Source organism: Anabas testudineus, chromosome 22 (assembly GCF_900324465.2).
Source record: "Anabas testudineus chromosome 22, fAnaTes1.2, whole genome shotgun sequence".
Classification (NCBI taxonomy): domain Eukaryota; kingdom Metazoa; phylum Chordata; class Actinopteri; order Anabantiformes; family Anabantidae; genus Anabas; species Anabas testudineus.
In genome coordinates, this window is record NC_046630.1 from 9530546 (window position 1) to 9818903 (window position 288358).

The 288358-nt window shown below is 39.6% G+C and overlaps 18 protein-coding genes across 28 annotated transcripts in view; 7 read left to right on the forward strand and 11 right to left on the reverse strand.

The window, feature by feature from the left end:
• si:dkey-221l4.11 (claudin-23) overlaps positions 1–1034 on the reverse strand; it is a 5388-nt gene extending 4354 nt beyond the window's left edge. The window contains exon 1 of the mRNA XM_026339993.1: positions 778–1034. The gene's annotated coding sequence lies outside the window, so the exon portion shown is untranslated. The remainder of the gene's footprint in view (positions 1–777) is intronic.
• Positions 1035–1392: 358 nt separating this feature from the next.
• grhl3 (grainyhead-like transcription factor 3) lies at positions 1393–10932 on the reverse strand. Its single transcript, XM_026340266.1, has 15 exons — positions 10763–10932; positions 9230–9404; positions 9060–9121; positions 7939–8215; positions 7606–7845; positions 6862–6973; positions 6631–6725; positions 5789–5947; positions 5599–5671; positions 5371–5495; positions 4431–4456; positions 4223–4308; positions 4031–4116; positions 3765–3829; positions 1393–2410 (listed from the first exon to the last, which is right to left on the reverse strand). Exons 1-15 carry the CDS (start codon positions 10777–10779, stop codon positions 2293–2295), a joined length of 1716 nt encoding a protein of 571 aa, XP_026196051.1. The 5' UTR covers positions 10780–10932; the 3' UTR covers positions 1393–2292.
• Positions 10933–25224: 14292 nt separating this feature from the next.
• Positions 25225–30747, forward strand: nipal3 (NIPA like domain containing 3). The gene is made up of 11 exons (XM_026339827.1): positions 25225–25448; positions 25793–25861; positions 26307–26478; positions 26568–26627; positions 26912–27057; positions 27671–27767; positions 27940–28075; positions 28176–28264; positions 28415–28478; positions 28764–28858; positions 29069–30747. Exons 1-11 carry the CDS (start codon positions 25410–25412, stop codon positions 29254–29256), a joined length of 1155 nt encoding a protein of 384 aa, XP_026195612.1. The 5' UTR covers positions 25225–25409; the 3' UTR covers positions 29257–30747.
• A 275-nt stretch (positions 30748–31022) lies between these two features.
• On the forward strand, positions 31023–62906 carry rcan3 (regulator of calcineurin 3). Of its 3 annotated transcripts, none has more exons than XM_026339830.1 (5): positions 31023–31246; positions 32115–32384; positions 55958–56131; positions 57279–57450; positions 59836–62906. In XM_026339830.1, exons 2-5 carry the CDS (start codon positions 32172–32174, stop codon positions 59988–59990), a joined length of 714 nt encoding a protein of 237 aa, XP_026195615.1. In that variant the 5' UTR covers positions 31023–31246; positions 32115–32171; the 3' UTR covers positions 59991–62906. The 3 variants fall into 3 exon arrangements, with proteins under 3 accessions (XP_026195615.1, XP_026195614.1, XP_026195616.1); XM_026339829.1 differs by having other exon boundaries at positions 31024–31251; XM_026339831.1 differs by lacking the exons at positions 31023–31246; positions 32115–32384 and adding an exon at positions 43133–43403.
• A 2930-nt stretch (positions 62907–65836) lies between these two features.
• Positions 65837–75098, forward strand: ncmap (non-compact myelin associated protein). Its single transcript, XM_026340561.1, has 4 exons — positions 65837–66189; positions 72147–72253; positions 73616–73700; positions 74073–75098. Exons 2-4 carry the CDS (start codon positions 72160–72162, stop codon positions 74350–74352), a joined length of 459 nt encoding a protein of 152 aa, XP_026196346.1. The 5' UTR covers positions 65837–66189; positions 72147–72159; the 3' UTR covers positions 74353–75098.
• Positions 75099–75503: 405 nt separating this feature from the next.
• Positions 75504–77509, forward strand: tmem234 (transmembrane protein 234). 2 transcript variants are annotated; one of them, XM_026338900.1, is made up of 5 exons: positions 75504–75536; positions 75905–76056; positions 76155–76221; positions 76332–76424; positions 76703–77507. In XM_026338900.1, the coding sequence occupies exons 1-5, from the start codon at positions 75524–75526 to the stop codon at positions 76822–76824; spliced, it is 447 nt and encodes a 148-aa protein (XP_026194685.1). In that variant the 5' UTR covers positions 75504–75523; the 3' UTR covers positions 76825–77507. The 2 variants fall into 2 exon arrangements, with proteins under 2 accessions (XP_026194685.1, XP_026194684.1); XM_026338899.1 differs by lacking the exon at positions 75504–75536 and having other exon boundaries at positions 75543–76056; positions 76703–77509.
• Positions 77510–77627: 118 nt separating this feature from the next.
• On the reverse strand, positions 77628–82716 carry dcdc2b (doublecortin domain containing 2B). Its single transcript, XM_026338898.1, has 13 exons — positions 82641–82716; positions 82097–82397; positions 81839–81890; positions 80443–80513; positions 79941–80072; positions 79706–79840; positions 79545–79584; positions 79343–79408; positions 79061–79229; positions 78846–78952; positions 78635–78703; positions 78165–78218; positions 77628–77957 (listed from the first exon to the last, which is right to left on the reverse strand). Exons 2-13 carry the CDS (start codon positions 82378–82380, stop codon positions 77892–77894), a joined length of 1245 nt encoding a protein of 414 aa, XP_026194683.1. The 5' UTR covers positions 82381–82397; positions 82641–82716; the 3' UTR covers positions 77628–77891.
• Positions 82717–83555: 839 nt separating this feature from the next.
• iqcc (IQ motif containing C) lies at positions 83556–85755 on the reverse strand. The gene is made up of 5 exons (XM_026340097.1): positions 85669–85755; positions 85297–85440; positions 84884–85214; positions 84413–84534; positions 83556–83666 (listed from the first exon to the last, which is right to left on the reverse strand). Exons 1-5 carry the CDS (start codon positions 85708–85710, stop codon positions 83631–83633), a joined length of 675 nt encoding a protein of 224 aa, XP_026195882.1. The 5' UTR covers positions 85711–85755; the 3' UTR covers positions 83556–83630.
• A 239-nt stretch (positions 85756–85994) lies between these two features.
• Positions 85995–117755, forward strand: fancm (FA complementation group M). Of its 2 annotated transcripts, none has more exons than XM_026339087.1 (24): positions 85995–86761; positions 86842–87014; positions 87105–87182; positions 87293–87451; positions 103062–103193; positions 103702–103834; positions 104019–104111; positions 104297–104401; positions 104861–105033; positions 105340–105546; positions 106245–106485; positions 106604–106752; positions 107045–107209; positions 111787–113794; positions 113884–113972; positions 114166–114234; positions 114396–114515; positions 114791–114956; positions 115084–115190; positions 115284–115771; positions 115853–115946; positions 116099–116453; positions 116748–117042; positions 117149–117755. In XM_026339087.1, the coding sequence occupies exons 1-24, from the start codon at positions 86056–86058 to the stop codon at positions 117276–117278; spliced, it is 6435 nt and encodes a 2144-aa protein (XP_026194872.1). In that variant the 5' UTR covers positions 85995–86055; the 3' UTR covers positions 117279–117755. The 2 variants fall into 2 exon arrangements, with proteins under 2 accessions (XP_026194872.1, XP_026194873.1); XM_026339088.1 differs by having other exon boundaries at positions 86679–86761; positions 86910–87014.
• On the reverse strand, positions 89754–98297 carry soul3 (heme-binding protein soul3). Its single transcript, XM_026339090.1, has 5 exons — positions 97746–98297; positions 92742–92836; positions 91794–91935; positions 91505–91688; positions 89754–91368 (listed from the first exon to the last, which is right to left on the reverse strand). The coding sequence occupies exons 1-5, from the start codon at positions 97987–97989 to the stop codon at positions 91197–91199; spliced, it is 837 nt and encodes a 278-aa protein (XP_026194875.1). The 5' UTR covers positions 97990–98297; the 3' UTR covers positions 89754–91196.
• A 226-nt stretch (positions 117756–117981) lies between the features above and the next one.
• Positions 117982–124550, reverse strand: LOC113147830 (mitochondrial basic amino acids transporter). The gene is made up of 4 exons (XM_026339089.1): positions 124164–124550; positions 122360–122403; positions 121132–121215; positions 117982–120529 (listed from the first exon to the last, which is right to left on the reverse strand). The coding sequence occupies exons 1-4, from the start codon at positions 124195–124197 to the stop codon at positions 119765–119767; spliced, it is 927 nt and encodes a 308-aa protein (XP_026194874.1). The 5' UTR covers positions 124198–124550; the 3' UTR covers positions 117982–119764.
• Positions 124551–124808: 258 nt separating this feature from the next.
• Positions 124809–129716, reverse strand: wars1 (tryptophanyl-tRNA synthetase 1). 2 transcript variants are annotated; one of them, XM_026340546.1, is made up of 11 exons: positions 129665–129716; positions 129235–129358; positions 128836–129061; positions 128586–128694; positions 128005–128124; positions 127719–127901; positions 127486–127586; positions 127007–127119; positions 126394–126567; positions 126150–126290; positions 124809–125969 (listed from the first exon to the last, which is right to left on the reverse strand). In XM_026340546.1, the coding sequence occupies exons 2-11, from the start codon at positions 129346–129348 to the stop codon at positions 125811–125813; spliced, it is 1440 nt and encodes a 479-aa protein (XP_026196331.1). In that variant the 5' UTR covers positions 129349–129358; positions 129665–129716; the 3' UTR covers positions 124809–125810. The 2 variants fall into 2 exon arrangements, with proteins under 2 accessions (XP_026196331.1, XP_026196332.1); XM_026340547.1 differs by having other exon boundaries at positions 129660–129677.
• A 319-nt stretch (positions 129717–130035) lies between these two features.
• Positions 130036–146875, forward strand: wdr25 (WD repeat domain 25). Of its 2 annotated transcripts, none has more exons than XM_026339913.1 (7): positions 130036–130135; positions 130822–131565; positions 135475–135622; positions 141733–141863; positions 143083–143253; positions 143650–143790; positions 144767–146875. In XM_026339913.1, exons 2-7 carry the CDS (start codon positions 130834–130836, stop codon positions 144986–144988), a joined length of 1545 nt encoding a protein of 514 aa, XP_026195698.1. In that variant the 5' UTR covers positions 130036–130135; positions 130822–130833; the 3' UTR covers positions 144989–146875. The 2 variants fall into 2 exon arrangements, with proteins under 2 accessions (XP_026195698.1, XP_026195699.1); XM_026339914.1 differs by having other exon boundaries at positions 130046–130131.
• A 99-nt stretch (positions 146876–146974) lies between these two features.
• Positions 146975–179222, reverse strand: LOC113148276 (brain-enriched guanylate kinase-associated protein). The gene is made up of 7 exons (XM_026339912.1): positions 179155–179222; positions 167760–167979; positions 165613–165774; positions 163364–163430; positions 154566–154673; positions 152539–152622; positions 146975–149725 (listed from the first exon to the last, which is right to left on the reverse strand). Exons 2-7 carry the CDS (start codon positions 167828–167830, stop codon positions 148184–148186), a joined length of 2034 nt encoding a protein of 677 aa, XP_026195697.1. The 5' UTR covers positions 167831–167979; positions 179155–179222; the 3' UTR covers positions 146975–148183.
• Positions 179223–204805: 25583 nt separating this feature from the next.
• LOC113147857 (protein delta homolog 1) lies at positions 204806–212653 on the forward strand. 3 transcript variants are annotated; one of them, XM_026339128.1, is made up of 7 exons: positions 204806–204972; positions 205098–205106; positions 205382–205461; positions 205669–205732; positions 206165–206295; positions 207006–207147; positions 210672–212653. In XM_026339128.1, the coding sequence occupies exons 3-7, from the start codon at positions 205410–205412 to the stop codon at positions 211459–211461; spliced, it is 1179 nt and encodes a 392-aa protein (XP_026194913.1). In that variant the 5' UTR covers positions 204806–204972; positions 205098–205106; positions 205382–205409; the 3' UTR covers positions 211462–212653. The 3 variants fall into 3 exon arrangements, with proteins under 3 accessions (XP_026194913.1, XP_026194911.1, XP_026194912.1); XM_026339126.1 differs by lacking the exon at positions 205098–205106; XM_026339127.1 differs by lacking the exons at positions 204806–204972; positions 205098–205106 and adding an exon at positions 205128–205281.
• Positions 212654–217725: 5072 nt separating this feature from the next.
• Positions 217726–243788, reverse strand: dio3a (iodothyronine deiodinase 3a). Its single transcript, XM_026338977.1, has 2 exons — positions 243594–243788; positions 217726–219600 (listed from the first exon to the last, which is right to left on the reverse strand). The coding sequence occupies exon 2, from the start codon at positions 219044–219046 to the stop codon at positions 218264–218266; it is 783 nt and encodes a 260-aa protein (XP_026194762.1). The 5' UTR covers positions 219047–219600; positions 243594–243788; the 3' UTR covers positions 217726–218263.
• A 4827-nt stretch (positions 243789–248615) lies between these two features.
• Positions 248616–262702, reverse strand: ppp2r5ca (protein phosphatase 2, regulatory subunit B', gamma a). 3 transcript variants are annotated; one of them, XM_026339724.1, is made up of 14 exons: positions 262518–262702; positions 257671–257870; positions 255581–255691; positions 255106–255198; positions 254865–254995; positions 254679–254738; positions 254339–254447; positions 254025–254078; positions 253739–253909; positions 253520–253647; positions 253148–253249; positions 252926–252998; positions 251943–252059; positions 248616–251118 (listed from the first exon to the last, which is right to left on the reverse strand). In XM_026339724.1, the coding sequence occupies exons 1-14, from the start codon at positions 262609–262611 to the stop codon at positions 250984–250986; spliced, it is 1578 nt and encodes a 525-aa protein (XP_026195509.1). In that variant the 5' UTR covers positions 262612–262702; the 3' UTR covers positions 248616–250983. The 3 variants fall into 3 exon arrangements, with proteins under 3 accessions (XP_026195509.1, XP_026195510.1, XP_026195511.1); XM_026339726.1 differs by having other exon boundaries at positions 250989–251118; positions 251943–252024; positions 262518–262701; XM_026339725.1 differs by lacking the exon at positions 251943–252059 and having other exon boundaries at positions 262518–262701.
• A 21397-nt stretch (positions 262703–284099) lies between these two features.
• Positions 284100–285421, reverse strand: htr1d (5-hydroxytryptamine (serotonin) receptor 1D, G protein-coupled). Its single transcript, XM_026340100.1, has one exon. The coding sequence runs from the start codon at positions 285266–285268 to the stop codon at positions 284111–284113; it is 1158 nt and encodes a 385-aa protein (XP_026195885.1). The 5' UTR covers positions 285269–285421; the 3' UTR covers positions 284100–284110.
• Positions 285422–288358: the final 2937 nt, after the last annotated feature.

Below are 288358 nucleotides of genomic sequence, written 5' to 3' on the forward strand. Positions count from 1 at the left end.
TCTGAAAGGGGCCACTGGAGAGCTGATGACATTTCACTTGAGAAGACGGACCTGATTTAATGGGAACGCCTGAGTACTGAGAATTTGCATATAGCAATATGTAGAATAGACCAGTCACGTTCCGATGCCCTGACAATTCAAGTCAGTTGGGATGGATAACTTGTGGCATGTGGTCTCATAAACACATACTTGTCTTCAAGTGTCACCTGTGCATACTATTACTGTATCTGCCAACATTGTGGACTGGGTTGTAAATATGATGGTATTTCTTGTTCTGCTGCCAGACTTCTTTGACGGGAAAGAGAGATGACAGACAGGAGAACAGGAGACCTGCCACACCTGTCAGATCATCACCATCGCCCTCAGAAGTCAATGCTGCATCATTAAGTCTCACCTCAGCGAAAGGTGAAGGCGTTTTGGTGCAAGTGCACCACTTGTTATTGTTGTTATGGTAATCTGGTCATTATGCTTTTTGGTTTTCAATCAAGTTTCTAAAATATAGTTTTTTAGTATAAAGCTTTTGCAAAGACAGGTTATATAATAGCAGGTACCAGCAAAGCCCTTTTATTGCTGTCTGTCCGTGACGATTTGAACGCGGGGACTTTCCGCGTCTGATTTATTTCGATGCATCTGCAGATTGGCGCAACACAGAAAGCGGCTTTCATGAATTAGAAATGAAGAACACACTGTAGGTTATTAATAGCCCGTCTCCAGCGAACGCAAACACTCGCACGCACACGCACACGCACAGCCACATATGAAATCCCAGTCACCTACCACTCAGGAGGGGTTGTGCGTATCTCACTGCGGATCGCCGGCTGCCTCCTTGCTGCTCCTGTGTTAGTGTCTCTGGCAGCAGATGGTGCAGCCACCTCTTCATTATTCCAGCTCTGTCCTCCTTCTCATCTATCTTTGCTTCATTGGTCTGCCCACCTGTGTGTGCGCCCTCATTTTCTCTGTCTTCATATCTGTGTTTGTCCTTGTGTCTGTTTCTTTTTCTGCTGCCTCTAAGTCCGTCTGCTTTCTTGCCTGTCTGTGTGTGCGCCTCTCTCTTTCTGACTAAGGGTGTCTGGGTTATACCTAGGACACAGTGTCTCCTGATTTTCCTTGTCAGCGTCTCCAAATAGGGAAAAGCAGAGCGCGTTTCTGTGTACACCAACTCTTCAAAACGTGTGTGGTTTGGGAGCACACAGAGCTCTGGACAGCTCTAAAATCTAACACATAATATACAGAGAATAAGACCTCTCCTCTGTGTTTCCATTATCCAATCTACCTCCAATTGCGCACACGCACACACACGCACACAGCATCTCACACCTTTCTGTGACAACTGATCAGAAGCTGTGAACAGCTGACTTCTGCATGCATAATAACTGAGAGACATACACAAGCTATTATGCTTTTTTTTTATTTTCTTTTAAAAAAGAGGGGGACAAGATTTGACTAATACAACCAGAATGGCCATGGGATAATAATGAAATATCTTAGGGATAAATGTTTGCATTGAAATGATGCATAATGCATAAGAACAAAAATACTAAGTTGATTTTTTTTATTTGTTTTTTTTCTTAACACACACACTACTATGAAAGTCCTCTGGCGTTAGGATTTGTGGATTCTGAACCGTCTAAACTCTGTGATTACAGCAAAAACAGGGAGGAAATGTCCACAGCTTTGGGCTAAATGATATTCATTCGTATGTGGTTTTATGAGCGGAAATGTGTGACTTCAAACTCTGAATGCAACCCCATGTCAGGCCATTTTAGTTTAGCGAAACCAACAGGAAGATTGCTGAAGTGAAAAACCTTACAAGCGGGCTGCAGATGAGAAAATGCACCATTTGCTCTTGTAGAAGAAATGACGAGCACATAAAAAGCAGCAAGAATAGTAACCTCTGAAAAATCTTGGTAAAAAAATTGAAATACATAGTAAAATGTGGAAAATGTGTTGCAACATGCACATGGCTAGTTCATAAAACACTGTCTTATTAAATTCTATTTACATTATATATGTACAGGCTGTTCATCATAATTGCTCTTACGTTACAATATTAAATTCAAATAAAAAAAAAATGATAAGAAGTGGAATGAGAGGTATTTACAAAAATCGAGAAACAGTTTTTTTTATCTGAAATCAGAAAAACTGGAGGTCTGTTCAGTCCTGTTCTCTAATTGGTTTCAGCAGTCCACAGCTTGGATTGTCTCTGATAGGGCAGTGCTTTTAGAGATGGTTCAAACTGGCAACTGTGTTTTTTTTTTTAATCCTTCAATCCACCCGGCACCGTGCTTGTCCTCATACTTCAATAAGCGTGACCTGGAATTGACCGGTGGCCACCTCTGACATCTCGATGAGGAAGGCCGAATGGTTGGTGTAGTGTTCAATGATGTTGTTGTCCATGTTGACGAAAATCCTGCAGAAAAGACAAGGAAACGTGAATTATTACTTCAGTGCTCTGTCAGTGGCGCCCAGAAATTGGGACGATGTGCCTTAAATAAAAACATACGGTGTTCGGTTTCAAAACTCTGACATGAAAACTGGCTCTAAAACATGTTGTGCTCTATTTTTCACTCAAGCTTGACGTAAAGAACAGGACTTGTTTGGGTTAAGTGTAACCTGTCATTCCTTCAAAAGGAAGCTCCACAGGTGTAAAACATAGTGGTGGGATATCTCCTGTATCAGGTTATTAAATCAGGTTACTCTCTTCCTCCTCCTAAACACTAAGTCTTTACTGCTTTAATGACTGAACTAACCACGGCTCATGCATTCTGCCTGCAGGGACAAGGCTGACTGAAGACCAAAGCAAAAGAGGTGGGAGGGAACTGCAGGGGGGAATGTAACCCAACCTGTTAGTTTAGCTGCTCCCCAGCAGTGATAGCTGCCAGCAAGCACTAGAAAAATAACCCAAAGGTTTTTTAAAAGTTCTTATTAAAATGAAGAAATTCCCTCTTATCTTTTTTTGTGTAGGAGAAGTGACCCAGATATCAATCATGACAGCTCAGGACTGAGTGACATAGAACAGGTGACAGGGAACAGGTTACTCCTTTTTGGAAACTCTGCTCATGTGTTCCTTTAAAGCCAGTGAACACTCCCTTCCTCCAATGATAATTACTTCACAAGTACATCTCTATGAGTCATCCGTCACCAACAGAGGAGGTGATTCATTAACCGTGCCACCTTTTCCTATTATATTTTGAGGATATTAAACACAACAAGCTTCTTTTTGAAGGTATCACCGAATCCCATAGGAAAGGTGAACCCCCTAAACTTGTCTAGTGCTTTTTTTGTGTGTGTGTTTAGCTGTGACGGTTTCCAACCTGATGGACAACCTCCAGCTATTAAATGGAATTTGTGAGGTTCTGTCAGAAAGCCTTTATCAAACCAGTTATCTCTTTCAACACTGCAAAACTTCCTGATGTTCCAATGAGATGAGGTTATGAAAACATAAATAAGGACAACAATTGCCTATGACTCATCTGCAGGACTTCTGAAATCTTTTCATCCTCCCTTCTCCTTCAGTCATCTGTCCCTTTTCAGAGGAGCTGCAATTAGCACATTCCATCGGGCCGAGCCAACTAACCTACCTACCCGGTCTGTCAACGTGAGCTTCCTCAAAGGAAGGATGATGAGATTACAAGCACAAACTAAGCTCTGAATCTATGCACGATCGTCTGTGTCAGATGCACACCTTTAATCTACCTTGTGTGTTCAGACAGTTGTATAATAGCAGTGACTTAGACAAAGTCAAGAAACAATAAGATACTCACCCTCTCTTGCATTTTTTGTAGATTTTCCCAATGGTGTCTTTTTGCATGCCGTACTTTTCTGAAATCTGAGGAAGGAAGAGAACATGAGATGACCGTTAGCATGATCTCTCACTGAAAGGAAGATGATATTCTTGTGGCATAACGTGCACTAAAGATAACGTTACAGTATGTGGGCATGATGTGCGAGTGTGTGACTGTTGGGAGGTAGCTACAGAACCTCAGAACATCATGTCTGACTGCGCTTGAACTAACTGTGTGATACTTACAGCTTCTCGGAGGCCTGACAGCGTTGGCGAACTGAGCATGAGTGCATCAAACACCTCTTCAGCACCAGTCCTCACGTACAGCAAAACTATTGGTGAATGAGAAAAGCAAAATCACATTAGGAATCAAATGCTCATTGGTTTATTACCTTTTTTTTTTTTTTTTTACTATGAGACTTTTAGTTCTCTCCTTACTTCTCTGTGGGTCTTCTCTGCGGGTTTGCTTGCTCGGCGGAGAGCTGTTGTGGTCTCTGTCTGGATACAACCTCTTCAGAGAACTCCTGGCAACACAAATCAAACATTCACATTAGACAAAAGCAGCCAGTGCGTCTCTATGAAAATAACTGATTTTGATGGACAGCTGTTACCACTGCCTTGCTTTTGCTATCTTTTGTATGCTTACCTTTCGTTGTCATCCATGGGAGTGGCCTACAGAGACAGAAGGAAACAGAGAGGAGACCAGATATCTGATTAGACATAACTCCACTGATGCAGACATTGCTTAACATGCCCCTTCCCACTACTGACTATGTACGACACTCTTCAAAGAAGGCGTGTTTCTTTAAAACCGCATTTTCCCATAACCTCTAACAGAGCTACGCAAGCGTGGACACTGATGATGAGACATAGATAGGACCATTCATCACACCTTTATCACACTGTCTAATCGAACTAACTTACTACCCCAGCCATTCCTAGCAGGCTGTAGGGCATTGTGTTATTATTTAGCATATTCTTGTTTTGTTTCACTCGTTGTGATGCAGGGATGCTTTATCTGAATTAACAGTATCAGCCGTTTCTTTTTTCATCCTCCAGTGTCTCTGCCTCCACACACACACACACACACACACACACACACAGTCATTCCTCTAGATTTCATGGTGTGGGAAAACTGGCCTGTCTGAACAACACACTCGCCTCACTTTCTTTTGCAAGTGTGTGTAAACGAAAGACACAGACAATATGAGGGTGGCGCATTCTGTGTGTCGGGTGTCTGTGCGCTGTTGCACCAGGTGTGTGTGTGTGTTTCCATGTAAGCCCCCATAGCTTAATCTCAGTGTCAGCACTTGTTCTTGTGCCTGGTTTCGACTCCAATTAACTCACAGGATTTCAAGTCAGTGCTTCACCTCACTCTCGCTGACACCATCCCCTCCCAGCCCACTTTTCCCACTACATACTTTCCCACAGTTTTTTCCCTGACTCTCTCGTGCCTGTCCTGTTGCCTGGAGGCATATGAGGGTCGGGAACATGGTTCACTCAGCACAGAGTGAGAGCAGAGGGGGGGAAAAAAATGGATTTAAAGGTGCCAGCACATGGCACAGCTTATTGGAAGGAATACTTACAATGCGCTGTAAGCTGGAGAGGTGTGTTTCTGGAATAAAGAGAACTGGCTGGGTCACGTGGTCATCCAGGGTCTGGAAGAAGGTACATTCACTGCCCATGGAGCTGGTCACTAAAGACTTGTTGGCTGGAAATGAATCAGAATGGTGCACAGGGTTATAAAGTATTCTTTTGGGCTGTTTAGTTATCTTCACAAAAGGTGTATATATATATATATTATCAACACTCACTGTTGGCATCAGTGTTCTTTCCCCTCCTCTTGCTTCTCTTCCTCTCCTCATCACGCATCTTCCTCTCTGCACCCTGGGGACACACACATTCGCACGATTATGATAATGACTTTGACTTTGAGGATGTCGAATGCAATAATGTGACAAGGAGAGAGGGGTTCAATCAAGCGAAGTGACTCCAGTGACGCACCTTATCGCAGAAAATCTTGACCTGGCAAGCAGCTCTGTGTATGAGCTGGTTGGTCCCTGAGCTGAAGTCGTAAGTGTCAATCTGCAGGTTTAGAGGGAGGCCTTTCACTCCCTTCTGAGAGGAGAAGTCTGTGCTCAGGGAGTTAATGCCAATGTACACCTGGAGAATCAGAAAGAAGGAATTTCAGTTCATCACGTTGGAATCAGTTTGACCACTTAGGTGTATTATTTACACCATTTCTTTTTTATATATTCCAGTGGTGACATAATGATTGTTTTATTAACGATGTATGACAACGAAAGCAAACAAAGAAGATGGTCACGTTCACAGCATGAGCTTCAGGTGAAAATATATACGGAGTGTTTGTTACTTTAAAAACTGACACCTGTTGCGCACGCTGTTTATTCAATCTTATAAAAAGAGATCTTTACATTTGTCTTACTACGTCTAGCTCCTTTCGTTTTCTTTTTAAACCGTTAAATCCCAGTGATAGACCTCTCTGCGTGCTTTTTATTGTCTCCGTCCTTTCGTTTTCTGCGTGCATCTCCCTCTCTTCCTGCTTGCATCAGGTTTGGTGGCCCCACCTCAGAGCTTTTGGACCACAGAGAAGCTCAAATAAGCAGTCTTGTCTGCTGTGGTGACAGGAGCCTCAGGGCCAAACACATATCTGGGATTCCTCCCCTCCCTCCTCAGCCACTCCTCTCTCTACTTCTAACCTTCCTGTCTTTTCCCCTAAATACTCCACCTGTTTTGTTTCTTCTCTCATCAGAGAGCTGACCTTACTGAGCCATGTTACATAAATACACCTCTGCAATCCTGTTCGATAGCGATAGTGCGCTTACCTTGGCTTCTTCACTGGGGTTCCACACAAAGGAGAGAGCGTTGAAGGCCACCTCTTCTATGTTGCTAATGCCACTGAACACTTCTTTGTAGTCCGCTGCAAAAGAAAACATTTTAAATCATCTTTGCTGCATGCACTTCTCAGTTCACTAAATGATTATGTAGCATACATGTGTTAATCTACAGGTGTACAATGACTTCGCATACGTATTTTTAATATATGCAGAACTTACCGATGTCAATGACTCTCTGCTTCACAGTCGGCTGGCGTGCATGCCAGTGATTCCAAAAGCGGAGCTGCATTTCTGGGCTCTTGTCATTCTCAAACACAGCCATTACAACTGTCTGAAGAGGAGAAATAAAAAGGCGACAGAAAAGAAGGCAATTAGGTACGATTGTCTAGCTGAGCATTATTCTTTACACCTGCACATGTTGCCAAGAAAAAACGACTCTCATTTAAGAGCCACCGCTTTTCATTCATCACTCAAATCCCCCTTTTCTCCTCACATTGTCATCAGTTGTTTGCAGTGAGCTTGTGTGTGTTTGAGAATAATCTTAACCTCTGATTCGCTTGACAAAGAAAAGGTTTGTCACCTGTGTTTTTAGGACAACGCCACACCTTCCTACCCTCCTTGTCCACTCCTCCTTTTTTTCCCCACTCTCAGTATTGCAGATTAGACAAATAGAGCTTAGTTTAACCCTGTTACACTTTGACCTTATTACACCACTATAAGGATAAATTGTACAGGGCAGGACACTGTCAATCTAATGGTACCAGCCCAGTGTGCAGGGTGTCAGCAGGGAATTAGTCACAGAGGAGCTGTCTCCAAGGGAGGGACAGATATTTGGGAAGGGTTGGTTAGGTGGCACGCAAAGAATTTATGTATTAATGAGACCATTAAAAAGCCTGATGGGAAGGATGACACTTGGAACAATAGCCACATCCAAAAAAACAACTCTGTTTTTAAATGACTTACCTTGACTTTGGTGGCAGTGATGCAGGCACTGTTGTCCACTCCCTGAAGGGTGATGGGGTAGAACTGGCCCTTGTTCAGGTAGACCATGGGCAGCTCAGTGGATTTGTACGGAGCAGCCAGGGGAGCTCCCAGTGAAAACTGAAACTCACTCCTGAATCTCTCTGGTGGGGAATCGGTGTAGGAGCCTGAGTATACGGGGCTGGACTGGTCCTCAGGGAAGGGGTCACTGTAAGGAAGAGTCTGACATGCACACAGAGTTGAGAAAGAATTCAGAGATGAACCAGGTGCAAAGAAAACATAACTCAGCTTTTGAAATAATGACACTCTGCTTACCTCTGTGCTGGGGTCAGGAAAAGCACTGGTCTCTGGCCACTTCTGCAGCAAAGAGTCAAAGATATTATTGAGCTCTTGCTTGTCGTAAGAGTCGGCCACCACGCTGGTCAGCGTAGCATAGGTGTCTGAGGTAGTGGGAACAGAGATGTGGAGGGGGGCGTTTTGCTTGGATCCCAAAACCTCCTGATGATGGCTATGAGGAATGCTGTCAGTAAGGATCTTCATGACATTGCTGGATGCATCCAATGAAATAAGCTCATTGGTGTTCGGTTGAGGCCTGGCACGGTGAGGGGGGAAAGGAGGGAAAAGAGAAAGCTAATTGATAAATACAACAAGAAAAGCCACTTTTGGGGGGTCAGCATGAGTCTGTGACATCAACAAAGCAAGCAAACGTGACTAAGTGTATATAACGTCACAGGAGATGGTGTCAGCCTGTGCAAACGTGCTACGGTTGTTAAAAGCACTTTGTTGTGTCTTAACTCTTTCAGCACACTTAGCTACTGCAGAAAGTGAGCTTGCAGAAAGACAGACAGGCTTGAGTCGGGGCGGGAACCATTTGTCATTTAAGACAGCTTATTTTCTTCTTTGTTTGAGCTTCTCTGTAAAAAAAAAAGTTTGAGGATATAACGCTTTGCCCCAACAATGGTCATTTCTCTCCCACCTAACAAGTAGTAGAAACGGAGCGCTCAGTGAAGACAGACTGAGTAAAAACAACTGTCTGTTCACCTGTTCACCTGTTGTGAAACTCTGTAAGCAAGGCAGGGATGATGACAGAGAGAGGATAGATGGATGGAAGGGCTGGAGAAGTAGACAATAATCCCTGTGACTGTGTATGACTTGAGGATTATCCTCTCACATGTTTATGACTGCAGCCCAGCCTTTCTCTCTAACTAACACTCTCACTTATAAATCTAATGAAGTGATAATATGGGATGGGATACCACTAGAAGGAAAATGCATATGATTTCTAGGCCATTCAACTGCGTCCAGACACCACAAATGGGTATCTAGTGCCTATATTTTAGATTTTCAGCTTGTAAAAATGCCTGAAACAGGTGGAGTTGTTTGAACAGTTGCAATTTGCAGGTAAATGTTTTGATCATGTGCCTGTGAGCTCATACCTTTCTGTTTTGCAGACATTGCCGCCGCGGTTGCACAAAGCAATCTTCTGCTCTTTCTGGCTCTGAGATAGAGGTAAAAGAAAAAAACTTGTTAAAAAGTTAGAAAGAAAACCGCACTCTTCACATTATATAGAATACAATTCACTTGGTACTGATTTTACATGAACTACCTTGCACTGTTCATAAAGCATGGTTAAGGCTGCCAGGTCATCTGCTGGGTGGAGTCTGGATTTGGAGTGGTTCTGCTCAAGGACAGGGTTCTCCAGGTAGGACCAGGAGTCCATAATGTGGTTTGTGTAACGGTTATAGTTGAAATTTTCACTCTGAAAGACCAGTCCCAGAGTCCTACAGAGAGAGGAAACAAGGTGAGAGTGACTGATTATTTACACACACACACACACACACAAAAAAAGATTAAAACGTAGACTCATCCATTGGTACAACTCGATCATGTGCTTGTCTGACAGAGCAAAAGTAAGATAGAGTGTCTGAGCCTTGGAGCACTGCACATACTTGTCCCGGGGCACTAAAGGTTTCGATTGCAAAACCACAAGGCTGAGTAACATCCCTCAGCAACAGTAGTGTCAAAGAAGTTTAAAAAGCCAAGGACCACCCACCAACACACATGCACATACACACATTAAGTCTTCTGTGGTTTTCAGTCTTGTGAAAAGAAAACAAACGGCATTCCTAATTCTTATTTGCATAGAGCTCCAGAAAGATGACACAATTTTTTTACCAAGTAAATTGAAACCCACAACCGTCACTGCGGTGAGTTCTGATTTTTCATATCACACATGAGAAAAGAAATACTTTGGGATTCTGAGGATTCGACTTGTTTGAGGAGCCTTACAGTGACATTGGATTGTAAATATCCTGCCTACTAGGATAAGCCCCCTTTGGAGTAGCTAATGAACAAATAGCTGCAGTTTACTCTGCTAATCAAATGTGCTGACAGGAGGGAAACACCATAGGTGCTCACAAACAGAGCAGAACTAAAGCTTGGAGACAATTAACTTTGCCCGATTTAACAATAGCATTTCCAGATGTTTCCCTAATACTTTAGCTACGTTACTAAAACTAAAAACTCATACACCTGCTGCTGCAATGCACCTGTCTCCGTCGCTCACATTCATCACTCTCCACAATGCAAACTTTCATTAATTACTCTCCAGTTCCTCAAAAAACAAACAAACAAAAAAAAAAAAACAAGCAGTGCAGCTATTTTACTCCGATACAGAGGGGGTCTAAGGTTTCACCATTATGTAATTCAGTGCATTACATGCTGGCTTTGCCCTCTGTCTCTGTCCAACACCTCACGAGGAGATTCTTATTTCCCCGTGTCCCTTTGTGCTCTGTGGCCCCTAGGTGAGTGTCAACACAACCTGAAAAAGAACCGCTAGAACCGCAGACTCAAGTTTGTGTGTACCTGTGTGTCTGTTCAAACAATCCATATCAGTTTCCCCACTAAACACCCCTTTCTTAAAACTTGATTCTTTCACATGGGGGTCTCATTGCAAATAGCAAGAAGGGGGGCTTCTTTTGCCCAGACTGGAATCTAACGTGAACTATATACTCCAAGTCCAAACTAAACTGTTTTTTACCTCGTATGTAAAAAAAGCACACTTTAACAAATCTCTATTTAAAACAAAACATCTTAACATCTTAAGTAACAACAGTAAAAATATCATCACAAAACTTACTCTGTCTCTTTGGTCATGTCTCCAATCCAAGTCAGTTGGAATAGGTTCCTCTGATTTTAAGTCTTGTCGTTGAATGTGCTTCTATCTCTCTCTGTGTTTGAGTTAGTCTGTCTGTCTAGTAGAGAAGAGCACTGACACACAGATGAGTCAAGTGTTGTGATTCCCTCTGGACGGGCCCAGATTTATTTCATGTCTGCACAGAGTTTCCCTCTCCCGTCTGATTGGCTAAGAGCTCTGAACAGGTGTCTGATAGGACAGGTGTAGGATCATTAACTCTTCCAAAGCTGGAGAGAAACTGGCTTGCATGTGTATGAGTGTGTGCTATGAGGAGAGCACTTTGCAAGACAATCATAGGCAGGGGGTGTTTTGAATCTCTATCAGACCAGATAAAAGAGTGAGATTGGGGATCACAGAGGTGTGAAAGGTTTGATAATGATTCTGAGAAAAGCAGGAGAGGTCTGGAACTTGGCTTTAACATGTTAATAGTTTTTCAGTATCATTTTTCTCTCTCCCCCTTTATTTCCATCTCATACCCAGGTTTTGGTTTCTTCATTTTTTTAGGGATCATAGATGCAAAAACTGATCCTTCACTTTTGTGAACAAAACTAACGAGATGGACTTAATGGGAACACATAAACAAACATGTTACATCTAAATTATTGTCCAGCAATTGTCAATTATTTAAACCCATTATAAGGTTTTGCCTTTAAAATAATATCCTTTTACAATAAGGCAGCAACATGTGTAAGAAATAGGGCTCTATATCGAATACTTTACTTTAATTCTATTACAGAAACATAAATGATTAAAGGTTGAACAAAGCAAAATGAAACCAAAAACAAGAAGTTACAATAACACTGTGTATTATTCCTTTATAAGTACATTTCCTGCATTCAAAATTGAGGAAAAGTGCCCAAGTGCTATTAGTACTAAAAGTAAAATACTGATGCAGAATGAATTCTTTCAGATTATATTGCATGATTACTATTGATACTGACAAACTGTTGTACAGGAAACAACAGTTATTGTAAGTTGGAGACAAACAACTTTTTGTAAAGTTGGGAATTTTCATCTACATCAATATATCAGAGTTTATACATTGGTATTTAGTATGATTATCTTTTGTTTAAGTTTGTAAATATTTCCATGTGAAATGTAGTGTTGTAGAAGAAGTAACGCTGAAGTAACATTGGTAAGTAAATATGCGTTGGCCACTGCACTATGAGCATTCAGGGAAAAAAGACCATGACTCAGTCCTGGACCAACTCATTAACTGATGTATATTTGGTTTTATCAGTATGTAAGGCAATAACTGCAAAGCAAGGTTTCTACTGCCATGAAGGACGGGGACTGAAAGCAGATGACTGGAGGGAAAAGGACTTAAGATACAGATTTTAAGCTGCGTTCAACATGACAAGATGAAATGCTCACTTTCACAATATCTTAACAGTAAAACACACATGCTCTTCCTAACAAGAAAAACCAAGAGGCACAGCTCATACCAGGAATCCAAGAGCATGTCTGTCGGGGATATTATCTTCCACTCACGTACTAACACACTCACACTCAGGTACGCACACACACACGCACACGCACACAGAGTAATGTGCGTGTGTGTCGCTGGCTGTAGGTTGCCTTGTTGTAGTGTAGGTGAGCAACTCTCACTCTAGCTGACACCTGAGGGAATCTGGTGTGGTAACACACAAGAGTGCGTGCAGCGCAGCTTGCCCACACACTCACACACACCCTCAAGAAGAGCACATAAACACACATCTGCACCGTTGCCCAAGGGCCAATTGGCACTGTATCAAAAAAGAACGAGAAAGAATGAAAACTTTCAGTATATGGCACACCTTTGTTACACAACAGTATGTGATTTAAACACAAAATAAGTTAATTAAAGTTAATTAAAGCGAGCCGTCCACATGCAACTGAATAAAATCTGCTTGTTTACAGCCCATTACTTCAGTTTGTACATTCATACATTTATAGAATCAGAAATAATACAATTTATACTGTAGGACCAGATGTCGTTTCCACTTAGCGATACGACTCTCACTTTTCATCAGCTCATCGAAGTGTGAACAGCTTCTTTCGCCCGGTTTGTTTCTCTCCCACCCTGTCTTTCTTACATTTTCTCGACCTGTCCCTCATTAGTGCTGTGAAATTAACACATCAATGTGCTTAGCACTTTCATCCTCTCTTTAGTCTCTTTGTGTTTCCCTTTATTTTTCTCCCTGTCTTCAACTAGAGGAAACATCCTATGAGGCTCAGATGCACACATCTAAACACCAGCCATATGTACACCACACTGGATGCCTGTAATGTGTCACATTTAACATTTAACTTCTGGAATACTTATTTTCAATATTTACTCATCAATAGGCTGCTCCAAAATGTGCATTCAAGTCGGTCTTATGCTTTGTATATATATAATCTACAGAATCTGCAAAAGGTATCTTTGAAAGAACGAGATAATTTGGTATTAATCATTGGAAAAATACAGATTGTGTTCTGTTGGACAATTTCCAATAAATATATGTTTAATTGCTGTTAGTTTCACATTGTCAAAATGAAACTGAAGTCAAAGCCTGGATAGCGAAGGTGAACTGTCAGAAGTTTCTCTTGTTTTTCTGTTATCCCAAATGATTACCACCAACATGATAGTTTCAGTTAAACCTATGCTCAAAGGCTTCTGTTTGGAGTTCATGCCTAATTGTGTAAAAATGTCAGTGGCCCACAGGAGACCTCTGGCCCAAACCGACAAGCAGGGAACGATGGGGAAGATGGATGGATGTCACAAGATGTTCAAACAATTGCTTTTTCAGCTTCACCCATGGAACAAGAAACCAAGACCCAAGTGTCCCGGTGCTTTAGCCTGTTGTGTGACTGTGTGCACGTTCATGTGAGTCTGCAGCCATGCATGATGGCACACAAACAGTCGTCAGCGCTGGCTCCATGCATGACTACTGCTGAGAGGGGACTCGCTCATCACCTTTCTCCTCCCACTTTATATTTCCTGTCTCCCACTTACTCTTCCTTTCACCTACTTTGCTTCCACCTCCTTTCCCTTACGCCAAAAAGCCTTGTCCTGCTCCTGCCGCTTGAGAGCTTTTTCAACACAAGACTTAAAGCCTAAACATAGGGGTCATGCAAATTCAAACTCTTAGGTGAATGGGGTGAAGTAACAGGAGTAAAACACAAGATAATTCCTTTGACCTTTGGCCAATCCTTCTCATTAACTCCTACACACTATACATATCTCTATATCTGTTTCTCTTTCTGTATCTTCCCATCTGCTCTAATGCCTAGTTTGTCATGGAGGAATGTGTGATGAAGGTTGTTAGAGATTTAAGGAGCCCGGGGCGTGTTGATCTGCCCCTTAAGCTAGGAAACTAGTACACGTTGTGCACCTGTTACTGTAAAACCCTTCACTTCAAATTAAATTTATTTTTCCACCATCAAGAAGTAGATCATTTTGATTGAGTCAAAAGTGTTCATGCAGGTAAATCTTTAAACATTCATGGAGGCCTTTGCGAATTACCTTCTGCACAAAAAATGACAGTACAGTGTGTGTGTTTTTGATACTTAAATGAGCAGCGACGGCCCTCTATGGACTGTGTGCAGCAAATTTACCACTGTGTGCTTGCATAAATCATTAACCTCTGCCAAGTGTTATGACCTCTTAAGGTCTGTAATACTGAGCGAATGGAGAGCCCACTTTACCAGAATACTTCTGTCACTTTGTTTGGCCTGGACTAGAGCGGCACCAAGAGTCTGGTAAGACTCTCCAGCCCCCACCTCATCAGCCCTACTCATCTCTACTAACCCAGCCACTAGCCAGCAGCAGCCACTCCCAGAAACTCCACATAGCCCCGAGTGAAGGATCTGGTCTAAGGGGAGGCAATGATGGGGGGTTGGGTGTGAGAAGTGGGTAAGGGTAAAATTGAGGGGTGAGGAGGTGTCAGCAGAAACATGGAGAAGCAGATTGATGGTAATTTGGAAAGCATAAAACAGGGGCGGAGGAGCTGTCAAGAGGAAACTGCAGAATTCTGGAGCTCCACTGCAACTTCAAAGTTTCAGCACTTTGACATGTGCATGTTGGCTATTAAAGGTGAGGACACAACACGCCCGGGGCAGTGGGAAGCCTCGGAGGAGCATATGGTGGTTGCATTGCCCAATACCAATGTATTTCTCCGAGCTCTGCTTGAGGGCAAGATTGTTTAAGCTAAAATTAGCTAAAACAAAATTAACATCAGTAATGTCTAGTAATTTCATCAAATTTGCATCATCAAAAATACAAAAAAAAAAAAAATCAAAAATGCAATGAAGGAACAGAAAATGAACCATTTACTTTGTGCCTTATGTATCTGTGTAGGGTGTCAGAGATAGCTGATAGCTGATGGTGCTGGTAAATGCAAAAGCATTTGTACTGCTTCAAATCAAGATAAACCAAAGTTGTTTACTTCACAAAGATTGGCCTAATGTCTCATGTCAGATATTTACAAATGGTTCAGCAGTTTGCATAACTGTTCTGCCTCAAATGCCTCTGAAATGGCGGCTGTTTTAGCTTCTGAGAAATGATCTGAATTCTCCACAGGAATGCTGTAAAAGTCAACAGAAGGACGCAGGTGGAATCTGCATTTAGAAGTAAAGCTTGCATGCAAGGTCTTTTGAGTCTTTCCTCCTTTGAAAATGAAAGCAACCATGGCTCTGAGGACACCTCCCAGACTCTGTACTTTCATTAACTTTATGTTAGTGCTGCATCAAAAGTATCATACGGTGTGTTTTCACTGTTGTTAGCATACATATGTAGTTTGTCTCATACTTTACTATTTATTTATAGTAATCACACTTTCACTTTTGTGCTGTTGTCTTTAGAGCATTGGTGCAAACACAACTAGAAGTGCCAGTAAGAAAATAACAAGCATGGATTGACACATACACACACCCTTCCACACACCTCTACAATTAAACATGTATGCCAACCTTTGTTACCTCTCATGAGTCTCCAAGAGACGCACATATAAACAAAGTCGACTGATACAGACAAGTGATAATCTTGTCTGTCACACCAGCCTCATCTCTTGCAGTCCTCTCCACTCTGTTGCGCTGCCAGATCAACTAAAAGACAAATTAATAGTGTAATGCCAATCAGAGGGACATGCCAAGAAACTTGAGAAGTGTCAAGACTTAAAGAAATACTACCTCTGTTAGAATATTGATTTAGTCATTTAAACTGTCAACGCCTAATATTTGGAAATGGATAATAGCTGAACAGCAATCTTAGAGCCGTGTGAGAGTACTGAGAGTTTTAGACTGCAGAATGTTGATATGAGAGGATGTGAGATGCACGAACACACACACACGCACACAGATATAGATATAAATATGCAACGTATGATGTGGTCCCTTCCAAGCTGAAAAACCGAAAGCAGGTGTGGGGATCATCTCCATATCAGGTTTCATTCTGGACACCTCAGGCCAAAGGTGCAACCTCACTTTCTAGTTTGCTTCTGGAGGACCCTCTTATCTGCAGCACCTAACTGCTACTTTCAAATTTGCATAATTACACTTTGACCTGGGAACTTATTCCTACTTTTCAGAAGTAAATCTACTGTGAGGAAACACTGACCTACCAGCACCTCTAAAGTTCACATATCCACCTTATGTTAAGATAAACTAAGCTAAGATGGTCTTAGTGGCTGCAGGGTGTAGCTTCATCTTTACCACACAGACACAAGAGAGGTAAACAGGTAAACAATTTAACACATTTACCAAAGACTGAAACATTTCCTTTTAATTTGAAAATGTTGGTTCACAACTCCACATTACACCTAATTCAGTTTATTTATATAGTGTCAAATCACAACAAAGGTGATCTCAAGGCACTTCACAGTGTAAGTATATAACTCCCACTTGAGCACGTACTAGGCGACAGTGGAGAGGAAAAACTTTTCCTAGTCATTTCAATGCAAAATGAATATCTGCCAGGTGAGCTCCCGCTGTCCTAGTAGCCTGAAGGGTTCTACAAGGTGGAGAACGGTTGATCTTGGAAGTTTGGTTGAAATGCCCTGCTCAGTACTGCATGTATGCATCTGTGAGTTCACAACAGATACATTAGAGCTCATGTTCTTCACAAAAACACATGACACCGCCGATCGTCTTCGGAACAGAAAGAGCCACTGCTGCAATTAAAAGACAAAGTGTGGCTTGGTGTTTCATTTGTTTGTGCTGTATGACTCAACTGGGACTGCATCATTGTTTGGTATGTGCCTGTAGTTGTGTATTTATATCCATTTGTTATATGTCATGCATTGACGTTCCCTTGTGGTTCAAACTAAAGTGGAACCTTGAAGGAGATGAGGGCAGCAGTGCAAGTATGTTTCTGGGAACTGACACTCAAGCAGGCATATGTGCGTGTTCAATAATCTTTTATCACTCATAAATGAAGCAGGAACCACTTGCCTACTCACCCTTTCCCTAGCGATAAACATCTCTCTCCTTTACTTCCCTCCCACCACCACTTTGCTTCCCTCCTCATTCTCCTTCTTTTCCTCATCCACCCATCATCCCTCTCTGTTCTTCCCTCTGTATGGATGAGTGGTGATATTCCCGTGGGATAGTGGAGGAGGAGAGCTTTCCAGGGCCTGTTACTTCATCTTCCCAAATAAAGCAGGGAACATGTTCAGACCACCTCACCCTGGGTTCACTGAAGAAACTTTCTGACAGAAACTGAGGCATGACCTCTTGTTCACACATTCCCTCTGTTTACAGTATAATGCTGTCTTGCACACACGATGACTCTCCCTGCATCGTTTGCTTATTTTACTTTTCATGACACTTTAATTTGTGTATTTTTTTACCGTAGTGCCTCTTCTCAAATCACTTAATACTGTGATTTATAACCAAATTAAACTTTTGCATTAAATCAACAACATTCTTTTTATCAGTGTTTGCATATTTGAACATGATTTGCTTTTTACTGTCTTACAAAACAAAAACATTAAAAACTAAAAATGCCACTTCTGAATAAAGTTTATATTGACTTTCATCAAACAAAGTTGGTCTGTGATTAGAGGGAAGAAAAAAATTTCCATGCTCACCTGTGATATTTCCACATAATCTATTTCTCTTTCTATCCCTCCCTTTTCCTTTCTTTGTCTCGCGCCCAGTTTCAGTCTACAAGTCTTGGCTCGTCGGAGAATTAGAGGAAACACGCACTCCTTTTCTCCTCAGTCCTCTGGAACAATCACAACGCTGCCCTGCTCACGGGCTGCAGGGTGCGCCCCATCTCAGACCAGGGAACAAGGAAGATTGATGTTTTGGTGCACATTTCTTGTGACCTGTAAGCTTGGTCCACAGCCAGAGGCTGTTACCATAGTGACAAATTAAATCTGTTTTTCTTACACTGTTGTTTTATCCCACAGGAATTTAGAAGAGAAACTTTTAAAAACTTTAACTTGAGCTTTTTACAACTGTTTTTTTTTTCCACGTAAAGACTGAACTGAAACAGTTACTGTTAGTAAATATAGTTTAAATTTAATAGATAAAAAATGTCACCAATGTTATATTTCCAGTATGAATCCAGTATTATTAGTTGCACAAGACTATTTACATAGGCAGTATAAAGGAAACACATACAAAATAAAAAATAAAAAAAAACAACACTAACACTGAGTCGAAACAACCCATTAACTAGTGGCGGTTTTCGACCCATGGGGGTAAATATTGCTTTGCTTTAGCGCCATATTGACATAAGATGGGTCAATTCTGAGCTATTGATTGCAGTGTGTAATTGAGACGCACTGTTTAAGCCGTCCTAAAGCAGAAATTTCCATCAGCTGTGATGAAATACTGTCTGAGATTAGATGGCTCCTAAACTGTCTCCTCAACTGCTCTACATCTCTTTATTTAACTGTGTTTGGGCCTCAGGAGTAGAAATGGTGTAATGACATTTCATCTGATACAAAGGAGAACCTCTTGTTGATGAAACATTTGCATTTTATCCAAGCACTCAAACTGCAGAGCAATTATTGCTACAGTACAGAGAAAATTATTTCTTGGAAAGTTCACAGAGGAGGAAATTACCATTATTATGCAATTGATGGGTAGCAAAATAAAATGAGTGACTGACGATTAAATATTCTCTGCCAGATCAATGTTAGGGCACAAGCACAATGACGGTTATTGCAGCAAAACCAGGCACCATTATCTTCTATATCTTCATTATATGTTCTCATAGACTGAAATGTTTTGATTTGAGCACAACTGAGGCAATAATTGACTATGAAATTGCCTAAAGACTTTCTCAATACATTAAGTCAAGTAAAAATAGAAAAGGGCACAGCAATATATTGCAGAAAATATAAGACTGAAGTGCAGCAATATGCTACCAGATACAGGATATACAAAATAAAAGTATCCAAATGCCAAATTAAAATTTTGTCAGACTAAAAAGCAACTGTTGCATGCTGCCTTTTTCACTTGACTATTGAAAGTTTGGGTTTGAACTAGTTTTACTAGATTAATAGTTGGCTTATTTCATGCCACATAAAGACTGTCTTTCTGACTCAGATCCGGAAAGCATGCACCTGCTATTATATGACTTAAGGCTCTCCTGAAAGAGAATTCACCTGCCATTGCAAAGGAGGAAGGAGAGGAGGAGGGAAGGACAGAATAAATAGAGGAGACAGGGAGAGAGACACTCGTGCCTTCAAGACAAATGCCGCTTGTCATCCATTTAAAAGGAAATGCTAAACAAGACAGAAGTGTAAATGGAAGACTGGAGAAGATGTGAGGAGGAGGAGATGGGGAGGGCGGAGGAGACTGGGAGGGTGGGATAGGGGGGTTGATGGGGGAGTTGTCGTCTCCTGCAACAAGTTTAACCTGAATCCAAAGCTAACAAGATGTTGTGATTGCAGGGTGCTGAAAATATGAAGGAACAACCAAAGACAACAGAAAAAAAGAAAATTAAACACAGCTTTTGTTCACACTGTTCTAGTCGCTCTCCTCGGGTTTCTCTCTGACTCGCTCCCTGTCTGTGTCTCTGTCACCGACACAAACAGACAAATCCTCTCTCCCAAATTAAAGCAGTTTTTGTCTTGGCCTGGATAGAGATGTGGATGACAGGACAAAGTTCTACGCACTCACCCATGACTCACATGATGCTCCCCTGGGAGGCAATCAGGAAGCATGCGGGCAGCATTTGTAAGGTCAGTCTTTATGAACACAGATGCACACAAGTCAGGATGTTAGTGCATAGCCAGATTTCTATGCATACATGTAGTAAATGCACACATGGCAACCAAATACTGGGCAACAAAACATGTGTACCACCACAGTATCCTGCAGGATGTAAGCTTTTTAACTTTTAGGTAACAATGCTGTATTGTAAAAATAGTTCTGCATTTAAAATCCTAAGGAAAAAACAAGTATTCATTTCTTATAATAAGGAAAAGTGATGCTTTTTGGGGTATTTAAAAAAAATTTTTGTACTCAGCAGCACTGATTATTACTGATAATTCGGCTCACAAGGAAGTAGCTCCTCAACATTTTAAATGCAAATACTTAAGTACAAGTCATTATAACTTATAATTTTATAACTAAAATTTAATATTAGATGGGAAACTGATCACAGTTCTTTTACAGTTATTTAATTATCTAATTTTTCCATCATGCTTATAATTTCTTTATACCTAACAGTGCCGAAGAAAATGCCAGAGAAGAGTCTAAAATGTTAAAGCTGAGAATCAAACAGGGAAAAGACACAAATAAAGACAAATAAAAAAAAGAATAAAGATTAACACATCTCAGACACATCCCTATGCCCACACACACATACACACACGTATACAGTGTGTCTGGGTCAAGAGTTGACATGACGTGTCATCTTACACTAGTCATAACTGCGGGGGAGAGAAGGAAAAGGCAACAAACCATTAGCTGTGTTCTAGGAGGTTTTGCACAATTGTGTTTTTATGTAATACTCTTCTGGTGTGTTTGGGACAGGGATATGCCATTTCTTATTCCAAGGATATAGTATAGTAACTAATAAAACCTAATGTATGTACTGTGATTTCATATTTTTGACTATTAGATGTTATGTAATGTTTTATGCTGGATACAAAACGAGGTGTTGGCCTGAAGTTTAGCGAAGTGAGTTTGTGACTGGAAATTTTCTAGTTCTAACCCTGACTTGCGCCTTGGAGCTGTTTAGTGACCTGCAGACTGTGATTATAGTTGAGCTTCAGGGCATTACTGTAAAAGATGTCATTTATTGTAACCAGCAAAGAAAAATAGTCAGGTAAAAAGTCAGTTGTTACTCAATCGTTTGTAACTGCATGTCCATCAGAAGAACTGCATTGTGCAATGCATCAGGAAGCAGTGGGACCCTATCAAGTCATGCATCTACAACTACAGTTAGAACTGTTACTTTCTTACCGGTCTTTCATTTACAAACAGTAATTTCTTTATGGTTTATCTAACTCATAATGGGATTATTAGGTATAAATAAGACTCATTATTCAAATATCTAGCCTAGAGTGAAGGGGAAAACAAGCTGAAAGAGTAAAATTACACGTGGAAACAGAATGACAAGAGAAATGGTGAGAAAATATATAGAAAATATCACATGTAATAAAATCCACAGACATGTCAAGCAACTTCAAGGTGTGCCAACACTGGTAACATCTTACAGTAAGTGAGATTTATTTCTAAAATGCTAATAATTATAATTTTAATATATCTAAAATATCAATGATATGATTTTAAATGTTACTTCAAGAATGAAACAAGGTATTAATCAATAATGACATTTACTATCTATGACATGCCAGATTTTCATGCCTCATTTTTGAAATAGGGCTCTATAATATCTGGCCTGCAACAACCTTCAAGCAGTCAGAGTAGAAATATCATCTTCGCAGCTTCTCAAGCAGAAGAATCTCCTCATTATAGAGCTTTACGCCCTTTTGTCTCTCTCACACACACTGACCTGGTTTAAAACACAGAACGTCCTCTGACTGCAGGACGTGCTCAGGGCCACTAGGAGGTATAGTGGTCACTGCGATGTGTTTTGATTAATACCTCAATATTCAGAAGTCCTCTCACATGTCTACTTCATTAATGACATTGGCTGGAGAGGAGAATCACGATGAGATTAACAACAACATTGGAAACTGGCAGTTCTCATGTAAAAGGCTGAAAACTGGTGTGAAAGAGGATTTATCTTTTAAAAATGAAAGTGTACTATGGGTCAAAATTTAACATGAAAATTTGTTAATAACTAGGAATTAATGAAATCTCTAAGAACCATTTTTACCAGTAGTATACCACTGGTGAAATCTTTGAATACGTGAATTTGCTTCCCTATGTTCAGCTGAATACAGATGATCCAGATTCCAGATGATCATGTCAGAAAACAGGACAGGACAGGAAGTCTCGGATGTATTTTCACTTCATCCTTGAGTGATATCTGGACTATAGAGTATAATTTTTTTGTCTCACACATTTCGTCATTGTGTTTGACTAATGTGACTGAAACCAGTATTCTGGAGGGACGCCGAAAAATAGCAAACTGTTAACACAACCAGCAGTACAGCCGAAATCACAAGCTGAGCACAAAAATATTCAATCCAGCATTCTTTATAATATTGTCACTGTCATTCAGGACTCATTGCAAGAAATGTTCCTGACAGGCCTGGGCTTGCAGAGGATTTAGGAAAAGCCTGCTCGTCCACCGCCACTTCACAACGAGTTAGCATTCCACTCGCAAGATGAAGTCTCACCTCATCTAATAATGACTTCCTGTTGCATGTTACCATATAGCAATGAATACTTCATTCTCTTGTCCTATCTAACGTACGCGCATTCCTCTGTGATTACAAATGGATGCTGGTCTGTTTGGTTTTTAAACAGGCCTGGCGGTTATTAAATACACACTGCCATGCTTGTCACTAACGTTCGTGCATTCCTGTAGAGATAGTGGAAGGCACCCACGCATCACAAGAAACTGGCACAAGTGTAAGGAAACAAATAATAAAACCTAAAAAAATGTTATACCATAAGATGTAGACTTTTGTTGAAACTTATTGATCAATGGCTAAATTGATTTTAAAAAAAGAAAAAGCGTTAGTTGCATTCATGTGCATGCGTTTAAACATTTCTTAGATTTGCTTCCTCTACAGATTAATGCACAAATAAGCCTGTTAATCCATTCATTCTTCCACAGGCCACCAAAGCTGTGTCACAGGGACACTGAAACACAGGTAGCAGGGAACAGGTCTGTCCACTGTGCAGGGTGACCTAATGTTCAGGGGAACAGACACGCCTGTGCCTGCCAGGACGTCTGACCCTGCAAAAGATGAAGATGACTCCTGCAATCTCAGTACACATTTGTTCTTTGAGCCTCATGAAGCACGCTAAATAATTAAAACTGTTTAACAGGAAGGTTATGATGACATGATGATTACTAAAATAGACATTTTGTGGAGTTTTTGCATGTTTAATTAGGTAAAAAAATAATTGACTTTTAATGTTTCTGCACTGATGTCACCATGTTTATCCTTGATCATATTCTTCTTCTTGTATTTTATTGTATAGTTTATTATATATTGCAAAGCCTGTGTTTCTAAGAAGCAGACATTAAGGCTATTATTATATTCTTGCCACTTTGAGTAGCACTTTGAAGTTAATTAAAAGGTGTATTCAGCTTGGATCATTTACCTCGTATAAGGCAGTAAAAAAGGTCATTCTCATGCATACCTCCGCACACCTGTTAACACCCTGTGGTAGAAGCACCTGTTCATCTTCTACTTCCCCCTTCAAGTCGTCTATGAACTATAGTGTCTGAGTGATAAATATCAACAACACGGCTCATTCCAGCATGTCAGAGATGTTTGAATCTGCAGAAGTAATTGCACTGCTATAGGATTAACTCAGCCCATATAATACATTTAAAGAATCACATCATACAGTATGTATATCACATACTGCACTATGCATGCAAGACCTAACTGTGATGCATTTAGAGAATACACAAAGTGTTTGGATTACACTTGTTCTGACAGTAGCAATAACAACTTGGCAACTGAAACCTAATGTCATGATGATAAAGGGCTTTTCGAAATCAGAGGAAGAAGGACAATTCATCCATCTCTCTATATATATATATATATATATATATATATATAGCAGAAATCATCTGGGTGCAGTGTTAAATAACTGCAGGAAAGAGTAAAATTAAAAGCCAGTCAAATGTCAAATGCCAACAAAGAATGTGACATTGCTTTGATTTGAGCGCAATGGGGCACGCTGATGGGATTCCCCTGGCTGTGGTGTTTTCACTCCCTCTGCTGCTTAGCAAATGAAATGTGGCGCATGTTTGCTTTTATTTCAGCGTTTGTGTCAAAACGATGATCAACTTGTCACGTCAAGTTCACAGTTGAGACAGGACGAGAGTGATTAACAACATGTTCTTTTATCTGAACACACTCATTAAATAGAAATCGACTCTAAATCATGTATGAAAACATGTGGAAAACTCTTCACTTGAAAATCACCTGCCAGCAGGAGCTGTTATTATTGTACTTCTTCTTGACTACATTACACATGAATGTTGTGACTCAGCAGTTGCTCACATGATTTTCACATTTTTGGAACTGAAAAAAAAAAAACAAAAAAAAACCGCTGTACTGTTTCGTGATACAGTAGCTCACACCCTTCAGTGACCTACCTGTGTGATTTTCCACCGCTCCTGTTATAGAAACACTGCTGCTGACGTATTATAGGCTGCTGTGTTCCTCTGTCACTGCTGCAATGACACACAACAACACAGTAAAGACAATACCATCAGTGTTAGTCACGATCAGATCTGAACATCATGGTAAGATAGTCATCGTCTCTCTGTGATCAGCATGAGCTGACACTATTTTCAGTTAAAGATTCAGATAAAGATATGTGTCTGTAAAAAAAAAAAAAATTGGCTTATGTGCAGTGTTGCTGTAACAAATAGGCAACAAGACATAAAAAAACATAATAATAATTGGATTAATGTCTGGTTAATAGCACAGCTCCAAATCAGACCAAAGACGTATATAATAATAATAATAATAATAATAATAATAATAATAATAATAATAATAATAATAATAATAATTAATATGTTCAACAACAGTGCGCTCTTTGATCAATCCCAGCTCAATAGCACAGCCTACTGGCAGACTCGACCACTGCAAGAAGTAGAAACCAACGAGTGTAGATATAGTAAACAGAAACATAAATAAAGTGACTTCTTCGGAGGTAATTTATGTGTTTTCGTGCTATAAAACAAGAAAAACAAAATGAATGTTTAATTCCAGTTATCCTAATGATCACACGTATCAAACGTCACCTGTCGCTGTCACGCACTGTCACGTGATACAAGCGTAACTTGCGTCCTGCGTAAAGACGCAGCCCTGAAATAGGTGAATTCAATACGGAAGTGAAGTGCTTCTCTCACTAAAGACGGCGTCTCCTACAGCGCAGAGCCAGATAAAACCAAAACAAACAGCGTTAAATACGTAATGTCAAGGAGACAACATGAAACACATGTTATTTGAATGTTTGGTTACTTCTGATAGCTAATAAGCCTCCTCTAAAGGTGAACATGATGAATATCAGCAGAGCCGACGGAAGCTCCTACACGGTGAGACACTGTTGATAGTTCAGTACTTTTTAATCGTCTGTTAATAGTTTAGTTCAACTTTAAATTCTCGTTGCAGGCTTCACACTTGTAATGACTTGTTGTGTTGTCGGCACTTTGTCTCTTTTCGCCTTTGAGCATTCGTATTATAATAAAACATGCCATATCTGGGACGTATGACTGGGGAGGTTGTGAAATATAAACATAATTCCTCACATTATCATTGAGTTACCACATATTATGGGTTGGAATCATCTTTAATAGATGTATAAAGTGCAAAGTGAATGGCTCATTTACTTTGGTTAATGTCGTTCAACCTAAATGAATGCAATATGTTTCTTCTTTAGGACAATCTCATTGGGACTTTACTAGCAATTGGTGGAAATCTCCTTGTCAGCATCTCCTTAACTATTCAGGTACAGAGCTCCTTCCCTTTTAAACGTTGCCTCGAACTCCTCTGGTTTCTGCTATGATAACCTGACATTGTATGAAAGTCATTTGTTAAGTTGTTAATCTGTTTTGTTTTGTACCGTATGTCATCTTATATAAGTGCTCCATGTAAACACACACAGAGAATCACTGGTTGGACTCAACCTTTAGGGAGAGGCGGTTATAAAGAAGTGTTAACATCCTTTATTATACGATGTTACTGTTACGATAGATCGGTATGACTCAACACTGTCATAGTTTTTTTTTTTTTTCCACCCCGTCTGTACTTCTAACTTACAAAACCATTTTAACTTTTTTGTTTGATTTAAACTCTTGTATGTTTTTGCTTTAAGCTACGCGTACTGCAGGCTATTTCCTGTTTACCTTTTGTCAGTCACTAGTGTGTTTAACCTATTTTCTATTGACACACAGAAATACAGCCATGTGAAGTTAGTGGGCACGAAGGACCCACGCTCTTTCTACCGCACTAAAACCTGGTGGTGTGGTTTTGTTCTCGCCTGTATCGGAGAGGGAGCAAACTTTGTCTCTTATGCCTTTGCACCTCTTGCTCTTGTAGCACCTCTTAATGCTGTGTCTATCCTAAGTAAGTATTTTTAAGGTGCACCAAAAGTTTATACTAAACAATTTATTCAGTTTTCACATCTTGCATTATGCTTTTCTTTTTCTTTTCAGCAAGTGCAATTTTGGGTCTTGTTTTTCTACGTGAGAAATCTAAGCCAAAGGATTTTGCAAGTAAGTTCAGCATATGGGTGCGACAGGAAGATGTGGTCTCAGTTGTACTGACACTCGCATGCAAATAATGCAGAGCTTGTATCATTTTATGCAATGATAACGTTAATGAGCCTTGTGTTACTGTAAAGGTTCACTCATGTACAGGACATATTTTGTAGCAAAAATAAGTAAAGTGGCTTAAAAAGTACTGTACATAACGTTATATGTGATATCTGAATGTTCAATCAAACAATTTACATGTACTGATAAGCCTTTAATTAGCTGTGGACTGTGTGTCATTTCAGAGCGCTATTGGCTGTCCTTCCTGGGCTGTATTATAACCATCGCGGGAACTTACCTGTTTGTGACATTTGGACCAAACTCTCATGAAAAACTCACAGCGGAAAACATTGTGAAGCATATTGTGGGATGGCCTGTTCTCTTGTATCTGGTAAGATATTATTAGGCATTGTCAAAAGCAAAACATGTGTTTTACTGTAAACATTCCTCAGTTGTTCTTACATTTTCACTCATACCCGGTAAATGGTTATAAAATGATTAATTCAGGTGTACCAGCCAAATGTGAATGTATCACTGAAGACATTGTATTTCCTAAACACAAATGATAGACTGTTAGAAATTCTCTCTTCCTTTTTCTTCATCCTTTTTGAAAGCTCTCTAGTTTGGGTCTGTTTACCTAACATAACTCTATGTTATAACATAATTACCAAGGCACAACTGAGTCACATTAGGTGGATAATTAATTCCACTCCCTGAGGATTGACTTCTACGAATGTAGCAACCAAACCCAAACACTACATTTGGCAGCAAATATTTTTTACTGCAGTACTACTGTGTTTATTATTTGGTTTTCCCCCTTTAGGTTGTTAACTTAAACTGGCCAAAGCAAATTTCCCAGCCTGTTTGACCTGTGTTCTAGTTCAGCATAAATGTTTCCCTCTAGCCGCTCCTTTAATTATTATTCATTATTATTGAATGTGTTCCTGGTTATTTAATTCAGAATTAATTTAGGTGTTTATTGTTGCTGTCATATTTATAAACAGCTCCTGGAGATCATCACGTTCTGCCTACTTTTATACTTCTACAAACAGCGCAGTGCTAACTACCTTGTTATTATTCTGCTGCTGGTCGCTCTGCTGGGTGAGTCTGTAGCATTAAAGCCAGGCAATTTCATGCCATCTGTAAAAACAAGCTATCATCATACTTAAGTAAAATGAAATGCATTGGTACATTTTAAATGTAGAAATGGCATCTAAGTTGTGGTGAAACAGTTTTTAGTTCAATATTTAACTTACTTTTGTCTTTGGTGCAGGCTCCGTCACAGTGATTACAGTGAAAGCAGTGTCAGGCATGCTGGTTCTCACTGCTGAGGGAAACATGCAGCTTAACTACCCAATTTTCAGTGTCATGTTTGTGTGCATGGTGGCTTCAGTGGTCTTCCAGGCTAGGTGAGATGCTGAAAATTCAAAGACAGAGCCTTTACTTGAAGTGAAAAAAATTAATAATGCTCTGGAAATAGTAATAACCTGTGTGTTACTGCCTTCTTAGATTTCTCTCCCAGGCTTCTAAACTGTATGACTCCTGTCTGATTGCCTGTGTCAACTACACCCTCTCCACCATCTTTGCTATGGTAGCTGGTGAGTTGTGACTTGCTTTTGCACAGATTGCTGCTGAGTTTTGATTTTGACAGGCAGTGTCAGTTGAACCTTTAAAAACAGGAGAAAGCAGTTTTCTGCCCAGATCTCTGCTCAGTTGCTCTCTCTTATATTTCCAATCTCTGTTTTTAGGAGCTGTGTTTTACTTGGAGTTTAATAATGAAGACATCCTTCACATCTGTATCTTCTTATTGGGGTAAGTGCGCATCTATCATTGGTCACAGTAAGAAAAGCACAGTTTAATAATAAAATAATGAATTCCATTTAGATCATATAGGTTTCCAGTGTTTTGTGTAAATTACACTTACTAAGACTGAATAGAAGAGACACATAGATTGTTTTCACTAACATTCTCCACTGTCACAATTCAAAATGGCTGCTGTGAGAAGTATTTTCACTGCCATAGTCAAACATAGAAAACAGTAGTTTGTTGGTAATTTGTGATGACTTGCTGTACACTGATCATTTGTGTTTTGTAAAGGTCTGCAGTGTGCATCTTGGGGGTCTTTCTCATCACCAAAAACAGGAAAAGGACCAAAGCCTTTGAGCCATATGTTACTATGAATATGACTAATGGTTTGTATAAATTTTACATTAATGATTAAAATTATATGTTAAAATTTAAAGCTGCACAGGATACACTTTGTATGTGAAAGTACTTTTGTGTTACAAACTTCAACAGGCTACAAAAGGGAAGATTTATGCGAATGAATGAAACTAATGAAATGGAACTCTTCAGGTTTCTTATGAACTTTACTCTACTCTACCTGTCATCTTCACCCTCAGGTATCCCGACAATTCATGATAAGGGCTTAGTGGTTCAGCCAGACTTCAATGGTTCATTCTCCTATGGGACTCTGGTCAACAATGATGGAGTGGCTCCTGCGACTCTACCAGTCAACCTGGAACAACCACCCGTTCATTCCAGATCCAGTGATGCATCTCACGACCCACCTGACCTGAAGAAAGATTAGAGACCAACATTAGAACCATTATTTTTGTTGCCCCTTTACTTGATCCAACTGTAAACAATGCTCAAGGACCTTGAAAGGCCAAGATGGGTATGTTCAGTTCATTTCACATGGATACAAGAGTAACCTCCAGCCCAGTACAGGTGTTCACTGGGTGTTTTAGAAGTTCTTTTACTCTGCCTTGCACTCCTCTCCACATGTTTTCCTTTTGAAAATCTCACACCCCTGGAAGCTTTTCTGTTTTTTCAAAGATGTCAACCTGAAGCTCCTGGATGTTGTAATGGATTCACAACACATGGCTTCAGAAAAATGAAATATAAGCTAAGAGTGTTGTGCCTTGAAGCTCACTGCCTTCTACTCTGTGCTAGATTTGAGATGTACATTAAGGACTGACTTCCATGACTAGTAAGCACCATTGTGCTCATTCTCTCATTACTGGGAACGTACTGTAATCTGTTCTTCCTCTGAGGATTTTGAAGCTACTCCTCAATTCCAGGTTGTTACCAACAATGTAGCTGCAAACGTTATCAGAATATTTGCCAATGAACATTTTGACTTTAAATATCTGCCTCTAACTTACATGTGAGTTTTTCAATGCACAACTTTCTGCCTCTTATTTTTAGGATTTCATTGTATTAATGTATTTTTTCTGGTGGGACCAAACAATGGGTGTAGTTGTTTTATTTTTCTGTTGTAATTTATTTATTCAATTTCAGGTTTTGCTTTTAATGTGCCTTGAAAAGTAGCTCTGCACTGGATACATTATTCGGTACTAGGCTGTACCAAACCAAGGGAGGTGAGTGTTTCATAACTGTAGCATAGTAATTATTTAAAGACAACTGTAATCTGTCAGATCTTCCTGCTTAAGAATAAAAAAAATAATCATTTAAAAAAATTAATAATTATAAGAAGGGACGTTCAAAGTATGTAAATTGTTTGTTTGGCTATTAAATATAGTTCTTTTCTTTCCCTTTACACTGATCTCTTGGAAATTTGATACATCTTAAAATAAAAGTCTAAGTATAAACTGTATTTAATGCTGCCTAATAACCATGTTTCTTTCAGGTACAGTGTATTTCAAATGTGCCCTCGTCAGTCTAAAATAATAATGCTGTAATGAATTCAATGATCTTTAACTAAGGAATAGTTAGGTACTTTTAAACATGGTGAATCTCCACATGCAGCTCTGCATTGCTACAGTGTTAAAGCACAGATGGACACAGGTTAGATGGATTAGCATTCAGTATGAGGTTATTTTTATATGACTTGGGATTTACTGAGATATATTAATTCAACATTAGCATCACTGTGTGAACCAGCTGCCTTCTGATAAAACAGCTTTTAAATTCCACTGTAAATTAAAAAAAAAACATACTTCTCCATTGTAAAATATATGCATTGTCGTGTCAGTTTTGGTGTATTTTGAGTGATACCTCTTGTTTCTATTTAAACCTTCAAACAATAAATGTGGCAAAATAAAACCCTTTAATTTCGCAGTGTTTGTGCAGTCATAATCAAATAAGTAGCAAAAAATAAAAACAGTGCAACAGGTGAACTGTGCAGAAACACTAAGTGTATGTAGCTGTCACCACCATCTTATTGACGGAGTTGTTGATGCAGCTGATTGATCCTCACTCTGGCTGATTCATCTCCCCTCGGTCATTAAATGAAACCCCAGTTTGCAGCAGAGCCGTCTGTGTGATTATGTTTTTTTTTATTTTTTTTTTGGCGACTTGATCGCCACCAATCTTGAAGCGGAGCATCCTCCCCTCCGCTGCAGCCTCATTGGTCGCTGCGAGCCTCCGCCGTCATCTCATTGGTGTCACCTGCAGGTCCTGAAGCTGGGGTAGGCTGCGTCCACATAGTGGCCCGATAATCCAGAAACAACAAACACCAGGGCGGCATCGGTGTGTCTCCTCAAGCACAGTCACTTGATATATCCTCTTCTCGGTCCGCTTGCAATGGCTGGTTCCTGCAGCTGTCACTGACAGAGGTGAGGTGAGTCATGACATTTGCTTTTCTCAAAATGGAAACAAAACTGGAACTTGAACCGTGGCAACTTTCGTGCGGATGTTCCTCGTGTTAAAGCTTTAATTAAACCCTCCTCCCCCCCTTTAAACAAATGTGGTTTTGGAAACAAGTGTCTTCACAAGAGGATCCGCTACTGTTAATGCAAACGATGGTGTCGTAATTTCACACGAGCACTTTACGTAATAGATCCAGGGGTTTCCTCTGGGTGCGCGCACTGCAAATGTTGATGTCACGATCCTCCGCGGCCCCGCGCGGCGCCCCGGGGACATGTGATGTTCGGGTGTCACGGCCTTGTACTGCTCCACCGGTGTTTTACACGTACACCCACAGTGTATAACTCTCACATAGTTTGAGATCCAGTTGATTTGAAGATGTTAAGTAATGCTGGTAAACGTCATCCGATAGCTATGCGGCGCTAGATGGCGCTCTAACCCCAGGACAGGGTCGATGTGGAGACAGAATGTACTTTGCTTTCATTTGTCATCAGTTGTCACATTATCTCACATTGTTCTTCTTTGCCTATAAACTTATCACCATTACCGACTGAATAAATATATAGTAATTAATCCAGATTAAGCTAGAAAGAATCATTGCACAATGATTTAATCTTGCACCAGTAGATTTGAAAGCAAAGGTGAAGCTTGTATTCTCTGCTCCTGTGCATGTTTCTCTCTCCTTTTCCTCCATGTTTCTCATTTATCTGTTCTTCAGCTCGTCACTAGTACCTAATGCAACCCTGTAGTCTTCACACACTACTGTTGTGTTTCACTATCGCATCTTTCTCCAGCAGGTATATTCACCTTATCACCCCAAACTTCCCCTCTCCCCAGTTTTCCAGCCTCTGTGGTCCCTGTGCGCCTGTCTGCAGCCTCCCAAAAGGCTTCAACATGCTACGAGAGAGCTCCAAGGCGTGGAGTAATGGCTCCGAGGCCTACAGCAGCGATCCCGAGGAGGATGAGGAAGAGGAAGAGGAGGACATGGTGTTTGGGGAGAGCGAACAGGAAAGCGTGGCGGAGGAGATGATGGATCTGAGTGACCTCCCCGCGGCACTCTTTGCGTGCAGCGTTCATGAAGCTGTGTTTGAAGACGACGCGCACAAGGTGAGATGGAGCAAAGTCACTTTCCGGCATGATATTTCGGCTGGGTGTGTGTGTGTGTGTGTGTGTGTGTGTGTGTGTGTGTGTATGTTTGAGTCATCCTGCTGAATGTGTCAGCACATCCAAGATTCAAAGCCCAGCAACACGTGCATGATGTCATCCACAGCTTTTGCTCCTGTCTGTCGAAGTCCAGTCACGGTCTCAAGCTGCGCTGCTGATTGCTCAACCGCAAAGCCACAGCTACACACACACACACACACACACACACACCTGATGCTGTTATTTTTTTTGCCAGGGAACATAAATGCAGGGCAGCAGATAATAATACGACTTGCATAGAACTGTGAGCCACACTGTATTATTCTGTGTGCATGTGTATATCATTTAACCATCCCCTCGTGCAGTGTGTCATACACTTAAAGTACAGATGGGGCCACAGTCCTCATAAAAACGTGCACATTCAGACATGTTGCAGATACACTATACAATCTCTTTGTATTTGGCTTTATCAGACTCCTCAGAGCGGGAATACTGGAATCACTAGCTCCTGTGTGCTGGAGAAGGAGCACTTTTCTTTTACAATAGGCTGTCCTATCGTGTTTCACTTCTTTCTCTCTTTCTCCTGTCTCCTGATCTCCTGGGCCTATCCATCCATTTTCCGGCCACTAGCATGTTAACTTTAGGGTTTCTTCTCATCATTAATTCCTTTAATGATCTCCTTATGTCTCTCCCTCTGAAGCATTCTTTATTTATCCTTTCCATGTATGTAAAAGGAAGGCGGAGAGGCTAAAAATGGCACACAGACTAAATCCCTTTAAATGAATCACTCCTTGCTTTGTGAGTTTGCTGTCGGTACACCCATTCCTCCCAGAAGCGGCGTTCGCCCCCCCCCGCTTTCCTCTCTTTCATTTTGCCTCCTCACTTCATTACGATTCACACTCCAGCTTTTAAGTGGAAATGCCACCCACACATCCTTCAGTCAGAGCATGTCAATAGATTGTTCTCCATATGATTCAGTTAAATGAGCCGGGCTAAAAATATCATTTTTGACATTTATTTAAACTTTGGAAATGAGGACAGGAAGGGATGAGTTATGAAATAAAAAATAACACACACACACACACACGGGTTGCTTGTGATGTTGTTTTTGGCTTGTAGCAGTGTGGTTTGATTCTGCTCACACACAGATACACACTCATGCAGAGTCTATAAGTTATTCTAAAATTATGAAATTTCAGCTTTTTTCCCGAACTGCTCAAAACCTGACACATCTAAACTTAGTGACTACATCATCAGTCAAGAACAGGGACACAGCAACCTACATTTCAGTGTCTTTGGGCTCTTGGCTCGCTCCCAACATTGACATTACCTTCTGTTTCTGTTCTCATAGGCCTGCGTACAGGAGGATGGACTCTTTCTGTAATCACACTGTGCACTTTGAGATGGGGAGGAGGGCAGAGAAACAGACATGTGCCCACATATTGTATTTATTAGATGCTCTTAACAGGCTGTAAAAGCTTTTCCTTTTCTTCTGCATTAGTGTAAAGAAAGCAAAACCCAGTGGCACGCTTTCTCTTTTTTATTTGCCGCGTTTTGTCCCCCTGACCAGATTTTAAGCAAAATGGAGAGATGTTTGCTGTTTCTTTAGCGAGTTCAGCTGAGGTCTGTTCAACAAAATCAGGCCACCTGTCTACTGAAATGACTGGCTTTGTTTTTCAATTACTAATTAAAATTAATTCTTATGATTAAAACAGGGCTTTAGCACATGAGTCTCTTCATTTAAATATCAAATAGGCCTTGGTTTGATTCACCATGTTTTCATTATTACATACAAATGCAGCATTTCAGAGAAGGCTAAGGGCAAACTTATGTTTTAGGCAAACAATCCCAAAAAGATCAAAGGTTTGTGGTCATAAAGACATTAAGCATATTGAGACCATTTATGTGATATTTTAAAATGATCCTACTTCTTGTTCACCATTTAACATAATAAAAATCAAAATTTGCTTGAGAGTCATGCACATCAGAAAGCCTTTTCTGTATTTTAATACATTATCTGACACGCATATGCTTCATATGCTAATTGAAAAAGGAAGATTACAGCGGATGTATCCTTCGTTTTATTTTCCCACATGACCTAATTTTTTGCTTTTCTTTGAATGTGAGGAGTTGAGTATCTTAATAGTTTCTGTGCTGCACTTACTATGGCCACCTAGGTTTGATCTTTGTAGAGTAAAACCTGGAAGCTTGAAAACAGTTTTTGTCAAACTGACCAGTCGAGTTGGAACCATCTTTGAGTCTGAGTTCGTCTACTGTCTTCAGGTCTACTGACTCATACTGAGTAGTACATTGTGTCTGTCCAAAATCCAGAGAGGTACTGCACATACAATATAAGAACATACTGTGTAACCAAACTTTTCCAATGAGTATTTACAGCAAAGATTTTTCAGTTGTTCCTTTCTAGCGATGCATCAGCAGTGTAATGGTAATAGAGAAGTGTAAGAATGTGAAAAGTTGAATTGCTCCGGTGGACAGATTCTGTCCCACTTTCCACTAATGCATTTGATAGTGTCAAGCGGAGTGATGAATCACATCAGGGACTAAAGATAGCATCACTGAGGACGTGAAAGCTGAGATGTAAAGAGAGTGTGTGAGCATGTAGATGTGCGTGTTTCATGTGCACACACGATGTGCATGTACATACAGTGTGCATGCATGCTCGTGATAGTGTTAATGTTTGCATGTGTCAGACTACAGTCTATTTTTGGGTGTTGGTCTTGGGGGGGTGAACGTGAGGGAGCTGGTGGTTGGCAGGCTGAAGGTCAGACATGATGCAGTGCAGAGTGAGTGAGTGCCGCTGGCCTCCTGCTCCCGCTGCGGCCTGAATATTATTCTGGTACACTGACTGGGGTTGTCTCACCGACCTGGTTTTCTTGTTTTACCTTCATGTATCAAACAGAAAGAAGCAGAGAGCAATTTAAGACAAGCAGACGATGGAAAACTTTGGCTAAATTGAGTTATTGTAGCACTCACAGGGTTTTCTGCACATTTATGTTGTTTCTGTGACAGTTTTCCACTTTTCTCTATTAAACTACTCCATGCATTTTGATGAGAAAGTCAATTCCTAGGTTTTCCTTGATAGAAAAAAAGATCTGAGTTTTCTCTTTGCTATTCTGTGTATTCTGTCGTCCCTGAATATGGGTGTCCAGTTTGGCGGATAGCTACTGGTTTTTTTTTTTGCCTCTCCAATGAAAACACCGTAAAATTGAAACATACAAATCAAAAAAATATATAAATCAACCATATAAGAAATTGTATGACACGTTTCCCATTCTAGTCAAATGACAATGAAAGTGTGCCATGATGTGCTAAAAACTAACTTATTAGCTCGATGCTAATACATAATGGAATTCCCCATTAACAAGCTAACAGAGATCAACATCAGTAGTGATGGTATACTGTAGTGAGGGCTAAGCCCCCCTAAGGATGAAATCCGAGAACTGCCCCTGAACTATATTAAAATCAATCGATCTCTGATTGTTTTATGCACAGCTTAAACTGATCTACTACAACAATTTCTCTTTATGCCAGGGCAGTAGTAAATTTAACTGGAAGAAAATAATTGACATAAAACTAATTTAAGGCCCTTCTCCACCATGTTAAATACAGCTTGGAGCTTGCACAGGACTTTGTGACTGTTTACAGACTGTGCTGGATCGACATCCCTCTAATCTTCAGCATGTAAACAAAATATTATACGTGCAAACAGCAGCCTAAGCAATGTCTTAATCTTTTCCAGATGTAAAGAGTAAAAAGAACTCCCGCTTCAGTGTCAACGTCCTGATATTGTCCATACAGGTTCACTGTCACACTGCCATGGCTCATCAGGACACGTCAATAGTCCGGAGACATTGTCAATGTTATTTACATCACCTGTGTTGTTAAAATGTGTGAAATGCTGCTTCTTGTAGTGGTACCTACCTAGAGTCCAGTGACCCAGTAATTGTAGTTCTGCAGCTTGAGCAGAATGAAACACCTGTGTTGGCTTCTCTAACTAACCTATTTGAGATTTTGCAGCATGTAGGAGACCACTACTATTCTTTTGTCCCGTCACATGTGGAATTAAATAATCGATTACTGTGATTTGGACCGCTGGTGGGAGAAAACAGGTTATTTAAAGCAAACTCACATGGAGCTCTTCTTTCTCCTCTTTGTGAAAAGACAGCTATGCCACAAAAAATGTCAATGCTTTTTGTTGGTATTTATTTATTTTGCACTTTCTTTGCAGCTCTTTCCAATATTCTACCCTGGCTTTTTTTATATTTGCATACATAAGTGAGATCTGTACCATGATAAGAAAATATCTCTTGAACACATTAGCGTGATTTAATTAGCGTACAATTTTTAAATATCACTAAACACAGCTAATCAGTTACATAAGACTGATGATGTCATGCTGTATTTAAAGACAAACATCATTATAATCTCATCATGATTTTCTTACATTGACACTTTTACAGTTTCAACTCCTCCCCTTCGGCGTAGAAACCTCAGGGAAATAAATAATAGCTCTTTGATGTGTGTATTGCTGCTTTGATAAAAAAAAAGATGGCTCATCTTCCACAACCCCGCCCTCGCCCATCACACAGGGGCTGATTATGAAACTATAAGATTTCGGATGCTATGTAAGCTGCTGCTTTTATTTGATTTCTTTTTTTCTGAGGCGTGATCCTGTGATTGTATTTAAATCAAGATTATTTTCCCGTTCAATCAGTCTAAAAAAAGAAATGTTCTGTGGTGCTTTTAAGAATAGGAGTTCAAAATACAACACAGGATGATCTGTTATTTCACTGGGGTATAAATGGACTCTCATGAATTGAGGCGTTACTGCAATCATGAAATAGAAAAAATGTTCTGCAGATGATTGCTTTAAGGCATGACTGTGCTATTAAGGAGCTGAAATGAATTCATGGGCAAAAGGAAAAGATATATTCAAAAGATATTTGCATTGTGTTGTACATTTAAAAGCAGCTACTAGTGAAAAGCTCCCATCCTGCTTATTTCTTTGCTTTTGCTTCTTACTGAACTTTGCCGACATGTTAATGTTGAGTGGCACCTGAGTCTGCAAAGCCCGCTTCCCTGTGAGGCTGTTTCTTGGTGTTATTTGTCAGGAGAGAAGTCTGGAGACCAACATTCAAATCAATTCCTACCGGTTGTCACTTACAGAAAAGGACTATTGACAGCCCGTCGTTGATTGTTGTCTCTGGTCTTGTTTTTTCCACTGTTATCACTTTGTAGGGGCAAAAGAAAAACAGTCATGTACGTGACTTTCCCTGATTCTATTTGGTTTACTCGGCTTCTTGTTTACTCCAGTTTTTCTCTATGTTTCATTTGATCATTCTTTTCTTTCTCGTCACTGAAGTCTGCCTCTGTCAGCGTCTCACTTTCTCTGCCTCTAACTATCTCCATCATGTTGCTTATTGATGGACTGCATGTAAACCACTTTAATGGCATCTAGGGGCCTCTGTGGCTGTCTGAGCCTGCAATCTCTACAGAATGTGTGTTACTCCGATGACTGCATTAGTTTAACTGTAGCATAGCCTGGTTTCAAGTTTTTATTTCACCAGTTCACCACTTGCACTAATCACAGATGTGTGTCCCAAGGCTTTAAATGAGATCTCATTGAAGTGAAAGAATAAAGAGCCCTTCCTAACCTCTAGTGAAGAGTGTAATATTTCTTTCTGCCTCTTGTTTGCCTGCCACAGAAAATGGCACCCACTTCTCAGAGCACTGTGTTGTCTTCGAATCTCCGAGTCTGCCTCAGGTCTTTCCTCCCTGTGTTTTTATTTTTTTTATTTGTCTGTGTCTGTGTGGGTGGGGGTATTCTAGCAGCAGCAATGCCTGCGTGCAGGTCAGAGAGCCTGCCTAACCCAACCCACCCAAGATTTGACCTGGTTTCAGAGCAAAGCAATCAGTGGAGCTGTCGGCACGTGTCACTCTCTGTGTTTCCTCCTTTGTCCCCCGTCCTCACCCTCTGTCCCACTCGCACAGCTACTGTATAAGGCAGCTCATCTCTTGAGCTCCTAAGCTTTTGGACTGGGTCAAAATGCTGAACAGCTGCTGGTGGCCCACCAGATGTGGGCTGCGAACCAAAAACCAACTACACTGTTAGTTTAAATTGCTGTAAACCCTTAATTCTGTACTGTACATACAGTTGATCAGCTTCATGTTTACTAATGTGCGTATTTACATCATTGATGGACCTTGCTCGCTTACTTTCAAGACTTGTGATACTATTTTCATTATTGTAGAAACTGTTTATATAATCTTGCAATAGTGTAAAAAGACAGAATATCACATCTATTTTTCCTAAAGTTGAGTTTATCTCTTTAAATAATGTTCTTCTGTTCAAGTACTATTCACTAATCACTGATTTTACTGTACATAAGTAACTAATCAATTTAAGTTATTTATTATTTTAGCTCCCGTCCCATCACTTGGTTTGACATTGATCTTACTAAACAGATTTGATCCACATGCAGATTCCTAATGACTGAGCAATACAAGTTTAGACTGTGCTCAACAGTTAGAGTTGTATAAACTTTCCCTGATAACGGGCTCGTTTGCTGTTAATTAGTAGAAATGAGTTACCGTTAGAGTTGGCCACTGGGAGTTGTCTGTCACACTTTAATAAAGTTGTTGCCAGAAGTCATGTAAAACTCGATCGACATTTTTCAAACGCTTCTGCTGCTGCGTATCCTCCCTCACACTTCATCCTGTCAGCTCATCTGCCGAGCTCAAATCACTGGATCAAACAGATTTCAGGCTTTGAATGAGTGTGGATGGGGGCTGCTGGGATTGAAATCCAAAGGGGTCGCAATTCGTCTCATTTTCCCTGCAGTTTGGTGTTTTAATATTAATTGTAATGTAGTGTCATTTAGTTAGGCAGCATTCATAAGCTTCATTGTAAACGTCACTCAGCATTTAGGAGCATAGTGTGCCATGTAAAAGAATGCCGTCCTGCAGTCTGTCAGTGAATTAGTTTACAATGCATTTAGAAATGTCTGGAAAAAAAAAAATCACACTAGATTAAAGCTAATTTAAAACCAACAGACCAAACACTGAACAGCTGCCTCTCTGGACTTCTCTGTTCTCACTGCTCTTTCTCACCTCTACCCTGTAGTTTTGTCTCTCTGCCCTGTAGATACTCTTTTATCCTCCCATCCCTCTGTCTCCCCCTGGCTCCCTAAGCTTGTACTTGGCTGCTTTCTTTATAAATAGCTTGGCCTAGATTACAGCAGCTGCATTGGCGCTGGCACCTGAGCTTGGTTTGGCTGGGCCAAGTGAGGTAGCCTGGTAAAACAAGAGGTTGGCAGCGAAAAAAAATATAGTGTGTTTGCGATTGCATGTGTGTATGTACAAGCGAGCTGTGTGAGGATCATGTGAATAGAGCAGTTGCAGCCTGTCTGCAAGCCTGCAGCTGCCATGTTCTGGAGTTTGTTATTGCACCATCATCTTTCATTCTTCTGCAGTCAAAGACAGATGCACAAACCCACATACTGTACAGACAAATCTTGTATCTGTGGCAGCTGTTGTCATGTTTTGTTTTGCTTTTCAATTTTGGGTAAATTCTTGTGTGCGTGTATAAAATTATGGAAAGTTCTGAAACATTTACATATATATAACGTGTAGCGTGTTGCAACAGACCAAGCATATGCATATCAGCCCACAATGATGATCCACTGCCCTGATTTCCTCCCTGCTGCTCCTCTGCAGAGCTCCACTACAGAATACAAATTCTGCTCAACAGTGAGTGTGAGACACAGTGTCTCACCCTTTGAACAGCTCTGCCTCCTCCTCCTCTCATCTCTTATAAAGTACATCATGCATGTTTGAGACCCTGCTACAGTATCTCTAGACTTTTGCTGTTCAATTGATCATGTGCCTAATCTGTGATGCTGCATGTGGCTTATTATTATTATTATTTTGGCAAAGGACAAAGGTTTCTATTTACTAAATCTTGCCACTTCCATCTTTTATGTACACTATGATACACTCACATACTTGATTGTCAACAACCGTTATTGTCAACGTCAATGTGGCCTTTACTGCATCATTCTAAAATTAGCTGTGGTGACTGGACTATCCCTCAAGGAATATTAAAATTAATGTGAAAAACAAAAGTAAAAGTTAGAGCAGGGGTGGGCTCCTTGAGAGCTGCTTGTTTTCCAGCTATCCTTTACCCTACTTAATGGTGATTGCCTGGATCAAGTCTGTTCAGTCAGTCAGAAGCTTGAGGAAACCATCGTAACTGAGGGTCGTGGCCCCCTTGGTGCCTTGGTTCCCCACCTTTGCTTCAGAGGCTACCTGTTTGACCCTGTTTCCAGGTTTTGTGCTAAGCTAACTAGGTAATGGCAGCAATTTAACATCCAAATTTGAGCAACAAATAAAAGTTTAGTAAAAGTGAAACTGATACTAAGACTATAAACGTATGCATTTTGTAAGAACTGAGCACTTGCTTTTTCCAGTAACAGATAAAAAATGGATTGTAACTTAATATTTAGCTACATGGAGTCTTGCTCAGGCATGCTGACTGTGAGATCTAACAGAGGGAATTGTGAATGAGAAGTAGAGAACTGAGAATGAGGAGGAGGAGGAGGAGGAGGAGGAGGAGGGGGAGAGCTGCAGAATAAGGGAAGAGGAAAAATGCTTCATCATGCACAGCGATCCATCCTACTTGCCAGTAATGATAAAAATGATCAGCGGAGTGAATAGACATAGTACTTCGATAACCAAAAACATTTGAATATGTATCTCTGGCAATGCAGCAGTGGCCCCCAGGTAACACCGTTCCTCGACTGCTGGATGAGTTAGAGCATCCTTTCATTCAACACTATCATGTCCATTTGAACTGATTTTAAATCCAATATTATTTAAACTACTATGAAAGCAGACATAGTAATACAATATTTTCTTGAATTATTTGGAGACAAATGTTATCAGTTACTTTTTAGTGGAGTAGGTTAGACTGGATCCTGGATCCTCCCCAGACTAAATACAGTAACTACAGACAGGATGGCTTTGAGGACCCATATGCATCAGCAAGGCAGCTGGACTTTCCAGTCAGACAGACAATGAATCTCTCCCATCGTCTGTTGACCACAGTCTCTATACACGGGGTTGGTGAACAAAACAAAATTCCAACAAGGCATAGATAAAACATCACAAGCTCTGATAAGTTAAAGCTACATTAGATTTCAGAAACAGGTTTAATAGAAAAAGTGACACGTGTGCTGCTTTATTACCTTTTGTCTGGTTATTTAGCTCTTGTGGAGATTATGAAATTATAGCCTTGGAAGAACAAAACAGATTCACTCTCAGCAGATGAAGCAAGTTGTTGTTGAGGCTTAGTGCAACATGCTACAGCGCCTGATGTGTGGCATATTTGGCATTTAGAGACTAACTGTTCCAGACTGGATGACTGACTGATGCTGTCTGCTGGAGGAATGTCACAGTCATCCTCACATATCTTTCTCATGTTCTCCGTCTGCACAGCGTGGACAATGCCTGACACACACAGACATAAATAGCCCTCGTCGCCTAGAGCCTTAATATTAATGGCTTATAGTCGATTTAGCTGTCTCTGACGGCCTGGCAATTATTATTATGAAACAGGGAGGGTGGGAGAAAGAGAGAGATGATCTGAGTGATGGAAAGAAGACATGGTTTGTTAGGATATTATGCAATGTTTTAATGTCTGTGGGAATTTTTTAAATGATTGGTCTACCACAACCTGCAATGTGTCAGAATTAATATAAAAGGAGCCGTCATCATTGGCTTTATTGTGAGTGAAAACGGGCGACGGTACAGTTAATCTCCAGTCAACAAATCAGCACTAAAAGTACAGCACAGCTCACTAAGAAGTTATTTTAATGTTTTCATATCAGAATCTTTCCAGGATCAACAGGGCATCTGCCCTGGAGGCTCCGCTGGTCCACATTATGTATTATATGATCTTCATGCAGTGTCTCAACAGGAAAGTGCCTTTACAATGCACAGTCAGTAAGCCTGTAATCTTAGTGATGAACTTGTTGTCTCCTCATCACAAATCGTTATTTTCCCTAGACACCAGTAAAGAGATGACAATGACCATTATAGTAATAAATAACTATTATTTTAGGCTCAATAAGTGTCAGGTTGCAGATTACGTTCATATTACTTTGTCCACCTATCACTTCAAACCATGACCTCAAAATAGAAACATCACCTTTCTGACGGCCTCAACAATATAAGTGCAGTAATTGTAGGGCTTTTGAATAAGATTTGAATCTTATCATCACACTGCGGATGTTCCTGTTATTATGTCCAACCCCAGTAAAGTAAGAGCATTATTCAAAGGTTAAAAGACAAAGAACAGCATCCCTCAGCTGGAACAGAGTCAGGGTGACACTGATGCTGTTCCAGCTTGGTAGATTAACTGATCTTTTTAAGGTGACAATGCCACGTTTTGCTCCTGCAGTTTGGTGAACGTGAAGAAAAAAAATACAAGAATAAAAAACAGAATAAACCAAAGAGTGAATTCTGCAGTGCACCGTGCACGGTTCGTCAAGCACTGTAGTGGCGTAAAACACGACGAACGTGAGGATGGTAATGACGTCAATGTGGAGCCAGGGGGAGGGCAGGAGAGGGAGAGAGAGAGAGAGAGAGAGAGAGTTTGTGCGGTTGCTGCAGCATCACTGTGAGCAGCGGGTCAGTGCAGTGAGGAATCCAGCAGCCACTGTCACAGCTGATAAAGCCAGAGCAGCTGGACTTAACCTCAAGTTTGTGGAGGAAGAACTTAAGTAGAATCTTTCTCTGCGCCCTTTTTTTTTTTGAGAGGAGGAGAAAGACTTTTACTTCAGCTCGTTTTTTTCCCCCCCCTAACCACTAAAGGGAATGCCATCGATAAATATGAAACTGGAGATGGTGACCATCATCGCCTGCGAAGTAGACACCGAGGTGTTTACGTCAGACAAAATGCAGGTACGGATCCACCACAATGCGCGTTGCTGCTAATCGCGATTTTGCCCTTGTTGCGTGATTGTGCAGCCAGTGGCTCGGCACCGTGCCGGCCTGTGTGAGTGTATGCATGTGTTGGTGACGTTGAATGCAGCCCTCTTTCTCGCAGATGAGGATTTTTTTTTTTTTTTTTATCAATGGGAGCCGCAGCTCGCCAAGACGCACGTCTCGCGCCGCGCGCATGGCACATTGACTGGCGCTGGGATGAATTGCAGAAATGGGTAGACATGGCAAGGACGAGGCTCGCAGAGAAATGCGCTCAATGCACCAATGTGTTACATCATAGTGTAAGTTATATGGCGCGGGGGGTCTTGGAGAGGATGCGCAAATTGAATGGGAGGGTTGGATGGATTCGGTCGCCAGTGCGAGGCACATGCAGGGAAATGCAATGTTTTAGACGCAGTGGTGGACAGAACCCGTTCCCCCTGTCTGTGTTTACTCCATCTTCATAAAAGCAGCATTGCAGGTGCAGTAGGTCAGATGCTACTGAAAAAGATTAATGACATATCTCAAGAATTTCTGCTAACGTCATATAAACGCTAATTCTAGTGTGTAAGGGTGTTATTAATGCCACTGGGAATAAAAATGCAGCTAGAGTACAAGTAGAGTCTTTCCCACACTACTGGTAAATATAAATCAACTTGACTTGGAGCAAGTTCGGGACCCTATTAAATCAATACTGACCAACCTAAACACAGGCTGTGGAAAATCTGCTGCCAATCAGTCACAGAGAAGGGATGTAGTGGCAATTAAATGTGTTCGAAGTGAGCCTTGGGGCCCCACCTTTGGCACCACAACGTGCCAGATTTGGGGCTTTAAAGGCCACACAGATGGTCTGCCAATGCTTGGCTCACCCAATAAACCCTCTGGAAATTCCATGTCAGAATATATTCCCTCACCTGCTGGCGGCATGTCTGCTTGTCTGATTTGACTCATCATCAAAGAGGCAGAAAGAGATGCAGGAGGGGAGAAAACAACAAAAAACAACAACAAATACAGTGCTGCTTGGAAGTCTGTGACCACTAGCATCACCTATGACACATTCCCATAGAATCCATATTAAGTAGGCAGTGAGGGTGGGTGAACATATTCTCATGTGGACACAGAATCATATTGTTTTTCCTCTGTGCCACTTAGCCTCAGTGCTGATGTGCTCTGGTGCGATGACTGAATGAAGCTGTTTCTTGCAACCAAAAGCAGCAGTCACCCCACCCTCATCCCCACGGCACCTTTGTCGGCCTTAGTTTCCCTTCTTTCATCTCTGTGTTTATCACTTCCTTACACTTGCTTCCCTGGGGAATATGTGCGCATACTTCTGATGGCCTGCTTCTTGTGTCTATGATGCCACGACTTGAATGCCAGAGCACGATGCATGCAATTTTAACAAGAAATGCTGCACATATGAACAGACAAACAATGCACGTCAGCCACTGACCCACCCTGTGGTCTGCATTCCCCCAGTGAGCCAGAAGGCTGCTGTGTTTGCTCCACAATCTCATTACACTTTCTAACCACTGCAGAGCAGCCAAGGTGAAAGACACCGGTGTGTCACCCTGTAGTTCTATAATTACAAGATAACACAGTGTCGTCATCATCCTCAAGATCTCCTAGGGACTGTGGGTGACAGAAGAATAACTGTCAGAGTACACTGTGAACCCTAAGGTGTTGTTTGTGGGGGCTTCATGCTGTACATACCTGATGACACTCCTGATCTGTCTTATTGTCAGTGTCTTTTCCTTTATAACTCAGAGCGTCTAATGTGTTGCATTGGGATGCATTCACTTCATAGTGATTTGCTTCTGTTAGCAAAACCAGGTTAGTGGGCTCAGATTAGCCATTCTCCTCAGACAGACATGGGCAGGACAGTCTGATCAGAGCACAGTCTTCACTAAAGATTCTTGTCAAGCAGCCCTTATCGGGTCGCCTCTCCTGGACTCATGCAAGGAAAAGAGTGTCTGTGCACAATCAAAAGAGCAGACAGTGGGCTGACTTTCGAATAACACAAAGAACACCAGTAATCCTGGTTTCTGGCACACGGAAAAGCGATGGGCGAGAGCACTGGGGGGTGAGGGCAGATTAAAGCAGGGCACGTGGGGGAACGGCCTCTGATTGAGCTCACCTCTCTGTCAGTCTGCTCCTGTTTTTTTATTATGGTACAACAAGATCTGAACGTGTTTAAGGCCCTTGTTTTTATTAATATCGCCGCATCTGAAGATGAGAAACAATAATCAGAATCCTGTTTTGTTGCAAAGCAGTTTGGGTAAACTAATATGCGGATTGCTACTATTTTTAGACACCTCACAGAAAGATTATAGGCAACGGTCAATTGTTTTGGCACTGTTGAAATGGCTTGCCCACGCCTTGGCTCATTCCCTACTGGTTACATCATTAACGAGCCAAACAGAGAAGCTGTGGACGCGGCAGGTTGTTCTTATAATAATGGCAAAGCTGGTGGTGCTTTTAGCTATTTTATTCCAAAGTGCTCTGTGTGAATTTCGGAGAGAACAAAGGGCTATTGTTGTGAGGAGAGCTGTGGGTTGACGGCAGTTGTAGTATGAGTTTGTTCGTCACAACACTATTATTACCTGGAAGATCTATGAGCAGCAGCAGATGATAGCACAGGACACGCAGTGAAGGTCATGGCGTATCGGCAGGTGAACGTATGACTGAACACAGGCTGTGACGCAAACCTTTACAGTTACCTTGCATGCTGCGTTTGATCCTGACGTTTGCTTCTAATTTATTTATTTCTTCACATGCCAGTTTGACACTTTTCCAGTTATTTGCTTCTTTATATGCATAAATAATTAATCAGCCTGTCAACAAGCTCTTTCCCTTGATAAGTGCCTCTCTGGCTTCAGTGTATCACTGAATTAAATGTTTTTATTTTAACGAGGAAGCAATTAACTATTGATATTTCAGGAAATGAAGCAGAATTTGGACTTTATGACCTTTATGATACTTTACTATTGAGAAACTGTTATAAAAATGCTGCAGAGGCTGCATTTTGAGCTACAGTAGGTAGCTATTTTCTACTTAGCTTGCTCTCCCACACACAGAAGACTGTAGTAACACTGACACAGTCACACACTCCAACCACAACAGTGAGTCAGCGGACTCACAGACCTACAGACAAACACCTCTGTCAGCTAACACACACTCCTCGCCGAGGACGCCTGCAGAAATTTCCAGTCGCCCGGATCAGTTTGTCCTCATGTCTGCCTGTCTGTCACTTGTGTCATATGTCTGTTCTCAGGCTTTATCGTCACAGAAGTTGTGCTTGTTTTGAGGAAGGAGGAGAGATTTTGATGACTAATCTGCCACAGTGTTTGTAGTTCAGCAAAACTGGAGTGATTGTGCTTACGTCTGTAATGTTTTCATTTTTTCCCACTATAGAACCTTAAATTACGTCTTCTCTTTCCCTGTAATTTGTGATGATTATTTTGAGCATCTAAGCAGCAAAACTAAAGTGACGTTTGGTTACCTTTAAGAGCATTTTTTTTTCTGGAATGAACAGGCCAGCAAATATTGACTATATTATCACCTGATCTTCAGATTATTTTCTTAATTAGTCAATTAACGTCATACATTTGTGAAAAATTCCCATGAAAATATCCTAAAGCCCAATGTGATTAGTTTAAATATTTAACTGTTTAACAGTCTAAACCTTGAAAATATTTATGGATTTCTTTGTATTTCAGGTTGTTTGCTCTCCTCGCGTGCTTATCACACATACATTTGATCTGAATATTAACATGATCCAGACTTTAAAAACACAGTTGTGATTCACTTTGACTGGTTGATGGGTGGGTGAAGGCGCGGGATCAGCAGCAGGACACACAGGATGGATGTAGGCTGTGACAGTATCGTGTTCTGTGCTGGTAGGAAACCAGAGCCGCATCTTGGCAAGGTTGAGTGGTCCTGGGCTGCTGCAGTGGGCTCAGGTGTGCCTGCTCCCCCAGTCTGGACTCAAGGCAGGTGGAGATGGGCAGCTCACATTGGCCCGAAACCCAAGAGAAGTGCTGTGGCTCAGGTGTCAGCTAAAGGTTAGCGCTGCGTCCGTTAGAATGACGTAGAACAAAAGAGTAGCCTCCTGAGTGGGGTGTCCGGTTACCAAGTGGCCAAGACAACATGACTAAGTGACAAGATTAGAAGCAAAGAAAAAGGCCTTGGGGTGGAATGTAGAGACCCACAATTGATTTGCCGAGAAAGCCTTTGTTACTGAAAGTACTTGTTGAACATAATTTTGTAGTCAGAATTTCCAATAGGATTTCCAGTCCAACACAAATAACTCTAGGAAGACAGCACAGTGTCAGTGTTGTAGTGCCTCAAATAGCAACGCCAAACCATTTGCCTAATTTTTGCCTACCCAATAGGGCTTCGAACAGACATGTTTACAGCACACTGCAAGTGTGAACTTTATTCATGCTTTGCAGAGTAGTGTTTACATTTTTAAATGCATTCTATCAAGTAGAAATGAAATGAAAAACATGAGGATTCTCAGCTTTTTTCTGTATTTATATCACTGAATATCATAGATTTTTGCAGATTTGCCTTTTTTCTGAAGTAGAAAGAGACTTATGTAAGTGAATGTAAGTGGATAAGTACTCACTTTGCAGGATCACCCACTTCAGCATAATGCATGTTATATTATTGGATTGTAATTATTTTGCAACAAAATCACCAGGTGGTTTTAATGTTTTGGCTAATCAGTGTATTTTGATACTAATATCATTTACAAGCTTTGCTGCTATCATCTGTGCTGCATCATCACCAAAGTACCACCAGAGAGAGAGTAAAATTCAAAAGAAAGCATAAGGAAGAGACAGAATGATGAGGGAAGAAAGAAAAACAGATCTGTCCATGTCCCCTGTTGGCACAAGGTAAGAGCTGTAGATGTTATGTCGCATGTCTTAGACACTTCTAAGTGAGTAACTTGTGTACCACTTTGGATTACTATTACCTTAAAGCGTGTGGATCTGCATGAGGGGACAACGTGGGCATACTGGTCAACATGTTAGGAGTGTGTGATGGAAAAGTGTTGGAGAGTACTGCTGACAGGGAAAAGCTCCTGCCTCAATAAAAACCATAACGACCACATCGGTGATAATAGGATTAATGTGTCCCTGCATGCTGTAAACTGATTTCTATCTTCTTGCACTATCCCAGAGCAGCAGTGAACCGCGGCAGCGTCGGCGCCTGTCGATACCGCTCCCCGCTCGATTTATCGATCTGACCGTAATAACACTTGCCCTATTCATATGCCTCCCCAGTGCTTGTGCAGGCATCGTAAAACAGACAAAGCTATTAATCACGAGTTGTTTTTGTTGCTCTGTTACTCTGAGAATTTGCTGCTATCTTTATAGTAATGGCTGTTTTGACAAGAGCTGTGTTTGCAGGTGTGTCTTGGATTTCAGGTCAACAAACACACACACACACAACCTCAGAGTTTAACCACTGATATCAAGTCTCTGTTTTTATTGTGATCACACAAGAAAAAACTGGACTCATCCTGATCCTTATCATAGTCAACATGATAAATGTAAACTAGAGGATGTGCATGCATGTCAAATGTACAGTACAGCTGTATTTACTTCATGGACTCAGTTTTCGAGAAGCACCAACAGCAAGTTACAAGTTAGACAGTTACAGTAATTACACATTAGCCTAAAGGTGTGTTCAGACAGATAACAAAACTCATTTTTGCTTGGGGTTGCATGTGTACATTTGATGTTTTGAACTTTTGAGTTTACACAGACACACTGACTGTGTCTATGAAGTCAGACCTGAATCCTGCAATCAAAATGAAACGAAGATCCATTTAAAAGAATCAGAAACAGATTGAGGTGTGTGTGTGTGTGTGTGTGTGTGTGTGTGTGTGTGTGTGTGTGTGTGTGTGTGGTTCCCCACTCACTGTAAAAATCTAATGGAAATATCATCCTACTGTGAGTATTTGTTTTATATTAGACAGTGTTTGTAGTCATTTTTGGCAGATTAAATGGAAGCCATGTTTTAAACATAATACATTTTAATGTCACAAGTGAAGGTGGTAACCGCACAAAGGAATATCTGCAGTGGAAAGTTGGCTCTGGTTTATGGAACAGTAATGGAAAAATATGAAATGTGATAAGCAAAAATGTGCTGGAACAGACATGCAGGTATGAGATTTTTCATCTCGCTCTGTCCGGTATCTCTTCGGTCTGCCTACCTTGCTTGACCTCATTAGACTGGTTCCAGTTTGGCCCTTTAGGGATGACTGTAATTAAAAATGATGGTCCACACACTTAAGAAATGAATTTTCTTAATTATTCCAACACAATCTATTTATAGCATACGCTGTCCCTCACTCACTCCGTGGCCTGGTTCGTTGGTTTTCACCCAAATCCCATTCAAGCGCAAGCATCTGGATTAGACTGTGCTAAAGCCACGCACGTGTCACAGTGAAAGATGAGTGATGAAAAAAAAAAAACATGCAGAACAACCCATCTCTACATATCAATTAGGCTTAGTTAATCTTTTCATTTTGATCCAAAATGCCAAATGGTGTAATTCAACACAGAATTAAACTACTGGCCAATGATTTTAATATTGCACTAGTTTAAATGAGAAACCTGATTTAATTAGAGCTTAGTCAGGCAAAGCATTGTGACTAAGTTTAAATGCTTTGCCTGAAGATTTCTGCAGACAAAACATGTTTAAAAAGAATTAGGGCTGCAACCACCTTAATACATTTTCACAAAGATGATGTTTAAGCTGTAAAATGGTTAGTTTTGTCCAAACAACAGTTTGAAACTAAGACGTATTCGGTTTACTGCCATACAAAAATAAATAAATACTGCAGACTTTGGGCATATTTGTTCAAACTGTTCTTCACCTCAACACTTTTCCTCTTCCCATTTAGCTACTAGAGTAAAAATAGGACAGTTTGTTTTGTTTAATATGTGTGTTTGGTGCTCTTTTCATGCTGATGCTTACAAGGCTGATCAAAGTAAGATGGGACGTGTCAGTATGATTCAGGTGATGTGTCTTATTAACATTAGCAGATGAATGTGTGAACCTTTTTTTAACTCCCAAATCTGCACAATAAACTGACAGAGAACAATGAAAGTTGATGGCACGTAGGAGCTTTTGACGAACATCACAGTTTGGACGCCTTTTGGAAGAATACACTCAGATTTGTGTGGATGTTTTGGAGCTACTGGAGTTGAATTCAGCGCGTGCTGATGTGTGGTCGTGTGTGCTGGGCTAACAGAACAGGATGGAGCTGTTGCTAATTGACATTGATCCCTAAACACTGACGAAACTTAATGCTGCCTTTACATAAGGACAACGCTCGGGTCACAGTCACCTGCCACAGGGTTACACCTAATTCCACCCCTTGGCTCGCTCATTACAAGTGGCGTGAAGATCGTTATGTGCACATGCATGTTCATTCCTCAGCTTTATCACCTTTATCACATCCTCTGTTTGCCTTTGCATTGCTCTGTCAATCACTGTTGTTTATTGTTCTGCCACCTGACTTTACCCGAATGAAACCCTGTCAGCATTGCGCAATAAACCCGCACGTCATCCCTAAGTCGACTGATCTTTTGTTCAGGTGATTGTGTGTCAGGACCACTGCCTGGCTCTGTGCTTGCTGTCCCCCGGTGCTACTGGATGTGAGTCATGCCCGCAGTCATGTCCTGTTGCAGCTCTGTTGACAGGCTTTCCATTACCGTCAGGAACAAAACTGCCTCATTACCCAAGAGGTAATGTGCTGAAGGATTTCCCTGTGGCTGCAGTTCACGAGCAAACTTTTATAGCGCTGGTTTGCTGTTTGTCTTGCTGGTGTTCTCAATATGTTGTATTGTTCTTTCTCAGTCTCTCTGAGGTCATATACTATTTTAGTTTCAGAATATAATTGGCGCCTCAGCTCCATTTTGTTTGTTCTTTTTACTTCGAAGGACTTTGGTACATTAGCAAAAACAGTTGCATTACTCCTTTAATTACTCCTTTAAAGAAATATTGGTACTTTTTTGGTGAACTGAGAGCTCAGGGTCTGAAGTGTTGAAGTGCATTTACCCGCTGATGCAACAAGAAACCCTCCTACACCCTTCGTGTTATGTAAAGATGACATGGAGAAACCTGCAGTCAGCAATAATGACTGCACTTGCGACTTCAATCTAGCCAAATTACTGACTCTGTGAGAACTGCACACCTTGTCTTCTGGACTGTCTCCACTCTTCAGAGATCAAATTCCTCCTGGTACATAAACAAAAAGTCTGTGAGTAATAGAAGATCAGGACTCGTGGATGACGTTAGATTTTTAAATGAGAGTTTTGGTCTTGTGTTTTGTTCCCCAGCTACTGTACAAATCATCATTTTCACCCAGCTTCTTCAATAGATGTTGTTACCTGCACTGTTGAGATGAAAAACAAGATCATGCTGTTCACCTCACCTGGTGATAGTGAAGAAATATAATAGTAGCGTGTGCTGTGTCAAGCTATGTGTGTGTGTGTGTGTGTGTGTGTGTGTGTGTGTTGTGTCCAGTTAAAACCAGTCTATTTCTGCTGAGTGTCAAACAGTAGTGCTTAGATACAAGTGGTGATGTCACATTATTTTACCATGCAGCCATGCTGTTTGTGTATGTGTGACCAGTGTCTGTGGATACACAGAGAAATATTACTGTAACTGCTAGTAACTGTGAAAACACAGTAAAGAATCACACACACTTAGGTTTACTCACTTGCTAAGTCTCTCTCTTACGCACATATACCAGTGGCAAGAAAAAGTATGTGAACCTTTTGAAATTTTATGGTTTACTGCATTGATTTGTAATAAAATATGATCTGATATTCATCTAAGTCAAGTATTAACAAATATAATGTGACTAAAATAATAACATAAAAACAATATGTTAGCATGAGTTAAGAAAATTTGTTTTTTAGATGTTATTATTTTAGGCACATCATATTTATTACACTTTTCCCAATGTTTTATTACATATGAATGCAGAAAACCATGAAATTCCAAAAGCTTCACATACTTTTTCTTGCCATTTGTATACAAAAAGCATAAAGGGAGTCTGTCATTGCGGGAAAACTGCGATGGCAGATGAGCAGGCCACTTTTCAACCACGTGTAACTCAACACCCCTCTCCTCTTCCTCGTTGCCCCTCCTCTTCCTCCTCTCATTCTCTCAGGATATCCGCCCATAGAGATCACATAAATTAGTGATCAGCACGCTCACTTGTTACACACCGTTCAGCTGTGGTGTATCATTGTCAGTTTGTGGAGTTAAAAACAAATAGTACTTGCTATTATGGAACATGATCTTGGAGCTTCCCCACATCCATGCTCATGCCAAAGCACCAATTTATGTTAAGGAAGTGCCCACTGTGTGCTTGTTTATGTGTGTGAGTTCGTGAAAGACTATCTTATCAGTTATCACTCATGGAGTTTGATGACATGTGAGTCATAGAAGCTGGCTAAGCCTCATGGAAAATTCATGGTTTGAATAAGTACTTAAGTGGACTCTGCCGATAGCCCAAACAAGTGCTTTGTTATTACTCTCCAGCTGTTATTAAACCCAAATTGAAGTGCGTAATTCTTTTCCCAAGCTTGATTGCTTATTTAAAATCAGTAAAGTCACACTAAACAACATTTTTATATTAGCAACAATAAGTGAAAGGATGTGAAAACTTTCCAAATACAGATGATCTCCAGCATCATTTCCAAATACAGTAGGAAGGTGGTTGTGATGAAAAAGAGAAACTGGCTATAGACTGACTTGACAGTGGTCACAGAATAGAATCAGCCAGTGAACATAGTGAACCTTCAGTACCCAAGGAGTCCATTAATCAAATAATCAACGGATCAATTAATGTAGGCGTAAACATCAACACTATCCATTTACGAGTGAACTCCATTATGTCTTAATGGGTCACTGAAACGTTTGCCCTACATAAGTGAAAGCCAAACACGTTTAGCTACAGAGTGTGTTGTGGTTTTCTGGCATCAATAGGACCATTAAACATAAGTAAACTGACAAAGAAGAAAATGTTCTTTGAACATTTTGTGTTTTGCAGTTCAATGTTCCTTTAACCTCACTAGTACAATACTTTGACATGCAACTTCTGCTACACTATAAGAAGGTTGCTTAACTACTACTTTGCTGTTGACTGTGTTGCCTGTGCAAGCACTGTAATCACTTTTTAAAAAGCACACTTAAGGCTTGAATGTCCCCTTATCGCAGTGAGTCACACCCGTCCTTGTTCTCTGGGTATTTGGTTTTGTTGCACTATAATTCAAAGTTTGTCAGTAACTCCCCAAATTCTCCCCAAAATGTATAAAAGGAGTCAACAAATTCACACATTCCTGACTCGACCTCTTCTCCTTGTTCCTTAAGAATGCTCCTTATATGGTGAACTGGAAACCTGACTAAAAATGGTATCGCAGAGCCCGAAGGTGAAGTCAGCTCTGAGGTTTAGCCAGCTGCCCCGAGGCGTTTAGCAGGGGAAGACCAGATGCACTTACATGGGGAGAAGAACTGCAAATAAACCAGGAAGGAAAGAAGGGAGGATTAGGAGTAAAAGCGCTAATCTGCTTATTCCTAAAATGCAAATTGTTTTACCACAGTGTACGCCACACTGCAGCATAACTGTGGTTCGCAGCCTGCTGAATCATTAACAACTCTGCATGTGTCAGACAGGAGGATGATGTGATTCCTCTGCAGAGACGCAGAGTGCACCCTGCATTTTCCAACATATTCCCTGTCTCACACTGACAATTGTAATTACTACTTAGCTGCAGAGAAATAGCAAAGAATAAAAATAGTAGTGCCTTAATCATTGTAAAAGTTTATCATAAAACATCGTATTGGATTTTATTAGGAGTTAATAGGAGTAACAAATGTGTTTTATGTATTTAGATTACGTGATTAAGTGACAGTATGATTATATACATTTACATTTTTACTTTTTTTCACGTTTTCAAACTTTTGTTTCATGTCATATAATGTTAAAAACATTATCCACAGTAGCTAAAAAATAAATACATACAAATGAATCAAGAAACATAAGTAAGCCAACAACACGCTGATTGTCTCCCCTGTGTTGGTTGATAATATAAGATGAGTTAGTGTTTTTAATTTTGCAAGTTTCAATGACATAAGATGTAAATATGCAGGATTTTTACAGAGTCATTAAAGGGAAACAGGCACACAGTCAGAACCAAGCACTCAGTGTGCTGAGCTTACAGATACCTGGTGTCTCCCGTCACTAAGCTGTCTCTAACGTACAGAAGCAGATCTCACAGTCGACATGCTGCTGGGGTTCCTTCAGGTAACAAACACCCTTCCCATCCTGGTGAGACATGCTGTGTCAGCCGAACAACGAAAGTGTCGTGGGAGTATTTCAGTTTCCTGTCTTCGACTGCCTGTAGCAGAAAAGAAAATATATTTAGTTAAAAGGTATGGAAAAGCATAATCAGGGATTTTGAGTCAAGAGTGGTTCTTACAATTGACACTGCTGCCTCTGACTGCGAGTGTGGCTCTTGGGACACTACGCTCATGAATAAATTTAAGAGGACAGGAGTAGAAATTAGTATTATTATTTGCAAGACATGCTGTCATGATTCTTTTTAATATGAGATAAACACACTCTATTTATGTAATTGTTGCAGGATAAAGTGAATAAAGCAAAAACTAAAAGAAATAGTGTTAAAGCACTGCACCTGCAACCTGCAGCAGTCTGAATCCGACCTGTACTCTTCGTGACAGCCTACCCTTCTCATTAGTCAGGCACATTCATCATCCATCTTGATTTGTGGAAAGAACACTCTGTTTCATTGTCACGTTTCCGTCAGTGCTTGGTGATGGTCGGCTAGGAGACAGAGAATAGCGCTACTGATTACTCAGAAACCAGCTCTCTTGGCAGCCTTTTTCCCTTTTCGTTTTGCCCTCCTACTGAGTTGCTTGATTGAGTTCGCAGCTGAGGAATTCTGGGTCCACGGAGAGTTATAAAAAACACAGAGGACATGTGGGAATGTCATATATCAAAACACTATGGTTAAGGACAAAGTGTGATGCAAAGGAGGAGAGGGGAATGATGACAGACGAGGCGAGAGAAGAATGAGAAAAGAGGAATGTGAGACGAACAGCGACAGAGATGAATGCGGTAACTCAATTCCAAATGAAATGGGTGTAGAGCATTTAGTCATCTTGCACAATGAAAAGACATAAAACATGCAGTTGGCCCATCCTTGCACCAAAAAACCGAGCAGGGATGTTGCATTGGATACTGGACATTAATGCACATACACATTAAGCTGAAATGAGCCTTTTAACCAGTTATCAGACTCATCAGTAGCTGTGCAACCATAGAGTGTTAACAAGCAGAAATGCCAAATAAGCTATATGCTGGTACAGCTGCTTCAAAGAGGGCATGTTACTTGTTACTTTGCTGATATACAGTATCACACTAAACAACCACATGAATTTAATCCAACAACATCTCCTGTCTATGTTTTTATCTTCTACAGGAGCGATTTGAGGCGTTGTTTAGAATCTACGACGAACAGACAACTTTCCAGATGTTCAAAAGTTTCCGGAGAGTCCGGATCAACTTCAGCACCCCAGAGGCCGCTGCCCGTGCACGAATTGAGCTGCACGAGTCAGAGTTCAACGGCAAGAAGCTTAAACTCTACTTTGCTCAAGTGAGTGTCAGTTAAGGGGTCTGGGAAAGGGCAGGTAGGGGGCCTGGGATTTGAACCATCATAGAGCCTTGATTATTTGCATGGAAAGTATAGCCACAGTGTATCTGCAGCACACAAATAAACACACAGAACAAGGACACAGACTCAAAAAATGAGTTTGCTTTGACACTTTCATTTGCTCTCCTTTTTATATATATATATATATGTTATCCTCTTCTCTCTGAACCACATCCGACTGCTGCTGCAACCCACTAAAACTCCTGTCAGAACCCATCAGTCACAAGATTGAACACATGAACATATAAATTATTGAATATGCGACCCTGTAGCTCTATGTACGTGTGTATCTGTGTGTTGCATGTGGGGAATAAATGGGAGGGGAAGAAAGTGAAGTGTGTTTGTACAAACACAAAAAAGCAATTGTATTTCTTCAGTCATATTTACAAAAAACTAAATTATAGTAGGCATGGGTTTAATAGGTGAAAACAGGAGCTTAGTCATTTTAGCTTCTGTACCAATTTCACAAACGTAGTCACTGAAAATCTTGATGTAAACCTAGGTGTTTCAGGTCAGATGTGTGATCCTCTCATTCATGCTTCCCGAGAAAGTCCACTTAAAATTCATGTTTGCGTTATCACAAATGCATCACCCGTCATGACCCCCCGGTGCACCTCTCAGTACTTTGACGTAAGAGGATTAAGGATTTTACAGCACAGACAGATGCCACATGTAGAAATTGTAATTATGGCAATTGGCAGCTATCAGCACACCACAATCCACTCATGGGAAGACGTCTGTAATTAGAAACTAAAATGCTGAAACTGTGACTGCAAACCTAACATGCTTTTCTTGCCTGTATTGTAAGTATCAGGATTACATAAACATACTGCAACTTCACTGCAGGCTGCAGAGCTTTAGAGTTTCTCTACTCTACTTTTGTCACTTTGTGCAGGCAGCATGTCATGAAGTCAGGCTGGATCTATTATGTGGTGAATATTGAACCAGTTAATCATAAATCATGTACAGATTAGAGCGTGTAAATGTGGGAAATATTCCTCTTGATGAATTCAACCACTTCATCCGCTTCACATCACTTTAATCTCCCTCCTATTTTGTGCACTGTGGCACATCCTCTTCTCTCTAATAGATCCAGAACGGTGACGAGGACATTGACAAGTCGTACCTGGCCCCTCCTCAACCCGTCAAACAGTTTCTGATCTCGCCTCCTGCCTCGCCACCTGTGGGCTGGAGTCAGAGCGAAGATGCTACGCCCGTCATCAACTACGACCTGCTGTGTGCAGTAGCCAAGCTAGGACCTGGTTAGTGATGAGATCAATAAGCTTGTGCAGTATGAGCACATTTACACAGACACATTAAATACACAGCCATGAACACAAAGAGGTGGGAAACAGTGTGAAGGGAATGTATAAAAAGTCTAATTTGACTCATTTATCTCTGAACTCGAGCAGAAAACAGGAAATCATTTCATGCTTCTCAGTAGGGTGTCATAGAAAGGTTCTGTGTGTAGGAAGCAATTTGGACAAAAGAATTGGACGTTGTTATCATTGTTATTCTTGAATTTTCCTGCCGAGTTGCAGTAATGCCTGTGAAGCAGAATTGGGTCTAATTTACCTGATCACAGATTTTTATGTAAGACTGCCATTAGATGACTTTATAATGTTATTATGAACAATCTTAAAAACATTATAATAATAATTTGTTACCTGAATGTGAAATGCTCCAGTGCTCCACTGTTACTGTGCATGCGAGGCAGCAAGAAACCGCTATACGTCAGTGCCAAGGCTGCTAAACGTCAACTAGCTGTAATCTGACATCTTAAAGAAAATACACATCAATGCAGATTTGTGAGTGTGTGCCCTTTTGTGAGCCCTTTTTTTCACTAAACCCCTCCCTCAAGCTGGGGCTGACTCATAGTTGAGCAACCACAATAAGGCAACGGCAGATGTTTGGATTTGTGTTTTCTGTAAGATCATATGTATGTATGCTCAGCACCTATCTTAGGAGCCCATTGTTACCTCATATCTCAGCCAATCCTGCTTCAGGCCAACATTAACAGCCCCTGTTTATTCAGTCTGGGGCAATTGCACATTTGTCCTAAAAGCCTTTTCTAGCATGTTCAAATTGTACATGCAAGCACCTATGCAACAAGTTAACAAGTATGCGTGTACGCTCCCTAATCTTACATGTTGTCTGGACTCACTAACTGAACCCTGCTGTACAGGAACAAAGCTGTTTCTTTATTTCTTGGTTTTCTTCTTTCCTCGCCAGCTGCCTTCTGAGCCTTCGTTGGCTTTAGCCCGATTCTTTTAGGGTGATGTTATACAGTATGTAGCCAAGTGCATGTTTAAGACTTCTATAATATGTTATATAATTTTACAAACCTCTAGAGACAGCATTTTTAAACAGTGGAGTGTAATTAAAAGCTGAAAGATGATTAAATCTTCCAGCAGCAGTTGTTATTTCAGCCAGTAGCAGGGATGGTTGCAGGCTACAAATGAGAAGCTTGCTTTTGTCCCTTTCTCAAATCAAGAACCCCTTGGTTAGAACATTTCCAAGATTTCTTTATCACTGGAAACTGGATTACAAGGAGAATGAACAGTCAATTCCTATGAAGAAAGCGATGACAGTAATTTAAACTGAGACTACACCCTCAACTAAGGTAATGATCATAATGCAGATCAGTGTCACTGCACCACAATTAGATCTTTTACAGTTCTCATCCTATTACAATTTGAGCATGCTGTAATAAACGTGTAGGCAGCGCAGTTCAGCACAGAGAGATTTGGAAGCTTCTCTGCAGCCGGCTTTTTCTCCTCAGTAATGTCTTCCCTGTCTGCCGTGTCGACAAGATTTTAGATTACAGCAACCTTTATAAAATGTCACCCAACACACAGGAAAAGGTGCGCCACGTCCACAGTGCCTGTCCGTGCTTGTGTATTTGGGTATGCTCGTGCTGATGAGGTGGAAACAGTGTTCAATTACACACTGTGTTTTTTTTTATTATTGACAAAAACGTGATTAAACTTTCTACATACACACACAGTCCAGCCCTGAGGACCATTTTTTGACACTTTCTGCTGTTACCATAGCAACACAAGGCATCAGGAAATGGCTTTGTTCTTTGCCTCACATCCTGGCGTCCAAAATCAGATTAGCACGGGGCTGCAGCACAGCGCGCTGACTCCCTCTGTCAACTCCCTGCGGTAACAGCAGGACCCTATTCACTGTCCATCTCTCTGTTTGGCACCACAGTGAAAAGCTACTAGACCAATTTCCTCCTGTCTGCCAGCTGTCTGATCTCATCACCATGGCAACTGTGATACAATCTTCCAATCTGTGTTTTCAATCCGAGTCCGCTCAGTCTGGCACCTGGACCCGTGGCAGGACTATTTCAAGAAAAGTCTTGGTTTTGTTTTGAATCCATGTTGTTCCTCAGTAATCAGGATCCTATAAACTGGAATAATCAAATGATGAACTACATAGGTTTATTATTTCTTCCAGAGCTCCTCAAGCTTGTTCCACTCACTTTTCAATGTTATGTTTTGGTCACCTATATAGAGACTGTCCAAGAAGTCCTACATACTCAATTAAACAAAGTAACTAATAATAGTCAGTAAGTAATATAAGAAAGACGATCGAATTTCTCATCTAACTCCTGCTTTCCATCTCTCCATCTCTTCTAGGTGAAAAGTATGAGCTCCATGCAGGGACAGAGTCCACCCCCAGCGTGGTCGTCCATGTGTGTGAGAGCGAGACAGAGGAAGATGAGGCGGCGCGGCCAAAGCAGCAGATTGTCCAGACCAGACGTCCCGACGGACCCCCTAAAGTCTTCAACTAGACAGGCCTCTCCCCCCCCATACCCCTGACACCGGCGCGGCCCTCTGACCGCCCTTTAAACCCGCAACACACCTGCCCTCTCTCTCTCGTCTCCGCACTCACCGAGAGCGTTGATGCCCCTCATTTCTGTTCAACTAAAAGCAACAAACCAACAAACATTGCTCAAAGACGGTGTTTGTGGGGAGCGTGGCAATGGAATGAGGCGGCTCGAATGGGGATGGATGAGAATCACACACACACTCATCACATTCTGCGGACAGCGTGGGGAGCGGCGGGCACGCTTGCCTCCACCCCACCAACCCCCAATCGTTTTCAGCAAGAGGGGTCAAAATACCTGTCCCAACGCAGGCACCTGTCACTAATCACACACACTCAGCTCTCATTGCTAGTCGTGCTCAGTACCTTGCTAGTTAGTTAGCCATACCTCTCCCTTCGTCTCAGTCGTGTGTACAGAAACTTTTGGTTGAAGACACATGATCGAAAACAGACATTTTTCTTTTTTTGTCTTTTTTTTTTTTTTTTTTACAATAAATTGTGTTTTCACTTTATATTCATATATATTTTTTTTCTTCTTTTCATCCACTTTCATATCTGCTAGTTTGTCACTTCAGCTTGCGTCAAGGTTGAGTGTGTGATGTTTCCGCTCTTGTCTGCATGTATATAATATATTACAGAAAATACTTACAGAAACACAAATACTAACAAAATATATCAAGAAAAAGGAATCTATTTAACATCACACACAGCACGAAGCGTCATATGTGACTAACACAGTTGTGGTGGTTGATTTTTGGCTCGTTTTCGCTTTTTGTCTTTTTCATTTGGAGAGGTGTTGTTTTTTTGCTGAACTACTAGATGTGTATTCTTACTATGTATTTGATACCCCGATACTTTTTGCATGCTTAGTTACTACTGTAGATGAGGAGCTGAGATGTTTTTTCTTTTTTTTTTTATAGGTGTTTGTGGTGACAGGGAAATGGTGTGATGCTTTTGATGAAGTGCATATCCCCACGCACAGTTTAAAGTGACATTTTAGGGGCAAAACAAAGCTGAATGGTGTTTTGTAAGTTTGACAGTTCTGACTTCAGCTTGATGGCAAATTTGCATTTGTCGCTTTTGTTAGGATTTGATGGATCAGAGACAGTTCATCCCCCCATTTTCTTCAAGGGACTTGGGATGTTTGTTTTTTTTTTCTGATTCCTTTTGTTGTATTTCACAACTTTAATGTCTTGGTTATGCTCTTTGGTCAAACCCACTTTCTAAGTGTCAGGTTTTCTTTGGAAACTGACTATTTCTTGATTTGCACGGAGTATCTTCTGATATCTCTTAGCAATTGCGGGGCTCTCGACCGTCTCCTGCTGCACTCCAGACTACTGCGCTGCTTCTTGCTGTAAATAGCTAAACAGTAGATTTGTGGAAATAGTCCTTATAGATTTTGTAGTTTACCTGAAAGCATTTTGCTGAGAAAAGGGAAAAATTAAGTAGCCTCATGAGATATCAACCAAAGCATTTATTCACCTCAAAATGATTTTTCTTACTGATGTATATTGTTAAACCGAGCAGAAAGAAATCATATATATGTTACCAACACAACTGCAGGACTTTATTTTCCATTTTATACACTTACATACATTTTGCTGTATCTTTTTTTTGTGGAAAACTGAACACATTTCCACTTAAGTAAGCTCTTGTTGAGTCCCAGATCACATCTGTGTACATCACTTATTTAATAAAAATATTTCAGCAAAATTTAAAATCAACAAACATCTCTGAAATTTGTCATTAGGCAAATTGGAAAAGCACGAAAGAGTTTTTGCTATTTGGCAACATTAGTAAGCAAAACACAGGTCCATCTGCATGTGAGCACTTTATTGTCTTTTTTTTTTTTTTTGACATAAAGTAGTCTTTCTTCAGACAAAGTAGGAAGCACATTACATTCATTTGATGTTTCTTTAATGTATTAATTTTTCTTTTATCTGAAGCTGAACACCTGGTTAGCCTTTTAACCAGCATTTTGCAATGAGTGAAACACTCCACTTCCTTTTTACTAATGTAAACCTTGGAGAAATTCAGGCCTTTGGGGTCTGTGAGAGTGCACTATCAAAGAAGTTTAGACATGCAGTACAGTTAGAGGCTTAAAATGAGGCATGATGACGCTGCAGAACAAAATCAATGTCTTTTGTTTTCGTGTTTGTCCATAAGAAGCATTCATCTTATCTTCTGAGAAAGTTAAACAGTTCTTTGAAACGCACCATGTTGTCAGAGTGCCGTTTTATTGGCTCTACAGTAAAGCAGTCAGTAATCTAAGCCGGCAGCAGATTGGTGGAACTGCTGAGGTGAATTGTGATAAAGAGGAAACAGCGAAGCAGGAGAAAGGAGAGTCGCGAAGGCTTTTTTACTCTCGACGGTCATGGTGTTGAGCTGGGTGCATTTTGGTCACAGATGAAATGAAAATGTATATTTATGTATATATATGCCAAGTGTTTTTTTGTTTGTTTTTTTTTTTTGCTGAGGCCAGTCCCAGTGTGCAGTTTGTTACAGCTTCTCTTGGCAAAGTTGTAATGGAAAAAAAACATAGAAAAATATGTAACAATAACTCCTGAAGATGCTCAATCAAAACCAAGTGTCACTGTGTTGTGTTCAACATGGACTCTGTTTGAATGTTTCTTTTATTTCTGGGGAACATCTTCTTAAAAAGGTCAATAATACCGTTTGTCACTGTTGTACCGTTTCTGTTGAAATATGAATATTGTGTCTTGTATTGTAGGAATCCAGAAAACAAAAGTAGCAAAACAAGCAATAATTTACAGTTCTATAATACCGGTATGTGTATTTTCATGTTCTGTACTGATTTCTCAGAGGTGGTCTCTGTCTCTTACAGTATCTGCTTCTATTTGTGTAGTATAATAGTCCTTTGTTTCACATAGAAAAATACATAAAGACTTATTCTTAAAAGTCATGTTCAGTGTTGTTTATTTTTAAGTTTGAGTTCTGTCTTTGCATGCAAAGAGAGGAACAGAATCTCAAGCAAAATTTTCCCATGAAGGCTATAAACGTAGCACTTGCTAGATTTATTACACATTATGTCCAATTGCATGATATAGTGTATTTCCATCCAAACATAACTAATTTTTAACTAGTCTTTGTACGAACAAAAAAATAAGAGCATTTAAACTTATTTAGCAAGTGGCTATACAGTATATTTCCCGATCCATCCACTGCATATATTTGCTTTTTTATTTTTACCATATGAATAAAAATGATAACAAAAATAGTATTTTATTCAGATCTTTAGTATTTTATATTTTCATACAAAAGTTATTTCTTGTGTTTTAGCAAATGTCACTTTCAGCTGCTTTTTTCAAGTAGGAAATAAAGTTTGACGTTACATTTTTTATGTTCCAACAAAAAATGTATCATTTATTATATGTTTTGCCATTTATTACTCATACTCATCATACTCATAAGACACACAATCCTTTGTCGCTGCTTTGACATGTATTCAAATATTGATTTCTAATGTTTAAAGTGGGCAGATAACGTCACTTTCACTTTTCACCTCCAAAAGTACCTAACAATAGTTAATACTCTTCCAGTCTTTGATAATTATTTTTGTGAGAACCACAACCAACCAACATGAATTTTATAACATAGAAAGCGAGGTCACTATATGGCAATAGAGCCGTGACCTACTCATGGTCTATTGACTTTCATGGCTGCAGTTAGTTATGAAGGAAACACACATGAATGTTTTCATTCCCTCTGTCAAACTGCATTTCATTGTGTGAGAGGAGACAAACAACAAAGCCAAAACAGTAGCATGTTGTCTTTTCTGCATTCACAAATGATTTTTTGCACATCAGAGAAGCATCTATCTACAAAACAGTGGATGGCTATTTTACAGGTAGAAAAGACTCTGTGAAATGAGGCATGCTCTGCGCCCTGTGCCTTCCTCTCCATGACACAAAAAGCCCTCTCTTTATGTGCAGGCAACGGGGAATTCCTCTTCACAGTGAGCCTTTCTGTTCAATGTAATGATGTGCACCTAAGGACAGATCAGGTTAACATGGCCCTCATGGGTTTTAATGGAGTCACTACTTCCAGATACCTTTAAAAGTAAAAAAAATAACACAACAGGATCATCTCAGTTACTCACGCAGGAATATGAAGTGATGCATTAGTCCCTAGCAAGATTATATAGATAAAAGTGAGTTTTTAGTGAAGTGTGTGGATTTTTAAAGGGCTTTAAAAGTACACATAGTAGAATAGATGTTGTTCAGACTAATGGGTTTATTCTGACCAAATTCAAATATTTACCTCAGTTTTTACTTCAGAGTTCCCCGGTGCATTACAGTGATAAGTGCAGTGAATGTAAACACTATTATCTCCCTCAGGAAGAGTAGGTTGGCTGCTGTTTTGTTTGAGGAAAAGAAATTAAAAAACTTAGTTTTTTTCCATTTTTGCATTTTTTTATAAATAACATATTTTTTGCAATTGAACATTTTAATGCTAATTTGATGTTTGTGATTTTAGGGAGATAATAACATCCTTAAATAAGCTGAGGCTCAAAGTCTGTCTGATCGTGAATTTTGAAAGAGCTGTTTTCATTAAGATAGGTTTAACTTAGCTCCAACCAACTTCAGAGAAACATCTAAATGTCTGTGTTGCACAAAATTATTTCGTATTTGACTGTGTTATGTAAATTACTATTATTAGTTTTTCATTGAGATTTATTAAAATCCTTCACAATATGTATGCTATATTTATACTGTAGGAGGTAGTTTCAGACAATGAAGACAGAAAAGGTACAGTAAAATACATTCTTGAAAATAAAACATAATAACAAACAATAAAACATAGCACTCAATTATAGGTTTTAGGATAAATTATTTTTTTTAATGCTTATTAGGTAATTACCGGTGATGGTTCACCTTCAGTGGGATACAACAGCACACAGTCTGTTTACTCCACTACTGGACTGAATGCTGGTGTGCCATATTGAAAGATGTATTCTACTCTGTGAAATTTGACCTGCAGCTTTCAGACTTATGTAATGGACATGCGGATACTAGCGCTGTGCACGTATGTAGCCTGTAAACAGTGTATTCGGGCCATTGGTTAAAGCAGAACAATGTGTGTCAAATCAAGTTTTGTTACACTTTCTCACAAAGTCCCAACACTGATCTGCTTTATAGCCGTGACCACGAGGTTGCCCCTGGATGTAACATGAGGCTAGATCCTGATGGCCTGCTGGCACTGTCTGGGTAAATACTCCCATAGCAGGTGTGTTACACGAGCTTATGTGCTAGAAAAAAAGAGTGGGAAAGATAGTAGGACATTTGGAAAGATGAGAAAATTATGGCCAGTTTCCTATTCAGTGGACAGCTTTCACACAGATGTTGCCAAGTGTCTGAATAAACATTATTGTCCTTGGAAAAAAAAGGCTGTTACACATGGTAGCCTTTGAACAAGTGCTGTAATTCACATGGTTAATTTTTAACTATATACATGTATGTAGTTCAATGGATTCATGATAACAGTGAATCCACATACTGTCTGCACACAAAACATGAGCACACACACGGTCGTTGAGTTATTATTCTGAGATTGTACGAGAGCTATTTTTGTTTTCTATCTCTGCCCCTTCATGTGAGACATCCTGAGTGTCACAGGTGGACTGATTTTGAGAGGCAGTAGTCATGGCGAGAGCTGAGCGGCACAGACAACCCTTTTTTGTATTTTTTTTTTTCTTTTTTGATCACTGGCTGTGGCACGCCTAAAGGCCAGGCAGAGGGACCTGAAAAACCAGCTGCCTGAGATTATTACTCTCAGTGAGGAGCAGCGAGTGAACAAGCAGGGAGCCTCCTCCTCTTCAATCTCCTCCTTCTTTTCACTTAAACACACTGATTCCCACAGAAGCCACACACTCAGAGGCACCTCTGCTTGTTTTTAAAGTGTTTTGTCTTTTCTTTTTGTCTGTTTTTACCCGGGGGACTGTCACTTTAGCAGCACTAGGGACTTCCTCTCTTGGAGTATAGCTTGCACACTTTTCTACTGCTTGTATCTCGCTGATCATCTTTGAGTCTCATCTGTCTTCAAGTGGACTATGCCCCCCTCAGTAAGCTGAGGGAGGGAGCTCTGCACTGCTCAGGCTCCCATCTGGAGAAGGCTTGAGCTGAAATCACAGAGGACACAGTCAGGTAAGTCACAAGAATAGTCCCTGACTATTTCCTCTTTATAGGTTTGTTGGCCATTAAAACTTTCTCTCTTGTGGCTGAGTGTCATTTTTCAAAGAGAGAGTTGTTTATGTCAGTCCTCACTGTAAGTGTGTGTGTGTGTGTGTGTGTGTGTGTGTGTGTGTGTGTGTGTGTGTGTGTGTGTGTGTGTGTGTGTGTGTGTGTGTGTGTGTGTGTGTGAAACGTGGGCTCTCCCAAACAACGTGGCGAGACAGTGGGTGAATCTCAGGTGAACGAGAGAATAGCTCACATTCCAGAGAGCCTTCAGATTTAGCAATCTCCTGTAACTGCTGAACCAGTGGAACAACACCGCGTGAGTGTGTGTTAGTGTGAGGATAATTCCCATTCAGCACCCATCACTCTCTTATTGTGTCTTATTGAGGAGTGACTGTGTGATGGAACACCTGCATGTCTCATCTTATCAGTTGCCATTGCATTGTAGGAAAATATGACAGCTGTTTGTATTGTACAGTGGCACTGATTCTAGGTTCAATCACTGCCTTACGTATCACCACGTGAATTTAATGTAACACTAATTGAAATTTTTTAACCAGGGGAGTTGTCTGTGATCCAATAATAGAAAGGTTACCTGTTCTTCTGGTGTATTGTACTCCTCTTTGCTCATTAGGCTACTGTCATTGTTTTAGTAGATAATGACTGTTTGTGCATAAAGGTTGCACCTACCAGCTTGAATTGAAATGACAAACTACTCTTTGGGTGACTTTAAAATGTAAAAGGGACATGTATGCCATCTATTAGTGTTTCCATCCATTTATTTTCTAAACCTATTCTGTTATCCTGGCTTATCCTTTTGAGGACAAACGTAAAGTGGAAAAACGACCTCCTTTTGACAATAAAATGATTGCGAGGAAAGCAAACATGTTCATAAATAAATGATTCTCATTAAGGGTAGATACTGCTCAGGGAGAGGTGTTAATGTTTGATAATGTAATGCAAATAGAAGGGCGACTCCAAAGGAAGCCTAGGTCTTTATTCTGACTAACATTAGTTGTTAGTCATTTATTTGGTATTAAAGTATTAGTCTCGTTGTTGAATTGCAACATTCATGATAAAAAAGAATATCCTCACTGGAAAATCTACATTTCATCGGATGTTTTAACATTCCTGCTCATAATAGCTGTCATACTCCTATTTTAGAGCTTTCAAAGTGTCAAACCACCTGAATACTGTTTGCTTTTCATCTGTCAGTCAGTGTAACTTATCCATGCCTGACTGCTTCCTCTAGACTCGCAGTGTTGTAAAAGCGACAACTAGGTTCATATATGAGGAATGATATACTAAGCTGTAACTGTCACAAAAAGTAGTAAACATCAGCACTTTACTAGTCTTTTGTGTCAGAATACACATCATCAGTCAGGTTAGACAATGAATGGATTAACCAAGACTTTTTTAAAAGCAGCAACACAAATAATGGCATCTTGGCGTTATCAGAGCACAGTTGATTTTTATTTTTGTTTATTATTTATTTATTTTTTATTAATAACCATTTGTGCTTTTCCGAACTCGAGGAACTATCCAGCGTAATCTAAGCAGCTGTTGCGCAAACTTGTCATATGAGTGATCAAGTGCTTTTCTTCTTCCATATCAAACCTGTTTTGTGTGATTTTCAATAAAGATATGTGGTTGTACTTTAATTTAGGAAAATCATACTTGTTCCAGGTAGTTTTTAAACCTCTCATGTCATTTCATCATTTACACCACCCTCCGGCCTTTACATGTGCACCAATCAAATACCAGAGCTGGTGCAAACCTCTTGGTGACTGTTTGAGGTCAATGAAACTCATATTTAAACCTGTCTTTGGTGTAACATCTTGAAACTGAATGCCACACACACATTTACATCAAATTTTGTGCCTTTACACTCCATGCCAGGGAAAGCTGAGCTAATAGCTTTAGTCTTACTAACCTGCTTCCGATTGACTGCTCAAATATTGACTCAAACTGTCATTTGATGAAGGTCGTATTCTGAATGCGTTTATTAATGTGTGCAGACGAACGTGTAAAGGGGAAAAAGTCAAGCCATTACATGGCTCCGTTTTTTTTCCTCATATAAAAAAGAGGAAACTAGATCTCTCTGCACAGACCAGTAGACGATTTGTTTATTGAGGATGGAAGAAAGGATATTGAATCTGCAGCGCAGTCAAATAGCTGCAATTTGTGGAACAACAAACAAACTATTACAGCGAACAGAGGACGATGATACTGACGTCAGAGCAAAGTAATCCGAGTATTTACAAAATATTTGAACTTTGAAACGTATATAGCTATGGTTAAAAATAGATTATTAAAATTACAAATAATCCTTATTATTTAATTCCTTTAATAATTATTTGGACTGTTTCCTGTCACGCTCAAAGTCTGGTTTGTTTCATTGCTGTGTATTATAAGTGTGGCATTAATGCGTGAAAGGAAGAGTTAAGGCAGCAACTGCAACTGAATCAATATAAATATCCTTTGTGTAGGCACATTGACAATGGTGCAAACAGACTGATGTTTACCTATTTATCTATATCCAATATTTACCCTTAACATGTCACAGCTTATGTGATCCTGCTCTTTGTTGTTAAAATAGCAGCTTGACTGCTGTGGGAAGAAGCCTGGTTCTGCACAAAGTTTAAAAAAAAGGGAGCAGTTCAAGGGTTAATTGTATTGTAATTGTAGTGAGAGATGTGTTAACTGTGCTTTTTTCCTCAGCTAAGGACTCTTCTGATCTTTATGTGACCACACCAAACCCACACTTCACCTAGCCTTAACGTAACCTGCAATCAGTCGGGTGTTTTACCTTATTGAGTTAACACACCCTGTTCAGTGAGCGTCAATACACCCACCCACAACTGATGACTGCTGACAGATACATCTCTGTACATGTGTCATACTTTCTAACCAGCGTGGTTTAGACCATGACTCAGATTTGCCTTAGTTACAACAACTGAGTGGTGCTATAGCAGTTTGATACCCACACACAGTAATAACCTAATTTTGCCAAAAACAGGTTGAGGCAGTGAAAGCGGAGCTCGATCCTCGGACAATAAAGATCAAGATTTTGCCACCTTCACCTCCTCTTGATAAAAGTTGGTACACATAATCCCTGGCAGAATTGTGTTGTTGTGGCCAAGATTTGAAGATGCCATCTGCAGAGACTCTAACAATGGTCCCATTGTCACCAAATACAATGGTTATAGTGTGGAATTGAAAACCTGCAGCTGAGCCGTTGTGCTCAAACTAAAGATCATTATGTTTTGATGGATCCGGTCTCCTATTAGTTTAGGTGATGTGCTGAGGTACAAAGTTGTTTTCTTGTTCTGACATTCTTGCATACAATACATCATCAAATGTTTATCCGACTTTCCTGTAGTAACCATGACCTTTTTAAATTAAATTATTATTTTTACCCCCTAGTTAAGAAGAAAACACAACTTCATTATGTACATGTGTTGTTCTTTCTTCATTTTCTTCATCCATTGATGATTTTGTTTGGATGCTATAATTTAATAACATATTTAGCCGTAGCAGACAGATTTTAGTTTTCTAGATTTGAATAAAATTGATCTAACTATATGTCAATATGATGGAGTTGACTGTTGGTAACATAACCATGCCAACATTAACAGCATATTCTCCACCATGTTACCAAAACAGCGGTGTTACCAACTTTAAACAGCATACGATCATTAAGAAATTTATCAGAAGCTGTCACCTCTGCAAACAGCAAACATGATATATGCCATTACTAATCTCAAAGATTTAATTGTATGTCAACACTGAGAGAGTTGGTTGTGTAATATTTGCTGTTAAGCAGGAAACTGGATAAGATGTACTGTACAATACACACAGAAGACATCGAGTCCTAGCTTCGATGTGGTGGTTGGCCGGTAATAAACATTCTGATTCAGTGTTTTCACATCTCAGTGAGAAATAATCAAAAGTTTAAATTCTACAATTCTATAAATACTGTTGCAAGAAAAGCCTGTGTTTGTCACTGTATATTGACGACGACTAGGTTGTAAATGGACCTCTGGATTTTTTTATTTAATTGCAGAGAAAGATTTAAGTGCAAAGTGTACCCAGTCTTTATACAAAGCTAAGCTAAGGTAACCAGCATCTGGCCCAAGCATCATTTACTGCACATGATTGAAAGTGGCGTCTTTTCATCTGTAATTGTGGCAGAAAACAATCAAGCTACTGTATGTGAAAGAGAAAAGAGAAAGAGTGTCAGTGTATCTGCCAGCAGTCAGGTGTTTCTCCATTTTCAGTTATTATAAGAGATTCTTTGTAACAACACCAGCTACATAAGTGTTTCTGTACAGAGAAATGTAAGAGTGACTTGGAATATTTCTGAATATGAGTTAATAGAGTAAGGAAAAGGTAGAGTTTCTATATCCTACTGTACTCTGACATTTATCTTTGATGAAAACTGTGAATTTCTTACCGTCAGTGTAGAATGACAGCAAGCTAATCTCTGTCAGCACCCTCTCATTAAGTTAACAGGTGGGTTAAAAAGTGAATAATGTTAAGCTGTGACTTCACAGGCTGTGCGGCTGTGGAATAGAAGCTCGTGAATTTGATTAATATTCATGATTACAAGAGCTGCCAATCTAACTTAGAGAAGACAGGCAGCAAAATATGTGTCACATGTCTGTGTGGGGCCACAGCTTTTTATAGCTGATGCAAATTTTGTTCACACCTTTGACCTCTGACGTTCACACATTTACCTCTAACTATATTTTAATGCAATTCTATAATTAAAAAGGTTTCTTCCCAAATGAGGCGTCCACCACAGCTGCAAAGCCTGTCATTTGTCTGACAGTTTCACAAAATAATATGTTTACGCATGCTCAGGATAGGACGCGTTCATTTAAAATGAGCAACAGAAGTGAAGAAGTAAAGAAAATGATGTGTTTAGTGCCTACTAAACCTAAGAAAGTCGTATCCTTTAATTAGTTTCTAGAGTGACAGCTAATTAAAGACCATGAATCTTTTCAACTTGATGACTATACGTCATGAGTCACACTTCAAGGGCTCAGTGGCCTCATTACCTAATCTTTGTTTTACATCACGCTATGTGAAAAGAGTAAGAGGAACTCCCATCATGACGCTCATCAGGTCCTAATGAGACAGAAGTGGAAACAGTGACAGGCAATGACAGCAGAAATAACTGTAGTAAACCTACGTGTAAATATACTTTGCTTCCTATGGAACTGCAAGTGTAATTACTGTGTAAGGTTCGCATGAGTTTCTATCTCTGAAAGTGTAGTTTCAGATACAGGGATAAATCTGACCTACAGCTTGGTGCAGGTTATTTCCTGAACAGTATCCGGGATCTCCACATGAGTCAGAACAATTGCAACACAGTGAGTTAGACATAGACAGGTGATCTGCTCAGGGTGCATCCTGTCTCCTGAATTTTCGCCGGTGGATAAACAGCAAACTCACAGCTCTCCATTCCATGTCAGCTGGTTTTAGGTCAGCTATGTGGGTGAGAAAGGAGAGTATTTTTTTTTACTGGCAGTGATAAGTGATGCCATTATAAGCAAATGCTTTTATTTTTAAGAAGTGTACAGTATGTACAACATACTTTGCTGGGACATCAGCTCTATCATAGTAAACATCTCTGTCACTGTTTAATGTTTCCTACATAATGTTTTGTTAAGGTTCATAATTCCTGTGGTATCATCAAACATTCATTCATACACTGCTGCCGCTTCCTCTACTCTGTAACCTATCTACTATTTATAGACTTTTTAATCTTAACATCTCACATTGTGTCCTTATTCTGACATTCTCCACTTATTTCATTTGAAGTATCACTGTGGAGTAAACTTTAAAAAAAATGATTGTGACATAAATATAGTACTGCTTAGTCAAGCTGGCTAAAGTGATTTCTCTTTGTGTCTCTGCAGATTATTGCTGAAGATGCAAGCTTCAACTGCCTCACCTGTGACCAACACTACAGTTCCTTCCAACACAACCACCACTACAAAGTCCAAAGAACAAATACTCATCCAGAGTAAGGATATCTGAAGCGTGTTTGGGTTCCCGTCTACATTGCTTTTATGTTTAGTATTTGACCTCTTTGTTCTCTTAAGTTGCATATCTCTAATACACACTCTTGTGAATAGAGTGAATAAGGCAAAGAAGGTGTTTCTTGTGAACAATATCAGATCTTAAGAGTGGCTTTGATTGTAGACTCATATCAGAAAACAATCTGTGATTGACCAAGCCTCATAAACAACGACCCATTGCGTCATGCAGCCTAATCTAGATGACTTATCTAGGAGTGGTACGTAAGTATTTATTAGGATATATTTGCTATGCTCTGTGTCTGTGAGTGACACTGTTGCTAAGATACTACAAACCACACTGTAAATTCTAATTAGTTCATCTTACTTTGAAAAAAGAGCATGCAAACCGATCACCTAAAAAACTAAGTAAAGTGACTTATCTACTGTAGCACACTTAATAACTTGATCATTTACTTTAGATCTACTTGTGATTTTGTATAATTTACTCAGAATTGCTGTTTCAAACAACTCATTCATTCCAAGTGAAACGTACTGTGCATGCTTTAAACATATAATTTAAATTGGACAAACTATTATGATATCTTATCAAATTTGAATTTCTAAGTTATGTTTACTTAATCAGTAATGAGGTTTTAACCTGCTTCACATGACTTTCCCTACTCTAGAATATTATACAGTAGTTTACTACTGTAGCCCACGCTACCCCTCACATCTTGGTGTCTTGCTCTTGCTGGTGCGTACCTGGGAGTGGAGTTACAGTATGCGGTGCTCAGACCAGTCCCACAACAGTGTAAAATGTGTGTCACTGCTAAAGCGCTGAACTGAACATGAAGTTACAACCTTTAATGCACTGGCCAAAATATTTTTCTTCCATCTCTCATTGGCAAATGCCAGCAGAGGGTGTTCCACGAGCAGGTGGAGATAATAAGGTCAATATTCTTGGCTTTTCGACTTTGCAAGGGCTTCGACCCTGCTAAAAATAGCTTACACGTTTTCTGGTTTTCTATATTTGGCATAGTTTCTTGCATTCCTGCCTCCCACTGGTCATGAGTAATATTTGCTTCCATTGTTTTTTTTTTAAGTTAACGTCGCTCAAACAAAAAAATTAGATGTCGTTTTCCACCCTGCAATTAACTCCAACTTGATAAAAACTAGTCAGTAACTAAATTATCTAATATAGGAAAGCTTTTAGAATTTAATGGAGAATTGGACATAAAATATGTTGCAGCATGAGGAGCAGAGGCAATATGTAAAATGTAAAGTGCTAATTTTAGAAAGAACAAATAACACTGAATACAACTTTCAACATTTTAATCTCGCATTCCTCTCCTCTCTCTGTCTTTCAGGTTCTGGGGCTATGATTGCTGTCATCGTCATAGGTATCATCATCATTCTCGCTGTTATACTGCTCATCCTAAAGACATACAACAAGTACGACCACATTCCTGTGAGATTGGATGATTCCTGCACTCTGAATGTCATGATCAGTAAAGCAACAATTGTGCTATTTTTATCTACTTCAAGGAAGACTAGGCACCTGCTGTTTCTTTTCATCTGTGAAATGAAATAGAGCAATGAAAACATTCATCTACATGATTATATTTAATACTCAGCCTAAAGGAATGATTCCCAAATGTTTTGCATAGTGAGCTTTTAAAGTGACACAGTCTACGCACAGGGCCTTATGTGAGTGACGTGTATGATTTAATGAAGATAAGTTGCAAGAAGTAGACTTAGCAGGCTTAGATTTGATAAACTGATGAACGCCTGATGTTTTAACATCATCGTCTCTTTGTTCGACAGGCGGACACATGCTTCTAGAGTCCTGGGAGTCAGCAGTGGCTCCAAACCTCGTCCAAGGGCGTCACAATCCACAGATCAGAGCAACATGCGGCTGAGCACCATGGGAGTCAACTCTGTGTCGGGCAGCATCACCACTTCTACCCCAGCCTCGGAGAACAGCTTACCGCTGCCCAGAGTGGAGTTGAACAGCGCAGAGGGAAACCACATAGAGCAGTTCAGCACCACAAGTGGATCCACTGTGGTCACCATACACAACACGCCACTGGTAGACAACACATAGCACCAGGCTGGGGTTTAGTCTCACAACAGGCATTGACTGATGTGTTGGCTTCGTCTGTGACCGCATACTATGTGCTGACTGAATCCTGTGGAAACCCAATCTGTGACATTAGCGTTGTCTCTGAAGGAGGGTCCACCAACTGAACCACGGCTGATGAATATATAGATAACAAGATGTCTTTTCTATGTACAGAAATATATATTATGAACAAAATGGAATAAAAGACAGACACAAGAAGGATGTTGCATGATGGAAAACAGACTTTTTTGGCTCCAGTCAGTGTTCAGAGTACAGATGCCATATGTTTCTCACAGTTGGGTACTTTTACTTGAAGTTTTGTCTACTAATACAATGAAGTAAATGTGTAGTATAGACATTGCTTGACGATGTTGCTCTTAAGTGTCTACATTTCTGTACTAAAGAAAAACCATGCATGTTCACAGGTAAATGTAGATTTAATGCACACTGTAGAAGAGTCAAAGACCACATGAAGGAAGCTAATGCAGTATGACTGAGAAAATATACTGGTATTTCATATTTCTTTTGATCAGTTACACTGTTTTCTCTAATGTGGTTTGTCTGGCATCTTGCTGTCTGTGTCTCCCTCCCACAGATTCTCAGATTAGCCTTTGTTCTTTTTATTTTTTATTTTTTATGATGTGAGTCCTTTTTAATTTGTCACCAAAGGATCTGGCACTTTATTTCGATTGCTCTCTCTATTTGTATTATTTGTGTTTGTTTATGAAATGAGATTAAAATCAAATTTTATTTGTAATTTCTAATTGTGGTTGACGGTTTCTTATTTATATAGAGGAATGCAGTAAAACTGAGAATAAACATGCTTAAAAAGTTATTATCACACATTCATATCACATTTTCGTGGAACGTGTATTTGCGCCCTCAGCTGGAACCTTTACGCACTACAACACTGATTAAAATTACAAGGTGCATTCAAGACCACACGAATGGTTGCCAAATGCTTCAAAATGAGATTATAAAATCTGTCGGTACTTACATTTCGCATTTTATACGGCTTTAATCATACGTCCTGGGATAATTGTGATAAATGCTATAGTTTTTCATTTCAGACTTTTTATCATGCGAAGGTTAAAAATGTGTGCTAAGAAACTGAAGAACAGTCTTGAATGACACTCTATAGAGGCTGTTCACGATGGTGACCGTAGGTGAGTCGCTAGTCGGGCAAATTATCTTAATATTCGGTTTTTAAAGATTGCTTTTGTATTTTGGAAATATATATATATGTATAGTCTATGTATATTCCTGTGCCCCCTCTCTTGTCAGTATTAATACACAAAAGTAGCTCTCATTTACCCAGACATTTAAGGAAGTACGCTTCCTTAGCATGAGCTCTATACATCTTCTGGCATCTGTAGCTTAATGCTAGGCACTAACTTTTTGTCCTGTTGCTATCGGACCATGCCTCGACCATAGTCAAACCCACAAGCTGTAATTTTAGTAGCTGACTACATGCTGTGCTGTGCTGTGCTGTGCCGTGCTGTGCTGTGCTGTGCTGTGCCGTGCTGCGCTGCAGTGGAGCTGCTGAGTCTCCTGCTGGTGTCGGTGCTGTGGGGCTGCACCAACCCTTTCCTGAAGAGAGGCGCACAGGGGATAGAAAACGTGACCAGGTCCGACAGACTGTCGCAGCTACTGGCTGAGATCAAGTTCATTTTCCTCAACCTGAAGGTGCATTTTGTGTTTGCTATTTTGCTTATGTGAAATAATTACATTCCCCTATATAGATGCTTTAATTGTACTCGCTGCTTTATCTTGTTGTTGTCCAGTACCTGGTCCCATTCCTACTGAACCAGAGTGGCTCTTTGGTTTACTACTACACCCTCTCCACCACAGGTGAGCCATGACATCATTACTGTATAATTCAAATTAAATTGCTGACAAATGATATTGGAAACAAATAGGTTATAGCATATTATATGTATTATATGTTTATTTTTATCCAGAACTATCCCTTGCTGTTCCTGTGGCCAACTCGCTTACCTTCCTTTGCACTTTGCTCACTGGCAAGTTACTGGGTGAGGAGTTTGGAGGCAAACGTAAGTAAAAAATAATTTTTTTCTTTATTTTTTTTTTTATTATTTTTTATTAGGTCAGTCACATAGTCAATAATATTATTCATTAATATTATTTATAATGATATGCAACCACAAAGTTTAGGGTCAGGCGAGTAGAACATTAGCAGCTCAGCAGGCAAGTTAATTACTGGACAGTTCCTTGTGTTTTTCCTCCTATTGAGAAATACTGTACTTATTTATGTTCTTTTATTGTTTTCTTTTTTTTTTAAACCCTCCCCCACAAACCTGGCTTGTTGCAGAGGCTGTTGCGGGGATGTTTCTCACCATGGCTGGCATCACTCTGTGTGTGATCAGCTCCACTGATGACAAAGTCCTTGGGAAGCATGAGGATGAGTTTAAAACAAATAATCCTGTAACTTGATCCCTTAGCAGGAAAGAATAGAGACTCCAAGGAAGAGCTGGCGCAGGACTGGAGGGGGCAATTTAGATTCATGACAGCGAATGCTCCTTAGAGCAATGGTTCCTGTGGGAGAATTGTGGCTAAATGAACTGAGCGTGTTTTTCAAAAGACCTGTCCAGATGCTCTTAGACAAAGTTGAAGGAAAGTGGGATCATTGAGGGTTCAGCAGAGAACTAAACTAGATTTATGGGGCTTGAATGGAAATTAGGGGTTGTTAACTCTTAAGCCTTCTGGCACTGGCAGAATGCAGACTGGCATCTGCATAAATGCTAAAGAGACCACCTACAAATAAAGCGGGCTGACTTGAAATGAACCAATTAGATGTCAGATCCTGGTTTAACAGGGACATTTTATTGCAGCTGTTTTCTGTCCACTGTGGGCTGTGTATGGACGCCAGAGAGAACAAATTGCTGTTTAGGTTGAGGACAAAGCTGTTTAATTACTTACTTTTCTGCCTCGTACACATGATGTACAACTGAGGGTAGATACTGTGAGCTACTCTGGAACATGGCTCTCTAAGGAAGAGTATGAAGTTAGGTGATATACAGTAACAGTGAGTCCCCCTGTTGTTCTGTACTAGTTGTGCTCAGTGAATGTGTCTAAAGAAGTTTTCAGTCAGTCTTCAGAAACAACAAATATATGTTATCAATAAACTGTTTGCAAAACATGATTCTGTCTGTTGTTTACTCCATCACAAAGTTTTGCTAAATCAAAGAAACATTTAGACTTAAAATCTCTCAAAATATTTAGTTATACTGAATATGGAAGAAATTGGACAAGTACACAATATGTGCATCAGAATTATTCCTGTAAAAATGTGTGAACACAAGATCATAAACACTTATATAATATAATGCAATGAAATGCATAAGATGCACAGCTCATTACCACTGTTAAAGTACTACCAAATTTACATTCATAAACCACAAAGGTCACACAGAAGCAGTAAGCAGTAATCACTTGGTTATGTGCTGCGCCCGTGGCTGTTGTTCAGCTGGTCTGGGTGATGGTGTGACCTCCTTGGTGCATCATTCACCGGGTGTCTGATGATGGTTCTGTTCTGCTGTATTTGACGGGGTGTCCTGTTGGTTGTCCTGCATGAGCAGCAAATGAGACAACAGTGAAGCAAACATGCACTGTTTTATAATATGATTTTTTCCCTGAGAGGTGGATAAAATGGCCTTGGCTCCTCGAAGCGGAGGAGTGTGAATGGTTGCTGAATAAATGGTTCAAACGTATTTCATATTGTTCTAGCTAAGCAGTTTGTAGTGTGTGTGTGTGTGTGTGTGTGTGTACTGTACCGGTATTTCAGAAGCAGATTCCTCAGCCTGTTTGGCAGCATCTCGTTCATAGGACTGCAGATTTGATTTTTATTATCAATAATTTATATTAGGACATGTTTCATGTTTTGTCTAACACAGTCACCCACCCACTCACTCATAATGTACCTGCTTTCTGTTGTTTTTGTGTAGGTGTTCTCTCTTATTGTGCTGCTCACTCTTTATCATTTTTACATGGAGTTACAATACAATTGTTTATACATTCATGAGAAAAACAGATCAGGTGTTTACTCATATGCACAATCAAATACAGGACGTGTTTCTGAAAATAAATAATAACTTATCTTAAAAACAGATTTACAGTTTAGTGTTTTTATGGATTGATTTGCTTGTGGTATTTGCTTTTGCATTTTCAGATAAATGTATAGACTACAATCCAGAAAGGATATCATAATGCAAAACAGATCAAAAAGTATTTAAGTCATGCTCACCTGCTGTGTGTCGCTTAGGGGGTCTCCTGAGTTGTTTAGTTCCTCATCCTCCACTATTTCTGCAACTCTCTTTACATGGAAAAAGAGAGTGAGATTGAAATGTACCTCTTTAACTTCTGCATATATTTACATTATCTAAGAATATTGCAATAATTATTTTTGTCTAAACAGAGACACACAGAGTCACAGAGATGACTCCTATGAAATTAACCTGGTCAACAGGAAGCTCTGTAGCTGTATTTTCGTCCTCCTGCACCTCTTCAGCTCCTCGTACCTCCTCTCTCCTCTTCTGTGCTCTTTTAAACACACTGGGCTGGACTGTTAGAAACGCAAATCAAATTGCTGCTGCTATACTTATTAACACCAAATTAATTATATTCAACTTGAAATCAGAACAGTTTAATTTTAAATGATGAGATCTTTTACCAGATCCGTTGCTTAGTGGCATTCTTGCCTGTCCTCTGTTTTTACGGATCTTGACTGGCCTGGCAAAGAACACAGACGCCTCATCTGCTTCCTCTCTTCTGCTCCTCTGCTGTGTGCCTTGTGGAGGTGCAGCTTCATCGCCTGTTGACTTCACCCTACGACCATCTGACTGTAATTGATAAAACACAACTAAGTATTACATGGAGAAGAAAAAATGCTTTCTACACTTTCTCTATTTGTGGTAAATGTGGCAGTTAATAGAGTTTTTTTTTTTTTTTTTACCTCTGGGGAATTAAGGAGAGCTGAGTCACTGTACTGGTCTTCTAGACCCCTTTCTGTGTTCCTGTTCTGAGATAAAATCACAAAATATGTTCTTTTGTTTATCTGGTAATGAACTTCTAGCATTTGCCATTCAGATCTGACATGTTCCAAATGAACCGTAATACAAGACATGACAATAAGGCACAGTATTAAATGAAGATACCTCAGTTCTTCTCAACAGCCTCCTCTTTCCTGGGTAGTATCTTTACAGTAAAGAAAAAAACACAGCAAGTCAACAGGTATAGAAGTGAATAGAACTTCATATTCTGTCTTATCTGGCAATCGTTATTTAACAGACACATGTACATAAACACATATCTCTACCTCTCTGCAGCTTTTGAAACCAGCAGCTCCACATATGGAAGTTTCTTGAACTTCTCTGTTCCCACGGCAACAAAGCTGTGGCCAGTCTTTAACTCCGCAGCTGAGGAGACAGTCACTCCGTCCAAAGAGCACAACCTGATGAAGCACATAGGGTTAGAGAGATGTTTACTGGATGTCTGTCTCCCTCTCTATTTGTATTCCACGGAGAGTGCATGTGTGTGTCAGTGTCAGTGACCTGCGCACGGCTCCCGTTCTTAAGCCGACCTTCTCTGTGACCAGACTGAGGATCTGCTCCAGGTCCTGCTGCAAGCTCCGAGGAATAATGAATCGAAATGGCGGACACAGGAGATCTCCATTACGGAAAACACTGAACAAACATTAAAGGGGAGCTTCACATAAAAAAAAAAGTCACCAACAGTATCTAAACACCACATACATTGAAAAATGTATTGGCTGCTGCAATTATTTATCTTGTCTATACTGGTCAAAAAAATATCCTTTCAAAGTCTGTCATGTTGTTGTTGAACAAGATTTTGTTAAAAACAACAACAACAACAACAAAAAGTAAGACGCAGATGATCTGACATTCAGCCTGATTGCTGAATTAGCTTTTGGACTGAACTTTGCAGAGATATATGTCATCACAGCCACTATTGGCATTTTAAGACAGACTAGAATAAAAACATGTCATCTTAGTTAGAATCTGAATGTGCTAAGGATATGTTTGTCCTACTCACTGTATAATGCAGGGTACAGGTATTAACTTCCTCCATTTGGCTGAGAAGTTTGGCCTCTGGGTTACTTTTGCCTGGAAGGGACATCAGAAAATAATATGCATGGCACAGCATATCATCTTAATGCTTTCATTTCCTAGCAATACCGAAATTTCCCTCACCAGACTCATGCCATCTTTGTCCTGCACATCAATCCCACCACACAGCAAAATCAGTTATCTCTAATTTGTAATGAGTGACTAACTATTCTGCTCATGCCGGCTTAAGTGCTGCAGCCTTGGAAGCTCACGTCACTTCAAGACTTCTCATTCACACGGCGTGTCTGATCTGAGGGCTCGTCTCAAAGCTGCCGACGTCATCCCATGAAATCTGGAGTCATTATCTAGATCTGCTCCTGATAACATAATTGGACTAGATCTAATTATTCAGACAAATCCAGACATTGATAATCTTCCCTTATTGTTTTTGCTTTGAAGTGGCAGACATTTAATGAATTTAGAGTGTCTCTGGGCACACTGTAGAAGGAGTTGTTGGGTGGTGACTACTCAGGCCTGCCCAGACATGCACATCACCTGATAACACTGTGAGAAAACTCTTTGTTTCACCAGCAAACACTCTCTCTGCATTGCTCCACAGCAACCACAACACGGGCATGTAAGACATAAAACCCAAGACCTTGGGCTTAAAAAGTCTTCTTTCCAAGTGGCAGACACCCAAAGCACACACAGCCATTCTGCCATTGCACTCTGTTTTTGCAAAAAAAGTAACACTGGCAGGTTAAGACTAAGAGCACGCTTTGCATCTCAAAAAATAAGTGGTCATCCTCGCCAGCTGGTGTAAAGGGTCAAGAGAGCTTCATAACACTCCCATCCTTGTCACTGCTTTGCTCTGCTTTCCTTTTAATTTAGAGTAAATTTGTAGTAATACTAGCAACTAAAGTGAAAATAGTTGAGTTCATTCACTTAGAGACTGATCTTCATGTGGAAACATAATCATACGCTGACATTTGTGATTTCTTGTGGTAATTAGTGAATCTAATGTCATGGAAGGGCACCCTGAGATCCTTGAATGACTGCTTGATGGACAACGCAATCATTAGCCCATTATATCCGCTAATTTACATGACAACTGGTGACATCAATGGGACGTAAAGCACAAAGTGTGATCCATGCACACAAGAAAAGTGCATCTAATCTAACTAATGTTAGCATGACAACTTGTCATCCCGTTTATAGATATTAATAATGGAAAATCCTATACTCCATGTCATACTCGATTTGGCATAAACTCAAATGGATAATCTTGATATGAGCCTTGTAGTTAGAATGGGATTAAGGAGTGTCGGGCTGAGGTGTTGTTTTTTAAATGAAGCTGCCCACATGATAAAATATAAGCCTACCTGGGGTTCTTCACGGGGAGCAGACTGCTTTTTTGCTCCTGGGTTCAGGTAACTGTGCATGAAAACAACAGATATGATGAAGAAATGGCTGCAGCAACACATCTCACAACAGCATCTCTTTTTTCCAACTACCAAAAACTACATACATTTACACTAAATACATTTGCTTTCATTTTAGAAACACACATTCCTGTGTTACGGTGACTATAGACCAAAACAGCTCCAAATACCAGCATATTAAAAATCTTTTATACTCACTCCAGTTTCTTGAACTTCTCGAAGCCCGCAGCAACATAATGGGATCCTGTCTGAAGGTCCTGGAGGTCTGCGACCCTGTGGCCCTGCCTTGGGGTGTACAGAGTCCTGATGGCGAGCTGAGCACCGATGCTGTGGGTCACCTCATTAAGAAAGGCCTCCATAGTGGCCACCTGTCGCTGATTGACCACAAACTTGCGTCCATTGTAGAAAGGGTCCCCGTTCCTATACACCACCACGCTCTTTACTGGAGGCAGCAGAATCGTGGCCGCAGTGCTGCCAGCCATCTCTGAGCCAGCTGTTACTGCCACAATCCACAAACACACAGCTAAACAGGCTGTTTGGAGATTTTAAGTCCACACACACACACACACACAATTCTCTCCCTATAATTTTACTCACTAATCTACAGTAAGAGTTACTGACTATTACCAGACACAGCTACACACATTCTTTGGGTTACACTTGCTCAACAACCACACATAAATACAAACATTACAGTATATGATCTTTGATTCATATACACACTGTTCAGTCACTCACAAACCTGGTGAAGGATGAAGCAGGGAAATTGCAGAATTAAAGGCAAAGGTGAAAATCAGCCCCTTCTGTTGCTGTTTTGTTGTGATCTGTCTGGACTCCCACTCACCACGTTCTTCTCCTCGCTATCCCCCTCACACACACACATATACACACACACACACACTACTCCACTGACGGTGGTGAGTATTTCCTGGTTGCCATGGCAGCATGTCCAGCAATGACTGGCGTTGTGGGCCAAACCATCGGCAGCTACCACAACAAAAGAGACAGAGGAAGGGAGACTGGGTGGGTCACTGTGTTGTAAGCTGATTCAATAAGATAACCCTTACACACTTTTGGCTGGATTTTCTGAACCAAAACAAACCAAAACAAACCAAAAAAGCCATATAAATCATGAATATTACTAATGTCATCTATGCAAGAATGAGATGGTGACAAATTCAAAACTATTATAGACATTATCATTATCAATTTCTCAAAAGTGACTATTTTAAAATATAACATTACATAAAGAAACATAAAAAAACATAATTCTAAGAGCAGGGCAGCAGAAATTCTACCTTATTTCTTTAGGATTTTAATGCTCTGACGTGTGGGCTCTTCAATAAAGGACAATATCTCAGGCATATTGTTATTGTACTGTATATTGTACTGAACCTCCCATGTGATGAGTAAGAGCTCGCTCATTGTGATCCAAATAGCTAATTCTTCTGTGAGACACAATAGAAATTCTTCTACAGACAGAGACCTTGTAACATACGTTTTTCCTACACAACTGCTTACTACCTCAACCTGTTGCCTTTTATTCTGAAGGCAATAATCAGCACAACAACAAAAGCACAAAGAAAACAGTTTAGAAAAATAAAATTTATTTTTTATATTAACAAATAACATACATGAGAAACAGCATTTCTTAAAACACATGATAAATACTAGTTGGAAGCTATTTATTTACTGCACCCAGATGTACTCTAGTCCAGTTCATAGTCTGCTGTCAGGATATGCTCAGCCTATCCTTCAGTGCCAAGTACTGTAAAGGGGAAGAAAATGAAGAAAAATAATCATTAGGAGTATATTTTCTACTACAGTTTTATTCTGTAATCAAAATGTAAGTTAAACAAGCTCTGAAGATTATTAAAAGATAGGGATTACATAGTTGAAATTATTAATTTATGTAAATGTTTTAGTAATATTTTCATTTATTATCCCCTAGGGACAAATTGTTGTGCAGTCAGCAGTAACACTCACTCATCAACCACAACAGAAATACCTAAAATAATACAAGGAAGTAAAAATAAAAAAAATCACAATAACTCATTTAGAAAAGCCCCAGAAGCAGAGACAAGAGAGATTTTAGATCTATTTGTCCTACATGAAGGAAGATTAGGAAGATCTAGCTGGACGGACGTTATTTAGGCTCATTGAGTAAATAGAGGTCAGAATCAGACAGATTTTTCTGGTGCATATAAAAATCAAATGGTACATTGCATGTAGGTAGCTTCAGTTTACATGTTTGAAAGTAAAGGGTGGCTACTTTTCAGCTTTCTGGACAAATTGCTTTGGGCTCTGATGGTTTCTGCGGATTTACTATGGTTATTATTCTGCTCTTGATATGATAGGGGCATTTCTGTGAACTGCTGCTTCTTGGACCTATTGTTGTGACGCTGGATACCACTAAATGTCAAATAAATTTTGCCTTGCAGCAGAGGCAATTTTCTTACACTGCTGATGAATGCAGGATGACACTATTATATCTCTCCTTTTGCCCTGTCTTACCTTTTTCCTGCTGTCAATGGCCTGTTGGAGCCAGACCAGCTCCATGGTCAGGGTGTTCCTATGGAGACGAAGGGTCTCTGGGGTCCGGGGGACCTCCTGAGCTAAGCAGAACTGCTGGGAACCTGAAAGAGGGATGGCAAATTCAAAATGACTTAAATCTTTCCACTACAGGGGACAAATCTCTTAGACATGATTCAGCTATAGACATCATGAAGTTACTACTGATGGTCATTGATCATATGCTTTGGACTGTTGGCAGGACAGACCAGGCAACATGAAAACATCACATAGATTCACACACATTACAGATTCAAATGAATGAGATAAATAATGCAGTGCAACAATCAGTCTTTTCTCAACATGAATATTAATACCAATAACAACAACAGATATACTTATAAGTTGTCTTATTTAAAGAATCTTTACAAAACACTTTATAGATGCAAAATGTGTAAGTGCACAAACTTTCACCTTTGTGAGAGTGACCATAGTTCATGTCCATGTCCAGACTGCTCCAGACAGAGGTGGAGTCTCCTGTGCTTTCCATCAAACCACCACTCACATCCCTCTGTCTTTCCTCTTCCCCATCCCCTCCAACGTGGCTGCTGGAGAAACAGACCCTGGACGGATGGTCATGGTCTTTGGCTTGTGAGTTATCTCTCTCAGCTTCTATCCTCTGTAGCAGGATATGCTGATCTCTAACCCTCTCGTTTGACAAGCACGTTGCTGCTCCTGCTGATGGGCTGCTGACATTTAGTCCTGGCTCCTTGGTTGAGCTGCTGGGTCGTGGAAACGGGCCGTGCTAACAGTACATGAGCAAACATATGAGAAACGTATCGAGAAGCTGATTAAATCACGTTCTCATAACAGTGACAGTTACTTACAGTGTCTGTGAAGTGGGGAATAGATATGACCGTATCCCTCCACTGTAAATGGGACAAGCCTCCATCAATTTCTTTGACAATGACTTCAAAGTCTTCTCTGGCTCGACGGACTTCGTTTCTCACCAAGTATCCTCGTGCAAATGCCTACCAAAGAAATTACAGCAATTAGCGATTAGTGTTGATATCTAGCAGCGTTATTTACTGTGTGTGCGTATTTGTCATGTTAATGCTAGCAGCTAGCTAGCTATAGCCAGCGTTAGCTATTTTCAGAGTTAGCAAAAGTATCTAAACACACTAAATGTCACCTTACAAATTACTGCAGACGAATCCTGGAGCTTTTACGACTTTAAAGTCACTAAATAATGTTATTACCTGAAAATAGGTAAGCATGCTTTCCCATTTGCTTCTGTCCATTGCTATGGTAACGGGGCGTCGCTATCGCGAAAGCGGGAGACGAACTCGAACCTTTAATTTTGTTCCGGGGTCAAATTCAAAAATTAAAAGCCTGTCTTTGTGAAATGTAACCGCTTTCATATACTAGTTATGCTTTTAGCTTATTATGTTGCTATGCTGACAATATAAATTTAATTGTGCATTATAAACTATCTCTGACGACTGAAATTACTCAGTAGTAAAACTGTCGTGTTATATTTTGAAAACAAGTTCGGCGGAAGTGACCCCGTGTTTGTATATTCCGGTACCTTCAGTTTGCAATGTTGCTACTCGTCACATTTTTCTTAAAGTTTTGCGCCACAGCTTATGATAATGAGTAGTGGTTCAAATCAGAGAACTTTGTTCCAGACTTGGGGTACCGCCGTTTCTCAGAATAAAGTTATTAAGCCAAAAAAAGATGTCAAGAAAGCCGATGGAGGGCATCGAACAGCCGCAAGTAACACTGCTCGGACAGCGACGACACTTCCTCCTCGAAACCCTCTGTGGACTGAAATCGGCCATGGGTCCACATACACATCAGAGAACCCAGTGAGAACAGAGGACATACCTGTGTATGACGATGGAGAGGAGGACGATGATCTGATGGTGGTCGCTGTCTGTGAAGCGGAAAAGAGCCTGGAACTTGAAGGTGCAAACTTTTTGCAAGCTGACAACTTTGTAGAAACAGAGAGCAAAGCCCTTTCTCCCACCCCATCAAGTGGACGAACATATCCAGACTTCCCTGGCTTTGATAGCTCCTCAGCCAAAGTATGGATCTACCCCACCAACTACCCCATCAGGGAGTACCAGCTAAAGATATCAGAGGCTGCCCTGTTTCAGAACACACTGGTGTGTCTTCCCACTGGTCTGGGAAAGACATTTATAGCCTCTGTGGTTATGTACAACTTCTACCGCTGGTATCCATCAGGGAAGATTGTATTTATGGCTCCCACCAAACCCCTAGTGGCACAGCAGATTGAGGCATGTTATAAAGTCATGGGGATCCCACAGGCACACATGGCTGAGTTAACAGGTAAACAAAAAATATGTCAAAAATCACGACACTCATCATTTTGTCTTAGACATAATTTACAAGCATACATCTACTCCCAGGTAGCATAGCAGCAAAGCAGAGACAGGAGGTGTGGAAGTCCAAGCGTGTCTTCTTCCTCACCCCTCAGGTCATGGTGAATGACTTGTCTAGAGAAACCTGTCCAGCTCAGCAGGTCAAGTGTGTGGTGATTGATGAAGCTCACAAGGCGCTGGGAAACCATGCCTACTGTCAGGTACAGAAAATGTTCACTGATAATCACAGCAGCACCATGGAGATTACTTAGGTAAAGTGTCCTGTACTTGGTTTTCCTCCTGTTATTCAGGTGATCAGACAGCTTAGCAGCCAGACCCTGCAATTCCGCATCCTTGCCCTGAGTGCCACTCCAGGCGGAGATACAAAGGTGGGATGAACAATTGTTTTTGTCCTTTTAAAGAAATGTGTATTAAAAATGAATTCTGGTTTTAACTATTGTCGTATCTCTCCGCCACCTGTCTTACTCCATCCCTGCAGTCTGTGCAGTCAGTGATCTCTAATTTGCTCATCTCACATATTGAGCTGCGTTCAGAAGAAAGCCCAGACATCCAGGCCCATTCCCACCAGCGCAGTGTGGAGAAAGTGGTGGTTCCTTTGGGAGAGTCTCTCTCTGCTAACCAGGCACGCTACCTGCAGGTAGGCTCATGCACTGATGCTTGATAGAGTATTTGGAAGATCACTAATCGTTTGCTAAAATAATTTCCTAATTTTACTTTGACCTACAAATATAGTGCCCAAAAAAGTTTTTATGCCCCTTGGAAGTGTTCACCTGTTCGATCATTGAATCATGACAGACTTAACTTGGTCCTTAACACTTAATCAAAGAAAGAGAGTCAACATGAAAACAGAAATCCTGGCCTAACCTAAATAAAATAAATAAAGTCGAGATAAGTAAGAAAATAAGTAGTCATCCCATTAAAGTTGGTATTTAATACCAACTTTAATGGGAGTACTTTATTGCACCAATTAACAGCGTTTAGCCTTAGTGGACAATTCTCTGGACACTGCATTTCCCCACATTCATCTTTGCAAAACTTTGATCAAGCACTGCCAGGTTGCATAGGGGTCTGGGATCTGCTGCACTCGTTTAATCTTCTACCTTTACAAGCTCTCTGCTGCCTGCTTTAGAGAAGCATCCCCACAGCATAATGTGATGATATGTAGTGCTTGGTTTACACCAAACATAGTCTACAGTCTAAAAGATTTGGGTCTAATCAGATCATAGTACCTTCTTCCACTTGACTTCAGACTTTCTTACATGCCTTCTGGCAAACTTTCTTTTTCTCTTTGCTACTCTCCTATTAAGCTTTGACTGGTGAAGATCTCAGATAACAGGATTTAACCGTATTCCCAGGGATATTCAGTGACTTGTAAAATTATGCTTTTCAAACACCTTTTGGCAGAGTTACTTGAATAGTTCTTTTGTCTACATGGTTTATGTTTTTTTCCAAGATACCAACTTATCAGTAATTGGAACTTCTAGGTGTTTTAATACTTCAGTCTTTAAAATACCTTCACTCCACTCCGATGATCTCCAGTTGCATGATTTCTAAAACCAGTCAGATGCACCAGTGATGATTTAGTGGAAAATCATTCAGTGGGGGTGAACACTTCTAATAGGCGCCGTAAATATCTGAGTTTATGGGATGTGAAAAAGGTAACTCCTATACAGTCCTAAGCAACTAGAATTTGTTATTGTTTAGACCAAAACTACTTACTTCATATAATTCATATTTAAGTCAGTCTTTAACTAACAAAAGTTAGTTTCACATTCAAACTTTTTTTCCTTGGTCATATCTAGTTTAGATTTTATCATTTTGAAGGGCATGCCTTGTTTTTTTGTGTTTTGCTGCCATCTAGTGGTCAATGTTTGAGTCCTTCTGTTAAAAAAGAATTCTTTCAGCATCACATTCCTCTTGCTGTGCTGCTCTTATTGGGTCATTTAACAAAACATTGACTGATTTGAATTGAAAACAACACCCTGTTACACGAGGTGGTCTGCCTGTCTGCCTCTCAGTGTTGATATACTTTCTGAATCATTAACGGATCCAAAGAGGTCTTTGATTTTTATGGGTTCGTTGACTGTCTTGTGTACTCTGCTGTATATGTGCAGTTACATCTGTCTCAGCTGGCTGCACAGCTGGAATGTGAGTCGGCATTTAAAAGTTTAGACCTGTTGATGCATCTTTAGGTATTTTAACTTTAAATTTTCATCTTGTCTACTCATTACCCTTTGACTAGAAGACTTCTGCAACCTGCTTGTTAACCAATATTTCTCACTGCTTTATCTTAATTTCACTAGATGGCACAAAAAATAGAGGTTAAACTGTACTGAAATGAGCATTGCTGCAGTCATTCGGGTGGAATTTAGTGATTGCTGAACAAATTAAAAAGATGAACCAGTCATGCAGACATGCTTTTGGCTGACGTGTGCTTTTCCTTCAGTTGTTGGCACATTTTATCACAGATGTAGGCCAGTAATCATCCAGGTTTTATGGAAAAGTTAAAGTAATAGTATTTCCATCAGACATCAGAGTGTGCAATATGTTAAACTCTGATACACTACAGTGTGTGTGTGTCCCTCTTGTGAGGAGTCATCGTGGTACTATGCGCCAGCTCATTATCCTGCATGTCTCAGAGCCAAGTAGGGCATCCCTATGAGTGGTACATTAGTTCCCAACAAAGAGAAGGATGCCATTTTTGCAGTAAGGTTACACTTAATGCTCATTATGGAGCTTATCATATTTTAATCCATAAAAACTGCTCAGTTATGACATTTTTTAAAGAAAGTAAATGATCAACTGTATTGCATGTGTCAAAACATGGAGATGTCAAATATCAAGCATTTAATACACTTAAAATTCTGTTTGTGCTTCACTTCTTGGATTGTGTAGCAAGTGTATCTGGTTTATGTGCCCAGTAAAGCTCAGCATCTCTATAGGTTTCAAAAGACAAGAGACAAGCACGTTTTTATTGAACAAAGAAAACCACAGTAGCTCATGTTGTTGCACTTGAATTTCACAGTACAGCACATTTACAAAACACAGAAAATAAGCAAAAAGAAAGGAAACAAATATAATCTTTACACGTGATGTTCCCATAAAACCAAACTCTTGAAGAGAAAACTCTACATTTATCATGTCTTTGCAGGTGTTTCCATATTAACGTTACAGTATTTAAATGCAATTTATAATTTCACTGGCAGCAAAAGCAGAAACATTCTTATATTACTCTGAACTGTAAATGTAGCTGATTTGACACTGTTTTTGTTGCTTTTATATTTCATTTTAAAATATAGTGAAGACAGAACATTTTGTGTTATGATGACTATATAGACTTTTCAGATTGGTCATATAACATTCAAAGGAACTTTAACTAAGACAGACTCTTATCTTTCATTTCCTTACAAAAACAGATTTGCAATAATTACAGTAGAGATATACTCTGTGCTACAGTATATTTTTTCTTGGTTGCATTCAACTCAACAGCAGTGGTATCTGCTGTACTGTAGTAAATGCTCACTAACAGAAAATTGAAAGAGTGAGCGAGAGGTACATGGCTAACAATTCCTGCGTGTGAAAGAGACTTGAAGCATGGAGAATGCACTCATTTGCATTATAGAGAAAATGATGTATGTAAGTACTTTGTTGTGATTGTCATTCAGCAGTAAATTCAGCTTTTAGCATTTGGTTTGTAGAAATGTGATTCTTGTTTTCACCCTGTAGTTTTGTACATTCATGATTTCATGTGTTAACTTTTCTGACTTTGTGTCATCCATTGTGTTGAGCTTATTTAGGACTGAAGCCACAAGTTCTGGTTTGGATATTGTTTAGTGGTTGTTTAACATTGCATTGATCTTCACCACATATGACAAGTCAGCGTAGTTGTGCCACAAACAGAAAGGAGATACAATAAGGCTAGAATCCCCACTGGGAAATGTGCTCCCACTATGGTAAAAACAGGCTGTTGTACATTTGTCACTGTGTTCACAGACCTCCCAAGAGTCAAAACTATTTTACTAAACGTTTAACAACAGGGCGCTGTGCTTAGGAAAGAGTGTTTGCCATTCAGCCACCTCAGTGTTAAGAGCAGGAGATGTAAGCTGTGCCTAAACTAGTATCTGTGTTATGTCCATTAGAGCATGGCAGTGATTTAGTTCAGTAATTACAAAACATGAATGAAAAAGCAATGAGAGTAGAGGTTGGGGTGATTCTTTTTTCTGTTTTTTTCCCCCATCAAGCCCCAGTTTGGTGTGCCGGGCTAAATGCTTAGCTGGGGCAGTTTTTAGGGAGTCTTTTTGCAGTACTGTAGTAAATGCTTCCGAACATTGACACAAAGGTTCAAGGATCAAAGACAGTATACTGGGTACTCCTCTCGTCCTTTAGCGTCTCTCTAGGAACCAGATCTCATTCTGACGATTGCTGTGAGCAGGGTTGGTGTAGCCAGCCACAATAAAGGAGTCGTTGACACACACACCAGGAGAGTCTAGCAGCTCTGCCATGGCATTGATCTGGTTAATGATGGTCACTTCATTAGTCGGACCGGTGAAGGCCCTGGAAGAGATAAAGAGGAAATGGTGCTTGTGTAAATCTACTCTTCAACAGCAACATAATAAACTAGCCAAATTATAATTCTACCTGATTTGATCACTTAATCACACAATTCACCCAAATTTGAGTTTTTACTGACCTTGTGTATACAACTGTGGCAGGCCAGATCTCTATGATGATCTCGCTGTCATGTGGTTGTGGGGGTTGGGCCTGATGCTCAATGGGAAGGTAGTATGCCACAGTGACATCGTGGGAGATCACAGAGTGGTTCTCATCTGTGCGCACCACTGTCACGATAGGAAGTGTCATTCCCAGGTAGTCACCTAGATGAAGAAAATGGATTGAAAAAGTAAATTAAATAGAAGAGACAAGGCTGAGATTCAAAAGGAACCTCTCTGTGTCAAAATGTTCCTTGCTTGTAAACTCACCTAAAGAGTTCTGCTGGCATATGTATCTCATTATTCTCATGAAACCATAGCAGATACTCTGTTCATAAGTGTCCTCACGCATTGTTATACAAGCCCAGTGGCCCTTTTCGTAGTGGCGTTTCTCATAGAGGAGCTCCCCACACTAGAAAAGTACAGATAACAAGAGAGGTACGGAGTTAGAAATTAGTCACTTTATTAATACTGTGACAAATACACCCTACACAACCTCTGCTACTTGCTGCTGAGATCCTTTAAGACCTACATTAGTTAGTTTTTCCACAGATTTAAATTTGTATTTGGGCAAAAGAGGTTCACATGGTAAATGGTGTAATGCAACTATATGTATTTCAGTGATTTATTCAGTATTTCTTTACAGCCTTCATTAAATTTCCTGACTTCTTTTACCTACCATAAAATGACATTCAGGGCTGGCTGATAACCTTAAAGTCTGCTGAATATTTAGATACTAATGTACATGAAATAATTGATAAATGTGAGTGGAGAGGTATTCCTATTTAAACAGTATATGTCGTGTGTCACCTCTGTACTCTGTCAGTGTACTGTCCTTTTTTACAAGGCATTGAAACCTGTTCTAAAAATAAGATGCCATGATTGTCCTTTGTTTAACCGAAGACTTCAGCCAAGTTTAAATGAACTAATTAACTCAAGTTAAACCAATTAGCTCTCTTTATTTATATGACCCCTAAGGAGTTTAAATGCCTTATTGTATTGGGTGACAAGATCATCTTGTTGAAAATAAATAGCTGACCCATAGCCTTACACAGAGGTTCTGCATGTAGTTGCAGACAAGTGATGGTGCTTGTCATACTGCATGTGCACTACAGGATATCATTAAAAAAATCAATTCAGCCCCAATTTTCTACATTAGATTAGGTCAGGAAGCTATATAGATCATTTGTCGCAATTCAAATATAAAAAATCAGACACCTTCTCTTTCCGTGTGAGCAGGGTGAAGGGGATGTGTTCCCTGTTGCTGCGTCCTTGGTTGTTGCTGGTTAGCTGTTGGATAGGTTCTGCCATATCTGTCAATGACAAACAAACAATACTTGGTCAGTTTAAACAGTGGATCAAAAATAAAATACTGTTGACACAATAGCAAACAAATTGTCTGTTTGTGTTAGACAGAACCCTTTGTTGTGACTGAAATGCTTACTATGGCTCCATAATAGTCAGAAACTCAATATGTAGCCGCCTCTTTTTACGATTCTAGTTTAGGCTTCCGTGTTACGGCAATTAAAATGAAAGCAAACTATGCATGGCCTCTCCTATGATTGTCAGATACCTACAATGTATTTATATAGTTCGATTACTCCCATGCACTGCATTTTTAGACTCCTGTATAAAACCTGTAAAACATCCTCACTTCCAGTAAACTGCTGGCAGACTGTGTTGGTAGTCGGTATGAGAAGAAGCTGCCAAATGGGCGGTGCACTGTGCCAGGATGACGCAGAGAGTAATGTTTATTAGAACTGATGGAGAGTACAGTCACTAAAGCTGCCCAAGGCCAGGTATAGACTGGTGTTAACAGAGACGACCTACAGCAGTAGCCAATGCTTTTAAAGCAGTGTAACATAATTTATCCACTAGTTTTTTTGCAGTCACAATAGCATTATGTTCCAGTGTTGAACCATGAAACACAAGAGGCTTAAGGTGATCCGGGTTCAGCCACATTTTGTCAATCAACAGACAACAAGGACAACTGAATAAGACGGGTCTGTTTTACCTATGTGATCAGTCATCTGACAACAAACAAAGCAGTGGCTTGAGGTACAGCTGTGTCCATCTGCACTAGCTTTGCAGGACCTTATGAAATCTAGGGGCTTGTGTAGGATAAGCACAAACATTTCACAGAAAAGCAATTCTTAGTTTGACGTATAATGACAGAAGAAGAGGGAAACGGCACAAGCACTGCATGGTTACCAACAAATACAGAGCAGACCGGTATGTCAGCTCAAGCAAATTCATCACTGCCTCTGGCAGCACCTCCAGAGCCGCTTAGTGTTGACACAGAACAGTCAACACACGCTCTTGCTTTTGTACCTGGGCTTTCTCATCAATACAGGTTAGTAGTCACGTGCCCATTCAATCTGGCTCTGCTTCCTCTCACTTTTTTTTTTTTTTACTGAAAAACAGACTTTAATTTGGCAGTATTGTTTTGACAGGGTTCTCAGTTGTCCTCAGGAGGTGATTTGTTATTTTCATTAAAGGATTTCTTACACAGTCTGGGTATGAAAAAAACAAACAAACAAACACAATCCACAACAGGATTGCGGTTTTTGTAGACAGGTTTTGTAGACAGGTTTAACTGTACATACGTTACTGGGTAGAGCCAGTAGTGTTTGGCTAGAATGAGGCCTCTTGTGGTTTTGCATCTCAACTGACTGGCTTGATGACGTTAAACCCAAAGCCACCTTACTTAAGAAACAATGTTGTGTGCGTGATTTTTCATGCCATGATATACTTAACCCACCACTGTCCTGTGATATGAATGCATGTTTCCAGTGGCACTCATGATAAACCGCTGTGGACTGATGGAAAGAGACCACATATACCTGCACATATTTGTTTTTTGTTTGCTGTTTCAAACAGCCTGTCACAATTCCATTAAGTAGAATTTGTGTTATTTACAAGAGTAAAAAGACCTTTTTTCTTTTTGTAGATTGCTGGATGTGTAAACAAATCTATTTATGTCAATATTTATGAAGGGAGACTAAGGCAGCAATTGTTCATTTTGTTTCGATAATAGTAAAGTAAAAACTCGCTGTTGGCTATTTGAGGTGCTAACCTTAATCTTTGGAGCAATACATTCTATTTTGTTTACAAGCTATGAGGCCATCATGCATCTATGTTGTTGATATCTGCTTCTCTGGCCACCTTTGAGTATATGCTGTAAATAGTAATGCCTTTGCTTCCAGTACAGAGCTTCAGTACTGGAACGTGCACGTAAAGGGGTTTTGGTCCACTATTGTTTTTTGCAACAGGTCATGACTCAAAAGTTGTTTACAGCCATTATACTGTATTAGAGGCTACAATGATACTGTTGTCATGGATACTAATTTAATCTTAAAGGTGGTACCTCTCTGTGGCATTTTTTACAGTAAGTGACAGAAAAGACAAGTTATTAGGTAGCTACAGTAGGATTAAATGTGAGCTTTTATCATTAGCTAATATTCGCCAGTGTATAAAGTAAATATGTGCATTCAGTATACTGCATAATAAACTGGTCAAACCTCACCCCACTCAACCTGACCCCTTCCCGATTAAGGCTACAGTTAGGTAGTGCAGTGACTTATCAGCCACAACCTTAGTACAGTACAGACAAGGTAACTAATCCCCCCTGAGTCACAAAGTCACCAACAAGCGACTCTCATTAGTGCTAGAGAGAAAGATGGATGAGTCTACCTGTTGCTAGATTCTAAGTTTGCAGTTAGATGGCAAACAGCTTAAGATGGTGGTTCCCAACTTGGTGTTGGGAATGGAAAAACATGTCTTGTGCGGCAAATTATTTTTTTCTATTACAATTTGTTTTACAGTTTTCTCTAATAATGCATATTTTGCATATTTTCTTGAGGAAAATGTTCCTTAGTAAACAATGTAATAATCTAGAGATGGGGTCATACATAGATGATGCTTCCTGTTCAAAGGTCACAAGACAGAAAGATTTGGAGACCCTGGCGTATATTATTATGACTGTTTTTAAATTCACTGTCAATATTTTGTGCCCTAAAATGTGCAGTTATCTATCTTAATTTTGAAAACAGCGTGTTATTGCACTGAACCAGGAATGAAATTACTGACATTTATTTTATATGAATGGCTCCATTGTTCACAATGGTGTATTCAAGAGCTGTGTTTTCCAGTGATCTGAAAGTCTCAAGAGTTCAAAACAACTGCAGTTGTAACCAAAAGCTTACCACTGGCTGAAGGCACGAACACAAAAATTTAATTCAGGTCCTTTTTAAATACAGTATATTGGTCAATTGTGTTTTAAAACAATGTTGGAATGGAGATCAACCTGAGATTAATTTATGGAAATATGAGAGACTGGAATAATATTTTAATAATATTTTTTCTATACCACATAAACGTGTGAATAAGACGTAAAGTCATATTAACCCTTTGAAAAGATAAGCTGCCACTTCAAATTAAATACAAAGTCTGCCAATGGCAAATATAAAGGACAGGGCGTTTTAGAACATATGTGCCCGCAGGTTTGTGCTGCCTGAGGCACAGCTCAAGTGAATGCTCAAAGCCAAGGCTGGGCTTATCTACTGATCAGGGGCTCTAATCACTTTAACCCTGTGCAGTCTTGACCACATTCCACACAGTTCATGCATACAGAGACATATAAATGCATGGTTACAATGTATGAACCCACACCATACATTATATTCATGCACTAGTAACTCTGTCCTCCTCTGGAGTCATTAGGTCTAGCAAATGAAGACTGTTCCACCTTCCATTTCTTTAGAATTTAAAGTGCAGGGTTGTAATTGCCTGGGGTGAACCTTTTGACTTGAAGTTACAAATCCGGGAGATAAAAAGCAACTACAAATTCACACCCCCTTCCGCCTTTGGTGTTGCAATCATAAGCTGAACATAGCTGATGTAAATTGTAAATGTAAAAATTAGACAATTCATTTTTTGTCAGGATATACTGTAGTGTATAATCGAACGTCACACATTTCATGTGCGTGCCCAGTGTTTATCATGGCCTGTCTAACACTCTTAGATTATCCTTTGCATTTCCCAGTAAAACAAAGCACCCTTTCTTTTTATGTAGCTGTGCACAGTTTGTTTCCTGCTCTCTTTTTTTCATGCTGAGCTTGAAATAATCTAATCATTCAATAAACTCACAGCCAATGATGAATTATTGTGGGTACAACAAATATGAGAGGATCCCCTTCGTTAAACTATTCACTTTAGTGGAGGCAGCAGACATGTTTTTACTTATTCAGTCATACGTTGACTGTTTTTCTTTTTTTGTCGTCTGTTTTGCTGCCACAAAAAAGTATTTTTAGCATATAAAGTACCAGATAAATTTGTGTGATTTTCTGCTAATTTTCTGTTGTGCTTTTTTGCTACTATAGCTCCAAATCATACAGTTATTATAGCGTTATCATATTATGTTATATTAGTATATTATACTATAACCATACTGACAATGCTGTAGTACAGTACATTACTATAATGATGTTTTATTGTGTCAATGATACTGTGTCAGTTAGCTATTAAAATATCAAATCCTTTATGGAAAAAACTAATAATTGGTATTAAATGCCTCATAACAACATAATTAATGACAATTTTTGTAGACAGGATCTGAGCATTTTGACTGATCTAAAAAGGCAGGCTTGTATGTACATTGACTTCCATTTACTTGCTGTACTGATTGTAAATACTGTAATCTCTTGATTTCTGTTTGACACAGTTTCATGTGACTCAAAACATGCACAAAACTGACAAAATCCCTCTTTTAGGTGGGCCGAATACACACACTAAGTTGACATATAGTGTTTTTCATATAGCAAATTTTATATCAGTTACATTATTGACTCATGACCACACAGGAAACACGACTTTGCTGTTATTATGGCAGTTTTACGCCTTATATTACATGTCTGCATGCAAGGAGTTGAACTTTTTGAGTGTATTCTCCACTGTTTGCCCTCATATTGAACTTTTTCACAGCTAAAAGTTAAAAAACATGCTTGCAAAAACTGATTAGGGTGCTTTGATAGAAAGTAGGACAATGTACGAGGTAGTAACAAAGTTATGCCTGGAGTAAAACATGTGGTTGGTTGAGTTTCTGTTGCCAAAGCTGAAGACAGAAATCTACCAGTTCAGGTTGAGTTTATCTGCTTAGGCTGAGCCCTGTTCGTGTCTGGTTTGTGTTTCAGCTGCAGCATTCATGTTGTTTTGCTGTTTTACCTTGAGGGACGTCCACTTGGTGTCCTCTCGCTACGTCCTGCCAATAGTGCAACAGTCGATCGTGATCTTCGTCCTCCTCCATGGTTTCCCCTTCTTCTTCCAGGCTGCCATTGCCCGAGTCGGACAACTGGTCTTCCGAGAAAGACTCCAGGTCCTCCAGTGTGATCACCCCGTGTTGGTCGGGCCCGCTGCCGCCGCCTCCGCCGCCTCCGCCGCCGCTCATCTGGCAGCCGCCTCGGTCCATTTCTGGTCGTTAGACTAGTGACGTTACCTACCGAGGAAAAACAGCTGACCAAAAAAATAACAAAAGAAGTAAAGAATCGTCGACTGAGTGTTAATCTTTTTTGTTTCCAACGTCGACGGAACAACCCTTTACGATACTGTGTTGTCAACAAAGCTTTTCGTGTTCGGATCACCGGTGTTTTTAATGGTACACGGAGTAGAATAAACCCGGTCCTGTGTTAAAAACAAACGAGGAGCTCGTCAGATTTAGCGGTGCAGAGCAGCGCGGCTCCTCTCCGGTCCGAGCTGGACATGGACGCGGTATTTACGGAGGAGGACGGCGGACCACGTGACGCTGCCTATGGAGCCCCTCCTCCTCCCGAGACGATAAATACCCGAGACCCCCACCCGGGTCCGGAGACCCCCCCACACCAGAGTAATCCCACAGGGTACTAAGTTGGTGCCCCCAGATTGTCAGCATGGGTGCTGAACAGCGGCTTCAGGAGTTTCAAAGTTTATGGTTATTATTTCGCAATCAGATTAAAAAAAAAAAAAATTATATATATATATGTATATATATTTTAGATTATCTTCTTCATTGATTGATCAGTTATATAGCTTATAACATATAAAAACTAGTGAAACATAACTCCCCACAGTAGCTTTTACAGTTTTGTTACAGATATAGAAGATATATAGATTTAGTTTTACTTTAAGAAACTGTTGGACGTCTTTACACCCAGCGGCAGCAAGCAGCAGGCGCTGATGATGTGTGCAAGAACAGCTATGACTGTCTATGTGTACTAGCAAGCAGAATACAAAACAGCAAAATAAGACGTAAAAAGGGATAACAGTGCACTTTAAACAGTTAGTTTGTGTGTTGTTGCTATTGCACATACTTTTATTTTAGTAAGGAGTTTTAATTATGAACAGACTTGAACTTGCACTAGGGGACAGACTAGGCAGGATTTCCTCCGATCTGTGTTGCTGCAGCAGCCAACCACCATGTTGCACCCTTCAACATGCACGTACAGAGGCTATTATATAATACTCTACCATCTGTGGGAGAGTCTCCATGTAAATACACTCACAAACAAAGACACACAGATACACACATCTCACAATGCTCTACAGGGAAGGAGACCTAACAGGCCCCACGCGCTGGCAAACGGCATCAGCGTGTATCCACATGCACCACCATATGGGTCTTGATGTTCATAGCTGTTCCTTAAAACCTACACAGTGTTTGAGTCTTGATTTACAGCAGTGATGATTCTGAAAATGTTTTTTAGGGCTTATCACACAATTAAGCATATTGAAATTTCCACGCTTCATCTGAGCAAAGTAATCCATCTCTGACTATTCCTATCTCCCCCCATAAGAGTCAGTGACACACACTCATCCATCCTATTGTTGACTTACAGCAGTGAGAGTTCACTTTACTGTAGTTTCTTTTAATACCTGCCTTCAGCATGGCGTTTTTCGTGGATACCTCATTTCACTTAGCGTCGTGCCAAACAATAATGTCATTGATCGCACGTCCTCTCCTTCTTCTCTTTTTAAAAAACTTACTGACCCTGGAATCTTTCCAAATCTAACATGCACAGCCTGTTTGTTTATTATCTTAAAATATTCTCTAAATGATTTAATTATTTATTTATATTGTTGTATTTATATTATTGTTTAATTACTGGGACCACAGCTAAAAAATGATAGCATTTCTTTTTTGGATGATAGTCACAAGGAAGGCCATTTGTTAGTTCACATCACAATTTAACCAGACAAAAACAGTGACCTCACTAATCTGGTTGTGTGTAATCCTATAATCTGGGCCTGACCGCTGCACACACACGTTCCTACATTGTGCTCCACCTGTCAATTACAAAGAGAGAAAATGAGAGAAGAGGGAATGAGGTTGTGCCTTGTAGCCAGCCATTTCTCTTAATGCTGCCTGCTTCTCTCTGACACACAAAACCCCACAGATATTAATTTTTAGTATAATATACACTCACTACAGAAAATCAATGCACAACAAACTAATTTGTTGGATAAAACATGCAGAGACAACCACCTGTAGGGCAAAATGTAAAGTTGGCCTTAGGGTGGCGCCAGAGAAAAGATCATTACTTTACCTGAATCTAAAGGATTAATCCATTTACATCTAGTCATTTGGCAGATGATTTGATCCAAAGCGACTTACAGTGAGGTACCAGGTACAGAGGCAGGCAGGGCAAGGAGCCTACTGGAGGTAGATCACAGCTGGGATTCGAGCCTCAGTTTCCCGCATGGAAGGCAGCAATGTGACCACTACACAATCTAGCCACTTCCATGCAACACAAGCTATTTAGAGGATCAGACTGAGCTCTACATTGTCAGCTTTAAACTTGAGGTCTTAATGCTCTAAGCTGCCAGCGTGCGAATGTGCATTGTTTACATGTCACTATGCATTTATGGTACCATCTAACATGAGACATCAGGCATTACTGCTTAATGAGTTACTAGACATCTAGACTTTTAGAACACATAGTTTAGCCTATCATCATGTTTGCTTAATTAGATCAAGTTAGATTAGTTGACTCTGAATTGCTCTGTACAAGAAACTGTATCAAAGGCGTCTCTTTATATGTGAAAGCCTCCAGTCCTGATTAATAGGGGGGAATTGAGTAAGTTTAAACAACAGATAAACTCATAAATCTTAATTTTGTTTGCTAAAATTATTAATTATATTAGCTTAGATGTAAAGTCAGGGAATCACCAATATAAGTTTGCTTTTGACACCAAGAATGGTTGTGCTACATTTCGTGGCAATCCATTTAGAATATATAGATTTATATAATAATAGTATTAAATCTGAATCAGAGTGTTGGAGACAGGCCATGCCACCAGTAAGGCTAAAATAAAACTAATTCAAGTATATGAGGAATAGGAAGCATGAAGGAGGAGCATGTAGTTTACAACTTTAAACCTGCAGTGATGCAAATTATCTGCAATCCTCATGACAAGTTAACTACTTTACATTTGCCCTATCATCTTGCAGAGGATATAATTTAATACTTTGAATCAGATCAGTGATGAGGAAGCTGTGTAATATGTTGTTCTTTAGAAACAAGAAATACATAACCTAATAATATATATTATTATTATTATTGTTCTTGTTGACTGGGAGGTTGAAGTACACGCACTTGCTGTTGACAGACATAATTTTCCCTCTTGCACATCCTTCTCAAACATACAAATAAATGCTATCAAAGTATGATACGCAATGTTTGCTGCTGTCCAGACAAAGATGACTGATCAGTAAAAATGTGATCTATGAACAATAGATAAGTTACATATAAACAGTGGATGCAACAGGCCAAATCTGGCCATTTCTGGTTAATGCATCAGTCACTAATGCTCAAAAGTAAGGTTGGAGGAGGCTATAGCCTTGTCATCTACCACATGATTTCATTTGAGTTCTTCTCCTTTTGTCCTTATCCTTTTATGTAACCCTTTATATACAAGGCTATACTATTTTCTGGAACATCTAGCTTATCTTTTTGTCTGTAAGCAGGACTGGATGAGATCTTTACTAATTAAGAAAAAAATACAAAAAGGGAAGTGTGGCTAATATATTGCACATACCTCCCATTGAAAGTATTATTCAACATTGTACTTATTAAAGTGCTATTTTAATTTACTATTGAGGTTTCTTAACAAGGTAAGACTTCCTCCGTCTTCTAAGCCCTAAGTAACAGATTAATTAATAGTGGAAATGTCATTTTAAAACATTTCTGTTAAAAAATTAAATAGCATCATTTCTGTAAAGTTGAATTTTTAAAGCCTTAGGTGGTTCCTTAGTTTCTCAATAAATTTCCATAGGCATACACCTGTTGAGGGATCTGTTTTCAAGTTTAAATGGTATCATGTGTAATGAAGCAAAAAGCCTGGTAAGATGGGCTGGCCTCCTTATGCTCCCATGAAAGAACACTCGTGGCTAGGTGATATAGCTGTTGATATTTTCTGTAAGGTCAGCAGGTTTAAAGGTTGTTATTTAACCCTTCGCCTTTGTCTTCATAAGCCACATGAAGCACGCTGGCATAAGAGAAACAGGTTGAGGTATCACAGAAATGGGGCAAGCTGTCAGCTCAGATTCCACTTCAAGAGACAAGCTTAATATCTTATTTTTTATTGGTTCTAGCTGCCCCATGGGTGATTGACAAGTGGTATTATAAAAGACACAGAATCAACACAAAAGTGCCAGGCATACAGTTCCTTTAATAGTAGAAGTAGAAATAAATATTCTTAATATTTAAAACTTTTAAATTGAGATTTTTTTAAGTCTGTACTAAATGTTGACTGTGATGCTTGAATAGCCAACAGAATGAATACGTTTTGAGAGAGAAATAGATGTGTATAAATGGGCACATGTGATCTACTTTCTGCATCATACCATAATTAAGTGTGGTCCTTCATTACTCCAGCACCATTACAAATCAAAACAACTAAATTGCTCTTCATCTGTCACAAAATCATTTTTTCCCCTATGCCAGTGGGATTCTAAAGGGCAGCCCACTTTCACAACAGCCTTTTTTTCTGTTTAGTTTCTAGAGCAGCAGTTCCCAATAGCTGAAATTGAAATTGAAATGACCCAGCCTCCCATTATCAGCCATCATGAGGATGAATAGATATTGCCAAAATTGTCTATTTGACAAACTACTTCCACCCTTTCTTCCCATTATGAGGAAATGAGGGCAGAGAAAAGAAGAAAGAATCAAACAAATTTTAGTGTTATATTGTGTCTCTTGTTGAAGTAAGGCTTCTGTGAAGTCTCTGCAAGTTTGTTTACCATTAAAGTAACGTGTGTGTGTGTGTGTGTGTGTGTATGTGTATGTGTATGTGTATGTGTGTGTGTGTGTGTGTGTGTGTGTGTGTGTGTGTGTGTGTGTGTGTGTGTGTGTGTGTGTGTGTGTGTGTGTGTGTGTGTGTGTGGATGCACTTTCTGGCTTTGTTTTGCCAAGGTGCTAGCAACTCAGCCTGATGCATTACAGCTTAAAACAGGAAATGGCCTAATATTGATGACCTCTATATGTATTTATTCCTCTTCCCGCTAAGGTGTTGGAGAAATTCATGTCACGTCTGGTTCAGAATCGGGTGATGGCACACAAGGACCTGAGGACTCTCACCAAATACCAGATTATCCTTGCCAGGGATCAGTTTCGCAAGAACCCACCAGCACACATCAAGGCATGCGCAACACACTGAGAATCTTATAATATACTAACTAAAGACAATACTGTATGATACTCATCATCTGTCTATGAAAGTCTTGACAGTTTAAAAAAATGACATGTCCAGGTTACTATACTATATATCACTGTATTTAGAAAGCTTTAGATCATTATCTGGTAGTTAATGATTAGAAACAAGTTTTCTCTCTCTGTTCAAATATTCCAAATTGCATGTTTAGCAACCAAGACATCAGATTTGTGTACCATGGCCAGTATACCAGTAAAATTCGTTACAAAATAATGTTGTTCAGCCTTTAGTGACACTGAGGAAGTGGTATAAATTAAGCTAAGGTTGTAGTTTGCAGAGCTATTGAACTCCCCAACAGGAATTGCAGCACTTATATACAGTATGTTTCTTACACTCGGACACTGAACTGCCCAATATTACATTTCTTTAAATCCAATACTTGCCATTTTTAAATAAAACTTTTATAAAATTCTTACCATGGTCTTGATCTCTACAGGGTCCACAGCAGGGTATGCTGGAGGGTGACTTTGCCCTTTGCATTAGCTTGTACCATGGCTACGAGTTGCTGATGCAGATGGGGCTCAGATCACTCTTCTTTTACATCCAGGGAATCATGGATGGATCCAGAGGCCAGTCACTCCACCTCTTGGCTTATTTCTTGCACGTTTTCCACACAAATACAGTAACTTCCCATGAAATAGATTCCCATCATCCTCTTTCATTCTTAATATTGTGCACACTCAATTATATATATGGTTTGATTTAAAAAAACTCATTTGGTACAAGCATTCTTTATGTTTCGCTTTTCTACAGAAATGTCCAGGGCGAGAAATGAGCTGCAGAGGACTCCCACCTTTATGGACCTCTACCGTGACATGGAAGGAATGTTTGTGAAGCCATCTGCTGGTACCCAAGCACTTTCTCATATTTTATCAATCAACATTCTTCAGATCAGGCATGTTGACAGATATGTTGTCAAGTTCTTAATTTTGTTTGTGCAGTTACCTGGATACCGCAAAAAGTGCTTTAAAATATATCAAGGAAAACGCTGCTTCAATGTGACTAACATCCTCTATCATTATCACTTATAGGTCCAGATGAGCCATTTATTTACAGTCACCCCAAACTGGAGAAGCTGGAGGAGGTGGTGCTGCAGCACTTTACACTGTGGGCTGAAAGCTCAGCAGACAGTAACGGTAATTTTCTTATTATGGCAGTGTCGACTCGTATTTGGAATAACCTGAATTAAAACATGTTCCAATTACAGCAGTGAGAAAGCTTATGATAAACTGTTTAGAGTAAAGATCAGAGTAAATACAGCCTCCAAGTCACACAGTCACCATACAGTATTTCACATCTTCTGTGCACACCATGTTCATTAAGCAAAAGCAATGAAAGATCCCACAGTAAAGCATAGCTTTCACTGTAAATCAACCTAATGACTCAATCCTAATTTTTCAAACAAAGGCACAATACATTTTGTTAGGGGAGTGTTGAGAAAGCTGGAAAACATCACACAACAAAGCATTCAAACATCTGAATCAAATAGGCATGCTGTATGATAAAGTGCCGTAAGAAATCAGTTCTTGATTAATGAAGGAATATTTAAGCAGTGTTCTTTTCTTTCTTTCTGTCTCGTCCATGTCCGTGTTCAGGTCCTCAGGAAGTGAGCACGCGCGTGATGATCTTTTCATCGTTCCGTGAGAGTGTACAGGAAATTGCAGCCATGTTGAACCGCCATGCTCCACTGATACGGGTGATGACTTTTATGGGTCAAGCCTCAGCTGGAAAGGGGGTTAAAGGATTCACTCAAAAGGAACAGCTGGAGGTAGTGACTATGTGCCTTTTTTTGCATGAACTGACAATGTAGTGTATGTAGTTTAGTTTAGCTTAATGTGCTAAAGTTAGTGTTATGATGGTATAGTTATTTCACTGCTACTTAATTCTCATTGCAGTTTCTCTCTACAGAGCCTGCATTTCCTCTGAATAAATAATGCAGTAACAGCACTCGCATGTAAATGTACATTGTGTCCTGGTGGCTGCTGTAAACACACACATATGTTTAGGTTGACAGCATATAAAAAATGTATACTGCATTTTTACTGTAGCTTTGCTTCCATCACTTTTGTTTTAGGTGGTGCACAGATTTCGTCAGGGAGGCTTCAACACACTGGTGTCGACCTGTGTCGGGGAGGAGGGGCTGGATATTGGAGAGGTGGACCTGATTGTTTGCTTTGATGCGCAGAAGAATCCTATCCGTCTTGTGCAGCGAATGGGACGTACTGGTCGAAAGCGCCAGGGACGAATTGTTGTCATCCTGGCTGAAGGCCGTGAGGAGAGGGTGAGAAAACATAGCAACCCTCAAATTAACTGTTCATTTTCCTACCCACAAACAGAATTAATACTGCAACAACACATCATCAATAGGGTAAAACTAACATATCTCCTGATGGCCCAACTACTTACCTAGACCAGGGGTATTAAACTCAATCACACAGAGGGCCAAAACTCTAACTCTAAAGCACCCTTTAGGTCGTGGGCCGAACAGGATAAACATTTATTAAACAGACTAAAACGAAACATTTTTTAAACATAAATATGAATCGAAATAGACGGTACAATATTATTCCCAAATAAATAAATTGAAACTTAAAATAACTTTTCTAATAACTAATAACAATTCAAAACGTTCATAGATTATAGTCCTTAATTACGGCAACATTTGCTCCACAAACAAGACGCACAGGTTTACCGGCAATATGAGTAAACATATATTCAGCCTTCCACTGGTTTTGAAAGTCTGTGTTTTCAGAATCAGCTTCTTTCTTGGCCGTTGTGTGGAGCTGGCTATGACTTGAAATTAGGGTTGTACACATCAACAGATGCAAGATTGATCTGACGCAATTGAAGCGGGAATGATCACAGGTAGCTTATCGTTTGGTAAGGCATCTGTTGTGCTGCATTATGGGATTTGTAGTTTGTGTATTTTCTGTGCTTTATATTGCTGGGCCATTGAAATAAGGTTTTTGTTTTCTTCAGACCTACAACCAGAGCCAGAGCAACAAACGCAGTGTTTACAAGTCCATCATCGGTAACAAAAGTGGGTTCCACATGTACCCCAACAGTCCACGGATGCTGCCCGAGGCAGTGAACCCCACCCTGCATAGGATGCACATTACCTGTGGCCAGTTTGACCACCAGGAGAGCAGCAGGAGGTCTGTCAGAGGTCGCCGTTCCCACTCTGAGGGACGGGCCTCACTCATCCACCCTCAAAACCTGAGTATGAAATCAGACATTTATTAAAAATGATCACAAACAGAGATTGAGGAAACAAAGTTTCTTTTATTGGGGACACTGGATGTCGGTTTCTTAGCTTGTGTGTATGTCTAATGTGGTAGTTCGACAGGGCCCTACAACACTGGATGGGTTACTAAGCTCTACAGAATATTCCGTGTGGGCCTCAACTATGAAGCTAGAGGAATGTGAAGCTCATCCAACATTGAAGCAGTCACACTTCATGTCACTACCCAGTGATCTACTACCTCAGGTTTCTTTCTTTCTTTGCTATATTTAACATATAACATGTTCTGTAACATGCGTCACTTAATGCTGTAATAATTTTACTGATTATTTTATTCAAACACGTTTAAGATTGAAATCAAGACACAAAATGGTCGTAGTAAAATTAATACAGTTTAGAAAAATATGGACTAACATTGTAAATATCTACAGATTGACCTGCTGGATACCTCCGTGTTTGTCATTAATTACTAGCTTGAATATAATGTTTCTATTTTACTAATACCTTAAATATTATGATGTAATTTGATGCCCCAAAGGAGGAAAGTTCCAAAAGCAGACCACCATCCAGAGAGCTGTCTTTGTGGGAATGGAGACATTGGCAGCACAAAGCACTTCCTACCCACGCTGTTGATCATTCTCTCCGCTGCCAACATTTCATTAAGGTGATGGAGCTCGTAGACAACATGAGAGAGGAAAATGAGGTAAGAACTTGAACAACGTGTTCATGTAGAACAACATTATTTTACAGTATTTTGATACCTTTAAGGTAAAAGATAATATAGCCCTAATGGGTGCCATGAAAGAAAAAAAACTCTGCAAAATGACATCAAACATCTTGTATAACTTGCTTAGTTTTATAAAAGGAAGAGTCTATGTTTATGCAGGGCAACTTTATACACTCACCAGTCTGAAAGGAGTCAGCTGAGTTGCATGTGAACAGATGATTGTGACCTGGAAGGCAAATTCTTGGCATAATAAATAGGCTCCATGGCGTAATTGTGGATTCAGTTAAAAAAAATTCTCTTCATATTCATCCTGGTGTTTCCAGGCAACTTCACCCTTGTTTTCTATGTCTTAAATTAGGTTTAGTAAAAAACATTTTTAAGATAGCACCGGAAACACTGCCTTGGTTATTTCTCTTTAAGGCATTCATAATTACAGTTTTTATAATTCCTTACTTTTATAGAGAAGTTATTTATTTTTTCTTCCTTGGGATGTCTTTTAGCTCATAACTCATTTGTTTTTGATGTCCAGTTACCCAGTAGAAGCTTGGTTCAAAGTCTTAGCTGCTTGATGATAGTGATCTGTTTTAAAGAACGATCCAGGCCTCCTCTTCTCACCATCTGCTATTTTACAAGATTCTGCCATCGATAAGAACCCTGAATTTGTGCAACTCCTTGAAACTGGGTCAGAGATTATGGTAAAACTGACTATTGGCTGAAGTAACGAGTGGGGTCTTATTGCCTTTTTTCAGTTTTGGGCCTTGACCATACAAGGAAGGAGAGAATTAGTTCACCTGTAGAAAAAAACAAAAACAGAACAGGATTACAATGCAAAAAAGAAGCAACATGCCAGGGTTGCTGAATTCAGGTCATGAACAATATGCTGTGGAAGACATAAGTGCATAGGCTTGAATTGTTGCCGACAGCCCTGCCAGTTTTACTATAAAGGGTTTACTGTGAATATTTACATGTATATCAAGTCCAAGGCTATTAAAGATTACATCAGTTAAATGTTTCATCAAGTAATGCCTGCAGGACCACAGATTTATTCATGTGATCCAACTTGGGTCAAGACATACTGTAAACTCAGACAGTTCACATTGTCTTTGCCTTTGCTATCTGGCAAGTTAGTTTAATCATAAATCATGCTCCCTAATCTGGCAGTCTACAGAGCATAACATACAAATTACACATACTCATTTAAGAGTGTTCTATCATTTGAAGAAAATAGCAATAAATATGTTACAATCAGTAATAATGTGTTTAATAGGTTCATTGTTTCCTAACAATTTCTTAAAAGTTTCCTGTGAAAAACAGGTAGTTTGGTGCAAAGAACAGGAAAAACTGAGTCTAAATCCTCAAGCTGTTTAAGTTCATTTAGTTGTATTTGTGGAAGGATCTAATCTGAAAACTCCTTGAAGATGTTTGAGATGTTTGTGATTATGCGTAAAAATATTTGATTATGTTTCAAATAGATATATTCCCATTTGCACACAAGCTCTTTCAGCTACAGTATGTATGTACACTCATTTTTACTCATATAGGGATAACCACGGGTTACTTGCTTGTCTCGTCAATATCAGAGGGGGAACAACAACAACAACAACAATAAATAAATAAATAAAGCACTTAAATGAAAGTCCTAACTTATTTTGCTTGCCCACAAACACTACATCCTCCTGCTGTTAATAGCCTTGCACTCCAGAAGCCATTATCCTTGTTTGAGGAGGTCATTTTCTGTCTGGGTGAGCTCAAAACCAAGCTGTGATTTTCATTGCTGCCTGTTTCTCTGTGATGAGGAAACACAGGGCAGGCAGGCCTCCACTGCTGGGATTATGTAACGATTCTCTGAACTGTTATGTAAGGCAGGAAACTGGAAATAGGTCAGGCTGTGATGACCTACATGTACAGTGAGCACGTACGGGGCTGAGCAGTGGGGAGCTGGAGATCAAAAGACACAAGGCCACAAAAAATAAAAATGGCACTTTAAATTAACTTAATTCATAGACGGTAGTATTTCACAATATCCAATAGTTTTTAGCATTAACCTATATAAGACTGATGTTTTGGGTGTGTTAAGATATACACATATTTAATTTAGTAAAGACTAAGTAACTATACATAAATTGTTGTCTCCTAGAAATGTCTACTAATTAGACGTATGTTGGCAACAATTGCTATAGTTACTATTAAGTTACTAAACCACATTAACGTGTAAATCTCATTTCATTCTTGCTAATTGTTGACATTTCAGCATTATATTTACATGCAATTTAATTTAGTATAAAGCCAGAAACTGCATTTGTTAATGTGGTTTAGTAACTATAGCAATTGTTGCAATTAGTGGACATTTCTGAGAGACCACGGTTTAAACTAGGGCAGCTGGTGTCGGTCAGTGAGCATCTTCCAATTTGAGGACAAAGAAACTACAGGAGTTTTCATCTTGAGCTGTAGCATGTTTGGAAACAAACTCATGCAGATTAATTAATACGGATCATGTGTTCTTTTTGTGGGTCCTTGCGTATTGAATTCTTATCATTATTGTAGCTCAATGAGATAATCAACTGAGAGAAGTTTCCACTTCCTCCTCATGTGGTCTGAACAACGCAAACCCGCCGACCCTACCAGCCCTGGCATCTCTCGCACTCCTCTCCTCTCCTCATCAAGTTTATTTTGGTCTACCACATCTGTACATCCAGAGACTTCTAAATCTAATATTTTTTTAATTGTGTGCCATAGGTTAAGGTTAATCCTGTGTGAAGTTCACTACATTATTTTATTTGTTTTAGCAAGAAAAGGCATTACAACGCACTAAAAACTGCCTGTTCAAATGTTTTTTCAAGGGAGGACCATTACAATAGATTCCCCCAGTGTTTATTGTGACTAAATCCTTGAATGCCTAAAAACCTCTGATCCATTTTCCATCAGGATTGTGGTGTTTAGAGGACGTGCTTTGACCTTAATATTTGTGCAAAGTGGACAGCTATAAGCAAAGCCATGTCTGATGAATACAGGAGTTTTAAGGATTTGTATAAGATGGATTGCCCTAAAAACTTAAAAAGTTTTTGAATAATGCCTTTACAAAACTTCACAATCGTAACTGCAGTACAATGAGAGCATGCTATGTTGTGGTATGTTTGTGTAGAGACCTGCAGTTCATTTCTGCCTGTAGCCGTTTTGATTTGTGGAAGTTAATGAACAAAGGACTCAACAGTAACATTCAAAATCATCATGCACACTCTCATACACAGTTTGTGGAAACCTTTTAGCCTTGATCGTTCAACCCTCCCTCCTCCTCAGTCGGGTGATTTGTGGGGACTGTGTTGAGAGTTTCGTCCAAGTAATTATAAAAAATTTCAGTTGTTCATTAAGACCAATTTCTTTGATTGATATTTGAACTTGTCATACGGAACATGGCATGGCAGGTATTACTAACATTAACCATGGCTCTGTTGTCTTCAGGTGTCTCATTAATTAATCACTATGAGCCACTGTGCACATAAAATAATCATTAAAGAGACAAATGAATCTAGTTTCATCCTTAACATTAACATAGATCTAGCAGATTATTTACAACAAATATTAATTACAGTTGTTATGTTTTTGTTGCACAAAAATGAGCTCAGTGTTTGCCTGCAGGTTTGTTTGTCATATTAAATGTTGAAGGCAGGTGGAAAGCAATAGTTCTTCCACACCAGTTTAAATATGTGGTAAAGATGGCAGATTACACCATCTTTTATAACAAAATGAAAGTGGAAACAAGCACTTTTTCATTTGCGCTATGACAAAGATTATGCTGTTTCCCCATTTTAACAAGACTAGGGGCAGTTTTCTCCCATCCAGACCGTTCCTATTAAATGTAACGCATAAGAGACACACGTTAATGTCTGATTCAGTTTTATTTTCTTTTTGCTGGGCAAAACTAGTATTTTGCTTTCCACACACACTCTTTTCACACACTCGCACTACATTGATCATCTTTTCCTTTTCTGACTTCATTGGGCATATTTGTCCTGCTGGTCACGGGTGCGATGGCACCCTGCCAGCCCAAGCAGGATACCACTCTGGATGAATCACTTCCAGGTCACATGTTCTGACAGGTGCTGGATGGTGTGTGTGTGTGTGTGTGTGTGTGTGTGTGTGTGTGTTTGTGTGTGTGTTTGTGTGTGTGTGTGCGTGCGCGCTTGTACATTAGCTACAATAAAAAAGAGATGGAGCCTTGTTTTGGAAGCTTTATTGTGGTATTGTTTGAGTGTCATTGCCACAGGATGCTTCCGTGTTTGTCTTCTTCAATTCTGTAGAAAAATTAGTTTAGAAAATGTCACATCACATTTTTCTATGTGCATCATGTGTGGCTACAATATGATGTCTCTTCATAGGACATTTCCTGATTAGATTACTGTATAAACATGAATTGATGTGCTATTTGCTTGATGAACTAGCTGCCATAATAACATGGGTTGGCAAGTCCACTGCCCGTTTACAGCTTTCTGACTGTTGTTCTCCCTCACAGGGATAATGTCTTATACAGCTCTTTTTCTTCTGTTTATGCTCAGGGGGAATGTCATTATGAACAGGAGCTCCTTCCTTACCTCCACAAAGTCAATGCTGTTAGCCACGTGAAGAATGTACAGAAAAACAAAATGGGCAAAAAGACCTGCACTAAAAGTATCAACAAGAAACCCAAACGGTCTCGTTTGTCTTTGCCTGATCTAGAAAGCATTGATGAGGAAGCAGAGAGGGATAAAAGAAAAACAATAGGTTTAGTTTCTTCGTCAGCTGTGACGAAACAAAGCCTTCCTGTTGAACATGATTCTGATGGACGTTATGATGACTTCACAGATCAGCCAGGACCTGAGGCCGTTTGTCCTCATGCCTCTAAAAATGACTGTCCAGAAGCTGACATGGACGATGACTGTGTCATTTTTAATGAGGATGTCACAGACCAAACAGTAAGAAGTTTTGTAAATTTAGAAAAGGGTTCACAGTTAATTACAAAAATGAATGATGATGAAGATGTTGAACTTCAAGCCATGTTTTACCTCCCTAAATGGGATTCAGCACCTGCTCCCTCTTCTGCTAAACTTCTCCCACTGAGGGATGAGAGTCTGAAGACCATCCTGGCCAACGTGGCTGAGCTCTTGTCTCGGTCTCCACCACCACTGACCCAAGATTTAGATGTCGACATAGCTACTGCATTGTTTCCTCCCTCCCCTCAGCAGCTTCATCAGCCGTTCCCAGTCAGCTTCACCTTGGATGTAGATGACGATGATAATGAAGTGATGATGAGTGACGCTGGCAGTGCCTCCCCCAGGGCACACTCGTGTGAGCCTCCAGTGGATAAAGAGTGGTGTCGTCGAGAGCCAAAGCCTGTCAGTATAGCCAGTGACAGTCCAACCTGGGATGAGGTTTTCGGGAATGAAGAAGAAAATGGTAATTGTGACATCATGGAAACTGCCAAGGAGACAGAGGATGAAATGCACAGTTACTTCAAGGAGGAACATGCTAGTGAGAAAGCTGAAGAATACAAAGAAATGAAAATGAAAGATGACAGCATGAGCAAGGAAAAAGACAGCTGGGAGGATGTGAAGAAAGAGAAAATGCCAGCCTTGATACATGGGAGTATAAACGATGACAGGACCTGTCAGGGCAGTTCGCGAATGGATGAGAGCATGGATCTGTTTGGGGATGATGAAGCTTTTCTGCAGATGACCATCCCAGACATCTCCACTCCTGGCAGGACATCTGCTTGTGCTAGAGACACTTCTAATAACACAAAAAAGATATCTAACACGCAAACGCATAACTCACCAAACTCATGTGGCAGTAAGCACTCAGACAGCGCACATCGAATAATTACAGTGCAAAGAGAAGATTTAGCACACATGCATCATTTAACCCATACTACACATCCAAAGGTTATAACACAGGATGCAAATGCCCACAGCACGTCAAAACATGATACACACACAGCAGCACAAAGTAAATCTCTAACAGAAGATTTAGTGACAGACAACTTCATTACATCTCAATGTAAAGCTCAACAAAATGACACCTCCAACGACTACTTTTCTGTTAACTTTGACCTTGGCTATTCCCTGGAGGACTCTGAGGATGAAGCAGAAGTAGAAGCTGATTCTGCTCCATATATGTTGACCTCTCCACAGTCTAAGAAGCAGGCTGATTCCTCAGTGTCCCTTCCAGCCATCTCTAACTCTTCCACTCCTTACAACAGCATCCATATACAGAGAATGTCTTTACAGCACAGTAAATCCAAACAGTCGACGCCACAAATGCTGACAGAGCATAGGGAGAGAGAGATGTCCTCTTTTCTGACTTCACCTTTGATGTCAAAAGGTGGTGGACTACCATCTCCAATCCCATCACCCGGAGCTAGGCGGATGCTGTTGCCTGGTCCAGCCTGTCCTCGAACGCCATCTTTACTCTCCACCTTGAAAAGGAGACAAATGGAAAGTCGCACCATCAACGCTGAGAGAAGGTCAGGTGCAGAAAACAAGTCACGTCAGGAATCAATTTGCGTGTCTGACTCACCTCCTCATACAGGTTTGTTTGTTTTGTATTAGCTCACTGTTTGGTCCTAATTTAGTTTGACTACTGAGATTTCCTGCATTTTTCGTGTCTCATCTTTTTAGAGGGTTGTAACAGTGACAGTGAAGATGAAGTTGTGGTTCTTAAAAGAAGACATCAGAACAAGGTCAACCCTTTGTCGTCCCCAGAAGTGGTGAGCAAAAGGCCCGTTGACACTAGCCATTAGACTGCAAATAATTATTATTTTTATCATTTTATTTATCTAACAATTATTTTCTCAATAAATAGATCCGTCAAAATAAATTACAGTTTGTCCTATAAGACAAAGAAAATCCAGAAAATGCACAAAATGCATTTGTAAAATGTAAATGTTTTGTCCCTGCTAGTCCAAGATCTCTAGTGATGTGGATTCTCCAGTGGTAGTGAAAAGGAAACGTGCAGCTGCACTTAATACTGTAAGATTTTCTTTATTAATATGCTGATTTGATTTAAATAATTTCATCCACTTAATTACTCACAAAAATCTAACAAAGCAAATATAATATGCAGCATCATATATCATTATGAGTGTATTTTGACTAATTTTGACTAATTCTCTTTCTCTATTGTTTTAAAGTCAGATGAAACGGAGGTTGAAGCTCTTTCTGATGATGATGATTTCCAGAAATCTGATTTCATATGCAGAACGAAAGCACAGGGAGCTGAGAGGCAACGAGTCCAACAGGGCAAAGCCAAGGTCTGTGCAGCAACAGATGGACAGGATGCTGTGATCTGAATCTGAATGATACTATTTATTCATCATATTTTCATAGGACACAGACACAGCTCTGGTTATCTATTTCTGCCTCTAATAAAAGATAACTTTATATGTTAATAGCATATATTTGCAATTTAATTTTAGCCCAAAAATGACATCTTCCTCCCTACATAGAAATGTCAATGCTATAAATATCTGTTAGTTCACCTTCAGCATTCATCAATCTTGACATTTTCCCATTGTCTCTTTGTCAGCGCACAAAATGTCAAACAGGGCGTCAGTTCCTGGATGAAGAAGCAGAGATGTCGGAGGATGAGGAGGGAGCAGACATGTCATCTGATGAAGAGGATGGAGAAGAGCAAAACCAGTCTCTTGAAGGATTTGTTGTTGACCACACGCACTTATCCCAGGGACTGAATGGTACCGCACCAAGAAATGTGATTGTATTGTATTATTAGCGTGTTTTAAGCAGAGTGTTTCAGTGTTGAAGGAGTCATGCTGTGTGACATTTACACTTGGGCTTCATGTCTGTTCTCCTTCACATCAGACTCAGAGATGCATGGGATTTACCTGAAGTCAGTGAGAAGCCCTGCAGTACAGGGCAAGTTCAAAATGTCCTACAGAAACCATAACAACATGAACATCTTTTCACAGGTATCCTGTAAATTTTATTCTCCGCTTTTTTGTTCTCAGGACCTGCAGGTAAAACTCTCCAAACTAATGCATGTCCCTAACCTTTCTTCCCAGGTTCCTGAGATGGACGAAACGTATGCAGAGGACAGTTTTGTGGTTGGCAGTGAAGAGGAGGAGGTGGAGAGCAGTGAGGAAGAAGCTGAAGACATTGAGCTTGTGCCCGAGGACTCTTATGTGGATGGCAGGAGGCAGTATGCCACTAGACGGCGTGTGCTCCTACATAAAGCAAGAACAGGAGCTAAAACCAGGCCTGAAGCTCCGCCAGAGCAGAGAGCTGGGGTGAAAACCAAGCGCAGCCGAGTCATACGCATTAATGATTCTAGTGAGGAAGAGACAGAGCAAGTTGATAAAGAAAGAAGACACCTTACAGGAGGAGGCGTTGCTGTCCCCTTGCACCCAAAGGTGGTGCAGCCAGAGCCCAGCAGTTTTCAGCAGCAGCAGCAGAAAGCCTCCTACTCATCGTCCTGTACCATAGCATCCAAGGTCTCGTTGTTGAGTAAAGCACAAAAGAGCTCAGTGACTGAAAAACAGCTAAATGAGAGGTAAAGGAATTCTATATCTCTAAATTGTTGCAAATTGTTAATAGTTGCACACATTTAAAAATACTTATTTCTCTTCTGCAGGTGTCGCCAGAGGTTAGAGAACCAACATCTCCTCTCTGACGAGCTAGACTTTGTGGAGCCAGAGTTACTGTTATCCTCCAAGAAACAAACCCAGGTAAAACCAAACTGTGTAGGACTATACAGCATGTGTGAAAGTAAGAAGCAGGTCATAGGCACAAACTGTACTGATTTGTTTAACCAGATAGAATGCATTTACTCTAAAACTAATTTTGTGATCACGTTAGAATTTGTTTTTCTGTTGTCCAGGCACCCCCTGCTACCATCTCAGTGCCTCAGCCCCAGACGTCTATCAGACAAGATGTGTCAGTCACTGAGTCCCCCGCTCCACCGGGGTCCGTTTGCATTCTAGTGGACACTCGCTGCATCAGTAGCGGAGTGGAGCTGATGACCTGCCTGCGACAGCGACACAGAGCTACTGTCCATGTCTGCTCACTGGACGGCAGCTACTTCATCGTCAGCAACCGCATGGCGGTGGAGAGGCACAGCCAATCAGATTTGGCTGCAATACAGAACCGGAAGCGACTGGCTGAAAGGGTGAACAGCTTACAGGGATTGTTTGAGCGCATTTGTTTGATTGTGGAGAAGGACCGAACCAAGCCAGGTCAGTTGGTGCCCTGATTTAATAATTTAATACCAAGCCACATTATTTAAACCATGGGACTTGCTCTAGCTAGTAGGTAGAACTACAGTACACATTCCTCAGTAGTTTAAATTACACATTTCCAAATCAGTACTGAGAAAGTGAAAGTTAGTATCTACAGGTTTCAAAGTATAATAAGGTGACGCATTAAGCAGGTTGTGACCTTTTGAGCAAGCTTATTATTTGTCTCATGTCTTCAGCAAAAAAAAAAACAGTGGAGATTTTTGTTATTAATCATAAATGTCACTGTCTTAGGTGAGACATCACGCCCATTTCAGCGGACACGTTACTATGACAGCACGTTAGCGGGCCTGGTGCGCACTGGGGTACGCTTGCTGTGGAGCCATAGCACTGAAGAGAGTGCCGGCTTACTGGCAGACCTGGCACGGCTAGAGCACCGTAAAGGTCAGGGCATCGCTGTACCACTTGAGGTTAAAGGGCAGCACATGCAGCAGGCTCTGCAGATGTACTTGAGTCTGCCTTCTGTCAACTACGTCCATGCTCTCAACATGAGCCAGAATTTCAGGTCAATCGCCCATCTCATAAACAGGTATGTATGCAGGATGTTGTAGAAAACAAGAGACAAAAACGTGATACTTTCCTTGTCCTGACGTACAGAACAGCGTTTCTTCTTACCTACTATTTTCTTCCTGCAGCTCCATTGAAGACATTGAGAAAGGAGGCTGCATGAGTCGATCCAGAGCTGAGGCGATCTACCGCTTCCTACGCTATTCTTGTGACTCCTTCCTCATGAACACATCAAAAACAGGAAAAATCTGTCAGTAGCCTGGGAAAGTAACACTACAAAAAGAAAAAGGTAAAGCTACTGGGTCTTTTTGGTCTCACAAGGCACCAGAAGATGCCATTTACTGTGTAAACTATATACTGTGCTATGTACAGTATCTGCTCTGTATGATGCTTTATCTAAATGAGAGAAAACCCTCAGGATATTGTTTCAGTATTCTTGCAACAGGTTGAAGTAAAACCACCACTCAACATAATTTGTATGTTATGGAATACTAAAGGTTTATTGACCAAACATACTATTTGTTTTATGCATTTCTTTTCTATCATTTGAATAGGAAGTATTTCCATTAATACTCATGATCTGCCACTGTTGGCATCAACACTGTGACCATAAGAAATCAATATTTGATTACCACTTGAATAACTTATTATTAGAATAATGCATATTTATTTACAGCTGGACTCTGAAATGATAAACTATGTCAAATGTCTATAATAAACAGTTTTTGTACATGGCTATCAACAAGTTTGTGTTCCAAGGCAAGAGGTCAGTAACATCCAAGTAACCACTGGAGGTCAGCCTGTCGTCTCTTTAAATGGAAAATGCAGCTTGATTTTAAGTTTCTGGATTCACAATGTTTGCTTAGGTGCTGTGGGTGAGGTTGACAAACTGTCAAAACTGAGACTAATACAGAGGTAATGTATGTTTGCGCACAGACCCATACCTTTCAGAAAATTAAGATTTTTTTTTTTTATTTCACCATTTTCTCAAGAAATACATAGTGTGCATGCTGCTTTGGTTCAACATTTGCTGTTCAAAGCACCCCTTTTACAAAGATATCAGCAATCATGCGTCATACATTGGTATAGTCAAACTAAAACCTAGACAGATGCAGATCTGTAGTTTTACTGTATTTCTCTAAAGAACAGAAAAATACATGATTGTAAATATAGTAAATCTAAAAAGATTTCACACCTTAGTACATGAGAACAGAGAAAATATATATACATATCATTGTTTCTTTAGACAGCAACACTGCTGTCTCTGACATTGACAAGAACAGTAACAGCATCAGCAGTTTATAACTGCAGATGGAGGCATGAAGATGTGTACTTTTGCTGTAGGCAGAGCGCACACAGCGTGTGTTTGCGATTGATGTGTCATAGTTTACAGTTCATACCTGTGTAAGTGTTTTCAGCTGCAAAATGTTGTTAAGACAAAACTACTTGCAGAATTGAACTTTATATGTAGATCTTAGTGAAACCTGTTTTTCCCCCCTGCAGAACAGTAAACGGTAGGCCAGTGAGTAATTCAGCAGAAATATCAGGTTATTTTTTCTAATTTAAGTTGTACAATTGTACTTACACTACCTGTAAAAATATAATGGCTCATAGATATGCATGTTTGTGTGCTCAAAACTGGTCTGACAGCACCTCCTTGTGGACAAAAATGGAGTCTGCTAAACATGGTGCAAGAGGTTGAAAAATACAGCTTTGAAACTGATAATTTTTTCTAAACAGAAAAAAAAATCTGTTGCAAATAGTTAAACACAATGTGTTTTAGTCATGTACAAGTTTAAAAATACCATAAGGTGCTTTCTTTGGACATTATTTGATGTCCAGAACCAAAAAACAACAAGATAAACCAAAAACATCAGATTATTAAATCTGAGTCTAATATTTATACTATGCCCTCCAGGTTGTAATTAAAGTGGATAAAACAAAACAAAAACAGAAGTAGTTAAAAGTTTGATTTAAGTTTACCTCACAGTAGCAGTGATATGGATAAACCTATGACGTTTCATAGGATAGAACCTACATACACTGTAACATCAGAAAATGAAAACAACCATATTAACATAAATGTACACTCTCACTAGTTTATTAGGTACACCATGCTAAAACTAATACAACAGTTTTGCAATAAATCCTTCCTCAAGAAGGCTGTAATGTCCAAACAGTTAAAATGGGTGTTGATTCAACTGTATTATCATTTTGGAGACACCTGTGTGGTGCTGACTGAAGTTTCCAAAAGGAAGATTACAAGCATATACTTTTTACACAACTTTGATTACTCTGTAATCAGTAACTGTGAATGAACACTCCACAGGCTTAGGCATGACTAGTAGTGGAGGCCAGTTGGTAACACGAATTCCAAATATTCTCCATTATAAAGTTGAACACAACATTAAACACTCAATTTTAGGGACATCCGTAACAGTCACTGTACATTACAGCAACTTAACCTGTAACCATTAAGTTTCCTAACTTACCCTAAAACTCAATGTACAGAAAACTAAGGATGTTTTAAAAACAGGGCATATTTACAAATGTAACATCTTAAAATATATATATATATATATATTATTTAAATACTACTTGTGGTCACTTGGCTGAAGCTCTGTGTACAGATGCTTACTGAGGACACCCATCAACAGATCACGGGGCCGCAAGAAGCTGCAAATTCCATCTACAGGAGACAGATTTGCTGATCACTGTGGTAATGCTCATTGTTGCACTATAGCTCACATGCTGGTTGGCTGTGTCTGCAGAGACTGCAGCTGGATGGACTGTGGCTCAGAGCCCTGAATGCTGCACTCTTCTCCCTCACGCATGTACATTAAAAATAGGGTCACGGTGGCAAATGTGGTTGCATTCACTGGAAATGCACGGAGCAAGGTGGATGTGAGTCCACGAGTGAACACCCTCCACCCCTCCTTCTGTAAGCTCTTTCTGACACAGTCCATGATGCCGTTATACTGGTTGACACCGCCGAGTCCGTCCGCCTGCAGACGCGATTTGATCACATCCACAGGATAGGTGGAGAGCCAGGAAGCAATGCCTGACATCCCACCAGCAAACAACAGCTTTGGGATCATGTACGGGTCTTCAGGCTCACACCCAAGTGAACGCGTCAACGTGTCGTAGGCAAGGAAGTAAACACCAAAACCAGGCGTCTCCCTCAGCAGTGTGGTCACCATGCCACGGTTGATGCCTCGGATGCCTTCTTTCTTGTAGATTCTCACCAGACAGTCCAGGGAGTTCTTATACATCTTTCTCTTAGACTTCTTCTCTCCAGTACCTTGCATCTGCATGCGTGTCTTGGCCAGCTCCATTGGGCAACAGATGACACACTGGATGGCTCCAGCAGACGCTCCAGCCAGGAACTGGTTGAGAGGTGTGTCGCGGCCAAGCATGCGCATGGTGTTGCCCTGTACACCAAAAACTATGGCATTGATGAAGGTCAGCCCCATCATTGGGGAGCCGATGCCTTTGTACAGACCTAGACCCTACAGACAAAGACAAATGACCGAGATCACTGTAGGAACAAATTAGTAACTAATAAAGTTAAATAAATTTTTTGTGTATAATAAGTAAGCTTTTATATGAACTGAAGTCCCTGTAGTTAGAGGTGGTTACTGGCTAGTCCAGACGTACGGAAAAGCACCAGAATGTTACTGGTATACAAGTATACCAACAACTACAACTGAACATACCATCCAATTAATAATTTTAACATGTGCATCCACATTTGTTGCCATTTTATTGTGGCAGGAATACAGCCCAATTCCTCGAAATGCAACAGCCAAAAGAAATTCAAGCACATGCCACTTACTGTAGCTCAAATGGCACGATGTCACAAAGCTTTATTTAGACCATGCAGAAATAAGGTTCTCACTGTCCCTGGCTAACCCACACAACCTCCCCCTTCTACCTCAACACCCATGTTAGGAATATGCAAGCTGACAGCACTGTAACTGGACACTCTGATTAGTGTACAGACCATTCTGCATTGGCACAGTAAGCACATATGATGGCAGCGACACAGTTTCAAACATGTGATGTAAAGCAGTAAAACATTCAGAGGGATTCACAAAAAGCACAAACTTACAGACTCCTGGCGTATGATTGACTGGAAGCAGTGATATGTCCCACGGTACAAAGGTTTGTCCACATTTTGAACTTGAAGCCGCACCTGTGGATGACAGCCCTCACGTTTGAGTCACACAAAAGAGTAATAACTATAAACTGCATATTGTAATACATGTTTAAAGGGAAATTGTTTCTTTCAGCAGACAAAAAAAAAGCAACATGTGGGAGACAAAAGAAAACAAACAACAACAAAAAAAATAAACTATTAACCGAGAATAAAAAATAAATAAAAGGTAAAAATGTCTTCTGTGTTCTATATTTCTTTAGCTCAAGACAAGACATTGGGTGAGATGAAGAAAGACCTTGACCATACTTACAAGGCCACATTTCCGTGGAGAGGTTGTTATTTCTCTCTCTCATCTACAACACAGTGACACTGCTGCTGTTAAAGACAGCCTCCCCGAGCCCCCCAGCAGACACCGGCTCAGGGAGAAATGACATTGAAAGCATGGTACACAACCAAACCATTTACCATCTCTGTATGCCTCTAAAGTGGATGCTGCAAATGTACACACAATTGTATGCCATATATAAAATCTCCTTACCCTTTTAATAACAAAAGTGAATGATTTATGAGAACAAACTGAACGCAGTATTAGTTAATGGACTCAAGTAGAATCCTTGAATATCCCAGTTAATTGACAGAAAGTAAAGTATAGTCCGTGTAATGGCTGTACTGGTATTAGGGTTTACCACCGTTAGTTAACTTTCTTGACAACTTTACTCAAATGTAAAAAGGAAGCGAGGGCACGCAACTTAAATGAGAAAAAAGTAAACATATAAAGTGACTATGAACTGAGATAATTCTGCTAACTTGTTCTGTGGTGCACAATAATATACAGAAGCAAAAGCTGTTTTAATCCAATTATGAATATAAAGTGCGCGTTACAAACATTAATATTTAAAAGGTTTCAAAACATAAATGACTGGTAAAAAGTAAAGAAATAGACAACATAAAATTCAATCTAAAATTATACTTGGAACAATTCAACAAATACATATTGGTATATTATTACTACACTAATCTGAGGTCCTTTTCCTATTAATTATCTGATTGTGTAACTTAATTCATGTCATTTGGATTCAGACTAGGGCTGCCAACTGAGTGTCTTACAACATTTTAACAGCTGGAATTGTGTCATTGCCTAACATGGGTAAAAAGTGGAGAGGATGAAACAGACACCCACCTTAACAGTGTCAAACGGATGCCCAACCAAAACACCAGCAGCACCTGAAAAATAAGACATGACGCATAATCTTATTTAAAAGCATTACGGGGACGCAGACTTTCAAAGCAAGTTTTCAGGAAAGAAATTGGCTTATGATCAAGTGGCTCATCTAACAGCAGCAAACAGCCCGCCCATCGCGAGACTGACTGAAGTTATCAGTGGGTCAGTGCACTGTTGAGTGACGAAAGCTTGACAGAGCCCTGTCCTTGACTTATATCCATGAGTTGAAATCCCATGAAACAGGATCTTCTCACAGTGCCATATTAGGACCTAGAGTATTTGCCCCGAACGTGCTCTATTGTACACAGAGAGTATATTAGTGTTAATAAGACAGATTCTGGTGGATGTTTATGTTTGTGGGAGACTGATAAACCATTTCATTTTAGTTTTGTATTATTTCTTATCCTCCACCTACATTTGTTTGCAATTGCATACATGAGCTGACAACATATGCGCACACACGACTCTGCAGGCTTTAACTGATTAACTAGAAACCTGGTATTTCAGTAGAGGCGGGATACTTGCAGGATTATGTTTTATTCCCTCATTTCAAAGGTAGCACACTACATTACATTACATGGGAATCAGTTTCAGTAGTTTTAGGGAAACATACTTGATACAATGCTGGGCACATATCAGGCTATACTGCTGTGTGCATGTTATCTAATAGTGTATTACTGCACAGTATCAGTCTGATGCATTGAATCCCAAAACTGAGAGTCTTCAGCATGTTAAATGAAGATCTCTCTTCTCTCAGACCGACTCTTTGTCTGGGCTCTTTTAAACTTGTGTCACGTCAGAGCCTGTGCTCTAAAGTGAGACTATCTGAGGTCCTTGAAGTGCTTGAGTTTGGGAAGACCTGGCCTTGGGCAAAGACAAAACAGCTGACAAGGTTCACAGGTTTATACTGGTGACACAAGTGGGAATAAGAAGAATAATTAGGAATCTTTCAAAGCAGAGGGTTATTATAATCTGAGGAGCATCGATATATGATATAATGGTATTGTTTTGTCTCTGTAAGAACATTTTCTATCACTCTGGGGGCAGGAGGGTGCGGGACTATATCTCAGATGAAACTAATTTTGCCTTTCATGAATGACAATAGACCTCACCCACCACTCCCTAGATGCCAGATCACTTTACAAACTTCACCTTACATCTGGGATTTACATATTATTTCAAAATACGGCTAGGACTGTGTGTTTTTTGTGGTCTCCCCTGCTCATCTTGTTTGTTTATGTCGTTTCTCAGACGTGTCGTGTGCAGCTGCAGAGACCTGGAAAGAGTTTCGACAGAGGGCTCAAAAATTATATTACAGCAGTTCATGGGACTGATGCAGCCCCCCAATAGTTCAGAAAGGTGACTGAGGAAATCTGGATTTAATATGCAGCAATAAACAACTATTTTTCAACCGAATGTGCTGTAAAACAACTTGTCAACAACCTGCAATAGTTGGTGCTAAGTCAAAAAAGATAACAGCTGCCCTACCTGTCGCTGATTTACCCACAGAAATAATGTTGTAAACACAACAGAACCACTGGTTCTCAGTGTTGGGGACTATTTAAAGCCTTTATGGTCGGACTTTTGTTAAAGATACATATTTAAGGAGTCCCACATATCATCAGTCTCTTTCTAAACCTGCTTCCAGTCCAGTGCCTGACGATGAAAAGACAGAAAGGTTGCTAAAGCTAATGCTAATAGTTAGCTAGCACTTGTTAACCCGGCTAGCGCGGCTAGCTAACACCGCTGCAGGTTCACTTACCTCCTGCACAGCCCGCAGCAAAGTCCAGCGCCATCCCCTCTCAGAAGCAGCTTTGAAGGTTGAAATTTGTCAAGCTAACTCAAAGACTGACAAACCCAACGTTAAAGCAACAAGTTTAGCCCGTGCAGCCGTGCAGCCGTGTTCTCGGTTTCGGATGCTGATCTCCGGCTAAAGACGATCACACGAACCGTGAGCGGCGGGTTCTGCTGATGTGTCCTCGGCCTCGCTACTAGACGAAGCTCTCGCTGCCAAATCCTTTCTATTTCTGTACAGCAGGAGGAGGCGAGGGCTCGCAGTAGACATGAAACGTGTTTGCCCCTTTTAAAGAAGCCCAATCGGATTACTTGGATGTGGACAACTCCCCTTGCGGCCCCTCTACGCCCCCACGCCGATTGGCTGCGGCCAGAGGAGAGTTTGCAACTGTTGCCGCAGAACCACCCCATCCTCAAAATCAACACCGTTATCATCACCGCTCGTCATCAGTATGCTGGAGTGTCCAACTGGGATACTTCAGCCAGATGACAAGTCTGCACTATTTAGTGCCAAGTTCAGGACACAAGGCTGCGAAGCAGTGCAACTCCTGAAGACATCTGGGATCAAATGAACAGACACACTCAGTCTGATTCATCACATGTTTTTTTTATATGTATCTGCACAACTCAAGCAAATGTCACACAAACTATGACAGACTGAGATCTGGTCTTGTAGATGCAGTTGTCCTTGACCTTAACTGCTCTAGTTTACACTGGGGTTGTTTGTTGTGAAGTTTTATCTGTTTAGAAATCTGTTGAGTAATAAACACACAAATCTAAGTAAATGACAAGGCTCTGATGGCTTTTGCACTGAACACCCTAAAACAGGCTCATTTATTTTGGCATTGTTGCTACTTGGAAATGATTTTAACCATGTTCTACACCTTCTTCATGATCATATTCTTTAAATCTAATACTAGTACTATATTTGACTTAAGGTAAAGTATTATATAACAACATAATAAATTGTAATTACTGTAAGTACTTAGAATTCTTGATAAATCCTACAAGGAAATGTGGACAGGATGCTATTCTATTTGCTTGAAAGGAAAAAACCCATTTCTGATTACAAATACATTGTTTATGTCCTGATTTTGTCCTGTTTAGTAAGACATTGATGCTTATGTACACCATACAGAAGGAAAATTGTGTTAATGCTCAAAAGGCTAATTGTCCAAGTAAAAAAAAACAAGACCTACAGTGTAGATACATTATGTAGATGTGTTGTTGATAATCAAGCAGCAATATGCTTAAATCGTCATTCTCTCCTGAACTGAATTCCAGATCAAGGAGCTCATGTGGCATTACAGCAGCACAGTAAACACAAACACTTCATGAAGATAAACATGTACATTTGTTGCAGTGTGATGCTAAGAAGTAACATGACAGTTAACATGAAGGTGTGGCCCATGCTTGGTCTGACACAGAGAAGCACATCGTGGCTATAATTTAAATTACAATTTTTCTGCATTTCTGATGCAAACTGCATGAGAAAAAGCCAGTTATCTGGTTAGAAATTACACTGATTTTAAAAGGAAAAAAGCGGAGTTAATTATTTATTCTTGTACTGGAACTGACAGCATAATGGCTCAATTATCTTAGATGCTCAAACAGGCTACAACTTGAAATTTAAAGGCCTCGGTGTCATGAACTGTTTGACAGTCTCATCTGTGACTTGTTTGCGTCTCTCTTGATGCTCAGCAATCATCGGCTGCAGAGTCTCAATCAAAATCTTCTTCAGTTCTCCGGTTAACAGAGCTCCACTTGCGTAGTCCTGCAAAGAGCAGTAAGGAAGTTCAAGATAAAAAGTTCAAAGAAAGATACAGAGAACATGTCGCACAGAGAATAGGAAAAAAACAAAACTAAACAACATAATGACTCGAATATCTTATTATCTTTCTGGAAAAAGAAAAATCGAATAATAAAATCTCTACACTTGATTCTCTCACTCTACCTGTCTGATCTTTTCCAGTTGTTCATCATCTTCCATGAAGAAGGTCAAATACATGAAGGAAACGTCTACTTCTGGGTTACCACCGTGCTTCCTGTGCTCCTCCACTGTGTCTTTTCCTCCCGAAAATGCATGCTTGTTGACCTGTGAGTAGTAATTACTTAGCTCAGATCTGCCATTTAGAAACAGTTATCAGTCTAAATCTGACTGGTAACATTTCACTAGTAGTAACTAGTAATAGCGGTACCTTGTTTTTGATCTGCTTGGGCGTGTCAGTGAGGAAGATGGAGGAGTTGGAGTCACTGGCACTCATCTTGGTTTGCGCCCCCTGTAGGGCAGGAAAGAAGGTGGAGTGCAGCAGGGCTGGTTTGGGATAGCCGATCCTTGGAGCTACATCACGGGTCATCCTGAAGTATGGATCCTGAAAGAGCGAGAGGGTAAATACAAAAACATGAAAGGCAGGCTCCCTCTAGTGGTACGCAGAAGAACCTCTACTACAGGCTGCCATGGTAAGGGGAGGGGGGGGTGAAAAGACAAAAAACAAATAGTCTTATTTGGAGCTACACATATAGTCATTTTTTTTACTTGATATTTAAGTACAGTAAAGTTTTTATTTAATTTTTAAATATGGATGCACCGTGCAGTGTTAAGGGTCTAACTGAGTATTTAAGAGGTTTGAAGTGGATGACAATAATAATTATTCTTGAACTGTCCATAGCTGTAGCTGAATAGTTAGGTAGGTCTACTATGGTGCTAGGAACTTGAAGAGCCAAACATTTTCTGAGGTGGTGCATGGTGTAAAAAGTTTGAAAGGCACTGCTGTATAGCATTGCTATCTATTACTGTGAACCTGTCCTCACCTGGTCTATGGCGCAGGGGATGAGGCACGGTATGTCCTTTCTGGCTCCAAAGATTTGTGGGAAAGAGTTACTGAATGATGGAGCTGCCTGGATGGCTGGAAAACTGATTTTTCCTGAGTGGAGAAATAACAAAACACAATAGTGCAAATAATGTCTTCACACAATATACAATCAGAATCAGGCCTAATGTAATAAAACCTTACAAATAAAGGGTTACAGTGCCAAACGTTTACCAGCGGATGCCTCAGATATACTGATATTTACTGATCTCTGATCTGTACATTAAACTACAAAAAAACAAAACATTTTAAACATTTGACAAAATAATCTAGTAAATTAAATCATTAGTAAAAAAAAAAAAAAAAAAAAAAAAAAAATCTTATCTTCCTCTTTCCAAAGCATTGTAGCAAGGTTTCAGTGATTTTTCACATACTTATGGTATCATTTTCTTGTCACTGAACACTTGTCAGTTGTCTTACCAATGCAGTCACTGTCTGTAAAGCCAAAGATTCCTTTAACCTGGTTAAATGTAACATGCTTCTGGATCTTAACCACATTCCTGTAGAATTCTGGGCATGAACTGTGGAAAGAAATTAAAATTAACACATTAAAAAACAAAGTAATTCAGACTAAAGTATGAAACTACATGCATACTTACTTATATAAACAAAGCCAGAGAAAAATATAAATATAGCTTCATGTCATATTTTACCCCATGTAGTCGAGGTCCGAGAAGATGAAGGTCTTGTTGATATCAAAGCCACAGGCAATGATGTCTTTGGCATTTTCTACAGCAAAGTGGTGGCATTCTTCTAGTGTTAGATCCTTCCACAGGTACTTTTCATCATCAGTCATCTGGATCACCAAGGGGACATCAAACACATCCTGAAGCCATCTGAAAAAAGGCAATAAGTAATTAGAATCAATTCAAAATCTACAAATAATATCAGATGCACAAGTGAAAGACTGGTATCATAATTTAGGAGGTGAGAACTTACTTGGTAAAGATAAATGGGATAAGGTGACCAACGTGCATAGCCTCTGAGGATGGACCTCTGCCAGTGTAAAGGTAAAAGGACTTGTTCTTCTCATATGCATCCAATATCTGATTCATATCCCTGCCAAAAAAGAGTAATGAGTCAGGTGATTTTAATTATAATTAGGTGTTTTTTTATCTAATAGGTTTATTTATTATGAATAGGAGTGAAAGTGAACTGAAGTGTTATGTTTAATTGTGTTTGCAAACTTGCTTGCCAGAAATTTCCTCCCAGATGAATAATGTCATTTAATTGAATTGAAAAAAAGGAAAAAGGGGTTAAAACGTGTCATTTCCCCGTGAGCTCTCAGCTTCTTAGTATCATCTGTTTTACTAAACATGTAGGGAGCTTCTGGAAAATCACAATGATGTGATGATGTCTAGGTCAAATGTTCAGAGTATGACGACACGCTGCCTTAATTTTCAGAATTACTGGATGATAACATGATGTAAAACACTATTCTGTGAAACACACTTATATATATATTCAAACTGACTGTAGAGTAAAGCTGATGAAATACTTTCAGTTTCTAGTTTGCTAACCTGTGTGAGAAGAAGATTTCTCTTCTCAAAAAACGATGAGGCTTCTGTCCCAAGACTTTTTCTATTCTGTCCACCAACTCCTTGTCAATTTTATTGCTGCCAAATCTCACTAAGGAAAGACAAGACAAAATGTGAATTATTCAGCTTAAATGACCTCATACTTTGCAACATACAACATTCATATTGTGGGTATTATGAGTAAAGCTGTTCAAAGTTCAAAGTCCACGCCTGGCACTCATTTTTAACCTACCTATGAGTTTGTCATAGTCTACCCCCTTGGCACTGGTGGTGGATACATTCCATGGGTCGACTGTGTCTTCATCATCATTATCATTATCACCATCTGCTGCTGGCCCATTGTCAGGAGCAACAGAGTTTTCAGAGGGTGGACACCCTGCTTTGTAATCCTGACCTGTAACCTCCTTGTAGTTCACTTTCAACTTTAGGAGCAACTGGACCGCAGCATCAATTTCAGCCTGAGGAGCCCAAACACTGCTGTTAGACAGACCGCATGGACAACAGCAGCCAATTTGCTCTCATGGAAGCAGCCTATAGGATCTATCTTTGGAATATTCTGTAACTAACCTTTAATAACAAACCTATAGAGTCATGTCATTGTTTTCATTAAAGGCAGTTAATAGGCACTTACTTTCTCTGCTTTAGCCGTTTTCAAGTGCCTCACTTTGTCTCCTTGCGCGTTCAGTTTCTCATAGAGCTCCATTGGACTCAGCGCTCCTTCACAGTCTCCCTGACAATCTGTCATCGTCTTAACACTGTCCGAGAGAGAAGGATACAAGTGAATTAAAAACAATATGTTCTGAATACTACATGGATTGAAGTTAATAGTAGTAACATTGTGAGACTGTATTGTAAGTCCTACCACAACAGTTGAAAGGACCCCCATATGTGAATAACAGATATCACATCTTGCTAGCCTTAAAATAGCTATGCATCTGATATTTAACGTCATATCTACCATACCGTGATAGATGCAAAAACAATTATACAGTGAAACAACAATAAATGACAAACTAGCTACCAGATAAGAATAAATGAATAGAGCAGCCGGCATACCGTACAGTATTCTCCACACTGCTGACAGTTCAATGATTCAACTTGCATCAGCCTGAAAGGAAGTGGTGTCTGCCTCAAATACTTCCCACCTACACAGGCTTGCTCAATCGTTCCGCTGTTGAATCACTATTGCAAAAAGGCTACTTTGAAAGCTGTGTCATACATGTATATTACAACTAAAGCATTCTGTGTTTTCTACATTTATCTCACACGATTTTAAAAGGATAAAGTGAATGTAAATACATTTAAAGCGATGTATATCGGAAGACAGGAACAGTAAATATGTTCCTACCGACTGCCTTCAAAATAAAGGCTTTACGCCTAAGATGTCTCTGAAATGGCAAGAGAAATCGAAACTTTACTTTTATTCTGAAATGTTGCGTTTACTCAAATAAATTATGCGGGACGTTGGACCTGATGAAAGACTAAAATACTTAGCTAGAAGTCGGATATATCGATGACTTAACAGAGTGTGGGTATGTCACGATAGTTAGAGTTAGAGCCAGCTAATAGCTGCTAGCTTTGCTTTGTTTTTAAGCTGTTTTAGGCTTTAGGTCAGACATGCTGGTGGTCAACGTTAACGTTAGCTACTTTTGCTATGTTCGTGGAAACTGCGACCACGGATCCATTAACGTATGACAAACAACAAAACTGTAGTGTTAAATTTACGATTAACTTTGTCAAAGAATATAGGTACACGTAGCTGCAATAATGCATTCGCTTTGTGCAGACTTTGTGAAGGGCTGTTAATGTCTACAGTTTTTAGGCTTGTGTGTGGATCTGGTTCAAAAAGACTTGAGTTGCGTTTAATGCGTGACTCAAAACTTGGAAATTCAAGCTAAAGTCATCGCCCTGTCCTTCCTCCTTTTTCATAAAGGACCCACATTTGTCATTTTCACACTTCTTCCACAATCTGCTTGGCTAGTGCGTGAATATCAGTGCTATTTGACATTTAATAGTCACTACTGACTAGTAAATGTATCCAAAATAATATTGGTACATGTGTATTTAAGACAAATTATTGTCAATAAACAAATCTACTAGTTACAATTGAGATGTGCTGCTATCAGGTGCAGAAATCCGTGCAGCCACTAGATGTCACTCCTGCGTCTCTAATGGATTAACTCCACTGACACCTCACCTGTGGTCCTTGTCTTTTCAGTGTCATGTGAGGATGTCGTCACTAGTGGCCTACGAGGAGTCAGAGTCAGAGGATGAATCTGTGGATCAAGTGGACAAGGGAGCATCAGTTTCTGTTCAAACTCGATCGTTGTGTGAGCCACAACGAAAAACTGTGGCGTGCAGCAGCTCTGAGGGTGCAAGTTGTAACCCTCACCCTGAGCGGACGTTGTTGGAATATTATGGAAAGGTTTCAGAACTAAATAGATCTTCACATCAACCACATTCACAGCCTCAGAGCTGTTCTGATAGGGAAACAAAATATTATAATTACAGGACAGCACAAGATATGCATTTTAGAGATACTACAGCTCCTCTGAGTCTCCCTGTCACTCAGGGCGAGATCTCACCCCGGCAGACTCTTCCCCACATGTCACAAAGGTTTAGTGATGGGTTGAACCCAGCTAAAAGACACCACACTGTTCCATCTGGTTTAAGACCGTACATTCCCAAGAGACAGAGACTTGCCACTTCAGTAGAGACAGTGGACCCACAGTCCTCAGCACAGCAAGTCTCAGAAAATCAGACCAGGGAGGGCCACATTCTCTCTGATATATCAGAGAGAGTGAAGCCTTATCTCGGTCGCAAGCCCAATGCAGCAGGGATACCAAAGAGGCTTCTGATGAGCCTGGGAGGCCACCAGGGCCCAGTCAACACAGTGCAGTGGTGTCCAGTGCCTCATCTCAGTCATTTGCTCCTGTCTGCCTCCATGGACAAGACTTTTAAGGTAATGACAACAACAACATGGCTATCACTAGCTTATTCACAATTGCTGATGCAATTCAAATTTCAGTTAAAATTATGATGTTTTTTCCTACAAATAAAATACAACTGATCTATAATGTCCTGGAATACAAAAATCCATCTATCAGCATAGTTTCAGGCAGCTGTCAAGTGCATCAGGGAGGTTTAGGGTGATAATCGTTTACCTGGCATTCACTGTAATTGATACACCGTCATACTGTAGGCAGATAGATAATATCTGCCCTGCTGCCTCAATTTATAAATGTACCACAGGCCACTTTCTTTAGAATCATATCTGTCACTGTCAGTTGAATGTATGTCAGAACCCATGGGACACCATCTCTCTCCCTCTCAGTCTCTTTCTCTCTGTCTGATTCTCCCTCCCCAACCATTTGTGTATTTCACACCAGGAAAACAATCTCTCATTTCCCCACAGTAAAGGTCAAGCTGTGTAGGCGTTTGCCAGTGTCTAGATATTCCCCTTCCCACATGAAATCGCCAACCTCACCGATATCCTCAGAGGAGTCTGAATAATTAATAATTTAAATATGCATGAGAAGGATTTGCATAATCATACAAGTGCAGTAGTGTGGCCATCACCTCATCTGGCACCTGGAAAGTGCTGTTTGGAGCAGATGGCGGAGACCAGCAGAGAGGAGGAGAAGAAGCCAGTTTGTATGCAAGGATTTCTCCTTTCTCTTGTTCTATAGTGCAGGTTGTTTAAGCCTGTTTTTTCTCGTGGAAACCAATACATACACTTTAGATTTATCTGTGTGTGTGTGTGTGTGTGTGTGTTACTGAACCACTTGCTCTTTTTAAATAATTGGATAAAACATTTTTTAGCTGAGAGAACATCAGCCTTCACATCAACACTTTGGTTGTCATAGCTTTTTGATACCATGTTTTTCGACTATAACAGTAGTTCACCTCATCATCAAGATGAGGATGAGGTGATTTAAACATTTTGTTCTGTGGTTTACTTAGCAAAGATTCATCATGATCATGATGTAATCCTGTTAATTACTATTAATGAATAACAGTGAATAGGAGGTGCTTCAGACCACTTTATTGTTGTATGTAATAAGTGTTGATGTTTTTTATGTTGTTTATTGTAAAAAATGTAGTAATTGGATTAAACAGAGTGTAAAGTTTATGTAAATGTAGACCTGCAGGCAGTTATTGACAATATTATTCAAAGGTTTATTAATAGGTAATAATCATCTGTCATATTAAAAAGCAGGTAATCTTTTGTCCGTTGCTTTTATTGACCAGAATATTTTAGGGCTAATGATTATGTTCATTATCAGTAAATCTGTTTTTATACTCAATTAAAACACACAATAAAAACATCACAATAAAAGATCAGGAGCTAGTAAGTGTTTTGTATTTTAGTGTAAGCTTCAGTGATTTTCAACTGGCTTCCTATGGTTCGAATTTGAGGAGTACCTGTATAAGAAAGGTGTTAAACTTAACATCAGGATTTAATCCTAACCTTTTTTGTGTACTGTGGCTTTTGTGTTACCATATTTTCTATTGTACTACTATTTTCTATTCTATTTCTATTTCATTATTGCTTAGTTACTGACATACTGTACGGTCATATTGACTATGTCTTTTAGCACTTCACCATCCTGTCCTGACTAGACACAGAGAGAGGACATTAACACTTTCTCCTTTATGCTTGTGCTTCGTCGCCACTGCCCTGCAGCCTTTCTACTCCTCTTCCTCCATCCTGTCTGTCAGGTCCTCAAAGGCAGAGCCAGACTCTTATTATTCCAGCCTGTTTGCAGCTGTTGTCACCATGGCTACAGCAGGTGTAAGGCAGCAGTTTTAAGTTGATAACACGAATACCAATTTAGTTTTAATTACTGAGAGTCATTTAGGAAGCAGATTACCCCAATGAGTCATCTGCGAGGATCCGCTCTACGTGTCTGTTAAGTGGCCAGTGAAATTAAAGGGGTTGCAAATAAACAAGCACCCATTTTCATCCATGCACGGGTCTCACATTGTATGGGTTTTATTGTACTTTTGTTGTTACGGTGACGGTACGGTGAGACAGCCTGGAGACACAGCTTGAGCTACATGGCACTTTGTCGTCGCGTAGACGTCTGTGTTTAGTTGAATGTTTTATGAAGAGCCCATCATCAATTTCTGTTTAACAGATTTTCATGTTACCTTGAGATGGCACTGTTTCACTAAGATGATACAGAGAGCTGGCATATCCAGCTTGACAATGAATGAAAAATATTCTGTATAGATGCATCCACTATTTAGCTTTTTGTCTCTCTTTGTTGCTTTTTTCTCCTCCTGGAGGCATCTCTGGCATTCTGTTTGTTAAACTACTGAATTCATATGCCACTTCCCTCTCGTCCATCTCTCTTCCCTGTCTGTCTCCTGTGGGAATATTGTACAGTACTTTCATATGCTGTATAGAGGAGTCAGCTTTAATAATTAAACACAGAAACAGGGCTATGTGCAGTGCCTCGCAGATCTTCATCGTTCCTCTGTGGTTCTGGCAATGCCAGGAAAGAAAAACCATTCATCATTTGTGTAAAACCTCACCTCTGTGGGTATCAGACCAGACCACCCACCGGATTTCTGGCTAGGAATCAGGTAGAAAATGTTGTTTTTTGACAAATCTGACATAAAAATCTCTTTACTAAGAGGAAATTTGATGAAAAACATGTCACAATATTGACCAGGCTGTGTGCCGAGTCATCCTTTTTGAGGCACAGTGTAAAAACGTCCTAAAGCTGATTAAATCCAAAGCCAAATTAACAATAGAACAATTTGGCAGATAAACACTTCACTCATAAATAACCGTCTGCTGTTTTATGCCAATTTTTGCAGTATGATATCAGATTTCAATCCTGCAAGGTGTTAGATAATGAAATTATGACCATCACAACAAACAAAGGGCAGCTGGGTGCTTTTATTTTTCTGCTCTATCTTTAATCAGAGGGATCTCTGACAATGCAAAACCATTAAAGCCATTACACCCCATTGGGAATCGATTTATAGGCACACTCAAATGTAATTAGTTTGAATAATTAATTACAAAAGGCTGTTTTAGCTTCTAAAGCCTGCAAATAAACCAGATCTCTTTAGGTATCATGCCAATTTATCCAGCAACATGTTGCTGACTAATTTCATTTTGTGTGATTACAATAGAATTTAGGTGAGGAATCCTCAATGATATCTTTCTGAGCTTTGAGAAAGAGACAGGAAAGATGTTCTGCTGGAGAACATCTCCCATGCATTATCTGACCCAGGCATGGCAGAAAAAGGTTATTTTTCCCCCCTATTTTCTGTGGCAGCCAAACCAGACCTGCACTATTCAGCAAACTGCCTTGAACTACCTTGTCCAAATCATGCAGGTCCTTTACTTTTGATTTGTGTGAAGAAAAGCACAGCGTGTCTGAGGCATCTTCTCTTTTTAGCTTCTTTTTTCTGTCATTCTGCGTGTTGTTACACTGGGTGTTTGTTCGCTGTGTAAAGGATGCAGGCATCAGTGTCACTTTTCAGTCTCCTGCACAATTATAGCTTTAGATAAAAGCATCTGCCAATTTACTAAATGTAACAGCACTTTTTTCCTTTACTTTCTTTCACACAACCTTTTTTTTAATCTTACATTTTAATAAAAGCATCCTACAAAGATGAAGGACAAATTACTTATAGAAGCTCCCTCCCTCGATGTGGCAATAGGTAGCAGGAGTTCCCTTTAATTTAAGCTGTTTTCTAGCACACACTGTACTTTATGCAGTGGAGGCAGAACTAAAAGCTTTCTTTCTTTCTGTGAGCTTTTGCACATTCGGTAAAACTTCGGACTTTGATGCTGCGGTCTATATGTATTTGTGACTTTAACTCACTGTGATGTGTCCATGTCTGGCAGATATGGGATGGAGCAGAGAACGGACGATGCCTCAGGGTTTACACCTGCCATTCGGGAGCTGTGCGTGATGCCTGTTGGACCCCCTGCGGGCGACACCTTCTTACTGGCTCATTTGACAACACGGCTGTGATCACAGATGTAGAGACGGGTGAGCAACAGAGCTTTCTAATGGTCTGACAAACACAAAGTCAGATAACGAACCACTAGATTTACTTTTTTATACCCGCCATTGTGAAACCGAGCTTGCCACTAGATATTGTTGCCTGTGGTGGGATAAACTGAACAAGAACAGCTGTGATAGACCTTATATTCACTTCCTCAGATGTTAAAATTACTTAAATCTAATTTCTTAGAGCTTAATGTTGGTGTTTTGAGAAAACAAAACTTCTTGACAGGTTTATTTCTTCCAACTTGAGTATTTTTCAAACTCTAATTTAATGTTAGTATAGTAATAGTAGTTTATGTAACTTTAAATTGCCTTGGGCTCCAAAGCTGTCTCTCTTTCTCTCTCTCTCTATCTATTGGTGACCTATTCCAGGGGCAGCCACCTTCGACATCTACATCTCATATAGTGAATACACCACAAAGGGTCAATTCCAAACACTCATCTGTGCAGCCAAGAAATGCTGGCTTCTTTTGCTAAAATTTAAATAAACTACTGTGCCCCTAAAGCCACTGATGCCCAGTAACTTGAACTTGTGCACTTTATCCACATTATAAATTCGAACACACATTTCCGCAGTTTAGCAAAGCCCACAATGATATGCCTTATTATCTTAATTTATGTGAAAGATTTGAAGGATATTTGTAAAGTAATATTCTTCTGTAATTAAAATATATGCAAATGTGTTATTCTTTTCATTCAGCATTTTCATTGCTCCATTGCATTGTTGGCTCAAGAGATGTGAAAGTTTGCAAAGAAACTTTATTGAAGCATCAGTAGTCTCATTACACGTAGTGAGGTCGATCCACTAAATCAAATTCTATGGAGCCTATTTGTCCGCTGCATGTATGAAGATGGCCCCTAAAATCTGTTGATATACATTATATACATAGACAGAAATCTTAATTCTACTAACCTTTTCCCAGCTAAATCCATCGGCTCATTGTGTTTGCCGACCCTTTTGTGTGACCATGCAAAGCATTTTCAAGGTGACATTTGGAAGAGATCAATGATTTGGTTTGCATTGGGAATATTTTTTGTTTGAGCAAGCATCACAGAAAGGATGAGAACAAGTTATACAGCCAACCAAAAGAACGACTGCTTGATCAGCACTTACTGCTGATTCACTTAAAAAAAATCTAAAATAATTCAAGAAAGTTGAAATGCACTAAAACTAATTAATAGAAAATCTAAAGACTCTCTTTGGTTGTAGCTAACCAAAGATGATGTCAAAGTTAATAATGAATAGCATTTATACATGTGGGGGAAGACCATCTATGAAGCCCCCATTGTATCTACATCTCTAGGGTCAACACATGGCTATGATGTGCACATTTGCACTTCCCCTCTCAGCATGTGTGTCAATTTTGCCAATAAAGCCTACGGATAATAGCTTGGCCAGCCCATTAAACACACAGGCAGCTCCAGGAAGCAGATCAATAATGGATACATCACCACAGGAGCAGGCACCATGACCTTATACTGGAACGTTGCAGATCACAACCATAAACAAACAAATGTTTATTTTGGTCTTATACTTTGTAGCTGCCACTGCCTTGCTCAGTGCTGGAGGATGTCCTAGTGGGTTCAATAATATCAGATTTTCAAAGAGCCCACACACCAATCCTCCAACAATCCTTCTATTTTTTTTAAAAATATTTTTATTATTTATTTTCTTCTTATTTCTATGTATTTGTACTTGAATTTAAATAAATCAAAGTGTTTCTGAGGATGAAGGATGAAGATCTGGAGATGTGCGCTGGTGCTACACTGCAACAAGCATGCATTCGAGTGGCAGTGCGAGAGGAAGGAAATTCAATTTAGTTGCATATTAATATGGGAGTTGGGGATTCCAGCCCAGTTTCTGCACAATTGTTGCACAGCTGAATGTGGCAGAGCTAAGACCAGGGCCGTACCACAGCCCCTTTACTGGTGTTAATACTTTTTCTATCAAGAGTGATGGGATACAGAAAGAGCTGAGTGTTTTCCATATCAGACTGTAATCAGGATTAATGTGATCCTCATAATCTTCACTGTAATGCAGAGTCTCTCTCAACATTAACAAGGAATTCATCTGGGTCTATTCTGTTCAATTGAGTTATCATTGTAAAAGACTGTTTTAATAATCAACAAGGGTCTTGTAGGACACCTGAACCTTCATTTAACAACATCATACAAACCCAAAAGCTGCACCAGTTGGTTTGTTTACAGAGATTTGGAAATATCAAAGTGCCTATGTGTTCAGACTCATGTGTGAGCCTATTTTCCTTGGCTATCTTTGTAGCTGTTCTTGTGTCCAATTTAATTTATAGAATCTTAAATCCGCTCTCAGCGGACCACAGGTGGACTGCAGCAGCAGCAGTAGCAACAGTAAAAGTAGAGGAGGCTATAGAGAAAGAGAAAGGGAGAGTAGATCAAGAATATTTAATAGAAAAGTCAAAAGGGCCAGAATAAATTCAGAAAACAGAAACAGAAGAGATAGCTGGGGTCAGGGTGTGGAATAAATACATTTCATCTTGATTTCCATTAAGTGGCGGCTGTTGTCCAGAGCTTTCATGACTGTCAGGGGTGGCAGAGGTTGGCAGAGGAGAATATGTCCATATAAGAACCCATAGGATGTTTCAAATCATGCAGGTGTATGTGGTTATTGAGTCTTCTGTCCAGGAGCTGTTAGAAAAGAGATCATCCTTATATATATATATATATATATATATATATATATATATATATATATATATATATATATATATATATATATATATATATATATATATATATAAACAGTGTTTCTAATCATTTCTTTCTAAAACATGCTATATGTTTAAAAGGGATTTTTGTGTTCAACCTGCTGCTGTCTCCACCTGACCTGTTTCAAAACTTAGATTCTATCCTATTAGATTTTTTTTATTCCCATATATTTCCAAATAATACCTGCAGACACTGCAACTGTGATATTTTACCTCCACCACACTTTGAGGGAGGTCATCAGTACACTGTGGCTGTAAGAGCAGCAGTGCACACAAAAATTTCTAACATTACTGTGTGTGCTTCTGTCATAGTAGGATTTAAAAGCAGTGGAAGCCTAATTTTTAGTGCACATGCCACGTAACCTCAACATTCCTGGTCCCCCGGTTTGAGTTCAGCAGTTCTATGTCACACTCTGTCTCACTATGTTTTGTTTCAGCCTTCCCACTGTCAAACTTTCAAATAAGGGCTAAAATGCCAAAAAATAATAAAAAAAAATAGCCAACATGAAGAAGAAAGTGTTCCCAGAGGTCCACAGTATGCATGCAATGTTTTGGAGCTGGCACCAGCCCTACCCTACTCCCTACCCCCTCCAGGAAAACAGTAAGCTTTGATACCCTAGTGAATATCTACATTTAACCCAGTTTGCAGCACTTGTTTCTTCAACAACTCTTGACGGGAGAAAAGAGTGATGATTCCTGACGCTTGTGCTTTTAGAAACCTCCACATATGCAGAGTTTGTCCACTTGTAATGCTGAGTTGTTAGTAGAAGTGTTCTAATTAAGTCTGAAATAACATAATAATAGTATATTCAAGGTCAAATAATCAAAAACAGGATAAATTACAAAGAATGGAACTCAGAAATAGAGCTAGATTGTACTTAAAAGGTTATTACTGTGTCTCCATGTTTCCTGTTACTATTGACCTGACTCGTTCTTGACCCTGTAGAAACAAGAAAAAACACAAGAACTACTTCATTTGTCAAAGTCTTTATGAAACTTACTGTAGTGGAAATATTTAAAAGAGAACGGACAACTTAAGACTGAATGCCTATATTAGTTTATAAGTGAATACTTCACATCTTCTCATTTATTAGGTTTCAGAGCATATTTGATGTGAAGTATCTTTAGATGAAGAAACTACTTCTCTTATATCATCTAAAAACACTTAGCCAAAATACAAGCCGGAACATGTTGAAAATAGCTTCTCAAAAGCCAAATAATATGTCTCTTATGTGCAGTGACAGCTGCCTGCTTTGGTGGATCCAGTACTAAGGCAGAATATCCATCTATCCCTGCCTCCCTCTACTCTATTATGCTCATCACTGTGTCCCAATCATCCCTAATGTCCTCTCCTCTATAGTCTAGTCGACTGTGTCAGCTAACAGCACGATCACTTTCAGTACTGTATAGCAAGGGTGGGACAGATCACTACAGTTCTTCCTTATCTCCCCTCTGAAGCAAGTTAATTAATCTTCCTTAATTAAAACATGACTAGGCCCAGTATATTATGTTGATTTCCTATTGTCTTGCCAAACATGAGTTTTAAATCTCGATGACAGATCTTCTCTGTATCACTAAGCCTAAACCAATTAAGCAAAAAGTGTGCGCTCGACAAAATTGCCTGTTAAAACTTTGGATCAATGCAATCAAATTTGGTAGTGAGCTGGTCCACCATTAATTGAAAGAAGGTCCATTTTTGCTGCAGTTTATTAGCTGTGACTCATTTGCCCCTTGTAAAAAGACTTGGTGGGAAAATCCTAGAACAAGTGTGTAATGAAGTGCGTTTTTGTTGCGGGCTAACTCCCGAAGACTCTTTTGGATGGGGTTTTTGTTGTTTGTTCAACAGTTTAATGAGGAGCTGTTGGACCCTGAGGTGTACTGCTTTGCTCACACTCATAGTCTGGCTCGGGTTCCTCATGTAGCCTTCTTCATGGTTTTCCCAGGAAACTAATTGTTGGTCGCACCCTGTCAGGCATAATTATATTTAAGCCCTTCAGTGTTTTTGTTTCATTTTTAGGTATGACATTGTTTAATTGATTTAGATAAAGCTGCCTCCAGCCCAAACAGTGTTTTATATTCTGGTTTCTCTTCTCCACATCAGTACGTCTTTGTCAGCTTAGATTATCTTTAGCGATGTTGAAATCAAGTATTTTCCATGTGATTGATGAATGTTGTGCTACTGTGTGGAGAAAAAACAAAACAGATCGGCTCTGTAAAATGTGCTGCAGCCCCCACACTAAACAATAAGAGACATGCAGTCTTTTTGGTTAGCTCTATCCCCAACCTTCATTAAAATGAGTTGCAGACCGATCTTGGGCATCTAATGACTTTGTTTAGTGACATAAAGACATGCGATCAAAGCTTTAAACAAGCTGTGACCCTGCTTCTGACATGACATGATCACAGAAAGTGTCTTCAATAGAATTCTTTCATGAATTTCTGGAGTTGGGAACACGAACTTTGCTTGTATCCTACAACAAAATTGACTGTATCTTTTAGTAGGGAGCTTGTTTTTCAATCACTTTTTATTGCCAAAGGAGCCACCACAGTTTAACTACACACAGTGTTTACTGCACAGGAATCTAATGAGCACTTTGAGCTTCACAAAGCGCATTGGATCCTCACAGTGTACTCGGTGAATAAACCAAAGAGAAGTATTTGCAGAATTTGTGTCTTAGAGGAAATGCAGTTGAAATGTATGTTGTTTAGTTTTGTCCTCGTAGCTGAGAAAGACTAAATGTCTAGTCAGGCTTTTTATGCAGCGCAAACTGCAACAGTTTGTACTACATTAATTATTAGTTTAATACACATGTATCAGAAAAGTCACTACTTAAAACTCACGCAGAGTATATGCATTTGTGCTGACATATGTGTGTATAACAACAACAGGATGCTCTTGGGGCAGAGATTAAACAGCAGTAAGGTGATTGCTTGGACAACCTTGCTGACAAAATGTCGGAGCCCAGAGAACAGAAACAGCCAGGGGTCAGAGTTGAGCTGGAAATTACTTCCTTACAGCTGAGTAGGCAACATCCTCGGGTGCAAACACTGCAAAGGCGAATATACACACACCTACAAGATGCTGAACCTAGAAGCAGCACTCATTCTTCTTTAGATGCTTCACAAACAAGTGTTGTGCTTTGTCTATATTATTGTTGTGAATTTGTACATCGGTATACAGGGAAACAGAGAAAGAAATATGCTTGACAAGTGATTTCAGTTATCATTCGGTTATTAAAAAATGTCTTGTAAAGAATGTGAACATTTAAAGGTTGTGTGAAGATTTAGAAATTAAGAAAGAGATACTGATCTTAATATTTTCTCTCTTACATTTTGTCTTGTTTGTAGGGCAGCAGATAGTAAAGGTGGAAAACCAATTCAAGGTGACGTGTGCTGTGCTGCATCCAAGCAACCCAGAGGTTTTCCTGTGTGGAGGTTACAGTTCAATGGTCAAGGCCTGGGACACTCGCAGCTGCAAGGTCCTACTTATTAACCTTCTTAAAGTAGATTAATATTTTTTATTGACTCGGGTTCAGCGACTGTTATTTGACCTTCATAAATCTAAGACAGGCACATTGGCTCCAGATGCAACTCATGCTCATCATCCTCACCCCTCACCTACACACTCACCTACACACCAGTGTGAAAAAGGTAGTCTACATTTGGCTGTGCATAATAATTTCACATAAGGGATAATACTCTCAGATACAGAGGAGTAGCACTGCAAGTTATCTCACTAAGTGTTTAAAGCAAAATTTAATTTCATTTGGGACTCATAAATTGTTCCTGTGAAGCTGCAAACTAATATTGCTATTAAGCTTAATGGACTGTTTTATATGATAATCCTATTCACTTCTCTAGAATCCGAATGCTCTCGTGTAATTTGCCCCTTTGCGAACTGAATCCTCACCCTGCAGGGTTTTAGGTATAATAGAAGAAGAATTGCCAGTAGGTGTCAATGTGAGTTGAAGAGAGAACATAGACCTAAGCAAATAGGTTGTTAATGCTGTGACATCATGTGGCTCCCTGTCCATTTTAGCTCTGGGCTGCATGTTTCTTGCTCTGGACTAAAATTACCCACTAGATAAGAGCAACCAGCTCAACAGACACAAACTGTTGAAGTCTTGCCAAATTGATGAAGTTGACTTGTATGCATGAGATTGGTATACATACTGTATTTGTGTTAAATTACATTGTAGTATTAGAGCATTTAAGTTGCACTGAACACAGGGCCCCTGCACCAGTGTAAGGTCTGAAGATCACTTTGAGGATTTCATAGTGGTACCTAACAGCAATAAGGGTAAACTTAGTCTGTGTGGCCCTCCAAGGATATGCCTCCCCTGACCATCACTGACCCACCACCAAACCGGTCATGCTTGATTGCTCAGTGTAATTGTTCTGCACAGTCAGTGGATCTGACCACGGGGGATGTTAGGCCCTCATGCCAACCTCATGTTTCTTACAGTTTGGTTAGAAACATGCACACCAGTAGCCTGCTGGAGGCCTCTCACAGTGCTTCTCCTCCTCCTCCTTGCACAAAGGAGCAGTTACTGGTCCTGCTGCTGGCTTTTGCTCTGTTCAGCTGGTATCTCCGTGGAGTAACTGGACTATCTGTGCACTGTGATGGGGTGGCAAACCCTGCCTCATGAGAGCTTTGTGCTAAATTGTGTGTGAATATATGTGTGTATGTGTTTCTAGATGGTGAAAGTATACAAGGCCGGGATCCAGCAGACCTTGGATATCTTATTTCTCAGAGGTGGTGTGGACATTATAACAAGCTCTGACTGCGTGAGTAGAGACTCTGCAGACCGCACCCTGATTGCCTGGGACTACGAGACAACTGCTAAGGTCTCCAACCAGATCTACCATGTAAGGAAAAATACCCTCTGAATGAATACATTGGGCACAAGATGTTAAACGATCAGCTAAATGGCCTAATAGAATTAATTCTCTATTTCTACAAATACCAGAGTCTTATATAACAGAGAGAAAAGGAATATGAAGCAGAAGATACATATACTGTATAATCCCGTTCAGTAAAACAACACAGTTAGTGTAATCATACCAGTTATATTTAGTTTTTCCAAAAACTTCAGGAAACTTCTGTTCAGTGATGCAGTCTGCCAGCTGCACCTCTGAATATAAAGCCTTTTCAAACATAATAGATTAGTTAACATGCAGCTGACTTCATGGTTGGTTTCAGCAAGAAAAGGTCAAATGATAAATTCCCCTTTGGATTTTTCCCTCCCATCATTTGACTACCAGGAGCGGTACACGTGCCCCAGCCTGGCGCTGCACCCGCTGGAGGACTCCTTTGTTGCCCAGACCAATGGGAACTACATGGCAGTGTTCTCCTCTCAGCAGCCCTATAGAATGAACAAGAGGCGGCGATATGAAGGACACAAGGTCAGTAATGACTGTGGCCTCGGGGGGGGTGGGGTTGGCATAGAGGGGTTGTGCGGGCCTGATCAATACTCAAATCACACACAAAAACATCTGCAGAACAAAACAAACAAAAAAAAAAAAACAGTAAAAATATCTACACAACATGCTGAAGTGTGAATGTATAAAAAGAATCCCCCACTTGCCTTGGAGTGGTCTCGTGCAGTATCTTAGCTGTTCCTAGGACTGCACTCTTCCATTCTCCCAGTTTGGGGTTTACAAAGCTGGACTAACAGTGTTCACACACTATCACTAATAGTATGTTAACATTATTAACACTGACTGCATGAGTATGACTATGTGGACCACACCCTGATTGCTCAGGTTGGCCATTTACCAGTCTTTATCTTTAGGACAGCTGCATTAAGCTCTGTTATTATTGGGAACCCAATCTCTGATTGTGGGGAAGATGATTGTAAAATCTCCCCGCTGACCTGTCGTCCTAGCTCCCCCTAGCCGTAGCATTTGTGTTGTACCTCATCAATCTCTAGTCGATTGACATCAGGTGTTTAGATATTAGAGCACTGTGCTACTTTCAAAGTATTCATAGTTCCCACATCATCTTCATTTAACCCCGCCCATTAGGGTTGCTTGTGTAGTAACATTCCAATAGTTCCCTGTTCTCATCTCTTGTTCTCCCAACACCTGACATGGACCTTGTTGACCCGGGAATCGAACCCGTGCCCCACCGTACTAAAGTCAGCAGTGCTAACCACCAGCATCCTACATTGAGCATTTTTTATTATTGATGTAAACTAAGCTCCCAGTTAATTAGATCAACTTAATGAATGGACCTGAAATAAATCCAAGCTTTAGTAAGTTTTTGTGTGCAGGTGTTTCAGTTACGTATCCTATCCTCATCGATGTAAAGAGGATGGACGAAAAGAAAAGAAAAGAACATTATTATTATGCTGATGTTAACACTTCGATTTTGTCCTAGGTGGAGGGATATGCAGTGCAGTGTGAGTTTTCTCTGGATGGAACTATCCTAGCCTCAGGGAGCTCCACCGGCTCTGCTCACTTTTATGACTACCACAACACTCGGATGCTGCACACACTTCATGCCCACAGCCAGCCCTGCCTATGTGTGTCTCAGCATCCTGTCCTGCCTTCAACTGCAGCTACCTGCGATTGGGCTGGTGAGATTAAGGTCTGGCACTGAGGACTGTGAATAAACAAATTAATATCGTGAAAAAAAATATTAGAAAATATAGTGGGTTAGTCAAGAGAAGATGATATTACACCGAAAAGCTATGCACGCATTTATTGTCAGGATTTCCTCTCCCATAATCTCCAGGCATAAGATGATAAAAAATTTACTAAAAATGCTGCAGATTTACTAACATTTTTCCACAGGATCTTTGTAAAACATTTTTTTAGATTGTGGACTTCTGGTACTTTAATATTATTTGAAAAACCACTAAATCTTACTGTAAGCATGTTAGTCATGTTTGGCCCATGTTGCTTTTTTTTCCTGAAATCAGGGAGCGTTAAACTGTGTGAGATTAAGAGAAGTTTCTTTACAATTCAAAGATTTAACAACTGTGTTGTATGAAATTCATGTATAGTAGTAGGTGAGGGAAGGCAGTGAAGCTGCACACACTCAACTCCAATGCGTTTACAGTCAGGTTTCTACTCCAAACACATCCAGGGACGTCATCAACATTACTATTTTAAAGTTTTTGACAAAACAAATGATAAAATTTGGATTTTCATTTCTAATCAGAAGTGTTTTCCATTGCACATTCTGCATACCGCTGCTTTCCTTTTTCCCTTTTCGTTCACTGTGACTCTGATATGACATATTCCTATTCTGACAGCTTAGAGCATCACAGAGAGACAACCAAAGAACTAAAAAAATATGCAGACACCTGTCAAAGTCTACCCAGGTTCTTCCACAGGCCTGCCAGTCAGCAACAGAGCAGTGGAGTGCAGACAGGAGTTTGCACTGTTTTTTAGGTCTAGTAGAACAGTCCTTAAAATACACTTTGCTGTTTGTTGCTGTGAGACATTGTAAGAGCTTGATATGTTTTTCCTTTTCCCCCCGTGCTTTTTCTACTGTAGTTAAAAATGGTTAAAGTGGCATTGTTATCGTTTTAGGAGCACAAAGGGAATTAAAAAGGCAAATGATGATTTGGATATGTGCACTAGTGGAAACCGCTTCTGTGTGTAGAAATTGATTCAACCTATCATGGAAGGCAAAATGTTTTCCCTCCAAAACCTTGTATGTTTCAGGTCCTAGAATAACTAGTGGAAAATAATATCTCCAGAGGCTTGTGATGTATTTTCCAACACTCATCTTTATTAAGTAAAGAAACATACAGCAAAAATATATAACCATGCATCAGACAGACAAACATGTTGACGCTTAGACAGCTGTTCATGGAAGAGAGCTGGAGGTAGACGAGACAAAACCGTTTTATCCTCTTCACTCAGGGACAGAACATTCAATAAATATCAACATCAACTGAAGGCTGGATAAAAAATAGTTATAGAATAGTAACAATAACAATAGTGTATGCAGTATCTATATCTCTTTAATACATTATGTCCACAAGAAAAATTCCACACATCATCTTTATTCCCCTGTATGTTGTATTAAAGGTAAATATAAACCAAATCTTGTTAATGTCTTTTAGACCTAAACAGTGTCCCGAATATGAATGACTGTGTCGTGCAGTTCCACCTTCATAAAAATGACAAGGTTGAAAAGAACAGATGCAGTTTTATAATCTCTGTAAATAGCCCCAGGCCAATTCCCAGATCTGCAGCGATGGGAGAAGTACAGTATATGCATGCCAACCCTTCAAGGCTGGTCGTGCTTAATGGGCCACAGACTCTGGGATGGTGTAGTTTTGTCGTCATCTGCAGTATACTGTTAACAGTGAAAGTAGTAGCATGCTTTATGTTTTATTTAACATAAAGTATTTCATTCACTAACAGGACTGCACATCTTTGCCACTTTCTGTGTACACATATACCACTTTCCAAACACAGCGTTTTCTCTGTACCAGTGTGTTTTGCCTGATTAAACATACTGGCACATTTATTTATTTAGAGTTTTATTTCTTACATCCTGTTCAGCTCACTTTCCTATGCATCTTTTTTATGCACATTTTGTAGAACTGCTTGCCTGGACAGTTTTTCCAGTTAATCTCTCATGAACAGAGAACTAGCACTCTTGTTCGGGTTCGTGTACCTAGTGCCAACAGTTTTGAAGAGTCAGGATAGAAATTTTGACGGCATGTGTCATATTTCTGGACAAGTATTTCTAGACAGCTGAAAACTGAAAAACATCTCTAGTATAACAACAGACTTAATCCTCTTCCTGGACCTTGGACGTGTGTTTGTGTTTTTGACAGGAAGAACATATGTTGTAACAGTAGTGTATACGTATAGTAACCATACAGCAGATATACAGTATGTACACAGTGGTGAGATACTGTAAAGGAGACCATTTTGTCCACTGAACAGGTTTAAGGCAAAATCACAAGTATCCTGGTAAAATGGTAACTTCTGCACAGTACAGCTTCAAATAAAAAAAAATACAGCTGAGTAATCATATCTCATATCTGAATCCACATAGTATTACTTTTTAATTTATGTTACGTAATAATATAATGTTTGAGTTAGAGTTGACTTTGCACATCACATTGTTTTATAGGCTTCTACAATATACTTCAGAACTTTTCTTTCAACATCTTGTGTCTTGCCATGAACATTGTGTGACATTTAAATAAAATAAATCTCTTTTGCAGCCAATTTGAAAATTCATTAAACCTTCCTTATGGTAAGTGGTGCTTACAGATTATTTCCTTGTAGCAAACTATTTAGTCAGAATTGTGATTTTCATATTTATAGGCAGTATACGGCATGCATTTCTGTAAGAGAAAATAGAAGATGGCTCTGTTCAAGGAACAGCTTGAAGTCAGCAGGGTCCTACAGCGGAGAGCATCTCCCTACTAACTCGTGAGTAATTGAGTCATTCTGTCTATTGTCTGTACTTTGTATATCAGAACAGGAGTTAGTGGTCTTTTGCTGGTTTTACTGACAGTATGTAACACCAAAAAAAGAGCAAATAGCACAGTATGTTCACTTTTTTTGTGTATTTCCTAGTGAGGATCATCAGGTGAAACAAAAAACCATACTAAATAAGTGGTCTCAGGTAGCTACACCGCATCATGACAGACAATAGAAAAAGTGTTGCAGACTGCATGAAACGTGCCTTGGCTAAGAGATACATAAAACAATAACATCGTAATACCCCATCACACCAAGTATGTGTTGCTGTAGGGAGACATACAGTACAGTAAGTTAGGAGTCATCATGCATAAAATGAGAAGCTCTCTATCTTGGCTCAGTTCAGCAGTGTACCATATAGCTGTGCCTTGGTCAAACTGTCCTTACGTGTTAGTCCCGTGCTGCCAAATTTTTGGTATCTTGGAGAGGTCTTCTTTGGAAGTGCGGGGCCGATGCTGAGAGCGGAGCTGGAGCTTGGGCGAGGCCGAACTGTTGGCCTGGGGCTGGGGTAGTGCTGAAGACTTGAGGCTTCAAGGGAGCTTTGGTGTAAGGACTCAGCAGAGCTATCTGCACTCAGATTGACATAGTCTTTCTTGCCACTGCTTGCGGAGGTCGCTCCCCCACTATTCTCCTTGTCTTTAGAGCTCCCTGAGAGGAACAGACTGCACTCTGAGTCCTGACTGTCTTCCTTGGCTCTATACAGCACAGATGTTTTCTCCTGTTTACGATGCTCCATAGGTTTGGGACTGCGACTGGGCGAAGGGGGACCCACAGCAAAACACTCGTCCAGTACACGGCTGTGGAAGACGTCGTCTCCTTCTTGGAAGCTGCTATAGAGGGACCCCTTGAGCTTACTGGAGGGGCCCATGACAAAATGGCGCTCGGAGAAACTGTATGGAGAGACCCGCCCCGTGATGTTACGATAAGAAGAGGAGAAAGTGTTGATGTCTTCCACACTGAGCTGTCTCCAGCGACTGCTCAGGTCATCTTCTGGGACCTGAACATCACCTCTGCTCTCCTGAGTACCACTACAAGCCTGGCCCAGCCCAGTTGTGGAGCCCATACTGTGAGAAGAGGCCAGGCGCGGGGTGCTGGAATGGTACGGTTCACTGAAGCATGAAGGCGTCCTTGTGTACCCTGGTGACGTGCTCTTCTGCGGGCTCCTGGGGGTCACCATGTGCTGGATGCTGTGGGACTTAGGGAAGCCTGGACTGTCTTTATCATATGAAGACATGCTTTTGCGTTCATAGTCTCCACTGCCACCATCTCGCCAGTCCATATACAGACCCTGGTGGGAAGAAGACAAGGTACTGCTGACCGTGCGCCCACACCCACCACCGACTCCTCCCTTGTCGTCTGATGCAAGGCTGAAGCTAGAGTAAGAACTGGAGGCAGGGAGGCTACCAGTGCCGAACTCATCATGCTGGTGGAAGGAGGATGAGCCCTCGTGATGAGAGAAACCTCCAGAGTGGTAAGCCTCTTCATCGGGGTTGCTGTCAGTAGAGTTATGAGCATGGAGTTGAAGCAGACCAGTGCCGTGGAGGTCAACGCTCTGCCTGCGCTCTGTATCTTGCCAGCGTTCAGGGCAATAGAGGGCCGTGTCGCTGCAGTACAGGTCAGATGTCTTGTAAGCAATGCGCCGATTGAGGTGATCGTTGCTTCCTGTGCCTGTAAGAAAGTCTCCATCCTGTGGCTGTGGGCTGGGTGATCGTGTTACAGGGCAGCTGCTTCCTGGTTCGGGCTTTTCCAGGACCTTGGCAATTATGGATGTGGGCACAGCATCAGAGTAATTGGAATGGCAGATTGCCATAGTTGTTCCACTACCCCGATTATGTTTTTCCATGTGGGAACTGATGCGTTCCTGAAAATCCAGCGGCAGCTGAGATGAGGAAGACACAAAAGAAGCTTGATAAGTAACGAGAAACATGTTGGTCTAATAATAAAGTGTTGCGGGATATGATTTCCATTTCCTCGTCCATGCACCTTGACAGTAGGTAAAGCCACTAAATATTTACAAATCCCTCAAGAGCCTTTTCACAGCCAAATTGAATCTCTTTCCAAGACATAATGAATAGTTTCTTTGTTTGCACAGTTATTTTTTTAAGGATTTTAATAATTTAAAAATCAAGTAATATACTGGCTCTGGTTTAGAAAGTACAGTATTTCATTCTTGCAAAGCTCATTCAGTCCAGACCAGCTCAAGTATCACAGGGGAGAATTTCACTTCAGAACTTCAGAACTTCTCTAATGAACTTGTCAAAAACACCATTACCTTTGTTTCTTTTCTAACATTTTTTTGTAGTTTACATATCTGATTTGCTGTCACATAAAGAACCAATGTATAATAAAACATTTATTAATAATATAAAACACTGTTTACATCTCAATTTAAATTAAACATTTCTTAGATTTCCGAATGTACTCTGTCTCTTCCCATCTGTCTCTTTTTCCATCTCTCACACAGACACATAATCTGTTTGATTGGCTCACAGTTGGGAAAACTGTTCCTGTCAATTACAGACTGGTTCTTTGTGCCTATTAAAGCTGGTCAGGGTCAGCAGGAGCTGCTACCACCACACTGGGTTCTCTCTCTTCTCCCTTTCTTTCTCCTTTCATCTCCCCTCCCTTGCTCCACTGCCTTTTCAACAAAAAAGCGCTCATTCCCTCTCTGTGTCTTTTTTTTTTTTTTAACGTGTCTTTCTTCTGTCTACCATCAAACAAATATCAGTTCCACAGAGACTGGCTTAGATTCAAATTAAGCCAGTGCTCTGGGTCTCCAGCTGGGAATTTAAAAAAAAGATAAAATACTGACTTGGCTTTGTTAAGAAATAGAAGCTCGCCTCGGCATAAAATAACCTGTATCTTTTAAGTGGAGGCTATTTTTAGCAGCCGCTGCCTCTCCCAGAGGGAAAAGAGATGGAAAGTAGGTGAGGCTGTTGGAGTGTGTGCTCCACGTAAGCTAGCTCAGCATTAGGTTCTATCTGAGGCAAGTCTTAATTAACAGTCATAGTTCTGCAGTGTTAATCCATGTGACAGCATTAACACATACAAACCCTGTTCAAATTTGTTCAATGGCTCAAAAAAACAACCTTAATTCTTCAAGATTAAAGCCATAAAATGACCCAAATGTGGAATTGTAAGAGCTGGATTCGGGACTCGAACATGGCATCCAACCACGTGTCTGAAAAAGATTTTCAGATTTGCCTCCATGTTCTGCAGATGAGGGTTTCTGTGTTTTATCACTGCTTCGGTCCCATCTGCACATTCTCTCAGGCTTTACATTGTGAAGACATTGATGTAATTCATAATAGAAAGAATAAAATCAATCAGACTTTATTTGTTTTTCAATGGTTTCACAGATGTCTCTTTTAGCACAATAGCCAATTGACAAAATGCTTTTTGGGCTGTAGGGTGTTGAAAGTGGTCACAGGAAAACATTGGCTAAAGAGCAGGAGGCAGCACCGTATCCAGCTCTCTTAATAAACCTGTGATAAAATAAACTAATCAAAAACAGCTCTTCTAGAGTTTTCAAATAACATTAGACCAAGTAGGTCAAATTCTGGTAATACAAAGAGTTAAGTTGCAGTTTTCACATTGTTTTATAGTCGGTCTTGTTTACAGGAAACATGCCTTATGGGTCAGTATCACATGGTGAACACAGGAAGTTGTAGTCTCCAAAATAGCCTTCACAGTCCAGTGCTGTCTCTGACCATTTACTGAGCCTCTCCCCTCCTTACTTACGTTACTGCTACGACTGACCACAAACTGATTATAATGATATTTATCGGTTCAGAATTTGTAGTAATTATTCAAACAAAGGTTCTTGTTGAACTGTTGACATCATTTTCTTATTTTGCATAAGTTTTGTCAATTTGCATGTGTTTTCTTAAGATGCTGGGCAACTGTAATACTAAGACCTGCGGTGATTATTGTAATGTATCAGTGACAAAACCTTTATGTGATTATATCATACAGAGTTGTTAGCTGGTTATTGACCATTATCCAATTATTTGCACTTTTTTAGCCACTGCAGCAAGTTATATGGGTTTAGTTTAGTTTAGTTCACCTTCACATTGTGATGTCCACGTTTTTATTTCAATAAATCTGCATTTCAAGATAATCTGAAAACACGTTCTCTAAACATTATCTAGGTCTACGTTGACTTTATTGTCCTGTTTCATTTATCTCATTGCTAATGAATAGTCAAATAGTCACATGTATCTGTATATATAATGCTTCAGTCGGTTATCAGCCCTTATCTCTTTTATTCTTTTGTGCATCAGGTGTCGTTTTAGATGTTCTTTCATTGATTCATTATGCACAGCCGGGATCCAGACAGATGGCACTTCAGACAGCAGACTTTCATCAGTCAGACTGAAGAGGCCATGAGCACTGTGACTCTGTCTTATTGTGAAAACCACTCATCAAGAATTTTTATGGTACACTGAAACAACAGAGTGAACCTCTCTCCATTACAGAAATCATCAGAACACTAATAAAACACAGCAAGTTCATGTAACTATCCATTAAGCTCTCCCTGCTACTTTGCAGGAAGCCAACACTAATAACTCGCTCTCAATTTGTAGTATTTTTTAATTTATGTTTAATTTATTCTTAAACCCTTTTGCTGCAGCATAGATTTGAATGAACACATTCATGCTTTTGTAGCAGTGACGGTGTTGGGGAGCTCACCTCAGACATCTTGTGTACTCTGTAATGAGACTTGGAGCACTGCAGCAGCTGGGCTGCCAGATTGCAGTCTTTCCTATACAGGTCCTGTAAGAAGCAGAAAGGGAATCTCAAGTCAATAATTGAATGCTTTAGAAATGTGTTCATTTTGGCAGCCTGATGGTTCAATAAGCTTTTGACAGCCCCTGGGAAAAATCTGAAACACTTGATTATGGCCTTCTAATTGTGGTTAAATTATTTTATAATTACTAAGGATTTCTGGGGGAAGTAGTTTAAATTTTATTTATGTAATGTTACTGTTGAGCAAAAGCAAAAATAACTTTTATCAATCTGCTGAGCAGTTTATAAAGTATTCTATATGGATCATGGGGAAGCCAAATGAGAAACCTGGCACATTTGTGGTAACACTTGTGTGAAACACATATGTAGCATAGATTTCTAAATAAATGATGCAGTACATAGTTTGGGAAAAGAGGCGTAATGGATTGGGCATTTCATTGATTTAGTGACCCGTCAGACCAAAGGAACAAAGTCCTCCATTTACACTGATAGAGTATAATTAATATATTTTTCCACTAGGTGATATCAGGGGTTTGCAGGATCTTAATTATACCTCCAAACATTTTATTTATAATGCTCTATGTCTTATTTCCCCAGCACAGTTTCAGTAGTTTTATTAGAGTTGTCCAACACAGTGCATTCACTTATCACCACCTTCCAGCCAGGAAGCGAGTACACCACTATTTATCTCTTTCACTGCACTTTTGTTCTGTAGTAGATGTTTTTTAGTAGATTTCCAGTTTCAGAGCAGAGTGAGGGTGGTCAGGTGGCACAGCAGATGCTTGGTTTAGTTGTTTGGTGTTTTTATGCATGTGTGTGGGAGGTTAGCTGGTTTAGCTCTTTCCTTTCCTTCCTCTGTTAAATTCATCCACTGATGAAGGTCAGTACTCGCTGTTCTGTAGCCTCCCTGTACATCGGTAACACCGCTGCCCTGACAGTACTTCCCACAACATCAAAGCCTTCTCTTTGGCAGGTTTCTGCTCCCCCCACCAGTTAACAGTGACTGCTGTGTGAATCACTTCATTTTCTTGCCAGGGGACATTTTGGACACCCTGTCGTTTTAGTGGACTGTTCAAATAGACCTATGAGACCTTGGTGATGTCTTAGTTAATGTGAGTTTGTGTGTTTTGTTTCTTCTTGTGTTTCAAATGACAAATAAACCCTCAAGGATTTAGTTTAGTTTTTGTTTCTTTGTGTTCCATTTTGATTGCTTTTCTGAAATGATTAGATAAAACCATTTAGTAATACATCCATGGTAACAGCCAATTGTGGTTTGAATTGATTTGACTTCTTTCATTTACAATAATATGAATATAAAACATTTTCTTTAGCGTTACCAGCTCTCTAGCCAGCTCACCGTTAACTATAATAGGACATTTTCCACAGCCTGATAATGAACCTTGACTTCAATCAGGCCCAATTGATGCTAATAGCTAATAGTACTGTAGACCACAGAGAGAAATTTAACCTAACCTGCAGCCCCAGGAGAAATACTAGTAAAGTTACTTCAGACAGAGTGAGGCACTAGTTTGCCCCTTGCCCTGGTCTGGTCTGTGCAGCCCTGAGGATGCCCTTTGGTTTTACTATAATCCCTATAAAACGTCCAGCGGGTTAGAGTTCATTCCTGTTTATGCTGTGGCGCCTTGAAGCACAAATATGCAGGATGTTGCAGTAATACAATAAATATGACATTTTTAGTAAGACTAGATACACATGAACTGATGTTTTACTGCTGATGAGGCTAAATTACTGACTACTGACTGAAGGAAAGAAACCACCTCTGCGTCTCTGTGGCCCCGAACACCTGAAGCTTCTGCTGAATTTGTGAATCTACAGGTGAAATATACCTTGGCCATCAACTGTACTGTACTGTGATATGTGATTTACATTAGTCTTACTTTATGTTAGCACAACGACGGCAGGGATGTCAGTGGGAGCCCATAATAAATGATGGAGTCTTGGGTACTCACGTTGTCCTCTCTGAGCTTATTAATGGTGATCTTCGCTTCCATGAGGTGGTTGTTGAGGACGATGATCTCCCTGCTGAGGGCTCTCTTTTCCTCTTCATGGAGCTGAGACTGCAGCGTAGGAGAATCAAAAAGGCAGGAGAGAAATTGGGGGGGAAAAAGACAAAGGAAGACAATAGATGATAAGGGGAGAGTTACAGGGTTAGGGGAAAGAGTTGAGTGTTGAGATAACAAGAGAACGATGTGGGAGCCAAAGTTGGAAGACCAACAGAGGGAAAATAAGATGATAGAAGAGGGGAAGAAAAATGAGAGGAAGAAAGCCGTAAGTCAGTATCAGTGTGAAGCCGGTGCCAGCAGCAGGTCTTAATTAAAAGAAGATTACACTTGCCAGAGCGCGTATCATATCAATTACTCTGGGAGTAAGAGAAATAGAGGGGGTGAGAGGGAAAAAAAAAGGGAGAGTGCGAGTTGGGGAGAAAGATAAATGAAACACTCATTCCATTTTCAGCGATTACTGTCAAAGAAATGCAAAATGACTGTGGTGGAGTGACATTTCAGCCCCACTAACAGCACAGCCTAATGATAGTGATGTCTGCCTACATTTATCTCATCAACTGTTCGCCACATTGTCCTGACGTCTGGCACATCTTCAGTGTTCTGAGGTTTGTTTTGAGTTGTTTCGGTGGCCCTAACCTTCAAGGTAGAACATGAACCTACATTAAACTAACGAGGTAGACTGTTAGCTTGGTTATTAGATAGATGTACTGCAGGTGCTAAGAATCATGCAACCTAACATCTACAATTCATTGAGAATGAGCAGCAAACTCCATCTACAAATGAAAACTGTGTGCTAAAGTCAAAAGCTCTAAACCAAGTCCAGGATGTTGTGGAAATAAAATAAATTCATTGAGATTATTTCAGTGAGTTTGTTAATTGTCATCATTTAGATTTAGTGACATTGCGGTCTCTAGCGCCCAGTAGTGGATTCTGTCTGCAAAGTAATCTTTCGATGCCTCACACACACACACACACTCACACAGAGTAATAATAGTAAAATACATTGGCTATTGCTGCACAGCACCAGCTGACAAATGATCCAACTCCGAGGAGTCGCTTGGCCTCCCACCCTTCTCCCTTCTAATCTCTCAATGGCGGTGATTGTTTTGAAATACAAAAGTGCAGAGCCCGTCTAATAGGTGGCAATTAATGTCAGTTTAAGCAGTAGGCCAGCATTGATATTCAAATCCAATTCTGTTAGGGTCTCATTAATCAGCTGTCGAGACATGCAGCTGGCTGGCACTCGTTCTCCAGCTCATTACTCTGGATTTCAATTCATATTTAGTAATGCTGACAGTGCAGATGACCACATCAGGGCATTAGAGATCAAATATGTAATTGCTCCCTGTTAACATGATGTTTTAATGGATTTCTCACTCAGTGGTTAATAATCATAATACCCTTATAACTTAATACATTGCTGGTTAATGTGATCAGATTTGATCAAAACTGCAGATTTACTACTTACGTTTGACTAAATGCTTTTACACCTATATTTAGTGATTAACTTCAACAATGTCTTAATACTAGCATGTATAAATAATGATACAGTATCCAACAGGCAGATTCAGCTTTAATATCTGATTCGTCTCTGGTCATGTTGTGCTAAATGTGTTTCAGACTTGGAGTAAGGTTAGGTGTGATGCTAGCTGCAGTGAGCCTACATGTGGCAGAAAGTGTGAATCTGCCACTTTGAAGCCAGAAGCTATCTTTTTTTTCCCTTCCCACTATAGCTGCTGGCTTTGATAACTTCTCAGTGATCTCCTGGATCTTCTAACTCACAGTACTGCTGCTCCACTTGCACATTATTAGAGGCACAATTAGAAACAGGGTCTACCTACAGTGCGTATCGACTAAAAATGAACAGAGGGCAGTGTTAATAGGCTTGATGTGATGAACATGATCTTGCAGTGTATTTTGGGAATAGGGAGGAAGTGTGAATTTAATTAAAGCGTTACGGCTAGCAGAAGAATCACAGCTGTGCACACTGATTGTTGCTATCTCGACCAGTCACACAGTGTTGGATACACAGGCTATCACCAAGACGTTCTTATCAGTTGGTGTCACACATAGGGAAGAGCAGAAAAATTAATATGCACATTTTAACTATCGCATCTTAAGCGCATTGACCCAGTGGAGGAGGGGAGATGTTCCTCAGCACGTTCGGAGGCTCGCTGCTGCCTGTTTTAGTCGTTTCTAAATCCGCATCTGCAGGTTTCTTCTAATTAGTGAGCAAAAGGTGAAGATGAGCAGTGAACGCACCTTTAAAGCGTGGAAGTGGCTGAAAAGTGTTGTGGTAACATTGTACCTTGAAAGTCACTTTGGATAAATGCGTCTCCCAAATGACTAAATGTAAATGTGAAGCCTGACTGATTTGAATATTCTATGGAATAAAACAGTAACAATGAATACAAAACTTTTAGCATTTTGTTTTTTTTTTCTTGTTGTCTTGTTTCAATTATTGATCGGGAGGATTTGTTTAGTGCACCGAGCATAAACAGTGCAAAATATGTCAGTTTTTCCTAAGACACCCTCAGTTTGTTTGAGGTATTCTGTTGCAGATTCTTCCTCTTCACTGGACAACAAATGAAGCCTAAACCCCATGAGATGCAATTACTGAAGACTGTGGTTCACAGAGTAGAGCAAAAAAATAAAAAATTCAGTCCCATTTAATAGTAGAGTCTTATTTTCTTGGTGGTGGGGGACAGAAAAGGAGTAAATTAGATTTTCTAACCTCATTACAGAGGATTTTCACGTAAAGACACCAAGGATGGCTAAAGTCGTGAACAAAACGGATTCTGGAGACCCCAAAAAGTCAGCCAACGGATACAAAAGGAGGGTGGGAGAAGAAGCTAATATTCCAGTAATACAAGCGTGTAACTGGTATAATGGATAAAAGATGAAATTGAACCTTGCATCTAGGACTATTCTGGTGGTTTTAGAAGTCACATGTCCAGTACCGCACCTTTCTGTAGGAAAGCTTACACCTCAAGTTTCCGAGGAGCAATGGGGAATAACTCTGTAGTTATTCCAGTGAGTACTGGGAGTTTGCAGTTTATGTGTATTTGGTGGACTTTGGTGGAGAAGGCTTAAAAACATGTCGCTTGGGGAGGCTTGCATCTTATCATCTGGTCCATTTAACATTTACTGTTGTTTGGTGCCATCAGAGTCGTCCTTCGTCAGTTTCTGTTTATGACTAATGAAAAAGGTGCAGACACAGAATGGAAAGTGTCCAGTTTGGGGAACTCCAGCTTGCACTGGGGTGGTCTGCAGCCAAATATGAGGCTGCTGGATGAGACTCAGCACCTCCAACTCTGTGGTCATGATTTGGTAAATGGTGGATTGCTTCTTCTACATTGGGACTGAATTGCTGCGCACGTTCAGGAGTTTAAGGTTTTGTATCTCTGTGTCTTGTTCACAACTGAAAGTAAAATGACAATGAAAGACTGACAGACAGATTGGTGTGGCTTCAATATTTACCAGTCAAGCTATATTCCAACCCTCACTTCAAATGAGTTTCCTCCATTTACTGTAAGGAGTAGAGAAATGTGGGGGGTGCTCAAAGTAGAGATGCTAAGAGCTTGGGATGCCTCCTTCCCTTTGGAAGTGTTTCATGCATGACCAACTAGTAGGAGACCTCCAGGGGAGACTCAGAACAGTGACAAAGTTGTATATCTCATCTGGTAACACCCTAAGGTCCTCCAAGAGGGGCTGGGAAATGTGTCAGGGGACAGGGACATCTGGACTATCTTGCTTAGCTTGCAGCCTGCAGGTTGACGCCAAATAAATGGCAGAAAATGAAATGGATAGATATATACCTCACATTACATTTTCTGAAGCACTGAGAGATCCATCACAGTCACCATATGACTCCACTCAAACATTTTATTTGTTGGGATTAGAGTCATTGTTGCTGGTGTGAAGACGGACACTGGTTGGATACTCTTCGTGACAAGAAAACTGCATTTATGAGCTTGTTGTAGTTGTACTCAATGGAAACACTTTTCTCCCATATGTATGGTAAGCTATGAAATTTGTGCAATGAAAACACCAGATTTTATTATTGATACTGCTTCTGGTTTATTGCCCAACCTGCTTTTTCTGGTGCAGGAAAATTCCCCAGTAAATAGTTCTGCTGGGTGTCACTATGACACCGCTCTGTGGTGTGTAATTTGTACATTTCATTGAAAAGTTTTGATTAACCACAGCGGTACTGATGGCACTAATTGGTGCACTGCAGTCTGCCCTTGTTGCTGCTTATTGAAGAGAAGAGCAACACATACAGCACAGAGAGGTATTCTCATGCAAAGCAACATAAAGACACGTCTCTCACTTACATTTATTATTTTATGGGAACCTGTAACTTCAAAAACAGCACTTTAATACTACTTATACAAAAAAAAACAAGGTTTATGTAAAAATGTCCCTTTCTGTTTATTCTCATATACACTTTTTGTATATGTTCCATGTTTTATTTAGATGTCAGCTGCCAAACGTGATAAAATGAAAAGTATTGATCCTGTAATAAATATTATTGATCATTTTATGTTTTTTTTATTATTGAGGCTTGGCTACTAAATGATGAGATGCCCCAGAGATTAGACAGAGCCTACAGAAATAATGGAGACTGTGACGGGCAATAGACAAACAAATCTACAGTTGTAGATATAAATGTACTGCACACCAAAAACAACGGTAAACACAGCAGCCTCACGGGGGCTGGATCTAGCAGTCGTATTTCATTATTGACTGTTCTATTGATCAAATGTTTAATTGGGTTATTATTTATTTAGTACACATAATGACCGCAGTGAGTTATTGAGTCCTGACTGATGACTTACTATTACATGATTTTTCAGACCAGTAGAAAAATCTTTTTTAATTTATGTTGCTGATTATCAATATATTGTTATACTTTTGCAGTTAAGATTTCTTAAATTTACTTAATATTTCACCTAAAAATGACATTTCAGTCTGAATGGAACTTATCTGGTTCTTTTATAAAACATTACATGATTGACAACAACATGCTATAGCTATCATGTATAATATACATTTTATTATTTACCAAGTGGACCAATCAAAGTTGTTACTGTCTCTGTTGCTGTTGCTGTTGCTCTGAGGGACCGTTTACATGTCTGGCGAGGTCCGGCCGAGGCCAGAAATCAACCATTTTCATTAAAACAAAGTAAAAGTACGTTATTTGTACTGTATTATTTCACAGTAATTTTTTTTCTGTAATACTTCTGATTATTAAGTCAACTTTACTCACAGCAGCTGTCTTTAGCAGTGACAACTGCAGATGAAGTGCACATTATACAGAACAGTCATTGAGTATTTAGAACCACAATGACCTTCAGTACCATGGACAGCTCCTTCACAAATGAATTACAAATGTCCGGCGTATTTTAATAGAAAAATATAAGATAAAACACTATACATATATTAATCGTAAACTTCATAGTTAGAATTATATAAAACTGTATTATATATATATATCTGTAAGTATTTTAACTAATATAATTAGAAGTGCTGGTAGTTTTTCTAGTAGTACAACTTGAATTCATCCTCCATCCTTTCTCTCATAGGCTGTGGTGTATTTTGGGAGGACAACAAGCTACCTGACTAACAATTGTATGCAAATCTTTCTTTTCTGCTTGCACCAGCAGTGTCTCACAAGAGGCTGAAAGATTAATTTGAACTCCCACTAAACTGTCTCACAGGCACCAAGCTATAACTAGTCCAACACCAGCTCTGCCAAAGCTACAGCGTATTTTCTTTAATGTGGAGACAGAAATGTATTCTTCCAGCTTCTTCTGTAGCACTGTTTATCTACACATCAAATCAGCTCCCTCTTGATCCACATGGAGTACAACCTCTCCAATGTCATCACACTGTGCATCTTGTCAGTTCTTCTAGGTGTTACTTTCTCGCTTTTCTCTTTATGAATTCGTTTCAGTCTTTACTGTTTTTCCATTGACCTTGCCAGTTCGGGCGTCTCAGAACTTTTAATCACGTCTCTGATTTGATTGGAGCTGCCTTTATCACTGTCTGCCTGCACTGTCTTCTACAAAAGAACATGTTTCCCCCTTGAAATGCCATTGCATGACATGACATCAAAAGAAATGGCAATCCCAATGAGGCCTGTCGCTAAAAAAGAACCCTAAACTGTCTCCTGCCATGAAGACCGATTTGCTACACCAAGGCTCTCTGCTAGAGAGACAATCCCTTTGAAAGCCAACAGTTTGCACCATCATTTTCACATGACTAGAATACACTGATGTGTGTTGTATGAGAGGAATGATCCATGATGAAAGACATTTCAGGCTCTCAGTTTATTCATGGCATGACAAAGCACTAAGGATTACACAGGAACATCACAAATAATAGGCTGCAAATACCGAAACACAGACGCTGTTGTAAATGGCTGTCATCTGAACGTACAGTACGGTGTTTAATGTCTCGGTTGATTTATTACAATCTTTTTACCTCACTGAGCCCCCGACATGCATGAATTCACCGAAAGACACACCCAGAAAATCACTATTATTTGAAAACGTAGGTATTCACACTAGTGACTGCTTACTTTAAAGGGTCACTTCACCCAATTAATCATAGTGGTAAGAAGTGGTTTCATCTCCATAAGGTCGCAAGACAAACAGCAGATAACCTGTCGCTCAAGAACTAGTTAAAACATGCATACATCACCCCCTGCCTTGAGTCTCCATGCTAATATAACCATCTCCTGCTTCCAGTCACATATAATGTGCACATCAATCACACATATAATCACATATAAAGTGCAAATATATATATGCACACGCTGGATTTTTATAGTGAGGAATAGACAGAAAAGCAACATGCACTATGAAAATCAGCTGACTACAAAGTGCATTTTATAGTATCCCACTATTAGGCACCCATGGGTAAATGTTTTTGCTACTGGCTTGCACTCTGATACTTTCACACAGTCTTCAAGCCCTACGGACCAAACTTCTGATGAGATTATAATCCATTTTAATTAAGATACAGTAAGTTATAAGGATGGGCTCTGCTGTAGAGCCAGCACATCTTCTGCAGCGATTCTGGCTGATAAATCCTAAAACCAGGGGCGGGAGAGGGAAAACGCTCAGGAAACCTCTCAACCTGATGTGATTGGACAGCTACTGCCGAGGTGACCAGAACCGCAGTTAGCTATAATAGTTTTCTAACAGGGCTGCATGGCAGGTAAGACCAATTACTTTGGACATTGATTGCGCTCCCTGTCTTTGATCATGTAATTGCTTTGAGAGAGATGAGAGTGCTTCTGCTGCTAAACAGGTGTGTTCAAATCGATTATAGTAGATTTCTCATTTCTCAGACAAGAGGCAGAGCGAGAGTTAGAGCGAAAGAGCAGAGACAGTAAATGTCATTATCACTCTTAAATTATCTGGCACACACTAGACTATAGTTTATCATTATGTCATTTGATATGAGCACTGTATTTGACGAGCTGAAGCTTGTGTGTTTATCAGTAGTTTGTCTTTCTTCCTGCCTCTCACCTTTAAACTCGTCTAGCACTTTTCCAGTTATCTTCCCAATAGAGGTTAAAACCTCTCAGCATGGTTCCAAACTCTTAATACACTCATTAAGCTACATGTGGAAATGGATGCCGATTACATTACATTACCCTCGTTTGGTGGATCGATGTGCAGAGTGTGTCTACAGTGCAAAAGAGCTGCAAGAAAACTTTTTCCCATATGCAGTTGTAGGCGACTAAAAGATAAACACTGTGTACTGTGTATTACTGTGTCTTTGGTCATGTTAAGGAAAAAATTGACTGTCAAAATAAAGGTGTCACATCTCATGCTTCAACTACTGTTGACTTGTTCAGTTTTAACCAAGAATATCTTTCTATAATCTAACAATTCCACGTGAGAAGAAAGATTGTATGTGTACGGTGGAAAATATGTTTATTTTCTCTCGGCTTTAACTTCAAAGGTCATAAATAGTTGAGGTGAGTTCAGGAAACAGTTGCTGCCAAGAATTTGTTTTGGATGTTTTTGTTCAACTGGTGAAACATATAATGAAAAGAAGAAAAATAAACTCATATAATCATATAAACTATCTGACTCTCTAGAACAAGAACTCGCTGGCATCCTCATAACCACAGTACTTCCTGTTCTCAAATAAATGATTCCTGGTCAAGGTTTGGTTCAAAAGCTGTTTGGCTTTGTGTGTGTGTAGAAGTATGTGTTGGAGTTCACATCACCTTTATCCCATTATCTTCTTATATCTTTTATGACAGTTAAAGGGAAGAAGTATACATTTACTTCCATCGCTTCTCCTACCTTACACTGTACATGTACATACTAGATATAAACGTATTTCATCATAGATGTGCCAAACTAATGTCCACAGTTCAATTATCCTTTTCTTTCCATCTCTCAATAATATCAACTGAAACATGAAGGAAAAATGGCAATAAACTCTGAAGACACCAAATAAAAGTGATGATTAAAACTGTTTTTTACAAGGCTGAATAATAATAAATGGTTTTAGTCAAAAGAAACTGTTAACGGAAACTCAATCGCCTCCAAACCCTGACTCCGAACCCTGTAAAGGAGGTTCTCAGATATAAAGTAAAGACAAATGCTCAAACTTAAATCGTTGAGCATGTCAAGTAAAGGTTGGCCAATTAAAGATAAACCTGACAACAACAACAATCAGTAAAAAGTGCAAATGCTTCAGCGGGGCTTCCTTACCGTCCTGTGCATCTTGTCCTCCAAATCCTGGTTGATCCGCTGTAAAGCTGCATAGCTACTCTGGATCCTAAACAAAAAGAATTATGGCCTGTTAAAACAACTATTTACAACATCAGATGACTATTTTACTGTTTTACTGTTCATAAATGACAAAAACAGAAAAATAAAAACACAGAGAAATAAATAAATTACAGCATCAGTGCATGATGATGGATCTCTGAGGGGATTTGCAGGATATTTTAAGAACTGACTCAGATTTAAAGATCACTCAGGACTGTTGAAATAAAACAGTAAAAAAATGCTGATGATATGTTTTAGTGCCACAGAAGTAGATAGTAAGAAAAAAATATGCAATCATGAAAAAGTCCATAAATATTTTATGATAGAAAATCAGTAAACATGCAGAAGCCGACCAGTAGCATCGACTCTGCAGCTGAAGACTAATGCTTTAAGCTTTAATGCATTTTCTTCCTTAATTCCCTTTTGCTTTTGTACTTCCTGCGCTCTGTCTCTTGCTCTTCTTTTATTTTATCTTCTCGTAAGACTTCTAGTGCATTAGTGAGCTTAATGGAACAGAACCTCTTGGCTCTTATTTGTTAACTTGTTTCTGGTGTCTTTTATTATGTAACCTTCAGGGTCACATTTTCACATCGGTTGCTTCTCACGCCTAAGAGAGTGTTGATAAACCAACATTTGCAGCACGGCTCCATTAACCAGACTGATGTGTCAGTGGATACAAAAAGCATAAAACTAAAAGCTGAAAGAGATTTGAGAAGATAAAGAAGGAGCATAAATGAAATCGAGAGTGGACCATTGACAGAAGACAGACGTTTGTTGTAAAAACTACTGTCGTGAGTGGCAACATTGAGCAGTCTTATTATTTAATTTAACTGGAGCATTAAGAAGTTCATCTAGCTCTACCTATCGCTCTGCTGGTTAATATTAGGGAGAGAGAAGTGGTTGGGCTATGCTGATCACGAGGGATTTGTGCACGTCCTGAAGGCTCTGAAACTCCCCTGGGCGCGCACAAATATGGCCACACTGTCTGCTTTCCAACTTTTCAAGTTTTTGGGCACAGACAAGTTTCACGGAAGAGTTTGAAGTGTCTTTAAGCAGCATGTTTATCACATTTATTTATACCGTGACCACAGAGAACGCTCAGTTCTGTCTGACCAGGAGCTCTGCAGAATTTGCAGATAATCTTGTTGCTCTGAGATGATCATCACGCTGCTAAATTAAAACTCAGAGCTGGAAGGCCACTCATCTAGTCATCCACTCAGCACTAGGCTACAGCTTTCTCTCCCTGTTAAAATAATAAATTAAGATGTTTTTACAAATAGATAGTCCCAAAACACTATTCATATTTAAAGAGCATTCTACCCGGATCTGAATATATATATTTCTGGCAAAAGGTCATGATTGATTCTATCCAATGGAGTGAAAAAGAGTTTGAGGTTCATCATTATTGCATGAAATTTTAATTACAATGTATTCATTTGTGATCATTGATACTTTATTAAAAAATAAATAAATAAAGAGCCCATGTGTCATCTCACTTACTTGTTGTTGTTTGGTGGTTATTTATTAGACATGTGCCTGAATTGGCCAAATCTGGTAAACGGGTATCTAACAATCATCATACAAATACTTTACAGTATACAGTACATAAATGTGCATAGATGCATATGTGTGATTAGGGTTTGGCAACTAAAATGCCTGATTAACTGAAAAATGTGGATCACTCAGATATTTTACATTTAATTACTAGAGACACTGAGCTGCAAAACTTCAGATTAACCTCACATATGGGAATCTTTTCTCATCATACAACAGATTACATCCATTCCAATATGAAATGATTTTATATGGAGTATGTAGAATAATATAGAAAAACAAAGTCAGGGTTTATTGACTGGAGTTATAGAGACAGTGTGCTCAAAGAAAAGTGCTTGTAGAATCACTGAACAGTGTCTGAACCCCTCCTCCCTTTGTTTCTTTTCTTTCTATGTCTGCTCTTATTGTTCAGTTTTAATACAACTACTTCAGTTTCATACATGAACACAAACAAAACAATTAATACCACAGCGGAGACTGCCCATAACTGTTTGCTCTTCTCTATGATGGCATGCTTTGGGCTTACCAACTATTATGCCTTTGGCGTCACAGCTCGACTTGCGGGAGAGTTACACACCTCATCATCTCATAATATCATGCATAGATAATAGCGTCATGCATTTGTGCATACGCACCTGCGAAGTTTCTCTGTAAATTTCTCCAGTTCCTCCTGGGCCCGGCGCAGCTCAGTTTCCAGATACTGCCGAGTAGAGTCAAACTCTGTTTCCACCATCTCTAGTTTGTGGGTGGTGTACGACAGGCGCTTACGGAGGTCATCCTTGTGGTCGTGGCAAGAGCTGAACAGGCAGTAGAGACAACAGGATTCAAGACAACACAATCACAACACAGATGTACTTACATTGCTGTCAAAGTTTGTCAGATTTGTGAAGCCTAACAGAGAGAGAGAGAAAACAAAGACAGAGCCCAGCAGAAATGCAATAGAGCAAAAAGTGTATATGCTTGTTATGTGAGAGGGAGAGAAGGGGGTGAAGTGTAGCTGGAGTGTAATTCAGTTTGGAGTAAGAGAGGTCCCAGGGCCAATGGGGAGGAGGAGATGGATGGAGGAGGAATACTAATTATTTCCCATTCACAGGGAGAGGGTAGAGCTGGGACAGAAGCTCCCATTGGTGTAATGGTGAATTCCATTACACAACCCCCCTATCAAATCCCTGAAAGAATAGGAAAGGATTAGAAAAGCACAGACCATCGGTGATTCATAGAGGAAGTGGTGAAAATATAGAATGAACCACAGCTTCGTGTGTGAGTAAGCTTTCAAAGAGGGTGAAAGAGAGAGAGAGTCCAGAGTGATACAGTCTCAACACCACCACCACTACCACCAACATCACACCAGCCAGGGAGCAATTTTTCATTTGTGAGTTTGATGCAGGTTTGAGAGTGATAGATGAAAACATAACAACAAGACTGACTGTGGGAACGGATGTGGCAATGAACGGCTAGAGATGGAAAGCAGGGGTAGTGTGCACTCTGGGGGATTTAGCATTTTGCCAGACTGATGGATATTTGGCTTATGGAGAGCTTCATTGGCTCAATGCTGCCGACCAGCAGGAGCCATGAGAGCTCCTCCAAGTTCATCTAGGCCCAGAGCCTCGATGAGCTGGCACAAAAGGAAGAGAAAATTGTGTCCACAGATAGACTTATAGACTTGTGTCAAAGCATGGGATGGGACGGGTAATGGACTACTATAAATGTTTAACTTGGTTGAAGAGCTCTTAACCTTCATCAAGCAGCAAAAGGTTGTTAAAAGGTTGAAGGGAGACCAGATCTCTCACATGTATCTTTCTTAATTAACTAAATAACAAGTAAAATTACTTGTGCGGTTTATAGGCTGATGTCAATCAACATGGAGCAGAGCACAAAGGCACAGGTGTGTGGTCAAAATAGTAATTTAGTAATATAGTTAGACTGTAAAAAACACAGTTACACAATGTGTGTAATGGCTCTTGCCATAGGCGGTCGCATACTGGAGGGGGTGCTGCTGCAAGCCCTCAAAAAAATAAATAAATACAGAAAAAAACAAACCATATCTGGCTAATCTTGCCCAGGGCACCAAAATGGCTTGAGCCAGCTCTAAACAGAGAGTTATATATGTTTTTAGTTTAGACAAACCAAATAAAAACCTGTGCATTCAACATACAAGAACCTCTACATTAGGTCTCCAGCTTGTTTGCATCTCATACTTTCCCAGACATTTTCTCAGATGAATAAGCTGTTGGTGATCTTCTCTTAAAGCTCATTATCTGTAGATGATTGGATGGAGACTGATAGAGAGATATTGCAATAGATCAACAGAAAGATGAGAGAGTGAGGAGTTCATGCATCCAGCTTGCTGAATCTTAGAAACTTGTGTCCTTGAACCTTATAATAAAACTAAAACTTTATTATAACTAGCTGCATGTGATGCTCTAAAATCACATGGCAAAGAGACCTATGATTGTAATGTGAAAGGTGCTCTGGGCTTTTACCACTAAATAATACTGGTTTATTTTATATCTGAGCACAGCTATTGATTTTTTTAAGGATATTTTACTGGCTTTCAGGTGTAAAGGACTATTGTTGGTAAAATGAAGTGAAGCATTTGAAAGTAGATGTCAGCTGATACAAAACAAGATATGAAGATGAACGATGGAAATGAATGGATGCTACATCATGTTTTCATGACCTCCTAATTAGAATCCATTTCCATTACGCTGAATGAATGAAATGGATTTCTAAATAATGGGGCTGATGAGGTCCAAACACTCCACAGACCGACTCATCTTACCTTCTTTTCTGATGTTTGCAACCGTTTCTCTGGGTTTTGAGGGCAGTTTTGCCAATATATATCTTTTTCATATTTTTCTCTCTACCTCCTCTCTTGTGTGTGTAGATGTTGCCTCCTGTGCTGCTGGTCGTTGCAAGTTTGAACGCAAACCACAGACCAACAGTCAAAGCTCTAAGTCTTGCCTGGGGAGGCAGATAGGAGTTGGCTATCTGTGATGACCCTGGCAAGAGAGCAGAGAAAACAGCTTTGAAGTCCTGCAGATTTAGCAGCACATTTAGTTCTGTTGACCCTTGAGAAAAACAGAGATTGTGTGGATTGAGAAAATGAGCCAGTTTGCTATGACAGAGCAGAGCCAGGGGCTCAATTAGGTAAGTTCAGTAAACAAACTCAGATAGCACAGTGTGCAATACTTTGAATCGCCGCACCTCCAGTTGAACTTTGTACTTCCTATTAAAAGATCAGTGCACTAAGATCTGTTTCTTATACATAATCCATGATACAAGCGCATCTGAATTTTTAAGATGCAACAAACACAGGTTACACTGTTGAAGAAATGTACTATACAACACAAAGAGAGAGAGATTAATGTTTTATCACTCTAACCTCCTTTTTCATCACTGAGTTGCAAACAGTAGACTGTAGCCACCACAAACTACAGGAACCTATGGGCTAGAGAGTTATAGACCAACTGACCAAAGAAGTTACTCCTGAGTAAATAAGTGTTAAGATTAATGTGTGGGTGTGTGGGTCTTCCATTTTTAACCTCTGTCACTGCTTTTTGATGCTGGGGCTTGAACCTACACTTCCTGGAGAAAAGGAACTTAATTACCTGCCACTGCCAAAATAAACCTCTTCTGGTCTGTTTCTCTTCATGCAGCTGTATTCAGACAGTCTTGCTGACCCATTGCAACACATGTAAGCAACATGATGTTACAATTTAAAAAAAGGAAATAAAAAACAAACAAAAAGTTGCTCAGTGGAAAATCTATTAACAGACTATTAATTGTTAAATTATCCTCTCAAAGCAGTGGTTGTCAAATCAACAGTTAAGGTCAAAATTATTAACCCCCTTTATGAAATCAAACAGACCCCTTAACCTTTCCATGGAAATGACCATAGCTGGAAGTGTTTATAGTTTAACTGCTTCCAAAAGAACAATGACCGCTTGATTAAGATATTTTATCGATGCATTGAATTAAAACAGAATGAATGAAACAAAAATGACAAGGTCAAAATGATTAGCCCGCTGATAATTAAAAGCCACAACTGACAACAGCCTCTTATGGTTGTTCCAAACTACATTGGAAAATATCTCGAGGGATCTTCTTCCATGGCAAAATGTTCCAGCTCATCTAAATTATGTGGTTTTTGAGTGTGGACATTAACCTTACAGGAAGACCCAGCAGCGACCTTAGGCTAGACTAGCAATGAATTTCTTCACATCATCCTTCAAAATGTCAATATAATCTTTTATCATCTGGAGAAGGTTCCCTGTGCCTGAAGAAAAAGCAAAACAAAACCAACAAACACACAAAACAGCCCCACAGCATTATGCTCCCACCACCATGTTTAACTGAGGGATAGTTTAAAGGCCTCTCCCTTCCATCATCAAACAGAAGCAGCATCCATGAGATAAAACAGCGGAAGTTTGGTCTCATCTCTTTGACCACAGAACAGACTTCCTAAACTCATTCCCATGTTTTAAATGTTCATGGCCGAACTCCAGTCTTGTGCCCCTTAGGAGGAGCAGCCACTGTCTTCTTTCTGAGTTTCAAATGGATTCTTTACGTTTTGACATGATGAAATTTCTTCTTACCAAGAGTTAAAGAGTGGTGCCTTTTAATCAAGTGTTCAAGTGCCACTAGCTCTGTTCATGGGAGTTCCTTAGGTAAAGTTCAATGCTGCTTGATTGCTCAAGTGTGGTTAGATAAAAAAGAAAAAAATAACATGGGGTCTAATAATTTTCACCTTTTCACTACTCTTAGTATAAAGCAAAAGTAAAGATTTATTTTTACATTTTAAAATGCAAGTCTTAACATTGATAAATATTTTATTATGTACAGTTTTTTTGGAAAAACTTTTGGAAAATGTTTAAATAGTTCCTAGGCTGAGAATAATTTTAACCTAAGTCCTGTGGACACTGCAGGTTTATCATAATCACTGTAATAAAAGATATTTGGGATATAAAAAGTTTCAACAGTGCTGTATTTTTAAGCCTTTCTATCGCCAAAAAACATAAGTGCATTAATATAAGAAATTGATTAAACATTGTGCAAACGAGAAAGCATTTTTATATTATATTTTTGTCTGTTTCTGTCATGTCAAAGACCCGTGTCTATAGATATACAGTACTTTAGCTTAGCAGAACAGTAACTTACTATATGAGGGATAATGTAGTTGATCTTAACAAGTATCTCCACTAAACAGTGACTATAACTGAGTCCTTATAGTTGCCTTTTAAAAAACACCATGTCTTGTCTTTAATAGCCCAGTAAGCAGAAATGCTTACAGGCATGGGTTGTCGGTAGCAAAGGTTTTATCAGTCTTCACAGAATGGCAGGGTAGCAGTTCAACAACGGACTGAAATTAAAGTTTTGATGCTGCTGCCATTTTTAATGGCACCACTACTTATTATTTTTAATCTCCCTTCAACATTGGTTCAGGAAACAATGGCAGTTCAGGAAACACTGTTAATATGGTTGCTATAACCATTTTCTTATCTGTAAGTCACAGAGAGAGAGAGAGAAAGAAAACAGAAATAGTAGGCCAGTGAAGTATAGAATCCATCCTGACATGTACACACATACAAACACACACCTGCGGCGTTGTATGTGTAGTATATGAAGTACTGTACCCTCACTGTACCACAACACATCTTAAACCCAAAGGGAAACAGCAGATCTCGGTGCCTCGGGTGTTGCTTGTCAAGGCACACACACTTTCCACATAAAGCAACAAATCTTAAGTCATCAGAGAGCCTCATGACAGGCTTACTGCTGTTTCTTCACTGCTGCAGAAAAATAAAACAGCAAAGATATGTAAATCATGCACAAATTCTTCTCTCATAAGCATTAAGATGAGTCTATAGCAATGAAAGCAAACACTGTTTACCTGAACTACTTTGCCGAAATGTTACAACTTGTCATAATGATCAGACCATGCACACTACAGGGAGAGTAACAAATGATTGTGATAATGCTGCAGACTATAACCTACTTCAGGTAGTTTACACCTCCCACTCTGTCTGTATACTTTCTTTCTTTCATGAGAATAGCTTTCATAGCAAGTGGCTCCAATTTAATTCAGAAGAAAAAACCTTAATGTAAAACCTACTAAAGGTCACCACCAGCCAACATCCATCTTGGACCTACAATGGGGAGCCCTTATGGTGCCTGCAGATTGATTTACTACTAATGGTCCATGAAAGGTGAGCTAGGTAACTACAGCCTAGCAGATATACTGTTCACAGTGACCAAATGGGGCATTAAAGTTTAATGACCACAGTGGCAGCCCTACTGAAGTTTGCTATTAAGCAGCACACAGACATAAGCACTGTATCTACAGTAAACAATAAACTTCCATGTTGCAGCTTAGAGGATAACTCTGTAGGTATTTTGTTGTATTGCCTATTGTTTCTGAGGGTTATTGTGAATAATGTGTTTGTGGAGACTTGGAAATATGGCACCATCTCTACAAAGAAATAATATCAGGGAAAAGGAACAAGAGGTGAGATGATCTAACAGCCTGGCCTAATTACCTGTCCTCAAAGTTCCTTCTATGCTTATTTGCTTTTTCAACACCAAAAGTGACCAATGGTGAAAAGAAAGCAAATTTTTTTTTTTATTTATTTATTTAAGTTTTTTTCCCTTGGCATTACGTACCACATATTTAGAGGTTTACTCTGGAGCCATGTGTTGGCTCCTTCCTCTGATGCAAGACTCTAGAAATACAACGGCCTCTTGTGCATGCTCTACTACCAGCGGCCAGAAAAACAGCTCTGTGGATTAAGTCACCAGAGCAATGACGATGACTAGTCAACACGATTTGCTGCCTGAAGATGAGAACTGCAACTGAGAAGTGATCCCAAACTCTGTTTATCATTCCTTAAATATCTATCTCCATATCAAAAGAAACTCAACCTTAAGTGGATAACAGGAAGAACTCATTGGCCTTGAAACTAATAAAGCAACTCTTTATAATAAATGCCTAAAGTATCAGATTAGTTTGTGCCATTTAAACCTAAGAGGATTGGACACTGAGGACACTGATTGACTGTATAAATCATTGAAACAAGCATTACATACATACTTACATCAGTATGTATGTACAGAGTACTAATGTACAAAGTACTAATGTTGTTGCAGGTGATGTGAAACACAGTTCAGAGCCAAAGAACCAAATCAGCTTGAATTCACCACTGGGCTTTGGAGCCATAATGCTGTTTTCTGACACAAAGAGCTCCTGGGGATAAATTAACTGATAATGAATAGCTTCCCCTGCTGTGCTATGACTCATCAAACTCCCCCCTGCTCCTTCATACATCCTTGGCTCTTTAAACAGCACGTCAGTCGTAGTAATACATTTTTATGTATGTGAGGAAGTGGTGGAGGAAACACCAAGCGTTCACTCATTTTTGACATTTTGCAAGTAGATTTCACACGTTTCCTAATCAGATAATATCAGGGAATCCCAGCAGGTGTCACCACATGGGTATCTTTCCCCACATCATGCTGTGATGCGTGTGTTGCTGCAGTTCAGTTACAGTATTTCATCTTCTCTGTGCTTTTTGTTTTTATTTGCTGTACTGTAGCATCTGATTAATGTGTCCATTCCTTTAGTTCTATTTCCCAATAGGACAGTCATCAACAAAAACTGTGACATAAAAAGTATGTTTGCTTTAATGAACAGCTTCATGTGGCAGTCTGAACTCCACAATAAAGAAGGCTGAAATTGCTAGTATTGCACCCCCATCTGTAACTGAGTCCTGCCAAACTGTGCTTAATGCGGTGTGGTGCTGCCAGCTTACAGCTCCTCATAGTCCAATTTAAACCTACTTTGTTATGCTGCATACTGCAGTATATCTTTACATCCGTCACTGCACACAATAAGGTTATGATTCTCAGTGGTCCATTATGACACAGGCTAAATAAGAGGTTTAATTCAGAACTTTCTGGTAACAATCAATAATAAACAATGCAAATTTTGGTTTAATGGGAAGAAAAGGATGCAGGATTTGCAGGGTTTGACCGATAAAGTTAATTCAAGATGAAAACTGAATGAACAAGTCACCCAACTGTATAGATCTGCAGTTAAATTGCTTGAATAATCTTTTTTTTTCACTTTCTGTTTCCAATACTGGGAGATCAAGGTAAAGGAAATAAGGAAAACTGGTTCATGCCTGTACAGTAGGTAGACATCTGTGTACTATTAATGCTAAATTGAAGAAAACTTTGAAAGGAAAAACTCTAGGGATGTTTAAAAGACTTTTCTGGATAAATACATATATAACTGAATCTATAAGTTAATCCTTTCATGTACAACTGAAGGTAGTTGTGCAAGACAAACAAGGTTCCTAAAATTTGATTGCATGCTGAGTTTGTTGAGTGATTGTCTAATCGTATCTGCAGTCTGCGATAGCTGCATTGTTGGGCGATGGAAAAAAGATTCAGTAATGGGTAAAAAAAAAACACAGAAATACAAGTTTTATAAGTTGTCTTATGATTCAAAGCTATTCGGGTCTCAAACCTGGCAGTCCATGTTGGGTTATGTTGGGTCTTGGCAAGGTTCAGGTCTCATTTTTAGATCCTTTCTCTGTGGTTACAGTGATTGTGCAGCCAGCACAAAGCTGGCCTTCAGCTACAACACCAACTTCACATTTTTCTTTGCTGCTCAACCATTCTGTCAAAGAAGCTCAACAATTAATGTTATATCTACCAGAAATATTTTCTAGAAAGACTTGCATGTCCTGGAGAGATAGCTCTAAATCAGAATTCTTCTTTTTAACAAGGTTTGTCAGGATTCCTCTCAGCTTTACCTCTTTCCTCATTTACTCTTAAGAATTTGAAGAAGACAGTAACAGAACAGAGAATTATACATATGGAGTCAAGAATCGAAGCATGGGCAATGTAGATACAGCTGAACAACTTGCCTTGAATTTCACATTTACCTTTATCAAACACATAAAGGAATAAATGTGAAAAGATGTCTCTAGTCATTGTGTAACCTCCTTCATGGGAAAAGAATGAAAGTAATTTCAATGTCTTCTAAAGATTCACAAAATTACAGAATGTGTTTTGACCAAGAAAATATTTGCCAAAATACCTTGTGGGCAACAACTTGGACAATATAATAAAGTTCAGATTCATCTGGCCAAATAAAGTTCAAGTCAACTATAATTCCATTAATGTTTCCTTCCTCATCAAGAAAAACACTCACAACAAACCTAAATCTAATTTAGTCTTTAGCCAAGGGCACAAAAGATACGTTTAATGTTTGACTTCCAACAATTGTGGGATTAATAAAATTCATATAATTTTTGAGCTTTACTCTCCTGCTGTACCCATACAGCATCTATTGACAATGACAATTTGGCTCCTCTGTCCCTCTTTCTTCCTGCTTTTCCTGACACAAGAAGACAATATTATTGCTCCAGAGCTACACACAGAGCCGCAGGCCGGCACTTCACTGCTCGTCACCCCTTCATAACCCTTCAAACAAGCAACAATAGTCAGAGAGAAAGAGGCAGTGTAAAGGCATGATTCACACAGTTTACAATGAGGCAAGAAAAAGTATGTGAACCTTATTACTTAATTATCTGCATTAACTGGCTGTGATCTAATATTCATCTAAGTCAATAACATGCAAAGCTAAGCACATATGAACTCTAATCTTCTGTTTATCACTTATTAAAATATTCATGGTGCATGCTGTTGTTGGTATGTTAGTATGCAATACCCTTTTCAACAGCCTTGTGTTCTTCTCCAAGCTTAGTTTCATCAGTCCACAAAACATTTTCCCAGTAGCATTATGGAGTTTAAAGGGTCTCTTTGGCAAACTTTAGTGAGGTGACTCTGTGGTATCCTGCGAAGAACACCATACTCTACACAGCCATGCACGTACTGTAATTTACAAGTATTACATGGTTCATTTAAGACTTCAGCTCAACCTTTATCTGGGCTTTTTTACTTCATTGAGTGCTCTGCACGTGGTGGCACAGTGGTGTGGTGGTTAGAAGTGTTGCCACACAGCCAGAAGGACCTGCAGCTTGAGTTTAAGGTAAACATTTCTTTACTTTTCCATTTTTAAAATAGTGTGAAAGAGAGCGAGTTCGGTTCTCACTCAGGTTACCACGACAACACAGTCGTGACATCTCTGCGCTCCCAGCTTGGCAGATGACAAAAAGCGTTCGCCTTGCAGACAGTTAAGATCCAACACTGTGTCAACAGATAGTATTCTAAAGCTCTGAATCGTTAAATTACTGCTCCTGTTGTTCTAAGAGTTGCTATTCATGTCTACTAGATGTAGTAGTTAGTACCTTTTATTTCTGTTCTTCATTTGGCATGTAGTAAATGATCAAACTGTAAATGGTGGTCCAGTAAATGCCTTAAGCAGCATCTTCACTGGTCTTCCCAAAAACACTTCAGCTCCTTCAGGACCCGCATTCTAGCAAGAACCAGGAGAACTGAACAAACACATAACATCTGCTCTTAGATCTTTACACTGGCTACCAGTTACACACAGACTATGTGCTACTGCTAGATTATAAATCACTCACTGACATGGGTCCACAACACATTCCTGACCTTAGAATATAAAACCTGTTGGGATCTGGGCTCTTTTGGAAACAGTCAGCTGGTAGAACCTTAGGGCAGAACGAAACAGGGTGAAGCTGCTTTTAGCTACTATGCTGCACACAGACGTAACCAACTTCCTGATGATGTTAAATATGCCCCACACCTACCCACTACTACTCAAAGCTAATTAAACTCCTTCCCTCTGCCTTTGATAAATTGGTTTCGCTGCAGCACTTTTATTTCCTCAGCTGTTTTATTTATTTAGAATTTATCACAGCGTTGAAACTACACTTTAGCTTTGTTCCAGTTTGATCTCATTTTGTTTCATCTTAACAGTTAGGATAATAGATGGATGGATGGATTTAGTTTCATCTTAATTGGATTTTATTCTTGTTTTTATTCCCTGTTGCTTTAAATATCTTTTCTGACTTTGCACTTTGTGTTTGAAATGTGCTATATAAATAAAGTTGCCTTGCCTTGATTATTTATGCAAACAGCAATTATGGAGCAACAATAATATTCTTTTGAAATTGCGTTTCTGGCAGCCTGAAGAATTTAAGTGCAACGTTCACTCTTCCTTTAGCTCTGTTTTCATCTCCACCACATTGCTTCTATGTTTGAAAATGAGCAGAAACGTCCGTCCTGCAGAGCACAGTGTATGTTGTCCAGTAGCTCAGCACTGCAGAGCACAAAGAGGTACCGCTGACTGTGACAACCAAATTTAGCCTTTGAAGAAAGAATCCTGTACTTTTCACCTTCAAGCTTTTTCTCTTTATCATCACAGCCCAGATTGGACATCTGGAACTCACTGCAGGAGGCGACCCAGGGCTTTGCGAAATTGTGAGCATGTAGGCTGAACATACAGTAGTTTGCACAACCCACTGGGGTGCCATGAAGTAGTTATTGAGGTGTAACTGGTGCAATAGGTGCTGTTTGTCCAACATGTAGCTTGTGAGAGCGCTATGTGTTTGTTTGTATGTGTTTGACAAAAAGCCTCGTCTGGAGAAACACCGTGTTTCTTGCTGCCCGACACAACAGAGCCTGAACAAATTATTGTTGATATAATAGGAGCAGTCTCTGAACCATGACACTGAACAAGAGAGATCAGGACTGAAGCTAATGCATTAATGAGCTGCGAGAACAAAGAAAAATAATTCATCAGAGCTAAAATACTCTGAAGTGGGACAGCAAGATCAAGTAAGAAAAACAAAACAAAACAAAACATAAAAACCTTCTTTTAAATCGCCTAGCTTATGGATTTTATATGTGACATTAAAATGCAACATATTCCACTCCTCTGACATACAGAACATAGACTTTATGTTGATATGACACTTGAGATCTTCTGGATGTGTTCTCCGGAGGCTTATGTTGCTCAGCTCCCTGTCCTCTTGGCTTTGACCGAGCTGTTTAAATGACATGTGGCAGACAGGCGTATCTCCAATAGTCCAGGGAGCAATGAGGGTGGTGAGTTGAGTCCAAGCCCAACAGAGAATGAGTCTTAAGACTTAGACATCTGATTCACAGGAGTCTAACTTAGACAATATGGATACACGTGCACGCTCAAAGGCAAAGCCAAACCCTTGAGTATGCTCCTAGACAGATTCCTGATCAACAACTACCACATGTATCCATAGTCCACCCTCACCAATGGCTCCTGAGTAAATCTCTGATGTCACTGTCTTGAAAATGATTAGACAAAAGAACAGGAGAGTGCGGGCGGGTGGTAAACCGCTCAAGGCTAACCTTAAGGGAGCCTTCTTATAGCATCTGCTTTTGGATGCTACGTGCCAAGCTTAGAAAGCTGAGAGATGAACAAACAAATGCCTCTTTAGGCATATTCCTCAAAGTCTGAGTGAAGCAGAGTGGGTTAGTGATGTCTCCCAGGGGCTGGCGCTGGAGGAGAAGTGGATCATTGGGAGATACAGCTGATAAAGGTAAGCTGAAACATTTGAAGAGACCTAATTAAAAGTCACTGCAAAGTCAGGAGAAGCCAATACAGCTATTGCTTTTTATTGAGCTGGCTGTTGGTACCGTTTTAATCACTATTCTGTTTTTGGTTCATCCAAAACTGATCTCAGCAGCTATGGCTGTAATTTTAGTTTCTATAAGCACACAGACACGTCCAGTACCTTTGGACTGATGTAAACACACTGAATTCCTTCACAACTTTCAGATGGGGCAGTGAAAATGTTCCTCATTTCAGAAAAAAAAAGCAAGTCTGTCAGTAAGAAGTTAGTTGTGACTTGAGGGGCACAGTGTTCCTTTTAAAGTACACAATGCACTCTTTCAGGCATCACCATTTCAGCGTTAAATTTCAGTTTGACAGTCACATTTTCTATTATAGTCTTTGTAAAGTTCAGCATTTCCTCTGTTACCAGGGAGCACACTCTGCAAATCACCCAATGAAGAAAATGTTAATCATTTAAAAATAAAAGAAGATCGATTACAGCAATCGACAATAGTCGCTCATGTTCAGTTCACATTATTCACACTGCATGCAAAAACTATGAGTTTGAAATCCTTTGTCAGTGCACAACAATCTCAGTTTTGTTGGCATCGATTTAATCCATCTTAGTAAGTAAAGAATAAAACAGCCTTCAGGGATGAGCATTGGTTTATTATCTATGGCACAAATAATTTCAGAAAACTGAGAACCAGTGCACGGTGCGCTGCTGCAAAGTTTAAGATGGGAATATGTCAAATATGGGTTAACGTATGGGTTAACTCAAAGTGCCAAAAGGATTAGCCCACATAGTTCACTTTTCTGTTGTTTTTTCTGCCAGATTAATTAAAGCTCTTCTCAATGTACAGGAAGTTTGAAACTTACTTCAAAGACCCAAAGTTTCCCTCTGGACAGCACCTTATCTGAGGTGCTGTTTACTTTAATTATTCAACAGGAAGCGGGAATCATGCTTATTTGCTGGAGGCTGGTGACTGGAGGAGAAAGCAATTAACTTTGAGATGTTATGATCTGTTGTGCAAATCACAGAGCCACCTAAAGCCAACATATAGAACAAGAATCCATGATTTACTAACCAAAATATAACGCAATCACTTGTAATTCCACAACTCATCAGTATAAGTATGAAATCTATCATGTTATTCTCCCTTTTACTCTTCATCTCTAAACGGTAAGGAGTTGGGTGTAAAGAGAACAACTTTCAACTCTCTCATGATGTGCTTGTTCAGCCATAACTGCCTCCCTGTGGTATCATCTTGTCCAGTGAATGAATATAAGAGTTAATTGAGGGCTGTGAAATTATTTGGAGCATCATTATTGCCATGCCAAAAACAACAAATCTACTTCAACTAACAGTCATCACTTTTTCATTGTACATATGACAATGACAACCTTCAGTTTACTTCACTGTCACTGCACAACAGTGCAACATACTGTACTGTTGAATTCACAGCAGTCTACCCAACCCTTTTTGTCAAAGCTCTCAGACTATGCAACACATGGAACAGAACGGCAAAACAGCTGCAGAAGAGCACTCACAACAGTCATTATTTTCACAAGTGTGGCAAAGCACCTACACACACTTGTCTCAGAACAGCTAATAAGACCGGGCATGCACTTCTCCCCTTTCTTGCCTTACCGTTTATATGCCTTTCGCCTCATTTTCTGCAGATAAGATCAGAGTATTCATATGCCTGTGCATCCCCTCAGAGTGGCATGCATTTAGAAAAAAAGACTCCTCTAATTCTGACTGGAGAGAGGCTGGTAGGCAGAGAGAGAGAGAGAGAGAGAGAGAGAAAGTGAGAGAGGGAGCTGAGAATTGAATGGAGCAGGGGGAGGTGTATGGGAGGAGGAGGGGTTATGGGAGTGATGGAGAGAAGAAGAAAAGAGAGAGAGGGAGAGAGAGCGAGAGGTGTGGTGGTATCACTGCCGAGAGGAGAGGAGGTAAAAGTTAAAGTGGCTAACCTTGTGTCATGCTGCATCTCTCCATCAGATTCCTGTTAGGAAGAGAAGAAGAGAGGGTGAAAGGATTAGATTTATTCATCAAGCAGATTTATCTGGCGCCTCTGCTGTCACTGCATGCTGTGGAGAGCCTCTTATCTGGTGCTTAACAAGCTCTCAGAGTGGCTATGTCTCGACAAACAAATATATCCATTATTTCTCACTCTTGGCATACATACTATGTCAGTATTGAGAGCATTAAGTGAAAGAGGAAGGAGGGAGAGAGACAGAGCAAGATATGACAGATTAACAGCAAAGAAAAATGCAGTGTGCTGCAGAAATGGAGACAAAGGGCCAAAGAGTGAGAGACAGACTTACATGCAGTAGTTGTTCAAACGGGAGAAGAGAAACAGAAAAGATGAATGAATGGAAAGTTCCAGAATCAAAAGTAAGAAGGTACAGTGAATACACCAAGATATTTTGAAGTTTAAAAAGCTTATGTAGTAAATGTAAATACTACCACCACATTAGTTTAGCATAGCACAGTCAGTGGAAACGTGCGGAAACAGGTAGCCTTGCTCTTCAAGGTTAACTTTTGTTTAATGCGAAAATGACTCACTAGCTGCTGGCTGTGGCTACATATTTAACATACAGATGTGAGTGTGGCATTGATTTCTCATTCATGGCAAGAAAACAAATAATGTTTCTGTTGGTGCAGAACAAATTAAATAATGCAATCCATGCACCACAGTCAACAGGCTCGAGCATATATGTAGCCATGAACATGAATTTGTGAATTTATGTTCATGATCACGCACACAGAAGCATATGTCTGTTTAAAGTGTGTTACATGCGGTTCTAGCCAGCTCCAGGATTTACAGTGAATGATGCAGCGAGGCATAATAAATGGTTACAGGTACACAGCCTCAGCATTTGTGAGAGTGCAGTGATTGTGAGCATGTGAATGCTGTGCTTCCTGGTGTTGTGTGGGTGTTACAAACAGTGCGAATGATACAGCAGGATGACTCATACAACTACTGAATGAGACAATGCTCAGTAATCCTCCTCTGTCCATTCCACCCTTCCCAGCATCCCTGCGTGCGGGGAGGGCAAGCCTAGAGAGAGCAAAGACGAGGTGGGGATTGGCATTCCTGGAAGGCATCGCTGAATGATAATCTGAAGCTGCACCTACAATAGATGTACATTCATTGAATGAAAAGTCTAAAATGTTAGCTTTTAATTAAAGGCTACTTTAAAAGGAAGAGCAATCAGCATCCGCAATCTGAATGCTAATAAAAGTGTCGCCCACTAACCAAAATTCACAAATGGTGCTTACAATTTTGCTGTCATTATGCCCTGATTGATTGACAGGCTGTTTACTGCAGGGACCAGCACCAGACAAAATCTACGTTATTAATTTTGTGATGCTAGTTAAAGTTTGCTTACATCAGTGATGTTGGTAAATGCAATGAAACACTCATAAATGCACACCATTAAAGTTAAAATCAGAAGCTGAAAAACTTGTTTTGCTGACCTCCAGTGGTTTAGGAGTGTACTCCTGGGCGTTTAACAAACAGCAGTCATTGCATGCATGTATTTTCAACATGACATCATCATGCTATGAATCCTTTAACTCTTAAAAACTATTATAAAATATTGTAAACACATACATCAGTTGCTCTTATTTTGCTGTTACTCACAGAAACTGCAATGTTTGTTGCAGTCCACAAAACTCAAGATTCAACCTCCTTGTCTATCCAATCACCCACTCTCCCCTGAAAAGCTGACATACAGCAGTTTTCTCTCTTGATTCCAAACATATTGCTTTGCTTCTATACACCCACTTAATCGGCTGAACAGTTGCTAGGGAGCTGCCTTCTACTGAATAAATTCTAATCAGGAAGCTACATCCCAAACATCTCTCTGCCTCCTCGTTGTTGCACACTGGTCAAGATCCACCCATTTAGTAGAAGCATATTAGCAGTGACAGTGCAGCAGGGTGTACAAGGCCATAGTACTGTGAGGTATTTCTAAGCCTGAGGCTCAAAAACACACCCACACACACACTCACAAACGAAACAAAGAAAGATGACAAAAAATGTTTAAATTATTAATGTATTAGCTACGTTCACACAGGCAGCCAAGCAGGATAGTGAATTTTGTTTGAAACCCAAGCCATCGTTCTCTCTGTACTTTAGGCTTTGAGTAAATAACCAGTAAATAAATGGGGGTGTATTTTAAATACTGCATGCCAAAGGAACCGATACTTTCTATGTGCTATCACTCTGTTGGTTGTTTGGAGGGCAGAGAGATGCTAATGCATTTAAATAAGAAGTAATATAGACCTTTACCATAGCAGTCCCTTGAGACACATCAGTGCTATGAAAATAGACCTCCAGTCAGAAAAGATTAATTCAAACTGCAGGTCATGCGTTGATTTTGAGTTTCTGTTTGAATAGATCAAGTTAGACTGACTTTATGTTGTGCACACACACATGTACAGCACAAAATAAATTGTGATTCCCCATTCACATCACGTTACCGAATAATGATGTTTGCAGATTCTGTTTTGTGCAGCAAGTGGGTGATGTGTCAGGTGCAATTAGGCAAAACACCAAACATAAATGGCTCATGTCTAATACACCATGCAAAGAGTAATATTCTCCTAACAAGGAGGAGCATGATGCAATACACAATATCAAAGCCTTGAATGAAGATTGAATAAAATCATCACAGGCTTGTGTAATCTTATTCACTAGGCACCTCGTTTCCAGCAATCTACATCTAGTCTTACAGTATGATGTGATGACATTAAACCACACACAGTGTGTGTTCCCTCTGATCTAATTTCTTATAATTATATTTACAAGTGACTCAATTGCATATGATGTAATAAAATCTCTACATGTGGAGTGTATCCACAGTCCTCTGCTTGATTTTGTCAAATCAACTGTATGGTATGAGTCTTCTGCTTGTCTGCTAACACCTAGAACACAATGTAGAATGTGGTTAAAATATTCAAAAGGAAATTTTAAGAAACATTTAACTATAATTCTACCTGAGTCAGCATAAAGGTTGTACAATCTCAGTGTAAAAGCTTTCCAGTATAGGCAGCTATATTACCCTTAACCTTCATGCATCTGTGTTTAAAGCTTCATAAAGAAACTGACACAAATAAAACTCTTAAAAAATTATGAAAAATTCTTAGTTAATGCAAAATTGTTGCATGTTCACATAGTCAGAGAAAAATGTTTCAGCCTATGTCTCATTGGCCAAAAACCCTTTGCTATCACATTAAAAGGAGCAGCTGGCACCTTACTGTATATTAACTGAGGCAGATGGTTGTTTTCACTCTTCCACTGCCAACAGAGGTGTTGAGAGAAGACAGGAAACAAAAAACAAACAAAGTTGGTCCACTAAACTATATCGCAGCAGTTCTGCTCATGGTTTACATTGCATATAACAGGGATTCAACCCTCTGGAAGTTTTCACTCTTGGTTTATTCAATTGGTTGATTTAATTTGTAATGAGTGTATGTAAAAGTTTTTAAATTATAAATTAAATCAACCAGGACTTGAAAATATAGACTTCCAAGGTGGGTGAATACTTTTCATGGGCAGGGAGTAGCATACATTTTAAGTCGTGAGACAGAAAGTAAATGCGCAGGGGTCAGGCTGGTGAATAGGTCTGCATGTATTTTAGGTGAACCAACTCTTTAGTTGTAGGATACTCACAGTGATATTAACAGGTCTGGGCAGTGAGGTAGACCTGTAAGACATTCTGGGAAACCCCTCTGGCCAGCTGAAGACAGGACAGGGATTACTCCGTCCACTGGAAACTGACTGAGGAGGTGGAGGTTCATAACTGCTAAGTCCCAGTTTCTTCACCTTGTCCCTCCCTCTTTCCATCCTTCTGTCTTTTTCCCAGCAGGGCTTCTCTTTCCCTTTATCTTTTCCATTTCCTTTCTCCCCACCTTTGTCTTTCTCCCACGGGTTCTCTTTTCTCTCCCTCTCCTTGCTTTTCTCTACTCCCAAGACTCCATTCCTCTCCCATGGAATCCTGTTTTCCCTCTCCTTCCCTCTCTCCATACACTTGTCCAGTCCTTTCTCATTCCTCTCTGTCCCCAGGGTGCCATTAGCTACAAGTTCGTCAAGCCGCCTCACTCTGTCAATGTCTGTCTCTAGATAAAGCCTCCCAGTGGAAGGCTGTGTCTGAATTTTTGTACAAAGCTCCAGGTCATGCTCTTGGTATGAGTGGCTTTCACCTTTTATTTTCCTCAACACATCCCCAGGCTCCAAGATCTTACAGCTGGGTAATCTCTTGCTCCACTGGTGGATGGAGCATGTAATGTCTTTTGAATCATGCTCCTTGATGGTCTGGAGGTTGGAGCTGGTTGGGCTGTACCACAGGTTTGTTGCTGATGCAGATGGTGGTGGTGGTGGTGGGTTTACTGGAGTTGAAGGTAGTGTAGTTGCCGGTTGTGAGTGAGATGGAGTTGATGGTGGTGGTGGTGGAGGAGATGGGTAGCGGTGTCGGAGGGTAGACGGTTGCTGAGGGCCACTGTTTGATTTCAGCACCCTGCAGGTCACCTCATTCAGAAACTGTGAGAATTTGCGTCTGTCTTCATTCTTCTCATCTTGCTGATGGGATGAGACTGTAGGGGCCTTCTTGCTCAAGCAAGGTGAAGTAACACTCTGAGTTCCTGCATCTTTCTTTAATACTGTGGAAGCCTTCTCTGAAGCACAATCCCCTATGCTGTCAGCTTTGCCAGCACTCTGTGAGTAGATAAGATTCTGATAAATGACTTCAGGCTCAACCATGTCACTAGTATGTGCCTTGTCATTGGTGCAAGATTTTCCACTTGGTTCTCCCGACTCTTCCTTGCTACGTTGCTTAACAGGACTTCGTAGCAGGCAGGTGGCCCCTGAGCTCCAGCTATTTGTGTCCCAGCTGCCATCATCATCACTAGAGCTGCCACTCTGTAGGCTAGGGCTGGTACTCCACTCACTGGGACTGGGACTCGAGTTGTCCAGGCTGCCCAACGACCGTCTCTTTAACCGAGAGATTGATTCCCTCAGGTTGGGTAAAGAGCTCTGGAAGCCAGTCAGAGATTTTGGAAGGGTAGGGACAGACCCCTGGATGTTAGAAAGGGAACCCTTGGGGTTTGAAATAGAAGAATTGTGGAGTGTAGAAAGAGAGCCTTTGAGTAAAGGAGAGGATTGGCGTCGAAGTGGAGGGTCTTCTTCATGGTCACTGTATGGTCCAGAGAAGACAGGGCAAGATGCAGTGGAAGAGCAGGAGCCACGATCTTGTCGAGTTGAGGCTGTCCTAGATCTTGGTTGTCGCCGCAGAGTAGCCATGTCAATTGCCTTCTTTCCCCTGCTTCGCACAGTCTTTGGTGATCCTTTCTGTACAGATTCGAGCCTAAGACCATCGTCTGAGATGGACACACACAAATGGACCATGTCAGGCTAAGCAGAACTGATTTCCAATGGGTTTCTGTCCTTTGGCCTTCCCCAGTCTCATTTGTCTGCCCCAGTTGTCCCGGCCACCGACAGTGCACCCAAGCTGTTGCAATGTGACACACTTTCACTGCTCCAGCTCTGTACACAATGAAATCCCAAAGGGGTTAGAGTCTAATAGTCATTTGGGCATCAACCAACCTACTTTCATTACTATTAGTAAGCTGCCACCATCAATCTATTTTTTTCCTTTTTTTAAATAGCGTTTTAGATCAACAGTTGAATCACCATTGCTTTGTCTGTGGGCATCATCTATAATGAATTTGTGTATTGACACAAATGGTGTTGCAAAGCAGTTGGATATCCAGGTCACAGATATTGACCACAGCTACCATGTGTGGGCAGCAGGAAAGCAAAGTGGTCACCGATTGATTGGACACACATGATATTTTTAGTAGTTTGTTATGCTGTGGTGCAGAAATGAACATACATAACTATGTTCATTAAGTTAAACACGTCCCACAAGACACTGTATTAATTTGTCACTCTCTCAGTCTATTTCAACTTAAGACAGAACATCTCTATGGAGATACAGATGTTCTGTCATGAAGAGACAGCATCTGTTGCCTCTGGCTTGGGTGAAAAGAAACCTCCCTAACATATGTTACCTTGTCCAGACAACTGACCTTTAGAGATGCAGCTCCCATCAGAAGCTTCAGCTTTCCAGCTGAAAAGATAATACAAGTTGGTAGTACTTGAAAGTACAGCAATCTTTTTCCAATAATGTGTCACTCCCAAGAAATACCTAATTTGACAGTCTCCACAACAAACAGCAACCAAATAGTTAATATCTAAAATATACAATACAGAAACAACAACACAAAGCCTAAAAGCTTAACTAAAATACCTTGTAGGAATTAGGAACAGAACATAAAGATCCTTTCATTTATGGCTTTTCTCACTGTGCTATATGTGTACAATGTGACCACACATAGGCTTAGGCATCAGGACATCAATAGCATTCTAAACACCCTTACATAACTACAGAGCAACTAATTGGTGCAAAGATGAAAACCTGCTCCTATAAATAGACTTTTAATGGAAAGATCAACATTAAAATCCATGCTATATTTTTCTATTGATGCAATGTCAGATGTTACACTTAATGAAGAGACTGTGTTAGCTGGTGCATAGTCAGTGTACTTTAAGTTTACATAAAATAGAAATTGATATTGACATTTAGCTAAATTCACTAAATAATTCATTTGAATTAAAAATCCTTCTGTTGGCATTTAGAAAAACTATTAAGAACAAGGTGGCCTGATTAAAACCTGGGCGTTTCACTGCAAGTAAACTTGCAAACATAGGTTCACCATAAGCCTTGGTTCTACTGTATGACATTTTAATAATGTTAATAATAATTTTAGTCATGTGGGCTGTAGTGGTTGAGATATTTTGGTCTGAACCAAACTATGTAATCTAGCCAGCGACTAACTGAAGAGGACTGTTAATTTTAAGTGTCTCTGGAAATGATTTCCTACAAACTGCACAGGTCTGATTATGACAAAAAGGAGGACCCTCAACCAAAACAGGAAGAGGACTAGCCCACTGCGGCGTACAGTAGTTACTCTAAATGCCAGATGGTGGAACCATTAAAAAAAGACACCACTCCCAACAGCTGTAGCATCTTTAATGGAAAAAAAAATGTTTTAAGAAAAACATTTGAAGGAGGAAATGCAGAGTAAAGAAGTAGAAAGAGGATCCAGGCAAAGTAAACCTTAGAGGTGGTTAACCAGGTGGAGACAGCTTGGTTGTTCTCTCTTTCTATTGGACAGTGACTCAAAAGGTTACGCTGTTAAGCAGATACAAATGTTAGACAGTACCTCTTAGGGACTTTAAGGGTAATCAAATCTAAAATTCTACTGGTGGGAGCTTTAATTACAATTTGCGTATAAGCCAAGAGGTAGTCATCCATCACCAATGTGCAGAGAAGCTCCTGGCCATACATCTTGTACCTACTAATCTTCACACCATACAGAAACTATAACTTCTGCAGTATGTTTGGGGCTGTGGGTGGTTATGAATATAAATTAAAAGTTAGGAGAAATGTTAAACTATAGACCAGGGGATCCTAATTTACTCATTTTCTTTTTTAAAGACAAAAAAAGAAGAACCAGCGCTGAGAATGGCAGGAGTCTGTTGCGGTACCTCTGTGATCTAGACTGACATTTTAAGAACAAAGACACAAAAATAAACACCAAAGACAGCCACACATCCACATCTCTATTTGTGCCTTGTACTAATAAGTAAGGTTATATGACTATAGACTCTTAGTTTCTGTATTTTTCCTTTGCTGATACACACACAATATACTGCATATGTGTAGTAGCTTTCAGGATTTTGCCATCCTACAGTATAATCACATAAAATTGAAAAGATTCTTAGTCACTCTTCACCTCTCTGTGTGGATTTGTATCAAGTTAGGAAGTAACCGTGGCTTCATTCATAAGCATTTTGAACAGTTTAGTTCTGAATTTCTGCCGGATTCCTCTGATGAAAAGAAGATCTAGCTGTCAAAACTCAAATCAAATTCAGCAGGATAATTATAATTTTATCAGATGCAGCAACACAAGCATCCCCCAGCCCTTTCAATAATACACGCTGGCTGTGCTAATAAGATCTCTGCCGACTCATCGTATCCCCTGAGAACATGCCGATTCCCCAAAGTTTCCGCAACTGAAACAAAAGATCAGACGCCTCATTTCATCCCTTCAAGCGATTGCCTGATGAGCGCTTCAGAGATAACACGTTGACATCTTGCTAATGATTTAGACTCACAACTTGGGAAACGCTGCTTAATATTTTGGTATTTCTGCACATTTTATTCTTGTTGATTCCAACTCCATGCATCACACATAATGGTGTGAAACAAACAGCCTTCATGGTGACTAACACGTGACTGGTTCTGTTGTTTGAATATGACATGGTGTTAACCACGCACATTTTTTTGTCAGGAAGTGTTATCCTAACCTCAGGAACTGTTTGCTAGGTTATCTCACACCAGGCAGTTTGTATTTCTGCTAAAATCAAGAGAGAGCTACCGAGGCAGCTTTGCTGTGGTTTAATGTCTACACAGGCCTAAAGTCATCTGCATTAGGACCCATGGTGAGCATCCTCACGGCAAACATACTTAAGCCTCTGCACATTTAACTTGCAATTCCAGCTGCTTGACTCAGCACGAGGAGCTTTCCCCCGATTGCTGCTGTGTGTAGCTTCACTCACTCAGTCAACTTCAGTGTAATTTTAGCCACTTCCATCCAGTGCCCACACACTGGTTTCTTCTCTTCTTATTAATGAGCACTATAACAAATGGCACAACCCCTCATTTCCTGCTGGTGTCAACATAGACATCGTCATGGAAACGAAGACTGTAAACCAGATCCATCTTTTTCAGAGCAGATATGTGCCAGAGAGATCTGTATAACTTTACGTCTAAATGCCAAGGCAATAAAACAGACACCTATAGGAAATGTCAGCAGCACGGTCCTGACCAAAGAGACGGGGCCGTGCCAAGCAATATTTTTAATTTCTGTGTGAAAGGGATCCCTGTAATGTCGCATCTCGTATCATTTAAGGAAAAATAACAGTAAGTAGCAGCAAATTAAAACAAATATCCACTAACAAACACAACTGTAACACAACTGTACACTGAAAGCTTTTGATAGGAGGTCGCATTCATTGAAACATACTACTGGACACACATGCACATGGTCAGTGACATACATGTCCACACACATGCAGATTTACATGATTCTAAGTTTACCACCACCCCTTTCCAGTGTAATTACACACGTGCATTGTTTATGTATGCAACAGCGCTCCCCAGTGGACACAAAGAGTAAAACCTCATCAAGACATCAATTTTTCTCAGGAACTGTAAATGTGTGAAGTGTTTTTCTGCTCATTCACCTGTGCACCACTGCCTGTAGAAACACATTTTTTGAATTGTGTAACAACGTGTCTTGCCTATTTTATTTGTTCTTGGAGTTTGTACTACTATTATCATCATTGTTTTTAATCCAATGTTTTTTTTTTTTCAGTGACTAGGTGGCCTCCTGAGTTACACTAAAGTCTTCTTGGAATATGTGTCTATTTGTGTTTTACTCTTACTATAGTAATAGCAGAATGGCTTTTATTATGTATTGCATGTTGTCTCATACGTCCTGGCACGCGTCTGCATGGGCAACCATTGTTCACTGAGATGGTTTACCCAACACTAGGATTACTAAAACAATGAATATATATCTCTATCTATCTATGTAGACATAAATCATACTGCAGGGCAATAACATTGTAGAGAATAGACAGCGTAGGCTTAAAATATATTATTTTTTATATACTCATTCTTATGGTGTGAAGGCGTATGTGTGCATGTGATCGTGGGTATACGAGTGTTAATATGTTAAAGGGCATCGTAGGAGGATAAATGTGATGTGCAGTATAACAGCAAAAAGGAACTCCAACACATTTTCTCTCTCTTTCATGCATCTTCTCACACCCCTCCTCCTTCATTATGCTGCTAGTGGTAAATGGTTTGCATGTGAGACAATATGAAATATTCAGGACAATAGAGTACAATCTGTTGTTGTTTATTAACATGTTTTTCCAGGGGAAAACACACAGGAAAGAAATGATTATGTTAAGAAAAACACACACCGTGTAATACAGCGTGCAGGAGATGTGGAAAATTGAGAATAAAGACCTGTCATCTATGTTTGTGCCATCTCGTATGTCTGGTAATCGTTATTTTATGTGTTTGAAAGGGATTCATGAATATCATCAAGGATATCTCATGCAGAATATTCAGACAAGAGGAATAGGAATGGCAGACAGGGAAATGATAACCAATCTAAACAAGACAGATTCTTTCAGCGTTCAGCCAAAAGGAGCTGAGATTAAGTTTTTCTTATTTATAAAAACATCTGGTACACAAATTAAAGAATAAGGCAAGAGTTTTGGTTTATAAAAGCAGGTCACAGACTTTCACCTTTATACAGTATCAGCTATAACAACTAGCTGATGACTTCTCTCAGCAGTGACCTTCTAGTTTCACCATTTGTGCAACCTGAATAGTTCGAGTTAAACGATTAATATCAATGTTTAACCTGAGTTTCCATCTGCAAATTGATTTTTTTCCAGTGTATTCACTAAGAGTGAGATTTTCAAGCTTTAATTGAAAAGACTCAATGAGAAGGAGAGCTTTCAAAGGGAGTGCAGATCCAGAGAGAGACAGAGGTCTCTCATAGCTTTATGGTTTTATTGATGTATGTTTGCTCAAATAAAATTGAGGTATCAATGCATCTCTTAGTTACCATGGCTACAGCAGAGCCTCTCTGTGCATATATAGTATGACAACTGGCATGCAGCCACAGAGGGACCAATTATCGCTTTCGGAATAAAGGGGGTATATGCTGTATCCACTGTGCAGACAGAGGTGCATCTAAAATGAATCCATAAGCCGTAATTGCAGCGATTATGAGAAAACCTCTGGAATAAAAATGATAATGGGAATATGTCGAGGATAATTTGAGAGGAAGGCGATTAGAATTTGTTGTGTGGTTGATGCACGAGAAAAAAAATTAGTTATTCAGTTATTCTAAATGATTTCAAAATTTCTGAAAACAACATATGCAATGTAACTATATAACATATATAATATGCAAATATAATGTAAATATACTTTTGTCTCCCATTCTAGTATTTTTAAAGATATGTTCTGCTGGTAAATTATTCAGTGGTAACTAATGACATACTGCCTTGCTATTTCATATATTAGATATATAGTTTTGGTTACTATGTGCATGCTATAAAACATTTACATATTAATCTAAAAAAGGCACATTTTTTAATAACATTCCTAAAACGAAGTAAATATTGAAGTTTTTAACCTGCGTTGTTCATTTTCTTTATTTCTTTTGCACTTTAAGGGAACAATTATAATAAATCATTAACACTGACTCTACATGAATAATATTGTAATTGTATCTATTCATATCACTACCCTGTACAAAATGGAACACGTCTATTAAAATAAACACAGTCATCAACATTTATTAAATACTTTGTGGTGAAACACGACATAAAGCAAATGGAAACATTCACATGGCGACGTCTATGCAATTATCTCGCTGGGCATTTTATGAGCTTCATGTCCAGTTTTGACAGCTGTGGTATAAAAAGCTGTTGGAAACACTAGACTAATTTAGAGAAGCAGCTTTAATTTTCCTTGCAGGTGCTTCTCCATAAATTGTGCCTCCTAAAACCAACAAAGCGCTGCCGCAATATGTAGGACGCTGAATACATAAATACAGCTTTAGGTTATGCTGACTCAGTGCTTTTAAAAGGAGGATTTTCAGCTGTGCTCTCTAGTGTTGCTCACTCTGATGAGACCTGCTTTGAAGTTCAACTTGTTTTACCAATTTGTGCACGTTTTATAAATTCTGTAAAAACTGTGCATATTGCATCTTCTCTTGTGCACATTCATTCTGTCCTCAGCTGATCAAGATGAGCCCATACAATCAACTGGCTGCCTCAATGAAAGTGGCCACATTAAAATTTTGACCTGATGATGGTGCTAGAGGGAAGAAAATCTATTCTAATCACTTAAATACTTCACTCACCAAAATGAATAAAATTCATCCTGAAGGGAACACGAATGTTTGCACCAAATTTAATGCCAACATCAAATAGTTGTTAAGATGTTTCAGAACAAAATGGTGGCCTGAATGATTAGATCAGTGAATGTCACCTTGTGCAGATCAGCCCTGCTGTCCTCTAAAAGTCCTTCTTTTCTTTGACAATCTAATTTTTAATACATTCTTAAGCAAGCCAAGCTTCAGTGTTCACATGCTTTGCCCTCTGCTGTAAAAAAAAAAAAAAATAAGATGAGTAACCTTAGCTAACCTGACTGTGAACCATTAATGTTCCCTGCTGAGTCTAGAGCTTTGATGGTTGAGCTAGGGTGAGCACCTGGCCTGTGAAGAAGTCCAGAAGGTCTTTCCTTCTTCCCTTTTTTTTTATTTTACCAGCGTGTAGGTAGCTTTTTCTACAAGGTTTAAATGGTGAACAGGGATTTTAAAACTCATCCTACCTATCCTAAAGGGATCCAGTTGCATCAGACAAAAAAGGGGGCACATAAAAATCACTGACGCTGGCCTATCCCAGTAGGGACATACTGAACACAGCTACTGCAAGTTATTGTCGTCACGGACTGCTCTGCTGAGATAAATAATGCACACCTAATATGATAAACTATCTTATAACTAACTATGTATCTTTTATTGGCCTGCAACACAGAGGATTTAAACTTACGATGAGCTTGCAGAACCTGAAATTAACTGCATCACAACCCGAGTGGTTGGTGGAATTTGCTGCAAATCATTAATCTTCCCCTCGACCCTGATGAAATCGAAGACACCAAGCTTGCTTCAAAGGGCTTGGAGCATACCTCCACTGCAAATACTGAAACTCTGATGAATCAGGGAACAAGTAACATTACCTCCTCGGGGTTTGTAAGGTCCTTTGAAGAGGCAGTTGATCGTGTATGGAGAGCCAGGAGGTGGCAATATTCACATAAGCAACTTTATTACTTCAGTTGGACAGGGCTTGCTGCATTGGTAAAGAAGTGATTTAAAGAGTGAGAAAAAACAACCAGTGTAGGGACAGATGGAAATGGCTCAGGACAGCTGCCCCACAAATTGTACTTCACCTCTCTGTGGCCTAGAGAATCACAGAACCATTGCATCCGTGTTTCTGGTGCAGATGAATGCCAACAGTGACGACCCAGACAGGTCTGTCTACTGATGAAAAGTAGGATAAGCAAAGACCAGTCTATATTATTTATGAGGAGTGGTGCGGGCACAGCCTTTTTAAAGCCGGCATGCGTCTCCCTCGTGGGACTGAACAATCGTGTTCTGATTGCACGCACATGCAAATGATCAATGCACCGACACGAACGGGTAAACCTTAAGAGCTCCACTAGAGGCTGAAGCCTGTGTGAAACATCACAGCACTGACACAGGAGAAGGATCTATGAAGAATTAAGGTATTTATTTTACATCACTCCCCTTGGATTACAATTCTCCTGAGGCGCAGAGCTCCAGCTGCAAAGCACTGATGTCGTCTGTAAAGTCACCATCACACACATACAACAGCATTCTGCATTACTTTCTTTTACCACAGTCAAGGTGCAAATCTATTTGCAATGTGTTATGTTTTTTTTTTTTTTATGCTTTGTATCTTTGGAGCTTGGAGTGTAGTGTATTTTCACAGCAGACATACAGCATGTCTCCATTGTAGATACATTTTCCACTGATCCCTGACTATTCGACTACCTTCAGTAATTTATTAACGCTCCCTGTAAAATTTTTATCTCAGAATAAAGATAAATGTGTCTGCTCTTATGAGTCATGCTGGATTTTTTTCTCTATGACCAAAATAAAAAAAAAAAGACAGACTAATCAGATGTCTCATTGTCCTGAGGCTAATTAGAGGCTTTTCTCCTCCACACATTCATAGATAATCACACAATCAGCTGCTTTTGTACGGGGCGGAGAAAAGCCGGAAATAGACATAGTGTGATATTTTGTCTGCGCTGTTATTTTAGGAGAAAAGGGATCCAGACAGTTTTTGGTATAATTTGGGTGTCATTTTTGTCCTGAGGGGACAGAGTTTGTATACAGGCAAAATATAATAAGCAAAATCCTCTCTATCCCCTGACAAGAAACATGTTGCATGTCATGACACTATAACAGGTATACAGAGGTGAGCGCTTGCTTCTTAAACATTTTGTTTAAGTGAGTTCAATTACCACAACTTTTTTATTAAAGAGAAGTTAAACTCACATTTTAAGTGTAAGTTTAAGATTTGTGATGCAGCCCTTCCTGAGTTTCCACACAGTTTTAACCATTTCCTCTTACTCAGGTGCGACTTAAAACCTGCACAATTATCTCTGCCTCTGTATACAGTTATTGGAGTTGACGAGGCGTTTTTTTGGCACACAACGCTTGCAGTTTCTAGGCAACACAGTGAAACGGTTGCAACTTTACAACGACTATAATTAGGTTATATGTCAATCAAACTTTCTTTTCATTCTAGTCACAAAATGAAAAGAAATGATGCTCAGTAAAGATCATTAGCATTTTCTGCTTTGCCTTTGAGCTTCTCTGTCATTTCCATTCTATTGTCATTCATAGAAAGACTGTCACATCACATTCACCAGAGAGTGAAGTATATGATTATTAGTTAAATGCTGAACTGGGGTTAGCAAGAAGCTACTGCTGTGATCGACTCTTATCCTGCTTTCTTGCTGGAATTATTTCAAGTAACTGTAAAAGATTTACAAATGATTTAACGATGTCATTCAATAACTACATGTGCAACAGCATTTCCTCAGTTATTTTAAAAATGTATACACAAGTTATAAACAAACCAACATGGTTTCCGTGTCCTGTGCAATGACACAGATTTGTTAAAAACACAATGCTGTCTGTGATTCTCCTGCATGGCTGTGCCAGTACAGAGGAAACATTTAAAGGCCACTCAGTGGGATGCACTGCCAAAGATACGCGCCGCTTGCTGTGAGGAAAACATGATTATAGAGCCAGAAACAAAAACCAACAAGCTTGAGCACCTGATGGATGTATGTGTGAGCACTAAGCCCGTACCTTCATAAGCAATAAGGCCACGCTGGAGTGTCTGATGTAATGAGGGGTGGAAAACAAGCAGAACATTTGGGTTTGTACTAGAGGCTTAATTTCTGAAATAAGACATTTGTAAATGACTGCTGGTGTGAACAGTAAGGCATGTATAGGATGCTATCAACATTATGAGTAATCTTTGAGATAATTTTCAGCCAGACTAAAAAACAGTTTGATCATATTAATGTAAACATTATCACGTGACAACAAAAGGGGTGAGGCAGTTTAAAGAACATAATCTCAAGATATTTTATGTGTAACTTTTATTTCACTGGTTGATATATTTTCATAGTTTTCTATATTAGGTTGCCACTAATTACAGGTCTGACTAATTATAAATTTAAAGCAGTTGTCTAATGTAGTGTGAACTAAAATTAAGCAAAAAATATTCTCAGGTTCTCTTTTCTGATGATTTGATGTTTTAGTTCTTTTAGTAGATTTTGGACTGAGTCAGTCAGACCAAAGTTAATATTCACTATTTTCAGACCGAAGAGTAATTGAGAAAATAACTTTGACAAGTTACTAATATTACCAAATTTTAGTTATAATATGTAGTATATGAAAAAAGAAATACTTGCAGGTTGAGAAGGAGGTAGAGCTACAACTATGAAACTACTAAATTATTGAATTGTATTGTATCTAGTCCAAAGTTTCCAACATTTTTTGAGAAAATACAACTACTTAGACATTTAAGGTAAATGTTCTGTTCACTTGTCCTGTCACATAATAGCCATACTGAAAGGGAGTTTTTCTTGCTCTGCACTGTTGCCCCCGATTGCGTATTTTATATTTTTATCCAGAGGATTTGTCACTGCAATATGTAGTGTCTGACCACACTCCACTAAACAAGCTTTATAATATGAGCCACATATCTGTGTGCCCTCTCTGCTGCCTCTCTCTCCATTCACCCGCTTGCTTTTCAGTCCCTCATGTTTTCACTTGCTGTGCGGTGGTACAGAACATCCACTTCCTCCTGCACCTTCTCACCTCCTTTTTTCAGCTGTCATCTATTCATCAGGTCCATTTTCTATGTTCTCTCTCTTTTTTTCTCCTCTTCAGCAAAAGGGGGTTAGAAATCATTAGTGAAAGAAAATGAGCGAGACAGCAAGTGACAAAACAGAATAAGTAAAGCAAAGTCAAACTAAAAAATATTTGTCTGCCTCTCTGTCTGCTTCTTTCAGTTTAGTTCAGCTTCACATTGGGTTTGTACTTCAGTTTCCTCCCTGAAGAAAAACACATTCTCTTATAAATTATTATAAATGATAAATAAGTTATTATATACCCTCAAAGCATTTTATTTTTTCTTAGCACCAAGTATCTCACATAAAAAGGTGATGTGAAACATGAATTTACAGGTGCATTATTCCACTGTTTCTCTGCTTGCATCATATTCATTAAAATAACCTTCACTCAGCGGCAGACAGAATGGCTGTCCTGCTGCATTATGGGAGATGGGAATCGACCACGGAAATTAGGTGCATCATGTTGGTTACAGCTGGAGAAGCACTGACACTTTGTTTAACTGGTTCCAGTCTGCGAGAGTGAGGGAGAAATTGATGGAAAATTTGAGGAAGGTAATGACACTGCAGTTTTGGTGTAAAACTATGTGAACTGGGCATCGTCTCAGTCTGAAAAGACCAGGCTCATAAAACACCAAATACACCCAAGAAAGAAAAAAAATGCTACAGGCAAATGTGCTATTCTGAGTTTCTATACTGTAGCTCGATCTAAGTGACTGAGTTTATCTCCTCTCACACTGGCCTCTTTTCAGCTATGGCTGTGCATGTGAATAATTCATAGCAAGCAACTGTAGTGACTGAGAGCAAGTACAGAGGCAATATCACTGCCTTAACCTTGGGCTAGCAGCCACAGGTTTCTGTTGAAAGGTGAAATTCAATTAAAAGAGAAGTGGAATATCGTACCCTCTCTTGGATTTCTCCTCTGCTGCAGCTCAACACAGCACAGGAAGCAATTGCACCAGAGGTTTCTAGAAGCAGCAGATAATCAATAGTAAATCATGTTCACCACGGTCATGTGAATGTGGAATTGTGTACATGTCTTACAGTCTGATTGAGGTAAGCGCTGAAAACGTTGCTGAATTTTTTTCTGATAATATACACAGTACTGTGAATTACAAAGCAAGGAGCCCCAACCAGGTAGTCAGCTGGCCTCATTTGTTGCCAGCTGCATTGTAATGGCTGCAGTAATTATCCAGTGGAAAGCTCTTACCTATTTGCTTGGTGAAATTCAGCTGATGACTTCTTTTGTCAGTGGGGAGTGGGATTTAGACATGGCCAAACTATTAGTACACATGAATAAATGGCTAATGTATTGGTATACAGTAACAATGAGAGATGAAACAATTGTCAAAGAGGCATAACAACAACCAGATTTGAAAATGATAGATGTGGAAAAGTGAAGTGAGAATGATTACACTGTAGGTACAAACTTAGACACTGAGTATTTGGATGTTGTGAATGTTAGGAAATTCACAAATATAAACAAATATAAGAAATGCAGAATGAAGATCAGTGAACAATCAGTATAGACAATTACAGAAACACTGGCTTTAAGCTTGTCATACAGGTACAAGCCAAACTGCTTGGTACCTTAAAAGACGATATTTGTTAAAAAGAGAACGAAGAGGAGTATGACTGACAAACAGCCATTTCAAATCTGATTGTCTTGGCTTCGATATAGTGCATTGATATAAAGTTTGTTTCATTTTTGTGTAATAGGAAGTATGACAAATATGTCTTCGAATACTTTTCTATTTACTTCTGAAACTCTAATAAGCCACAAATCTATATAAAGGCCCACGCATGCTTATCTTGAACTTACACTCCCATAAAGCTGACCTGCAAATTTATTAAACTCATTTGAGGAGTTTGTTAGCAATAGCAGCAAAATGTGTAGGAGGTGTGTGGTCATCAGCAAATCACTGTGTCCCTTTCTAAAAGCACAATTATTACACTGCAAGTGTCTTGAATCTAATCAATTCCAAAAAAAACGTAGCTGCAAGTTGTGCAACAGAAATAATTCAATAAAGTGCCCGAGTAACTTCACATTAAAGTGGGTTTTAATTGAAGCACAAAACAGCATCATGCAGCACACACTAAAGGGATTCTACTGCTAAATCATTTTGGGGATGTAACTTCACTAATGCATGAAACGTTTTGGGAAGCGCTCTTACACGCTCTAACTGTGCAGCAAATATTTAGCTACAGTTTGGACTTGGTTAGCATAGGTTAGCATTAACACTGAAAATTCAGATTACATCTTTAAAGCGCAGTTAGCAGGCTGTATCTCCTATAGTTTGAAAACATAGGTGCAGACGTATGACGGTGTGATGGCCTATGCATGAACGCCGCACACAGCAGAAGGGAATCGTGGTCACACAATGCCACACGGGCTGCACAGCTTTGCCTCTTAGGAACACTGGAAGGGGAAAACAGTGATGGGCACTGATGAACAGCACTTGTAAACACTTGTAAACCCCTGCTGATAAATGATGGTCCATTTGTGCAAAGAGCCAGTAAAATGGTGATTACTGACTCTGTGTTTGCCTGCTTCTTCAACAGCTGTGGTGGCTTTATGGATGATGTTAGCTCAGCCTCAGCAGAGAGGATGTCGCCTAAAAGTGATGAGTGACAGGTGTTGGTGATGATGTGCTTCTTTCTCCAAAAGGAAATAAAGGCTGCGATATATTACTGTAGCTTTGACTACACTCTGTCTTCATATGCCTGAAGAGGTGCTAAACGGCTTTATGGATTTTATCAGGATGAACAAAAATGACTAGTCTGTGTCTGAGAGAAAGTGTCAGATTATTCGAGATGAGTCACGCCAGGAAACGGGTGTGAACAGGTTGGGTGAGTGATAGGTCCGTAAGTATCATTGCAGACTGCCTTTTGTCATTGTGTTAGTTTGGGTCTCTCCTCTTTGTCAGCCTGCTTTCCTCCCACTCTGCTTTGTCTTTTAAGTCTTTATGTGTGTTGCAGGATAGGATGCAGGGTAGCAATGAATGTAAGTTGCAGAACAAAGAGTGGGCGAGAACAAACAGAGCCTATAACGCCATTAATCTCTTATATCCGGAGGCAAACATATGGACACAACAGTAGCAGCAAAGCAGCTCCAAGGCGCATAAACTGGCTTTGGATTCATAAATTAAAACTTAAGGGGAGCCAGCTGTATAAACAGAAGTAGAGTTATGTTGCATTCAGCTGTAGGAACATTTTTAATATTAACAAATTAACTGGCCTCCACCTATGAGTTACGTAAATGTAGTATCAGTGGCTGTTAGGGGAGAAGAGTTGCATTTAATCTGTGCTTTGGGAAAACTAGAAGACACATTCAGCCAGCAAGTGTTATGGGCTATTTACCTCTTCTGTCTGTCAGTTCCAGTATTGTTTACTTCTGTGGCTGGCTTCCAGCCCTTACAAGCTCCTGGGTTTCCAAAGAGGTCTTCAAAAAGGCCTCTGGAGAACAGTTAAATAGTCCATATTTGCATGGACATGGCCATACAGACCATACAAAGAAAGGCACCACCACCTGTCTGGACGTGTAACAGCACACCTTCAAGAAAGACATCAAAGCAAGTTTTGCAAGAAGGGAAGTCAATAAACATGTCATGTCGAACAGTTTCTTAAATCAGTGAGAATTTTAGTTTTAGTTCATTACCTGGAGCCAGTGAAGCAGTAATTTGCTGCTAACAGGACATCAATTGGTGCTGTGACTAATACTCAGTACATCTACTTTGTATTTGGAGCTCATTCTGAGCAGCACAGCAGCAGTTTTCTGTCTTATTTGACTTAATAATACGACTTGGTCACTTTTTAAGATTCACACTTTTTTTCCCCCTTTCAGGTTGAAAAGATTATCTATTTGTTGTGTCTTGATGATGCAAGCCCTTAGCAAGGTGCTCACACCCAAAAGATAGCAGCATCCTCTCGCTCCCATGGTAACAACACAGAAATAACTGAGATCAGGTGAAGTCATTCCTCTACATTTTCCATTTCCCCTCACCCTCTGTTCTCTCTTTCCTGCCTCAATCTTCCTCTCTACTACCCCCACCTCTCTCCTTCAAACTATCAGTCTTACCCATCTGCTTCTTATATGACCTTAGTGCATTTCTGACAATGAGAGACTACAGTTGCTATGGAGATAAAGACCACACCATCGCAATTAATAAAATTAAATTCAACATCTCATCGCACAGACTTGCTTCTGAGCAGATGGCAAAGTCTGCAGATACACCATCATCATTTAGGCTCTGCCTCCTGCAGATCATAGTTCATTTAGGCAGTCACCTGATCTATGGTTTTATATGTCAGGTAACTGCTGTTTGTGTTCTTACAAAGACTAGACATTGATTTGTCGCAGTGATCTGTATTGTGATGTGACTATTCAGGATGTCTGTATACGTATCGCTTAAAACGTAGTATAACTAATTTATTTTTATTTTAATAATTTTGATGATAAAAAAAAATTTCTCCCCCTAATAAAAGACTATTATGTTAATATCAATGATAAAAATTCAATCTGACGTTGCCTGAGGTTAAACAGTCATTACCACATGCTGCAGTAATGTCTACAACTCCTACATTAGGCACATCGTGTTGATGTGTTTACTCTCCACAGAATTTAGTTGTGACACACCATCGATCAAAGAAGCACTCTTTTTCATTTACTCCATATTTGATGATGCTTAAAAGCCCGAGAACCATGTGGTTGCATTTGAAGGGTTCTTTTGAGGGTAAATGGCCGGAGATTAAGGGAAGTGTTGCAGCAGAAAATCAAAGAGTTTGGTTTCCAGAGTTTGGAGTTGCATTGGCAGTCTATTCCAAGAGAGACTAAAAAAAGACATGAAAAAAAAAAGACTAATCCCACTCTTTTGTGCAAAGAATAAACTTCCAAGTTGATGTAACACCAATGCAAGACAGTACAATAGGCTATGGTATGTCCTACAGAATAGGAAAAGATGAGAAAGCTAAAGGACATTTGGGTAAGAAGACGTGACTGTATGAACTGAATGAACCCTAGATTGATATGCAACTATTAAACACCTCATTTCTTTGAAACATTTAATCTCCCAGTTTTACCAGTTCCACCAACACAATCAGATGCTGTCTTGATCAAAGTTGACATGAGGCTAAAACTAAGGCTAATATTTTGTCCCTTAAAATTCCTCTTACTGTTTTTTCCTATTTGGGGATATTCTGGAGCAGATTTTGTACGAGCATGAAACCCAGAGCTGAAGGTGCTTTAAGTTCTGCCAACACCCCAGAGGGCGAGGCTACAGAGACTTTAGGATAGTGCCAGGAAAACGCATGGTATACTGTTAGTCTGTAGGAGACGGATCGTCTCTACTCTACCTCCCATATAATTGGTATCCTTGAAAGGGAGAATCATGCGCTCTCTCTCCAGCCAGTATCCTAGATTTCTGCAAGAGCACTCGTAGGATAAAGAGAAGTTTTTTTTCCTCTCTTTCTCTCTTTGGCTTGCAGAGAATAAAGAAACTGATGTATTATCCAAGTGCACCTGCACTGTAGTATGTATGCTGTCATGTTTGGTGCTAAAAGCATCCTCCTGGAAGGGAGGGGTTTTGTAAAGATGAGTAATATAGCATTTGTTGAACTACCCAAGGGTCTCATTGAAAGAGATACAATTTCTCCTGTGTCCTGCCTGGTAATCTAGGGTATTCCAGGTCTTGAAGTTCATGTAATGGAAGTGTGGAGTGTGGAGAGGAAAGAAATGAGGAGGCAAATTGCTGAGGAGGTGACAGCGCCATTTTATCTTTCACCTATCACCTCACTGTGCAATTTAATAATGCCACTCACCTCCAAAGACAGGCCCAAGTCTGTAGCTAATTACTGTGTGTATTCAGAAGTTGAGAAGGCAGAAAATAGTAAGAAGCTAAATATCATGCGTATCGCACACACATACACACACAGAATATAATAAATTAAATCACAGAAGGAAGGACATACAGTATTTTACATTATTATATAAAAATTCATTAATAAATTAACTAATTGATTGATTATTGCAATTTACAGGGTAACATTACTAGGCAGAGTAATGATGCCAAGATTGCAACTGGTTATGTATCATTTATTTATTAATATAATAAAAGCAAAATACTGGGAAACGATAACATAATTTAGGTTCTGTGTTGGACCCTGTGGGTCAAAGCTGATGTTGAAGGAACTGATAAAGAAAAGGTCTTAATGTGCTATCATATCATCAGATCAGATATGATTAGAAAGGTGAATCTATTTATTTTCAGATTTATTGAAAAACATACCATATAAAGAATAGTGTGAAATAGTTTTCAGCTGCATAGTAAATCAATTTATAATATTGTGTCAAGAAGCGCTCTGTGTGGCTTTAATCCTTTTCGAGACTATTGTAAGAGACATACTGAAATATGAAATAATATCGTAGTTATTCAATCTATCTGTGATGGACATATAATGTGGAATTATTTACAATCATGTATGATGAAAACGTCTCTAACGAAGTCTCATTGGGCTCCTCCTGGTGCGGCATCCTGTCTAATGATCCACCTGAAGACCAGTGCCCAGAGAGGAACTGGGCAGCCACATCTCACACCATTATTATTACTATGCAGCTAATTGTGTTTAGCGTCCAGCGCTCAAGATTCATTTCCTGCTTAGAGTTTGTATTAAATGATCTGTATCAAAACTTGCAGCATGGCTGGTGTGTGTTGGCTGAATGGGGATTTCTTTGATCAGACTTGAGAGTGCGTCTGCGTGCTGAGAATTCTGATGAAATTATTTCTGATCTCTAGTGAACTGGAAATGAAATAATCTACGATTGCAATATGCAGATCTAACTGCACCTCAATGCCTTGTAATATTTCCTCATTTATCGGGAGAGGAGGAACTGTTTAGTGTGGGAGTAACGTTGACTGAGATTAGAAATAACACTGATGTGTTATTGAGATCAGGTGAAATGTTGACTCCCTGTGGACACATAATTAGTGGAAATGAGGTCTGACTGCAGTGAGACTAAGATATAACACATACAAAACCACACTAGAGCTTCAACCTATGAATATTTTCATCATGAATGTATTCAAAGAGCTTGTTTTTATCCAGTAGGTATTCATGTTTGATCATTTTTAATTATAGATGGTTTGCATTTTTAGCCACACTAATAGCTCTATTAGACCACTAAAATATCTCAATTAAGGGATGGATTATTAGATTTGTACAGATAATCATAGTCTCCTGAGGGTGAATCCTAGTGATAATGGTGTTTTTTCCCTGAAGTCTGAGCTACTGCAGAACGGTAAATTCTCAGGCTTGTTATTTAAGAAATTGCTTTTCTTTCGAACAGCTGAATCAATGACATTTCTTCAGCTCTAATAGGCACATTTAGGCCTAAATGTACAGCATGTACCGGACACGCATGTGTGTACAGTGCAGTTTCTCTGTGAGAACCAAATTTAACCTCATTCTGTCAGATTGTCACAGCTGACGACAACAACAGCAACGAGACACACACACACACACACACTTACATCCTCAGATCTATGATGTCCAATTTAAACCTGAAGCACACTGGACTGGAAAAAAAAGAATCAGATACCAGATGAGATCAGTTCTTTGAAAAAAAAAAAGAAATCGATGGATGACTCCTTCACTTTAAGACAGCACACACAAACCTGAGACATTTAATTAAAAACCGACTAATGTAGGTGTGTTTTTTAGCTTTAGAGGGGGAATCGCATCACTGCTGTAATGTTACGCCTCGACTGTGGGCACCATCTCTGGGGTTTTGAAAACAAGCACACGAGCCAAATTGAACCGGGGAATATGAGACTGGAGATATGGACACCTCTCACAAGATCATATCGAAACGGAGAGACATATTCATTTCTACTGCACTCACATCTGGCCAATTTGTTGACACAACTGTGTAAGTGCTTATTTCAGATGGTAAGAAAGAGGAGCTCTGCCATACTGTCTCTACATCCATTCAATGTGTTGCTGCATATTAGCATTTATATATGTATGTGCTCTTGCTGTCTAAACCACAAACCCACACACCTGTTCTACCCAGAAATATCTGCTCAAGATGATATATTTAAAAACAGACAAACTGGTCATGTCTAAAGTGCATCTGCGCAGTCATTTTTCTCACACATATACACACACAACCGGGAAACATCTTTGCTTTCTTGCACCTGTATACCTGTACACAACACAGGTTGCATTTCAGTGCACGTGTAAAGAGATAACAAATGTGGAGGTCTAGAGAGACGGGGGAGGGAGCAGATTTTCCCTGATGATTTCCAGCATCTTTATTGCCAACCTAATAATGTCTGAGGGAAGTGAAACTCATAATTAGGCTCTCATACTAAGACATGCTATGTGGGAAAGGAAATACCATTCCCTAGCCTTGGGAGGGATAAGAGGAGATTGTGGACAGCAATAAGTGGACTAAGAATAGAACGAGGCATTATTATGTATAGCAGGTGGGCGCTGTGTGAGGGAAGGCATTCAATTTCATTTTAAAGTGGGGAGAACAGTGGGTCTGGATTCCTCCCTTGAGTGAATTTATTTTGTATGCATGTATATCCATTAATATGGTGCCCTGCAGATATTAGTGCTTTAATGTAACTTAGTACATTTACTCAAGTAATTAAGTACAACTCTTTATTTAAGTACTCTATCTACATTGATTATATAGATAACGTTACAGGATACGCTTCTGAAATGAGCAGCTACAACAGCAAGATGCTGCTCAGACATTATATGTGTGACATATAATGATGTAAGGCAGATTTGGTTGTATTCCTAGTGCATTTACATTTAGTACTTTATGTGTGTGTAGCTGAAAACACTTGCTCTGCCTTTGAAAATAGGAGTTTCACAGTACTTTCAATGGAGGATTTTAACTAGCAGTATTCACAAGGTAAACTTGGGCATGTGAGCAGTGCACTTGTAACATACAGGCACCCACTGGACCGCACAGCTCCAGCGTTTCTGCCCCCGAGGGTCAGACCAGTGCAACACCCTCTCCCTCCTAGGTGGGAGGAGCGTGTTTGCACTGGGACGCTGCACCATGCAGCAGTCCCCTCAAATCCATCAGCTCCACCTCCAGCAGCCGGAGTACTTGTACACCTGTAGTATCATCTTCAATGAAACGTCGCTTGGATTAGAGAGGAGGGGGGGGAGGAGAAAGAAAAAAAAAAAAAAACTAAACAACTCAAATCAATGAAATATGAGAGAAGCCACTGGGGAACAACGCGCCGGGGCGATAATATAGGTAAGACAGCTTTGGAAATGTCACAAGATAATTCAAGTTAACGAGGTTTTTGACTGAGGAAAACGGGTTATTTTTAATGTGATGGCTTTTTTTTTCTTTTTCCCGTATGTTTTACCCTTTGGGAGGAGACGCAGGTGCGCTAATTATATCTATTCCCTGAATAAAAGCACAAAGCGCATTTCAGTAACACTCAGTCTTCCAGCGGATGGAGGAAGACTCTGTGGTATCGGGATTGCGTTTCTACTTACCTATAATATAATATTTAACTATAGATCCATACATATTGAGATATTTTTAAATGTAATCCTTGTAAGGATTTCTCTTTTTTTTCTTTTTTTTTTTTTACAAAATTGAACTTTTTAGTGATGTTATTTATCTTTTAGCGACTTGACCGCTTTCTATTTTCCAGGGCAAAGAGGGTCTAGCTCCACATTACGATGCGTCTCACAGCGGTGGTCTTAATTCTGGTCGTGACGGGCATCGCAAAAGGTAATGTGGGATTTTTCTGATCAGTCCACTGAGACATGTGACAGCCACACAAAGAGACTGGAAACCACCACCACTTTCCTGAAGCGATTCACTCCCAGCGCGCACAGAAAGAATCATGGATGAATCTTTTATTGTTGAGAATGATTCGTGTGTTCTTCCGATTTCTGATGCCAACACGCTGCTGTCCTCTTCTTTCTGTTTCAAAAGGTTGGGAATGCAAGGCAGGCTGCAACACAGAAAATGGGTTTTGTGAGAAGCCCGGCAGATGCAGGTACCAAACGACCTGAGATTCCGATGATAAACCATACGCTGGGAGCTGGTGCCACCTTATTTCCATAAATCGCTGGAGCTGTGAATGCTCTCCCCTTAGATAAATCAAAATCTCAGTCCAGCCAACAGGATCAGTGTGTTTTTTTTTTTTTCTAGATTTGTTTGCTGCTTGTATTGTGTTAAGTCAGCTGTCAAATCAGTCCTTTTGTTTGAACAGTAAAAAGCACTGTTATCCTAACAGACGGCTCAAAAGCCTCTGGTGACAAAGAAGGACTAGTCTGAGATGTTTTCTGGCACAAACATCGTAACCCTGAATGACTGTTTTCCACCAAATCTTAATTAAGAGCAGTCAGACATTATGGGGACAAGGTGTGCAGAGCTCTGTGGGTGATGTATTGATAGTTCAGCTTTGTTCCCTTCCCTGCTCTTTCAGGTGCAAGCCAGGGTGGCAAGGAGACAACTGTGACCAGTGCGTGCCCTTCCCAGGCTGTCTGCACGGCGCGTGTGAGAAGGCATGGCAGTGCATCTGCGAGGACGGCTGGGTGGGCAGCCTGTGTGACCGAGGTGAGTCTCATTAACCTCCCAGGTCACTTCTAGTTTATCTGCCTTCTAACATTTCCTGACAAACCAGGGTGAGTCACGCAACGTCAGGGACACACTCGCCGTTAACTTAAAGTTGGAGTAGAAAACATAAGGATTGAGAAATCTGGGTCGACGCTGAAATCTCAAGCCACAAAGATAACAAAAAGCCATCATTGTTCAATTGCATCACCTGCTTTTGGGCCACTGAGCAAGGCACACGTTTTAAACTTTAAAATTGTGCCCGGCTGCTTTCTAAAGGTCACATTTCCATCTCAGTGGACACCCTTATTTAAATTAGGCACTTCAGTAATAATTCCTATAGTATCTACAATGAACATTATTGCATAAAAATTACTTTCTGGCCCGCAAGCAAAGGAAGGAAGAAAGAGAAAAGATTAAAAGAGGAGAAAAAAGATGTTTGGCTTCTGGCTCCGGTTGACCTTCTTATCAGCTCTCTCGGCACACATCTTATTCTGCTGGAGCATACGAGCTGCTCACTTGTGTAACTTGGTTGGTTATGTTCTCAGTTTTGTTCTTGGTGACAACATGCTGTGGCGGGGGGTATGAGTGAGAAATTGGAAACAAAGGAGACAGGGGGGGGACAAAAAACAGGCTGAGAGACAGACGCACAGCGAGAGAACGAGAGATAGAGATCTAAAAACAGCACTTTTTTTTTTTTCTCGCCCTCACAGATACTCGCCTGTGCTCATCCAGACCTTGTGCTGGTAATGCCACCTGCATAGAGACAGGAGAGGGGGGATACCTGTGCATTTGTCCCCAAGGCTACACTGGAGAAAACTGCGACCTAAAGAGACGAATCTGCATCACAAATGGGTACCAGTTTCTGTTTCAAGCAAATGAATACTCCTGTGTTACACAGTCAGACTTATCTGTGTTTGTTTGCTGTTTGTTTGGGCCTATGATCACTACATGGTGCAACGTCTGTCAGCTCCCTCTGTATCACCAAGGCAGTTAATTTAAACCACCCCAATCTGTGGCTCGTCTACGTGTTGCTGGTAATGCTGGGCAGTAACAGGCAAAAATATCAGATGCTCTTTTTTCCTGACTGCACCAAAAGTAGTTTGCAGTTTGGCTGGTGTGACTTAACATTTGTAAGACAAACAGAAACGGTTGCTTCGATACCGAGCCCCCACATATGGGAGCATGGTAAAATGTGGGAACTGACGAGCCTCCAACTTTGAAGAAAAACTCCACTTGAACACAGCTCAAGATAAATATTCCTAATCAGAGTCAGCTCCTATCTGAGCACCGACTTTTCTTATGTGCAGCTCTATGACAGGAAAACATCAACACAACAAATGGCTTATAAGTTGACACAGTGACCTTGTTATCATCATTAATACATTAGCAGTTACAGAACAACGTTATCATTTGGACTAGTGTTCCTAGCCACATGGTGAATGTAAGTCTACCTTTGTTTCAGCTCTGCTTTTGGTCTCCAACAGCTTCTGTGGTAAAATCTGGCTCCACTACATAAACATGGTAGCTACTAACTTTTTTTTCTGCTGTTTGGTGCTGAGCAGGTAGTGAACAGTGGGTTTTCACTGAATACCAACTGCGGATGGTGTAATTGCAACCGCAAAACTACAACAGCTGAGCTGAGACTGACTATAAAGCTCAGGGGACCTGGATAAATCAATGCAGATTCATCGCTATGCACAACCCCTTTCATTATGAAATATGGATAATATTAATAATGTAAGATCAATAAGAGAGGAAGGACAGACCAACTTGCATTTGAAGTTGATCCATAAAACATTCAGGACAATGACAACTGTAGCTCTGTAGCTTTGGCCTCGTGTTGGTGGTTTTTCTAGTAACACTGTGCAGCAACTCCCTGCCTGTTTAGGTCTACCTCTTCTTTATACTAGCAGTGCTACCAGTAGCAAACAATGCTGACATACAGCAGTGTGATATTACTGGGATTACAATGCCAAAACTAAGAAACAAAAAACCCTGACAGGTGGTTTTTCAAACACAAATCCTCTGATGTGGAAGGAATTTTGTTAGAGAATCACTTCCCCAACTTCCTCTTGTCATAAATACAGAAGCAGCTATGTTTATTGTATTCCTCCCTTGTTGACAAGCAGACACCTTTATACAGTTTCTAGCGGTGCAACACCATGAGCTGCATCCAAATTCAAATGGCTCCCTCCTTCGAAAACACTGTCACATTTGAAAAGCTCCTCGATACAGTTTTCAGCATATACTGCAGTTTAATGACATAGTCAGACAGGACGTGTCCCCCACGGCTTTGGGAAATACTGCACCACCTATATGTACCTGCAATTTCCCTCAGCTGGCCATCAGTCCCTCATATCACACAAATTGAGCCAATTACAGTAAAAAGTCACTGCAGGTTGCCTGTAGTAGGCGATGCATCACAGAGAGGGGCACATATGGAAATACAAAATTATCCATTAGCCAACACATTGTCTGGCTTTTCTTCAGTATGTTCAGGAAGTCTGGAACCCAGTGAAACGTTTTCTACATCCATTTACTATTGTTTAATCCACTGGAGAGGAAACTTCAGGAAATGTCTGTCTGTGAATTGATGAGGAATATGCTCCATTAGCTTTGGCATCATTTGGAAAGAGGAGTCAAAGGTTCAGCCATGTATTCTTCAAGGACACACGTCGTGTCCTTGAAAGGATCTTGCCTGAATTGGCTCACAGGTGAAGTGCGAGTAGAAACGACAGTGAATGCTGAGGTTTAAAAGGTTTGCTGAAACTAGGACAAATTTTAAAATATAATACCAGTTTGGAATTTTTGTTTTTAGATTAAATTTAAGAGTGACCAAGCATTGACAGTAAAAACAGATCATCATCCCCCGTCCAGTGCTGGAATACAGACAGGACTGATGTGTGATGAATCCTCCTCCTGCCCATCAGTTGAATATGAAAGAGTCTCTGGGGACGCAGTTAGCTGACACAGCCCTGCAGACTCTGAACCTCACCATGTTTGTTCTCCGTCAGGCAGCCTAGTTATTGACTTCAATAACGCCTAAAATCGAATAGCCCACAGCTTAGTGTCAGTGAACTGACAGCTCTCCGCTCTCACTAAGAAATAATCGTTTGAGTCTTAGACTTTTTACAAAGCAGCAACTGGAGCTTCACTTGTATGCCAGAGGAATTCATCTCCATTAAATGGCCTGGATGAAGTTTCATTAATCAGGTCCTCTATGAGTCACCAGAGATGTCTAAAATGCATGCCAGGGCTATTATTCTTTTGACTCGCACATACATAAAGTTAGGGAATTGTGTAATTACACAAGCTACCAAATATAGATACTGTATTGTATTAAATCAGTGTGCTCCCTTTATAAAGCTGGACTGCACCGATCAGATACTTTATGTTGGTGCAGGAAGATACTGCTGATGCAAAACCAAAACATGTTATGATACAGATTTTTAATTTGAATTAAAAAAACGCTATACTTGTGTTGAGTGATGAAATCAGTATCAGAGCATTTCTCTTAATTTTTCCAGCTAAATTTGAGCCATTTCCTGTTTTAGCTTCTCAGCTTTGAAGTTGCCATTTTTCCTTTGTCTTTAGATACTGTACAGTAAACAGAATATTTCTAGGTGATGGATTGTTGTTCGATCACAAGCTATTTCATGGTGTCAACACTAGAAAGTGGAGCCCTGGTGGTTCCAAACTTCATCTATTTCCCTGTAACATTTCACTGTGATGCTGTGAACACTAGTTTCACATGACCAGAATTTTTACCAGATTTCAATCCCTACCCCCTAATAATACACAATTTGTAATTAATTAAAACAAATGTATACAAAGCAACAGTGTTAAAATATATATATGGACCAATAAAAATATGTATGATGCTGATGTTTACAAAGTTGTAACTTGAGTATAACCCTAATTTTAAGCAGCCTGTAGCTTGTTGTTGCACCATATGCAAAGTGGATCTGAATTGACCTAACAAACTAATTAATGTTGCACTATCTAGCAGGGCTGTTTTCCTGTGAAAGAATTTAGTCGTGACAAATTAAATGCTTTCAGAGTCATGGCCACCCCTGAGAGCTGATATCCAAAAACAAACCCTTAATAATTAACAGCAGTTTTTGGTGCTTTCAGATCTACTTCACCTACAAATTCAAGGTAATTTTTAATTGTAATATTGTGCAGCTTCAGGAACCTGTCTCACATATGATGGACTGAGAAAATATTCCATTGTGTAAAATATGTTTAAACCCATCTGTTGGTTTCTTTATGCATGCTCATAAACACAGGATAAGGTATGTAGTAAAAGCCATATGTTAGGCAGCTGGTCTCTCTTCCCCTGCCATATATTCACATTGAACTGCTCTGTCTTCCAGATCTCCTTGTAAGAATGGAGGCACATGTATGGATGCCGATGGCGCGGCAGCCTCCTCTTCCTGCTTGTGCCCCCCTGGATTTTCCGGAGACTTCTGCGAGATCAGTGTTGACAGCTGCCAGCCTAACCCCTGCCTCAATGGTGGGAACTGTACAAACCACGGCCTGGCCTTCACGTGTGCCTGTCCGCACAGCTTCACTGGTTTTACATGTAATGACACCACCACGCTTTCGCCCTGCGCCGGACAGCCTTGCGCCAACAGGGGCACGTGTGTTGGTCAACCTGATGGAACATTCCGGTGCATTTGCCAGAAATGGTTCACTGGTCCAACATGTTCCCTGCAGGATAAACTTAAGGCCAGATCCAAATCAGCCGGTGCCAGGCCTGCGGACCACAGAGTGCTCTCCCTGACTCCGCAACATTACTCCCTCCCTGCTCATGCTTTCCACAAGCTCCTAAGACCACCTGAGAGAGATCTGCTTAAGATTACCCTGAAGGAGACAGTCCACTCCCCGGGCATCCTCGTCACCCATGGTCAGCTTGTCTGTTTTGGTATGCTGGCCCTGCTCACCTGTCTCGTCATCCTAGGCACCACAGGTATTGTGTTTTTTGGCCGCTGCGAGACGTGGCTGGCTAATGCCAAGTACAGCCAGCTCGTTCGGCAGCAAAGGGAACACCTGCTGAGAGAAGCTGGCGGCGCGACCCAGGAAGAGCTGGAGCACACAGTAAACATCATCCTGCCGGAGAAGATTAGACTCACCAGCTTTGGGAGACACTACACCTCCATCTGATTAAATCCTCTCCCTTTCCCCCTCTGGAGCGAGTCTGATAGGAATGTCTAAAAATAGCAGGAAGGATGGAGGGATATACCACGACTGTTGTACAGTTAAATTGATCAAATATCCAATATATCTGAATGTATAGTCTACTGGACTAGGTGGACAAACATGACCTTGGATTGTAAATGTCTTTTTAATCTAAAATCAACAATTAAAATTGCTAAAACTATGTTTTACCTAATAGCACCTTGATGAAATTAGTAAAAGACATTGTGTAATGTAAACTACTGTTACAAGATGATTTGTTAAAACGAATTTCTAATTATTCTGTAACACATGAAACTTAGACTGAGGTTCTTTCACTACATGTAAAGCAACTGTAGCAATTTCTCTTTCATTGATTTTATAATCATAATTAGCAGGAAATTAATATGCAAATACTGATTATAATTTATTATTTTAAGTCACCGTAAAAGGAAAAGAGGCAAACATGCTGGTTTCACCTTTTCAAATGTAAGGACATCATGTGGCAAAGTAAAAATCTTTTAGTTTTAAATTGGTGGTCAATTAAAATAAGGATTGCATCAAAAACATTAAGCTTTAAGCTAAAGATGATTTTTGTGGCCATTTTTCCTTCGACATTTTTTCTTATGAAAAAAATATTAAATCCAGATAATCTTAAATAATGAGAGAAATAAAGTTAGTTTGCTGCCAACCACTACCATGCAGCAATTTGTGAACTTTTTAAGTACAAACTGTGGGTGTGTAAAGTATGTGGAGTCTAATTAGCATTTACTACATGCCACCAAAATAGCTGTACTGTAAAATCCTGCAGGTCATAACTGTACAGAATAGCATCATTTTCATGTTAAGGTGTTACTGTATATGAAGATAATTTGAGACAATACCATCAAACTGTCTCTCTGATTTATCACTAGATGTTTTCATCCGTATCCATGCCATGAATACTGAATCTTCATGCCTTTACCTATTGATCAGTGTAAAACTCACTTGCCATTTCTTGAGATTTTTCAACTCTGGTTTCTTCCTGCCAGTACTAGAATTTCACAGGTAATGCACCATGTATCTGTGAGACCTAAAATCAATGCTGTAACACCTGCTAAGTGTTATTGATCTGTCTCATGCGTGAGATGGCCACCCACTCCGGATGGAGAGAAATGTAATTTAGAGAATACTGAGTGTAAACAAGGGGGGGAAGGAAACGTCTGTCACACTGTAAAGATATTTAATGTAAAATATTTAAATTCATTATCTGGTGAAATCTCACTGACATTTCAAGTTGGAGTTCTCTCATTAAATATGCACATATTCATTACATCCCAAGATACTGTTGGTAGGCTTTGTTTATCATAATCTTTAAATAAGACAGTGATCATGTGTTAATAACGATTTACATTTCAGGGTTTACATTACATTGTGCAGAAGTATTTTAAAAAGTGGAATTTCTATTGGGTGCCATAGACTGTTCAGTATTAACGTATTTGTTGCAGTCTGGGATTTTTTTTTTTTTTTTGCTTTGGTCAGATAATGTCTGCTGCCCTGTTTATTGCTTTAATAAAATATACAAAAAAGTGTTCACTTTACTGAAGATGCTATTAGAGCTACTCGAACTGTCCACCACACACAGTCTATCGTATATCCAAAGGTGATCTGATCTGAAGAATCACAAGAAGCACTTGTGAGCCACTCCTCTGCAAAAGGAGCTTTCAGAGGATCTACGATCAAGAATTGATGATTTACATTTGATCATAAGTCTACAGTATGTAAAACATTAAACAAGCAGAGTGTTTATAGGAGGACACCTTATAAATTTCAAGGGTTCATATACTTTTTCCACAAGCACTATGAGGTTTTGATGGTTGTTCTCAATAAAGACATAAAAGATCATAATTTGTGTTATTTTTTAAGGCGCATTGTTAAATACTCTTAACTTAGATGAAGATCAGATCACATTTGATGACAAATTAAAGCAGAAAAACAAGAAATTCCAGAGGGTTCACATACTTTTTCTTGCCACTGTATCAGATGTTTCACAGTGTGAAATCCAGCCCATGAACATACTGTATTCACCGCTACCTACCTCTCTGACATCAGTGAAAAATCTGCTCACCTGCTTGATGAGGCTTAATACATTTCTTTTTATGGCCAACACACTGACTGTCATCTGAATGATAGCAGGGACTCTATTAGCATTCCTCCACTGTCTCTGACTTTAAGTTGTCCCTGTCTCCATCTAGTGGTACCAGTTGAACACTACCTACTTCACTAAGCAAAATTTCTATGCAGAGAAACACATTTAAGACCTACATTTTATGTTTTGTTTTCATCAGTCAGTATTAAAAGCGTCCTTCAATAGCAGCATTGGATCTTAAACACACATTCTTAACATTCCTTAATTAAGACACTTGTGATCTGGACCAACATTATGTTATGGTTCAACAGTGCTTGGTTAAAAGTGACCTGACCTGTCTGAAGTAAATTTCATCTAACAAAATTGAGTCTGACTGCATTTTAAAAGTATGGTCACATAAATTACACTTCATCTTGTTTCCCCATTCAACTAAATTAAGACTGATTTGTTCAAAATGTCAAAATATCTTTGCTGAAATGTGATTCAAATGTGATTCCTGATTTGGTCTGGTGAATTAGGTCAGATCAGTTTAATTTTTTCAGTGTTAGCTCAGTGATTGTGAAATTAAATGTACCAAGTTGCTACTAGACTGCAAACTTCAGCATCACTCTCATGCGCCAATTCAAGGTTGAGATCTTTGTTATCCATGTGTGACATCTCAGTACATTTACCACAGAAGGCAGGGATATGTGATCCTTTAAGCGTGCAAGTTATCATAACCGGATAAGTGCAATGATTTCAAGAAGGTTAAAGGAGATGACAGTTTATCATCATCTCAGTCATAACTTTCAAAGTTCATACAATTGTGTAGTCACACCGTATGGCCACAAGGTGTCATCATCTAAAAGAAAACTGAGGAAAGATGAATGTAGCCAGGAAATGAGCATGAAGCCATATAGTTTATGAGCATATACACACACGCACTTTTCCCAGTAGATTGTAAATACCATATGTAATTAACACAGATGCCAGTATTCAACAGTATGTGTAAGATGTGAACATAAATGTGGTTTCAACATTGAATCTCTCTTTTTATACAAGTAATGTTAACGAGGAAAAGAACAATATACCAATAAACATGCAGCATATTCTCCCAGTTTCTGTGTTCCTGCTCTTGTTCTTCTTCAAACCATTCCATGTATCAAAGATGAGTGTTCCTTGTCCCACATTACAGATCATTTTCCACTTTGCGGCAATGCTTTTCCAGTTCACCATTTGGGTGACAATCAGTTTTTTTCCTCTTGCAGACTGAACTTTGGAAAAAGTCACTGGGACTCCTGCTGTGTTACTGCGTCTCTGACCTACAAAAACTACCCTTACAAATCTATGAGAGTCTGACAGATATACAGCTACTACCAGCGATGCAGAAGTACAAGTAGTTAAAATGTTATCAAATGTTATAAAACAGGCATGTACGTTTTTTTTTTTTTTTTAATTGACAGGGACTGCAATCTTTTCTTGATGCTACAACTTGGTAGTAAATGCTTCTCACCACGGCTAATTCAGTCAATACTTGTGACTCCAATAAAGGTTTCTGAATAAACTCACATTCATTAGAACAACTACAGTTCTGTCATAATGTCTGCATGCCTGGAAAAATGTCCACAGCGTTATAAGTGGCCTTCTGAGTTTTGAAATGTGTCTCCTGAGCCACAAAGAGGCTCATGTTGAACATGTTGAACCTGAATCACACAGGTTTCACTGGAAACCTTTGTGTGTTGAGGCCCCTGGCTCCCCACCACCAGACATTCATTTGTGGAGTTATGACCCTGGGGAAAGAGGGGCCCTCACCTTCAAAGCTGACCAGAGGAGCTGAAGAAAAAAAAAACCCCACCACAGCAGACCCATTCCTCTCCCTCCAAGTCATAAAACAAAAAAGTACAGCAAAAGTTAAATCTCTCCCCCCAGCCGGAGACCCTTAACCCTTTGTTCCCGTCTGACTCTCCGCTGACAGATGAGACCCAACATCCATGGAAAATTGCACATGGAAAGAATCCAGATTCAAAGAATTCCAGTCGGGTTGCTTTTCATGGGCGAACACTGGATACACTGCAAGTTATATTTAATTTAGGCAGGTACCCCTCTGTCAGCTGTCAACTCCACATAAATGCAGTGTGTTTGTGTGTTAAATATGTTCCAGATGGGCAGTAAAGTAAGGTCACTGTAAACCCCTGCAGTCTGTCCAAGAACACGTTCTCTAATGGCCTTGAACTTCTTTATCTTTTGGATTATGGCGATTAAAAATAAAGAAATGTGTACTTGTGACCAATAGTATGCGTAATATATGATAAGGTCAACTTAGGTGACTTAGGTCCGCCTCCCCACTCATGTTCTTTGAATTTAGTTTAGATGCCAGAAGAGATCAATGTATTAATCGGCAGGAAAAAGCTAAAAGTTCTGTGCAGACCCGTGAATGACCATCAATAACTTATTTAAGAATGAGCAAAAGCTGCAAAGACTCATAAATGAGTAAACCGAAGAACTAATATTTGGTATTTTGGATAGGTAATATCATTAACAACCTAAACTTTTTGTAGATTGATGGATCGATTCATTCATTTCCACTATTGCCTCAAGACTCTTTAGGTTTACAAGTATCTTGTGACACACTGGGAGGTCCTATCACCAAGGTTGGGAACCACTGCTTTATGGCACAGGTGCTCCAAATATCTGAATCTAAAAAAAATAAAAGATAATAAATAAAATAAAGAAAGAAATTGCCAAGGAAGCTGTCGACTTGTTCCTGCAAACTAAACATGTCAAAGTCGTAACTTTATATTGCTCCGCTATTCAACAACATTATTTTACACATCTTCCCATATAATGACTTGTGTCAAGGACTAATAGGGAGCACATGTGCAATGGATGCAGGAGCTGAGATTTCTACACCTGCGACTGAAAACTGGAAGGACATGACACATGTTGCTGCCACGTCTCACATTTGAAGAGAAACAGAAATCCCGCTTTACTGACCCTTAACGAGAGCTTTCTCCCACTCGGCTCAATTTCGTTACCACCGGTAATTTCAAGCATCGAGTGACGAAAGACAGCCTCACTGAAATTTGTTTCAAAGATGTGATTCATAAACAATGATTTCTTGTAAAATTCCCCACTTCACCAACTTGTAGTGATACCAAGTTCAAGTTTCTATTGTGTTGTGTCTACAGTGATTTATGTCCCAGTTCTCCCTGGACTTAACAACTTTAAACTCTAAAAGTGACTGTGAATAATGGGGCTGTGAAGGCTGAAGACACAGGGAAGCAAAGAATGTGATAATATGTTGCTCTACACAGGTTTTGTCAGTGCTATCTGGTTTTCAGAGTCATCTGCACCAGAAGCATTGCCCCCTGTTGTGTCTTCATTGCGTTGTAACTTGTAACAGAGTCTTCAAAAAGGATTTTTGCCTCCTTTTAGTTTTCAGGGGAGTTCTGTAATAATTCATGGAAACATTTGTGTGTTTAGACCTTTATAGATGCATATATCACAAAGCATAATAGAATGATATGTGGTTATCCTTGCTTAATTGTATTAGGCTTAGAAAGGAGCTGTGTGGAACAAAGCCTGGCTGCTCCACTCTAGGTTTAACCAAATAACCTATAAATACTAGGCAGTTTTAAAGGTGATTTACCACTAATTGGGCACAAAACTGTTAATCTTGATTGCAGACAGTAAATATGTTTGCAGGATACATATGGCTTTTAAAAAAAATAAAAATGGGGAAATTCTCAAGACTAAACTGCAAATGGAGTTAAAATAGTCAAGTAAAGTTTTTTTATCCTCTCTCAACTACACATTCCTTATAAAATTGAGGCTCCCCAAGAACCTGCAATAAACTAAAGAAATAATCAAACCACAGCAGAGATCTGGGGAGATCTTATGCTCTTTCAAGTGATTCAATATTTTCTGCTTCTCCACACCAATTTCAGTGAGTGCACTTCAAAAAGGCATTTCTAAAGGAATCTATCAGAGCTCTGCTGAATTTTATTGTGAAACAAATTGAACATTCACCCTTTGGTTTTCTTAGTATAAGAGAACAAATTACACATACACAACAACACACCTGCATCCTATGATCAAAATAATGTAACTTGCACAATAAAATAAAATAGGCCTACAATTAAGAAGCAGATCAGAGCATTTTATTGTATGAAAAATATATTAATAAAACGGAACAATATTTACAAAACAGCTGCGCCACGCAGGGCAGAGAGCAGCACCGTCACTGTTATCTCCAGTATGAAAAACATCAGTATCGGTTCTCTGGATTCATCCCATTTAAAAACCGAACATCACAACAATACTGACGAGCACAGTGATGCATATTACTCAAAATCCTGACTCATTCGTTAATGGCGCATTTATACAAGGGCAATGAATAAACACGGAGCTTTTGACATCCAAAGTAGTTTTGTTCACAAACAAGGTCCAAACAAACCTTTTTGTGGGTGGATCCTAATAGGATGTATAGGTGTCCATATGAAATCAAAGAGCCTACTGCAATACATCCCACAATGTTCAACTAATTACTTTGATTCAACCATATAAAAATAAATAGACGTTATTAGTAGTAGAGAATATCTAACTGGAGCAATAATACTGGAAATCTGCAGCATGATTTGTTTTTGTTTTCACATAGCAGCTCTAAGGAGAAGTACAATTAATCTACACATGAATAACCAGATCACTGGGTTTTTCCATCCGCTGTCGGTAGTGACTTAGCCAGTCTCTGAGCTCTGAGATGCGATACCCCTCAGGTCCCCTGTCCCCCTGGTAAACTATCCTTCCCTCCTGCAGTATATAAAGTCTGTCGAAAAAAGCTCCGTACGCAGCGCTGGAGGAGTTTTCCATGCTGTCCACCACCACCTGGCAGCCGGGCACCTCCAGGTGCATCAGCTGCGCTGCGTTCAGCCTGTCCTCCAGGCACTGGTGCTTGGGGATCTGATAGGGCGCGTCAGTGCTCATCCAGCCGTCTGAGGGGTGCGCTTCCTCGATGTACACTACTATAGAGTCTGCTATGTCTGCGTTCTGCTGCACAACTCCCTGGAAAGCCTTGAGTCGCGCCATGAACGGTGGTCAGGTGCAGCTGCCAAAGTTGAGGATGAGCGGTCTTTTCTCTTTCGCGTAATCGAGTATCCGGCTGCGCCGCTGATCCCCCAGCTGAACTACTTCAGTGTTTGGCGCCCCGTGTCCGAGATGCGCTGCTTTCAGAAAGTCAAGTTTATGGCCGTGCCACACTGCTTTGAGGGACTCCACGCTGAAGAGGCGATTAGAGTCCGATATGCAGAGGGGGGGATCGATGGCATCACCCTCCTGCTCCATCCTGAAGAAAACCCTTTTCCTTATGCATAAAAAGTCAAGCAGCCAAAACATGACAGCTGCCATCAGAAAACGGGGCAGCAGGACGAGACAGACTATTGCATTTTTAACAGCCTTTATCGTATTCATTATCACTAGAATAACCCGAATACTATTTCGCTGTGTCACGATCTTGTGGGTTGAAGTTGGGTTACTTGCAACTTCCCCTCTTTTATATCACCGGCAGATTTGAATGAATCATACCCCGCCTCCAAACTGGGGCCGAGGCCTCACATGGTGGGGATTACCTTCTGTCAACTGCACAGCTTTGAGTCACAGGCAAAAGGCAAGGGTGCGGGACTGGGTGCGCAACAGCAGTGTATTAGAGTGGCTCATCATTTTTTACAATCGGGCTCTTAAAATGATCATTTAAATCCACATGTTGCTGCTGCTGCAGATGATGATGATGATGATGATGATGATGATGTGTGATCGGTGAAATCGTTTAAATACTCCATCAGGTGTGAAAAAAGTAGGCCCTACTGCAATGACAACGATCACTTTACCATGGACCAATCCCAGCTCACATGAAAACTATTAGCAACAGTGAAGTTACAATACTCCAGATGGTCTACATGAGCCTTGAAGGAAGTTAAGACTGAGACGTGGAGACCATTAGTGTCCATGCAGGAAGTTCAAATAAACTGTGAAAAAAAAAGAAAAGAAAAGAGCAGACATTTGTGAAAAATCCAGCGATAATCTGAAAAAAAGAAAATGAGAAAATAAATTATAAGGAAAACTAAATTTAAAAAAGGAAATTTCTGTGGAAAGTGAAAGATATAAAATTCAGAATTTGGTCAAACATCACTTAGACCTTTTTTTTTCTTCTGTGGCCATATAATCTCCAGGTGCTGTCAAGTAATAAAAAAAAAAAAAACAAGTGCAGTCACTCACGGTGAGTGAGCACACACACACACACACACACACACACACACACACACACACACACCTAACCTTCCTGTCAGGATAGCAGTGCTCAGCAACCGCACGGCTCATATGACACCTCAGGATATGAACATATGAATCAGAATGAGTAACTTTTGGGGTCCAAAGAAACAAAACATCATCTTCTGTGGTCAGAAAAATCTCAGGTTTATTTATTTTTTTCTGAGAAAGGGGCCAGATTACTTTTAAATGTGTCCTGGCCGATGTCTGAAGGCTCATAAAATTTTAAAGAATGTTGAAAACACTCTCTGTTGGTTGCTTGTTTGAAGAGCTGCTCTCTTTAAACAACTTCATTCTTCTCTAAATACTTTCCCATAAACTAATCAGACAGCCCAAAAAACAAAACGTTGTACCTGCACCTCCATTTTTTTTAAACTAAGGGTCAGATGTTCGTGATTTTAAATAAACTCATTGGTGCACATTTATTCTGTTCAACATGTGTAGTGTTTAGTAACACTACAGTTTAACACTCAAAGGGGTCCACAATAAAAGACAAAGTCTGTCGTTTGTCTACATCTCCAGAACTGGTGTTCTGATTTACAGATCACAGCCATGACACTACTGACAGAAATAAAGAACTTAGTGACTTAATGTTTGGTTAAATGTAGATATATAAAAAGACAAGATTTGATGAAGGGAAACAACACGGTTTGGATTGAAGTCATTTCTTTGTTGTTAACGTTAGGAGTTCAGCAATAATTATGATGGTGTTTGTTTAAAAAAAGATGACTGTAGAAAAGAGAAAATGAACAATGGTCTCTTCTGTTCAAGTGGCTGATGTCCTTTATATTCTCTTCTCAGTCTAGGGGGTAAATACTGCTTAACCAATAGTTTTTTAATACTGATTACTGATACTATTACTTGCAGGAATCCACAGTGACTAACAAACCTTAGAGGGGACGGCAGCTGTGTGGTTGTGCTTCACATTTTTAAACAGTTCACTACTGATTTTGTTTGCTGCAACAAACTAGGGTTGACTGATGGGGGGTGCTGACATATCGAGATCATGGTTCCTCGGAACAGAAGGAGTTTGCTAAGACAATACTCAGACTGTGAGATGAACTACACTGAAACACAAGTTTAGGTTTAGGATAAGGGACAGTCAACACCAAGCAGATGGCTGGTCTGCTATTTGCCAAGAGAAAGAAAAATGAGTCACACAAAATACAATGCAAAGTGTAGATTACAAATGCTGTGATATTACACCTGCTGAACACACACACACACACTAAATCAGCCCATCTTGTCAACAGGAACAATAGCTTTATTCATCTATCTGACATCAGGTGGCAGCATAATTAAAGCGTATTATTTGTGATGACACACTGAAAGTCTAATTGTATGATGTCTATAAAAATACCTTGGATTGTTCAAAAATGTTTTTTTCTTTTTTTTTTTTTTACTCTGCAACTGAGGTATTGTTCAAATCACTGGGGTCAAATAAATGTGGCTGTATGTTGGGCTGCATTATATTGGGTGTTGCTCATATTATGTGGACATGAATGGTGGCACACAACCTTAAAATCATCTCTCAATACAAGGGAGTTCAGTACAACATCACCCTCATATGACTTCAATAATACACAAAATTAAATCTAAACATTTAGAAAAATGTAAAAAGGGTAGAATTTACTGTAAGTATTGTATTCAGTTTCAGTTCAAAGCCTGCACAGATGCATATTATGAGTACGTAAGTATATAAGTATGCATTTTACATTACGCTAGGTTATTGTGATATGAAAGATATTTTACATTTTCTGAAATTATTATGCATAATATAACTAGATGCGAATGTTTGTGAAAATGTAAAAGCACTTAATCACATTAATTAAAATAATGTGCTGTGACTTGCAACTTTGCCCACAATGGTTCAATATAAACAGGGATTTAATCATATCGCTCACCCATTTTATTAGCGTAACAGCATTTGTTTCCCGACTTTCCTGTCATGACCATTTCTTCCTTGCTCTCACGTTGGGCCATTCTGTATTCTTACACCAATTGTTAACCAACAATATAAGCAATGACTACTCCATATAACCTATAGTCAGTGTAACCATTAGCGTATAGCATAGCAATTACAGCCTCACTCTGTACTCTAACAGGGAAACAATTTCACAAATTCTAAAGAAACGCTGGAAAATGTGAAGAATCTGATTCAAGGAAACTGTCCAAGGCTTTTGAAAACACTTTAGAAAGTGCTGCTCCTACCAGGGGGATGAAGGACAACATACACAACACCAGTGAGAATCCACCCACAGAATGAAGCTGCTTCACAAGCTACATGTATATCAAGGACACCAACTCATTACCCGAGGAAAAGCTAAAAGCATCTTCTCACAGCAATGTTCTACAGCAAAGAAAATCTTTCACACATTGTTGTTTGAACTTTGCTGCATCACCTGGTGCATGTGAGTTTCAACCACAGGGAGTCAGTGAGCGATAGCAAGCAAGCCAGAAAATAGAGCTGTCATACTGACACACTGGGTAGTATTTATAGTTGCCAAGTTAAACCAAGACAGACGCTACAAGAATAGACAATACTGGTAGCACATGCAATCATTTTACACATGGAAATACAAGTTGATTTAATGTTGAAAGTATGAAAACAGAGCACCAACTGGGATGATGAAGCCCCAGTCCTATGGGCAATTTGTAATCGCTTGACTAAAGGTAACAGATGTGTTGCTTATGTTACCTCTCTGTTGTCTCAGGTCCTGTCTGGTCTATGTAAAACTTGCACAGCCACATTGTAAATTAAATACCAAACAGAGGAGAGGAATACTCATTGTAAAACAAGTTTCAAACAAGATTTTGCTGGGACTGAAAGTTAATTCTTTCTAATGTTTAAAGGATGAAAAATAATAATATATAATAATAATTACTACACAAAACGGACAAGCTGAAGAACAAAACTGAAATACCATTCTATCAGAGCAGTGGTTCGTAGCTCTGCTTTTTTAGACAAACAAATGATTACAGAACAGTATGTTAGATTATGACGTTGATACACAATAAGCACATGCAGTATATCCTCATCCATAAAGTACATGTCCACACAAAGATTAATGTTAATGAGTCCCTGTTGGGGTGAGTATATTGGAGGGTGTTCTGTGCAGTGTATGCTCGTGTGATCCACAGGGATTCAACATCTGGACACACATATTAGCCATTACTGGCAAAATGCCATTCACTGGTCTGGTGTGCTTATTCAACAAAAGCATTCCAGGTCTAGTGTGCACATGGTATATTGGTTAAGCCCTAATCTCCTGTTACAGTAAATCCATGTCATATTTGACTGCAGGGTGGCCGTACCCAGACATGTAAGAGAGATGTCATTTGTCTGCAGCTCACAGACACTGCGATGACTCAGAAAACGGATGACAGAGTCAAACAATTAGGCCCCAAAAATAAGACTGGGTTTTCTCACCTGTGCTGGTCACTGATTTCATTCCTGGTCACATAAATAAATAACTACCTGCTATTTCACTGTGAACCCAATGACTCTCCTGAAGCTGTACTTCCATCTAAGACCACATCCTTGTATTTTAAAGCGTTGTTTGTTTGTTTTTTGTTTGTTTTTTATGTGCAAAGAGCAGCTTGTGCATCTATTTTCAGACCAGCAAGTGTGATATTTGACTATTGTGTGCAAATTGAGTCCTTTAAAACACGTTTTTGCTAATTGGAGAGATGTAAACATGCTAACACCAACATATACAAGTATCTTTTTAACCCATGACAGAAAGCCATCAGGCTAAAAAGCAAAAACCCATCAAATGTGCTGTACTGGAATTCTTGTTTTGGAATTCTTGCCTTGCTTTATTATCCTATTTACAATTTACATTTTGACAGACAGGCAGACGTACATACAGTTAGTATATAGATATATACAGATATGTACCCAAGATTACTCAAACTAAACAACAAAAAAACAACTATGACTTTAGTTTATTCCTGAAGGACATCTTAGATAGTGATATCGCCAATAAGGGGAAATACATGATATTGGTAATTTCATGTTTGTTTATTAAGATGTGACTGAGTAATAACTCATTTCAGTCAACACAGTACTCATCGCATGTCTCTCTTGCTCTATGTAGCTTCCCTTCCCTCTCCTGTGTCCCTGCTGAATGTCAGTTAACAGAAAATACCCTATAAGGAGCTTCACAAGGTTTTCCAACCCTGTTTCCTAAAATTCACAATAATTCAATACATTATATTCAAATAAATGGCAAAACAGTAGCCATGTCACATTTAAGCAAGTATTTAAACATTTTATTGATTGTTGGTAAATAATAAATTGATAATTTGGGCTCTGGGAAGTAGTTAAAGATACTTCTGGTAGACTAAACAATTAACTGATTTACATTTATATACATTATATTTACAGTACCTGTAAAACAAATATAGCTCAGTTTGTTCAATTGTGTAAAAATGTGTACACAGCAGTCCGACGAACCTTAATATGAACATAATGTTTTACTTTACGTGTGATAAATGAAAGTGCTTGCTCATAATGTGTCTGGTATGCTTCACTTTTACTATTGCTGTATGTGATGACAGAGTGCTTCTTTATGAGAACAGCTCATTTAGACAGGGGAAGCAGAGAGATGACTGTTGTAGCTGTAATGAGTTCAACAGCTGACTCATCATTCCTCCTTCTGCCATTTTCTTTTTTGGTCGACATTTTAAACTCATTTTTCCCTAAAAAATATGGGACAAGAAGTGAAATGCTTAAGTTCTTAGCTTTCACTATAAGGCTGCTTGTGTCTTCTCTATCCCTTCCAAACCAAACCCCTTTATGCTCACACTGAAATTGTATTAAACACACGATTATCTAAACCAGTTTATTTTTTTAAGAACATAAAAAAAATAAATAAATAAAAGGGGGGGTTTTGATGAAAGAAATAAAATGCTCATCTGCTATGGCAAATTAGCTTTGAGAATTGGCTCTTTTGTTGTTGCTGCTGAAAACCAGAGATGTATTCTAACCTGCTTACTTTTACTTCCTATAAACTTGGCAGTGGTTCCAGGTTCATCTGAGGACAATGCAGATCTGGGAAAACAGCCCCCTTTTCTGCTGCTTACTTTTGAGATGGCAGCATTCCAGAAACCACAACTGATGGGATATCATAAAGTCTAACTCACAAAACTGATTTATGATAAGTTTCAGCGCTGGCTCCTTACCTTTCAAGTCAGTGATATCTCTCTCCTTGCACTGAACAGAACAGATGATAAAAATCTACCTTTTCCCCATCCTTTGCTTCACCTTCCATGACCCCGTCTAAATCAAAGAACACTAGTGTCATGCTCAACTTGAATGAACTGCCTTTGCTTGCCCTGTGGGCTGTTTGTATCTCAGCAACTGGAAAGCCAATGAGGAGTGTGCTAAGACAAAAAAATCTGTTATTTGCTAGTCACCATTCAAACCAGAATCTTAGTTAGGACATTTCTATAATTGACAGACCAACAAGCACAACCTATTAAGACAAACTGCAGTGTGCCATCTACAGGGATTTGAACAAATAATATTTTAAAAGTGAGTAAAAAGTAGATTTTGAAATATGTAAATGTTGACATCCATCTAGTGTGGGAGAATGGCAAAAGCTGTATGTTTTTGAAATAGTCATCCTCTGTGTCACAGTCAAGGCGTCACTGATACTGATACACTATACAGTCTGTGACTTTGATGGCATTGTGATATCTGTAGTTTAGCTGTAGGGTTTATGATAGTATTACAAAAATAAAACCTGGTGACATTCAGATGGCCAGATATTAGCTTAAGTGTCAGCAAAACAATAGCCGTCTGAGCCAAATCCCAAGAAGCACTGACACTTGATCTGGTCACAAAGGTCAGTATTTCATCCAGTGAACAATTTGATTATGAAACAATTTCTCAAGTTAATGGTCACAATGGATGTTGGAAATACATATTTTTCTATAAAAGAAATAGCAGCTGCAAAGACCTGTATAAATAATATAAATTGCTAAAAAGAAAATCACTTTGGTTCCAAAAACAAATAAGTAACTTTTTGTCAATAGAATTTTTGGCAGCAATTACAGGTTTGACCTTTAATTCGGTATAAATCGTAAAAAAAGTAAAATCACTGTAGAAAAACAAAAACCATAGGTGTACAAAATAAAATGAACAATAAACTTCCATTAAGTTTAATTTCAGGGTCTAGCACTGGCTTAGTGAGATGCTTGAATGGAAAGGTACCATTGGTCAAGCTATTAAACCTGTGTTTTACCTACTATCAGTTATTAAAAGTTAACATTTCTGCTGTTGAAAAGGCCTATAGGTGGCGCAGGTTAGACAGCAGCTGCAGGTCTGAAGCAGATGAATGATTTCCATTTGTGATTTTATAATCTGCAATTTCTTTTCTAATTTATAATATTACAGTGTGAAGGCTGAAGTAAGACTTTAGTCACCATGTTTTTACATGTTCTCAAAACTGTATTCTGAGTGTTGCATTTGTTACTTTAAATTTATAAAAAATGATAATGCTAAATTCTTATTTAAAAAAAAGTTTAAAAAAAAAATCAGTTACCAGTTAGCATTCCCTGTGTAGTTTGGGGTTGGTGGAGGGTAGGTGGTGGTGGTGGTGGTGGTGGTGGTGGTGGTGGGGGGGGGGGTTCCTGGCAAGTCTTCACACAACTTAGCGTCTGCAGTTGTCCATGCCCTCATTTGCACTCACCGAGTAATGATGATGGTGAGCATGTCGGAGGATGTCCTCATGTGGCTTCTTTCAGTGCTGCCTGTTTGAGCTTATTAGTGAGTGCCCGTCTGTACATTAATTGATGCCAGTCCTCAGGACAGATGGTGGCAGAACAGGGTGAGTGAGAAACCTCTGACACACACTTCCTCTCTCTCTCTCTCTCTCTCTCTCTCTCCCACTCTGAAGTGTCTGTGGTTGCCGTGAACAATTTTCTTTTCTGGTCTACTGTATTATGTGAGATTTAGTTCAATTTGTGAGCTTCCTTTGATAAGGAAACGAGAGCAGCTGGTATTAAAGCTTTGTCTGAATTACATGATTTGAATAAATAAATAAATAAATAAATAAATAAATCAGATATTGTGCTGCAGTGCAAAAAGATTTGTACAGTAATCTGCAGACTACAGTAAAGTAATGTAGACCAGCTAGAAGTGAGGTGTGCTTCTTTTCTAAACAATTCAGGATTTGTTAGATTTTTGCGTGTTCATGTTTGAAGAGTGAGAAAGGTTAATATGGGGTTTATGTGTTTACCAAACACCAGATCCCTATGAGAAGAATCAAAGCACTGCTATCCTCATGAGGTCATTGTGCACTCAACAGTGTTTAATAGGATGTGTTTTCTGCCCCGAGTTGTCTCTGCAGGATACCACTAAAGCAGAGGGACAAGCATCAATTGGCAGTATTTGTGATGCTGGACAGGAAGGCGAAGCAAAACACTTCAGTGGCGGAGATCTTCAGCCACTGCCGAGAGCAGAGTAGGTTAACTGAGGGACAACATTAACAATGGAATTGTAAAACACAATTAGCTGTGTAGGTTTCTTTTATGAGTGGTTAGAAAATTGATGCCATGGCTATTTACTGAAATGTAGTCAAATACCTTTTCTAATCAGTTTAGTTTCGTCACAGTTTATAATGGCTTAATCTATCAAAAATAGATAAAATGTCCACAGTAACTCTCTTTAAAAAGGATATACGGCTGTTTAAAATTCCAGTGTTTTCACCTAACCATCTACCAAGACCACCTCCCCATGTGGGCTTTGTCGCCTTTTAGGAATCTTCACCGACAGTGACTTTATTACAGATGCTAGTGGCTGCCTAATTGTAACATATCAATAATTTCTTTCTGGTCTACTTTTAAGTACAGTTTCCCCTCACTAAAGCAAAACTATGGGTGTCAGAACAACTGAAACCAGCCATTTAATTCAGCCATGGCATTTGAAACAACTGCATAAATAATAAATAAATAATTAGCGGAAACAGGGCTTCCTATTCAATCGCTTTGGCTAAAGATATGAAAATGTGGAGTTTCAATTAAACATTGCAAACACTTGGAATCTTATTAGGTTTTACTTTTTCTAATGTTAAATACATAAAACAGGAGTGTATGAGTCCAACTGACATTTTCTGAATCTTACCTCAAAACAATTCACAATCTTTTTAAGGGCTATAAAATTCAGTCAGACAAGGACTTTCCCTTTACAGACTACTGCTATGCATTAATTAATTTACTGTCCTCTCCAGTTGCAAGTGGTGAAAGTATTCCATTTCTCCATTTCCCCTTCATCTGTCTCATTTTCATTATTGTCCCTGTTCTCTTACCAATCTGCAACTACACACCTCCTTCCTCCCCCGTAACCCTCCTCTCCTCTTCATTATTGCCTTGGCTTTGTAAGACCCCCTGGTGAATCCTGGCATCACACTCCGATTTCAAAGGAATGAAAATGCAGCACTGGTCTGTGCCATCCGTTTGCTCTGTTCCCCCTTTCATCTGCCTGGACATATTAAGACAAGAAAAGGCGAAGCTCTGCAACAGCTCCCACATGAATCAGTCTAAGCCCCCCAGTGGGAACATGTGCTGGTCATTTCAGGTCAAGTTAAGTATGAGGGGAGAGAGTGACAGAGAGCAAACTTTGAAAGGCAGAAAGACAGTGAAAAAGAGCATGTGGCACATTTTGTACACTTTGTGCCATAATTGGGTGTCTATGATACACTGACAACTCTAGTAAAGGAGGGGTGGGGGGCATCATCTGATACAGTAACAGCAAAACAGACACAACAACATAATGTATATTGCAACCCTCTCTACAGGATGACGCCGACTGGCATACGCTCACAGAACAGACTCACAGACTACATTTATAGATTACACAGATATCATAGGTAGAGAGTTAAAGCCGATGAGGACATTACCCAGCACAGGACTGTGACACCACATTGCAGGGTTTGCAAAGGGGTCTGTCACTTATTTGTAGGCTAACTGATATGGGTTTCTCAACAGTAGATGCTAATGCCAATCTTTAGAGAGTGGCTGTGTGCGTCTTTTTGCATTAGATAAAATACAATTTAATCATTACAAATGAAACACAAATATGATAAGCTTAGTGTGCCTGTAAATTCACATTGATAAAGATGGTGTTTTGGCTGTTTAAGAGGTGTTGCTGTAACTGCAGATTCTCTATTTGTGTTCTGAATAATAATCTTGTAGCCAAATAATTGAAAGCCACATGTATGTTTCGAATTAACCAACAACTAATATTAATCATAGGCTACAAAAAATAAAAAAAACTAATACAAATACATTTAAGAAAGGTATGTATATGTTTTTTTTTTTACTGTGTAATCCCCCCAACCCACCCATACATGCAAACACACAACACACACACAACACACACACACACACCCTGGGCAAGTATGAACCCTACACCCTACCTCCTACAGTTTGTTATTATAAACAAATACCCAATAAAGTAAATGAGTAAAATGCCAATAATACGAGGGCAAGGTGTTTTGGATGAGAGCCTTGAAACAATAAAAGGGAGCTAAGAGGAGCCATGTTAAGCAGATGCTTTGGAAGGAAAGATAACTGGGAAACAGGCAGAGTCTACAAAATAATGCTTCTATGGGGAAGAAGGAAGAAAGCCAACAGTTCACAAAGCCCAAAGTAAATTGGCTTAAGGCTCTAGAAAAGGTAGAATCATTATATACAGTTATGCATACAAGTAAAGGAAAGCTGGTAAACGCATGAACACATTATGGATGTTATCTAGTTGAGCCACCAGGAAGCGTTGATACATTAATTTCTAAGGGGCCTTAGCTGGTCCACAAATTATATAACTAAATGGCCAGGCTACAGAGAGGAGGCTACAAAAACTGGTCAGCTTGAGCTTGGTATGTTTTCCTCATATTAGTTTTTATTTCTGACAAAAATTGTAATTGTAAATAAAGCAAGTTGAAGAAATGCTCCTTATCATGCCCTTTTCAGTAACACACACCTGTAAGCTTTCTGCCCGCCTGCCGTTCTCTAACACACTGATTATCATTTTCTGGCGACAGTCTGAGTTTGTTTTTCCAAAAGATCCCTGGCAGTTCATTGACTCAATGACCTATAGTTTTTTATGAGCTGCATCTCTATAACAAGACTTCACTCAACAGTATGTCTTACAAGAGAGAGAATGAGAAAACAAGACTGGCAAAAGCTGTTGTCAATGTCCTCTGCCTCCTACACAGTACTGAGAAACTTTTTTGTTCAAATCATCACATCCTGACAGTCTGGTTACATAAGGAGTCAACACAAGTCCACTTTCAATTTGTGATTCCATATTTAATGTGTTTGTGGGGGAGGTGAGAGCTTTTTTTTAAGGAGTAAACACCTACCTACGTACCAGCCAATGTGTTAGAGCTGTCTGGAAGGAAAAAAAAAAAAAAAAAAAAAAGGGCCATAAGGAAAGATGCAAACTAAGAAGTTTGATTTACAGACTGCTGAGCACTTTTCAATAACGGGCAATCAAACATTAATTTATCTTTTGGAGTAAGAAAGTTACCTCCAAAACCTTAGTTATTTCATAGTTTTGTAATAATATTAACAATTAAGGGTTAAAGTATGTCCTCATTTGATTTTGATCAAAACTTGATAGAGAAGTTTTCAACACTCCTCACAGAAATACTTTTGCATCTGGCTTTAAAGCACAAGAAAAAGTATAACATAAAAGGGTCATTATAACAAACTAAATCAAGAGAGGGCAAATTAAACAAAAAATGAGAGAGAAAACAAAAAAAACATGACTACAGTTACAAAAACCATTTACATCTAAAGTGCGATTAGAATGTGGTCCTGTCAGACCTCCAGAGGTGTAATTCAATGCAAACTGTACAATATGTTTCTTGCATTTGTAACCAAGTAAGTAGAAATGTCACAACTCATAATCAATGCTTTTGTCCTGTTTCTTGTCTATAGTGATGGAGCTATAGTTGCAAACGCTGGTGTAGCAACAAATTACTTTTCATCATTTCAAACATAATCTGCCTCTCATGGAGAGCAAATACATGCTAAACTCATTCTTAAAGTTTTCTATGGTTATGTTTGAGCATTCACAGCACTTGGTTAAAGCTAAGGCAACTTTTGAGTCAAGCGTAACATGAGACTCAAAACCAATCTGCTCAACTATGACCAGCCTTCCTTTTCCCTGCTCCACTATACTGTATCAAGCTCTGCCCAGCCCTTCAGTTATTATTCTTACAACGTTACATTTAAATAGCAGAAACTATTGGACTTTTGATTGGTAAGACAGACAAACCTCATCTTCAGAGGGGAATATCTCTATATCACTACTGCCAGGCTGCCTGGATCCCAGATACCTTGAGTGCAAACTCTGGACTGCACTTGTCTGCAATTATATTAGCCATCACAACATAATTGAGAAAACTGTTTTACTGTATATGAATTTAATTTATAGGCAGCCAAATTAAACATGTTTTCACATTCTTCCCATACTGCTAATATTGCAGGATTGGCCATACCACAAATGCACAAACTCCCCATACTCTGTAGTGTAAAATTGACTTACTTCACTACTACTTACAATACCATTTATGACAACTGAATATTCAAAATACCATATATGTACCACTGCTACAGGAGACTAACGCACTGGAAAGGATAGTAGCGATGACTGATTAGAGAAATACTGACCTTTGTTTTTTCCCCCTCTAAGAATTAGAGTTACTGTACATAAGATTTAATCTGATTTGAGGCTGCATGCTAATTTTTTTATTTATTTTTATCATCAGCATCATCATCATCATCATCCTTTTTTAGTACTTCATTCAGGAGTTAAGTGATGATAGCCGTGGCCATGCCAACACAAGTCACTGGGATTTAACGCTATGACGCAATGCAGTATTTTTGGTTTTTCTGCTCCTTCTGTTGCACTGGTTTCCACGGAAATAAAGCCCCTTTTTTATATCCATGTTATCAGTGCACTTTTCATTAGGAGTAAGATGACCGGATAGCGTTGACTACTGCGTCAGTGTGTGTGTCTTTTGATTGACTTTGCATCTCTGTCAGTAGCACTGTCTCATCTCCCTCGGCTATGATTTCCAAATGACATTCCTATCACATATCTAGACCTGATACGAGTCCAACTTGACACAGTTGCATCTCAGATCTTACTTTTTGCCATGCTGTGAGCAGGCAGGAGGCAATGGTGCAAAGCAAGTTAATGCTGAGCAGAGACAGAGACACAGAGAGAGAGATGGGGAGGGAGAGAGAGAGAGAAAGAGAAAGAGAATGAGAAAAAGAGAGAGAGAGAAAGAGAATGAGAAAGAGAGAAAGAGAACGAGAAAGAGAGAAAGAAAGATAGAGAGAGAGAGGCTACACAGCAGCAGGACTCAGCTGTGCATTTGCCGTTTTATCCACCCAAAGTTCAGATGAGGACAGACTTGTTCACTTGCTGCCTTGAGATTAGCCACAGTATTTTGGAAGGCAGCAGGCAGGAGAGAAGAGTGAATTTCAACCATACAAAATGCACCCCATTTCTGATATGAAACTAATTTTGCAATCTTTAAGCAATGATACACAAGCCAAAAATGCAATGTTTTCTATTCAGCTCTGTAATGCATTTAAGTTTTGCAATGACTATGTAGGAGCCATAGGGGGACCTTTAGGGCTCTACAAGTATCAGGGAACGATCACATATGGAGTACCAAAGCAGAACAAGGGGGTAAAGAAGGCGAAAACATTCATCTGAGACAGAGAAGCGTCTCCGTGGTAATTCTGTTGACATACAAATGGCTAAAAGGCTATAGGCCTGGGGAAAGGACAGCCTGGACATAATGAGAAGCATGTAAGTGAGCGTAATGAGAAGCAGAACATATGGAGGGTTCCTACGTGCTCTGCATGTGTGAGAGCAAGTATATTTGTTAACTGGCTTATAGACATTAATGTCTGCACTCATATTTTGTTTATCTGATGATACTCTAAAGCACTAAATATTTTAATTCATGCCCTCTAAAATCTTGAAACTAGACACAAATTGACAGAGAAAATTGCATGTGTTCTGTTATGTCTTTTGCATTTACTGTGAACCATTCCCTGACGTTTCCATAAACTATGTAGTGAGGGCCTCTTTCTATAGCCTACAGTATGGATGTCTCCAAGAACGTAGGGGGCTGTTAACCTAAAACAGCTTTTCCTTGCCAGAAAAAGAACGTTTGAATGTCAGCCCAACGGCTTGTCCTTGAAATAACCAGCATAGAGCCAGAGTGAATGAGAGTCCATGGTTGATTTCCACATTAGCCTTTCACCCAAAAATGTCCAGATTTTCTTTTGTGAGGTGAGTTTAGAAAACAACACTGCCAAACATGTGCTGCTCCAAAATTACTTGTGTGAATGCTTTTAAAGCTTCTCAGTATGTGTTAGATTGTAACAGATGAGAGGAAGAATAAATGAAAAAGTATGTAAATTAATTCGCAACAGTCAGCATGAGCCAAGAATACACTGACCTAGTTGATAGAAAAGTTTACAGAGACATTAGAAATAATTTGGTATTAAAAAAAAGCCAAGTAGACATCGTTTTTTCATGTTCAAAGTTCTTGTGAGTTCTGAGATATAGGTGTCTTTAATCTTCTTTGTAAACTACTTACACATTCATAAAGGAAATTGGTAGGATTTGCATGGTGATGGGGAGGGTATTTTACAGCATATTTTGGTGATTTGCTGTTGCACCAGACATGTGTCATCTTACACTGTAGAAATAATGCATTTCCAGTAGAGACTTGGAACTAGTCAAGACACTTCCTGAAAGACTCAAAGAATGGCTGATAATACTGTGACTCACTCAAGTTCGCGGAAATGACACTGGTTGTGGTATAATGCACTGGTCAGTTTACAGTCAAGTCTGCCTTAAAAATGCCACGTTACAGTTCAATCTAACCCATTTACTTCTTCTGCCATAGAAGAACTGAAATTACTTGTAAAATGTAAAATGTGCCAAAATGATGTAAACTAAGTAGTTCCAAATTGGAACTTGTGGAGTCAGAGCTTTAAAAATCATTTCATTAGAAGCTCAATGACACAGAATATATTAAAATATTTAAAAACCCATTCAAAAAAATCACACAGATCTCTACATTACTTATAACTAAAATCCTAGCCTTGAAATGCATTTTTTTTTTAAACCAACAGTGTGTTATGTAACTTGTTGTGTTATGGAAAGTTTTGGGTATTTCATTTCATAAGGGTATTTAAAGAACACCTTGTCCTGTAAGCCCTAGACATTTGTGCGTCAAACATCATGGGTCAAGTCCATTTGTGAGTTGAGCAGTGGCAGAGAGCTCAGACATGTCTGGAATATCAGATATTTCTTTCAGAGAACAAACCTGGATGTTGCAGATAAGATATTTTGGTAGACAAAAGTATGTTGCCTGTGCATTTTTTATGAATATGTTAAACAGCAACATAATGATGATATAATGTGATTTGATTTATGTAAATTGAAAACATATGAAGTTAACAGAAAACAAAACTGGTTTGATATTTTTGTTAAAGTAAATGCTGAGAATGGGTCTCACAAACTCAATAATATAACTCAAAAATCACATAAAGGTTTAATCTGAAAGTGTTTTTCCAACATCATCTGTTTGTCTCTCCTTAATATAGATGACACCACCTGGTGGAAGCTAAATCATTTTATAACTGGGTAATAAAGCATCTTTAAATCAGACCAATGCACTGGCTCCATTGTCTCTCCCTTTTATCATGCTCAAACCAACTTTTGACCTACCAAGTAGCCACATAGTCACATACAGCAGAAATTATTTTCACATGTGGCATTACTACATGTAGGATGATTTTCAACAGTCATAGTAAATGTCACACTTTTTTGCTGTGCATATCTCTGTCACTCTGTTGATTGTATAGAAAACAAAATAAATCCTTTGTCAAGCCTGTGTGCAAAATGAAGTGAAAATCTGTATCATATATATCAAGGGGTTTTGAAAAAGAAAAAGGAAAATAAAATCCAAACATCTAAACAAAACAAAACAAACAAACAAAAAAAAAAAAACAATTCCAGCACCTGGAGCACAGGTGCTAGTTTGTTTCAGTCAAATTTGAATGAGGTGAGACAAGGATCTTTATAGGATGACTCATGAAATTTGAGGTTAACTGTTTAGGTTGTCTGCAAGTCACAGGAGAGAGAAATGTAGAGATAAAACGAAGACAGACAATGCAGAAACCAGACACAGCTTTTGATGTGAACAAATTAATTTTGCATTGTTAAATTGTGCTTCTCTAGAGTTAGAATTTCAGGAATTGTTACTGGCAATAAATAAACAGTTTAATTATAAAACCTTTAATAAAATATATATATATATATATGCATCCCACCTCTGCTAATTAACACCAGCCTATTCTCAGCAGGTCATATGGCATCAGTGTGTGATCTATCTAGTAAGTAACCTACTAGGTTAGGGAGCTGAGAGCTCATAAACCTACCGTAAATGCTCCAGTCCATGTGCTGGGACCTGGGTTCAAAGCAAGAGCTTAATGTAATTCTCTAGCACAACAGGATTTGGATTAGTCCCAAAAGGGTCAGTGAGGTTAAGAGCTGCTAAGTAGTAGTGTTTAAATCCTTCCTAAGCCCAGCCTACACAATGCAGAGCCCACTACACTCCTCATTTCACCTCAGGGTGTGGTTTGGACAACTGGAAAGGCAAAGGGTAAGGTTATGTGCACACACGTGCAATCCCTTATTTCCTCTAGGATTTCCTGGTGTGTTTAAGGACATGTTACACATGTCCCACAACCAGCCAGGGTGGCTGGTTTGATGTCAGTGCTTTGGTTTTGACTTAATTGTTTAGCCAACCTTGTTTAAAGCTCTGGTTTCAAGGGTCATCTTAGGTTATGCAGACTTCTGGTATTAACTACTGTACTGTATCACTGACTTTCCTCTGTAACTGACCATGTAACTGTTTCACAACACCATCAGAGCTTCAGGAAATCAAGTACACAAAGCACTTGTCAATGTCTATAATTAGAAATAGCCACAATTTTACATTTTATTTTAAATAGAGTAATCAAACCAGAAGCAGGACCCACAATGATTTACACACACACACACACTCTTCCCCCCCAAAGTTTTCACTTATGCAACAAACTGGGAAATCATACATATAGCCTAAAATGAATAATGAAAATCCTATAACTTAAACTTTCTGCTAGGAATGACCCACTTATGTGAGATCACATAAGTGGGTCATTCCTATGTGTAATATAAACTCAATGTCATTTAAATGCAGTTACTACTGAGGTCAAGTACAACTTTTTATGAAAGCTGAGGTATGGCAAGCAGTACCACCTGGGTTAAATTTGACATATTTTGGCTTCATAGTGGAAAGGACGGCAAAGTGTCTATTCAGCTATACATGTTCTGTTTTCTGGTATGTTGTGAGTTATACAGCATCATCGTCAACTTGAAAGAAGTCTGATCCTGTTACATTTGAGTAATACATGGACCGTTGATGAAATAGATCTGAGGAGCAGATTTGAGAGCTATAATTATAAAGGACAAAGTAATTTTTTTTTTTTTTTTTTTTTTTTTTTTTTAAATACTTCATAGTGTCCATCTTCAGACAGGAGAACACTTGTTCGTTCCAAAGAATCAATCTATTCAGAATCCCGATCTAAATTGCATCCCCTATGGTGGTGATTGTTTACCCAGTGCAGATTTACCTTGGATGAACCACAGTATTTGGCTGCGGATAGATGTGGGACAGGGAGAGAGAGAGAGAAAGAGAGACAGAGAGAAAGGCAGAGCAGTGTGAGCAATCTGAGCAAGCTGAGCAGCAAGAGGTTGATTTATAATTAGACTGAATGTCTGTTCAAAACCCCTGCTGTTCTAGTGATGGCTCCATTGCACAGAGCTAGCTTTGCTGCTGTGAACTTAATTTGAATTCTGAAGCACCACACATTTTCCAGCATTTATGGACAGCCTTGCTTGTCCGGGGTAATGAAGACTGAACAAGATTTTCCATTTATGGAGCTATAATACCATGTCTTGATTGACAGTCACTTAAAACAGTATCAAATCTTAGAAATAACACGTCTAAATAGATTTTAATTTATTATCAGAGCTTCAAGCTATCAAATGCTTAAAGAAGTCACATTTTTCAACTGCAAAGGAAACAACAGTGATCAAGTTATATATTCAATCTATAACATTAAGTTAATATAGCATAATGCATGTTTTGGAAAATTATAATCATGCTTAATTATGATCTTGAGAATCGTTTGTCAGACCTTTTAAAGCCCCTTTTGTACTGAAAAGCAAGGCTAATTTATTTTTGCTGACTATATACTGAAGGCATTTTAGAAGGTTCAGGATTTAGCTGGGAGAGCTAAGGTGATGTGCACCTACCCCACCCTCCTCCCCATCTAAAACAGTTCTTCTGAGTGGAATACCTTCAACATTGTTATGCATATGGTGGCCACAGACAAACATTCTCTCCTTATTGTTTGTGACTGATTCTTTTTAATCATGTTTTGCTAGAATCCTTGTCTAACCTGGAAGGAGCCTAATGAGGCTGTACAGGTATCAAGAGATACTAGCTGACCAGCCATTATGGACAGGGCCAGCAGAGCCAAGGGCAAAAACTTATCAGCATAACCAGTATCTGCTCCTTTGTGCAAGGAGAAACAAGTCCTAAAAAGAATCGGCAGGTCCTCAATTTAGTGACCTGTTTTCTTCACAGATGACAGTAAGTTCCCACTGAGCACATGTGACAAGTCTGAAGATGCTGTGGTGAACGGCAAAGTATAACATTGCATATTCAATTCCTCAGTGTACTAGAATTATTTCTTCTTTTGACACATTGGTCAAACAAAGCCGAGGTGAAACCACCTCTACACTACTCAAGGTTTCAAGGCAGCGTATTGGTGTGGTAAACCTGCATTAAATGGGCAATAGAAAAGGTCTTATTAAAAATATATGAGTCTTCAGGTCTAACAAACCTGTTCAATTGTTTCCTAAATATTACATAGTATATTTATTTGATATAAATTATAGATTTGAAATATATAAAAAAATAAAATAAAATAGCCTCATCACCTGGCTCTATTCGTACACGTCTGTTGTTTTCCAGGTTTCCTCACATTTTATGTGTGCAGCAGGTTGCACGTCTAAAATATTGTATGATTTTGTATTGTAATGAGTATTTGATTAGTTTTCAGCATTCAACACAGCAGGCCCCACCCCAATAATTGCTGGACCTTTAGAAAGTACATCCCCCTTTTTTGAAAGGTAGAACCATGTCTCCAGAACAATATTTAGACCCTTGCTATTTGTGTGTATATGGAAATAGAAGAAGTAAAGATTCCTAGTCCCTGGGAAACATCAGTAGAAGTGGAAATGAGCCTTTATCGAATTATTATTTCAGTCACTTTTCCAACTTCTCCTATAAGAAGATTTGTTATATGTTAAAGTGTTACATTATGAATATTTTGTTTTTTTTACTACAGATTGGAAAAGAAAAGCAAGCTGATCAGTGATGACAATAATTAGTTGCCATGCTAGATTCAGCCTGCAGGTAAAATGTTTGCAGAAAATTCCATGGCAATTCATCGGACAGCTGTCGAGACATTTCAGTTGGACCAAACCAACTGCCATGGAGCCATGTCACCAGGGTGAATAAAAACAAAACTATACATAATAAAATCACAGTTGAACTGCCTGCATCAGTAAAGAAAATACAGTACAAGTATAGTATGACATGCAGTTTTTGTTATTATAAATACATCACTGACTGTTTTCGTCCTTACCCAGTTTGAACATTTGTACATAATGTATCAATGTCTGTACCAGATAATGGTGTGGACGTGGCACAAACCTGGAGACAATGATTATGCAGGTGTGCTCCCAGCGTCATATTCAACAGCTGTGTAGGAACGTGCTTTTATTAGGAGTTTACTGCCAGTTGTGCTCATTACCTGACTAAATGTTATGCTGTAGAAGGAATGCTGTTGTGAATTTTCTCCCTCTCTCTCTCTATATACCACCCAAGAGGCTTGTTTGTCTGTAACATGGTGCCTTTTTCTGAACAAGCTCAAAGTATAAACTGCCAGTCATACTTAAGTGGTCATAATAGCTTTCTGTATGTTTCTGTTTGCGTTGGGGCAAGACTTCAACTTATAAACACTGAAGATATATGTTCTCTGTTATTATGGATAGGGAAGTTTATTGCCAAAGCTCCAGCAATTACAGTAAAGAACAGTAAAGCCGTCTGAAAAGTTTTCTTCAAAGAGGTATATAAACATTTAATAACTACACACAAAACTGAAAAAGACAGTTGGTGATGAATGAACTTTCCATCCTTCCGATCATTAGTTGCTTCAAATCTGATTTAAATCTGCAGGATATTTGGCTCATAAAACAAAATGGTGCCCTTTTGCACCTAATAAAAAAGGCACAAATTAACCCACATCCTCATTTCAGGAAAAACTGCAGGTTACGGAAGGGCATCTAAATAGTTGAATGACTCCAGTTTTCAATTCCACTTTCACACCCAAACTTAAATTGTTAGTATGTCACGGCATGTAGGAGGTGAATGTATATAATTCTACAAACATGGTCATTACTGAGGTGTCAGTATGCACACCTTGCCTTCTCATTAACGTGATAATTAAAGCTCAAGCCATTAACCTCCCACATTCAAGCAATATTCATAAAGCAGTATGCATTAACATTGCACACCTTTAGATGTTTGTCACATAATCTACAGTAGATGCCTTGTGAAGTTTGCAGGCTTCCATATGATTACAGATTTAAACATTTTTTAATCAGTGGCCGTCAGTAGCTTTTAAATCTTATGCCCCCCTTTAACATTTGTCGTTTCATCTCAAATTGGAAAGTGATGGAGGGGATGTGTGAGATACGTGAGGCCAATCATGGAACATGCACAGCAATTCAAACATATGAACATATGGAGAGATCAGCAGGAGACATGACTGCAATAAAAGAAGAAATGTCAGAAAAACAGCTTGTATGTGGGAGGAGTGCATGCCAGATAATCATTAGTCAGTTTTTCTTTGTCACTGCTAAATTCAACCTATTAACATTAAGCCAATATGTTATTAGGTTTATCATTTGAAAAAGAAAAAAAAAAAGTTCTAGTCTTTCAATGTTATGTTGCAGCCTGATACTACAATCATTTTCTCATTAATATACAGTACCTCATAATAACAAACTGAAAACTGAATTTTCAAAATGTTTGCAAATGTGAAAAAAGTCTTTAGACCCATTTCAACAGCACTTTAGATTTAGCTCAGGTGCCTTCAATTTCTCCTGATGGTTGATGAGATGTTTCTACATCTTGATTGGAGACCACCTGTGGTAAATTAAATTGGTTGATAATTGACATGATCTGGAAAAGCACACCGTGTCACAGATAACAATACTGTCTCAGAAACGAAACAAAACAAAAAAAAAAAATCATGGAGGTCAAAGGAGCTGTCCTCTGTAGCTCTTCCTCTAAGGCTTAGAGGTACTACAGCTACAGAGGAACTGAAGGTTCCCAGGGGTACAGTGGCCTCCATAATTCTTAAATGGAAGAAGTTTGCCACAATCAGCTCTCATCTGAGAAATGGCACCTGGCCAACATGAGCAATCAGGGGAGAGCTTCTACTTAATTTGAATGGTGGAAGTATCAGGCTGCAACATAACAACATTTTAATAAACTAAAGGGGTCTGGATTTCTGAATTTTATCTAGCAATTATCTCAAACTAGGGATACAACAGATATCATTTAACTCAGGTTATCTGCTAATATTTATTACCCTTTTTTTCCTGCAAATTTAAATCTTCAGCATGTGTAATTCATTGGCAGCATCTTAATGGAAGGTGAAATAGAGGCCAAGGATTGCTAAGGAAGCAACAACCCTGCTTCCTGTCATAACTGAACAAATGTGATCGATAGTGTAAACACTTTTTTTTTTTTTTTTTTAACAATTAATTGTAGAAAACAATATCTAATATGCATCTGACTCAAACTATTCATTACCTTCATAGCTACCAGAAGTCTAAGGTAGGGCAGAAAGTTCAGACTGGAGAGGAGTCTGCAAGCAATTTTTAACAAATTCAATTCAATTAAATTTTATTTTATTTGTATAGTGCCAAATCACAACAGATGCCATCTCAAGGCACTTTACAGTGTTTAAGGTTTAAGACCTTGGTGAATAAAGAATCTTTGTTGCGATTCCTCTCCTAAAGAACAAACAAACAAACAGACAAACACACAAACAAACAAACAAACAAACACACAAACAAACAAACAAAAACAACACATCTGAGGCCAATTGCATATAGGACAGTTTACTTTGTACCTGTTGTACCCTGGTCACTTGGAAGAGTGTCAGGAGTCCCCAGCAATATCTAAAAATAACTAAGACGTTTTTATATGAAGAAACTATATGTACTATAGAGCACTTTACTCCAAAATCTAATCCGATTCCCATGTGTGGGAAATGTACTTACTGTATATAACAGCATTTTACTCAGGCAATGTTCTTTGCAATCACAAGAGAGTCCATACAAAATACATAGTAAATTTCACTGTTAGAGTATCTCATATACTATATACACAGTGTGCCTTTAATGATGATTCATATCCCCATTCAGCCATGTGCTACATGTTAAGGATGCTAAGTGACAAACATCATGCAAATAATCTAAATACTATCCATGGTAAACCATCTCGAAACATTATGTAAGGCCTGGTTCTCAATTTGTCCAAACAGTTCACTTTTCCAGGCATTAAATCAAGTACAAATAAAACTAACAAATTAAATTAAAGTGTTAAACTCTGTGCTCTGTACATGCTTAAGTTTAGTTTCCACTGAGGTAAACATTGACAAGACATGATTTGAATGCAGTAAGAGTGTTGGTCCCTCCTGGGATTTTGGTCTTACAGTGTGTAATGTACTGAATATGTAAATAACAAGCCATCATGTTAACTAAAATGCCTTCTTCGTGAGAGAAAATGAGAGGTAAGTAGGTTCCAGTTAATAGCTAATTTTCTCGATTAATTGGTTAATAATTTTCTATCAAAAACCTGGTGACATCTTGAAAGTACTGGTTAGCACAGCACGCACCTTCTTGTCACATCTAGTTTACAGTCCCAAATGTGTTACAACCACCTCCTAAATAAGTCATAATCTAGCTCACTAAGCTTTAAACTCACCCTCTACTCTGAAGATTAGCCAGTTCACTTTCTCTGCTAACAGCAAACTTCTAATCTCTCTCATATTGTAGCAGTCCATAACTTAATTTCCTAAGCTCTGGTGGTCAAGGCTCAAGAACATTATGTTATCTAGGAGAGCCCCTTGTTTCCATGTCAAGTAACATCAAGCATACAATAGGAATAGACAATGGGATAAAGTATAAATCCAGCAGCCCCTCCAACTTCTCAGTTTTATATCCAACAGAATAAACATGGTTCCAATAAGAAAACAGTGACACTGGTTCAATCTAGATATCAGCTCAAAAGAATGTATCAAGTGTGGTGTGCAAAAACTTAACTACTTATTACAGCATCTTTTTAAGGCCTCAGAAAAATTGAAAAGGTCAATTTTGAGTGATCTTCTCTCTCTGCTATCAAGACGGCTGAACAAACCAGCTTAAAATTGATTTGCAGGGTAACTGTGCTCTGACTGTGTTGTTTTATGTGCTCTGAGTTACCCTCCACATCACCCCAAGTATTGAAGCATTGAAGTTACTTGTAAACACTACATAAAGCCAACAACAATGTGTTTTCTATTTGCTCTAATTTGTTCTGTTTTGATTTGAAGACTGTCTGATTGCTGCCATAGTGCACGCATCCATGGATAAAAATCCTAAAAAAAAAAAAAAAAGTTCATTCAAGATTGAGTTTGCCTAAGCCTTCTTTATTTCATGTTTTGATGTGATCATCACAATACTCAGTAAAAGTGTCTTAACCATGTTTTTTTATGCATCTCAACACAATCGTTCATATTTAACAGTCATAAATAAACATAACACAAATTCTGAACTAAACCTTATAGCTTAGAGAATATGCGGAAAACACTTGATTGTGTTGACATCTCCAAAAAAAGCGCCTGGCAGAAAGTGAAGCATCCTTGTAAACAGTGGCACAAGAACAAGCTAAAAATGCTAAGGATGCCCAATCTGCCCAAATGGTTTTTCCAAAGTAAATTGATTAGCTAAAGTGATAAGCCACTGGCAATCTCACGGATGTAGTCAATCAAGTTAGCATATAAAACAACAGTCACACTTCAAATCAAATGCAGACAACAGATATTTGAATACAAAAGTATGCACATAACTCTACAAGCCCAGCAAAACAAACATATGGGAGTGATAACTATAAAATGAAGGACAGCATTAGCAGGAGTGTGGCCAAACCCCAGAAAAAGAGCTCACTGCATCCTGACATGAACTTATTGAAGCCAAGCTCACTGTATATTGTTTGACATGAAATACTGTTTTTTTTTTTTTTATTATTAGCACCTAGATTGTGGAAGCGGTTAACCATACAGCACAAAAACAGCAAAAAAAAAAAAAAAACCTGATAGCTAATAGTTGCTGTCAGTGAAGCGAACACACACTGACTGAAATAAATACAACTCACATCAGGTGTGTTAGCATAAACAGCTAGCTGATGCTCACCTTGCTCAAACGAAGCCTCAGGTGAGTGACTTAGGGTGTCCGCTGGACAGGGAAATTCAGTTTCACCTGGAAGGTAGAAGTGGTGTTAAAGGTCCACAGGAGTTAACTTATAAAATAACGAGAACAGGTGGATTAAAAACAAGCACGAAAACCGACGTGGCGCCGTTAGCAGGTGAGCTCCATTGTGACGCCCTCCATTAGCCGTGAAGCAGTAGCCTAGCAACGCAGCTGCAGTTTAAATATCCCGCCATGTTGGAAAGTCTGATTTTAAAGGTGTACACAAAATAAGATAATAATAAATAAAAAACACACACCAAAGTACATTCATTTGATTCATTTGATAGTTACAAATGCATACAAAACATAATCAACTAAATATCTGATGATTCACACTCACAGCCTGTGAGTTGTGTTAGTAAAATGTGTAACTAATTAAATTCTCATTTGTTTCCTACTGATTTCCCACTAAACTGAAGTTTGGGGGGAAAGTGAATGTGTTACAGTCTTTTTTCTGACCGTGTGATTAAATATGAAGGTATCTGATTCATTCACTGCAAAGGGCTGACACTATTTGAAAGTGCTGCTTACTTTATTGATCCCCGGGGTGAAATTTACAAGCTGCACAGCGGGATGTAAAGTAAACGGAATTAGCACCACCATTACCAGCTGTAACATTAATGTGATGCACATGAATACATCAGTTATTATAATCCACCTGTACACACATAGATGCATTATTCCCAAACTAGATCATCTGCACGATGAGTATGGTGACTTGTAGTAATTCAAGTATATGTTGGTGCTACTTAAGTAAAACATTGAATGTGGACTTTTTACTGGTAACAGTGTTCAGATTCATCTCCAGATGTCTTGGACATACACTTCTTCTTCCTAGAAGACCATGGACACGTGGGAGTGGAGGTTTGGCTGTGGTGAAGCTACAGGCTGCGGCTGCCACCCAGCAACTCACCTCAGCTTCCCTCTTCCTCTGTCTCCCATCTCTGCTGCAGGCTCATGATCCAGTGCCTGCAGAGTAACACCTCCCCCTATAGGATCACGGCGGGACGTCGGGCCTAGAAAACCTCAGAGGCAGGCCGGCATCTCAGGGACACTTGGTGCATGTTCTGTGCTGCGTGCTGCAGTTTTGCCTGGTGAGATGGAACCTATTTGACCATATATGATGACCTGTATTTCAAAATCTGAGCTGTAAGCAGAACTAGTGGGATTCTTTTCCCCCCACATTTCAAACTCCTCTGATGCAGATTTGTCCCTTGAAAGCAGGTAAACATATTTCAGTTCTATCCTAATGCAAATATAAATACCACACTTTTCCTGACAAGTCACAAATTAAAGTGTCCTCCTTCATACTGCATGAAGAACTCTTAAAGTGTGATGGCTGGGGAATGTGTGTGTGTGTGTGTTTGTGTTTGTGTTGGCTGCCTGGCATCAGAGGGTCCAACAGAAGTGGAGTGCACAGAACCTTGTCAGCTTTTATTAGAGTCACTGCCAATCAATGTCAAGATCTCAAAAGGCCTTTCAGACAGACTTGTGTCCTACTTAAATATATCATTACAAAACAGAGTTCAGAGATGAATGGTATATTGGTTCATTCTCGTCTCGACAATAATTTAGAGACATTTAGAGCTGGCCTATAGGCCTTCACGACAGCTCTCTCAAAATATATATATCTAGGCATTGCCTCAGACAGAATGGGATGTGAAATGAATAGATGCAATTTGTCAACTACTCGTGGGAGGCACCAAATGTCAAAGAAACGTCCACTCCAAACCACCCTCCATCCTAACATGTAATTGTATCTATTCTTGTTTTAAAGGTGTTCTAGCCTAGTCATGAATTTAACTGATGGTCCATAGATCTTTATATAAAAGAACACAGCGGATGCAACATAGATTCTGCTTCAAAATACATTTGTCAACACAGGAGAGATTCTTAGTATATGCGATTAGAATAAAAGTCAGCTTTTGGCTCGTCCTGGGAGGACAGCAATCTGGTGCGCATTTCATGCAATCATGTTGTCCCTGAAATACCTTTCACTTTCTGCTGTTATGGTCCTGAAAGAACCGGGGTGTAGCAGTACTGAAACACACGAGATACCCCGCTTGAGAAAGATGTTAGCTCATGTGTTTATGCATGCTTATTGCATTATTTTTTTCTTAAATGTGAACAGGATAAAGGTTCATTCACATGTGACTGGCTTTTATCTGTGACTCTTTTGTTGTACACTTTACTGCAAAGTTACACCCCCACCCAAAACTAGCCGTGCAAAGTGAAGCTTTTTGAGTCCTATTGGAGGTGCTACAGTTAATCACTTACTTTACTGGTGGATTAGCAGAAAATAACAGATCAAAGTCAAAGTAGCAGTGCACATATTTGAATGTTTCCAGTTTATCATGTAGGTGTTGAACCAGTTTGTTTGACATGCAAAGACAGAGTGGGCTAAGAAATGGCATTTTTGAAAAGTATTAGAATATGTTAAAGTGTGGGAAAACATCAAATTATTATTATTTTCTATTAATTATTTTTTTTTTTTTTTGTGTTAAGGAGTCAAATGCGTGTACATTGTTTTATGATAAATATCTTATAATGTGTTACATTTGACCTAAAGAGAATTACAGTTGAAATTGTTTACTCTTTACTCTTTAACAATGTCAGAAAGTTTTAACTTGCATTGGTATAGCAGACCTACAGTAAGGCCTCCAGGAAAGACACTCACAGGATACTGGTCCACACACAAGTGAGGGGTTGTAACATTTTGTCTATGAACCATGGCTGTTACTGGCAGCCTGTGATGTTCCAGATGGTGGTAGGTTTCCCTTCCAGCAGTCTTTCAGTCTTGGCTCTGAGCCACCGGTGAGTCAGGTAGGGGATGTAAGGACAGCTTGGCAACAATACACCGTGATACACAAGCCAAGAGGATGCTGTGGGATTTGAGAGAGCAGACTGGTCTCTAACCTGGATCAGTAAGAATTAATTTCACTATTTCCCCAGCACATTACAAGCACATCACATCAGCTAGTGTAATCTTACAGAACATTATTTGAAGATGACCGGCGTTTTCAGTTTTTATTTATTTATTTTGGTTGAAAACTAAAACAGACCTCCATTATTTCCTTGTAAGCTACCTACGGGTGACCCAGCATCAATAATTCCAAGCAGAGTCACATCATAAGTAAACAGACCCTCTGTCTGCAGGTTTATGTCAGGACATAGTTAATATGCAGAAAGCCAAAGGAGAAATTGCTTTGATAATCTTTCATTATTGCTGAGATCACAGCACATTAAAACGTTCTACATTAAAGAAGCTGCACCGTGTCAGATTCTTCTTGGCCACATCCATTGTCATGCTTATCTCCCATTAAAACTTAGCGTGCTAAGTAAAATTATGCATAACGATGACTAGAAAAGTTATAGAATTAAAAATCACACTTGTTCACAGTGAGAAAAACACAAGTTACACTAATGTAAAGGTAAAATGTAGGCACCCCCCCTCCACCACCATTTCTACTTCTAAAGGTATAAGCTGGGAATTTAGGCCAAGTGTATTCCAGGGTTATTTCCACCAGCAGTCTCTGCGCAGGATAAAGCAGCAGATCTTGCGGAAATGTTTTGAGGAAACAATACATTTCTGGCTTCCCTGCAATTATCCCCTTCTGACAAACAAACACACTTGTTTCCAATTGGCCTTCCGCTCACCAATCCTTTGTGACTCACAGCTCCACCTTCACCTTGTGTAACATCAAGATTTAATACACTGGGAGATAAGCTACTACAGCCAACTGTTAGAGGAATACCAGGCCAACAACGTCAAAACAACACTCTCATTACTGAAACAGGAAGTAATCCATAAAGCACGTGTGGTAACAAAAAAAGATTGACCCTTTTTTCCTCCACTTCTGAGAAAAACATAATTCCATGTCTCCCCTTACAAAGGCGCTTTGCACCCTCAGATCACTTCTCGAATGTAATCGGCTCAGTGCAGAAGAATGATAAAATCTGTTTTATTTGGAACTCAGCAGCGGATGTCACTTAAACCTTCTGTATAATTCATATTCAGGAAGAAAAATACAATTAGAGTATATGATATAATTGTATATCATAGTGCTACTGCAAGATGAATCATTGGAAATATTTGGAAAAACACTGCACTGAGTGGAAAAATGGATAATGCTGTTATGAGTGGTTTTGACTGTGAAAATGGATAGGCCTAACTGTTACTATAGGAAGCAAATGGTCATTATTATTATTGGTATTATTATTATTATTATAGCAGCCACTAGCAATCTATAACCCACAGAAAAGGCACAGGACACTGTGTCAGGGTGCTGCTGGAAAGCCAGGCAGACAAGGAGTGTGTTATTAATTAATCAAATTAAATCAATTAATAATCAATGAGGGAGTGCTTATTGAATATATTTCTTCTGTTGGAAAGTAGAAAATTGATAGTAACTGTACATTTTCAGCTATCTGTCTCCCCCTTGTGAACAAAGCAGGCCATTACCCAACGTTACCAATGTATTTAAGCCCAATTACACATAGTCTAATGGCAATATTGCCAAACTGTTGACCACTGCAATTTATTTGTACAGTATATGGAACATGCATAAATAATATAAGTGGATTTTTTTTTTAAGATGTTATATACTGTATGTGATCTTACATAGTGATGAGGTGTTTGAGAGCAAACTGCAATCACACACAAAAAAAACTTTTTCAGCTATTTAAAAATTGATAGCAGGTTTACAGGAGTGCATTGGGTTTAACATTAGCCTCTTTATCCTTCCTACAGTCAGTATACTTGTGTGTGTGTGTGTTGTAGGATATTTGCCCTTTCAGTGAAGTAAAACCAAAATTGATGCATATTTGAAAATATAAATTGAAATAATCTCTTTATTCATTCTATATAGTTGTACACCACTAAAGACAGTGATAGGAGCACACAATGGGCATGAACATTTGTCAGTTATCTAACAGATGGAGGGAACTTTGCAGATTTTAATAACAAAAATAAAGAACACTTTCTAAATCCTTGTGTTGCTAAAAGTACAGCCAAAACAGGAGAAATAAGACGGTATGTGCCAAGTTGACTTCTTTCACTTGCTAATGATGTTTTATTCTGTACAGAGGGACAATTTGTACAAAATTAATCTAGATATATAACACTACATGAAACAAGGTAAATCATATATACAATATTAAATGAATCATATAATACAGGTCACATACAAAAGGACACTTTAAGTTATCATGTTTTGGAAACAATATGTTAAAATTAAAAGATCTGCAAAGATCCTGCAGAAAGAGAACAAGCCACCAAATCATCTTGAAATCATGTTTTGTTATCTTGGGTGACTTGTTTTTCAGCACTAAAATAAACCTCAAACACCTCTGACTCAGACTCATAATAATCCATTAAACATCTCTCCCAGCAAGCAGGACTGTTTTATAAATGCAATGACCTTGACAACAGAAATCGGTTTGGTGAATGGCATTCCTCCAAGGTAAAAGGTACATGTTTAACATGGTAGTTTTAATTTACATCTTTTTGCACTCAAGCAAATACAGTATTAATACAGTTAACAAGCCAAGTCACAAATTTCTGTTTATTTTCAGCATCTGGCATTTTTTTTTTGGCCATTTGGAACCCGTCTGTTTCAGCGTTGGGCATCCTCAATGGCCAGAAAAAGGAAAAAAGAAAAATCCAAAACCCGACATCCGCGTTACTAACCTCCTGAGACAACAAAGAAATACGACACACCAAATATGAAGAAATCTAGCAGACCTCCTCAGTTTAAACAATGGTACTGACTGGAAGACACTTCCAAAAACAACTTCCTCACTATGTGTGTGTGTGTGTGTGTGTGTATACATATTTTAAATATATATATATATATTTCGAATGTTGCCACTTTTTGGTAGTTCTCCTCAAGTGATTTGTGTATTAAACATAATAAATGTCAGTTTGTTAATAGCTATTTTTGTCATGGAAAATAAATTAATTCTAATTTTTTTTTTTTTAAATCATGAGGCTTTAAAATCTTTATAGCATACAATACCACTACACCTTCATGCTTTTTAAAATATAAACATATTGAGCGGAGGACCTAAAGTAACAGCTGCTAACCAACACCGAGTGCAGTTTCTAGGTACTGAGACACACAGATGTGTGACAGCACAGATCTGTGCCTCCTCTCCTATTGAACACAGTCCAAAAGTAAATCCGATTAGATTTCCTTTACAAAGATAATCATCCCCATTAATTTTACAGTGTGCACATATTCGCCCATTTATACGCATCTCATCCTCTTGCTACATCCAAGTCCAAGACACTGCAATGAAGGCAGCAAAAACATCCAGCTTTCACTCGGGTTCCTCCTCAGTTACTAAACACAAAAACAGTAAGTACCATTGTTTGAACCATCTAAGCATCCCTATGGTCTGGTCTTCAAATATTGCCAATGAACATAAGGAAGCAAGCATATAAAAGAGTGGCACATGGCACAAAACAATAAAATGGAAAGTGTCAGATGTCCACAGGACAGCTTCCTCTTTCCTCGCCATCTTTCCTGGACGTTGCAAGGCTAAGGACAGGCCTCAGTTTGGTCTTAAGTGTACTAAAGTAAAAAATATTCCAAACACAAGTGACCGAAAACAAAAGCGGGCATCCCCGTTAAAGTCACAGATAAAAACATGAAACAAAACAAACATGAACACAACAGTCTTGGCACTGACAAGATGTCCATTAGATTGCGCAAAACATAAAGAAAACATACAACAGATGACAGGAAAGTCTTGTCTTTCATTTAACCAACAGGTTCTGTGTTTGTTCCCTTTGACAGAAAAGAAAACCAAGCAGAGACCAAGAGACGATCCTTAGACAGTGAGTCAGTCAGTTCCTATGTAACCACGTCCAATCCTCTGTGAGCACGTCTGCAAGAAGGAATGAAGGAGCCCGTGCTGCGGCGTCCGGACTCCCAGGTTCCACATTTACAGTGAGGGTGGAAAAAGTAGGAAGGTGAGACAAACTGACGGGAGAAATAAAGGGCGAACACAACAGATGATGCGAGGGCTAAAAAAAAACCAAACAAACAAACAAAAAAACAAACACACAATGACTCTCGCTTCTCTCAAAATAAAGAAAAAAACAACCTGAGAAAGCAGAAATCTGAGGGTGGGGGATACAGGGCTTCTGCACAGGGGCAGCAGGAATGAAGAAGAACTAAGAAGTCAGGGATAGGTGATGGCAGGAAGAGGGATGGAGTGCCCAACATGGGTTGCCAGTGTAATTCTGGCACCTGGGCGAAGAGGATGTCCATGGCTGTCAAAGGGAGAAGGGATAGGCGTAGAACCAAGAGCCGACCGGAGGCGAGATCTAGAGTCCATCATGGGTGGTCAACATGTCTTCAGCTCTGCGGTGGGACTCCAAGGCTTTTGTGGTGTAGATATCCTGAGGCAACTCAGATTTGCGTCGCACCATGGGCCGCTCTTTCCTCTGGTCATGCTGCAACTGTGAGATGGGACAGCGTGGACAGTTTTCAGGCTTCGTTATGACATTTCACACATGATCATCATCTTCTGTCAACATGTCAGAACTGTCCCTGTTATGATCATATCTTGAAGACAAAGCAGACAAGACTTTAACACAATTCAGTTACATGCATCTAAATCGTATTAACAGAGGGAAAACCAAGACTAAGTGAGTTAGAGAAGAACAAGCCAGCCGTACATGGACAGTTAGATAAATAATTTCATCAATGGGTCATTTAAAACATAAATAAACCATTAGTAGTGAAACTATTTAATAAATGATTAGAACTAAGCTAATTGCGATGAATGTATTATGTGTTAAGTTTTCTTTTATTTCAGAGTTTGTTTTATTTTTTACACATAATGACAGGGGTGTTGTCACAACTCGTGAAAATAATTATACTTTGAACAATGTGTCCTATTACTACTACTATTTATGTAGTTGCTCATTTCATTATTTATACATACACACACAATATTGAGCACTCCGGGGATCTAGCACCATTTAAACAACATGCCAAGGGAGAAGACACACAGAAAAGAAAGCTCCTAATTCCAGTGTTTCATCCATATTTGTTTCACTTTTGCAAAAAAAAAAAAGAAAACAAAAAAAAAAAACAAAACAAAACAAACAAACAAACCAAAAACACAAAGACAAAGACTATAATTTATATAGAAAGTATTTAAAGTGGTAATTATTGCAGTGCATGTTATCTTCAAAGAGAAGACTTTGCAACTTAGCGGATAAAACTGTCATCGTAAAGCAAGTAAGAGAAACAGAGACAGAGAGAAAGTCAGGTTTACCTGAGTTGCGCCCTCCTCAACTGTCTTTTTTAGCCTCTGAACATCTTCTATCAAAGGGACATCCGTCTCCATTGCTACAGGACTATTGAGGTCAGAGGAATCAACATACATATAGAACTATGTTGAAAAGAAGGGAAACAAAAACAAAAACACAAAAAAGGACGGAGAAGACTTTCAGTCGCATGCAAGGAAGAATGAAAATAAGCAACTCTGATCTACTGCAGTCATCAGTTTTAATATGCTTTAGTTGAGATGTGGGAACAGAAAACGCCGATTGGGATAGCAAGTGTTGATTGTGACGACACGGGTTAGTAGCGGCATTTAAATTTACATTAACCTTCTACACAGCATCGATACGGTCGTGCTGATCTAAGTGGTTTGAAAACTTTTGACTTTGTTGCCCATTTGAAGCAAAAGCTGAACATGTTGAGCTAATTCCCTTTTTGCCTAGAGTTAAATGAGAAGCTTGGTGCCACTGTCATAGCTTTAGGGTTAGCTTAGCACAAAGCTAAAGCTAAGCTGACGGACAATCTTGTGGCTGTCGCTTCAAATCTGCCATAAAGACACAAGTGTGTCAATTTTCTCATGCAATGATTAAACATCTGTTTTTTTGGGGGGGTGGATGAGAAATTTCAAAAGCTGAATTTTCAACCTGTGTCTAGTTAATGTTGAGTTAAATACTTTTAGGGATTCTATGATATTAGAGATACTCTTCACCACAACTAAGCACATTTTTAGAGCACTCGTCAAGATCTTTCCATCTTTACCAGCAGTGTGATTTGGATCATCTGGAAAACATAATCTACCAAGTTCGAGAATGAACAGAGACAGTCTAAGGAAACAAAAATGTGGATAAGATGGAAAGAGAACTACTCCAGCAACTAAATTAGTCTACACTTCTTTAATATTTCCACACACACACACTCACACAGTAGTAGTGAGGGAAAAACAGACATGTTTAAATCGTTGCACCGACTGCTCACCTGTGGATTCGACTTGGCGAGGTTCTCGATTTTGATCCAAGCCTCTTCGCGTTCTTTTGACTTCGCCTTCTCTCTGTTAAGCAAAGAACCAAACCACAAGTCATTAGTCTGTTCAACTGCACGGACACATGAAAACCCAACACTCAATCAGCTGTGATCTTAATGCTGACTGTAATTATGTGTTTTAAAGCTTGAGCTGGTAGAGTCAGTGTTGCTGCCTACTTGTTTTTCTCAGCCCTGAACTGCTGTGTGCAATCATCGAAGAGCTTCTGATTCATCTCCATGAAAAGCTTCAGAGCGTTGTAGATGAGGCCATGGATGGTCCTGTGAACACACACAAGCAGAAGTTGGTCAAGTACAAGCAACATGTAACATGTAAAGGCCAGTTTTGCCCGTCAGTATCAGACTTACATTAAAATCTCAACTCGACAAAATATAAACTTAAGAACTGTTGGTAATTTATTAACATATTTTTATTTATATTTTCTTTTCCACAATTATTCTTTTCTCCAAAGATGCAAACTGAAATGACATATCTAAAAGTAATTTTCTGAACTTGCAGAACATGTGGAGGACTAAACTCGACCATCTTACTTGTTCCAGTGGGTCTTGGAGTTGCGATACAGAGCAGGAAACATAATCGGCAGAATTTTTGCCGCATTGTCGCTGATCAGACTCATGATGTACTCATTGTTCCAGTAGTACAGGGCTCTCTCTGCCACCTACAGGAAACAATATACATTTCACATCTAAACGCTTGAATAACCTCTTTCCTAAGGTATAAAGGTAAGTTTGCTGTAAACCGTCGGGTACCTGGAAGTGTGGGCTGGACACACACTTGGCCAGTTGTCTGAACAGAGGCTCCTGCACCTTCACAAACTCTGAGGGCTCGATGACGTCCAGGATCTCCTCCAGCTCGTTGAGGAACATCACTTCCTTTGGACTGTGAGTCTTTGGCCAGTACTTTAGAAGAGCCATGACCACCTGTTGAGATGATGTCAAAGGATTTGAAGAGGATAAGAGGAAAAATAATTAAATAACGGAGTTCAGCAAGCAGCAAAAAATTAAAATGATTCTAACACATTTCTATTTGACATACTGGCTCAGTTAGAGTGCTGTCCTTTTCCAAAAACTGCACCACGCAGTAGGCCAGCTGCAAAACACATAAACAACAAATACTGATCATTAAACTGTCAAAGTATTTGAATTTATATGGAGGAAAACTAAAAGGTAAAGGGGACACAGGGAGAGACCAGCTGGCTGGTCTTCAAGAATGACAGGAGGACTGTAATAAACTTGAAGCAGGTTTGGCAAAGAACTGGCTGATAATGTATGTGGTCATATTTCCATAGAGTTATTCCAATAAAATGAGTTACACATACAGTATGTTTTTTTTTTGTTTAGCAAACTTACTTGTGGATGGTAGACACTGAGTGATTTGACTTTGTGCAGAGGCAATAAAACCTTCAACAGGAAAATCTTGTGCTCTTCTTTTAGTGGTAAGGCAAATCCATTGATTATGCTGTTGAAGAAAAAAAATACAGTTGATATATAGTGTGGCATAGGTGGTGAGGAATGGAAAAATCTCATACTTTGACTTGCCACTACATCAAGTCAGACATGAAATTAAGTGCAATGGTACGTGTGATGAGTCGATCAATTGAAATAAAAGACACCAATTCAAAGCAATAGAAAAGTTGCTGGAAAAAAAAAAAACCCACAAGGACACTACAATGTTAACAAAGGGCTATACCTTCCAAGTATTTCCAGTAGTTCAGCTATGCCGTTATGGTGCTCTGTCTCATAGATAAACCTGTAGGATCAAACAGAGGCAATACACAGGCTCCATATTAACTAGAAAAGCGAATGATTCATGCGTTGCCCATTTATCTTTGAATACATGTTTATATGTGAACACAGCAATGGTTACTGCACTGACCTATAGAAAATGTTATTGATTTGTTTTCTGATGTATGCTCTCAGGCCCAGGAACTTTCCATAAATCCTGTGGAGGGTAGTTTTGAGGAAGTCTCTCTCTCTGGGATCCTCACTGTCAAATAGTTCTAGGAGCTACAATGCAAGAAAAGCGAAATGTTACCACGGCTGGTGTGCAAAGTGTTTCTTATCATTTGGGTTTCTATTACACAAGCTGAGAGGTCGCTAAATTATTGTTGTCTTACCTGCATAACGAATTTCTGGTCGATGTATTTCTTCGCTATATTGGGCTGAAAGTCGGGCGATTCTAAAAACCTAAGGAAAAATTCATAGACGAGCTGCAACAAAAAGGAGAAGAAAAGAAAGAAAGAGGTAAATGAATCAAGAACAATTTGGGGAGGAAAGTGTGCAGGATGATCAGTGCTGCTCTGTGTGGAGAGATGTACACAAACACTGGTTGGTAGAGGTGTAATGAGAGCATGTGGCACAAGATCGCAATGTTAACACATGATGATGTTCATCGTGGAGGTGAAAAGTTATCTTGTTAGAGAGACTTAGGGTCTGAAGACACTTGAAGAGAAATTTTTGGCTGGATATCTACATGAGAATGGTTGCCTGTTCATTCTGTGTTATAGAGATTACACGCAGCAAATGAAATGCATTAAGCAATGCTCTAGGGCTTTTTTATTTTGCAGATGAATAACTCATTAAAATGTCAACCTGGAGGTGTGGCCATGCAGCTTCAAGCGTTGGCTCATCTTCTTCTGGATCAAACTCCGCTCCAGTAGGGTTGGATGATGGAGGCAATGTTCTGAACATATTCACGGCAAACTGGAAGAAGAGAAATGAAAAATGATACCATGAGTGTTTGTTTTCCTAGACAGAATGCTGTTTAAGTCCACATCCTATTGTTTTTATAACCCAGAGCCATAGCTAGTGTTGCAACCACTCTAATAGCTAAGTTTAAAAAACAAAATGCTAATGCCTCTGCCCAGGTTGGGTAAGAGTTTTCTCATTATAACACAAATACACAATCTTGACTTCCTGTCAGAGGTTTCCCATTCTTGAGTAAATGTTTGACGTCATGATGCGCTGTATGGTAAAACCAACAATGAAACCACATCAAACAGCTGCACCTGAAATCTGTTTTCAACAAGAGATTTTTCTCTTTTTACAAAACACTGTTACATTTCACTCTGCTACAGCACAGACAACTCTGGGACAAGTCTCCATATAGTAAGAAGCACACAAAGTGAGTGCAATGCCAGAGAGAGCCAAGCAGTAGACACACTTGCTTGTGAAGTTAGTTAATTTTAAATGCTGCCATCATAAATTTTGTAGCCTTTGTGTTATTGATGAGGAACAATTTAGGCAGTTAGTGAGTGTGTTTAATCTTCTAATAAAATGTACTAGAATCATTTTAACAACAATTTATATTTGTCTGTGATTCTAAATAATTACAAATGTCCCATCATAGCTATGCTTAATTTATATTTCCTTTTAGGCTAATGTAAACTTTGTCCTTGCAAGTGGCTTCCAAGCTTTTGCACCACAATAATCCAAGTGTGTTGTGTTTCTGGTCTCATAGTGTCAACTGACTCCCCTGTGGGCTGCTGTTCCCTGCCAGGCAGATCATGGGACAGTGCAGGTGGCCTACTGAAACACTGGAAGCCTTGTTTGAACAGACAAGCTACAAGGTAGATAGACTGTCCGGGCTGTGCAGCACTTCAACCAGAACAGGCCGCAGAGATGACTGCGCATTAACTCCACAATGGAGACTTTAAAATGTCATAAACCACGATTATAGCAATCGGACTGCTGGCTTTGATGCTTTTCTAAAACGTGGCATCATGTTTATAGCATAATTTCTGTGCACACTAAAGATTGTGATGAAAGGTTAAGTAGGACATCTGTCATCATGATGCTCTGATGGTTACGTTTACTTGCCGCAAATCTAAAAACAATTCTTCAATTAATCCCAAACAAATCACAATGCTTTGGATAAAAATGTAAAATCCATCATGGACTGCCTGGGGGAAAATTCTCAGCTCTGAATGACCCTCTTATGATATAAAGCTTTTCACGCACAGATGAATGAGTCGGCCATATAGAGTAGGAAACAAGTCTGTAGTTCAACGGCTTCAACTTGGTTCATTCTTTTAAAAAATGATATAAATGTGGACGCCAGATCCATCAAAAAAGATCAGTGATTTGCCCTCATGGTGTCAAACAGAAGCTTAGTCAAGTCTTCAGGTGCAACTGACCATTTTGCCTTGCGATTTTTTTGTCCTTATGGTTATAAAATGTCAGAAAAAGCCCAGAGCATGAGTCAAAACCTTCAAACTGCTTGTTTGTTCTTAACAACAATCCAAAACCCAAAGATATTCAGTTTACTAACTAAGCCTATAGATTTGAGAAGACCAGCAAATCTTTCACAATTCTGCTTGAAAAACAACTAATCCACTGATCAAGTTACAGACCAGCTTTGGTTTTTAACTCTGTTCTTTATGTGATATGTCTCATAGAAAAAAAAAACTGGGATGCCAACAGAAGCTATTTTTATTTTAACAAATAATTTTTGACCGATTAGATAATCAGAGGCTAACACTTTAAGAAAGTCAGCACTTCTGCCCTAAGTAGAAAAAACCCTATCAGATCCTGATCACAAACATCAGCTGGGACAGAAACTCATTATTCTTCTTAGTTCCCCTCTGTCCCGCGGCCACAGTTTGCCCCTATTCTTAGCCCAGGTTTCACCCACAACTTCAGCTTCAACCGCAAAACCCAACAACCCCTCCAGTTCTACTGACCATGTGCACCACCTCTGGGTAGATGGGCTCTGTGATGACATTCCTGTTGTGGGTGATGTACTCCACCATCTCGCTGAGCGCCGCCCGCTTCACTTCCTTCCATTTCAGGTCGCTCAGCGGGTCAGACAGGAAGTCGAAAAGAACGCAGCACTGTCGTAGCTTCTGGATGAAGAGCTTCTCCTGCTCCGCGGGGGCCACATCTAAAGAAAGAAACAGTAAAAAAAAAAAAAAAAGGGAGGTGGGTCAAATGGAAAAAAGAGGAAAAGCGTCCAGGGACGATCAAAAAATAAAATACAGGACTACACAGCAGTGATGAAATAAAGCGATTGAGAATATTTGAGAATGGAGCCACGTAAAAAAAAAATGCAGGCCCACAAGAGAAGTGTGGGGAGGGGGTTACTTCAATCATAACAGAACAGCAACGTGATAGATAAAGAAATGGGAGGCCGCAAGAGAGTGATGTTGACTGGCACATGAGTCATGGAGACTAAAGTGCACTGAGAGAAAGGCTGAGATGGTTGGAGCCCAGGGGGAGGATAACAACAGAGCAGAGTGGAGGAGAGAACACAGGATGGAGAGGGAGAAGAGTATGAGAGGATTAAGGCACGAGGTGAACGGTCACAGTCTAGCCACTTGACACACACTGAGAAATATGAAAAGATAGTTCAACAGGAAACCTATATTTATGTGTATCGGTACAGTTTTTTTCCTCGTGTTTTCCATTCTTCATTTCCATCCAAACTCAAGGGCACGAGCTTGTAAACAAACACTCTTCTCCAGAGTAAACACCTCACACATGACAACACAAAGAGGAAATAACCATTTTGGTAAGTCGAAATTCCTATTGTACCTGTCCATGTGGTGCAGTAATAGCACATAGTGACTCTATAATTGTGTTGTTATGTGAGATAACTTTGATGAAGCTTCTTTCTCTTTATCTCTTATTACGTCTCATGGTAAATTTACAAGTCTCACTTAAAGAAAACCATTCATATCTCCCTCAGCCTCTCTAATTACGGCTGTTATGGCACAATTCTTTTCACGATTAAAATCAGAATGTGGAAAATACACAAGGTTGTGATTTGTTTGAGTTCCTTTTACATAGTGCTATATGTTAGTTAATGTTTAATTTTGTTCTTGCTGAGCATTAGATAAGAATCAACACTAGATGCTCATCTGTGTTTTAAACCTGAAGCCATGTGCACACATACGACAGACAGCAGCTGCTTAGCTTTACAAGAACCTCCGCCTCCATAGGATACAATAGGTATACACTGTACTGAAACTAAACCTCCAGTTTTAGAGGAGTTTTCTTTCACTGACTGACTGATTTGACTCTTGATATGTTACTCTAGCTGAAGCTGCAATTAAATAGGCAAATGCACAATGCCACCAAACCCAGCTATGGGTTAATATAACTGATAGATGCAGCTACATGCAGTACAGATAGGAGGTTTGCCAGACCAAGATGCTCTCATTTGGTTGCTAGCGATTCATAATACACCTATTAAACATACTTAACTGTGGTTAGCTTTGATACATTTTTATCATTCATTTTAAGGTTTTTATCAATCGCTGCCTCCTGCTGTAAAGCCTACAGCAGCTTTACATTGACAAATGCAGTGACAAAGTTGTTATCCTCCTTACATGTAAACCAAACCACAGTGTGACATATCCACTATCTACTGGGTTAAACCTTGACAGTTCATTCTAGTGCATTTTCTATACCCTGTAATTACTAATCAGTAAAGGGTGTGGCATTAACAGTGGGGTGGCTCAGATGCTGTCCGCACATGATAAATGAACTGATTTACGTCAGATGTATACGTAGTGTTTACGTCAAGGGGGAAGAAATTGATGAATCTCATTCCTTTCCCATCAATGTTGTGCAACCTGTGGGCAGAATCATTCTAATTACTGAGATAAGAAGATTAAGTTTGCAGCAAATTAGGTTTTACAAGATAGTTACAGAAGGAAAATGCATAAATAATAAGCAGCTGATAAGAACAAACATCCTATTTGTATCAAACTAAAAAGTGTATAAAGCCACGTTACTTTAAGATAAATTAATTTGGTCTTAGCATCGCTCTGATGCACTCCATCTTGTTTTAATTAGACTGAAAGTAATGAGCAAATAAACAAACGGGCACAATTTTTGTTTTCCTCACCAACTCAGTCACGCAGGTGTGCAATAAGAAGACACTATTAAAAACATGATAAGTCTTGTAATTAAACTGCTAAACCTATTCGCTCATGCCCTAATTTTACTCAATGTACACACAGAATCATAAAAGGCCATGGTGCAGAATAGAGGAACACACACACACACTTCTTGCAAACAGGCAGATTCTAGGTAAGAAGAGAGAAATCCTATTCAGACATAATGGAGACTTGGCTGGGACACACGCACACACACTTACACACACACACACACTTTTGCAGAATCAGTTTCAAGTTGGCCAATTTATCTCGGTGACAGTGAGACGTTGGGAATTCCAGAGGAGAGGGGGCAGGTGTGTGTAGTGTCATTATCGTCCATTTCCATAAGGATTTGAGGGACAAAAGTGCTGTCACAACAGGAAAAAAAGGACAAGTATCAGAGACATTTATCGTTATTATTACGTGATCCAAATCATCTATAAAGTGTTTTGCAAAGTGAACATCAACAGGAAGGAGGATCAAATTAGTGGTTATTTATTTGTGTGCGTTATCTTCCAGTTCATCACTCTCTCCCTGGCATGAGCTGTAGCATATTTGGTTATTTGGGCTGGTTGCACTGGGTCATGAAGCTGGACTGGAATGTGTTGCCAAGTCTCGCACCCCTGGCCGTGTCTGATCGGGATCTGCTTGTGTTATAAAGTTTCTGTGCACTCCTAAAATGGCCAGCAGGTTGTTGTGTAACAGATAAAACCCCAAAATTAATATTAACCACAATGTGACTTCTGTTAATGTCACAGCCATGCCTGTTCCCCGAGGAGAGGAGGGGGGGAACAGACATGTATATGTGAATATTGTGTCTTGTGAAGAACAGAAAGTTTTAAAAACTTTTTAAAAAGAGATAAGTAGCTAGAGTCACTGGAACCACAGTCTATCTTTCCTCTGTAAATGGGTCAAATGAACAGCTGCTAGCCTGGAGCTGGGACTGGTTTGGCAATCTGCTTTATTGACACCATGTTATGATCAATGTAAACATTGACTGGCTTCTATTTATAACTATATACAGGGACATTGTGTTACACTTTTAAAAGCATTTGAGAAACTCGTTTTGCCACATTCATTCATTAAATCTGCTTTGGCAGCATTGTAGGCAACAGCTGAGACTGCAGTCAGGATGTATACTACTGAGTATAGCTAGGTAGGTTCAGCATGTACCACTGTCACACTGGAGACTGATCCATAGCTTCAGTGATGCCTCTTGTGACACATGAAGGCGAGAAGATGATCGCAGAACCATCTCAGACAGGGAACGGTTGACGTTTAAAGGCCTTCTTCATACTTCAAGTACACCTTTCCATTTCCAAATACAGGGTTGAATGTGTGTCAAAGTAGTGTCACATGAACCATAATTCACTCCTCATAACTCTGAAGAGTCACTGTATTGTTTCTGTGGTGTAAGTAAAGCCTATAAAAAAGTCCCAAACTAAATAATTTGCTTCAACCAAAAGAAACAGGGTAAGATGTCCTAATCCTGTACATATCCATATACAAATACATAGGGTTTTCCTTTAGTATTAGTTTCAGTTTCCCAAGTACATGTGCAAATGTGTGAGGGAAATGAAAACCATTCTTAAGAGGTCATTAAAGCGCTAACATAAGACACATACAGATCAGCTCCAGGCTCAACTCTAGACACAGCCTTGAAGGATCTGTATAAACTGCGAGACATTTACTGTGAATGGGGCGATAATGACAGTGACACAAAGAAAGGAAAGAGAAAGACGGCAGAGAGAGCCCGACTGTTCCCAAACACTGACTTGTCATTCACGGCAGTCATCTCTGTGGCTCAATAGAGTGTAATCAATAAATGCCAGAGGCTTCGTCCAGCACTGGGCTGCACTCAAACATGGTGGTAACAGGCTGGGCCTTTCATACGTGACCGACTACATTATACACACATTACGAGGCTGAGCCTGATGCTGTAATCCTAAAACATTACTGCTCTACTGTGACAAATATGACTAGGTCACACTGACAGCAGTGCCTTGTTGGCAAGGGCACCAAAGAGAAACTGGGATTGCATTTCTTGTGACTCGTCTTAAAAGAAGCCATGATGAGTGTTGCTCATAAGACGGTAACATGGGAAAACCGGTGGTGAGATGGAGAAAAGGGGGCTGCTGCCTGCTGCAGAGCAGTGACTGTCCACAGTCTGCACACTGTGACCAATTCTGCACCCGGAGGAGCTGGAGTGTGAGGGTGAAACAGCCAGCAAGGAGCTAAGGAGTATTTGATTGACCTGTGAGGGCTAATATTCATAATCACATACAAACATACAGAGGCAATTACAGTTAATCACATGAAAACTAAGGAGAAGACCCTTCCCTAGGCTGTGACCTCACTTCCTTTGACATCACTAGCTTGGCGGGGGGATGGGCAGAGAGCAGCTAGCTAGTAAAACCAGATTTCTATGTAGTCTCACAGCTATGCAAACAGTCCCAAGCTCCTTCTCAAATACGATGAAGCCACTTTCCACGACACCGAAACAACGAAGCTACATCGAGCATGTGAATTCAGGACCAACCAAGCAGAAACCAGTGGAGGGGAACAGGAGCACAGCTACAAACAGCCCTCTCTCTCTCTCCTGTTAAAACCTTAGGACAATACAGGAAGAATAATGAGTCCTTACGTACCTCTGAAGTGCATAAGAGCCACCGGCTGAAAAGGCCCATTGGAATTGGGTGCATCCACAACCATCCTGTCTCCAGATTTATTGCATGTCAACATCTAAACCTCAACCAGGAAGACGATCCACTCAGGGCGAGAGGCCAGCCTCCATTTTAGCACAAAAGCAGATCAGAAAATGAAGCTCTGTGCTGCTGGAGGGAACTGGCTAGTTAGTGATGTAAGAGCGGAGGAGCCGGCTGATTGGCTGAGCTCAGGCGGCTCTGGATCAATCAGGGCCAAGGCTGCTGGGAGAGAGCGGCGCCGATTGGCTGGGGGAACGCACAGGGGGCGGGACATAATTGGCTTTTTTTTTTTTGGTGTGGCTCCTCCCCTCCACTCACAGGCCCTGCTGCTGCTGCTGCTGCTGCTGCTGCTGCTGCTGCTGCTGCTGCTTGGATCAGATTGACTGGAGTCTTTTCCACAGTTTAACCATTAGCAGGGGTTTTCAGCTTAATCTGATTTAGAATAAGCAGCTGGAAATAACTTAATCACAGTGTGCTTAGAGAAAGAAAGAAAGAAAGAGAGAGAGAGAGAGAGGCCCTGGCTTCGAGTCCTTAAGTGTTTCCTCCAGTCATCTTCGCTTGATTCTTTTTCAAAGGAAGGTGGAGGAGAAGGTCAGAAGCGGCCCCACATCTTTGGATCCAATAAGGAACAGAAGGAGACGTGAAAACACTACACCAAGGGTGGAGGACAGGACTTTTAGGGCACTCAAAACTTAGTCGTCCCCAACCAAAGGAGTTCAGTAGAAAGATGTGGTTATCCAGTGCACAAGATGAACATCCATGTCAATCTAATGCTGCCTATAACCATGAAATCAAAGAAATGATTAGATCAAGCTCTGAAAGACCACACAATACATGGCTACACACATCAAGCACCTTCTGGGACTCCACATAAACGTGTTTTGTGAGACGGTTTCAGGACTCGCACACTCTTCGGGGCAGAATCTGCTGCATTATGTTATTCTAAGTGACGTGCATGGGCTTAGCAAAATTAGCTGTAAACAGGAAACGAAAGCGAGAGGGCAGAATATAAAATGCATGAGTACACAATGCAGGAAACTGCTGTAGCTCCACACAGCATTCGCAGCCTGTGTGAAACTTCATCTAATGACTCCAACTCGTTTGTTTTTTCTAGTTAAACAGTTAGGTGTGATACAAGACGCATAGCTATGTACACTTTAAATGAAATAGGTCATGTATATTTAGACCAGAGCTTGACAGAATAGTCATTTTCATCATACAACGCTCCAAGGTGGCAAATGAATAATCTGCTTGCATAATGAAGTAGCTTCCCCTCATTTCATGTGATTTATCAGAGGACACAGCACATTCACACCACAGGGACAAGCACAGATTTCATAACAGTGGGGCTCACAACACCACATCATTAACCAGTTATTTAATAACAAATGGAGCTGTGTTTTCCATTAATGTGGAACAACTAATTAAAATTCCACCGAAGAGGCTGCGATGTACTGTGTCATGTCATCACATCCCATTCATATGTGTTTGAATGCCTGGTTTAGAGATACAGATTTGACCCACAAATAGAAATGAAAATAACAATTGTTCTTGTCAGATTAAGTAGTAATAAGTTAGGATTGTACTAAAACTAGTGTTGGGAGACGAGAGGAGGGCCGAGTGTGTCACCAAGCAGGTCTCGCTCTTGGCATTCTCTCACTGAGGGGCCAGAGCCTCTCCAAGAGGTGCCATTACATTCCACAGCCATGACAACGGATGCTGGTATTTTCTGAAAGCTGCCACTTACTTTATACTAGCAGAACAATAAGTCAAAAATTGTTACCAAATCCCACGTTACGACAAGATCTTTTTAATAGGTATTATTATGTGTTCAGCTGATGGATTCTGAGAAAATGGGCCCTAGGTAAAGACAGACTCTGTAGTGCGGATAACCCACCCCCACCCCCACGCTGGCTTAGTTTTGTGTTTCTGTTTGATTGTTCTTTTGAATTGTTTTGCATCTGTTTTTTTTTTCTACTTTCAAACAAGAAATATGAGCAGTGACTTTGTACAGGGACTCCAGGGGCCCCCTGACCTCTCTAGCTACTGGGCCTTCCCAGAGTCAGTAATTTAAAAAGGACTTTAAAACACATGAGCCAACACACTGCACTGACATGTTCCTTCATTATCGTGAAACACAAGCACTATAGTTTATTTTGAGCAAATCCCACAAACACAGCGATCTTCTGCTAGAAATAATAATTACTGGCATATAAGTCATTCACTGCATAATTTTATGTATTAATGTGTCAGCTGAAAATATTCCTCCAAAATTAACTCCTTTATCTTAACTGAGAAAATGTTTTCTAAAAACAACAGTGCCCAGCTATTTAGGAGTATTACTTTGCCTTTTCTTAAAAGAAAGTGTTGTTGTCTGGCTTTTAAAGATCCAGTTAAAGATTAAAGTACTGAAAGGCAGACTAACACCTAGTTGGTTTAGGTCTATTCATGGTTTTTGTTGTTGATATAAAAAGACTTTACCAGACACTATACCCAAATAATGAAATGACAACTCTCAATATTACTGTTTTAAGAGTTCACTGACAACAAACCCTGAACACTACATTTAAGTCCCAGGTAAACATTTAGTGTAGACAACAGCAGAGACCAACGTTGGATAGAGATCTGGCTACGACACGAGTCAACACTGCATGTGATGTGGATGAAGTTCTACGGCCTAGTAGATTTTGATTCTTCTACTGTTATGCTGTTTGAGGCATGTTACAGCACAGAAGATTTTAACAAATAAAAGGAAACTTTTAACTTACTTATTTTGGTGGTGTAATACTATATTTTTTACTTAAAGCCTATTTAACAGATTTGGAACCTGTGGGTTTACAACATGTATGTCAGCGTAGATGTTGCTTCATGTGCTTACTCAAATGATGAAGTTTGTGTTATTAATGCAAAAACATAGGTTTCTGAAACTGCAAAAAAAGCTTTGCAATAACTTCATCATGTTTTGCTGGTGTGGTGCGTGGTTTTATGGTTAATGAGACGGGATGTTTGTCTATGAATTCAGAAATACACTATTTCTAATGGCGTACAAGCACTTTTGCTTTCAACCAAAAGATGGCAGCACAGTCCTTGTTGGAACTCTGTGCAACACAATCCCATCTCTAAATGTTTCATGTTGTTAACATGTGGAACAACATGCTGTTTACTGTTCTTCAGCAATCATGCAGTGTTGCCCTGCAGCGCATTTGTAGCCACTCGATATTATGAGGCGAGACACAAGCACACACATACACATACACGTTCACAACAAAATATGAGTCTACAGCCATGAGAGGCCATTCTAATAAAAGCCTTCTTTAGTGGCTACAAGCAGAGAAGACACTAAATATAGCACGAAGAACAACACAGTGTCAAATAAATAAGATGACATTGCAAACAAAGGAATTCTCAACTAATAAAATTTGCCTCCCTCACACAAAGATCAAGTCTTTTTATTTATTATAAGTAAACCAGAAGACAAGTATAGGCAATAAATCATTATATAAATGGCAATAACACTGTCTTCAGTGTCACACAAATCACGTAACAACAAATTCCTTCCTCTTTAGGGAGACTAGATAGACTATAGCTAGAGGTCTTGTGTCCTGATATACGTAGCTGTCAACACAATGTTAGTAAGACTAAGAATATTGCACTGGAGTCTGTTGAATTAATTAATAATTCAAAATTAAGACTTCCTTAGTCCAGGGATATCTATGCAAACAATGTTTGGGCTGAGCTGCTCTCCAGATTAAAGTAGAAAAGAACAATTAATGCTGTCAGTGTTAAGTCTGCAGATTTTTTGAGTGTTTTCCCCCCACAAACACTCAAAAAACTCAAAAAAGAGAAAAGCAGAACACTGCCACTTTAGAAAGGTTGTAATTGCATGGTATATCTGCTTGAAAATTAAGTAGTCATACTGATCTATCACTTAATCTTTTAAAGTGAAAAGAGATGAGAAAGAAACTCAGAATTAACGACCACATACTACATAATCACAACTCATCCACTGCAAGCGTGTGAATGAGCAAGCAGTTATCTTGGCTGCATCTGACCTCTAACTGCAAAGTCTACAATCACAGATCAGTCCTTGAACTGTCAGGAGTGTAAATTTGTGATAATATTGAAGGCCCTGCCTGTTCGTGCATGTTTGTCCAAGTCACTGCTATCGACCCGAGGTTCAGGGAGATTATTTCCTCATCTCTCCACAATCTCTTTCCCTTCAGTTTCATCTCAAAACTCACACACAGAGCATGGTTTAATATACAAAATATAAATTGTGACACATTGTGGCTATGTCTCCATCAAACTTGCAAATCCTCTGGGCTGCCACACCTCTGTTGTTTCTCCTCTCCTGTGTCACCCAGCTCATCCAGGTATGAGAACAAAGCATAGCTCTGTATGGCTCACAGGAAACCACTTAGACCAGATCCTGCCTGTAATGCGGTGTGTAAACAAAGAAGCCATGAAAGATTGATGTAAGTGTTCAGACCTCAACCTTGCTGTATCGTCTAAGAATCTGCAATGAACAGTACGACATGTACAAATAGAGTCAATCAATACAGTAAATCAAAACACTGACTGTGGTGCCAGCTAGTCTTGCTTTAATTACAATGTTTAATTTGCTGATTGGTGATCACTAAAATAACTTTATGAAAGAGGAAGTCCAAATCCCTATTTATTCAGACTGTATTATTACATAATATACAAAAGTACAGTATAGGATTGGGCTTACATTAATATTATGGGATTATTATTAGTTATTACTGGATGGCCCAGATTCCACCACTGTCTTCCTGTCCATTCTGTCTGAGTCAGAGTTGTCTTACCGGAGTCAGCCCTCCAGGGGTAATATCTGTTTCTTCCACGTACGACTGGAGATGCAGCTGATTGCACATCATTTGCATTACAGATCAAGCTGATGGGCAGTCTACGTATCTATAAATTATGTAGCGGGCAGAGATCTCAAGGTTAAAAAGGCGGTTATGAGGATCCACCAAGGCTATGAATTGTTAATATGATTCCCTTCATCCATATAGGCCAAACATGCAAACTTGGATAGATGTCTTCTAGCGTTTTCCAGAAGAAGAGTGTGTCTATGAGTTATCCCAGAGGACGAACATGTGACAGAAAGTGTGGAGTAAAGAGTGACAGCTCTTCATGCGCATACTGTATATTGAAGGAGACATACCTGCCAGCGCAGGTAGTTTATGTAGCTCTCTGTTAGCACTGAGGGGAAAAGAGGAAGTGCTGAACCTCTTCTCCCTCTTCACGGCCGAGTGTGACCCCTGGTTGCTTTACCCTCATCAGCTGAGTTGATGGAGGCACTTTCTTATTTGAGCCCTGCAGAAACAAGAGTCGCAGAGGAAGGTCTCCTGTTACTGCAGCAGAGTAGGGCAAGGTAGTTCCTGCCCAAAAGGAAATGACAAAGGAATCACTTTACTTAAGTGTCACTGTGGAGTCCAGAGGAAAGATGAGGGAAAGAGAGGAAGAGGAGAGGAGAGGAGAGCAGAGGAGAGAGAAAGAGGGTTGAAGGAATGAGGGTTAAGGGGTGTGGTTAAGGTCAAGTTCCTTTCCGAATTAGTTCAGGTTATTGTCAGTGGAGCAACCTGATCACAGCTGGTGGTGTATCGTACTGTATCTGTTGTCAGAGTCAGTGATGAACCTCAGTGGACAGAATAATCAAGCATAGATGGAGCAGATAAAACTGTCAATGGGAACAAACAGCACGTCCAGCAGTCAATCAATCAGGTCTCTCCAATCTCAATGTACTATACTTGACATCACTGATGTACGTCAGAAATGATGGGGACAGAAATAGCCACTACAATGCCTCGTATTATACTCAGAAGCTGAACTAGGCACGACGGGGCGGGATGTGAGGATTTTCTTAGAAAATAAAGTCATAAGATCGTGCCATGATGTCACATGAGAACCTTCGCATGCAATTTAGACGGATAAAAGGTCACTAAACCAAAAACGATGACTATTCAGATCCCAGGGAACTCAAACATTGGTCAGTGAAAGTAACTGCAGCATAAATGAGCGTACAATTTTTAAAAATGCATGCACATCTGTGTAACAACCTTACAGGATCAAAACATTGGTGATCCAAAGGCCAAAAAAAGTTTCTAGGGAACTTCTAGTCCTCTGGCTTTATAGTTGTTTGATCACTGTACCATCAATTAACCCCTAAATAAAATTACTTTGTGAAAAAACCAAGCTTACACTGACCTCAATAAACAATGAAAAACACACTCCCTGCAGCTTTACATGTATATGTTTAAATATGTATTGTGGGTTTTTATAAAGAAGCCAATGCAAACCCTGCAGGACTAGAGAGAACTTGAAATCTCTTACCTCTCCGTCCTCTGCAGGCCCATTTTTACCTCCAGATTTTTTAGACCTTCCAGATTTGGAGGACTCCTAAACAGAGAGGAACCAAACAAACAAAATGACACACGGGGTGAATCATCTCACACCAACATTCAACGAAGTGCATTTGCTTCAAAAGCCACTTTACCTTTTCTTTCTTGCTCTTGTGAGGCATAACCGAGCCGGGATCGCCCAGTGTCAGCAGGTCGCGGTGAAAACTGGCTCCACACTGATGTGAGACGCGGGGATCGACACTGATGTGGCTTTGACGACTGCCCGTCCAAACACCATGTGACCGCGTCCCAGCCGCAGCAGCATGTCACTGCGTTCCCTGCATCTCACGCCTCATCGGGAACATGCAGCTCACGAGGGAACAGACATCTGCTTGATGTTCCCTGACTAGGTCCAACTTACAGCTTCCGTGGCCGCACTTTCTGCTTCCCGCTGTATCCATCCTGCATCCAAAAGCGAGAGACGCGCGCGTCCTGTGCCGGTTGTAATACCAGGTGTCTGCCGCAGGAGGGCAGTGTTGTATCTAGACTCAGTGTAGAGGTGGTGCTCACAGGGGGGAGGTCTCCAGGTTTGGAAGGGCTCATAAAAGTTTTTGTGACTTTTCAACTATCAGTTTCCCAGTTTTCTATGACAGTAACATTGTTTCTGACTGTTGCTCAGACATTAATTGAAATATGCTTCACATGGACTCCCTGAAATAATAACTGTTGCTTGAGTCTTACAATTATCCTCTGACAGAATAGTACACATCTATTGTGTTTATTATACAGAACAAATAAGCAATTTAGTAAATTTTAAATTGACTGTGATTAAACTTAATGTAAACTAAAACAGTTAAATGAAGGGTATTTAATATTTCTCATTGTTTAACATTGTTTAATAATAATTTTAATCTACATTAGGTTTATTCCAGTGTGCCTCACATCCCTGGCTGTGCTGCCTTCACTGGAACAACATGATGCCATGTAGCCGCCTGTCTCTAGTCATCCCTATGTCCTCATTAGTGATGTGTGTCTGTGTCCATACGGTGGCAGTGTTGTATGCTTTTCAGATTAGAGTCACACTAGCTGCCAATGTAGAATATTTCATTTAGCCAGAGGCAGATTTACACAAGCAAGTAGATTAATCTTCCTTTTCTTGTTTGTGTGTGCTTAGTTGTTTGTAGTATCTTCTGTTTAATGAGATTAAAACTGTGTGTAAACATGTAAACATTTATATTTCTACTGGGCTCATTCACTTTAATTAATACTATTAATTCAGGTTAGGTTGCTCTAAACCAAACTCAGTGAGAGTATACCACCTCCACCTCTACCTTTAGATTGTCCTGCCTAATTCGGATAGTTTAAACCACAGTGGATTGTTTCTTGTGACACAGGATACTGTGGTACATGCTTTCACATCTACTGTGTTTTCATCATGACTGATTGGAGAAGAAAGCACAGATTGACACGCGATGAATGCGTGTGTGGGCTACAAACAGAGTAGGATTGTTTTCTATTTTGGTTGTCAATGCAGTGCACTGGTGTGTATTGATTAGGCTTCGAGAGTGTTCTGTTCTCTGAATCACTGTGTTTCCATCTCTCCCTCTGCCCATGGTTAGAGCTTCATCATCATCCACAGTGTTATTACCAGATGATACGGCTCCCTTCATTTCCTGTCTCAGCAACAGCACTGAATGCAGCAGCATAGGGTGCGTGCATTCAGAACATGGTTGTGTGGATGGATGGGTGTGTGCGTGTGTGTGTGTGTGTGACTGCACAATATGTCCTTTCTTCCCAAAGAAATACAACAAACAAGCTACAGGCAGCTGGTGTAATGAAGATTATCAGTGATGTGAGAGGAGATTTGTTTTTCCACTATCCTCCAATAAATGAGTGAAATATTTCTACACATAAATCCGCCCAGCACCTTATTCCTATCGACTTCAGGCTGACAACAATTTTCTCTCTCGAATATTTATTTCTTTTTTCTTTTCTTAACTCTTCATTACCTCGGGTTTTTAGCTCTCTGTGATCCGGTTTGAATTATTTAACCTTTGCAACAACTATCCAACGTAGCAGCGCTGTGCAGCATTACTGAAGTGTGAGCTGTCACAACATCAGCTCGCTTTATGAAAAATCTGCCCTGCTCACGGGGCTGTAATGAGTGGGGCTGCTCAGCAAAAGCTTGTTTACTTTTCCAGGAGGGAGAAATCAAAAGGGGGTGAAGGAAAGCTTGATATAACGGATGAAGATTACCGGATAGAACAAAGGAGAAGAGAGGGGGCAGTAGGGAAAAGGTGGCTCTGCTGACTGTAATCACTGTGTTGTATCGCAGGTGTGCGATCCACAGTGATAACACATGCATGTGCTGCGGGACTACTTGTCACACACGAGCTCACACTTGCCTGCTGCTCTGTCTGCTTTGATTGTGAAAAGGGTACTGCTGATGCTCGACAGCTTGATTTAGAGGGTAATTCATGTTTTTTTCAGAGAAGAATAGGTGATCCTCAGACTTTACATTGAGTGACCCAAACAGGTCAGAATTAGCACTTGTGCAGCGACAGAGATTATGAAATAATATCTCTGTAAATTCACTGGTGGCCTAATAATAAACTTACTTTTGTTAATGTAATTTAAAACCACAAATTTGAAAAAGCAGAAGTCTACAGCCACATTCTAGCTCTTGGAAATGCTTAAATATTTTACTTATTCAGTGACATACTTTTTAATCATCTGCTGTCAAATCAATCATCTGTTCAAGCTGACAAATGTCAAAACTTGTTTTCAGTAATATGACTATTTATTGGTTTTTCTTACTCGTGAATATTCAAGTACAATATACAGTAATACAATAATAATTTCTCATTTAATCATTAGTAAAAATCACGGTAAACTGCATTTGTCAGATCAGTATATTGTTGGGGAAAAGCATTTTTCTTTGTGGGTGATTCCACACACCACGGTGGTGTCTAAATGCTGAGAGGACAGTAAGGCTCTCATTACATCACAGAAACCCACTAGTTGGCAGGATGATTAACAAAGAGACTGTTTTGTTGTGATTCACGTTGTTGGTTGCTGACATGCTTATGTTGAGAATGATGGAGTGCTCTCACTCTGAGTGCAGAGATGGCATCATGCGTGCCCTCACCTTGCCCCAGCAGATGCGCTGTTTGATGATCCAGGAGGACCATCATGTGCACCACCTGCTTCAGGAACATCCTCCTCTGGGATCCAACTTTCCAGTCTCTACTAGGTGACCTTAGAGTCTTTTCGCCCGTAGCTGCTTCCTACAGTCACCTTGCTGTTTCATGCCAAGTCTACTGGCTCTCACCTCGTGTTTTGCAGCCTACAGCTCATCATGCACCGGCTTCAGCTCCTTCTCCTTTCCCCAGGGTGTTGGTGTGTTCCCCAGATAACACTTCCCAGTGCTCTACCCTTTGCATTTGTGTTGCACGGCTGATTTCTGCCTTTTACAGGAATTATTATTCTTCCAGGCACCTTTCATCAGACAACCCAAAAAAGAGCTGCTCAATTCTGAAATGTTAACACTCAGTCAAAAGACAAGATTTGTGTTTTCACACATTAATTAACACGTCTTTTGACGCTGTGGCAACTAGTCTGTGGAACAACACAGAGCAGTGTTTTGGTGTTATGATTTAAATGGTCCAACAAATTATTGATTGGGCCTTTGGGCCCATTTGCAAAATTTTTAATAAAACAGTTATGCTTAACCTTAAAGCATCACAAAGTGAATGCATTTAATACTAAACACGTCTAACAGTTTAATTTGTGTTGAACAAATTGAAACTAAAACAAAATGTATCCACACATTTTATACTGGGTGATATACAACAATACAATGCAGAATTTCATTAGGAACAATTACACTGACCACTCAGCTCTGTAACAGACATAATGGCTATTGACTGGAAGACTAGTTGCACTTTGTTTTACTACACTCATACCACCATGCACGCCTCTGTTAAGCTGTTCCAATTGAAGGCCTTTTCAGAATTATATCTTATATTGTCTTTGGCACCAGTAATTGACCACCTGCTTTATTTCACACATTTAGAACAATGCAGTTTAAAGAAAATGACAGATCAATTTATATATTCAATAATGATGAAGCTGGACCTGTATTACGTATGTAGAAAAACACATTCAAACAACAAATGTCCCATCATCAACCCATAGTTTTAGTTTTTGGTGTGTGTTTTTCAGAAAGCAAACACACGCAGACACATGTGAATACAGCTACAACACATTTGACACCCACAGAATTGTAAACTCAAACTGCGATTCAGGCCAGTGCTGACTTGGCATTGAATGAATCAGTATACTTTGGGCAAATCATTATTGCCCAGCTAAGACTTTATGAGGCAACCAGAGATTTTGCCTTTTTTTTTTTTAAGCCTTGCGCTTGGACTGAGGTGATAACATGATTTTACCACAGATATTTCTTGCCTTTTGTGTGTGAGGGCTCGGGACGAAGGCATGTCGGAGATTACAGGAATGAAGAAAAGCCTGCGAGAGCTCTGTTATCTGTCAGGTGCTTCTGAAACATTAAAAGGACCTGTCATCTCACGCATGTCTTTTCCATTGGCTTGCACACATACAAATTCATGCAGAGGTGCAACAGGAAACAGTGTAGGTGCCTGTGTAACCATTAAGGAATTGTTTTAATTGAGGTGTTGTTGCATAGATGAAAACCTTATCCACTTGTATCAGTGGAGCCCCAGAATAAAATATAGACTCTAAATTAGGCTTAATATAGCCACTGTTACAGACAGATATGAGAGTCTCCCCTCTTCTCATGTAACATTCAACAATAAAAAATGCAAATGAGGATTTTTAACATCTATAAGTCAGGCACATGGCTTCATGATAGTGGATCTCACCTCTAGTCTATGAATGAGGTGAATGTTGCACAAAAATGTGAGGAAAAAGTGTGAAATATAGTTTGTACGACAACTTGCTGATATTGGAATTGGATTTGACATGAGTGTGGTAACCTCTGGATATCTGGCCTTGAAGATTACCTACAGAAACACAGAAATGTCTTTTGTAAAGAACTCTGCACAGCCACACATGCCTGCACGGCCAAACTCAGATCAACACATGCTCCCAGAAACATCCTCTCAAACAACATCATCCATTTGACAAGACCCAATTACTGTAGAGTACATTATTTACAGGTCAGGGAAGTCTGTGAGTTACCTCATACCTGACATCAGTACCTGCTGTCATCTGGTTGTAACTGGCATTTCCTGCTGGTATGGATTGACAGTCAGAGTCTACAGCTGTCATTTCATTTGCTAGTTTGTCAGTCCTGGAGAGAAATGAAGAAAACACCTCTAAGTTCCTGTAGCAGACCAGGTTCAGTCTTTCTGTTGCCGCAGTGATAGACGGGGATCTCAATTGCATGTTGGGATAAAATCTGGAGGCTCTTCAAACACTGTGTCAACAACATAACTGGTACCCTCTATGTGAAGATCAGAACTCTTTTCTGCTTTTGGTTTTTACTATCCTCATCTGTAAAAGAAAGTAGGAAGATAGAGTAAAAAAGACCACAGCTGCAGAGAGAGCATCAGAGGGAGAGCAAGAAAGAAAAGGAAGCTGGACTTACCATAGACTCTACAGTAATAATCTGATTTAACAAACAAAAAATGTGCTTTCTCATTAAGATGGATTGTTGGCTAACGTAGAGTTAAAATGCATTATCAATTCACATTACAACAGAAGAGCACTATTGCTATATAAAAGCTTCATTGTGTTGTCCATGTTGTTCACTAACAGTTGCTGTAATTGATTAGTTTGCAAAGTCCCACTCATTGTTGTCGCCTTTCGTTTATTGAGTGGAAACCCGGGCTGATTGTTTCAAGCTCTGACACACCACTCAATTCATGGTTTCATGAGAAGTGCCACATTTAAAGACGTGGACAAATGATTGGCCCCCTTCACCTAAAAAAAGAAAAACCCACGAATGTCAATAAAATAAGTCGAAACTGACAAAAGTAATAATAAATAAAAATGTATGAAAAATGAACTCATGAAAATCAAACATTGCTTTTGAGTTGTGATGGACATTTTTTAAAAACACAAAGAAATGAAACTGGCCTGGACAAAAATGATAACACCACTAAAAAAAGATGTTTAATCAATTGACAATGGGACATCTTAAACTACAATGTGTCATGTAATTAGCTTCACAGGTTTCTTCACACTTGTAATCAGTCAGTCGGTATATTTAAAGGGTGAAAAGTGGTCACTGTGCTGTTTTGATATCATGCTGTGTACCACACTCATCACACTTTTTTTAAATACTTCAATTGAACCACAACTTAAAAGCAATGTTTTATTTATTATTGCTTTTGTCAGTTTTGAGTTATTTCAGTGGCCTTTGAGGGCTTTTCTTTCTTTAAAGGAAATGTACCAGTAATTTTGTCCATGTCTGTACACAAAACTGTCAGTAGCTGAGCTGTGTTGTGGGAAATGTAGGAGCCAGATTCTGAGAAGGAAGAAGAATGTGTGGAATGAGAGAGGTGAGCTCTCTGGCTCTGCTGCATCCGTTTTGATCATGGTTTGAAACTTTCCTTCATGAATCTATCAGTGCTAAGTCGCTGCACTACGAAATGTCTTGATCTAAGGGGAAGTTCTTGAAGCACCGAGGCTTATTAATTTCAAAGGCATGAATTTGAATGAACAGAGACAGGAAACAATTAATGTGGATCCAATTTCCATGTAAGAAATGCAGCTAATTCAATTTTATACTGCACACCTAGAATAGCAAACTAAATATGCTCCAGTCAAATAATATATGTCCGCTACGATAGCGGTTTTAGGAGTTTTCTGGCAACACCTTCATGCACCATATTTCATTCGAGATAAAATCCCAGCTTCTGAAATGAAATAACGCCCTCTTCTTCTGTCAGTGGTCACTCCAGCTCCTCTCTTCTGCACCTCTGACTATCTCCTACTGTCCTTTCTGTCTCCCTGCTCTATTCACATTTCTTCACCCTATCTTCTCCTCACTCTGTCGTCTGTATTCTCTCTCAGCCGCAGCTCAGTTCCCCTCTGCTGGTGAATTACTCAGGTCAGAAAATGAGCCAGCTGCCCAGACTAATCTGGAAAAAACAGGCGGCTGGAGACCAAGACAGAGGTTGACAGAAAGGCCAGCTTTTCCACATTGATAAAAGGCTGTGCTCATGTCTCAAATCAGATACCATCCAACTTGACCTATAAATGTACTCGACCGCCACAGAAAAAGAAATGCAGCTTCACGTCTGGAGACGCTCCATCTCCGCATAGGAAGTTCAAAATCATCCTGAAGAAGAAATTTGAATTTGACATTAGGATCTCAGAGTGACAGGGAAGATTATGTTGTTGTATTGTCTTGAGATTAAATTAAATAAACCATCAACAGTGGAATAATAACACGAAGCACTTTTACATCAATCATCTGCCTTTTTTTGGGCACTGTGTGTTACTGTGTGTGGGAGTTGTAGATTGCTAATGTGGGTTTTGTTAATTCATGCATAAAACCTTTTTAATCATTGCAACACATTTTTTGGGCTATGTGTCTCAGCTCAAGGCACAAATTCAAATGGAAAATGTGATCCCTGCCAGGGATGGATTTGCACAGCCATTAATAGGGTGTTTCAAAATGTGCAGCTAACCAGACTTTTGGTTTCGCCGCTCCACAGTAATTAGTCCCACCGTTAGTTTGCGGGCATTATAAGAGGTATGGAAAAAACTGTCTTATCTTACCCCATGGTTGAATATCAGCAACTTTCATGTCCAATTCCTAAAATGGTTTTTCTGGCATGGGCTGAGAGAAAGATTAAAAAGTTCTGCTGCCCCGTGCGTCTATGTGTGTGTTTGTACTTCCTTGATTTTCAGGCCTAATCATCACATTTCTGTCCTAATAGAAAGTTGTAGGTATTCTATATGGTACGCTGGTAGAAAAAGAAATTATTCATTGATACTGTGATTCCGTGAGGTTTAAATAGCGCCACCAGCAGGTTTATAATTCTTCCTTATCAGTGAAATATCTTATACAACATCTACTTAATGGAGGTTTCTACAGAAATAAAGTTGACAGAGGACAAATCCTGCAGAGGTTTATGCAGCAACAGCTTTGTCTTTAGCACAGTAATGTTAATCTTCCCTTCTTTCTAACTTCCTTAGTGCGCAGTACAGTGTTTTTTTTTTTTTGTGCTCTAACCAACATGATAACCAGCTCGGTGTGAATATCAGCTCACAAAGTCGCTGCAGTGTAAGTCAAAATCAAAAGAGACGTATTGGAGCTGTCGCTGGCCAGTGTAGGTGGATCACTGTGGTGGGGTTGTCCACTCAGCAGTACCACTGATGCCAGCCTATATGTCCTATTGTGATTGAATCAAGTGAACTGCTACTGAAGCAGCATAAAAAGTACCCGGTAGTGCTGAGAAGAATAATAGAAAACATTACTACTTTTTTTAGCAGTATTGCAGTTGTGTAACCATACAGCACGGTACAGAACAGGGATAAAGTACATTTTAGTTTTACATTAAAATCACTCAAACTGCCTTTTGAGTAATTAATGAAATATTTGTTCTCTGTTGTTTTCTTGTTTCAGTGAGATCTTTGGTCTGTCCACGGTGAATTAAAGATAATCTAAACCAATATTGTTTTAATGGGACCACTTAACGTGACATTGGTTTTAACACTGGAAAAACTTCAAAAAAAGTCGTCAGGACCAATGCTGCAAATTTGTAATATTACTTGAAGGTTGAAATCAAATTTTCCAATTTTGTTGATAAACAATTATAATAATACATAAAAAATATGGAAAGATTATTTAATTTGCCTAATGTTTGACTGAAAGATGGCTGCTTTGCATAATTGGAACAATAAACACTTTGTTGAATGATGATGATTGCCATGCCTCATTCCATTAGAGTTCAGCTGTGGCTCATCTGCTATAAACTAGATATATCACTGACTGAACTGGACAACCTCTGGGCTCCGTGTGTGTGTCTTGCTTCCCCCCCTCCAGCTTCTCCCTCTTCTCTCGTCACCTTAAAACCAGGATCTGCTTAGTGTGATTAACATTGTTGTGAGTGCTACACACGGTCACTGCGAGTTGTCATGGCACCTATTTTTGCTTATGTTTGCGCATCACTCTGACTTTCTGTGTCTGTATCTGTAACACATGCTTGCAGCCCATGTTGTGCTATTATAGCATGTTATTGGCGCTAACCATGTGCATGCATGTAGTAGGGCATATTAAGTCTCTTTCTGTGTTGTTATGATAGCTGTTATTACTCATAAGTATGTTTTTCTAATCCCCCATCTGTCCTTACTGAATAAACAGACAGGTATATTTACTAAGAGGGTTTATAAGGTTAATCTGTTCTTCCACAGTGAGTGCCCATTTCCTTTATAAAATACTTTGCCTGTCATGTGTTTGCCTCAGTGACCAAAATGTTACAGGGACCTTTAGTCACCTTTAATATCCTGACCTTTAGAGTGCAGGCATTATGCGGTGCATCTTGCATGCAGCTTCAGTTTTGGGCAGCTCATTTGTGTTGAACTGGATTTATTTGCCACATGCAATTACACAAAAAACTTGAGACTTCTTCCACAGCAGATACATTTAGCCTGATCAAACTGACTGATTGATGATTATGTGATAGTCCTAGCCTAAACCTGTGGTGTAATTGCTGCTTCATTATGACATTTTTCACTAAATGATAGTTCTACAAATACATAATTATCATTGTGGGATGCACAGTACGAGCACAAAAGAAAATAACAAACTGTTGCATCATAGATCTTTTGGGTTGAGCAGAAACCTCATTCACAAGGACTAAGAGCTCTCTGAGGGAGTGCTTCTGAATATTTTGTCCATGATTTGCAGCTTTTATAGAACCAATTTCAAGGTCCAAATTGATTGCTAATAAACCTTTTATTGTATTACTCAAAGTATCAAGATGAAAATTGACTAGAAGAGATGAGAAAACCCCTTAGCAGAAAACATAATGCTTCTGTGCAGCAGTGCCCTGCAAACACTATATTCACAGACGCTATATGCTCATAGGAGTGAGGTTAATGTTAGCAATTATTTGTGTATGAGAGATTTAAGAGAATCTGTCATCTTCACAGTTTTATTGTATTGTGAGTAGGAGACACATAGAAAGGCCAAAATAAGAGTGTAGTCACATTATCTGCCTCTTGAATTAGTGATGGGCCACGTTCCCTTAGAAAAAGAAATGTATCACCTTACCTTAAACCATGCACTCATAATGTCCACACATGTCTATTACTCTTGTTTATTTAATTTTTTGTTGTTGTTTTGTTTTTGTTTTTTTGTGAATTAAACTTTCCCACAAAGTAGCAGAACAGATAAAGTAGCTACGTAAGGATAATTTAGGGGGCGCAGATTGGTCTGCATGTCATCAACAGCAAATGGTTCTCATCAGGCTAAAACAGGTCATTTACAAGTTTGTCCATTAAGGAAAGTCTGGTGAATGGAATACTTGGGGATTAGATTGAACTCTTGTGGCTGTGACTCATTTGGTAGAGCAGTCGTTCACAAACCAGGCCCCCTGGATGGAAATCTTTTTTCAGGTAGTTAAATCAACCTGAAATCACTCAGAGGCAAGTACAGAACTCAGGTTAAACTGAAGTTTGATGTTTGAGTTTCATAAATACTCAATTCAATGCACCGTGAATGTTTCTTCTGACTAATACTGTACTTTATTGTAAACAGTGTGAGGAGTAGTATGACTGAGTTCTACATCGCTCGAAGAAAACTTGAAAGAGAGAGAAATGGTTTGGGTTGTTTTCATTTTGTACATCAACCTGCTCTCCTATGAATTCCACATCCAGGGCTATTTATCATGTTTTTATTTTTTCTTTCTGACACCCAGGCTGTTCCTTCTGCACAGAGCTGCTGCTGCTGCTGCCTCTGAGTTCATTTTCTTGCTTGGTTAACCTTCAGTCCAGTCTGTAGCTTCTTGTGGAATCAGCAAATACTCAGTGCTTTCAGCATACTGCATGATTTTAACTCTTTCCCAGGATATCCTGCCCGACCTTCCTGTGAAAATCAAAGTTCAGTCAGGTTTGTAGGCTGCACTGCCAAAGTTTGAATAGTAGTGAGACTTTGCAGTGTACACATTGCACCTTCTAGATGTTTAGACAAACCGTGACACCTCAGAAAACTCTAATTAATATTGAGGCAAAGCGCAGAGGTCTACAGAAATGTGTCTGAAACTCATGCATGTTTTAAGTAAATATTTTTAAGGACTCCGGGTCCATAAATAAAACATAAATTCTTGACTTGTGTGGTAAAACAGGAGAGGAAAAATAGCAATGTCATCTTTAACACTATCAATATTAGTTATTACAGGCAACACTGCTCTTGGTATTGAGTTGTTTAATTAATTTTGAATTATTTATATGTACCTGTGTGAGTGTGTGTGTTGAATGTGAGAATCTGAATTTCATAAGATATTAAGTGTGACATATTGACTAAATCTCATTTTCCCATGTTTATCATGTTTACACGTACCTGTAAAATATATCATATACAGGTAAACCACACCAAATAAAATGAATATGTGTATTTTCTTACATACTACATGTGCAATAATGCAGCCAAAACTTTCAAAAATGCACAAACATAAAGTGAAAACTACTTTTGTCACTCTGCAACTTCTTATTCAATAGTGTATTGTTTGCCTTGGTTGGTGAATTGCCAACTAATCCAGTCAAAAATATCTAAACAAACAGGCATTTCTGTACATTCATGAATGGATCACCATAGAATTGCTTTAACTTGGTGATCCTCTGACTTTTCATCCAGCAGCATCAGTGCCAATTATGTTTAATGGTCCTATACTTTGGTTAATGTCACAATCAGATCCATCTTTATAAACATTAGCATTAACATAGTTATTGTGGCATGATGGCATTCCCATTTCCTCAAAGTACCGCTGTGCATAACAACGGCCTCACTGAGCTACTAGCATGACTCTTTTTGAACCTGGAAAAATAGGTTAATATTTAATGTGCAAGGATCTATCAGAATTCTGAATTTACTGTGTGCGATTCATGGATTCATTTGTGAAATATACCGTACAGTCACTCACTCAGTGGTGCTGTTCATCCATTCATTAAAGCAGAGTGTGGTAAAGAGAAAATTACACTAAACCATGCCAAAACAAAGTCGGTTTCATGTGCACTATTTAGAGGCAGTCTGCTTTGGCTGCATGTTCATTCGTTCTAATTGATTAGATGTAATTCAGATTCATCTCGGCTTCATTTTTAAAAAGGTGCCAGACTTGCTAACACCCCTTTAAAATGAGCAAACTCTATTACTCCAACTAAATTACACAGATTACTGATGTGAGACAAGCACCAAGGCTCATGGAAATTTTAAAGAAGAGCAGCTGATATGGTCTTGAAGTAACCACTGGACTAGATAGTTGTACATTATAGTTTACAATGTATGTTAAAGTGGCACCTTATTACCCGTTGACTTGGTTAAGGACTTATTTTGTTTTCTTGTATGGTTGTCTCTATCTTTCCACTCACTTCCCCTCTGCCAACTGTTTTTTGTTTTGCGTGTTCCTTCCAACTTTACTTCTTGCATGAGGCGAGAAGTGACAGTCCCTATCCCATGAGGTTTTTCTGACCTTTGGGTTTCACTGCTTAAGACAGCCCAACATTCTCTGAAACCACATACTGTTCGGGCTGATATGGAGTGACAGAACTACTTCTGGCTCCTTTTCCTTTTTAAGGTATAAGCCTTTAGTCGATAGTTAACATCGGAGAGAGACATATGCAACCTTATTTAAACCTAAAATGTAGAGATTGTGTGGCATTTACTAAAGTCAGCTGTGAGGATGCTTCTTTTATGTCTGATCTTAGGATTTCACACGGATACATATTCATTTATTGTAATTACTTCAATATCTTCCTTGCATACTAACTAATTAAAATACGTTTTTACATTTCTGTCATTCCCCAAGGCATTCAGTAAAACAATAGCCGGTGGGCTAATCGTTATGTCTTTAACAATGCATCCGGAATAATAAGGTTTTATCTGACGATTCTCACCGATTTCATTTTCAGTGAATCTAACATTGCAATAAACTTTCACAATATTGTTTACTCAAAATGGAAATGAACAGGAGGTAATGGATAAAAATAAGACTAAACCTGTGTCAGAAAGACTTCTGAAAACAATTCTATTGGCAAGTAATTAATATTACTCCATTATATAATGATCATAATAGAGGCCATAGAGGGAAATGACAGTGGTTGTGCGTGACTGTGCAGCCTTTGTAAAGGAATTTTAAGGAAATCCAGGTTCCAGTTGTTGTGTATTTCAACCTTGTGGTTGAGCTAAAGAAAATCCACCTGGAATAATAAATGTTTGTATATATTTCTACTGCAATCAATCCAGTATGTCAAGTAAGCTGGTTGACGTGCTCACACTGTTCACTGTTGTCTATGATTCACTCATCGATTAACCACACATCGGCTGTGTACAATGGCAACATCTTATGACTGTGTTGTGTTGTACAGTGAAGTTCAGCAGCAGCTCTTGTAAATGCAAACAATTAAACTGCACATTAACAATATATTTATTCTAACTGATTTGTTTCTGAGGACTCCTGAGGAGTCAAAGTATTCTGCTCAAGCTTGGCTGCACTGACTGTCTCGGAGTTTGCCCACTCCACGGGGCCATACAGCTGGTTATTTTCAGACCAGTGGAAAGTGGAAAGAGAGCTCTGCAGGCTATGAAGACATGTATATGGTGAATGCGTATACAGCCGGCACTCTGAGACACAGACATGAAGAATTAAAGGCAAAAGCAGATGGATGTCACACTGCGCTGTTGCTCCAGATTTGGTTGAATGGTCGACTCTGGTCTGATGTACCGTGAGTTTATACATAAGCATATCCAAAAGCTGGGAAAATAAACTTTTATGTTAATACTAGCTTACTAGCTTCATCGTTTATGCACAAAGGATCCAATTTAAAGGTTTTGACACATATGACCTGCCCACCAGCAGCCTCTCGAAATGATGCCTGCAGCTGGTGCATGTCGAACTCTGACCAGGCCAGTATTTGAGAAAGAGATTAATGTTGAGGCACAGCATTATTCAGACTGTTGACTGCTGCTTACATTAATGTGTATAATAAGGTACAGCTCAATAAAAGTGATAATGTATTATCCTAATGTCCACTACATGATAACTGTAAACTAGCAGCATGATTGCTAATGCATCTTTGTGTAATCAAGCTTGTTTATAGATAAATCCTCACATCTTTATCACATTGGAGCGTATTTTTTGTAATAACCCTAATTTTCTTCATATAAAAAACAAGACATAGAAGAACAAGACACACCATCAAAAAACATTGAATTTAGTTTTGTCCTTATTGATTGTTGATGATGCTTCTTTGTTACTAAGTCATTGGATGTTACCTAACATTAAGAGTGGAAATAGTGTTTCCATTTTAGTCTCTGTAATGATGTGTCTCACTGGGGAACTGCATTTATAAATTTCAATCATGACACACTATGACTCTCTCTCTCTTTCTCACACGCACAAACCCACCATTTTCAAATGTAATTGCAAACATGGAGACAGTCGTACTAAATCTCTGGAGCTCGTAGTGTTTGTTAGTACTTTACTGCACCACAGAGACATATGGGAGCAGCAGCATACATCATGACAAAGAGATTAAGACGACATATATTTCATGGCTTTTCATTTCTAGTGGATTGAATCCTGTTGCTCTGAGTTGGCTCCATAACTTCGGAGCACAACTCTTACACCTTTTTATTTTGCATCTTTGCTTTTGTCAGAGAAATATCAGCAATGTCCCAGTGGAATGAAATAGGATTTATGTTGTTTTTTCAAGACACGTTCCATCATTTTGGCAGGGTCATTATTTTTTTTAGCATGCATGCAAAAGTCTCTATAATGGATATACTGCAGGTATCTAAAGAGCTATGGCACAGAGCAGTTTGATGTAAAAAAAAAAAAAGACTGAACATTTACATGACTTAACATTTAAAAGTACAATAATCATCATTATCATTTTTATATATTATCTTGACATTTTCTTTATGTCCTTCAGTCCGTTTTAAGCCACTCTAAGGATTTTTCAGGAGCACCGTCTTAATTTCATGAGTTTTTGGAAAGCCTGTTTGAACTCGTCGTTGAACACGGTGTAGATTACAGGATTGATGAGAGAGTTCAGGTATCCCAGCCAGGTAAATACATCAAAAAGCACTGGATCGAACCAGCACTCTTTACATATGGCCATGACGAGTGTGCCAACAAAGAAAGGGAGCCAGCAGATGATGAACGCACCCAGAATGATGCCCAGCGTCTTGGTTGCTTTCCTCTCCCGCGCTGCACACAGACGTTTCCTCTCCAGCACGCTGTCTGCCAGCTTCACTTTCACACTGTTCATGAACAGAGGCGATCCTCCCCCACCTCCGCCTGTACCTCCTGCTTTGCCAGAGTGTAGGTGTGCTTCCTGGTTGGAGGCAGAATTAAGAGAACAGAGAGAGGAGCCTGCAGAGGTCTGGATGAGCTGTGCTGTGGTGAAACGCTTCCCAGAGGCTGATGGCGTCTTAAAGATACGGGAGCGGGCTGCAACATAAATCCGTCCATAGAGGATGATGAGAAGTACCGTGGGAACGTAGAAGGCGCCAAAGGTGGAGTATAGGGTGTATGAGATCTGATCTGTATTCACCACACACTCTGTCAGCTCCTCGTGGGCTTTGGCCTGTCGCCAGAAAAGTGGAGGCATGGAAATCGATATGGAGATCACCCACACCACCCCAACCATGACCCCCGCCCGGCGCATGGTGCGGCGTTTCGAGTACCCCAGTGCGTCTGTGATGGCCCAGTAGCGGTCTAGTGCAATTACACACAGGTGCAAGATGGAGGCGGTGCAGAAGGTGATATCAGATGACAACCAGATGTCACAAACAATCTGTCCCAGTGACCAGGTCTTGCTGACAGTGTAGACAATGCTAATCGGCATCACTAATATGGACACCAGCAGGTCGGTGACGGCGAGGGAGCCAATCAAGAAGTTGGCAGGGGTGTGGAGCTTCCGGGTCAGAAAGATGGTGGCGATGACGAAGGAGTTTGAAAGCACTGTCGCCAGGGTGACAACAGCTAACAGAGCGGACAAAGACACCTGCAGGCCGAGAAGCGTGGCCTTGCTCCAGGGTGGAGCTGTAGTGGTGTTAGGGATCTCTGTGACGTTGTGGATGAAATAGTGCAGTGAGCTATTATCCAACGCCATTTCACCTTTGCCCCTTTCAAACCCTCGTTTCTACAAGGTTTAGATCAGCTTTACTAGATGGATGAGTTCAGACATGGCACTGGGAAGGCTGCACACTCTGCTGCAACTAAGTCGTTTCCCTTTATTTCCCATTCTGTGTATTGCAGTGTGATTTCATATCAACGTTTAGAAAACATCTAATAGGATAATTACAGTTCACAATACTGCTCCTGCGCTCGAAGTCAACTCATTTGTCCATTTCACTTCTCCAGTATTGATTTATCTCACAGGCGTTGGAGCAGGAGAGACGAATCCCGATTTGTATTCAGACAGGCACTTCTTTTCTCTCTTCCCAATCCTCCCATGTCATCTCCAACTACCATAGCTGACAACAAGACATTCATACCAAGCGTTTCAATCAGCCAAATGCTTTAATGGCCTTAATGGCTCCTCCTATTCAATACGTTAAGTGCGAAACTGCATAAAGGAAGATGATAATGTTTGCTTGTTGCTTCTCTCTTATGTATTCTGCACATGACGTCTTTTAAATCCATGTGGCTTTTGGCAGCTATGTAGACGTTGGTGTTAAAATGTCATGATCAGCAAAGCTTTACTTAGGTTCCCCATTTTATGCTCCTCTTCACAGCATTGTCTGTTAAAAAAATTCAGTTGCAGTGTCCAGAAAAAATAAAAGATAGAGTCTGATTTTCATGAGGCTTCCTCTGCAGTTTTTTCATCCTAGGAGAGACAAATAAGAGAGAAGAATAGTTAGGAACATTAGTTAAATTCAACTTTACCATCATCTCCTCCCTCATATTCTGCACAGGCATACACAAACACACACACACACCACCCACACTGCAAATCACACAAACTACCTACCTGTAAACTCAACCTCAACCTGTAAATGGAGCATTATACCTCAATACACAGACTTCACACCCACACAGACCCTCTGCCACTCTGTTCATTTATTACATTTGTTGTAAGACTGACACTGAAATCTCCAGGCAAGGTTTATACACAAGAGCTTTAGTTAAGTATTCAGTATTCAAGCTTCAAATTAAAGGCAAGCAATACCAGTAGTATTCTGTCAAATCATCGTGAGCAGCAGTGTTCGTCCTGGCCACTTAAAATTCAGATGAATTAAGAAAAACATACATTAATTCATTTAAAGAAGTTAATGCAGCAAAAATTTTTAATCACTTGTTAATGTATCACAACTCAAACTGCAAATTCTGCTAAAGCCTGACAGATAAATTGTTTGCTGATTCTTCATTTATGCTTTGCAAAAGCCAAAGTGACTATGACAGAAATTAACAAAATGTGCTTATTGGAACAGGACCTGTGTATTTCTTAATTGTTTTCTTGGGAAAACTTCACATTTCATACATCAACAAATCATGAAGCGTTGGCGTGTTGGAATATTAAGGAATAAGACTGCAGGAAAACAAACAACAGTGTTTGCTACAGTAATTACTAATGTTTGCTTTTTTCATACTTCACACATCCTTCTGTCGACACATTACGAGTGTCGAGACTGATTTCCGAGTGCATGTTTGTTCCTGATACGACACTGCAAATCACCTCCATTAACTGAAGTGTTGATTGGCAGCTGGGCTCTCGAGGGGCATCGCTGTGCTTCAGCTGTGACAGTAAATAGAAGTATTAAATAGTAGGTGAAAACAGAAGTATCCGTTTTATTTACAGACACATGAACAGAAAAAAAAGGAATCAGTTATGACTAGTGTGGGATTGAGTTGTCACAATGTGCAGTGTTTGCTCTCAGTGGTCATGACTTCACTGAAGTCTGTGGTCCAGATTAAAATTTAATGGACCATAACATTGGTATATATATATATACTGTATATATATATGATGCAACCTTTCATTCAACTTCAGTGGTGTTTTAGCTCTAATCTCATCTGAAACTCACATCAGCAAATTCATTTTCTACAACAATGAGTGAGAGTAATTAATCTGCTTTATGCCCCCAGGTTGTTTCTTTTTTTATATACAGTATATGTCAAGTATGAGGGAATTACTTCCACTTGTGCTCATATATGAACTGATTAGAAAGTGGTGGTCAAAGCTCAAAGGTCAAAGTCAGTGTGACCTCAAATGTTCTTAGACAAGACTGTATAATGACGTTCAAATGGCAGCGAGGGTAGCTGAGTGGCTGCCCTCCATCAAAGACTCGAACACACCGTTCAACAGCAGCTTGACATCCACACAGACTGAAACACGCACACACACACACACATACACACACGGTGGTCTTACTGAGCCCTGCTGTTCTGCACTGCAGTTTTTATAAATCATAATGATGCTGCAAAAGAGGAGTCACTCTTTTATCTTTTGTAGTGTGATTTCCATTCTGTCACACAATAAGCACTCACTGCCGTGTGCTTCAGTCCTAAATACCTCTGTTACTGTGCTCATTAAACTAGCTTTGCTCTTCTCATGTAAAATGAGTTTCAAGGACTAAGGTTTTCAAGCCCTGTATTATGTAACGGGGGAAGAACTAATAGTTTTCATCATAATTTGATTGGTGCATTATGATTGTGAACCATTAGGTTGAAATCTGTGATCAATTAGAGCCAAAATGCCAATAAGTGAAGTGAGTCAGATAACCATGATGATATTGTCAATCTCCACCAGAACCACAGAAGACTTCACACAACAGAAAGCTGAACTTCATACATATGCAAAAATCAATTTGTTTTGTATTTACAGTAGCCTGAAACAAAGAAACGTGCAGATGTATCAGAGAAAGCTCTAAGTACTGGTGGGTGTTGCACACATTGAAACATTGCATCAGTTGTCAGGCATTAAAGCTCAGTCCTACTATTTAATTTACTGCACTGTGAGAACTGCAGTGTTTCTAGAACATACCCCCACCCTACACACACACACGTGCAGTAGCATGTTTGATGGATGATCGAATATCTTATCAGTTTCCACATCAAGTCAAGGACTAGGACTATCTCCTAAGGGTCTGGTTTACAGCACAATGAGATAATGAGATTCATAATGAATGGATGAGAGGAAAAGATTTTCAATTAAGGTCAGGCCTTCCCTAAAATTGGTCGCATACTGTTTGTGTGAAAT

Excerpts from the sequence above, each read along its gene's own strand:
- htr1d (XM_026340100.1), bottom strand. The coding sequence starts at position 285,268 with ATGGCGTTGGATAATAGCTCACTGCACTATTTCATCCACAACGTCACA.
- fancm (XM_026339087.1), top strand. The coding sequence starts at position 86,056 with ATGATAATGAGTAGTGGTTCAAATCAGAGAACTTTGTTCCAGACTTGG. Across the intron at positions 86,762-86,841 it reads ACACATGGCTGAGTTAACAG|GTAGCATAGCAGCAAAGCAG; the intron begins GTAAACAAAAAA and ends ATCTACTCCCAG. Across the intron at positions 103,194-103,701 it reads ACCCACCAGCACACATCAAG|GGTCCACAGCAGGGTATGCT; the intron begins GCATGCGCAACA and ends TGATCTCTACAG.
- ppp2r5ca (XM_026339724.1), bottom strand. The coding sequence starts at position 262,611 with ATGTTGACATGCAATAAATCTGGAGACAGGATGGTTGTGGATGCACCC. Across the intron at positions 254,079-254,338 it reads TCAGTGTCTACCATCCACAA|CTGGCCTACTGCGTGGTGCA; the intron begins GTAAGTTTGCTA and ends TGTGTTTTGCAG. Across the intron at positions 251,119-251,942 it reads TTGAGGAGGGCGCAACTCAG|TTGCAGCATGACCAGAGGAA; the intron begins GTAAACCTGACT and ends CCCATCTCACAG.
- wars1 (XM_026340546.1), bottom strand. The coding sequence starts at position 129,348 with ATGACAGATTGTCAGGGAGACTGTGAAGGAGCGCTGAGTCCAATGGAG. Across the intron at positions 127,120-127,485 it reads TACAGACAGTGACTGCATTG|GAAAAATCAGTTTTCCAGCC; the intron begins GTAAGACAACTG and ends TTCTCCACTCAG. Across the intron at positions 126,291-126,393 it reads CCAAGCAGATCAAAAACAAG|GTCAACAAGCATGCATTTTC; the intron begins GTACCGCTATTA and ends TACTACTCACAG.
- LOC113148276 (XM_026339912.1), bottom strand. The coding sequence starts at position 167,830 with ATGAAAAAGATATATATTGGCAAAACTGCCCTCAAAACCCAGAGAAAC. Across the intron at positions 163,431-165,612 it reads TTTACAGAGAAACTTCGCAG|GATCCAGAGTAGCTATGCAG; the intron begins GTGCGTATGCAC and ends CTTTTTGTTTAG. Across the intron at positions 149,726-152,538 it reads GAGTACACAAGATGTCTGAG|CTGCCGCTGGATTTTCAGGA; the intron begins GTGAGCTCCCCA and ends TCCTCATCTCAG.
- dcdc2b (XM_026338898.1), bottom strand. The coding sequence starts at position 82,380 with ATGGCTGGCAGCACTGCGGCCACGATTCTGCTGCCTCCAGTAAAGAGC. Across the intron at positions 80,073-80,442 it reads CCTGTACCCTGCATTATACA|TGTTTTCCGTAATGGAGATC; the intron begins GTGAGTAGGACA and ends ATGTTTGTTCAG. Across the intron at positions 79,841-79,940 it reads AGAACGGGAGCCGTGCGCAG|GTTGTGCTCTTTGGACGGAG; the intron begins GTCACTGACACT and ends GTGCTTCATCAG.
- iqcc (XM_026340097.1), bottom strand. The coding sequence starts at position 85,710 with ATGGACAGAAGCAAATGGGAAAGCATGCTTACCTATTTTCAG. Across the intron at positions 85,441-85,668 it reads GCATGCTTACCTATTTTCAG|GCATTTGCACGAGGATACTT; the intron begins GTAATAACATTA and ends TTTCTTTGGTAG. Across the intron at positions 83,667-84,412 it reads CCATTGACAGCAGGAAAAAG|TACTTGGCACTGAAGGATAG; the intron begins GTAAGACAGGGC and ends TCCCCTTTACAG.
- grhl3 (XM_026340266.1), bottom strand. Across the intron at positions 6,974-7,605 it reads TCACTGCCACCAAAGTCAAG|ACAGTTGTAATGGCTGTGTT; the intron begins GTAAGTCATTTA and ends TCTCCTCTTCAG. Across the intron at positions 6,726-6,861 it reads GCAGAGAGTCATTGACATCG|CGGACTACAAAGAAGTGTTC; the intron begins GTAAGTTCTGCA and ends TTTCTTTTGCAG.
- ncmap (XM_026340561.1), top strand. The coding sequence starts at position 72,160 with ATGCAAGCTTCAACTGCCTCACCTGTGACCAACACTACAGTTCCTTCC. Across the intron at positions 72,254-73,615 it reads AGAACAAATACTCATCCAGA|GTTCTGGGGCTATGATTGCT; the intron begins GTAAGGATATCT and ends TCTGTCTTTCAG. Across the intron at positions 73,701-74,072 it reads ATCCTAAAGACATACAACAA|GCGGACACATGCTTCTAGAG; the intron begins GTACGACCACAT and ends TTTGTTCGACAG.
- nipal3 (XM_026339827.1), top strand. The coding sequence starts at position 25,410 with ATGATGAATATCAGCAGAGCCGACGGAAGCTCCTACACG. Across the intron at positions 25,862-26,306 it reads GCATCTCCTTAACTATTCAG|AAATACAGCCATGTGAAGTT; the intron begins GTACAGAGCTCC and ends ATTGACACACAG. Across the intron at positions 26,479-26,567 it reads TAATGCTGTGTCTATCCTAA|CAAGTGCAATTTTGGGTCTT; the intron begins GTAAGTATTTTT and ends TTTTCTTTTCAG.
- LOC113147857 (XM_026339128.1), top strand. The coding sequence starts at position 205,410 with ATGCGTCTCACAGCGGTGGTCTTAATTCTGGTCGTGACGGGCATCGCA. Across the intron at positions 206,296-207,005 it reads GGGCAGCCTGTGTGACCGAG|ATACTCGCCTGTGCTCATCC; the intron begins GTGAGTCTCATT and ends TCGCCCTCACAG. Across the intron at positions 207,148-210,671 it reads CGAATCTGCATCACAAATGG|ATCTCCTTGTAAGAATGGAG; the intron begins GTACCAGTTTCT and ends TCTGTCTTCCAG.
- wdr25 (XM_026339913.1), top strand. The coding sequence starts at position 130,834 with ATGTCGTCACTAGTGGCCTACGAGGAGTCAGAGTCAGAGGATGAATCT. Across the intron at positions 131,566-135,474 it reads CCATGGACAAGACTTTTAAG|ATATGGGATGGAGCAGAGAA; the intron begins GTAATGACAACA and ends CATGTCTGGCAG. Across the intron at positions 143,254-143,649 it reads TCTCCAACCAGATCTACCAT|GAGCGGTACACGTGCCCCAG; the intron begins GTAAGGAAAAAT and ends TTTGACTACCAG.
- LOC113147830 (XM_026339089.1), bottom strand. The coding sequence starts at position 124,197 with ATGGCGCTGGACTTTGCTGCGGGCTGTGCAGGAG. Across the intron at positions 122,404-124,163 it reads TGCTGCGGGCTGTGCAGGAG|GTGCTGCTGGTGTTTTGGTT; the intron begins GTAAGTGAACCT and ends CTTATTTTTCAG. Across the intron at positions 121,216-122,359 it reads ATCCGTTTGACACTGTTAAG|GTGCGGCTTCAAGTTCAAAA; the intron begins GTGGGTGTCTGT and ends TGTCATCCACAG.
- tmem234 (XM_026338899.1), top strand. The coding sequence starts at position 75,841 with ATGCTGTGCTGTGCTGTGCTGTGCCGTGCTGTGCTGTGCTGTGCTGTG. Across the intron at positions 76,057-76,154 it reads TCATTTTCCTCAACCTGAAG|TACCTGGTCCCATTCCTACT; the intron begins GTGCATTTTGTG and ends GTTGTTGTCCAG. Across the intron at positions 76,425-76,702 it reads TGAGGAGTTTGGAGGCAAAC|AGGCTGTTGCGGGGATGTTT; the intron begins GTAAGTAAAAAA and ends GGCTTGTTGCAG.
- soul3 (XM_026339090.1), bottom strand. The coding sequence starts at position 97,989 with ATGGACCGAGGCGGCTGCCAGATGAGCGGCGGCGGAGGCGGCGGAGGC. Across the intron at positions 92,837-97,745 it reads CCAAGTGGACGTCCCTCAAG|ATATGGCAGAACCTATCCAA; the intron begins GTAAAACAGCAA and ends TGTCATTGACAG. Across the intron at positions 91,689-91,793 it reads ATGCCAGCAGAACTCTTTAG|GTGACTACCTGGGAATGACA; the intron begins GTGAGTTTACAA and ends TTCTTCATCTAG.
- rcan3 (XM_026339830.1), top strand. The coding sequence starts at position 32,172 with ATGCTACGAGAGAGCTCCAAGGCGTGGAGTAATGGCTCCGAGGCCTAC. Across the intron at positions 32,385-55,957 it reads TTGAAGACGACGCGCACAAG|GAGCGATTTGAGGCGTTGTT; the intron begins GTGAGATGGAGC and ends TATCTTCTACAG. Across the intron at positions 57,451-59,835 it reads AGTAGCCAAGCTAGGACCTG|GTGAAAAGTATGAGCTCCAT; the intron begins GTTAGTGATGAG and ends CATCTCTTCTAG.